Source organism: Acinonyx jubatus, chromosome C2, assembly GCF_027475565.1.
Source record: "Acinonyx jubatus isolate Ajub_Pintada_27869175 chromosome C2, VMU_Ajub_asm_v1.0, whole genome shotgun sequence".
Lineage (NCBI taxonomy): Eukaryota > Metazoa > Chordata > Mammalia > Carnivora > Felidae > Acinonyx > Acinonyx jubatus.
Window position 1 is genome coordinate 108,479,067 of NC_069384.1, and position 288,358 is coordinate 108,767,424.

Here is a 288,358-nt window from a genome sequence, read left to right on the forward strand (position 1 = left end):
AAAGACCAAAATCTTGAATGACCTCTTACAATAGATGTTCATGAGTTTAAGATAAATTATAAATTCAGGTAAATTTTAGTATAAAATTAGAAGAAGAGAAAGCTGATAAATTTTTGTGGGATTATAAACTCCAAATAATCCCCATCAGTATAGATGCTTTAAATGTTACCACTTGATTCATTCAGCATTGTTTTTTGGTTCTCAGATTGTTTTTTCAGTATGTAAGAACACTGATGGTGAAAGCAGGAAGCCTTGCATATTTTAGCTGCATTTTAAATTTTTTAATGCAATTGCTCAATAAGAGGGAATTTATCATAAAAATTAAGATACTATTTTAGGTTTATCCTATTAATACTTTTAGGTACATGTTTATTACAAACAAACAGCATTTCTGTTTGTTTAGTTAGATGACCTAGTTAAATGTATGGGTTATGTATTTTTTAATATGTTAGGGGTTTCTTGCAACATTTGATGGGTATAGTGAATTTATTTCAGTGTTACATGGTTTTTTGTGTAAATTTAAATTATAAAGATTTATGGTTATGTTTAGTTGTATGATACTGCTATTTATCATCTCCAGGTCATTTAATAAAGAATTTGGTTAGAGACTGTATTACCAATTGTGACAATATTTTGGAGGAAATAACAGTATACATTTAAACTATGATTTCTAAAGAAAGTACAGTAGTCTTTTTGGTAGAATCATATTTCTAGAAATTATATAAGATGACAGAATGGCAAAAAAGAACCACTTTTGGTATAGTACAATTATATAGCTAGATTTAAGTAAGTTAAAAATATGATCAATTTTCACTAATATAATATTACACATATATATTGACAGTGGGAAGAAATCTAGGTTATTTTTTGTTTATTTTTCCAAGATCTGTTGGTACTTGAATGGGCAATTTAGTAAGTAATAAAAAGTGAAATAGTGGCCTAACTCAGTGTATACAGGATGTACTGACTGGAAAGTTTTATTTCCGAAGTATTGTTTCTTAATTATGCCATTTTCTATTTCTAATCTCATAAATCACTGTTCTGTCACAAGATGTCTATTGGTTACTTTTAGTTACATAAATCCGTATTGGATTATCAATTCCAAGTTAATTTTTGGCAGCCATAACTTTTAGAACAAAACCAAGAACCAGGAATGAAGCAACACCAATCTCTACCAAAAACAAAATCTCGAGGAACAAAAAGTACCAACATGTATTTGCCCTCAAATTATATACAGGTTTATAAGTTTAGATCATGATTTCTAACTGTTTTAGAAAAGTTCAAAAGAAAGGCAGAGATGAATGAGAGGATGCTATATAGAAAGGCAGTTTGAAAATAGCGATGAGAATTTGCCTTGAAGGGCTTTTTAAGAGAAAGTGAAAAGTCAACGTAAGAGGCAGTAGTCTGCAGCTTTTAAGGGACAATACCCGGTTTTAGAACCCTTGAATTTTAGTATCTGTCCCTTTTTTTAACTCCTGAAAATCTGATGAACATTTTTTCAGAAATCCCAGATTTTATGGAAGTTCAAGATATTTGTCCTAAAGGAAATCCTATTTTCTTTGTAAATGTCTTTTATTTTGATTAAAGGTTGCAGAGAGAGTGGCCGCAGAAAGGGCCGAATCTTGTGGCAATGGTAATAGTACCGGATACCAGATTCGTCTCCAGAGGTAAAGAATGTTCACCTCTTGTATACAGGTAGATTTTAGTGAAACTTTGAAGTTAGAGATTCAAAAGAAAGATTTCCCCCTATTTTTATGTTGATTACTATTAAAATTAACATTTAAAGTAACTGCAGCATAGGAAGCTTGCAAACTACAAACTCCTGTTTGGATTGTCTTTTTTTTAAAGTGTGCTTTTATATTATTAAATGACTAGAGAAATAACTTACCTGGATATACATTAGTAGATCATCACTGCACTTGAAAGGAGTTGCTGTCTTGTATCTTTTGGTACCACCATCCACTGCCATCCCTTCCCCCCCGCCCCCCCCCCCCCCCCATTGACTTTATTGATTTTGGTATCTTTAACTTACCGTATATCTGTAGTCCTTTTCTGGAGCTCAAGATTCCATTTAGCTTTTTAAATGAACTGATTTTTCAGTCACTGAACAGAAATTTAGGCCCCTAAGTGTTGTTTTCTGAATGTTAATGGTTATGCCTTTAAAAAGACATCATTGATGTATCGTGACAGTGAAAATAATGTATAGTGAACTTGAATGTAGTATTTCCCATTACTCTGTTGCAGTAAGCATTCCTATAACCAAAAAGTTAATTGTGAAGATTTTCTTTTAAACTTTTGTGGTACTTAGTAATTTGTTTAGTAAAGACACTAAAACCAAAACTCATCTCCTGTCTTTCATTCACAGTCGGTTGCCAAGGAAGCAGGGTTCTATCTTATACTGTACAACAGGAATTATCCTTCAGTGGCTGCAGTCAGACTCGTGAGTATGTTTCACTTCAGGACAGACAGTTAGTTAGTTAGACATTAGCAAAAGATGTCAGTATTAAATTGGATTTTACTAATTGTTAAAGTAGAATGGTTCCGTTTTTGAATTTTGTACTAAGTTTCATACTTCACACTTTTGCTTTAGGCGTTTGTCCAGTGTTAGTCATATTGTGCTTGATGAAATCCATGAGAGAAACCTACAGTCAGATGTTTTAATGACTGTTATTAAAGATCTTCTCAATTTTCGACCTGACCTGAAAGTCATATTAATGAGTGCAACATTGAATGCTGAGAAATTTTCAGAATATTTTGGTGAGTAAATTTTATGATTACTGCTTTAGGAAGTTATCACAAAGCCACTGAATTTAGAGTTAATAAAATTAAAAAAAAAAATCAAAAAGCTAATACATTCCTAGGTACCAGGTACTTAAAATAAATGTTTAGTAAATATTCTCCTAGCTTCTAATCTCATAGATTAGAGAATTGAGCCTATTTTTGAAAGGTGGCATCATCTGTGTTACAGTGAAGACATGTAGGTGTTTGGTGCCACCGTCAGGTAATTAAGGTGGCATCAATGAGTTCAAACCGCAGGTTTGAATAATTTTTTGAACATTTTTTTTGTGATTGTTCTGTGGTTTTCATGTACTGTCACAGACTAGAGTGGCAGCTTGCTAATACTAATAGTACTCATGGCCACTTCTGGAACACCTTCAGTGTGCCAGGTGTACTGTATTTGGCACTTTATCATCTTAACACCTCGTGAGGTAGGTGCTAGTATTCCCATTTTTGCCGATGTGTCTTTCCAGTATGCCTTGTAATGGTTGCATAATTAAGAGAGGGTTGAGGGGTGCCCGGGTGGCTCAGTCGGTTAAGCGTCTGACTTCACCTTCAGCTCAGGTCATGATCTCATGGTTCATGAGTTCGAGCCCTGCATTGGGCTCTTGTGCTGACAGCTCAGAGCCTGGAGCCTGCTTTGGATTCTGTGTCTCCCTCTTTCTCTCTACCCCTCCCCAGCTCACTCACTCTCTCTCAAAAATAAGTAAATATTTAAAAAAAGAGTTGAAAGGATTTGAAACAAAATTTGACTAGCTGTAGAGTACATTTTTTAAAAAAATATGCTTACCTTTTTTGCTTCCAGTTGTAGGAGGAGAGGAAAATGGTGGGGGGTGGGGTAAGGGTGAATAGTTAAAATGGAAGCTTAAAGACGTGTGAAATTAGTTGCTTGTATTGTTTTGTTTGTTTGTTGTTGTTTTGATGCATGGTCCAGACCTAACATTGAATAAACTGCTCAAACTTGTGCAATTCACACGCAGAGCTGTGAGACCACGTGAGATACTTTTTGACCTTTGATGCTATGTTGGCCTTGGTTTACAATGTATACTGCTTATTTTGCATGGTCTGAAATATAAGTAGCATTTAAGTAACAGTACTAAGAGAGGTAGTTTGTGTTTTTTTTTTTTAACTAGTGTTTCTTTTTTTTTCTTTTTTTTTTTAAATTTTTTAAACATTTATTTATTTTTGACACAGAGAGAGACAAAGCATGAATGGGGGAGGGTCAGAGAGAGAGGGAGACACAGAATCTGAAACAGGCTCCAGGCTCTGAGCTGTCAGCACAGAGCCCGACGCGGGGCTGGAACTCACAGACCGTGAGATCATGACCTGAGCCGAAGTTGGCCGCTTAACCGACTGACCCACCCAGGTGCCCCTAGTGTTTCTAAAATAATAAGTAACAATTTAATATTTTGCTAGGTCTTATTTGAACTACTTTTTTTTCTCTTTTCCTGATTCTGGGTACCATAAGAGTAGTGCTTCTTAAGTTGATTTCACTAAAACTTGGGTTCTGCTGGTACCATCTTGACTAGTGATGGAGAGCAAATAGACTTCCAACTAATGAGTTATGAGTCCAACTTAAAATGCTCTATTCTTTGATATATTGTGTTACTTTGTAGAACCGTGATGCATGTGTACAGTTTGGTAGCAGTAAAATGGTAGTAAGTGAAGAGTAGACTGCTACTTTTCATTAAATTCATTATGGAAAAATAGGGTAGAATTGTAAAAGTGCCAGGACCATCTTTGAACTTAAGAAAGGTAAGAAAGGTACTGGCCTATTTATAATCTGTTAATTTTTTTTTTTTTTAAACATTTTGAGTATAGATTTATGTCTTGTCTGCCATAATAGGTAACTGTCCAATGATACACATACCTGGTTTTACTTTTCCGGTTGCGGAGTATCTTTTGGAAGATATAATTGAAAAAATAAGGTAAGTAAATATTAGGAAATAAGAGCTTTAAAAATACTAATGCCACCTTTTTTTTTCTGTTAAACTTTAATCTCAGAAGCTCTTTTTTAACCACTACCTTCTAAAACATTGTTTTTCCTTAAATCAGGGATTCCCAAACTTGGTTGCACATTAAAATCACCTGGAGCCCTTTAAAATCCAGATGCCCAATTCACACTCCCTACCTTAATTACATTACAAAATCTGGGCTGGTAGCCAAGCATCAGTTTTTTAAAGCTCCCTGGGCAGCAAAGTTTGGGAACCTTTGTTATTAGTGCTTGAACCTCTCCTCTGTCCTACCAAGTTTTCAGTTTTTGCTGGCTTCCATTGCCTACCCTTTACATAAGATTTCCCCTGAGGGTTCTTAATTAGCCTTTTTTCAGTCTTTCATGGTTTCACTGTGCCATCCTGTTTCCATGGCCATAGTTGTGTATTTTCACAGCTCTCAGAGCTGGAGCTTCTGAAGCTCTCCCTGAACTTTGCATTTGGTATCTAACTCTCTACTCAGCAGCATTCCAGTACCACAGGTACCTTGAAGCTCACGTTTTTCCAGCTGAAATCATTATCTTCTATTCATTCCCCACTGTGCTTCCACCAAAACGTTAAAATGAAATAATCTCTCTTTGCAAGTTTGCCTTACAATGGTTACTATCCTCCACGCAGTGTCTGAGCTGTAAATCCAAAGACTAATATTTATCAAGCAGTTGATAAATCATACCAGGATATGCTAACTGCTCTACATGCCTAGTAACTCAGTCTAAATCATTCTGTACTCCCACCTTTCCCACAGTACAAACCCTGAGAGCTTTCTCCTTGCATGTGCCCTCTCATTTCTGTTTTTTTCTGCTTAAGGTTGTTATTATCTCTTCCGTGCTAGTAGTTCCTCTTCTGGTACTGTCTTCACTCTCACATATATGTGAGAGTGCCATGTATTTTCCTACAAAATCTGGTTATGTGAGCTTTCTCCCCCTTGTCAAGCCTCCTGAAATTTTTCTTTAAAAACTTGTTTAAGGACCTTTATGTTTGTCATGACCTGTAGCAGAATACCTCAACTAGTATACCCAAATTATTGATCCCTTCAACACTCTGGCCATTAGCTACTAACAGTCTTCTCCGAGGGGATATACCAATTAATATTTGAATTTCTTTTTGAGGGAAGGGCTGGGAAAACACAGCCCATAGGATCAGGTTCCTGTTCCCTAGTTAGTCATCCTAAAGCTCTTTACAATCTGGCTCTATCCTTCTAGTCTTACGTGTCTCCTGGCGTACCTATGCTAAATGTACCATTCCCTAATATGCCAGCCAGTGCCCTTTCATTCACGATTTTGTGCTTTGTTACATGCTATGTTGTCCTTTTAGACCCCTTCTCCATCCTTTATGTATAAACTTAATTATGTGAGAACAAATTCCAACTTCACTGTCTGTTAAGCTTTTTCTTATCCCTCTCACAGAGCGGGTTGCTTTCTCATCAACCTGTAGCAGGTTTATCATATCTCTTACAATACTTACCATATTGTCAGGTACTTCACCTTTATATTTACCTCTTGCAATAGATTTCAGATTTGTCCAAGGTCAAGCATTTTGTCCTGTTCATCTCTATAACTAGAGTATAGCACAGTGCCTGGCCTATAGTAAACATGCGAATAAATATATGGACAGATATGGAAACACTTGTGTTTTAAGATTCCACAGCTTACTTGTTAAGTGAGAAAACGGAAGTGATGGTGGGAAGGTGAAAACAAAGATCCTACAGTCGGTTTTACATGGAGAAAAGTCTGTTCCATTTTTTTGGTGGACATTTAAACAGATTTTTATTAAACTTCATGCCTGCCCTGTGCATTAGGGTCTGATTATAAAACAAGGAAAGACTTGGTACCTATCCTCAGAGCTTAAATGTAGACAGAAAGACATAGATGCTGTCCTGTAAAGTATGACTGACCCATTCTGGAAGAAGTAAAGAATGTATTGGGAATGAGGTATAACCTCATTAGCATGGGATAGACTGGGCAAGTGAGGAAAGTAGTGAAATTCAGGGTAGGAAAAAGGGAAGTGTGTATATCAGAGAGGGTAGAACATAACTAAAAGTGAGAGAGGGTATCTTAATCGTCTGTGCTCTGGTTTTGTCATCAGTAAGCTTTATTACGCATTGTCTCTTCAATTCCACTTTGCACCATTCCTCTCACTTCCTACTGTGGCACGTTTACCAATTATTTTCTAGTAACAGGTGACAGTAGTGCAAGTAAAGTTTGAGGGAACAGTAAGCTAAAATTATTTAATGATGAATTGCTTTCTTAAGCTCCGTAGAAGGCAGGGAATGTTCAGGGAACTGTAACTAAAGAGTCTCGGAAGCAAAAGAAGGGTGTATGTGCCCTTGTCATCCCCTAGTCAGCCCTAAGAGGGGAGTTGAAGGAAGGTGATCCCTCGACAGAAGTTTTCAGGCGAAGCCCCCATGTGTCCCTTCCCAGAAGAAGAGCTGAACTGAAGGGAAGGAAACAGGGTGAAGATGATATAGAGGGTTGTCATTGGGCGCTTGGCTGGGGAGGGGGGGCGTTGAAGCTTACCTCTGTTTTTTGGAATTGCTGGGAAGGGAGCCAACTGTGGGTCCATCCTGCTGACTAGGACTAATCTCTGTCTCAGGTTGCCCTACCTCAAGTTGATGCCTCTATATGTATCGAAGACTTAGGGGAATCCTGGGTCACAGGTACTGAATAGGGAGGGGTTAACACTTTTTGGGTGTCTACTATGTGTCAGGCACTGTGCTTTATCTTACTGCATTTTTCTTTTATTCTCCTGCCAATATTATTATAAGTATTATAATATCTCAAATAGGCAAACCGAAGGGCAGAGGTTTATATCTTGTCCAAGGTTACACAGGTAGTCAGTGGCAGAGCACAGACATCAGTCCAGTTCTGTCTGACTCTAAAGTCCATGGTCCAGACCCCCCTTTTCCATCTAGATGCTCTCCCTAGGCGAATTCCCAGGGGTTTTGTGGTCAAAGCGTAGTTTCACTTTTCTTTGTCTCCTCCCACCCCCATGCCTTTCAAACCATTGAAGTTAGGTGGAATTCTTAGGCAGATGCGCCCTCTGTTTTTAGCAGTCACTAATGGCGTGGTGGAGTCATGGCATATAGTATTGGATTGACACATAGGAGACTTGAATACAGATTCTGGCTCTGCCATTTGGCTCTGACTGTAAGACTGAGCAGAATTAAATAGTTCTCAAGCATGAGTGGGTCTGAGGTCCATAGATAAATTTTCTGAATTTCCTGGGGCACTAATTCAAATTCCTAGATTAGCAGACCCCAACCAGACCTATGGAGTCCAAATCACAAGGGATAGGACTCAGGATTCTGTATTTTATAAGCTCTCTGGGATTCTTATGTGCACTCAGGTTTGGAAACCTATATATTCAAAATCTGAGTCTTGTACTAGGCATTTATTATTTTATATGTGATATTTATATTTACATTAAATAGTAATGTTAACTTTTTAGAGCAAACTTAAAAGTTACTGTAGAATTAATTTTTTTTATTTTGACTGCTAATGATCTAAAGTTTTATGTACTTTGGTAGAGAAAAATGATTTTTATATAAAATGTTGGATTTTATATATTAATGAACAGCTACTAATAAACTATTTAGTAGCGTTCACTAGAAAGCATAATGAAATGTTCTTTAAAATCTTCTTTAAAACCCGAAAGTAAAAAGTCACAGATATTTGCTAAAACCAGAGAGTTTGCAAAAGGTTTAAGCTATTTAAGAATTTTTTTATTTATTTTAGATATGTTCCAGAACAAAAAGAACACAGGTCCCAGTTTAAGAGGGGTTTCATGCAAGGGCATGTAAACAGACAAGAAAAAGAAGAAAAAGAAGCAATCTATAAAGAACGCTGGCCAAATTATGTAAGGGAACTGCGAAAAAGGTACGTGTTTTTTGCTTGTTTTTAATCTAATTTGAGAGCACAGAGGCTAAATGACTAAAACAAAAAAGCAGAGATTGTCTTCTTGAATTTGTTTCTAACTATTGTTATCCCAGTAATCTATATGTTAATTGTGTTTTCCCATTTGCTGATTGAATTAATTTTAAGATTTTAAGATAACAGGTTGAACCTTAGGAAACTTGATCAGGTATTTCATGACTTCCTATTTAACTTTGATAGGTATTCTGCAAGTACTGTAGATGTTCTGGAAATGATCGATGATGATAAAGTTGATCTGAATTTGATTGCTGCCCTTATCCGACACATTGTTTTGGAAGAAGAGGTTAGTTTTTTGTTTGTTTCTTGGTGATGTAATTTTAATTTCATTAATATATCAAGACCCTGAGAAAAGAAGAATAATTTTTTAAATGCTTTTTACAAGTAGCATATGGAAGAAATTGTTTTGACACTAGAAATAAGAATCTCAGTATACCAAAATTGAGGCATTTGATCTATTTGAAGAAAAGACTAAACAAATGAAATATCTGCGTTGTAAATCCTATTTTTAAAGAGTGAGCTTCAGGATGACTAGGTGGCTCAGTCAGTTAAGCATCCAACTCTTGATTTGAGCTCACGTCATGATCTCACAGTTTGTGAGATTGAGCCCTACATGGGGCTCCACACTGGCAGCACAGAACCTCTTTGGGCTTTGAGAGAACTCTCTCCCTCTTTCTCTGCCCCTCCCTCACTTGCTTTCTCTCTCTCTCTCTCTCTCTCTCAAAATAAATAAACATTAAAAAGAGTGAGCTTCTATTCTTTAGTTATAATCAGTAAATAAAACTTCTGAAGCTAGTTTAAGTGTGCACAGAAGTTTACATTTAGTGTGTTTGGTTACGTGATACTTTGTAATGGTTATTTCCCCTCCATATAGGATGGTGCGATACTGGTCTTCCTACCAGGCTGGGACAATATCAGCACTTTACATGATCTCTTGATGTCACAAGTGATGTTTAAATCAGGTATTATGGAAATGCGTTTTATTACAATTCTAAGAATAGTACTTAAATCATATGCAGCATGTTTTTTTTTTTTTCTATTTGAAGAAGCGTTGCTTAGTCTAAGGCTGCCTCACTGTAGGAACTTGGTGGTCTTAAGCCCAGGTTGGGTTTTTTCAAAAGTTGGATCTCTTTCTCTCTTCTTTAAAAATAAAGTTCTAGGTCAGAAGATGAAGGTGGTAGGTATATGGTGAAGTTCTTTATTTTGGTATTATGAGAATATTTTACTTCTTTTTCTAAATTTGCCTCATAATATTGAGCCCTTAAAGTTAAGATGTTGGTACTTACATTTGTTTTTTCACTCACTGCTGCATTTAATTGGGCAGAAAAGAAGGTTGAATTTATCCCTTAGCCCAGCATTTCTCAGTTCTGAATATACAAGTCACTAGTGGTGCTTCTGTAAAATTCAGATACTCAGACCCCATCCTCACCCCAAATCTGAGAATGTGACTTGAACGTCTGTAGTTTTGAAAAATTCTATAGGTGCTTCCAACGCTTAAATAGCATGTTTAAGAGACATAATCTCTTATGTCTCAGAAATATATGGGACCATTTTTCTCCTATAAAATGCAGCCAGAGCATTTTCAGGGATAATTATTAACTTCCCATCAGTAAAATACAAAGCAAATTCTATTTAGTATTGTATAATTCTAATTATATTTTCTAAACTTAATCTCTTGAAGTGCTTTTGACACATTTTATTTTTACAAGACACTAAAAATGTTTTGATCTAAATGTATTGACTGAAATAGTAAAGCAGTATTTTTCATTCTTTGTTAAATCCCATTGTAGTAATGTCCTCAAAACATTCTCTGTAATTAAAATTATTTACTGTTCTCTAGCTGAAAAATGTTTTTATCTGATTATCAGGGCTTCTCTGTAATGAAATAACTACTTTCAGTGATAACGTTTGTCTGTAGAAAAAGTGTAGTTGTGATTAAACTATGCAAATGAATTATTTTTTTAAACAACTGGGATTCTTTTTTTGGCCGAAGCTTCTAACGTTGGTCTCTCCCACCCCCCAAAAAAACACTACTGTGTGATCTACTTTTAGTTTTAAAAAATGTGAGTATGTGTGGGGCACTGAGCTGGCTCAATCAGTAAAGCATGCAGCTCTTGATCTCAGGGTCGTGAGTTCAAGCCCCATGTTGGGTGTAGAGTTTACTTCAAATAAAAAATGTTGAGTATGTGTATATATTTACCAGGAAAAATACAAGGAAGATCTACCAAAATGTAACACTACAATTACATGCTGTGATATTGGTTACTATAATTGACTTTATTAATTTTCTAATTATTCTCAAGGAAGGAGGTATTAATTTATACTTTTACCACCTGCTCAATTCTTTTTAAAAAGAAATCTTACCAAAGTTTAACACGAATGTTTTTTCTCAAGTTATAGTTTTAAAATTTAGCCTTAATAATTGGCTGTACTCTGTTGACCATGTTAAAAGGGGCAAAAAAAATTGGTCTAACTCCATAGTGACTAAAGGTGAATTTTGAAACTCAATTTATCGAATGCTTATCAACTTATTTTTTTCTTCTCATAAGAGTATAGACTTTGTTCCCACTGACTACTGTAGTTGTGCAATATCAGCAGTCTAAACTCTTTTTACCCCAATTATGTTACCTTTAACAGAATTGTTTTTACTTTCATTGTTTTACCTGGCTACTGATTTTTTTTAACTTGTAATGAAACATTTAAACTTAGAGAAAACTAGAGAATCGTATAGTGAACAACATATACCAATGACTTCAATGCAGCAACTATTTTTGTGATCTGATTTTTTCCTTTTTAAAATAAATTGCGGCTGTCATATATTATCTCTCAAAATATATGCATCTCTAAAAATGTACTTTTCTATATAATATATAACCATAGTACCATTTTTCTATCTAATTCTTAACATCATCTAATAATCCAGTCTATAATCAGATTTTCCCATTTTCCCCCAAAAGTGTCTTTCACAGCTACTAGCTCAAATTACAGAAAATTGTAAGCCAGATAAGTCTTTTATTCCACATAATCACTTTCATATCCCCCTTACCTTCCCCATGGTAATGATTTGTGGAAAAGACTAGGCTAGGTCCACCTACCTAGATTTTCTAGATTTGTCTGAATCTGAGTCTTCATAATATCATCATTTGATCCTTTCTTACCTATACTTGTAAAATGGAAGTTACATCTTAAGGCCTAATCCAACTCAAAGTAAATTATTTTTGGCCTGAGTATTGATTGAGTTAATGCATTTCATATTGTGTTACAGAGACAAGTAATTCAGAGCAATCTTTTTAGCAATATCAATTGCTTGACAGCTTTTTACTACCTTTTAAGATTTGTAACCCTTATCAGAGGATTTGGGGAGTATCATATTTCCTTTGAATAACAATAGTTTTTGGCAGGGGGAATACAGTTATCTTGAGTCATCTCGATACTTGCTAGAGATTTAAGTCTTTAAGTCGGGTTGCATTTTTTTTGTAATCATAGCTAAACTTGAAGTTTACCCTTGCTTCCTTAACATTCCCTTATTTCCATCACTAATAACTACACCAAACTTTCTCCCTGTTGTCTAGTAATCACGAATGGGTTGAACTATTTCATTTTGAAACTTAAAAAGTAGGAATGTGATTTTACATTTCTAACAAAATTATATTTAAAAATGTGGGTCACTTTACCAGTGCTGTTTCATTATTTTTTTAACATAAAAGTGGACATGGGAATTTCATTAAAGTGCTCTAAAAATTCACTTATTATCTATATGATTAAAATACTGAGGCTCACCCAAAGTCTATAAACTTATATTCATATTAGAGCGAATTTTTTGGTGTTCAGTTAACTGATGGGAATAGAACTAATGATGTTTTCTAGCATAATTTGAAAAGATTGTTCCTAACTTTTAAGCATTCTTTAGGAATTTGGGAAATATGTTTATCAATGTGCAATAAATTGACAGAATAAAATGTCAGTAAGAACTTACTGGAGCACTAAGAAAACAAGAAAATAAAAAGAATAAAGTTTCTCCGATTATATATAGTAATATAAATTAAGAATTATGTGCTTAACTAATCTGGAGCTTTTCTGCAACTGTTTGTCTTAAAGTTTACTTTTCTTTTTTAATTTTCAGACAGGTTTATTATTATACCCTTACATTCACTGATGCCTACGGTTAACCAGACACAGGTATGTTGTTAGATTTATTCATCCTCTGTCTTTCAGATTGAGGCAAGCTTCAGATTAAGGACTGCTTATTATCTTTTATTTTCTTTTATTTTTTTTGAAGGTGTATTTTCAAGTAGTAATCCATATAAAAATCACTTCTTTAAGAACTTTGCAAATGAGTCTTCAGGGGATAATTGCACAAAAACTCGAGTAACTGAGTGTAATTAACAAATTAGTTTTGTCAGCATTAGGGAAAAGTTTATAGACTGGTTTCACCAGTAACTTGTTTGGGTTGCAGTTACCTATGACATACTACAGCTTGATGTTTGAGATTTTGATTTAACAGAATTAATCTATTTGTAGGTATGAGATTTCCTGTTTTATCAATAATATATTATTATGGTTTTGAATGTTTTGTCTCTTGTCAGGTTCAGGCATGTCCCTCGTTAGGATCAACACTGCATTCTCAAAGACAAGATAGTTTTCTGGACTGCAGTGTTTGCAGGCCCTGATAAAAGGAGATGGCTCAGAAGAAAGTCTGTCTCTCTCTCTCTCTCTCTCTCTCTCTCTCTCTCTCTCGTACTTTTTCCCCTCCTTTTGTGAGAAAAATCTCAAGACATTTCTTATTGAGGCTCTTTTAATATCTTTTCTGCTGATTCTTTAATCCTGAGTAAGCCTCAGCCAACCCAATTAGAGTGCATACCTAAGTGAAGACAAGGGGTGAAGGACTCTTAGTTCCAAAGACCAGACAGAAGAGTACTTCCACTCTGACACTCTAATTGTAAACTGTGTATTCCTTTGCTAGAAATTATATGACTACATTAGAAATTATATTTTCTGTTGATTACCTTTGATGTAAATGAAGAGATAAATGTATGTATTTCTTTGCATTGTAGCCAAGTGGTACTTGACCACAAGTTTTCCTTTTACTCAGGTGGCTTTCTGAAGGATACCATTGAAGATTTTTTTTTTTTTTTTTAGTTTGACTTCAAAAACTTGTATGTAGTGGTACAGCCCACTGCTATCCATTCTGAGTTTGGCATCTGCCTGGGTGGTTGGTGTCCCTTACCCATAGAGTTTTGGATCATTCGTAATTCTTACTGTTAAACTGAACTCTCTCTCTCTCAAGAGTTTGATACACAAAAAAACATTTTGCTTTACCGTTCTTGTTAAAAAACATTCTGTAAATTTAAGTAATCCTATTTCATTTGAAATTTAGTTTGTGATAAGGTTCATTCTAAAATCTGGGAGATTTTGTTTGGTTTAACGAAAATGATAGTTTAATTGAAAATGATGTGTACCTATAAGTATGTGTACAAATGTTAGATGCATATGTGAAGGAATGAACGCAATGTTGAAAAGGAACAGTATCTGAAGTAATTCTGATTGGAAGAATGATGTCTTAGAAATTAATGTGCTTTTGAGGTTTTGATGTATTGATTCTTACAGGTATTTAAAAGAACTCCTCCTGGTGTTCGGAAAATAGTAATTGCTACCAATATTGCAGAGACTAGGTAAAAATTGTTTTAAATATCAACTACTGATGATTATGAGTTTTGAGCCCCATAAATTAGCATACCTTATACACTTCTCTCTCTAAAAGATACTTCATAATGTCTTTAAAGTTAATTTAGTCATGGTTGGGCAGAGGCTTTTGTTTGCTTTCTAATCCTATAATGGATTAGCCTTTCTAAGTGTTTTTTAAAAAGCCTTCTTGGGGTGCCTGGTGGCTCAGTTGGTTAAGTGTCCAACTTCAGCCCAAGTCATGATCTCACAGTTGGTGAGTTTGAGCCCTGCAATGGGCTCTGTGCTGACAGCTCAGAGCCTGGAGCCTACCTCAAATTCTGTGTCTCCCTCTCTCTCTCTCTCTCTCTCTCTGCACCTCCCCTGCTTGCACAGTGACTCTGTCTCAAAAATAAACATTAAAAAAAAAACCTTCTTAAGGAATCTTAAGGAATCATGGGAGTTGAGGTCAATTTTGGTTTTGCCTTTTTCTGGTTGGGGGTCGTATTGTTTGGTAATTAGTTATAAATAGCCTTAAAATTTCTTACATTCCTTGGGAAGCATTAATATGTCTGTATACTCATTGAAACAGATTTTTCTGTGGAAGCTGATATTAAACCATGTGGGAACTTGGGACCACAGAGCTAGGTACAAAAGTCATCAAGCAAGCTATGAAGTTTGACTATGGGCAAATAAAAATTCCTCATGTCATCTGCAGAATTGACTGCCACTACAGCTCCTGATGCTGCCTGCCCAACAAGGGGCTTGATCCCTGTAATGTTGGTGAATGTGGGAACAGTGGTGAAAATCCCTAACTGCAAAATCAATATGACTAATTAAAAATGCTTTGAAGTCCCTATCTGTAGTCCTGTTAGAGGTTATGTGCTTTTAATGTATTTTTAATATTTCATACATCTGTTTTCCAAACAGCATTACCATAGATGATGTAGTTTATGTAATAGATGGAGGAAAAATAAAAGAGACACACTTTGACACACAAAACAACATCAGTACCATGTCTGCTGAGTGGGTTAGTAAAGCTAATGCCAAACAAAGGAAAGGTCGAGCTGGAAGGTAAGATGGAACCTTTGTCTGTAAGTTGTTTTAATCATAGTTTCTTTGGAAAAATATCTGCCAAGTTTTCTAGTTAATTAAAATTAATATTCTTTGTTAATTTGTTATTAGTTCTATTTAATTTTGTTTCCATTTTTTAAAAAGCATGAATTACTAATCATAACTAGTAATAATATTTGAATGTCATATTATCTCCTAAACACTTTGTATATATTAACTTGCTTAATCTTCACAACAATGCTAGGAACTAGGTTATTGCCCCCATTTTAAGGGTATGGAAATTAAGGTATAAAGAAATTAAAAGTTAAACAGTTGTGTAAGTAGCAGAGTCAGGACTTGAACTCGGGCAGTCTGGCTCCAGTCTGGGCTCCTAACCCTGTACTTTACATCTATACTGGTTTTTCACTATTAGTTACCAATGAAAACACAAGGAAGTTTTCTCATTGATAAGGGGGTAGCATAAGAAATAATATCTCTATCTTAATGGTAGAAAGAGTGATTTGCCTTTAACACAAGTAATTGCATTTATTATTCATTTTAATACATACTTCCTAGAAGTTTTACACCCTTACTCATATGAGTGGTAGAATCACATCTGAAGTTGTAGAAGAGAGTTTTTCTTTTGCCTCCTACAGGTAGTACGAAAAAATTTCCATTAATCTTCAGATAACTGGCGTAAGTAAGGAAAGGAGAGTTAGATAATTTCAGCAATACTTTGTTTTACATTTGTAGGTAGTAAAGCTCTGTATCTTGCTATAATCTTTGCAGATTTTCCCACTGCAATTTGTAGGCCGTTTATTAGATTATGCAGTTGCTGCTCTTGAGCTGAAGTGATAGCTTATTCTAAGAATAATCTCTAAGACTGAGGTTTTCTCATGAAGACTTAATACCACTGGATACTAATTCAAGTAGTATTCACCATTGTGGTACACTTTTTTATATGAATAGTAAACATACTAGCCTTAGGTTTGATCCATAAAACGGTTCTAGAAATAAAGTAAACGAAGTATTATGTTTCATCTAAATTTTCATTTGCAGTAGCTTGATAGAAGTTAACTATGGAATTACAGTGGTTTAATTCAAATGAAAAATAGCCCCTTGTAGGGTCCACAGATATAAATTCCTTTAGCAAAGCCTGATTTGATTAATAATTACTTTGAAGGCCAGATCAAACTATATTATATGGTCCTCAGTGGAAGCATTCTTCGTTTTTACAGGCATGTTATATTAATAGATGATGGATCTTTGTATACTTGTGACAGAAATAGCTAAGAATTTTAGAATTTATTTTTATTCCTATAGAAAACGGGCCTCCCCCTCCTTTAGTAGCAAGAGCCCATAGGAATATTTATTCTGTTTGAAAATATATGAATACCCTCACCTCTACATGTCTGTCCTTAACACTGTCCATTTATATCACTAAAGAAAAATTCAGCAACTAAAACATTTCCAAAATCCCTCTGGGAGCTCACTAAATAGCACATACTTAAAAGATTTTAAATAATATAGACAGGTTAACATAATGCTAGGATTATTACATAAAATGCTCACAAGGCATATAGAGGGTAGACCTCAGTAAACAGTTATTAAGCACAGCATTCTGGAATCTGTAAGTTAGGAAAAAGGAACCAAATTATTGGTGCGGGGAGGAAATCATCTCTTTCTTAAAACTAGAACATAGGGATAATGGATCTAGATAATGTTACTCAGATACATGGGGAGAAGGAATGTATGATTAATAAAAATGAAATATTAAGTTAGTTATGGTGTAGTTCATATGATACAGATATTGGCTATTTTCCCTGCCTGCTATTTTCTCTGGAGTTCTAAAAAGTCATTGGTAATGTTCCTTTTATTTATTTATTTTTTAAGAGTGCAGCCTGGTCATTGCTATCATCTATATAATGGTCTTAGAGCAAGCCTTCTGGATGACTATCAACTGCCAGAAATTTTGAGAACTCCTCTGGAAGAGCTTTGTTTACAAATAAAGGTAAATTAGGTGGGAGAATTAAGAAACTAAATGGAGAGTGGGGTTCTAATTTTCAACATTTGTATAGAAGAAAGTAGTATATTAATCTGTGAAGAATTGTTATCTTGCGTGTGTGTGTGTGTGTGTGTGTTTTAGTAAACTGTCTTTAAACTTCCTTCAAATGTTTATTAAACACATTTTATCATGTACTGCTCTAGGATCATGCTGCCTGTGTTTGAATCCTAACTCCCCTGACAAGCTAGTGGCAAGTTATTTAAATAAAGCTTATATAGAATTCTTTAGAACATTGCCTGGCATGTAGTGAGTAAGTGTTCAGTAGATAAATATTAGCTACATGTACTGTTACTACATCTTAAGGTGCTGTCCGTCTGATAAACCACTCACCATTTTTTGGCATTTTATATGTATTTTGATAGAAACAACCTTTTTATTTTGAAAATGATCGGTAAATTAACCTATTTGTTGAGATTTTAACCAGCTACTTTTCTCATTAATATAAAGCTGGTGGGTGATAGAAAGTAGTAATGTGAAAATCATGTATAAGTTTGATGCTTTATTAATTGACTGACAACAGGCATGACTAAACTGTTAATGTCAGTATATGACATATGTTTAATTATATTTGTCTTCCCCCAGATTTTAAGGCTAGGTGGAATTGCTTATTTTCTGAGTAGGTTAATGGATCCACCATCAGATGAAGCGGTGTCACTCTCCATAAAACACCTGATGGAACTGGTAAATTTTATTTTATTTTTCAAAATGTTAAGTTAGATTTATAACGTTAGAGCACGTAAGCCACCTGATTAAAAAATTTACTCTCATTACTATGAAGTAGATCAGTGAATACACAGTGCCAAATTTGATTTACTCTTTGGCTTGGTATATGAAACGTGAATTAGAAAGTTATAAAATGATACCTTTGTGATGGTCTTATTATTCTGGGTCCTTTCCACACAATTTTTTTCATTGTAGGCTTGTTTTAAAACTAGATAAAATTTTGGGGGCGCCTGGGTGGCTCATTCGGTTAAGCGTCCGACTTCAGCCTAGGTCATGATCTCGCTGTTCTGGATTTCAAGCCCCGCATTGTTCTCTGTGCTGACAGCTTGGAGCCTGGAGCCTGTTTCAGATTTTGTGTCTCCCTCCCTCTCTCTGTCTTTGCCCCTTCCCCACTCATACTTTATCTGTCTCTCTCAAAAATAAACATTAAAAAAAAAAAACTAGATAAAATTTTATATCTTTCAGTTTACTGGTCTTTGTCTTCATTTGCATTCTTCAGATGAATTTGGTTGGTTTCTTAGATTCTTCTGATTACCATAATGTTTTCAGAGCTTTTCTCAAATCCAAATAATTTAATGACTGTGGACATCTTATGAAGGCAGTTCTTGTATTTTTGAAAGAATACTAATGAGCTTTATATCCCCCTGCCTGACATTTGGTCTTAATTTTTTTTTTGTTTTGTTCTGCTTTAGTTTCTTTCTGTGACATCATTGTTTTGAGAAACTAGTTTCAGTGACTTAACAAGTGACTACTTAGTTGGTAGCCATCCCTGCACAAGACCATATTGAGAAGAGTCACAGGACTGGCTATGAAATTAGTACCCAGAGTGAGGAGAAGGGCGCTGTGAGGTAATGCTCAGAGAAGAGAAAAAGTGGTTCAAGCTGTCCTCTCCAATAAGGCAGCCACTGGTCACATGTGACTATTTAAATTTGAATTTTGAAGTAAATTACAAATTCAGCATCTCTAGTCACATTGCACATAGAACATTTTTGTCATTGCTAAAATTCTGTTGATTCATGTGGGGTTAGAGGTTTCTGAAGATGTACTTTATATATTTCATTTTTATTTAAGCCATTTATACAGGTAATTTTGAGAATTTGACCTACATCAGAACACTGTAGTAGCTTTTAATGTGAGTTATTTAAATGAAAAAGCATTGTTAATTATCTGTCTTTGTTGGAATTTGTGTTAGGTTTAGTGAGGTCCCTGGTACTTTAGGAAGTAGTACAGTTTTACTGCTGACCTGTCTTCCCACCTAGGCTTTTATCTAGTAGAATAGAGCTTTGCTGCTATTTCGTCTAATAGAATAGAGCTAGGTGGCAATCAGAGAATCAACTTACTATTGATGGTAGAGATGGATGACCAGAGAACAGTTGGACTCTGAAGCTCAAGTGGGTGGCTTCTTCTCTCCCAACTGAATTTAAGAGCCAGTCTTTACTTAGCCGTTTGCTTGAAACGGCCATGCAAATCCTTCTCCATCATGAAAAGGCCAGCAAATCCTTCTCCCAACAGTAGATTCCAAAGCTTTTTTAAAGTTTGTATTTAAATTCCAGTTAAAATACAGTGTAGTATTAGTTTCAGGTGTACCATATAGTGATTTGATGCTTCCTTAAGACACCCAGTGCTCATCACAAGTGCATTCCTTATCGCCATCACCTGTTTAACCCATCTCCCCACCCATCTCCCCTCTGGTAACCATCTGTTCTCTGTAATTAAGAGTCTGTTTCTTGGTTTGCCTCTCTGGGATTTTTTGTTTTTGTTTTTGTTTTTGTTTTTCTGTATGCTCTTTGGTTTCTTAAATTTTATGTATGAGTTAAATTATTAGGTGTTTGTCTTTCTCTGAATGACTTATTTCACTTAGCATGATACTCCACATCTTTGGAAATGTCAAGATTTCATTCTTTTTTATAGTTGAGTAATATTCCATTATATATATATATATATATATATATACACACACACATATATATATATGTGTATACATATATATATACGCATGCCACATGCCACATCTTCTTTATCCATTCATCAGTTGGTGGACACTTGGGCTGCTTTTATAGTTTAACTATTGTAGACAGTGCTGCTGTAAACATTTGGGGTGCATGTATCCCTTTGAATTGGTATTTTTGTATTCTTGGAGCGAATACCTGGTAGTGCAGTTGCTGGATTGTAAGGTAATTCTATTTCTAACTTTTTGAAGAATGGCCATGCTGTTTTCCACAGTGGATACACCAGTTTGGGTTCCCACCAACAGTGCATCATTAGGGTTCCCCTTTCTCCACATCTTCGCCAACACCTTTTGTTTCTTGTGTTGATTTTAGCCATTCTGATAGGCATGAGGTGATATCTCATTGTGGTTTCTATTTGTATTTCCTTAATGACAAGGGATGAGCATCTTTTCATGTGTCTGTTAGCCATCTATATTTTTTGGAAAAATGTCTGTTCATGTCTTCTGCCCATTTTTAATCAGATTATTCATTTTTAGGGTGTTGAGTTTTATAAGTTCTTTATATATTTTGAATACTAACCCTCTATCAGATATGTCATTTCCAGATATTTTCTCCCATTCTGTAGGTTGCTTTTTAGTTTTGTTGATGGTTGGTTGGGGAAGGGGCAGAGAATCCCAAGCAGACTCCTTGCTGTCAGTGCGGACCCAAGCACAGGGCTCCCATTTTGCAAACCGAAATCATGAGCTCATGACTTGAATTGAAATCAGGAGTCAGACACTTAGCCCATTAAGCCACCTAGGGGCCCTATAAATAGTTCTGTTTATCCCTTTCCAATCATCTAGGACCCATAGTACAATCTTGAGCAGAAGAATGATAGTGTACATTCTTGTGTTCTTTTTCTCAGAGGGAAAGCTGTCAACAATTTGTTGAGTGTATTTGTTGAAGATTTTTTTCATGGAAACTGTCAAATTAAGGAAGTTTCTGATTTGCTAAAAGATTTTTATTGTGCATGGATAATTGATTTTGTCAAATCCCTTTTCTGCCTCTCATGAGATTATGATGTGGGTTTTTTCTTGTTTAATTTGCTGTGTATTGGATTACATTGATTTTTTTTTTTCAAATGTTAAACCAACTTTCATTCCTGAAACAAATCTAACTTGCTGGGATTCAATTTGCCTTTTTTTTTTTTTCCTCCCTGTGGTTTCTCATGCATAAGTTTATTGAGTAGTTTTCCTTTCTCCAAATGTGCCTGTCCAGTTTGTTACCAAGATTATGCCAGGTACAAAAAAACAAGTAGGGAGCATTATATATTTTTTTTGTTTTTCTGTTCTCTGAAAGAATTTTTTGTAAGATTAAGGTTATTTCCACCATAAATGTTTAGTAGAAGTCTTTTCTGATGGGATACATACGGGTTATGGTTTTTATTTTTTGTTGATATCTTTTTGTGTACCTAGTTATTTTAATTGTGTACTGGACATTGCATTTATAGTGCTCTTTGTAGATAAAAATTTGAAACCTAAGATGATGATAACTTTCTCCAGCGAAGATTTATGTTGCTTCTGCCAGGAAAAGAAGCACCAGTTCTGGGCTCACCTCCCTGGACTTCTGTCGTTCTCCAAATTCTATACTTACAGTTTTTATACTTCTTTTTTAACTCCTCAGTGTCTTCAAGTAGCTTTCCTAACTATATTCAGTGGGACAATTGGACCAAATTACCTAGGTAATCAGAGCAGTAGCCCACCCCCAGTTTTCAGTGTTCTGGAAATGCCCATTATTTCTTGCCTTCCTGTCTGATGTCTCTTAAACTACCAGAATCAAAGCTTTGCATTATATATTTCGAATATATAATAGTTGTTTCTTTCTTTGTTTTATTTTGTCCCACAACACCAGGGGGTGATTTTATTTGATTGAAAGTTTGCTAATGTGGTATTTCTCTTATTTCTCTCCTAACATTTAGAGTAGGGCCAGGTTGTGGATATTTTATTTGTCTATTTTAATGTAAGTTTCTAACCTTTGCTGACTTCAGAAAGTCTGTTTTGGTGAAGAAAACAGCATCGAACAATATTAAAGCATTTGGGTCTAAGAGTGAGAACTCTCCTGTTGTTTATTTTAAAGCAAACTAAAATAGCTTTGAATAGGATGCTTTACAGTGTTGATTTTAAACATAAATCCGTGCTTTACAGAATGCTTTGGATAAACAAGAAGAATTGACACCCCTTGGAGTCCACTTAGCACGATTACCAGTTGAGCCACACATTGGAAAAATGATTCTTTTTGGAGCTCTTTTCTGTTGTTTAGACCCAGTACTCACCATTGCTGCTAGTCTCAGCTTCAAAGATCCCTTTGTCATTCCATTGGTAAGAAAGATACAGATAAAAGGCTAAGCGTTTTTATATTCACAGAATAGTTTTTGTTGAGATCCATTTTTCAACATTTTATTTGAATGCCTTTCTCACTTGACCATCAGGGCAATTTAAGTGGCCTTCATCTATTTTTTCTTTTTTTTTTTCTTCTTCTTTCTTAAGGGCAAAGAAAAGATTGCAGATGCAAGAAGAAAAGAATTGGCAAAAGATACCAAAAGTGACCATCTGACAGTTGTGAATGCATTTGAGGTAAAAAATGACTTGTTCACGAATGTGACAGTTCATTCAAGTGAAAAGCTGATAATAGACGTACTCACTTTTTAAAATGCGTATATTTAATAGGTATCAGGAATAAATTGCTGAGTGTTTAAAATTAGGTGAACATTTAAAAAACATTGCACATGATATATTTTTTGATAGTTCATTACATTTACCCTTTTGGGAAAAAAAATCTGTATTTGTGTTTTGATAACAGTAGAACAAATTAACAGTTTATCTTAAAAATCTATTTTATATTCATTTATATCTTTGTGTTGACATTCGTAAAAGATGGTCTTAGTCTGTTTATTAATAAACTATAACTTATTCAGATTTAACATTTTGATGAGTATGCTAATCGTGCACATTATTTAGAGAGACCGTTTCTCCTCCCAAAAGTCAAGCTTATCACCCATATTTGCAAAATTTAAATGTAATTAGGTTTTTAGAGATAGTATCTTTTTACTGTAGCTCTAGATTCATTTTTATACCACATATTATGGGAAAGTTTATGTATTTTTTTTCTTTGAGCTCATCCAGTATTAACTTTTCTTTTTCCCCATCTTCCCTTGTCTGTGTTTATAATTTCATATATATATATATATATATATATATATATATATACACACATACATACATATGTATATATATACATATGTATATATATATGTTTGTGTATATTCCAATACAGTAGCATTAGAATTTGTTCAGCAGAGTGTTCTTTTTTATTAATACCTAATATATATGATGGCATTTTGTATAAAATACACAGTATATTGTTATATAACTTGTACTTGTTTGTATGAAGAAAGGTCTGGAAATTCATTAGTGGGTATATCTTAACTAGAATCATGGGGAGTGCTTTTTTTTAATAGTATGTGAATTTCAAAATTCTTTGAGTAGTTTATAAAGAAGATGAAGTATTGGTTAAACTAGTGAGAATCTTTGCTTTGATGAACAATATTAATAGTTTTCTTTAATTTCTTTGCTCCATAGGGCTGGGAAGATGCTAGACGACGTGGTTTCAGATATGAAAAAGACTATTGCTGGGAATATTTTTTGTCTTCAAACACATTGCAGGTAATGGTGAATGTTTTGAAATGATTCCCAAATATGTTTATATGTATCCATTTTGTATAGTTAGATCTTCAGCAAAAAAGTTAATGGTGTGAGTTTGTTATATGAAGTTAAATGATTATACAAAATAATAGAAGGAATCTTTATTAAATAAATCAACTGCAACAAAACAAAGGTATATAATATAATAAACATAAAGGTGGCTAATGGCTAAGAAAAGAAACAAGATTCCAGAGTACAGCAGGAAAATGTAGTAAAGCTTGGGTACTCTTTGCCCCCACCTTCTAGTTGCTGTTTTGATGATTCAGCCTGAAAATGCTCACTGATACTCCTAAAATCTATTTTAAAATAATAAACAGTATCTTTACCTTAACTTTTGGGTAGTTTATCTTTAATAAGAAAACACTGGAAAGGAGGCCTTTCTGAACCAGAGATCGTAAATAAACAGGACAGATAGACATCAGACATAACGACTCTACACTAAATTGGAGAAGTGTAAGATTAGGAATTCCTCATGTTCCCCTGTTACATGTACATTCCAGTGATATGGCAGGAACCTTGGTACTGGACATTTAACAAATGTACAAGGGGGTAAAAGAATCAAGAATCTAGCATGTCTAGCAAATCTAATAAAAGCTGTGCAAACATTAACAAAATGAAATATGACAGGTCTCAAAGTTACAACAATCAATGTCAAAAAAGAATAGATTACAACATACCTCAACAGAAAATACTGTACAACTGCTTCATAGTAAATAACAGTTCAGGAAGAATATGAATCCAATAAAACAAAGATAAGAAAATAAACCAATAATAGAGTGGATGAAAAGACTGCTGACCTAAGAAGACACATTGATGACCAAAAGAATTACAGGGAACAAAATGGATATCCCTGTAAAGGATTGATATAGAAGAAAGAGAGTCTAGGTAATCACAGTTTGTAGATGCAGCCACAAAAGAAAAAATTGAAAACAATAAGTAAAAAGCTTCTAGACAGGAAGACAGGACTGATCCATCATAAAGATAATAGGTGTCTCTCCATAGAAAATTCAGGTGTAATTATGACTATGTATTCAGAGATATGTGCAAGAACATTTCCTTCAATAGAGAAAATAAAATGAACTACATGTATGAAAAGATGACTGAATCCAAGGGTTGAGAATATTCTATCCAGTCAAGATATTAATTCACCTATAAAGACAGAGGACAGGCATTCAAGAATGCGTTTGAAATACTACACCCATGAGCTGTTCTTGAAAAAGAGACATTGAATTGCTGTCTACTAAGAGATAAAAAGAATTTCAGAAATGGAGAGTACCTATTAAATCAATGAGTGTTGTGTGTGGATATTATTTAAATATAGAACAAATACAAAACAGTATTGGGAATTAAAGATACAGAATAGAATAGAGTAGAATAGTTATTATTCTGAACAGTATAAAATAATGGTAATAAAAACACCAGGACATGGTCTAGAGTGTCAGAGTCACGTAGTTCACAAAAGGGATGTAGACTTAAGACCAACTTTACGTTTCATAATCTCTTCTTTTAAGCTTAAAGGATCCTTTATTACCTTTTGTGATTGTGAAAATTTAAGATTCATCAGTTTAATTTTTATTTCTATTTAACTTTTTAAAATTGAACTCAAATTATCCAGCACCCCCAAAAAATTGAACTCAAATTAATTTTAATACTTGTATTAAAATAGCTTTTATACATTATCCCATTGTTAGGATAGCATTTCTATCTAACTCTTTTGTCAGTATATATGTGTAAATGTCTGCAGTATTATTTAGTTAATGGTTACTTCTGACTAAACTGAGTTAGGGAAATTTCATTTGTACTTCCTGTATTACTTGTGTGCTTTATAATGAGCTATGCATCATTTTTATTCAAATTAGGATTCTTCATCAAAACAAAACAAAAAAACAGACATTAAGCCTTTGTGCCAGTATGTAACAGCAGTTAATTCTCAGTAGTAGAACTATGGATGTAGTGGAAATATATGGATGTTGATTATTTTATTTATGCTTTTCTGTTTTTGGGGGGTTTTGTTTGTTTTCAGAATATGGGGTGGAGAACCATTTTTTAAATTATGTTAATGAATTAATGAATCTTCTGCAGAATGGAGCAATACTTAAAACATCAGTGGTTATTCCTTAATAGCAGGCAAAACTTTTCTGTTAAAAAATCAGATGATATTTTAGGCTTATAGGCCATATGGTCTCTGTTAGAGCCACTCACTTCTGTTATTATAGTGTAAAAGTAACCATAAATAATAGCTGAGCGAGTGTGACTTTGTTTCAGTAAAACTTTACTGACAAAAACAGGTGTTTGTAAATTTTGTAGTTTGCCAGCCTCTGCTCTAAAACATCACATTTTTGCAAGTGTCTTATAAAGCAAGGAAAACTTAACAGCTATTTATATGAGTATACGTTGTATGGCCCCTATAAAAATCTGTATGAAAGGTATTCTAGTTCTGTTTGTTACCATTGCTCCCTAGATGCTGCATAACATGAAAGGACAGTTTGCTGAGCATCTTCTTGGAGCTGGATTTGTAAGCAGTAGAAATCCTAAGGATCCAAAATCTAATATAAATTCAGGTAAAGAAGAAAATGCAGTGTAAATAGCTTGCTTTTTGCATTGTTTGTTGTATCTGTATTTTAATTTTTTTCCCCTCTACCTACTCCCAATAGATAATGAGAAGATAATTAAAGCTGTCATCTGTGCTGGTTTATATCCTAAAGTTGCTAAAATCCGACTAAATTTGGGTAAAAAAAGAAAAATGTAAGCATTGAAGATTATTATGAATTATTTCTAATTGTCTCCTTCAGCTTTTGAAATCCTCTTTATGGCAGCAGAGCTTATATTTTAAACTTGTTCTTCTTTATATTTGGGCCATGTTCTTGTTCTTTACTTTTGATCTAAATTGAAGAGAATGCAGGGGCACCTGGGTGGCTCAGTCAGTTAAGCATCTGACTTTGGCTCAGGTCATTATCTCACAGTTTGTCAGTTCAAGCCCCATGTCGGGCTCTGTGCTGACAGCTCAGAGGCTGGAGCCTGCTTGGGATTCTGTGTCTCCCTCTCTCTGTTCCTACCCTGCTTGCACTCTCTCTCTCTCTCTCAAAAATAAAAAATAAAGATTAAAAAAAATAATAAATTTAAGAGAATGCAAACTATTTAACACAGGCATCACTTTCCCTCATAGCACTTACCTGGAGTCGGCTCTCCCATCACCCATTATTCACAAAGAACGTTAATGAAATATAATACTAGGGTAAATATTAGGAAAGTAAGCCAGCTATTAAAAAAAAAAAAGTCAGTGCAGAGGCATCTGGGTGGCTCAGTCAGCTAAGTGTCCAACTTCTGCTCAGGTCATGATGTCATAGTTGGTGAGTTCAAACCCCACGTCAGGTTCTCTGCTGACAGCTCAGAGCCTGGAGCCTGCTTTAGATTCTGTGTCTCCCTCTCTCTTCCCCTCTCCTGATTGTGTTCTCTCTCTCTCTGTTTCTCTCAAAAATAAACATTTAAAAACAGTGCATGGATGGATATTACCTAGAGAAGACTTTTTTAGGATTTCTTCTCTTCTAAGACACATAATTTTCTAATTTACCTCTTTGATGAAAATTGTGATTTCACTGTTTTAGGTAATAAGGTATAACTTTTAAATATATGTACAAATAATTAGCCTCAGGAATAATTGGAGACTGCAAGGCATATTTTTTGCCTAGCAAATAAGTTCATTCTAGTGAGGAAACAGCAACTCTAAGTCACAGATGTGTAGTAGTGTGTGAATGAAGACACATTAGACTCTTGTGTCATGTCATTAAAAGAGTCCCTAGCCAGTGGATTCATAAGTGAATATGTTAATTTGAGCATTGTGTCCTGAGGAAGTAATTCCAAATGTTTTTTTAAAAGGTGTATTGTAAAGAACATAGGTGTCCAAAAAAAAAAGTGGGGAAATTATTTGATATTATCATATTATAATGGCATTTAAGCTCATATAAATAAGGCATATAAAACAGTTACTGTACAATAACAAAATAAACACATTAAATGAAAAAGTTTGGATATCCTATGATGATAAACATTAAAAAATACAAGATCTCAAAGACAGATTAAAGTGCAGACATTGTTTTAGGGCAGTGCTTCTCAACTGGGGTGACTTTACCTGCCAAGGGACATTTTATTTGACTGTGACATTTGAGGTAGTTCCAGCTGGGGCAGTACTACTAGCATCTAGTAGACAGAGGCCAGAGATGCTATTAAACCTTTAATATCCAGGACAGCCTCCACGACAAGGATTACTCAGTTTAATATGTCAAATATGCAGAGTTTGAAAAACCTTATTGTCACATAGGAAGTTATGGATAACATGAATTTTAATCATTGTAACTGGATTATCTACACTTTAAGTGAACCAGTATTTTTTTGATATCATTACTTTGTCAGTTTTTTAAAATATCCATTCTTGTCTTTACAGATAGCTTAACAGAGAGACTCTGAAATACATTTTATAAATTTCTCTGCCATCCTATGAAGGATTTAGGGAAAAAAATGTAGTTCTGTTTGTATCGGTGCTTTATTTTGGTCTAGACCAGGGATCAGCCAATTTTAGCATGCTTGGCCAAAATCTTGTTGGTATAAATTTTTATTGGAACAGCCACACCTCTTCGTTTACGTGTTGTCTGTGTCTGCTTTCCTGCTTTGTCAGCAGACTTGAGTAGCTGTGATGGAGCTCATCTGGCTTACAAAGCCTAAAATATTTTGTGTGTGGTCCTGTACAGAAAAAGTTTGCCAACCCCTGCTGCTTTCATGATGTAAGGTTATAGGGTGGCATTGGTTAAATAGGCTGTGGTGAGGAAGAATAATTTCTGATTTTATTCTAAGGACTCATGACTGTGATTCATGAATTTGGTTAGAAGTATTATGAGTTCCTAGAACCATGGAAAGATACTCTTAAAAACAAATAGGAAGGATTAATGGATTAAGAGCTTTTATGTTGTCATTTAATACAGGCAATTACCATTGGTTGTTTCAAAAGAAACTGTCAGACATCTCCATGTTGAATAATATTGATTAAAGACTCGTGTATTTTGAGGTAAAACTTTTATGACTATCAAAGAAAAGACCCTGGAAATTGAAAGACTGACTAGAGCTATGTCAGAATACCTTTATTCCTTTGCAGTGCAGAAGCATGAAGATAAAAAGCTTCTGCATTGCAAAGGAAACAGTCAACAAAACTAAAAGGCAACCGACAGAATGGGAAAAGATACTTGCAAATGACATATCAGACAAAGGGCTAGTATCCAAAATCTATAAAGAACTTACCAAACTCCACACGCAAAAAACAATCCAGTGAAGAAATGGGCAGAAAACATGAATAGACACTTCTCTAAAGAAGACATCCGGATGGCCAACAGGCACATGAAAAGATGTTCAACGTCGCTCCTTATCAGGGAAATACAAATCAAAACCACACTCAGATATCACCTCACGCCAGTCAGAGTGGCCAAAATGAACAAATCAGGAGACTATAGATGCTGGAGAGGATGTGGAGAGATGGGAACCCTTTTGCGCGGTTGGTGGGAATGCAGAGTGGTGCAGCCACTCTGGAAAACAGTGTGGAGTTTCCTCAGAAAATTAAAAATAGATCTACCCTATGACCCAGCAATAGCACTGCTAAGAATTTACCCAAGGGATACAGGAGTGCTGATGCATAGGGGCACTTGTACCCCGATGTTTATAGCAGCACTTTAAACAATAGCCAAATTATGGAAAGAGCCTAAACGTCCATCAACTGACGAATGGATAAAGAAATTGTGGTTTATATACACAATGGAATACTGCTTGGCAGTGAGAAAGAATGAAATATGGCCTTTTGTAGCAACGTGGATGGAATTGGAGAGTGTTATGCTAAGTGAAATAAGTCATACAGAGAAAGACAGATACCATATGTTTTCACTCTTATGTGGATCCTGAGAAACTTAACAGAAACCCATGGGGGAGGGGAAGAAAAAAAAAAAAAAGAGGTCAAAGTGGAAGAGAGCCAAAGCATAAGAGACTCTTAAAAACTGAGAACAAACTGAGGGTTGATGGGGGGTGGGAGGGAGGGGGGGGTGGGTGATGGGTATTGAGAATGGCACCTTTGGGGATGAGCATTGGGTGTTGTATGGAAACCAATTTGACAATAAACTTCATATATTGGAAAAAAAAAAGAATAAGGGGCGCCTGGGTGGCTCAGTTGGTTAAGCGTCTGACTTCGGCTCAGGTCATGATTTCACAGTCTGTGAGTTCAAGCCCCACGTCGGGCTCTGTGCTGACAGCTCAGAGGCTGGAGCCTGTTGCGCATTCTGTGTCTCCCTCTCTCTGCTTCTCCCCTGCTCATGCTCTGTCTCTCTGCCTCAAAAATAAATAAAAACATGAAAAAAAAATTTAAAAAACTGAGAATAAATGAGGGGTGATGGGGGTGGGGAGGGAGGGGAAAGTGGGTGATGGGCATTGAGGAGGGCACCTGTGGGATGAGCACTGAGTGTTGTATGGAAACCAATTTGACAATAAATGTCATATTTAAAAAAAATACATTTATTCCAAGTATTCCCATTCTGAAATTGGGGGATTTGAATGAATAAGAAACCATTGATAACATTTTAGGATAGGTTTTTAAAAATAAGTTGTAGCTAAAATCCCTTTTAAAGAAAATTCTTAATTTTTTATTTTATATTCGTCTGGGTGTGTAACCTATGAAATTCTTTATTTTTTAAAAATGTTTATTTTGAGAGAGTGAGAGAGGATGCACGCTCGCACACAAGTAGAGGGAAAGGCAAAGAGAGAATCCCACAGTCTCCATAGTGTCAGCATAGAGCCCAGCTCAGCACTCAATCCCATAAACATGAGGTCATGACCTGAGCTGAGATCCTTATTAAAAGTTAGATGCTTAACCGACTGAGCCACCCAGCGTCCCCATAATTGTTCATTTTACAAAGTTATTTTGGAAATTAAGGGTATTGTCAGTATTGTGATTGATGGTAAAATGTATACACTATTCTCTTGGTCTGAATACTTTAGAATTATTTCAGATATTTATTTTATTCTTAGTTTTTTAGTAGTATAGTGTGAATAACAGAATTTAGGGATATTTCCTCACCTAAGATGTTCAGTAATTACACCTGCGAGAAAAGAGTTTGTCATGTGGTATATTAACTGATATTTTTCCATGTTTGTTAAAATTCTGTTCACAAATACAAATTTGTAAATTTATGTAACAAAAAGTTAACTCACCTGTGGAATTTTTTTTTAGATTCTGGGATTGGTTTGGATCTCCTAGAATTTGTCTAACAAATTGCATTTTAACTTTTTTTAAAGGGTCAAAGTTTACACAAAAACTGATGGACTAGTTGCTATTCATCCTAAATCTGTTAATGTGGAGCAAACAGAATTTCACTACAACTGGCTTATCTATCACCTGAAGATGAGAACAAGTAGTGTAAGTGAATATTTAACATAATCATGCACCTCGAACATCGATCTTTTTTGCAGTTGCGTATTTCTCACAATTATGAACAAAATTTGTTCTCTTCTGAAAATTTTTCTTCTGACATGAATTAAGGCTTTTCCTTTTTAATGTTTATTTATATATTTTGAGAGAGAGAAAATGCATGCGTGGGGGAGGGGCAGAGAGAGAGAGAATCCCAAGTATGCTCAGCCCTGTCATTGTGAGCCTGCCAGGAGGTGGTGGCTGTGGGGTGTGGAAGGACTCAATCCCATGAACTGTTGAGATCATGACCTGAGCTGGACATTTAAGTGACTGAGCCACCCAGGCGCCCCGAATTATAACTCTTTGAAGAAAATAATCTAGGGGCGCCTGGGTGGCGCAGTCGGTTAAGCGTCCGACTTCAGCCAGGTCACGATCTCGCGGTCCGTGAGTTCGAGCCCCGCGTCAGGCTCTGGGCTGATGGCTCGGAGCCTGGAGCCTGTTTCCGACTCTGTGTCTCCCTCTCTCTCTGCCCCTCCCCCGTTCATGCTCTGTCTCTCTCTGTCCCAAAAATAAATAAAAAAGGTTGAAAAAAAAATTTTTTTTTTTAAAAAAGAAAATAATCTATATTTTTAATGTGCAGCAGGTCTATCACGATGGATCTTTGTATTTTATTTAATTGGGACAGTTACTTGCTTTGCATAGTTTTCCTTCAGAGCCTGTTTTGAATAAATACTGGCATTCTCGGGTATAGGGGTTTACACCATACAAAGAATTTTGCTGATATTTCAATGTATCAAGTATTGGTCAGAACATTGAGTGAGATTCTGTTTATACATAGATAAAAATAATTTCAGATACATTAGTGGTTTCATTGTGTCACTCAGGAAATATTTTTTTTAAAGAACAGTGCTATTTGAATTGAAACAAATATAAAACTGTGTTCTCTGGATTAATGAAGACTGGCTAGTTTAAAATGATACATTCTCAAAATTAGTTTCAGTAATCACACTAGCAGGATAACACCTGATTTAGAAGGAAAGCACTAATATCATTAGTACTGGTGGCAGTGAATTAATGTGGCAATAATCTTTCAGACTCCTGAGCATTTTAGTTTGCTTTAATTCTCATTACAGATATACTTGTATGACTGCACAGAGGTTTCCCCATACTGTCTCTTGTTCTTTGGAGGTGATATTTCCATCCAGAAGGATAATGATCAGGAAACTATTGCCGTAGATGAATGGATTGTCTTTCAGTCTCCAGCAAGAATTGCCCATCTTGTTAAGGTGACTGACTTTACATGATTGTCTTTGAATCTGCAGGCAAGTTAGCATGTGATCTTGCGGTTTTGTCCCAAGTGTTATATATGTTGCATTAAACATTTCTTGCTCTATTTGAACAGAGCAAATGGTGTTGAGAAATTGATGCAGTTTCTCAGAATTGTTTTTTGAGGTATTTATGGACCAGCCGTTCTAAACGGCTCGGTGTGATTGAAGTTTGAATTTTTTAACTGGAGTATACTTGAGTTGGCTACTCATAACCACACTTTAGTTAGTTGCTCACTAAATATTTCAGTATTATGTATAATAGCTTATGAAATTCCTTGTAACAGCTAAAGTCACTTTTATTTATTACTCCGCTTAATAGTGTATTTGCCGTTGTTGAACATATGTGATTTTTCCAACCTTAGGAATTAAGAAAAGAACTAGATATCCTTCTGCAAGAGAAGATCGAAAGTCCCCATCCGGTAGATTGGAAGGACACTAAATCCAGAGACTGTGCAGTACTGTCAGCTATTATAGACTTGATTAAAACACAGGAAAAAGCAAGTCCCAGGAACTTTCCACCACGGTTCCAGGATGGATATTACAGCTGACAACTTTTCTGTGGTGGTCTGAAACTTTGACAGCCATTTTCCATCATAGTTTAATTTTTGGCTAGATGCCAAACCACGGGACATGAATAATTTCCATATGTAAGGTAGAAATCTTCAGTAGGTAGTAAAGAAGTAATGTGCATGATTTAACAATGTTATCTGTAGCTATTATAAATATATCATAAAAAGCAATATGTTTTCTGATCATATATTCTGTTGTGGTCATGTCCACACTTTGGGAGGACTGTTCTTATATATATTGAGTGTTGTACCACTTGAGAAATGCCTTTGTTCTTTTAAGAAAAGTTAATCTTTCTGCCCATAGTGACTGAATACAGAAACCGGTAAAAAACAGAATGGTTAGCCAAAAAGCAGTATCAAGTTAAAAATTTGAACACAACCACATTTTTAAGTAAAACTTCTATTAGAGGTAAATTAATCTGTTGTTATAAAGCCCAGTATTTAATAAAATGTACAGTGTATAAATCTCATTTAGCTTTTTGGCTTGGTTTCTACATCCATCTATCCTTTGGCTTATTTGATTTTTTTAATCTTTTTAGAATATATTTGTACCCCTTTTACTTTACCCGGTGCAGCATAATGTAGCAATTGAGAACATGAGTCTAGACTTGAACACCTAAGTTCAAATTTCAGCTGTGACTTACCAGCTCCCTTGGGCAAGTTACTTGGCTTTTCTCTTTTCTTTATCTGTAAAATAAAGGTAACAATTGTTGAGGATCAAATATGTTAATGTAAAGTGCCTAGACTAGTGTCTGGCACATAGAATGTATTCACTAAATCTTAGTTATCATTTGTCCCTGGATTTTATTTTTTTATAGCAATCCATTTTACATTCATTTTTGTGTTCTGAGTTCTGCTTTACCCTCTTAACCAATGGAAGCTAGCGTGACAGGGCTAGTGATAGGCTAATATTTTCAGCCTTATCAGACTGTGATAGATACTGTTGGTTGCTATCCAACAGCCATTTTTTCCTCCCCATTCGCTTGACTGTTCAAGTGTTCTTCCTCTACATAGCCTTGTGCCCAGGGGTATTAGACTCTCTTCCTCAAGGGTAACTCGGACTGTTAAGCCAGTTCTGCATGGTCTTATTCTCCTTAGAAGTAACTGATGAGGCATGAGTATGTGAACCTGTGTTGTCAATAGCAACTGACGAGTGATCTGCGAGAGGGCATCTGAGAAAGATTTTCCTCACTAGTAGATTTAGAGGGGGAAATTTTCCCCTGTGGACATTGTCTTATCCGAATCTGGCACTGCTGTAGCCACTTTAGGATTCCAGGGGATAATGATGTTGGCTCAGTGGAAAGATATAAATCACTACAGTCCTTGATAATGCTAGTGAGCTGCTGAATTATCCAGTTCTAGATTTGCCTTGCACGTGGACTTATTTTAATATCATAAACCCTTCTTCATTGAGTTAAGCCACTTTTAGGTAGTATATTGTGTATAACTTGGCAGAAAGCATATTAACTGAAACACATGGTCTCCATCATTGAGTGTTTGCTGCGGCCTCTGTTTCTACCATTTCTTTTGTGATCTAACAGTTTGAACCACATGTCTGACAAAAGGTGTAAAAGTAGTGAACCTGAACATACCGCAAAAAGAAAAGAACATCCTGCTGCACTCTAAAAAATTCAAATTTTACTGTGCCTTCCAATAAATGTAAGGAAACCAAAGGAAGAGTATCGAATAATAACTGGGATTTATTCATTATGCTATGGTGATCTGAGTAACAGCACTGGTTCAGGTACTGCTCTCATTTCTGGGAATGTGTGTCAACCTATCCTTATTATCTAAAGGTTTTGAATGTACTGTGTCCTAAGTCCATTCATTCTCTTGGCTAGTCTCCCAAAAGTGATCTTTTACTGAATTCTTGCATTGAGTCCTATGACAATATTGTGGTTTTGTCCCTAAACTCTAGGTGACCTGACCATTGGGTCCCATTTGCTCTATGAGTGTTTTTATGTCTGCGTATGTGTGTTTTTTCTTGCTTTTACTCTCCAGTTTAAATTCACAGTAGGCCAAAATGGTCTTGGAAGAAAGCATTTAAAGAATCTCTCTTAAAAAAAAGGGATTATTACTTAATTGGTTCCATGTTCCCAAACCAATATTTAATCTCCATATGAATGAGGAAAATGTTCCTAAAGAATTGTTTAAATCAGCTATTGAGAGAGATTAAAGCGGTTACTATCACTCTCAATTTATGTCTTCTGTACAGCTGATCAGGATGGAAATCTTGATTGAAGGTGCTATTTGTGTTGTTTCTTTTGTTTACAAAATAGTATATTACTGAGTGGAAAATTTTGTTCCAGATCTAAGTACTATTTGTTATTTAGTAGTTTTAAAGAATCAAGACATTTAAAAGAAAAATCTATTTGCCTCACCATTCTTAGCAATACCTAGAACTCTTGAACTCTGTCTAGAATAACTAAGACAGAAACTTGGGTGGGTGGGGGGGACAAAGAAACCCCTGAGTAATCTTTAAAATGTGTCTTTGAAAAGTGAATGCATGTAATGCTTCCTAATTCATTAACTTGGGCAAAAGCTCTAGATACGTTTATACCTGTTACAGGTGATTTTCTGTTCTTCCTATATTTTTAAAACAAAGTCCACCCTAAAAGCTAGAAATTATTGAAAAGCTTTAGAATGAATTTATTTTAGTACCCCTTCACCCAAAGTAAATCATAAATTTTCTTCCACTCTTTTAGCTCTGTGTTTGTGTGTATTTATTTTTAAGTAATTGTGATCATGTGGTATAATATGCTAATTGTTTTTAAATATTATTATTCTGATTTTAAGACAGTAAACCCTTATTTGTAGAATATTTGGGAATTGAATATATGAAGAAAAGCATGTTACCACTGTTACTTTTTCATGTATTTCCATGCTTTTTTTTTTTTAGCTTTAAGGAATTATTTTATATATAATAAAATTTGCCAATTCAAGTGTATAATCCCATGAATATTGTCAACGTATAAAGTCATGTAATGCCTGCCACCATAATCCTGATATAGAACATTCCCATCACCTAAGTTTTCCTTTTCCCCTTTGCAGTCAGTCCCCTGCCTCTATTCCTACCCATTGACAACCATTGATCTGCTCTTTGTCACTATTTTTGCCTTTTCTAGAATTTCCAATAAATGGAAAATCATACTTAGTCTTTTGTGTCCAGTTGCTTTTACTTAATGCTTCTGAGATAGTCATGTTGTTGCATGTGTCAGTAGTTTGTTCCTTTTTTATTGTTTAATTGTATTGCCTTGTATGGTTATACCATAGTTTGTTTATTCTTTGACTAGTTGATGGACCTTTCAGGTTTTTTTTTATTATTATAAATAAAGCTGCTGTGAACATTTGTATACAAGGCTGTGTGTAGATAAAGGTTTTCATTTCTCTTAGGAAGATACCTATGATTAAGATTGTTGTATCATATGGTAAGTGTGTTTAACTTTGTAAGAAACTGCCAAACTGATTTCCAAAGTGGGTGTGCTATTTTACATTCCCACTGGCAATATATGAGGGGTTCCAAGTGTTTCAAATCCTTGCTAGTACTTGGTATTTTTGTTATTTGGTGTTGTTTAAGGTTAGCCTTCAGTAGATGTGGAGTCCTGTATCATTGTGGTTTTAATTTGCATTTATTTCTATAATGATTAGGGATACCAATCTATAGTTTCCTTTTTGTGGGGTAATGGTGGCCTTACAAAATGAGTTGGGAAGTCTTACTCTTCCAGTTTCTGAAAGAGGTTTGTATAGAATTGGTGTTAATTCCTTAAATGCTTGTAAGAATTCCGTGAGGGGCCCTTGGGTGGCTCCACTGGTTAAGTGTCTGACTCTTGGTTTCGGCTCAGGTCATGATCTCACAGTTTTGTGAGCTCAAGCCCCACATTAGGCCTTGCGCTGACAGTATGGAGCCTGCTTGGGATTCTCTCTCTCCCTCTCTCTGCCTGTTTGCCTCCCTCTCTCTCTCTCTCTCAGAATAAAGAAGTAAAATTATTAAAAATATTCTCCGGTGAAACTGCACCTGACATTTCTTCTTCAGAAGTTTTTAGACAAATTCTATTTAGTAGTTAGGGGACTATTTAGAGCTTTGGTAGTTTGTGGTTTTCCATGAGTTGGCCCATTTTATCTTAGTTGTTGAATTTATGAGTCTGAAGTTGTTTAAGTATCTCTTTATCCTTTTAATGCCTGAGGAATCTGTAATGATGTCCCCCTTTCATTCTTGACACTGGTAATTTTTATTATTAGTCTTGCTAAAAGGTGCATCAGTTGTATTCACCTTTTCAAAGAACCCATTTTTTAATTAAGCTGTTTTCAAAGATTTTATTAAAGATTAATCACACCCAATGTAGGGCTTGAACCCATGACCCTAAGACCAAGAGTCACATGCTCCCCCAGCTGAGCCAGTCAGGCTCTCCTAATTGAGTTGTTTTCTAATTATGGAGATTTGAGAGTTCTTTGTATATTCTGGATGCCACTGCTTTATCAGGTCTGTATTTTGCAAGATTTTCTCCTATTCTGGATTATCTTTTCTTCTGTCACAGAGCAGATATTTTTTTATTTTAACAAGGTTCAGTTTATAATTTTTTTCTTTCATGCATCCTGCATTTGGTTGTCAAAAAAAAAAAAAGTCACTGCCAAACCAAAGATCACCTAGATTTTCTATGTTACTTTCTATTTACGTATGTGTGTATGTATGTTTATTTTTGAGAGAGACAGTGTGAGCGGGGCAGGGGCAGAGAAAGAGGGAGACATGGAATCGGAAGAGAATCCGAAGCAGGCTCCAGGCTCTGAGCTGTCAGCACAGAGCCTGATGCAGGGCTTGAACCCACAAACTGAGATTATGACCTGAGCTGAAGTCGATGCTCAACTGACTGAGCCACCCAGGCACCCCTTCTGTGTTACTTCCTAAGGGTTTTACAGCTTTGTGTTTTACATTTAAGTCTAAGTTTCCAAGTGGTTATTTTTATTACTTATTTCTAACCCAAGTGTAATCATAGAACTCTGTATACAATTTCAGTCCTTTAAAATTTGTTGAAACTTGCTTTATGACCCAGGAAATGGTCAAATGTTTTAATATTCTGTGTGTTCTTGAACATATATGCTCAAATTGTGATGTTCTATATATGCCTATTAAGTTTTAAATTATCGTTAAGAACTCCCACACTTTCATTGATTTTTATCTCCTTCTACACTTTTATTTTTATGTAGCAAATGAGAGAGTTAAAGTGTTACAGGCTATGATTTTGGATTAATTTCTTAAATTTCTTCCAATTTTTGTTTTATATATATTGAGACCATATTATTGAGAGAAAATATACATGGATTTTATCTTCCTGGTTCAATAAAACTTGCATCATTATCTAGGGTCTCTCTGTCCCTAGTCATACCTTTTATCTTAAAACCTATTTTGTCTAATATTGACATAGCTACATGTAGTAAATATTGTGAATATTGGGATGTTCTGCCCAGTTCCTCCCTCAGGACTGAAGGAATAAGTCCTTAGCTGCTGCAAGTGCTGTCAGATGACTGCCTTCACCCATCAGCCCTCTACAGGAATTGTCCTCAGCTGATGGGAATCACCTTACCCAAGGCCACTTCCCCCTGCGGACAGCCTCCATCCTATGACCAATTAGAGCAGTTTCTAAAGGTATAGTCCCTTTTCCAATGCTCCCTGTCTCTCCACTCATCTGGGACTCCAAATGAACCTCTGCATTTTCCTTTTCTCTTCTCTATATGCTTCTTTGTGGGTGTTTCTCCTAGCCTCTCTTCCAGTTCACCAACTACCTAATCTGTTAAACCTAGTTCCATAATTTCTAGTGGTGGTGGTTTTTTTCCCCCCTCAGTTGCTTCTTACAGTTGTTTTGTACTGTGTTGCATTTTAAAGTTTGGCTGAGATTTATCTCTATAAAGGTGGTGGTTATAATTGTTCTATGCATGTAATGATTTCACTAGAATCCCTGTAAGTATGTTTTTTCTGTATCATTGATGCTGTGTCTCCCAAATGTTTGCTAATTTGTGGAACCTTTTGAGAAATTGTTTTTGGAAATAACAGAACTAAGAGGATGCTAGCTTCCTGCAGAGTAAGGCTTAACTTGCTTTTGTCAGGACCTCAGTGTGCTAGAAGCCCAAAGAGCAAAGTTTGCGGTCCTCCAAGCTCATATCCTCACTCCAGAACAAGCCCTTTGGAGATTTAATGCACAAGAGTGACAACTGTAGGCACTAAACTCTGCCCTGCGTTATTTGGCACTGCAGTCCCCCAAGTGGCTCTGCCTCTGCTGCTTTCTAAAGTCCAGGGAAAACGCAGCAGTAATTTGGGATATGGAGGAGGGAGTAAAGAGGGGAATGGATCTTGCTAGGTTCAGAGAAGGTATACCCATCTCTTTCCTCTTCCATCACTGGCTTGAGGAAAAATCCAACAAAGATGCCTTTGGTGTTTCCTATCACATGGCTGTATTATGACTAGATACATGATACAGGGGAACTAATTAGCGTTTTACGACTTACAAGTGGTGGTGTAGGCAGAATTTTAACATGACCCACATTATCCCTGCCCCCTCCCCCCACGTGTTGCATCTGTGGTTATGTGATGTTGCATGGTAAAGGAATTTTGTGGATCTAATTAAGGTCCCAAATCAGTTTATTCTGAGTTAATCCTAAGAGTGATTATCCTGTTGTAGGTCTAATAATTATGTGAGTTCCTTAAAAGCAGAGTTTTCTCCAGCTGGTAGCGTAAGATGGAGTCAGATTGCAAATGTGAAAAAGATTAAACATGCCACGGCTGCCTTGAAGATGAAGGAACAGGTCCAAGAAGCTGTGAGCAACCCCCACCCCTGGCAGCCAGCAAAAAAGCAGGGTTCTTGATCCTACAACTACAAGGAACCGAATTCTGCCAACCACAGGTATGAGCATGAAAGATACCAAGCTCTGGCTGAGAAAGCAGCCAGCCAACACTTTGATGTCAGCCTAGTGAGACTGAGACTAAGCAGAGAACCTACCATGCCATGTTGCCATATTGGCCTTCTTACTACACAACCGTGAGATAATAAATGGGTGTGGCTTAAGGCATAAAGTTTGTGGTAATCTGTCATGCAGTAAAAGAAAATACAGGAGTCAGTCTTCGCCTTCCACCAAGATTCACAAAGTGGTGAAATTTCACAAGCACAGAGGTTTGGCTACTAGGTGGCCAAAATGAGTAGGATGTAACGGGGAACCACAGACTACTTAAGATAGGCTGTTCAGTTGTGTAGTTTTGTGGAAACTGAGAAGAAATCACGGCCCAGCTCTTTAGGCCCCAGCCTTCTGGGGCAGCTGATGCCACCATGTACCCAACAAGGAAAGATCAGTGGCCTCGAACGTTAGCTATAGATCCCTTCTGAATAGACCTCTGATTTGACCCAAAATTCAGCAAATTATATACTTACTGCATTCTATAGTGAATTAAATCACACAAGTACTAAAGAAAAGTATATACAAAATCTTTATAAATTCACTTACTTCACCAAAAGTATACAAGCAGTATCAATTCACTGAGACAAAAATGAGTATTTTTGTTCTCCATAGGTCACTGAAGTCCTTGTACAATTCCAAGAAGCTATTCATAGAAATGGAACTAGGTTTGAAAACAGTACTGTGTCATGTAAAAATTACAATTCACTGTTGAAATTAAACATTGTGAATAATGTTAAGTACCTGCTGTATAACACTTTATCCAATAACAGTATTAACTGCTTGCTAAATAAGGCTTTGATTTATAAAATGCACATATTTCCAAGACTGTTTAACATCTCTACTTATAAATTAATTCACAGGATTCCTATAGTTGCTTTTTAGCTTCAAATGGATATTAGCGAAACTAATATGAAATGATCCCCTTTGCAAGCAATGAATTTACTTTCCTTCCTAAATGCAAACATCACATGAAATTAGATTAGAACCTTTTTAACCTCTCCTCTAAAGGGTCTGTGACATGAAAGAGGAGACCAATGCCTTGTTTACCAACCTGGAGACATCTCTTGCCATCAATTCACTGAGTGGCCCCGACCTCCAGGAACTCAGGGCCTGGCATGTCTTTTACATCCAGCACTGTATATGCATAAGCAAAGGAGAGCAAACAAGGGACCAGAAGGCCCCGTGTGAGCCAAGCATACTGAGCAACCACACTGTGCTTCTGCTTTACTCACTTCACTCATGATCTGGGTACCTGGTTGGCAGGCAGTAGATGGGACATGTCACACACAGATCTGAGTCCTCGAATAATGTACCCTTTGCCAGGTGTTTGTCCCTTTGTGGGAGAAAAATGGAGTAGAGAGGAACATAGCTGCCGGTAAAAGTTACTTTCCCCTCTCTCCATCTTCCAAACCGTCACTCCCTATGAAATGTACTATTAAAATCATTTTTCTCTCTCCTTGCACCAATGGAAGAAATGAAGTTGTGCAGACACCCACAGTTAAGAGATCCTCCAGATCCAGCAAACAAGACCCTTAGGACATATGAAACGGATTCCCATTAAGACCAAACTGTTATGCTTCAATTAGGTACCAGGCTGGCATCTTGATACCTTGGTGAGGCCTAAATTTTACCTTCCTTGAGACTGTATTTCAGCCAATTGCCTGTTTGGAACAGGAGTAGGAACAGTCAAAAATATTAAATTATAAAAGGCAAAAAATTATTAAAGGCAAAGCAGCCTCATGTCAGTTTATCAGCTCATTTGGGAATATTTTTAAAAAAAGTACGACCCCTGTCCTACATTCAGGATTTTGTCACTTATGTGAACCATCTAAATCCTATCTTATTAGAGTAGCTCGAGTTTTATCAGGCTATACCAGTATTGGGTGAGGTGAATCTAAAAAGAAAATCTCCTAAGTAAGCTTCTCTCCTAAGGAGAAAAGAGGTGGCAAAAATTCAAGTGTCAATTTCCCTTTCCTGGGAAGAATTTTAGAAAAACTCAATAGCTCATCTTTTGAGCTCTACCAGCTCCTTATGAAATCCTCATAGTATTAGAATCATCTAAAATACAAGAGGCAGAAAACATATTTACAAAACTGGGCATTCTTTAAAAACAACTCTTGCTAATACTGGGAAAACCATGTAAAGGAAATGTCAAAAGGGGGACAGAAACATCCTTGGCAAAGTGAGGAAAGAGAAGACCAGGGTACAGCATCTAATATACATTTTTAATGCCAGAAAATGGTGAACGTAGGAGGAGCTGAGAGGTGGCCTGGTCCCTGAAGTGGACTGCTCGGCTATCTGCGGACCTACGGAAGTTTGCAAGTGGATGGCTGTGCACACACCGAACCTTGCGAACCAACTGGTAGCTGTTCTCATGAGAGAGCATAACCACCTGGCAAGCTTAAAGGCAAGTGTTTTCATTCTTTTAATTAAACAGGCTGTGTTAAAATTCACAACAAAGCCGGCCCAGAACCAAGCAGCCCGCTGTGATGTAGTGCAAATCTCGCGGTAACGCAAGGCCGTCGAGAGGCTACACATTGGTTTCCAGTCCTAGCAAGCGTCCCATTCTCTCCACGTTCTTGTCAATTGTAGCCTGACAGGTTATCTCCTTGGCACATTCCATAGGAAACCAGCCTCTCTCTCCGTCTCGCAGTCGTTCCCCCTCATACCAGCCTGCAAACAGGAACAGAGTCTTCATGAAGCAATGAGTGTCTGGATGAATCTGGACCCTGCCTGGCTCTGAGGAGGATGTACCCCAGCTTGTGCATGACGTGATGGAAGGTGAGGAGAAATTGCAACATAGGGAAGGGCCTCAAGGAGGAATGAATGACATACCCGAGGTGGCACACAATCAGGAACCCTGAAGGGAGATGGTTGAAAAGAGCCTGGGAGCTTGGGCTGGGCTGGAGAAGGGGATGCTGTGCATAGGTAGGGGCAGCAGGAAAAGGATTTTTTTTTTTTTACTTAAGTGAGGAAGGAAGAACCTCAAAATGAGAAGTCACTGGGGGAGTAGGAAGGAAGGGAAACATGGTTCCTTTTGGATAATACACCATGTGACTGCATTCCTATTCAGAAACAAAAGCAATGGTGTAGCTAGAGGAAAGGCAGGAGCAAATGAGCAAACAAACCAAAGGGATATGAAATATGAGCAAGCTTTAATAATGAAATGAGACTCTTTGGTTCTTTGGCACCCTGAATGCTGCACCAGGAGTATCCCTAAGAACCCCCACTTACCATCGCTGACACGTTGATAGATGAGAACCACATCCGCCACCTGTAGGGAGAGTTCATCTGGCTGTTTGGCAGTGAAGGATCTAATGATTTCTACCTGGGTCAGTGCTGCGGGGGTAAAGGGGACATACTAAGCTCCCAGTAGCAGAACAGGTATAAATCAATACAGTATATTTACTCAATCTTTCTGTGCAATTCAAGGCCAGCTTGACAGAAACAAGTTAAGTTTCTATCAAGCAGAAACTGTTCCTCGAACAGTCTTATTTGGCTAAGAGCTTTAGAACTTTAGAAGCTCAGGATCAAGAGAAGCCTTTTATGATGCATGCATCCCCTCAAAAATAACCTTGATAAGGAGCCATTAGTCATGTCACATAATAGAGCAGACAACAGCCATTGTGCATTGGGGAAACTGAGGCCAGACAGATTAGGTGATGTGCCAAGGCCATGCAACTAGTGATAAAATCTGCAGTACCCCCATTCTCCCGGTTCCCACCCAGGGGCTTTTCCCTAGTTCACCAGCACAGGAAAGCTGCCAAATAAGGTCAGAAATAAAAGGAGCTCCAACTGAAAGTCAAACAATATTTTGAGTTCTCCCAACATGCTGGCTCATAACAATTGTAACTTCAGTGACTTGATACTGACATGAGTTCTTAATTTTTTTTAAATATAAAACTTGATTTTAGGCAACTTTTAAACCAATCACTTTAGCTTTGGCTCTAAGCTTAAAGCTATGATCTCTGAGTGCTCCAAGCTAACCACTCTGGCTGTCCTAGTTCTTTCGTTTTGACTGTCCAGCTAGAAACATCCAGAAAAACATAAAATCAAAGTCAAGGTGCTACTAAGCAAATGACACCACCCTTTATTTACTGCATCAGTTTCTACTTCCCTAGAAGAAGGAAATGTATTTTCTTAATGTTATCACTTTAATAAATAAGGTCAAAAGGAATGGTAACATAATTTTCTTTAAGATTAAAAAATACATTCCACTTTGATTCAGACTGTCAGTATGGAGAAGGCTTAAACGTGCAACTCCTGCCCACTAACAACTGCTGAAAATCGAAGAGGTTTACAGTACAAGCAGAGCTTTCAATGTAAGTTACTTAACTTAATCCTGACAATATCCCTGCATTGTATATAGGGATACCCCTGACTTGCAGATGCACAGGCTCAGGAAGGCTGTGCAACAACTGGCCACGTTTATGCAACAAAGAACTGCACCTTGGATTTGAATTCAGACCCCCTGACCTCCAAGGCAGGGATCACACAGTTCTGACGTAGGGCCACAGGAAGAAAAGCCTGGAGGAAACTTACAGCACGGGTACTGTGGCCATTAAGCACTATTAACCCAGCGTCCAGCAGGGGGCACAGCCCCTCCACATTCCAGAGCAGGCTGCCCTCCAGGTACTTACAGGTTCGGTCCAGAGGTTGCTTCCCGCTACTATGTCCCAGGGCGGTGATCCAGCGGGCTCGTTCGCTCCTAAAACACACAGAGCATATCCAACTGAGAGATTCAAGGTGTCTGGACACAATGCAAAGCCATTCCCAGAAAACAGGGAGAGACTCCCCAGAGAGTTATGGGGGTGTATGAGTTAATTAAAAAGGATAACCTGGGGAATCTAGGCTGAAAATTAGTCAACACTGTTAAAACAGATTCTGAATGAATTTGACTAATTATTGATTAAACAGAATTTAACATTTTTAAATTTTTTTAATGTTTATTTTTTGTGAGAGAAAGACACAGAGCATGAGCAGAGGAGATGTAGAGAGAGAGAGAGAGAGGGAGACACAGAATCCGAAGCAGGGTCCAGACTCTGAGCTATCAGCACAGAGTCCGATGTGGGGGCTCAAACTCAGGAACCACAAGATCATGACCTGAGCTGATGTCGGACGCTAAACCGACTGAGCCATCCAGTTGCCCCTCAACATTTTTTAAATTTAAATTCAAGTTAGTTAACATACAGAGTGGTTTTGGCTACAGGTGTCGAACCCAGTGATTCATCTCTTACATATGACACCACTATTTAATAAAGAGCTGATTACACTATCACATAATCACATAAAGATATTTAGTATATTCAATCTGATATTTTAACATTTCAAAAAGGTGAATTTCATTTAAAAAAACTCCTAGTAAATCACTTTCTCTACACTCTCTTCTTTCCCCACACTCAAACCATTTCACAAAGATGAGAAACTTGACCTATTTAAAGTTGTGTAGTTCTTTATACAGCTAATACTGCCAAACATGAGCCTTATTGAAATAAAAATTCTTTGAACGTTTTTAGACTGTTCACAAATGCTTAAAATGGCTTAATGAATACAGCCAAAAAAATGTTGAGGGAAAAAACGAACTGGGACTTTTTATATAAAGCCATCATTACATGAAACAAAACAATTATTTAAAGGATCAGAAGTTTCAGATAAGCATTATTCCATAATTCAGTTATCCTCCGAAGGTCCAGTATCAAGATTGCAATTAAGTAAATAAGGCTCACACACACACTTTAAAATCTTTGAGGCACTTAGTAACTAACCCATACTACATAGCAGACACAAGCATGTGACATCCATTACTTCATGTAATCCTCCAAAAGCCCATTTAAAGGATGAGAAAGAAGGCTGTGTGGAGGTCCCAAGGCAAGTGATACAAGTCGCCAGTTTTTATAAGGCACTCCACCGTCTTAAGAAGGGGCACCTTTATGCCCGTACTTGAAATACATTTTTTTCTCCTGTAACAGCTTGTACCTAAAGATGGTTGTCACCCTTGCCCCATCTTCTCCGCCCCTCAAGCATCCTTCCACACAGACTGCTTGTGAGCCTGGGGCATGCCACACTGTTCCACACCCTTTCCTGCCCGTTGCCACTCTCAAGTAGAACCTCTGTTTCCACCCCTCATACTCATCATTAATGAAGAACATCCATAAAACAATGCACTAATCTTAAGTGTATACAGATCTGTGAGTGCTTATGTAGGTGCACCCAACACCTTGTGTCCCTTTCCCATCAATAACCTCCCACAAAGGGAACCACCACCAGAGACTCATTTTACCTGTAGTGTACTTTATAATGGAATTCTTCAGCATGTCCACTCAATCTTGCAAACACAAGCCTCACCTCCTCCAGCTGGCCTCCTCTGATGCAGGAGCCCACACCTCCATCCCCATCCAGTTTGCCAATTCTGCTCCCACGCACTCCTCTGCTCATCCCTATCCCGTTGCTGGCCAGCTGGAAGCCTCACGAAGGCAGGCATCTTGCCCGTTCAGTTCACTGCCGTATCTCCAGAACATAACCAAGGCCTATAAAGATCTGTTAACCGGATGATCATGACCACTCATCACATACTGACCCCCATTGAGTGGCTTGTCTGTTTCTCTTGGCCATAAACTTCAGGAGGTAAGGCATTGGGTCTTGTTCTAAATAGTTATTAGAACACTTACGTGCCAGCTGTGCTACTTTTTTGTATTTGGTGAGTACCATCTAATTTAATCTTTAGGACAATACTGAAATTAAATATTACCATTCTTCCCCCCCCACACCCTCCAGAGGACAAAGCTGGAGTGTTAATAAGCATTTGTGCACAGTGACACAGCTAAGTGATGGAGTCAGAAAATAAGCCAGGTAGGGTGCCTGGGTGGCTCAGTTGAGCGTCCAACTTCAGCTCAGGTCATGATCTCACAGCTCGTGAGTTCGAGCCCCATGTCAGGCTCTATGCTGACAGCTTGGAGCCTGGAGCCTGCTTTGGATTCTGTGTCTCTCTCTTGAAAATAAAATAAAACATTAAAAAAAATTAAAAAAAAAAAAAAAAAAAAAAAGAAGGCAGTCTGGGATCTAGAAGGTGATGCTCCCTATCAGGTGCTCTCAAAGTAATGAGGGAAGTCAGGAAGGGTGGAAACTGTGATGTGCTGAAAGACAGACTTAGTTAAGAAAATGAGGCTGGGCCCTAATCAAGCTGATGCAGCAGGTAGTAATGTGCACAATTTGTGTAGAAACCGATGATACGGCTTGCTTTAAAAAACAAAACAAAACAAAAATAGTATAGGACACAAAGGGCCACGGGGTGGTTTTATAAGGAACAAGTTTTATAAAGCACAGCCTTCTTTAAAATAATCTTAAGCCAACACTTAAATCCTTGATATCATCTCTGTCAGATATAAGATCTATTTTTTACTCGGGCTCAACTGGAAATTTCCAAAGTACAAAGGTAACTGAAAACTAAATAATATTGTACAGATGGAAAAATTGTTCACCAAGAGACATCTAAAATGATCCACGTGCCATTCCCAAACAAGTCAGCCTCCTCCTTGCCTTACCGTGCGTCTTCACATGGCCCTGACTCCTGTCTGGGGCCCTTCAGTTAGACTCCCAGGCACAGCCCGCCTCTGGCACCGAGTGGCCAGTTTCAGTGACAGGCCTGACCCTGCAGACAGTTTCCAGAAATCCAGATGAAACCTTTCACTCATGTGGCATGCTGCCTGGATGCTAATGGCATCCCTTAGACACGGCAGCCTCTCACAGAGACTCGAGAGGACAGAACAAGACACTCCTTGTTGCCCTCACTGAAAGGAGCCGCTTCTTGAAATGGCTTCAATGAAGCCAGTCCCACCCCCTCTTACATGCCGTCAAAACCGCACAACTTTCCCCGGGGCCTCCCAGAGCCCTGCCAAGGAGCTGCTTCCCACTATGCAGCAGAAAGCACTGCCTCCCTAAAGCAGGGAGGAGACTCCCTCAATATAAGAGGGAATTCTGAGAACAAAAAAAGCCAGGGCACAGACCTACCCATTATTAAACTGAGATATCAAGCCCAGGGCTCACTTGCAGACAGCTATCTTCTCCAGGGACAATATGAAACAATCAACATGAATTCACAGTCCACCCCACACCCCGTTCGCAGACTTTCCCCTTTGCCCAAATAAAGTGAGAGAATAAGTAACGCCACTCATGTGGACCTGGGCACATCAACGTCTAAGACACCCGAACGCTGCTCCCTTAGACCAACATCCACTGAGCGCTTCCTGCCTTTGCATGAGCCCTGTACTAAGATGGGGTTGCACAGTGAGTAAAACAGGGTCTCTTGCTCTCCACAGCCTTCAGTGTGAAGGAGCAGAGAGGGAAGCAAACAAACACAAAATCCAGCACAGTATGCAGTGGGCTGTGGCGGAACATTCTGCTTAAAACACATGGCACCTAGGGAGAGAAAGAAGACTGAGAAGAGACGTTCCACATAAATATCTGCAAGTAGAGTCCTTTCCTAAGACCCGTGTTCTTCATGCACAGCATAAAATTAAGCACCTGCAGTTCCCTACTCAGGAGTCAGATGTGGTAGCACCATGGCCTGCCTCTCATACAATTAAGCACAGTAGGCTTAAACTTAATTGCATAAAGGTCGAAGTCACAAAGCTGGATTTCTCATTGAATGCCAGGCATCTGCTAGAAAAGACAGATACATACTGAGAAAAATGGGAGAGCAGGCTTTGAAACAAAGAGGCAGGGCTGCAGAACAGACAGGGGCTGTTGAACCTTCTCTGTGTCCCTCTTACAGTGGCAGCTGGCCAGATACCTTTTGTGTTTCTTGTCACAGCCTACAAATTTACCTGGGGTTCCTTTTGAAACTCCTACACCCACGGCCTTTGGGGGAAAGTCCTTCAAGCCTTTGTAAAGAGCAGGTTTGTGAGGATGGTTGTTTTTTGTTCGTTCCCTCACACACTCAGTTCAACCAGATGAGTTCTGATCCATGAAAGAAAACCCACAGGGTAAAAAAATGTCATCATGAATGCTGTGCATCAAAATCTTACAAAGCTGGACACATGTTCACAACTTACCTAATTTAAAAAATCTAACCAAAGCAATTCTCTTAGCCCACTAAGAGGGTTCTAAAATTCAGATTTTGTGACGTTATATAATTAAGCCAATTATTTCTTGAATTATGTTTCCTCAATGATATGAGACCCATATCATCACCTGCCCTCCTGTTGAAGTGGGGCTGGTGATGACGATCACAGAAGATCATGTGCTTTGAGGGGCACTATGCAGTGTAAGAGATCATTCCTGGATGTGGATTCCAGATTCAACGAGGGGAAAAATACTACAACCTATGATAAATACATTTTTTGCACATAAATTACCACCTATTGTGGATTATTTTTTTTTAGAGGATGAAGTACAAGAGCATGTCAGACATACTATGTACAATTTTATTCCACTTACTTCCTGTTGTTAATTAAATCATTAACAGAAGCAGGAAGGCCGCAGACTCCCTGGCAAACAATGCGCCTTTATGAGGAGGCCCGGGAATTGGTCATCTGGATGGCTGACAGGACCAGCCACATTCACAAGGCTTCTACTTCTTTCAGTGAGGGAGAAATTTTGAGAAGGATCTTTGATTATGGTTTAAGGTGATTATATCCTACAGCTCAACACAATGGGTAAAGAAAATGTGCGTTTGTCACTGAGCGTGTCCTGATGTCTCACGGCCGCATACACGGAGCCCAAATGCCATTCACATTCCACTGTAAACCCAGGAAGCCAAGGACGCCACTTGCTGCAGCCTCTGGTCTGTGCCAGCTGCAGCTGTGTGTGCTTCCTCTTAATGAAGGCAGACAATGGGGGCTCTCCGGCTCCCACATTCCTCTAGAAAGGCCCAGAGGGAGAAGAATGACAGCGGTAAAATATTCATCCTTTGTCCTTTTATAAAAGATAAGCTTTTGTACTTTTCACAGACTACTGTCTCATTAACATTGTGACTTAAGATTTTGAACGGCAGACAGAGATAACACCATCTACATGGGTTAGATGTACATCCTAAGAAAATTTTAACCACATCCTTTATAGCAATCTTTGAAAAACAAGTGGAACGTAGAGAACACTTGCCTCAGCAGCACAAAAAGGACAGTGAATAAAGACTGACAGGGAAGCGATACTTCCCTACACGTGGTTACTATTTATTCTACCTTGCCTTCTAGAAAAGCTAACTATATTAATTATGGGTCAGTCCCAAAAATATGTATTGGGAACTGGCCACGGACAAAAGTGAGACAAAAGACAAAGCTGGAGTTGAGTGTAGGGATTAGTAATAAAACCACACAAAACTGACTGGAGAGAAGGAGAATCATTAGGACACTACAGGGTGTCTCAAAAGAGAAGTGATACATAGGTTGTCCTCGGGAATGTGGAAAGATGCAATGGACTTTTGCACAGGAAGAACTGGCAGATGACAGATTTGTTCAGACCTGGAAGCATCACATAGGACACCAGTCTCCAGATTGGATCAACTCGAAATGGTGCCAATGGTACCACTTTACCACTTACAGAAATGTGTGTTTAGGGAAAGCAGTGGGTAGCTGACTGGCTCAGGTAGGCTGCATTTCTGATGGGAGAATGAATAAGGATGGTTAGAAATGGAAGGAAAGCTAAGAGAGTACAGATAACAGGTGAAGAAAAAAATCTCAAAAAGGGAGTCAGGGTGAATGAGCTGAACAGTCAACAAAATGAAATGACACTGGAGGTAAAGAAAGGAAGACTGCTGAATGGGGCAACTAGGAAGCCACTACTCATCTTTCGATGGAACAGCCTTAACAGGGACGCAGAGGAAGAAGTCATACTGAAGACCCTTAAGGAACAACTTAACATGGTACTAGCTGCTCAAACCTAAAATCCAAAACATCATCAATTCGTCTCTCACAGCCACCCCAACTCATCCAATCCGTAAATTCATCCTATTCTCTGCCTCCGAAATAGCGTGTTTCTATCTCCCCTCTCAGACCACAGCCCAAGCCACTGCCAGGACTCCCCTTGACTACTGCACCAGGACCCTATTTGCTCTCTTCTGCCCCCATTCCAATCTTCCGGAGAACTTCCTGCCATGACTTAAAAGGCTCTACATGCTTGCTTCTCAAAATACGTGTGGTGAAGAACCAGTCCTCACCCCCCCCCCCCACCTCAACCTCCTATCCCATCCACTGTGAACCAAGTGTTCTTAGAAATACAACAAAAATGAGTTACTGTTAAAATAATCACATGCTTTGATGATGCAGAAATGTCGAAATGCCCTAAGTTCTTAATTCCTTCCCTCATGCACAAGAGGTTATGGTTTGAGGACTGATGGCCCACGGGCCATACTGGAATAGCTCTGCTCTGAAATGATCTGGCCTCTGTTGGCCTCTTGACCACCCACTCTCTCCTTGGTTTATTCTGATCTAGCCGTTTTCACAATGTTCAAGCCAAGTTTGACAACATCAAACTCGTTTCTCTAGAAGTTTTGCATTTGTTGTTTCCTTTGCCTAGAACATTCTGGCCCTGCATTTTCCCACAGGCTGACTCCCCCTTGTCACTGAGGGTTCAGTTCAAATGTCACCTCAGAGAAGTCTTCCTGCACCATCTATTCTGTTTTTTATTATGGAATTGAAACAATATGATGCCCTAAATTTACCATCTGAGTTGCCACAAATGTTTTTCCTTTTTAGTCTATGGACCTAAGAATACAATTCACGTTTTAATAATTTCTCACATTTAATAGCAAGTGGCGGGGCGCCTGGGTGGCTCAGTCGGTTAAGCATCTGACTTCGGCTCAGGTCATGATCTCATGGCTTGTGAGTTCAAGCCCCGCATCGGGCTCTGTGCTGACAGCTCGGAGCCTGGAGCCTGCTTCGGATTCTGTGTCTCCCTCTGTCTCTGACCTTCCCCCGTTCATGCTCTCTCTGTGTCTCAAAAATAAATAAACATTAAAAAAAAAATTGAAATAGCAAGTGGCTTCCTGGAGTTTCCCTTCTAGGGACAAAGGGCGAAATGGCAAGGGTAGGGGTGGACTAGTCTGACTGGTGGCATCTCAGTAGGAAGATTCAAATTTGTTACCAGAAAGAACACTAGATTCAGGAGGTTCAGGGTCTAGTCCCAGCTTTGGCAACAACTCACTTCCTGTATGACCTCAGGCAAATCATATCACCTTTGTCTCATTTTACATATGGGAGAAAAAATGAGGGAGGTGGAGTACCAACCAGTAATTAGGGCCACTACATATTTTACTGTCTAAACAAGACACCTTTGAGAGTCAAAGTGGGTGCTATTGTTAGTTGTGCCAGAACAGACATTATACTGATCCTGAAGAAACCAAGATGTATGGTCACTTTACTTCAGCTCAGTTTTATCCTTCTCTAGAAACCCCTATGGGACCCTTCCTCATGTTCTATGGCTGGCTCCATTTGGCACATCCCGGATGCTCAATGTTTACCCCATTTCCTTTTGGGAAGCTTTTCTACATTCTTTATGTAATCAAAGTTATTGATCTGTTCTACAATTTCACCATTGTAATGACTGAACTGTTGTGTCAAACAGCTGCACCCCTCCTGCTGATTTTACATTCTGTATATCCCCACATGATCTCTGTTGACAACAGTTTTTCAAAGAAGGTAAATATTTAGGTATGAACCACCTCCTTTTTCAAACCAAAGAATAAGTAGACAAAGGACATTAGTAACTAGTATAAAGTACTGCAGATATTAAAAGGCCAGAACGGTGGTGAAAACCTGGTTTTCTCAACCAGTTTGCTAATAGGCCACCTTAATCACACATAACATACAAGACAAGAAACTTCAAAAACATATATTCACCTATAAATTTTGCAAATCTTAGAAGCAAAGAAAATACTCTACGTAGACCAAAACTCTGATTGCTCAAAACCAGTTCGGCCCAGGGCTGACCTGCACTTTTTCTAACATGGCATATAATAATTTGCTAGACTTTTAAAAAGTGAATTGTTTTCTGGGGTTTTTTTTTTTTTTTTAAGGAAAGTACATCCTGGCTGTAACATTTTCTTTCAATACAAATGCTATTGTATGCCTTGTATGCTTAAAGATGTTTGTTTATTTACTTTTCAACTGATACCTAAGTTGGTGGTGGAGGGGAGGAGAGTGAGGGAGTCACTCCTGTACCCAAGGAGACCTCTGCCTCTCTGGAATGTTCTACACATAGGAGTCAGACCCATGGCTCATATCATTTATGGGTGACATAACTCAATATTCTGAGAACATTTATGATTGAGGAAATGAATATATGATTCAGTCCATGGCAAGATCAAAAGGCAAGAAGGTAAACAAATGCTACAGAATGTCCCAGAAAAGGATCCAGCCTTGGTATAAAAAGAACTGGACGTGTCGGTTTACTTCCTACTTTGCTGGAATAATCTCAGAAACAAGGGGTGGAGGTTACATAAATTATGAAAGAGACAGTCAGGAAAAGCTCTGCTGATACGTTGGCAAGACCTGAATATAGAACAAACAATCCTAAAAAAGAAAAAGAAAGAGAACAAACAATCCTTATAAACACAGAGGAAAGGAAAACACAAAGCAAAACCAGCAACACTTTCACCATTACTAACTAAAACTGACAACTGAAAATCTGTTTGAGAATTCTCTAAAATCTCTGGATAAGCACTCATCTCCAAAGCCTTTAAAGACTTTTCACCCTTAAAATCATATAAGATCCAAAGCTTAGACATACTAAATTCTCTTTTAAAGAGAGGCTTCCCCAGAGGAAGGCTGGGTCTGTCTTCACTGGACAAGAGGTTTAATCACTTCCAGAGTTGAAGAAATGCCTTCCTGAGCCCTGGTCTTACGTGTGTCTCATGCTGGTCATCTGCACAGACCAGCAATAGCACCCACCCAGAGGAGCAAATACAGGAACGTGCCTGGAATGCTGCAGGCTCCTTCAGCAATTTCATGGAAGAGCTCCGGGACCTTAAGAAAAGACATTTCTTTGTTTCGTAAACAAACACATAGGATGAAGCTCCTTTTCTTATTCCCTCTACTAACTCTCAAGTTCATTTGGAATACTCTATTTTGGCAAATTTTCAAATCTCAAATGGAGTTTACATCAACCTATCCCTCTTGGTTTTCTTTAGCCTTTGAAAAGTTACTTCTAGTGCCAAAAAGATACGAAATGATCGTCGAAAACGTTTTATATGGATGCTTTGTAATTGTAATCTTTTTCTGATATCTCTCTTTAAAGACCCAGAAACACTGTTAAAATACTCTCAAGAGGTAGGGACACCTCTCTGGGTTTACTTTCATTAAGATTTTGCTATAGTCTCGGGGTTGTTATTCACCAGCTGCTGATCCATTTTAATTACACCACCTGGGAACCTTGGCAGATTTGGGTGGGAGGTATGCGTAGGATGATCCCTGAGGATAAAGAGTCAGAGAACTTCCCCTTTCCTCTACTGTTCCACCCAACATAATACCGGCCTGTGATGACTGTTTCAAGAGGAGGTCTCCAGCTTCCAAACAAATAAATTGCTCAACTGTCTCTAAATGGACCAAACCATGGGGGTAGACTTGAAAATTAAGCTCGCTTGCCTTCATCCATCCAGTGTGAGGACGGACTGCACCATGACCACTAGTACACCAGCAGACACACACAGCGGGACTCTCTATTTAGCCTTGGCATCAACTCTGATAGGAAAGTGGATTCATTAATGTTTCCCCAAACCGAGTATCTCTTTTGATAGAAATCATCAGGCTTTTTGCTGTCTAGCTGAAGGCAGGTGACTGCAAATGGCCTTACCTACTTTATCTGGGAAAACTTACAGCCTACGTGGAAACTACCAAGGTGTCAACTACCCATGGCTCATGGGTCATATCTTTATCAATGATTAAAATAAAGTGATTTTTAAACCACTTTCTAAATATAAAAGCACACCACCTAAAGCACACTGCATCCATCAGGATTCATGAAGATGAATATAATAACACCCATCTCTCGAGATGTTGAGAGGATCACAATGAAAAGATGAGATTCTCCATGAAGCACCTAGACCCAGCGTGTGGGGCATAATAGGTACTCAGCAAAAAATACATAGTAGCTACTGTTCACCAGTTTTTTTAGAGAGTCTCAGACCAAGGGTAAGTAATTAGGGAAGAATGACACCAGATAATTCTGAAACCATCCCTGTCCGTACTTACTGTGTCTCAGCCCCTAGCAGCATTTCCACTTTCTCACTCGCATGGTTACTCAGGACTGTCAGAGTAAAGAGGTGGCTGGCAGAGCTCTGTCTTGAATAAAGCATTGTAGAACTGTTCTTCCCTGGAGAAGAATTAAGCTCTTCATTGTCACAAGATTCCACCAATAGCTGATCTCTTAAGGAATAATCATTGACGTTGTAACTTTCTTCACTAGAAGGAAAAGGGAAAAGAACATGTCAACAATTCAATGGATAAGACTGTGACACTGTCCATTTTCAAGACACATTCAGGGAGAAGGTGATGGGGAGGAAGGAAGGATAGGAGGAGAATGATTTATTTAAAACTTTTTTTAATGATTATTTTTGAGACAGAGACAGAGCACGTGTGAGGGAGGGGCAGAGAGAGAGGGAAACACAGAATGTGAAGCAGGCTCCAGGCTCTGAGCTCTCAGCACAGAGCCCGATGCGGGGCTTGAACTCACGAACCATGAGATTATGACGTGAGCCGAAGTCGTCAGACGCTTAACCGACTGAGCCACCCAGGCATCCTGAAAATGATTTATTTTAAAATATGAACTAGAGGGGCGCTTGGGTGGCTCAGTTGGTTAGGCAACCGACTTTGGCTCAGGTCATGATCTCAGTTTGTGAGTTCGAGCCCCACGTCAGGCTCTGTGCTGACAGCTCAGAGCCTGGAGCCTGCTTCAGATTCTGTGTCTCCCCCTTTCTCTAGCCCTCCCTGCTCATGCTCTGTGTCTGTCTCTCAATGATAAATAAGTGTTAAAAATTTTTTTTAAATGAACGAGAATCTGAATTATATATACTGATTATGAATCAATATAATCCTCCCGAATTAAGCCTGTTAATTACTATTTTTCTGCAATGTATAAATTGTATCTCAGGTTTGAAAGCAATATTAAAAATAACGCAGGGGAAGGGGCACCTGGGTGGCTCAGTCGGTTAAGCATCCAACTTCAGCTCAGGTCATGATCTTGTGGTATGTGAGTTTGAGCCCTGCATCGGGCTCTGTGCTGACAGCTCAGAGCCTGGAGCCTGCTTCGGATTCTCTGTCTCCCTCTCTGTCTGCACCTACCCAGCTTGTGCTCTCTCTTTCAAAAAAATAAACATTAAAAAAAAGTGTTTGTTTTTTTTTTAAATAATGCTAGGGGCACCTGAGATGAGTGTTGGACATGGGCTCAGGTCATGATCTTGCAGTTTCTGAGTTTGAGCCCATTTCAGGCTTTCTACTGTTGGCCTGTCAGTGCAGAGCCCGCTTCAGATCCTCTGTCCCCCTCTCTCTGCCCCTCCGTGACTTGTGCACTCCAAAAAATAAATATTTAAAAACAAAACAAATAATGCTAAACTCTAGCTTTAATTTTACATTATCCTGGAACTGGATAATGTATTACAAGTGAGACACACATGCATAGTGGTAATGCTCGAACAGGCACACTTCCCCAGTCTTCCCTCTGTCTGCAGAATAAAGAGGGAGCCCCAAACCTACCCATGCTCTGGATAACAACAGCTCAGTCCCAGCCTCCAAACCACCAGGCACAGGAGGGAAGAAGAGCCTTGGAGATCTGCCTAAGCCATCCTTCTAACACACACAGCCTCACCACCTGCTTCAGAAACCACCAGGACTGATTTCTCTATCCCTGCTTACGCCCATGATCCCAGTATTCTCCATTCCCCTGGAATCTCATCCCCATAGCACTGTGAACACACCTAATCTGGCTCTATCTCCCTGAGCTCCTCAGCTTGTTCCTGATCCCCTTCTGTGTCCTCCAGAAATGGACCTCATATAGGGAATCCAGCAAAATCTTGTAAATCCTCAGCTTGTCCTTGAACCCTCCCTTTACTTTCTTGCCTTAACAGAAGCTTGGCTCTCCCTAGAAAACATGGCCTCCCCATAAGGCTTTCTATCAGCTGGTTTCTCATGCTGCTGCTAGACAGTGATCACTTCTTCCTCCCAAAAAGTCCTTAGCTTTGAAGCTCATGCTGTCCGGCTCTATCTCATAATCAAAGTCAAGGAAAGACTCCCAGCTGAGTTATCTACCCGTATGAGTTTAGTTGCTGGCTCACGGTCCCCCTACAACACTACTTTCTTGAATTTCCACACAGGGGAGACTTCCATTACCCCGGCTTGTCAGTTCCTTGACTTCCCCTTCCCCAACCATCTTACGTTCTGTCCTTCAGCTACCCCACCATCGTCATACCCTAGACCTTGTCATTGAAATCAACTGCAATGTCTCTGTAATCCCAATGTCAAACACCCTCTCCAACCATCTGTCTCTCCTACTCCCCTCTTCTTCTAATCCTCAACCCCAATGATTCTTTTTTTTTTAATTGTTTTTAATGAGTATTTATTTTTTAGAGAGAGAGATTCAGAGCATGAGAGGGGGAGAGGCAGAGAGAGAGAGACACAGAAACCAAAGGAGGCTCCAGGCTCTGAGCTGTCAGCACAAAGCCCGACACGGGGCTCAAACTCATGAACCGTGAGATCATGACCTGAGCCTAAGTTGGACACTCAACCGACTGAGCCACCCAGGCGCCCCTCAACCCCAATGATTCTTTAGCCCACTGACCCTACCACCTTTCCCCTGTCCTTGAACCCTTTATGCTTACTAGATTACCCAGCTTGGATTTCTAGGGATGTAGTTATAATCACCACGTGTATACATGCTCATCTCTTTGGCAAATCCCAACCCTGGTTAGATACAGCTCTCCCTCTACTCCACATCTGTGCCCTTGCAGCTGAACATGGGAAAGCTCAAGAAAGAACTGCTGAATAAATGGATGACTATGCAATATATTCTAATATATTCTAGGAACAATATTGAATATTCACCTTATTTAATAATAAATGCAAATGTATGAATTCAGGGGAGCTATGAGGAAATGAAACTCCTCATGCCCAACTACACTAGGCATTTCAGGATAGGCCGCTTTGCTCAAGATTTCTTAGAATTTCTTTCATTCAGTGGCGGACGTCTACCAGTCAACCACTCCCTTATAACTCTCCTTAGGAAAATTTATAAAATCTTTTCTAAAATTTAGTTTGGTATTCTCTCTTCAAAAGACAGCACACAGTTATTATCTATAAAAGCAAAATACTGCCTTCTGATCAAGTCTACTTGTTGCTACAGTAATAATCTGTATTAACTGGAAGTTCACATGGCAAGATCATTTCCAAAGCTTTCCTGAGACTGCCTGCAAACCAATACAGCCAGAGCCAGCATATACAAAATATTTCTCATATCAAAATAAGGTTTATCAAAGTTCACATGATTTTCATCAAAGGAGAAAGCAGAATAATGCACTTTACAAACAAGTAAGGTTGTATTTTCAAAAGACCATGTTTACAAGAAACAAAGCAATTTTTGGCAGAGCAGGGAATGCTTATAATGTTGTCTAGAGATCTTAAACATGGATTTAACAGCTCAGAACCCAGGATAAAAACCAAACCGCAAAAGAACACAAGCAGAGCCTCAACAACATCAAAAACAAGAGAAAGAACAAGAAGAACGAGGGCCTCCTTGTTGCCATCCTCTCTCTGTAGCTCTAGTTACTCTTGGTCCAACTCACAAGTTAAACAAGATGACCTGTTAGCCAAAGACACCCATTTCCAGTTAAAAAGAATTCTGTTTTCTCAGAGAAATCCAAGCATCCTAATGTTGCGTATATGGGTGTTCAGGTAGTGCCCTAACCAATGACACTACATAGGTATTCTTCATCTTTCCAAAGAAATAAAAGGCAAAGAAATGTATATGCCATAAGCCCATCATTCAAGAGGACTCAAGTTCCAAAAAGTTGTCGGCAGTAAAGTGGTTCCACCTATTTAAGACCAAGAGGTCACAGGAAAGCCATGTAAACTCTTACGAGTTAACTAGTTAAGTCTTCCTTTTCCTCTTAATTTTCTGAGTTCCTATTTTCCCCAGTGTTTGTGTCAGTATCCGCTAATGTGTTGCAATGATGCTCTGAATCTTTGTCTTTTGGAGGCAATTAAAGCCAGAAAAAGTAGAAAAATTAAGAGTTTTTTAATTGTTCTCTGGAGCAATGACAACTACAATGCCATTAAGAGTTGGGGTGACTATGTGACCTAGTTTATGCCTGTTATCCTCTCAAATGTCCAGTTTGGAAGATAAATTGTGGCACTTTATTTTATAGCTATGTGACTTCACCTCGAGGTATCCATTTCTATACATCTGCACATTTGTGTCACAGAATAGGCCTGAACAGGGAACTTTTCCCACTCTTTGAATTTCTTGAATCCAAAATAGGACACAGGAAACACATTTGCTCTTTGTTGTTGTTAACTGATCCAGTAGCAAGCATCCAATATTACTTCACCTAGACCTGTAAACTTCATTACACAATGTTTACAACTTCTTCACTACTCTTAATATGTTTATATTTTAAAAACCTTGGTTTCATTGAACAGTAAATCAATTATTTATTCTCACCCTCTATTATTCAAACCAACTGAAACAAAAACTAAAAAGCCATTCCCTCTTGCTAACACATCTGTGTTCTCTCTCTCTCTCTCTCTCTCTCTCTCTCACACACACACACACACACACACACACTCAATCTCATAAAGGTTCAAAACAATCCTACTTTCTCCTCTGAATCTGCTAACTATTGGATAAAACTCATTCTCCTAATGTCAGTCGGCACCTCTCTCTCATGCTAATACAAAAGGAAAAATCTGTGTTAAGATACAAGCCTGAGCAGAAGGAAGAGGGGAGAATCCATAGCCAGATGCAGCTATTTACAAACCTACTTCCCTCCTCTGCTTACTCACCCATGTCCAATAAGTATAACAGAGGCTAAGCTGGGGTGGGTAAGAAACCCCTTTCCTGAGGGAAGTTGATGCTAATCAGACTTCCCCATGTTTGTCTCTATCATTTAACAAACATATGGTTTACATAGTCTCCGAAACAATTTGGATCATGTAATTAGGAAGTTAAATTGCACAGAAAAAGGCAAATGGAAAAACCACCTTTCCTTGCATGGAGAAGTTTATATGTAGACTTCCTTTGATTGTCTTATGTGTGCTCCAAGTTTGCCAGCTGCTCATCAAGGCTGTCTGCTTTGTGCAAGCAGGACCCCTATCAGGTGCAGCAATCACATCTATAGAAGCCCGTTGCTCTGCCATGTAAACAGTGACAGATCTCGCTGTTGAAATCTACTTAAAGTCCTAGTAACCTCTGCCGAGATTCCATTCTTTCCTTTTTTTTTTTTTTTTGTTTCTTTTTTTTCTCTTCCCTTCCCTTCCTTTTTCTTCCCTTCCCTTTCTCTCACCAGACAGAGAGCTATCAGTAGAGAACAGGATCTGGTGGTAAATACATACCTCAATTATTCTTCCCTCAGGAAGGCATTCTTTTGTTAAGCAGTTCAAATAGTGTGTGGCCCTACCATATGCAACCTAATGAAGTGGGTTAAAAGATGACATACCTTATTGTGAATAGTGGCTTTCTTAAAAAGATTATTATGGATCACTTTTAACTTTCTGCCCCATCAATTTCTAGAAAGGCTGGGATTTTTCATACTGGGCCTCTATTTATTACTTTTAAATCAGGATATTTCACAACTGCATACAACAGGCACTTTTTTTTTTTTTTTATTGTTTATCTATTTTTGAGGCAGAGAGAGACAGAGCACCAGCAGGGAAGGGGCAGAGAGAGAGAGACACACACACAGAATCTGAAGCAGGCTCTAGGCTCTGAGCTGTCAGCACAGAGCCCAAGGCGGGGCTGGAACTCACGAATCCGTAAGACCAAGACCTGAGCTGAAGTCGACGCTTCACCGACTGAGCCACCCAGGCGCCCCAACAGGCACACATTTTTAAAATACCAAAGCCACATATATACATATGCATTAGTGAGTGTAGCAGGACCGATACCAACCTCAGCACAGGAGTTACTCTGGGGAGGAAGAGGAGGAAGAGGAAGATGGGATGATGGTGGAGATACTATGGATGTACCCGCAGTATTACATCAGGGCTTTTTTGTTTAAAAAGGAATGATCGGACAGTAATATGGCAAAAAGTTAATGTCTATTATATCTGGATGATAGGTATGTTAGTGTTTGATAAGAAAAACTTAAAGAATAATAAATGCATCGTGTCTGTGGATGTTTAAGGGTACAGTTGAAGTGACTATTGCACAATGGAATTTTTCTGGACCTACAGAAAAAGGATTATTTGCAGATGACATCATTGCCTGAAAAGATATTACAAAGTAAGAGTGAATTCAATAAAGTAGTTGCGTTGAGACAAAAAAACAAAAAACCAAAAACAAAACAAACAAAAAAAAGCTTTTCTATATATGACTGACACATGGTTAGAAAATGTAATAAAGTAAGTCATCTTATTTATAAGAGCCACAAAACCCATAAAATATTTAGGATTAAGCCTAACAAGTTTCTGCTATATGAAAACAGTTTCTGCTATATTTCAGAAGAAAGCCTGAATGGATACAGAAGTTTGATATTATAGAGGTTCCAATTCTTTCTAAATTAAAATATAACTTTATCATATCACAACAAAGTACAAACAGGGTTTTTTGGGATGTGGTGAAGAATGGGAACAGTCAAGCTGATCTTTGTAAAACATACAAAAAATAAACACGTAAGTACAGTCAGAAAGATTATGGAAAAGAATGAGAGCCATCCAGCCTTATGACATATTAAAAGCATATTGTAAAACTACAGTAATTCGAAGACTGGGCCTGGGGATGAACTGACAGATGGGTTAGTGAAACTGAGAAGTGGGTTCATGAACTGATCCAAACACATCTGGGAATTTAGGACATGGTAGAGGTGACATTTCAAATCTGTAGGAAATTGACAGGTTAGTCAACAAATAATATTGGAACATCTGAAGAAACATCTGGAAAAAAAAATTTTTGGATCCCAATCTCATTCAGTAACCAGGATCATCTCCTTGGACCCAAGCTCTGAGTCCATTAAGAGTCATGAGGAAGAGGTGGTGACAGAACAGGTCTTTCTCCTAGGCACAGACCCATCTGGACTTGCCTTGTGATTGGAGGTGGGGGGTACTCTTAAACATGCAAATACCTTAGAGAGAGTTCCCAACTTAACCTTTATTAGCAAACCCTTTACTTTAAGTACATAATAAGGATGACCAGGAATGGGAAATAGGCTAGTTGACCAAGATGGAGCCATACATATGAAAGGAAAGATGTGATGGGGGAAGTGAGGGGAAGGGTTGATTGTGAAGGCCAGCTTTCCCACAACCCACTGCTCCTCAGCCCTAGGAGTTGTCTCATATTTTACCATGGCATTGGTATGGGACTTTCTTTTATAGCCAAAATCTGACAGATGGAAACCCAACTAGCACCTCCAATTCTTCTTTTCATAAAAGAGTTAAATTTAAAAGAATTGATGGTATCAATGAATTATCCAAAACAATACGATTTTTCGCATACATCAAGATAGTGATGTTTATTTTTTACCTATGCAGTAAGTAGCTCCAGAGACTTTGTTTAAAACATGCACACAGTTGCCCTGTCCTGAAAAACCTTCACTTGAATCTGCTGGTGCAAGACAGATGTCTCCTGAGCTACTGACTGCCTGCATTTTTGGTTTCTCAGACCCTGTGCCTACGTGCCAGTGAAAGTGCTCCCCAAGGCCATCATGGCCCAGCATCCCACCAAACCCAATGACTTGAATTTCACCACTATTCTTGACATCTACAAAATTTGATGATGTGGAGTACTGTGACATCCTGAAACTCTACCTTCCTCTTCTCATGCTTGTGTAACATTTCTAAGTCATCCTCCTTTTGGGTCATTCTCCAAGATCCTCTCCTAGACCCCTGCTGTTCTCTCAGGATTTATAATGGCTCTCCCATTCTCCCCGCCTGTTGATTCACATGACTGGATGAGGTTTGATAAAATCAGAGTTTCTTCCTATTTTCCTTTAAGACATGCATATGAATTCCTCTGGTGCAAATTTCCATTAATTTCTCTTCTCCTTCCGAAAACACGATTTCTAAATCCCTATATCTGATCTTGTGCTTAACTAGAATAAAAATACCCTAGTTAACATTTCTGGAATGGAGACTTATTGGTCTATACTGAAATTTATTTTGAGTTAAGAGATTGAAACATTATGTCACATGACTGACATTGATTTTACTAAACTTTAACGCTTAGTTTTAGAATAATACAAACAAGTATTTAGTGAAATAATGTGCAATTTTAAAGTAATGAAGTACAACAGGTAAGAGTAGAGACTTGATTTAGAATGCCTGGTGAGAATCCCAATTCTATCACTTACTCACTTCATGATCTTGAGCACATTACTGATCCCCTTGGTGTTTTAACTTTCTCATCTGTAAAATGGGGATAACAATACCAATCTCCTTGGATTGTGGTGAGAACTAAGTGATATAGTAATATATTTATTACTTGTAAATATAAGTCATATATTATTTTGTTGGAAGTAAAGTTCTTACAGTCATGCCTGACTCACAACCAGTAAATGTTAGCTATTATTTTTAATTTTCCTGACAGATCATGCATTTCAATTGCTTGACATTTTGTTCAAGGCTTGATAATTGCATGCACTTTGCAAATGGGCAAGTGAACAGAGCACAACTTGAACTAAATATGTATCTCAAGAAATTCATAATGTGGCAAGTACTCCAACAAAACAAGGCATGGTATTTATCCAGAAACTGAGTTCAGTCTTACTTGTTCAGTCCTTCAAAACAATTCTGAAGACTAACAAACATGCCATATGCTTGCTATTTCATTGTCAAGAATATAACAAATAGTTGCAAGGACCACATTTGTTGGTAAGATAAGGATCTGCTGTGATTCATGGTCACCAAAAAACATGACTAGTGACGCATCACAGGACTAGAAAGGCCTCATTCCTCTCAACACCGATCTCCAGATTCCACAGCCCAGGATCCTGTGCCCATGGGATGCCCTGAACCCATGGTCCTTAAAAACAGGAGATGGGCAAGTCCAAGAGGCTGTTACCACCTTCCTGAAGCTTTCTCTCTGGCATAACTACAACTAAGCAAGCTCTAAAGAGCAAGTAGGCAGCCTCTTAAATTGGCAACAGGATTACTACAAATTACTAAGTAATCTTCATACTCAGGTTTACTTCCATTGGCTTCCTCGAATGAAAGGAAAAAAATACACCGAATTCACTTTTTTCAGCCACAAACTTATCCTGTCTCCTAATCAGTTGTGAGGGATATTGCAAGACAATTGATACTAGAGAAGTGTACACATGAGTAACATCAACTTATAAAGGAATAAACGTAGATCAATGGTTATCCTTGCCATCTGACAAGAACGGGGAGGGAGAGGCACTGAGTTAAACATGTGTATTTCTAAGATCATGTATTGGGGGCCATAAATCATGTCTGACTCCACAGTGTACCACAACCTTCAGATGTATAGCAATGGCTAAAGGTCTCAAACCATTTTTTAAAACTGTAAAATAATCTAGAAGAAGGGCAATAACTTAATTTGTGCCAAGATCCTTAGAGAAAAATACAATGACTAGGGATAATAATGATACTCAGCATGTATCAGTCACATAGCTGAGACTATTTGCTGTCTTTATGTGCATTATCTTATTTCTCACAGAAATTCCATGAAGATGATGAACCATTAGACCCATTTTACCGATGATAATACTGAGGCTCTAAAAGATTAACAGTAACTTGCCCAAGGTCACATGGCCAGGACTTGAGCCCAGTTCTACTCAACCCCAGACATTGATATTGTGCTTCCCAGTCACCACAGCTTTCAACATTGAACAGCAATGTCAACTCTTCCTACAAATTAGAGGAAATGATACCCAAACCACTCAATCTTTAACCAAGATTCTCTTAAAAGTTAATTTCCTGAGAAAGAAATTTATTCTGCAGAGGAAGAGAGACAATGTCAGGTGACTTGAGCTCTCTATAATAGGAAAGACTTCAAAATGGAAAAACTCAAAACGAGGTCAAGCCAGGCTGTGACCCTTTGCAGGGAGCCTGCACAGCTTTAAGCCACTGGGCATTCAAACTGCTTGGGAACACTCAAGTTCTAACTTAAGTCCCTGAACTTGTGGATCATGATCTGGTAGTAATCCATTATAGAAAATCCTTTTTTAAGCCCTCAGGATTTGTAATGTGTCTTAGAGTTCAAGTTATGTCAATATATGTAACATTATGGAACCAGGAATCAGGAAATGAAAACCTACTGCCTTAAATGTCTTCAGGAAGGAAACGTTACAAAAAGGAAACTCTCTTCCCTGTACTCTGATGCTAGATTATCTAAAAGGCAGAGGAAAGCTCGCAAATGCAATTTGGTACCGGTTCTAATTTCCTCCTAAGATTAGTAAGGGTGTTTCTCAAAATAAAAGGTGCAAGCTTCTAGGCTGTATTTCCCCAATGACATTACAGGATGAGGAAAGGTGAAAATATCCTAGAAAAATAAAATTAAAACATAATGAACATAAAGAAATTGTTTAGAGAGGAGGCTTTGGAGTCAGAGACTCAGATTAGAATCCTGGGTCTTTTCTGAGAGACCTTGGAAGAGCCTTTCTCTCTCTGCCTCCGTGTCCACAGTCGTAAAGTGGAAATACTACTAATACTACTTTGCTATAGCAACTCGACAGTATGTTGCATATGCACTCTGTGTACTGTACGTGCTCGATAATATGGGTTCTTGTCATCATTATTACTATTACAACTCACCTAACTGCAGGGAGTACCCGAAAACATCAGGGCTGGATCATTCGTGGGCAGAGAATTGAGAAGAATGAAAACACAAATCAGAACATGACTATACTTACTATACTTTCTTGTTATAGATAACAAGACTAGACTAGATTTCTGCATTCTTTTGGTGCTGTGCAGGACACCCAGACCCGGCCCATATATCTGTGTGCTTCAAACATGCTGGAGGACACATCTGGGCTGGTGGGAACAAAAAGGTACTACCAAGATACTCACATGAACCACAGCTGGATGACTAACACCAGCCAAAAGGAAGTGGGTTCCGAGTCTCCAATCACTTCCGGCCTCTTTGAACTAATGCCCCACCCGCTTCCTGCATTTATCTGAAAGGCAAGGCATTAGTTCTTTTACAGAGCTCTTCTTTTTTTCCCCACACTACTTGTGTGTTAGTGTTCTGTGGAAAAGATGATTTCCCGGTTGTGGCTGGAACTGTCTATCATCTAATCCGCTGTCAGCCTCCCCTGCTTCTTGTCTACCAAGTCCCAGTGTGTCCAGCCGCAGGGGGTGCAGCATGGCTGAACCTGAACAATCATGGCTCTCCTGTTCCCCTTTGTCTTATGCTGGCGTTCCCAGCCTCTCTTCTACTGATGACAAGTCTTGTGACCCAAGACTGACCCATGAGACATAAGAAGCCTCCCGGGCACTGTCTGGGAAAGGTTTTCCTCTGCTGATAAAGAAAAGCCACTTAAGGAAGGAGTCCCTTTGGTCAGCCTTTCCTTCTCAGCCTTGCCTCCCTGCTAGGTGTTTGAATGAAATCATGATGTTTGGACCTGCAGAAACCAGCTGCAGCCCTGAAGCTATATGCATGGGGGCGAAAAGTGAAAAGAGCTCGCTGCATGCAGGTGAAGAAGAGATGGGGTTGGGTTACTCACGACACTGGACCCAGACTGCCTCCCCTTAGTCACATGTTTGCCTACAGAAGTAAATGTCTTCAGTGTTTGAGCCACTGTTATTTGAAGATTCTGTTACATATTAAAAAAAGCTTTCCTAAGTGATCCAACACTGAATCTCTCAAAGAGAAATGGAGTACGCAGGGTTTCCCAAGCTCACCTGACTTGGGGTGTGTGTGTGTGTGTGTGAGAAAGAGAGAGAGAGAGAGAGACAGAGAGATAAGTGAACAGTTTTTTTACTTAAACTCCTTGGTATAACTATACTTTTACTTGCAGCTCAAAACATTAATTGATACAATAGTACAAAATAAAAGCAGGTCTGAAAACACTTCCTCTATAAAGCAGTTTTGCAAATACAGTCCTAAATGTTTTTGAAAGTGAGGTTATGTGGCATCATTGGGTAAGTTTATAGGTAAAGCTCAGAGATATGAAAAGCCACGTGATAAACACAGGTCCAGATTTGTATTTGCCAAAGTTAATTAAGGTTAATATATAATGGGACACATGGGTGGCGCAGTCAGTTGACCATCTGACACTTGATTTTGACTCAGATCAGGATCCTATAGTTATCGGATCGAGCCCTGTGTCAGGCTTAAGATCTCAATCTCTCTCTCTCTCTCTCCCCCTTTCCATCTGCCCCTCTTTCCTGCTTGCACTCTCTCTTTGAATTTTTTTTTTTTTTTTAGTGTTTATTTTTGAGAGAGAGGGAGACACAGAATCCAAAGCAGGCTCCAGAGTCTGAGCTGTCAGCACAGAGCCAAACATGGGGCTTGAACTCACAGACTGTGAGATCATAAGCTGAGCCGAAGTCAGACGCTTAACTGACTGAGCCACCGAGGTACCACCCCCTTTCTAAAATCAAATAAACAAACAAACAAATAAATAAATAGGAATCTGTAATGGAGAATACAAAAAAAAATCATCTTTTAAAAATAAGGGAGAATTCAAAGTAATTTTAGCTTGGGGATGGAATGCAGGGGTCTGCCCATTGAGTAATGCATTCACTCAAACTATTTATATTTACACAATCGGTTCCAATTTAACAGATATTTATAAATGATCATTATGGGCCAGGTGCTGGGCTATGCACTGAGGATACAACGGTCAACAAGACAGATATGAACACCCAGTAACACAAATGTTACCACAGAGAAAGTACAGGGTTTTATGGGACCATAAAGCAACAGAACTGAACCCACTCCAGCGGACTGGATCATAGCACCCAGGGGGTGTGACAATTAACTGAAAACCTAAAGAATAAAAAGGGCTTTGCCTAGAAAAGGCTTGGGTGGAGTGGATCAGTGGGGAGGGAGAGAATCCAGGCAAAGAAACATGTGCCAGGTCCTGGTGGCTAAAAAGGGGTTCAGTGAGGCTAGTGCAAGGTAAGGCCACAGAAGGGCCATCTACAAGGATGAACTGAGTAGATGTGCCTTTCAAAAAGCACACTCTAAAAAACTAAAATAAGAAGATAAGAAGCAGACTCTGGCTGTGGAATGTAAAGTGGACGGAGGACGGTGGCAGGACTCCAGTCGGGTGTGTGTCACAGGTGAATTCAAGGTGGCCCCACAAGGGCAGTAGCCCTGTGAGAGGAGAAAAGCAATTTCACGGGCGGCTTACGAGGTCGGTATTGGCTGGGCAGGGGAGCACCTGTGGACAAGGAACCAAAGTAATCTCTTGGGTTTATTGAGGAGCACCTGGATGCATGGAGGTGGCTTGAACAAATGAAGGGGAGACTTTGGACAAGGAACAGGTGTGAGAAAGAAAATGGATGAAGGTGACCTAGGAGCCCTCAAAATACAGGTGCTCAAAAGTCACGTGACCATGAGGACATTCCAAAATTATGAGAAATGGCATCATCAATCGATGTTAAAAAAAAAAAAAAAAAAGGGTGTGTTCTAGAACTGGCTTATAGCACATTTATTTTTTTTATCTGATTATAATCATAATTCAACAGTGGTGATGGTCTGGGCAATGTAGAGAGCTGAACTGTGTCCTCGAAAAGTCTAGCCCCTGAGACCTGTACATGGGACCTTATTTAGAAGTAAGGTCTTTGCAGATGTAATCAAGTTAGGGTGAGATCATCCTGGAGCAGAGTAGGCCCTAAATCCAGTAACTGGCGTCCTTATAAGGACAGAGGGATTTTGAGATACACTGGGACACAGAGAGAAGGCCATGTGAAGACAGAGGCAGAGACTCAAGTTGCGCTACTGTAAGCCAAGGAAGCCCAGGGGCCACCAGAAGCTGCAAGAGGTGTGGCAGGATTCTCTGCAAAGACTTCAGAGGGAACATGGCCCTGCGAGCATTTTTATTTCGAACCTCTGCCTCCAGAATTGTGACACGATCCATTCCCATGGTCTTGAGCCATCCTGTTTGTCACTCTTTGCTACCGCAGCCGATGAAAATGAACACAGGGGGATCTGCATTTTGTCTCAGAAGAAATTGGGAGGGGAGACTGAAGCCAGATATAAGGCACTGAACGAGAATAAGGTGGTTAACTACCTTACAAAATAAGGCTTTGGCTGGGGAGCCTGGGTGGCTCAGACAATTGAGCGTCTGACTTTGGCTCACGTCATGATCTCGCAGTCTGTAGATTCGAGCCCCGCATCAGGCTCCGTGCTGACAGTTCAGAGCCTGGAGCCTGCTTCCGATTCTGTGTCTCCCTCTCTCTCTGCGCCTCCTCTATTCACACTCTGTCTCTCTCTCTCAAAAAATAAACATTAAAAAAAATAAGACTTTGAAGAATGTGAAGTGTTTAGGTCTTAGGTTCAGTTTTTACATTTCTGGAGACCAGACTATAGTTACTTGGTCTCTAAGGTTGTTCATGGGTATAGTCTAGCCTACACACTATAATCGATCATCATAAATAAGTTATGAGGCACAAATGAGTTATTATTCATTAACCTGGCAATCTATTCCTTTCTTACAATATTCCTGTCACGGCTGTGTCAGGTCTGATAGGTTTGCACACCTTCAGTACTCTGAAGGCAGTGCTGGTTCACAGTCTGCTGTGACTGTGGTACAGTGGTTCCCCGCTGGGGGCAATTTGGCGCCCCAGGGACACACGACGATGTCTGGAGACCTTTTTGGTTGTCACCACTGAGAAGGAGGTGCTGCTAGCGAGGAGAGGCCAGGGATGCTGCTAAAACAACCTAGAAAGCACAGGGCAGCCCTTGTGACAAAGAACTGTGTGGCCTCAACAGTGCCGACTTGAGAACTCTGCTCTAGAAGTACCCACATACCCCGCAGTCAAAGCTTCAACCACCGAAGAATTCACTTTCTCATCCAGAAGAGTCTATCTGGTCACGTATCCTGCAGAAATCTGGTAGGACAGTCTATGAATACAGTGATCTGCAAACATCCCAGGGCTAATGGAGACTTTAAACTTCCTCTGATATTTTATTTGTTTTTAAACGTTTATTTTTTTTTTAATTTTTTTAACGTTTATTTATTTTTGAGACAGAGAGAGACAGAGCATGAACAGGGGAGGGTCAGAGAGAGGGAGACACAGAATCTGAAACAGGCTCCAGGCTCTGAGCAGTCAGCACAGAGTGTGACGCGGGGCTTGAACTCACGGACCGCAAGATCATGACCTGAGCCGAAGTCGGACGCTTAACCGACTGAGCCACCCAGGCACCCCAACGTTTATTTATTTTTTGAAGGAGACAAAGCACAAGCATGGGAGGAGCAGAGAGAGAGGGAGACAGAGAATCCCAAGCAGGTTCCGTGCTATCAGCGCAGAGCTGGATGCGGGACTCAAACCCATGAACCTCGAGATCATGACCTGAGCCGAAATCTAGAGTCGGACGTTTAACCCACTAAGCCACCCAGGTGCCCCATAAACCTCCTCTGATATGCTAGAAAAGGTGAAAATCCCTGACCTAGAAGACAGCCCCACGGTCGCTAAGCGCTCTGCAAGCGCCAGCACTAATACACGCACCGTGAAGCGGAGGAGGCCACACACGAGGCAGTCTGTGGAACGAGCTCAGCATAAACCATCTGCCAGACTAGGTCAGAGGAGGAAGAGTAACTGCCCTCCCCCGGTGGCCAGGAGCCTCCCTGAAGCTGAAACCCACTGGAGACCCAGCAGCTAAGCCCCTTGGCTGAACCCTGGCATTACAATTAGGCAGTGGGTGGCTGCATGGGTCCTATGGGGCTGGCACACGTAAGTATCCTTTATTTGAACCTTGTAGCCAAGCCGAAATTATTGCCTTCTTCAGAGCTGCTGTATCTCCTTCGCTGCTGCCTCTGGCATGCAAAGCATTTGCACTTGCTTCATTGAAGCAACAGTGTAAATACGGCTGCACATACTGTACATTTTTAACCAAGCCTCTTTATCAAGTCTCTGTGGTCTGCTTGTCACCCTCACCAGGTATTCGGGTCATAAACAACTTGAGCCTCCAATGCTATTCTCCTTGTCAAGAGCACCTTAGAAATATGATGAGCTAACTGGTAGGGGCAAAAGAAATCCCAGTTTGGGTAAAGGCAAAGTTAGGTACCAAGGCTGGCCTCTTCCCTGGCGCTGTAGATTTTGTTGTTTCATTTACTAATAAGACAAGTTTGAACATACCCGAGCAAATAAACGTGAGAGAGCTAGGAAAGCAAGGTTCCTTATGCAGTAATGGCAGAATCTGCTGTGGAGGACAAAGCACACTGCTAAGTAGAACGGTATATACCTTAATTCTGAAGGTCAAATGTCTGCCTTTATTGGGTAGTTCTAGTCAAGTTCGAGAGTAAAAGTTGTATTCTACTAGTTTAAATACCCTTAATGTTTTCATCAAGTCACTGAAGACATCATTATCAAAGGTACATTTATATTTAAAATTGGCTTCGTGCTGTCAATGTATATTTTATCATTAAAATAAGAAGTTTAGCTAAAGCTTTTGGTCCATTGAGACAGAACAAATATTTCAACAGCTGGAAGATGTTAAAAGTCCAGGGCAATGGCATTTGAAGAGTCCCACAGAACTACTTGCCCTAAAGACAACACATCTCAAAGAAAGCCTGAAGAAACATGCTATCTCAGAGGATACCAACAAAACACAAAAAAGAAATTATAATCCCTCTCCAATTTTTATTTATAAAAACCTACTCAGCTATTAGAACTATTTACACTTCCGCAGGTACGAGAAATCATTTCTTCTTGAAGTTACGGAAACACTATTTTCCTAAGTATGAAAACCACTGATCGGCATCTTTATGTATTATCATAGTCATATGATGGCTTTTCATAGTCTTCAGCTCAGCTAGACAGCCAAGCAAGTGAAATAAGCCATAATGCAGTCTGATTAAAAGGAGCAAAAAGGAAAGCTCAAACTCTGTTTTGATTTAGTTTGAATTTTCAAGCTAAACTGTCAGCAACTCAGACGGAGAATTTAACTATCTCATGATACATCTGTACATTTATTTTATGTATCCATACAAGTCTGCTACCATGATTCTCTTCTTCATCTTGTCTAAACTGGACCCCATGTACTGCCCATACTCCTATTATATGGCAGTAATTCAGCCCACCATCCTGGTCTTCCTATGTGGAAACACACCACGGATGTATGTTTCTCCCCTAAGTTCATATTCTAGAAAATAAAGAATATTTATGAAGGACCAGTAGAAAAATACTTTACAATCCTATATACATTGAATACACTTATGAAGAATGTTCGCTAAAGGCAGAGCCGAGGGGAGAGAGAGAGAGAGAGAGAGAGAGAGAGAGAGAGAGAGAGAGAGAGTGTGTGTGTGTGTGTGTGTGTGTGTGTGTGTGTTTTGAGTAGGGATAGTTAGAACAAATAGTGTAAAAAAAAAAAAAGTTTGTACAGTATTCCTCCCGGATGTCTTCCTACAACGGAACATGAATATACAACCAAAAGTCCAAAGTAAGAAGGAACATTCTGTCAAATGATTTACTTTAGTCCCTTCAGAAGGAAGTACTGGTGTATTGTTGTCATTTTCCCAGTCACAGGGAGACTTTCTAGACCAGCAAACGTTAAGAGCAGTGGATTTTAAATTAAGTTACAAACACTAGAGTTGCATCCCAGCTTGTTCTGAACTGGAGCTACTTTGATCTGTTTGTTTTATACAACAGTTTTATGGCAGACGAAGTTTGAAAAAAGCTGATGGGGAATAATAAGAGTGCTACCTCCCCAGGGACTTGGTGAGAATCCAGCGACACAAATGTGTCAAATGCTCAGAACAGTGGCTTGCACACTATAAAAGCTCAACAGAGGTTGGCTGGGATGATGATGTTGACAATGATTTGATTCTTAACTGTGGATATAATTTGAAGACAATGAAACATGGTTTCCTTCATGGTTCCACATGTAGAAATTATGCCTAACCTCACAAGCTTTTAAAAGATAATCACCCCTGAAAGGCATTTGAATTACAGAGCCTTAACGCTGGATGTACAGCCAGCAACCTCACAAAAGGGTTTACCTCTTCTTCTTGGTGATAATGAGTACGTCGTTAAAGAGGAAGAAGTAGACTTGCTGTTTAGATGTCCTTCTTGAGAAAAGCACCGTGTCTTCCACGTAGGCTGTCAATTCACCTCTTTTCACCAACCACCGGGAAGAGGAGACTAGAGGAAAAGGCTGCAGAACGAGAAAAACTCAGTGTATGAAGCCAAATTAAAGTCCTTTTAAGACTGTGGAAGGGAAAATAAAAACTCACATCGAAACAAATGATACCTATCATGGGATACATCATTACTTGTAAGTATATAATAGTGAAATATAATTAAAGAAGTACAGTACATTCTTCAAGAGTAAATAAAAAGAGAACAATTATTTTACAATATGAAAAATCTATTAACTTGCCTATAGGATAACTAAAACTCAATGAGAAAATTTTATTGAGTCAGCCAAATATTATTACCCTTCCATTAACTCTCACCTGAAAAGGAAGACTGACAAGGAGTCCCTTAAAACTGAAAAGCTGCAAAATGAAATCCATCAGTATCAACTGTAGTTACTTTAAACACCACAAATCAGAATCTGAATATACGATTATTGTAGTTAACAAACGAAAAAGATCTGCATTCATTCTATGAACTAAAAAGACTTTATTCAGGGGTGCCTGGGTGGCTCGGCTGGTTGAGCATCCAGCTTCGACTCTGGTCGGGATTTCGCAGTTTATGGGTTCAAGCCCCACATCGCAGAGCCTGCTTCGGATTCTCTGTCTCCCTCTCTCTACCCTTCCCCTGCTCATGTTCTCTCTCTCTCTCTCTCTCTCTCTCCAAAATAAATAAAAATTAAAAAAATTGTTTTAAATAAAAAAATAATGACAAATAAAAAGACTTTATTCAAGGGGTGCCCGGGTGGCTCAGTCGGTTAGGCATCTGACTTCAGCTCAGGTCATGATGGTCTGTGAGTTTGAACCTCAAGTCAGGCTCTGTGCTGACAGCTCAGAGCCTAGAGCCTGCTTTGGGTACTGTGTCTCCCTCTCTCTCTCTACCGTTCCCCCACTTATATTCTCTCTCTCTCTCTCTCTCTCAAAAATAAAAATTAACAACAAATTGTTGTAAATAAAAAAAATAAATACAAAGACTTTGTTCAAGGGGTGCCTGGGTGGCTCAGTTGGTTAGGCGTCTGACTTTGGCTCAGGTCATGATCTCGCGGTCTGTGATTTCAAGCCCCACATCAGGTTCTGGGCTGACAGCTCAGCCTGGAGCCTCTTTGGATTCTGTGTCTCCCTCTCTCTCTGCCCCTCCCCCACTCGTACTTGGTCTTTCTCTTAAAAATAAACATTAAAAGAATTTTTGTAAAAAGACTTTATTCAGAAAGAAAAACTCCCCACAAACTATGTTTTGTCTACTGATTACCTACTAAGCCATATTTTGGAGAACACCGGTTCTTAAGTTTATAGCAGTTTTCCTCATGGAAATTCATCTCTGAAGGCATCATGCCACTTTCTGACTGTGACAACAATGCTTTTCCAAAATAATCCATCTTAATCTCATAGAAAAGGCTCTATCCAAGGAATTACATACTGCTTTTTCTTTACCCAGCACCTGGTTTCCAACTGGAAAACTCAAAGCCAAAGAACAATCCTTATCCTTGGGTGCTTTTTTTTTTCTTTTTAAAGTTACCATAAATGCTTACTGCCAAAAATCTGATTAAAAAAAAAAAAAAAAACTGTATCCATAGAATAAGCAAGAGTTCTTGGACACACAAAACATAACTGTAGTATAGTAGTATGGTCCAACCAAATGTCATCCTTTTCAGAGAACAGTGAATAAAAATAGCTAGAGGAAGATACTAGAGAGGAAATAAGAGCTAAGAAAGGATTTCATTTTTTTTTTTTTTTTTTTACTTTTAGAAAGGGACTTTTATAAGGAGGTTGCTCATCAGTTACATACTATTTTCCTGAAGGTTTAAAAGGAAGATGAAAGATTATGGCTGACCTCAAACTTTCAAAGCTGGCTATTAAGGGAAACTCATGGAGTTTCCAGCCCCCAAATTTCAAATCAAACGATTATCCGACTGAGATGGCTGAGACTTTAAAGACCAAAGATAGACAGAGAGATGCTTAGATAACTCCGGAGGACCCCACCAGCACACCCAAGAGGTCACCACAAGGGATCGCATGTCGGGTTTGGTCCTGGGAAGGGCTGCAATTACTGGGAGCCCAGGGCTATCATTGTATTTCGTGTAACTCTACAGGATAAACCAAGGACAGTGTTGTGGTTAAATTCCAGTATACATGCCACCCTACAACTGTTCTTGGTGTAGGAGATGGGAGAAGAAAGTTTTTTTAAACTGCATTGTTTTTAAAATAGATTTTTATGGATTCCTCATATTCCACTAGGCAAAAATAAATTTCTAATAAAGATCTAAAATCCACAGTGGCTTTCAAGAGGTCAATGCTTTTTTGGAAAATAAAAATCTAATGTTATAAATGTTTTTTGTTTCAAAATTTATTGTTAGAAGATTAAAGTCATATTTTTAAATTTTTTTAATGTTTATTTATTTTTGAGAGAGAGACAGAGAGACAGAGAATGTGAGCAGGGGAGGGGCAGAGAGAGGGAGACATGGAATCCAAAGCAGGCCTCAGACTCTGAGCTGTCAGTACAGAGCCCGAGGTGGGGCATGAACTCATGAACCGCGAGATCATGACCTGAGCCTAAGTCAGATGCTTAACAGACTGAGCCACCCAGGTGCCCCTCAGACAGTTTTGTGTTGTTTTTTTTTTAAAGGAAGAAACTATTGAAATGATCCAAAGAAAAGAATCCAAACAATCCCAAGTCAGAATAAATGAATTCCTCTAGTTAAGAAACTCTGACTAGAACCAACATTGGAAAAGAAATCCATGAATAAAAATATATCCTTAAAAGTACTGAAATAATTCCTATGGAGAAAAGAGTTTCCATTCTTTTTTTCCTAGAAAACTAGTCTCAGCATAAAATTTAACTGATTTTATGGGCCAGTAAGACAAAGAAGAACCACTGAAGACTAAATTGTTTTTTAGTTGAGATAAAATTCATCATTTAACCATCTTAAAGTGTATATATAATTCAGTGATTTTTAGTACATTCACAATGCAGTGCAATGATCATCACTACCTAATTCCAGGACACTTTCATTACCCTAAAAAGAAACCCCAGGGCACCTGGGTGGCTCAGTCGGTTGAGCATCAGACTTCAGTTCAGGTCATAATCTCACCTGTGAGTTCAAGTCCTGTGTCAGGCTCTGTGCTGACAGCTCAGAGCCTGGAGCCTACTTCACATTTTGTGTCTCCCTCTCTCTCTGCCTTTCCCCTGCTTGCGCGCGCGCTCTCTCTCTCTCTCTCTCTCTCAAAAATAAACAAAGATTTAAAAAAATGAAACCCCACATGCAATAAGTAGTCACTCTCCATTCTGCCTTCCCATCCTCGGCTCATGCCCTGGCAGTCATTAATCTACCTTCTAACGCTATACCTTGGCCTGTTCTGAATACTTCACATCAACAGAATTATATAGCACAAGACTTTCAAGTCTGAGGTTCATCCATGTGGTAGCATGTATCAGACTTCAGTACTTTATGGTTACACACTATTTAATTGTATGAATATACATTTTATTTATCGATTCACCTATTTTGTTGATAGACATTTGGGTTGTTTCCCCTTTTTTGGCTATTAGGAATAATGCTGCCATGAACATTCGTGTACAAGTTTTCGTTTGAGCAAATGTCTTCAATTATTTTGAGTATATACCTAGGAATGGAATTGCTAGGTCATATAGTAACCCTATGTTTAACTTTTTGAAAAACCGCAAACCGTCTTTCATAGCACAAAGACTTTTTTTTAATAATATATATACATTTTTAAATTTTATTTAAAACCAAGTTAGTCAACATATAGCGTAGTATTGGTTTCAGGAGTAGAATTTAGTGATTCATCACGTACATATAACCTCCAGTGCTCATCCCAACAAGTGCCTTCCTTAATGCCCCTCACCCATTTAGCCCATTGCCCCATCCACCTCCCCTCCAGAAACCCTTAGTTTGTTCTCTATATTTAAGAGTCTCTTGTGATCTTTTTAACACCTTAGGGTTCTGCATTTTGTCTGCTATATCCTAGACTTCTACTTATTAGCAAGGCCCCCGAACAATGACCAGCAAACCCATCCACCCACCAATACAACACCACCCCACTCAATTACTCTTAACTTACAGCTTATGGTGTAGCGCGACAATCCTCTACTTCCCCATGTATTTATTTATAAGGCCAAACTTCCCATGACAAGCCAAAAAGTAATCCTCCTCAACTCTGTGGAGGCAACTTCTAGAGAAAGCTGTGGTCTAGTGGAAAAAACACTGGATTTGAGGCACAAACTGGTCTCTGATCTCAGTTTGGTGACCGACTTTTTCCCCTATAACCCTCATTTCCCTTCCTCCCACCAAGGTTGTTAGATGAAAAGCCAAATCTGTCTAAACAGTCTCACATCCTATTCACTCTCCAGCACTGTAACATGCCCACCAGGCCTATGAAACTATTCCAACCATGAATCTGAATGATATTTACTGCTTGCCTCCTATGAAACACATCTGTTCCAAGTCCTTTACATCTAGTAAATTAATTTTATCCTCACAAGAACTCCAAGGGCAAGTACCATTATCAGTCCCATTGTAAGGTTCAGAAAACTGAGACATAAAGCAATGTCCAAGCTCATACAGCTGTCCAAATTCTAATTTGGAATTTTCTAATGCGTTTTCATCCTTATCTTTTTCTTTTTAATGTTTATTTATTTTTGAGAGAGAGAGAGAGAGAGAGAGAGAGAGAGAGAGAGAGCGAGCAGGGAAGCGGCAGAGAGGGAGACACAGAATCTGAAGCAGGCTCCAGGCTCTGAGCTGTCAGCACAGAGCCTGACGCAGGGCTTGAACCCATGAACCGTGAGATCATGACCTGAGTTGAAGTTGGATGCTTAATGGACTAAGCCACCCAGATGCCCTGTCTTCCTTATCTTTTTCTTATCACTTTGAGTTTATATGTTGAAAATATTAACCTACTATCTAATATGTGAGCTGCAAATATCTTTCCAGTTTGCTATTTCTCTTTTCACTTTTTTATGTCTTTTATTTTTGCCCTCTATAGAGAAATCTTTACATTTTTTCATATAAATGAACTCATCAATTTTTTTTAATAACTTCTGGATTTGGGGGGCACCGGGGTGGCTGAGCCAGTTAAGTGTCCGACTCTTGATTTTGGCTCAGGTCACAGTTTGCAAGTTAGAGCCTTGCATCAGACTCTGTGCTGACAGTGTGGAGCCTGCTTGGGATTCTCTGTCTCCCTCTGTCTCTCTGCCCCTCCCCCCCTCAAAAACAAAAAAAAGAAACATTAAAAAACAATGACTTCTGGATTTGGAATAAGTTCAAAAGGACTTCCCCATGTCGCTAAAGTGTCACTTCCCTGCCTAGAACTTTTCACTGGCTCCCAAATGACCTTGCTCAGCTGCTCCTGTTGGCACACAAGGCGCCACATGAGCTGCTTTTTACTGCTCTGGTTCTGCCTTACTCCCCCTGCACCTCATGCCTACCCACACTGGACACATACAGTTGCTGGACTACAGCAGCTGAAGCCATGCCCTGTGCATTTGCTCCTGCTTTCAACTTCCAGAAGCCTCTTCCTAACTCGCCTTTCAAGATTCAGCTCAAACATAACTCTGGGATGAAGCCTCACCTGACTGCTACAAGGTTGTGCTCCCTCTATTCCTCACAGGTAGGGATGACCACCCCCTTCCCATGAGAGTGTTCTCACAAAAAAAAAAAAAAAAAAAAAAAAAGTGAGAGAAAGAGAGAGAAAGAGATGGGGAGGGTCAAACAGTAAAAACAGACTCTTAACTATAGAGAACAAACTGAGAGTTACTGCACAGGAGGCAGGCAGAGGGACAGGCTAAATGGGTGATGCACATTAAGGAGGGCACTTATTGCAATGAGTACTGGGTGTTGTATGTAAGTGATGAATCACTAACTTCTAACAATAAAAATAAATAATAGTTAAAAAAAAAAAAGCCGGGTGCCCTCAACTGTCTTCATCTACTGTGACAGCTGTAGACTTTGCTGACTCCTCTGTAATTCTGCAGTCTCCTATTAGACTGTTAGATCCTTGAGGGCAGGGATCATGTTTTGGTTTTCATGCTGCCTTCCACAAAGTGCTCACAAAATCTGATGAAACAATGTATGTGCTTGGACAAATCACTGAACTTCCAATATCTATCTTCGCATCTTTAAAATGAACTGAGGGGCGCCTGGGTGGCTATTGGTTAAAGCGGCCAACTTCAGCTCAGGTCATGATTTTGTGGTTTGTGGGTTTGAGCCCTGTATCAGGCTCTGTGCTGACAGCTCAGAGCCTGGAGCCTGCTTCGGATTCTGTGTCTCCCTCTCTCTTTGCTCCTTACTCTCTCTCAAAAATAAACAAACATTAAAAAAAATTTTTTCATAAAAAATATAAAATGAACGGAATAAAAATGTCCATTGTTGTCCATAAAGTGTTACAGAAATAAGATCCTAAGATTTTAAGAGTATTTCTAAGTGACCTGAATTAAGCACCTCATTATAAAATCAACACATAGATTATCTTCCTTTAGGCTCGCAAATAATTTTAAGCATTGAATCAAAAGAAAACAACCCAAAATTCATGAACTTAATTCATGAACATAGATGTTAATCATGTATTTTTAAGGACCCTTAGGGTAAGCATTTTTCAATAACAAATTAATTTTGGGTTCTAGAGAAATAGACCTTAAAGATATCTTAAGCCAATTGGGGCACCTGGATGGCTCAGTCAGTTAAGCGTCTGACTTCAGCTCAGGTCATGATCTCTCGGTTCATGGGTTCGAGTCCCACATCAGGCTCTGTGCTAACAGCAAGCCTGGAGCCTGCTTTGGATTCTGTGTCTCCATCTCTCTGCCCCTCCCCTACTCGTGCACTCTCTCGCATGCTCTCTCTCTCTCTCAAAAATAAATAAATTTTTAAAAAAATGTTTTTTAATAAGGAAAGATATTTTAAGCCAAGTGATTTTCAGTGAAGAAAAAAAAAATTGTTAGGTAAAGAATTTATCATCTTTAAAAATCAAACTGGTTAGGGATTTATAATCTGTAAAAAAATGGGCAGAGCAGGGGGTGGTGGGGAGGTAGCACCTGGGTGGCTCAGTCAGTTAAGCGTTCAGCTCTTGGTTTCTGCTCAGGTCATGTTCTCAGGGTTTGTGAGTTCGAGCCCCACACAGGGCTCCAGTGTGGAGTCTGCAAGTGATTCTTTCTACCCCCATCCCCCACCTCTCTCTGTCACTCCCCCACTTGCTCGGTCTCTCTCAAAATACATAAACTTTAAAAAAAGAAGAGATAAAACTTTTGATGTCTAGACATATTTTCTAAAATACTTAAAACAAATTACAGAGAAAAAAAAGTTCGGTTTTGAGGGATGGGGGAAAGATGGGTTTTGAAATTACCGTAAATTTCTGTAGAAGATATTATAACTGAGTGTGTGTGTGTGTGTGTGTGTGTGTGTGTGTGTGTGTGTGAGAGAGAGAGAGAGTTTTTAGCAAGTACCTATCACCTTCTGCTCTAAGAATTATGGGTCATGTTCCAACATCTAAATAGCTATAGTCACGATGTTCTAGTGAAAGAGTTTACACTGATCTGCAAGTCAGGATATATGGACCCTAGTCCTGATCCTACCACCATTAGTCCAGTGACCCTGTTAACAATGAAGTATTCTCCGGGCTTTATTTTCCTTTTTTATACAAATAAAAGCATACAGTTACACTGTACCAGTGTCTCTATAATAGCAGAGAATCTGCTCTCTGCATAAGGCTATGAAATGATGATCACTGTATTTCTACTGCACAATTTAGGAGCACTTTTACTATGAAAAAATATGACCAGTCATTTTAAGTTGCTTCATTAAGTTTACAAGTTACAAAATAAAACAGAATCACAATCGTGAGCATTCACATCCACTAAGAACTCAGTTGTGAGCCAACAAAGGACTGGGACCTCTATTTGCCATTAATGGTCATTTTCTTTTTCACTCATCCTGTCATCCACTCCTAAGTGGTGTCAGACAAGCAGTAATAGGGAGCACATATTCAAAAAAGAACTATGGAAGAAAAACAAATTTGAAAAGAACTTTCCACTAACAACCTTTGTTTGGCAAACTGGAAGAAGAGTGCCCTTATCTGATTTAGAAGAACACGTGATCCAATTCACGGGATACCACTGTTTTGCAGGACACTTTGAGAATACTAAAGAAATCACCTTTCCATTCCAAAATTCTATTTTTCTTAACTACCTTTTTCCCTAAATTTGGCATCTTCCTGGGGGGAGGGAAGTGGGAGGGAATGTGCTAGTTAGATAACATGTAACCTGTGGCCTGGAGAAAGGCAATTTTATCTGGTGACCATAAGCAAGAGAGCTGCCTGGTCCGTCTGCATCTACCTCCCTCGGTCAGTCCAGTCCCTCTCCAATCAATTTATGGCCCTTCTTTGAAAAGCAAATTCCTATCTACTCTGTTGCCCTCAACTACCTCTCTCTATTTACATAAGACATAGGCAAGAGCAGCAATAAATCTGTTTATGAAGAAATACGAGAATACCTTAATTTTAAATTCCAACTGGGAATTAATGGTGTACATCATTTCAGTCCTTTCCATCTTCCGAGCTCCTTCGTTGCACAGTCGAACCAACTGGGAACACAGAATAATAAGGAGGGTTAAGAGGTCAAGGAGAGAAACCTTAATTTCAAATGCAGATCTCTCACAGGAAATAATTTGCACTTTGGAAGCTCCAGAGACTCATTTCTGACAGTTAAAGAACTCACAGTTTTACACAGTTAAGACATTGTACCCCATTAGAGGTGGTGGATTAAGATGTGAGGACAGAGGGGGAAAAAAAACTCCTGAAAAGTCTGGGAGGAGCCCTCTGAGGGCTCTCCCACAGTCTGATCTCGGACCCTTCAGCTCCTTTCCTCTGCCCCTCCTCTCCTCTCCTTTGCCAGGGAAACCAGGGAAACCTCACGCAGCCCCAGGGAAGATGCGCAGTCCAAATGGCTGGGGCAGACTACCAACTTCAAAGGCAAAGTTTAAGCAGACTGTTACCTGTAAAGCATAGGACCAGAGCACAGGATGCTAAAAGAGAGAAACCTTCGGTGGAAACTACTGGTCAGTGATTTCTTCAAGGATAGGAACTTCAGTGTAATTAGAACTACTGAATTATCTACAAACTGAATGCATTCAAAGTCCTCTGATAAGGGCCTGTGACTTATAATAAAATTTATTTGGTCTTGGTTCATAGTTCCCAGCACACAGTCCCTACAGTCCTTATAATTTCTATTTACAAGAGCCATAGGGGCATTTTTAGTTATAATATTTACTTTTGTTCCCAGTTCCCAAAAGCTCCAGAGCGATGATGGTGAAATGGGTGTCTTCTTATTCATAAGAAGCCCCTTTCAACCACATCTGAGTTTATGTTAATGAAGTAGCTTTCAGAAAGGCCCTAAGGATAGGGGCCAGCTGCCAGCAGAGCCAACCAAGTGATTACAGAGAGGGTTGTAACTTTCAGCCCTACCACACCCTCCCCCACCAGACTTCTGGGGAGGGGGGAGGGCTGGTGATTGACTATGAAGTTCAGAGAGCTCCAGGTTGGTGAACAAGAACACATCTACATACTGGGAGGGTATGAAGACTCCATGAAGACAGAAACTCCCGTGCTTGAGACCCTTCCAGACCTCATCATAGCATTGGTCTAGGCAGAGTGAACAGCATGAGCAAAGGGTATACGATGGCAAAGTGCTGGTGTGCCCGAGAAAGTATAAGATCCTGACACATGAAGATGGCACAAGATGGAACTAGAGGCCAGGGTCAAAGCACACAAGGTCTTAAGGCATCTGGATTGTATTCCAAGTGCAAAGAGAAAGTCTTACCAGCAGGCTTTCAGCAGGAACGTGATATGATGCAATTTATGCTGTGATCATATGCTTTTCACAACGTATTTATTCAACCCCCTGCTGATGGACGCTTAAACAATTTATGATTGCCTAATGCATTTCTAGATTTGGAGGGTACCCCAATCTTCAGTTACAGCTTATCTTTAAGTCTGAACCTAAAGAGTTCACTGATGCAGGGAATGATGGCTATACCTGATCACGGCTAGGAATCTGAAACTGCACTATCCTGAAAGGATTAAGACATGTCAGAGTGAAATCTAACTAGGCATCCATGGCTCCAGACATTATTATAATTTCTCTCGTGGAGTATGTTCACAGTTCCCAAATCTACACTCCCAGACTCGGTCTGTCCCCTAGGCTCTCCCTCCACCTAGAAGACATCTCTTCTTGGATGACTCACAGGCATCTCAAACTCAGGATGAGAATAACAAAACCTGAACATCACCTCCAACACTCACTCCCTGCAGCTGAAAAACCTAGCCCTCACAGCTCTCAGACACGGCCCTCTTCTTTGTGCTCCATATCCAAGCAGTCATAAAGCCTCCTTAATGCTGCTGTTCCACGGTCCATGACCCTCCCTTTGTATTGTACCCGGAACTCAGGCTCAAACTCCCTCTTCCCTACCAATTCTCTGCCATCCCTTGCTGCTACCCTACTCTTACACATCCTCCAGATAATGCTGTCAATCTTTTTAAGTTCAAATCTGATCATGAAATGCCTTGGCTTAAAAGCCTTAGAAAGCTCCCCTTGGTTTTCAGAATTAGGTCTTAGTAAAACCATGATCTGGCAACTGCTTATTGACTGCAAGCCTGTTCCCATTCCTATCTTGGGCCTCAGCCCTGCAAAATTTCTGGACCAAGCCCCACGTTCCATCCTGCCCTTGCACTTTTGCATGTGCTTCCCTTTCCCTCTGCCTGAATACCCTTCATCCCGCTCTGTCCAACCAACTCCTTATCTACTAGATTTATACCCCCCTACCTGTCTTTCAAGACTTATCTGGGGCATTTCCTCTCCAAAAAGAATGAAAAGCAGAGATTGTGAATCTCCATTATTTGTAAACCCAGTGCCCACAACCCAGCACCTAAAAATACAAGGAACATTCAGCAAATGTTTCTGCCTGAACAAGCTGCCTTCAGAGACAGTTTATAAATCACTTAAAAATAAGGTGGGTGGGAGGAGGGAACAGCTTCTTTATAGCAATCCTGTTTTAAAATGAGAGGGGTGGGGCGCCTGGGTGGCTCTGTCAGTTGAGAGTATGTACGACTTCAGCTCAGGTCATGATCTCACAGTTCTTGGGTTCAAGCCCCACTACGGGCTCTGTGCTGACAGCTCGGAGCCTGGAGCCTGCTTTGGATTCTGTGTCTCCCTCTCTCTCTCTGCCCCTTCCCTGCTCACACTCTCTTTCTCAAAAAATAAACATTAAAAAAAATTATAAAGTCTACTTTATAAAAATAAATAATAAAATAAAATAAAATAAAATAGGGGAAAATGGCATTATTAAGTTTGGGTTATCATCTTATTTCTTAAACTTTCAAATATCGACTCCCTCAGCAAAAGATAAGAGTCAGCCACCATGTCAGAAAACAATGTTTTCGAAGGCATATTAAAAACAAAAAGGTTCCCAAAGTGTCTTAACCAACAGTCTCATCAGTAGAGCCCATTTTAACGGCTATTTCAAAAGGACGAGCACTAATTCAGATATGTGTGCTCTGGTGTTTTTGATTAAAATCAAGCTCAGCATATTAAAGCCATGACTTCCTTCAGCAGCTGTTAAAGCTTTATTAAATTTAACTCACTAATTTCTTTAGGACAAATTTATTTTTTTTAAAAAAAGCTCAAACACTCTAATAAGGAAATATAAATTTAAAATAAAATATTTTCAGTCGTTCAAACTTACAAAGATTAAAAGAATATCTGATGCTGAGAAGTGTGCAGTAAGGCCAACATTTACATATCATGGTGGCCATGAACATGGGGACAACCTTTTATGAAGGCCCTTGGGGGCCTTTAAAAAATACCTACATTTTTTCTAGTAAACCCAGTTCTAGAAATTTATCTTTAGAAATAATCAGATGAGCACAATCACTGATGCAAGACAATGTTCTAGGCAGTACTTTGTAGAACAGTAAGTCAAACGGGTACCACACAAATGCATTTTTCAGTGTACGTTTATACCATGCACCGGTATTAGAACAAACATCCAACTGGGAGGATGTATAATAGAATGACAACAGGCATCACCTTCGATAAAAGTACTGATATATTTTTAGGTCTCTTAAATTTTCTAAATATCCTAGTTTATTTAAAAAATATACCTCTGTAAACCTGAAACGCATTCTTACAGAGCAGTACCTAAAAGGCATAACAGAAAACTTATGAATCCCTCCCTTCCACACAAAGCTTGATGTGTATGATTCTGGAACTGTTTCTACATACCAATAACATACATATATGCATCAACACATTGTATTATTTAGATGTTATCACACCATTTGTACTGTTCTGCAACTTAATGTTCCTCACGTAACAATATAGCTTAGGGATCTTTCCCTGTCAACAGATGGATACATCTACCTTGCTGCAAATGGCTGAAGCAGTAGTTACAGAGAAGAGTGAAGAGACTTGGCTATTTTGCCACTAGGAGAACAGCTTATAATTTAATAGTATTTCCAAACAGAGGTAACATTTTTGTGAGGTAAGAGTGAAAGCAGTTAATCTTTTCCATGGGAGAGTAAATGGAAGAGAACGGCAGCAAAGACTTCACGGGCCTAAGAAACTCTCTCTCGACCACCACTCCTTCAACACCAGACATCATTGTGTACCAGCTGAACTTCAGATTCCCTGGAAATTGCCCTCCCCCTAGCTCCACCCCAGCATGTGAACAGAAAGTCAGAAGTAAACAAATTGTTATTTAGGAGAAACATCTTTCTTGCTTTTGAGTTGTTCAACTAGGCCAGTAAGATTTTCCAAGGCCCCAAATTCGGTAAGCTGTAACTCTCATTCCAGCAACATGTATGAGGAATCTCAATGACATTATTCACACTATACAAAAAACAAAAAACAAAAAAACCCAAAAAAACAAAAAAACAAAAAAAAACAAAAAAACTTAATTACATTAGCAGTTTAATTACCAAAGAAGATATTACTCATGTTTTCTAAGAATGAGTAACTATCCAGAGACACTTGCCCAGGGGCCTTCCACAGAGTCTGGCTCTAAAAACTTGGACCTTGATATACCAAATTACACTCTCTAAAATAAATACTGGGAACTCCCAATTTCTTTCTTTTTCAGATAAAGCAAACAAGTGAAATTCTGCATTTTAAATTTTAAGAAATTTGTTAATGTTTATTTTTGAGAGAGAGAGAGAAAGAGAGAGGGAGGGAGGGAAGGAGGGAGGGAGTGTGTGAGCAGAGGAGGGGCAGAGAGAGAGGTAAACAGAATCCAAAGCAGGCTCCAGGCTCCGAGCTGTCAGCACAGAGATCGACATGGGCCTCTAATTCACAAACCATGAGATCATGACCTGAGCTGAAGTCAGATGCTTAACCAAGTAAGTCACCCAGGCATCCTGCATTTTAATTTTGAGCAAAATGCTCTATGTGTACAATCTTTTTGTTGAGAATACTGATACTGTTTTCCCAGAATCTGTAACTCCTCATCAGTAACCTACACAAATGCAAAAGAAGATTAATTCCTGAGCTGACTATATTAGTGATTTTAGTTACCACACAATACCAGGAGACTAGGGAAATAATGCTGATGCTCATAACTTGTGCTCAAGAGAGAAAAAGAAATGCAGAGAAAACAAGTCACTAAGACAGCATTTCTTCACAGAGTGCCTTTTGTATGCTAATAGTATCAGATTAAGGCAATTCACTGATCCCTTACATTTTTGCCAGCCTTTGCTACAAGTACCAGTGTCAAATCCAGTGAACAAGAGATGCCTGAAGGAATGTTGTGGCTTACTGTGACTGGGATGTGAAATTCTTGGAGACACTAAATATCATTCCTAATTCAACAACTACTACTACCTTCCTCTTTCCTCTTTTGTGTGAATTCTTTTTTAACGTCTCAGTAACAACCAAATAAAATCTGACAAAATGTCCTTCAAATCCAAGTTAGAACTTCTCTAGTAGCTCCACCTAAAGACCATCTCCCCTACTGCCTCCAAGGAGGCAGCACAGGATATGGGGTCCAGAGGAGAGGCCCATGGGCAGGAGGACCTTAGGTAACCCATGTCAGGCTAAGTTTCTTCACTCGGTGTTTCCCAAAGTGGGTTGTGCAGACCAATGATAGGGCAAGAGATGAATTTAAGTGGTTGGCAGATTGCTCTCGTTTAAATTTCTATACCCCTCCAAGCTCATATGGTGAACCCCTGACCCCCAAAGTTGATGGTATGGGGCAGTGGGGCCTCTGGGAGGTGCTTTAAATGTCATGAGGGTAGAGGGGGCGCCTGGGTGGCTCAGTCGGTTCAGTGTCCCAACTTCGACTCAGGTCACAATCTCATGGTTCGTGAGTTCGAGCCCAGCATTAGACTCTGCAATGGCAGCTCAAAGCATGCTTTGGATCCTCTGTTTCCCTCTCTCTCTCTGTCCCTCTCTTGCTTGCTCTCTCTCTCTCTCAAAATTAAATAAAAAATATTAAAAAAAAAAAGTCATGAGGGTAGAGCCTTCATGAATGGTATTAGTGTTCTTAAAAAAGAAGCCCTACTGCCCCCATAGTCCCTTTGACCATGTAAGGCTACAAGGAGAAATCTGCCCCCAGAGAGGACCCTCACCCAACCATGCTGGCACCTTGATCTTGGACTCTTCAAACCTCCAGAACTATTAGAAATAACAAATGCCTGTTGTTTAAAAGCCATCCAGTCTGTGGTATTTTGTTACTGCAGCCTGAATGGACTAAGGCACAGATAATCTTACTTTTAAATAAAAAAATGGATGTTGGTGGCTCAGTCGGTTGAGCATCCAACTTCAGCTCAGGTCATGATCTCAAGGTTCGTGAGTTTGAGCCCTGCATCGGGCTCTGTGTTGACAGCTCAGAGCCTGAAGCCTGCTTCCCATTCTGTCTCCCTCTCTCTCTGCCCTTCCCCTGCTCATGCTCTGTCTCTGTCTCTCAAAAATAAACAGGGGGCGAAGGGGGAGGGAGAAGGAGAGGGAGAAAGAAAGAAGGAGAGGGAGAAAGAAAGAGGGAGGCAGAGAAAGAAAGGGGGAGGCGGAGAAAGAAAGGGGGAGGTGGAGAAAGAAAGGGGGAGGCAGGGAGGGGGAGGGGAGGGAGGCGGGGAGGGAGAAAGAGAGGGAGAAAGAGGAGAAAGATAAAGACAAAGAAAAAAATGGATGTTAGAAAAATAAATTAGCTCACAAAGCCCATAATTTTGTAGGTACATCCTCAAGGATGAGGATATGTAAAAGGCAGTCAACTTAAACCTGATTAAAAGAAACCGTCAAGTGTACCTCACAGTAAAGTGGTGCAAAAGTGTACCAGACTCTAAGGTGATGAGGTAGCTCCAAGGGTTCAGGAAGCTTCTGATGCTATCATGATCTCTGCCCCCTCTGCCTAGCTCATACAGTATCCTCACTGACTCCTACATCTTCTACAGCTTTCTCTCAGCTAGACATTCCTATTAGCATTTAAAAGGTACCCACAGATTTTTTAATCTGTAAACAAACAGAGACTTCCCACACTTTTCTTTCAGCTACAGCTCACTGGCAGCCACCGTGTTGCAACAGCCTGCTACGCTTGCCAGCCGGCTGCAAATCCATGCCTCCCACTCATTCCTAACACACTGCAATCCGGCCTCCCCACCTGCCACTGCGAGGACACAACCCACCTGATGATAAACCCATGAATGCCTCACTCATTACGCACTGTATCCTCTAGGGGCACTCGACAGCGCTGACCCTCCTTCCACCAAATCATCTGCCGTTTGCCAGGCCATTACGGTTTTCCTCCTTCTTTGGTACGGTTTGGTTTTTAAGTGGCCTCTGTGACGAATGGTGGAGTTCCTCATGGTTGTGCCTCAGACTCACTATTCTTCTTACTGTACACATTCTTCCTAGGAAATGTCATCCACTCTCCCAACTTCAGAACCCATCCAATGCCCACGCCTCCCAAATCCAGGTCTCCACTATTCAAGCCAACTTGGATATTCTGTAAGAACCTCTGTTATAACCTATTCAAAATGGAAGTCAGCAGCTTCTCCCTATGTTTCTATTGTAAAGGTAAATAGGAACATCCATGTAGCTGCTCAAGCCAGAGACCATACTCCTTGACTTCCGATCCCAAATACACTCACCCAATCAATCTCCGTGCTACTTCCTCAACATTCTATTATATATTGCTTCTCTGCATCTTACAGTCATATCCATAAAGGCCACTGTCACCTCTAGCCTACTCAACTACAAAAGCCTCACAACTGGTCCCATCCCCATTGTCACCTTCACAACACATGAATTTATAGCTTCTGTATCATCTGAAGAGAAGGTCCACACGTCCCTAACATGGCTTCTTGGTATTCTTTCCTAGATTGGACTCTATAGCCACATAAAGAACATTCCAGCTCTTCCAAATCCTCCAAATACTTTCTCGCTGTTGGGTCTCTACACACACCTGAGACATTCTCTTTCCCTCCAAGCCCTGGCTCCCAGCAAGCTAAGCTTGCTTTAGATTTCAGCTTGAACATCACTATGTTCTTCCCTACCATGCCACTCACCATCCTTTATTATAATTCTTATTTAATGTCCTCCTTCCCCTTTACATAGCACAGTCCACAATGGCATTAACCACAACTGTCTTATGTACCCATCACCATATTTTCAGGGGCTGGCTTCATGCCTGGCACCATAGTTGATACTCAGGAAATAGCTGTTTAATGAGAGAATGAATAAACAACTATTTGGATACCGAAAGAAAATGAGGTATCTATTGGCCCTTACAGCAAGACTGTCTGAAATAGTCAAAATACTAACTTCACTTCGTCTTTTAGCTACCTAAGGAACTCCGTGCAAATGGCTTTGAGAATCTACCAGTATTTGGCACCAAAGCCAGACACATACTCTTCCAAGGTGTTGAATGGTTTACTGTGCGATGAACTAGCTGTTCCACAGTTACCTTGCTCACTTCCTTTAAGGCTCTTTTGCAGACTTCATACTTCGGAGAGTCCTTAGGTGTTTTCTGACAGATAGTCTGCAATGAAGTAAAAGAAAAACAAAATCAAGGTCCAGCCACATCGTTTTACTCACAGCAAACTCAATAATGCTGAACACAACATTATGGACACGTATGAAGATGATATTACAATCCAATTACAAAACTAGGAAACTGTCGTTAGATGCACAGGATCCAAGTAAATCCAGGGAATTATTTAATATGAAAATAGACTTCAGAGGTAGATGAACCTGGTTTCAAATCCAAGTTCTGTCCCTTACTAGCTATTTGACTTTGGGCAAGTCACCTACCTAGTCTCTGTAAGCCTCAGTTTCCTTATATGTAAAATGGGAATAATGCCAACCTCATCACAAAGCTGTTGCCAGGATTAAATGAAAATACATGTAAAGTTTTCTCTATGAGTGCCTAGCATACGGTAGGCACTCAGTGAAAGACAAAATCACTTTAGTTATTACCATCATCATCATTATTTAGGTAAGTATGTTTGTAGATAATACAATTGAATAAAAAGATCAAGAAAAACAAGCTGCTGGATTTTCTCTTGATATATTGACACGTAATTTTTGTGATGCTGAGATTGACTTTAAAGAGGGTCATTTCAAGGTACACCGAATTACATAGTTTTTGAGATCATATCCATGCAAAGCCAATGGAACCATTTAAATTGTTAAAAATGTTCATCTCAATTAACAAGTTTAACTAACACTCCTAATGAACTAAAATGGAAGGGACAATGCTTTAAGTACATTTAGTTTCTGCCCAGGTGGCCAGATTCTGATGTGTAGGGAACTATTAGGGCAAGAGCACCAAACAGAAGTGGAAGGTAAGTTGGAAACTGGCAAACCACTGGTACCTTGAATGTGGGTAAGCACTAGGCTTATAAATCCAAAGGTCAGGTGTCAGGATTGTTATACATACTATGTGAAAAGCAAAGAGTGAGCCAGGGGGTTTATGTTAATGGTTCTCAATTTTTTTTGACTATGACCCCCTGTAAGAAATACATTTACATTAGCAACCAGTACAGGTATACACAAAGATGAAATAAGGTTTTATTTGAAATAAAATTTAATGACATTATGATCCGTGTACATCATGTAGCACACATTCTATTTCATTTTTTTAATAAACACTACTTGTGATTCAAAAATCAATTTCATGACCCGCTAATGTGTACAGAAGCAGTAACTAAACACTGCCCTGAAAGCAGGCATCCTGAGTCCTGAAGTGTCTAATTTTATGTAAAATTTTGTGACTACTGAATTTTCTAGGGAGAATGACTATAGCTGTACTCATCTCAAAAGGGCCTCTGACCCAAAAAGTTTTGAGCCCACTGGACAATCATGGCATTTACCTTCAACATAGTATGTTAGATTCTGAGTCCTAATCTATTTAGTCAATTTTCTCTCAATTAAACAGAGAAAATATAGAAGGTCAAGAGATCATGGCATATACAAAATCTAAAGAAATATGGCTAAAAGACATTTTCAGAAGAAAAAGAACCCTGAAAATTTGTAACACTGCAAGAAATGTTGCATTTACAAAGCACCCATTTCTCCTTTTAAACAACAGCAAACTTTGAAATATTTCACTTAGATGGATCAAAGTTTCAAATGTTTATGAAAGTGTGAGAGGGGCGCCGGGGTGGCTTGGTCGGTTAAGCGTCCGACTTCGGCTCAGGTCATGACCTCACGGCCCGTGAGTTGGGAGCCCTGCGTCGGGCTCTGTGCTGACCGCTCAGAGCCTGCAGCCTGTTTCAGATTCTGTGTCTCCCTCTCTCTCTCTGCCTCTCCCCTGTTCATGCTCTCTCTCGGTCTCAAAAATAAATAAACGTTAAAAAAAAAATTAATAAAAAAAAAAGAAAGTGTGAGAAATCATATGAAATAAACTCTTTTTAAATGACTTTTTACATCTGAGAAAATCTTATGGAAGAAAGTACAACAGCTGCTCCTTGAATGTATCTTTGCAAAGTTCACAATTTTTACATAACTCAGGACAAGCCTATATACTATATATATTAATTTAGTCAAGAAACACGGAATGTTGGGCACCTGAGTGGCTCAGTCAATTGAGCATCCGACTTTGGCTCAGGTCATGATCTCACAGCTCATGAGTTCGAGCCCTGTGTCAGACACTGTGCTGATAGCTCGGAGCCTAGAGCCTGCTTCAGATTCTCTCTCTCTCTCTCTCTCTCTCTCTCCCTCTCTCTCTCTCTCTCTCTCTCTCTCTCTTTCTCTCTCTCTCTTTCTCTCTCTCTCTTTCTCTCTCTCTCTCTCTCTCTCTCTCCACTCCCACCCCACTCTCTCTTTCTCTCTCAAAAAATAAGCATTAAAAAAAAAACAAGAAACACAGAGTGTCTATTATTGTCAAGCTTAACATTTACTTCTTCATTTGTTTTCATGCCAACCCTGCAGGTACATATTATGCTTACGCTTCAGATGAAGTTAGGCAGTTTGCCTGGGATCACATTGTAAGTGGAAGGGACCAGAATCTGTGCCCAGATCTGTCTTACTCCAAAAGCCACAGGACTTCTATGATGCCAAGTTTACACGTCAGAGTCCCTTCTCTGGAAGTGCTGTGGGTGTTCGTGGGGAAGAAGATACATCTGCTCGGGAGGGCACTGAGTAAGCCTTTAGTGAGGAGCATTAGGGCCAGTGCTTGGAAAATAGGCTGGCTTGTGTTGTGAGGCTGAGAAGCGGCAGCCAACAGCAACGTGAAAAAGGTGCAGAGCGGGTAAGTCCAGGAACAAGTGTGGATGGCATCTAAAAAGAAACCTTTTTTTAAGCCGAAATTTGGTTTTGATAACCTGGCTGCATTCTATCCTGAGACATGGTAAATACTGAAATATTGTTCTCAAAAAAAGAAAAAACTAGAGAGCTACATTTTCAAATTCTGCAAGTCTCCCGATATTTACAAGGAGAGAAGTTCCTAAATCACAAGGGAAGGCTATGAAGGTAGTCAACTGAGGTGAAGCTGGAGAGCAGCAAGGTGTCAGAAAATTCTGGAACAACTAAAACCTCCCCAAACCAAGCAGCACAGCCAACAAAGTGATTATAATCACACACTTTTACTCATTGCTAAATGCCAGTGCTTTTAGAATATCTCTTCAAATTTGTAACAGAATATGGAATATGGAATTTTGTAACCTTAAGCATAACTTTTGGCAGTATTTGTATCCTATGTTTTGACGTGTCAAAAAATCAAGTATGTTAAAACTGACATGAATGTTATGATCCAATTTTAAAGTAAAACTACAGCAAAATACTTCAATTGGATCACAAAGACACTATTTGGTCCATTAGCTGGTTGGGAGCTGAGTCGGGCCACCTGGTTCTCCTGTCATCGCTGCCGCTGCTGTGGTTCCAGCTCAGCCAGCGTGCGGGGGTCCCCCCCACCCACGCCGGGCACCTCGCTGTCCTCTCTGCTCTGCCCCATACCAGGCAACCTCAACTCCCTTCTCCCAGCCACATCTTGCCACCATTCAAAATCAAATCCTTGTTTTCTTCATGAATGTTCCCTAAAATAAGAAGGATGCTGACTTTCATCACTTTCCTTTGTGCAATACAAAATGGGGGCAAGTTCGTGCCTTCTAGTGCCGAAGAGTGTGTCTCATTCCCATGTAAAGCCGAAGTGCCTCAGCACCTTGAAACACTACAAGGAAGGGATCTTAGTGATCAAGCTGAGGAAACTGAGGCCCAAAGAAAACATTAAGTGACTTGCCCAAGGTCACATGCCAAGTGGCTCAGCTGGAAATGGAATCCAAGCCTCTTGTCTTCAATAAGCCAATATATTTTCCCATTTCAAAAAATGAGTGAGTGATGTAATCTGAATTCCTCAGAGTGACTACACAAGCCTAAATTGAAGATGATTTCCAACAATATTAGACACAAGTGAGACTTTCCAACTGAAGGGCACCTTCTCACTTTAGTTGGAGGATTTTATAAGAGGGATATATAGTACATTGATTTCAGTGAAATCACAATAATCTTCTTAATCAGATTTATAGCAGCACAGCTCCCCACAGAGGAGAGAGCCACCAGGTCATGTCTTACGTCCATCAGCAGGGGCAGGCGAGTTACCCTCTGCATGGGGAGGATGAGGAAGGAGATCATGGGTAAGTTCCTACAGTCTTCATGGGACTCAATTCGTGACAGTACTTCTTTAAAAGACGGGTTGGTGGCTCTGAGAAAGAAAAAGAAAGAAGCAACTTCAAAATATTTCCTCTTCAAATTAAAAAGTAAAAATATATTACAGGCATACCTCAAAGATATTGTGGGTCTGGTTTCAGACCACCACAACTCAAGCAAATACTGCAATACAGCAAGCCAAATGAATTTTTGGTTTCCCAGTGCCTGTAAAAGTTATGTTTGCACTACACTGTGGTCTGTTATGTGAGCGGTGGCATTATGTCTTTAAAAAATGATGTACATACCTTAATTAAATCATACTTTATGGCTAAAAAATGCTAACTATCATCTGAGCTCTCAGTGAGTCATAATCACTGACCACAGATCACCATAACAAACATAATAATGAAAATGTTTGAAATATTGTGAGAATTACCAAAACATAACAGAGACAGCAAGTGAGCAAATGCTGTGGAAAAATGGCACCAACAGACTTGCTCGATGCAGGGCTACAACCAACCTTCGATTTGTAAAAAAATGCAGTATCTGCAAAGTGCAATTAAGTAAAGCACAATAAAACTTGATGCCTCTATAAAATGTGATAAACTCCTATATGATGATTTTTTAATACATAAAACAACAATTACATAAATAGACACAGATGGCTTGTCTGCCTTTTATAGTGAAGACTGGATATGAGTTTAAGGCAACAATTATGAACAATATGTATGTGCTAGAAATTTATAAAAGTATAAAGCAAACAAATGAAGAGGCAATGGTATCACAATGATGATCCTATCTGTGAACATATGAATTATAACCAGCATACAGACTAGATCTCATTAACTGATACTCTACATACAGTCCATTAAAAAGATAACAAATGATATGTTTTAAGTCACTTCTCTACCCCCAGATAATAATCTAAGAAACATCAGACTGGATTTATTTGCTAGGAGGCTCCTAGCCTTTTTCAGAGCTTCTAAGACAGAAAATTTTCTGGCCATGTCATCCAGAATATTTCTCCCCTCCCAGTGACATAAGAGCAGTGATAATATTGCCACATTTTTCGGAACTTAGCAAGATACACGGACATATATGATCTCACGTGGAAACAGCCCTATACCATCTAATGAAGGCCAAGAGGGGATTCCAATAAGAATGGAGTCTCAGGAAGATCCTCCACTTGCCGAGTAACAGACCTATTATTTGGTGAAGACAGAAGTCAAACCAAGGCCTTCTGACTTCCTTACCCCAGGATCACTCACTCCCTCACCTCACTTTACCCCAGAGGTGCTCTGGGGAGTTCCCCTGTGACTTACAACATGGAGGGGAGGGGGGATGGCATTGGATAGTGTAATCCCACATTGGGGGATGGGGGAGGCCAAGAAGCAGGGCAGTGGCAATTGTGACCCATTTTTTTTTATGTATTTTGCAAATTACATGTTTTGGTTCATAAACCCGTGAATACCTAGAATAGCAAACTGAAAGAAATTACACAGAAATGGTTTATTTTCATTTTCTCAAATTGAGGAGTTTTATAAATTTCCTTTCCTGCTAGCTTTAAAAAAAGATTCTTGGAAATGCAAAAAATAAATAAACAAACAAAACTGTAATTCAGTTGCATATTTAAATCCCTCAGGTCACAGGACCCCTACCTCCAAAGATTCTGATTAAACTGCCTGGGACAGACACTAGGCATTCACTGCATGTTTGCTTCTTTTCAAAGATTCTCAAGCATTCTCAACGTGCAGCCAGTCACTGCCCTACATGTAAATTCACAACATTTGCAACAAAACCCCTGAAAACACAACTACGACTTTCCATGTGACAGCTCAAATGGTGGTATCATGAAGCTAATTTAGATACAGTCTTTATTTTTCTTTAAGACTTTAAGTGACTTCTATACCTAATGTGTGGTTCAAACTTAACAACCCCGAGATCAGGAGTCATGTGCTCTTCCCACTGAGCCAGCCAGGTGCCCCTAGAGCTTTTATTTTTTAAGAGTTACATAATGTACAGCAGCGCCTATTCACATTTTTTAAATCCTACAAAACAAGATGAAAACAGAATTAAATTCAGCTCTAATTCAAAGCTCTGTTTTCAAACTTGCATTTTCTAACAGTTACATAGCAACCTCTATTATCAGCAGTAGGGGGATTAAGAAAAGCAAGGGGTAAGGTTATGCACCCAAGAACGTTTGTCGACGTCTGGCAACATTTTTGGTTGTCACAAATGGAGTGAGGGGCATCTAGTGCACAGAGGCCAGGGATGCTATAAAACATGCTACAGGGGTGCCTGGGTGGTTCAGTTGGTTAAACACCCAACTTCAGCTCAGGTCATGATCTCGTGATCCCGGAGTTCAAACCCCACATCAAGCTCTTTGATGTCAGCGCAGAGCCTGCTTCACTTCCTCTGCTCCCCCCTTTCTCTGCCCCTCCCCTACTCGTGCTTTCTCTCAAAAATAAATATTTAAAAAACTTATTTAAAAGACGAAGAAAAGAAAAAAAAAAAAAAAAACATGCTACAGTGCACAGGATAGCACCCATGGCAAAGACTTATCCAGACCAAAATGTCCACAGTGCTGACAAACCCAGCTTTGTACTTAAAATCTCATTTGGGGTTGCCAGCTGTTGGTTTTCCACATGCCCATGTAAGAGTTCATGAGGCTGTGGAGGGAGAAGGGGCACTATCAGTCCTTCCCACCAACTTGGACTTCAATGGACTGCTTCTCCCAGCAGCCATGAGGTAATAATCATCACCAGCCCAAATCCCTCCACAGGGGTTCACACATCCCACAGAAGCTGACCAGAGCTCCACGCTGCAGTCATAAATGCCACAACCCACAGAGGGGATAAGAGTGATAACAGCTGTCAGCCCCCAAACCGGGTTTATGGCGATGCACAACTGTGCTATAAAACAGCTACTAGAGATAAACAGGGTCCCCCCCAAATAAAATGAAACATTATTGAACAATCACTAACTTTTAAGAGTAAAGGAATATCTATCACATCAAAACTCTCAGTAACCTAAACAGGACAAAGGGAAAAGGTGAGGAGGCAACTTTAAAGCCAATTCTTTTTTGTTGCACAATTAAAGCCTTTAAGAACATTTTTTCCCCTTCTCGCCTCACTTCTAACTACCCAGGAGAAAATCAGCAACTCTTCTAAAAACAAAAACAAAAAACAACAACAAAAAAACAACTTAATATTGAGTTGTCATTTGAACGGAGGAAGATTAGAGTAACAGAGAAACTCTGGATGGTAGGCAAAACAGGAGTTCAACTCAAGAACTCTACTGGCCTGAAGCAAACTACTTAATAGCCAGGTAATGGCTTAGAAAACCGGAGAGTTTGGCATGACAATCACTCCTGTGTTTTGCAGCAATTTAAAGAAACAACAAGGAAAACAGTAACAGAAACCCCTAATTTCATAATTGCTTTACAGAGAAAGTGCTCCACAGACTAGAATTTTCTACTCAAACACCCTCACCCTGAAAGCCATCCTGGGAAATTGCCTATCCGGAGGCATTTCTAAATATAATGTAAGATATCAATTCATTTCTATCTATGTGACCTAATTAAAATGAGGTGAGGCTATTGAATGTAACATTCAACATCTCTTACAACAATTTCTGTAGTGTTCGTTGTTGGTAGACTTCATTTGTGCAGTATTTCACATATGGGTCAAAGGTGGATGCTGTGTGCTTTTCCACAATGTCACTTATGTCATCTATGAAGATATTATTCTGATGTCTTGCTTCCAACTCCATAAAGAATCTGAAAAAAAAAAAAAAACAACAAAGAAAAGCATTTACATTTTCTTCCGTATAGTTAAAAAAAAAAAAAAATCAGGGGCGCCCAGGTGGCTCAGTCAGTTAGGCGTCCGACTTCAGCTCAGGTCATGATCTCTTGGTTCATGAGTTTGAGCCCACATCGGGCTCTGTGCTGACAACTCAGAGCCTGGAGCCTGCTTGAGATAGTTTGTGTGTGTGTGTGTCTCTCTCTCTCTCTCCCTCTCCCCTGCTCTCACTCTATCTCTTCTCTCAAAAATAAACATTAAAAAAAATGTTAAATTTAAAAAATCAAAGATGATTCTCATGCAATCTTATTATACAGGGTTTAAAAATGTCAACAGTGCACAATACCATCTCAAAGAGATACAAGAAAAAACTATAAAAAATTGTCAAAGTTTAAATCTATCACATTAACATCTTACTACTTCAAGTGTTCAACTGCAAACACTGATAACACGGGTCCTTTTTGTGCTTTTAGGTATATTTTAGAACGTACAAATTTCACTACTTTTTTCTAAGTATTCCCTAGATATTGGAGGAGGAGGTTCATGTTTCCATATTTTATTGTACTGAAAAGTCTATGAGCAAAACATCTAAATAAGTACTTAAAAAACAAGTCTGAAATAAACCTAATTCTGTGTGCTTTCTCTGAAAATAATCATATTTTAACTCTAATGATATGCATGATATTTAAATGTACTCAGAAATTATTGTGATTGCATTTTAGGGTTGCCAGATTTGGGGTGGGTGTGTGTATCGACCCATTTATCTAGTGTCCAGTCCAGTGAAAATTACATTTCAGATAAAAGAGTAATTTTTTAGTACCGGTATGTATAAAATTAGTGCCTGGGACATCTTGAGCATCCTGTATTTTATCTGGCAACTCTAGAGGGCATCCACATTTTACAGCACATCAAAATCAGGTATTTGAAATAGGTTTCTACCCAGAGCATTGCTGCTCAAAATGTAGTCCACAGACCAGGCATCTAAGGGCTGACTAGAAATGCAGAATCTCACCACCTACCTCCCCCAGTCTGAACCTGCCTTATATCAAGATCTTCAGATGATTCAAAACACACACTAAAAACAGAGATGAACCTCCATAGAGCACACTTAGTGTCCAAGTTTGGAGGGATAAGAAAATCTATTAGAAATAACTATCACTGTGTGACCAAAGCAACTTCCAAAGAAAGTGTAATGAAGGTGAAATCAACAGTAATTTCTAACACTGACGTCTGGAGGTCAAGGATACAAGGGAATATGGTTTTCAATAAGCTCTTAGCATTCCTCACATCATTTCTCCTAACCAGTGGACTCCAAATACAAAATTCAAGGCTGACGGTGAATGAGACAACAGAAATGTATACAAGATGATTAATAGTAAATATAGGCTAACATTTTCTCACATTTTCATCTCAGTTATTTTCAAAGAAAATCCTGGCACTCAGCAATAAGGTAAGATTTTAAAAGGTCTTAATTTTATATACTTACATGTACATTAATCTCATTGTAGTAGTATAAACTGTGTTTGTCATCATTACATATTTGATTTTTTAATGTTTTCATAGGAGCTTAAAAGATGAAGAAATATACCTTAACTCATAGAAGAGTAAAACTATGTATACCCTGAGAAAGCACCTGTATTTTTATTTCCTTTGAGAAGGATTTAGGGAAAATAATTAGTAGGATTCCCATCCACAAGATTGTAATTGGCCCAGTCCCCCAAGCCCTTGTTTAAAACAGCAAGAGAAAAAAACTTAAAGCACACTTGGCTGGGCTATTTGGCTTTCCTTCCAAAGGTGTCAGGGTTAGTATGCACAATTCTTACATAGTAGGTCAGAAAATACACCAGTATGTTCCAAAATAGCTGCATACTGCTTTGTCAGGACTGATTCTATTAACATTCAAGGAAAATATCAAACCCTCTCCTAAAAGTTTCAGCAATTGCAAAAACAACCAACTCCAAACTCACATGTTTATTAAAAGATATTTAAAAGCCATGTTTCTCAAAAGCTATTTTCTATAGAGACTGGTCCCTGACTTCAAGAAATCTATGCTACATTGGGAAGGTAAGTCTGATAAACATAAATGATAAAGACAACATGCTTGCATAAAATCACTTGTTGGAACATACATGCCTAGCAGGGGTGGTGTCACTGTTTCTTTAATTACATGAACTATAAATTTTTTTATTGGGGCAAAATATATGTAACATAAAATTTACCATTTTAACCATTAAAAATTTTTTTTTAAATCTTTATTTATTTTTGAGAGAGAGACAGCATGTGAGCAGGGAAAGAACAGAGAGAGGGAGACACAGAATCCAAAATCAGAATCAGACACAGAATCAGACTCCAGGCTCTGAGCTGTCACTACACAGCCTGACGCAGGGCTCGAACTCACAAACTGTGAGATCGTGACCTGAGCCGAAGTTGGAGCTCAACCAACTGAGCTCCATTTAACCATTTAACGTACTCCATTTTAACCATTTTTAAATGTACAATTCAATGGCATTAGTCACATTCATGATGTTGTACAACTATCGCCCCTATTTCCAAAATATTTTCATCACCTCCAACAGAAATGCTGTACCCATCACCTAATAATGCTCTATTCCCCTTTTCCCCAGCCCCTGATCACTTCTAATCTACTTTCTAACTCTATGCATTTGCCTGTTCTAGATATCTCATATAAGTGGAATCATGAAATGTTTGTACTTTTTATCAGGCTTAATACCCTTAGCGTATGTTTTCTGGTCAATCTCTGCTGACACATGTAACAGAACTTTATTCCTCTTTATGGATGAATAATATTCTATTGTGTATATATATATTATGTTTATCCATTCACCTGTTGAACATTTGCACACGAGCATCTATGGGAGTCCTTGTTTTCAAGTCTTTGGGGCTATATATCTAGAAGTGGAACTTCAACCTGACCGTCTCTGCCAATAATCATATATATCAAGAAATGATAGAATAATGCCAAGAACCACTACTGAAGAAGCTGAGTTATATGCCAAGGAGAGATTATTTCATTAAGTGAAAGCTGAATAGGAAATGATCCTTTTCTTTCTGACACTCACAGAGGAGTAGCCCATGGGCAGCACAGAGCCAATTAATTAGAACGTATGACCTGTAACAGAAGTCAGGGCAACTGAGAACATGGTAAACTCAGGTGAGGAAAGGTGCAAGGAGGGTCATCACTAATGAGGATGACGTTACTGGAAGCAGAGGGGCAGGGGAGACAATGTAGATATTGGGGAACTGGCGTTCATTGAGGCTGAAGTGTTGACCACAGGAGGGCCAACGGCAGAGAATGAGGGCTGAAGAGCAGGTCAGAGGTAGACTACAAAGGTCTGATTATATGCTGAGGAGCTAGGGCTTTATCTGTGGACAGCGGGAACCACTGGAGGTGATGACGGCAGTAATAAATCATCGAATCAGAGAAAAATTGGGGCAGAGAAGGGACAGATTACAGGTGAAGAGAAAATGGACCAGAAGCAGACCAGTGAAATGGGCAACATGGCATAAAACCTGACAGTGGGAAATCAAAGAGAGAGGACACCGATTAGGGTAACAATGTGAGGGAGAAGTTCACAGAATGAAGATATTCATCAGATGGGAAGTCAAGGAAGATGCTGGGGTTTCCCTATTCAAGGTCTCCCCCTGGGCATCATCAAGGTGGGCCATTAAATCATTCACAAAGACAGGGATTTAGGAGGAGTGAGGAGAGGCAAGAAGGAAGCAATTTCATTTTGCCTTGGACATGTGAAACAGACAGCTGAAAATACACATCTGTGAGAATTCAGAGCCACAGGAATTCTAGGTTGTGTGTAGTCAAGTAGTTCACTTTTAGCTGGTTTTCCTATAAATGCAAAATACTTGATAATTATTTTAACTCCAAGTGTCTTTCAGGAAAATGTTCAAAGACAGTTGAAAAAATAAGAAACTACTCATAAGGTCATTATCGTGCAAATCTAAGAAATAAAGGTCTTAGAGGCAAATATCCCTTACAGTTTGTCTTTAAGTAACTATTATAGTCTGAAGGAATGCAACTACATAACCAAAAACAACAGTAACTTGGCTTTTCCCAATGAAAAGGAAAATTCATTTATCACAGTAAAAGCCTTGCCAAAGTACAAGATTAAAAACAAAGCACTAATTAAATATCTGTTTATGCTACTCACTTTCACATAAACCAAGCCACCCATCTTTTATTTTGAGAGTAGCATAATTAAGACATAATTTAAAGCTTCCTATGTTAAATTATCTATTGGTTATTTTGGCAAATTTGCATATTTTACTAAGCAAGCTGGGCTACAAAAAGACCAAGAAAGTTATTACTGAAGAATGAGGTATTATTTCAATAACCAAGGACGCTGGAGATCCAAATCAAACCTGAAGCCAAAGTAAAAGCATGCTGGTTCCCTCAATGAAATTTAAATGAGTTTGTGAAGTAATTTGGCTTATTTGAAGGACAACATTTTAAGGGAAATATATTTCAACCGTATGAATTGTTTTTTTCTGGACAATATTTCCTCTTTGTTGCATTACCAAGATGATCGTGTTTTATAAGCAAACGTGTTACACAGTCTTCCTCTCTCTCTCTCTCTCTGTTCCCGCCCCACACCCCTCAATCAAAATTCTAATCTCATCACCAAAGTGTAGATTTTAAGAAACCTCTGATGGACCGACCAGAAAAGGCTTCTTGGAAACAGCGCCTCCTGACCAGAAACCCAAGGTAGCCCTGTTTGACCTCTCGAGCACCAGCACAACCACACCCACGCTTCAAATGATTGCAACCTGCCCAGGTGAGCTCCCTAGCTGTGTAGACAATGGTCAGACCACTGAGAACACCACGGTGGCCTCTCAGGAGCTGGAACTTCAAGATGACTTAATGACAAGTCTATGTTAGAAAAGCTTAATCATGACCTATATCCTTGACTCTAGTATTTTCCAGAACTGCTAGGACTGCACATTCTCTAGGATTTTTGTGGTTGCTTCATCACGTGATGGTCTTAAAAGTGGCATCACATTGTGGGCTAAAAGACAAATTCAACAATGAAGGAGGTGTTTCTCATATACCCAGCACATGCACTTGTTAGCTTCACTTTTTCCCTTCTGTAGTGGGCTGAAAAGACACAAATGTGAAGTATAAATGTCTATCATACTAACAGCCTTCTTAATATTCAATTGGTGGGGCGCTGGGGTGACTCAGTCAGGTAAGTGTCTGGTTCTTGATTTCAGCTAAGGTCATGATCTCACAGTTGATGGGATCAAGCCCCATGTCTGGCTCTGCACGGACAGCACAGAGCCTGCTTAGGATTCTCTCTCCCTCTCTCTGCCCCTCCCCTGCCTGTGCTCCCTCCCTCTTAAAAATAAACAATTTAAAAAATATTCTGTTGGTAATGTAATTAGCATGTCTGACGTGAGTGTTCCTGATAGCTCTTGAGGGCTGTACAGTAAATTCACCAATCTATACAGGAGATTAAAATTTATTTAATACAGACAACAAATCAGATTCAAGCAGTCACCACCAAATCTCCTCCCATGTGTCCAGCTCAAGGTGAAAGGCTTTGGTAGATGTCAAGGAGCAAACGATTGATATTCATGATCACCAAGCCCAGTGCTACATGTTTCCCATATACTGCCTCATTTAATTTAATCTTCAAGCCCACTTTATGAGATGCCTACCATACCCATTTTAGAGATCAGAAAACCAAGGCTAAGAGAGCTTATGACAAAAACTAAAACAATGGAGCCTCCATCTGAACCAGAGCCACAGCCTTCCGGAGCCCAGTGCCCATGCTCAAAGCACACCTACTGCTTCTGCTCACAGATGCCCACTGAGCTGGTCTGCTACTACCAGCCATCCTTCAATCTAGACATCCAGTAAAAAGACTAACAGCTGGAGCTGAGAAAGAACTATATTATTTTCCAAGAAGACCAGCTGTCGAATCATCTCAGCACGTAAATCACACACATCAACACAGTGAAGACTTGCACTGTTGATTTACACTGTGGCAAGATCTGCGGGGCAGCGGACGAACTGTCGACCACCCCAGGTACAGCCTCCAGGGGAAGACAATTAGGAAGGCCACAGCTAGTGATGGATTCTGGTCCCCGCCGACACAGCATAAGCAAATGCTGGTTTCACAGAAGCCCTGTGAATCTCCGAGTCATTCCTTTTTGCCCTCCTTGTACCCTGCTGCCCTCCACATTGCCTAACAGTGTCCCAATCAGCTTTCAAGTCTCAGATTAAATTTCATCTCCTTTCAAGAAGCTTTTCCTGACCCTCTGGGCTGCGTTGCTTTATGTTCTTTACAAACCCCTCCGTTGGTATCCCTACTAGGATCCCAATTAATTATATTATGATTGTGTTTACATTTGCCTCTCTTAGCAAGATCTAGAGGACAGGGGCCAGGTCTCTTGTGTTCAAGTACCTGACTCTAACTGTAGTATGACCAAAAACCGGACCATAGTACCTGAAACACAGTCAAATATTTGACATGAATAAATAAAAAATTTAAATTTTAGTTTATTTAAATTACAAAAAAATTATTTAAATTATAGTTAATACACAGTGCAATATTGGTTTGAATAAATCAAATTTGTGTTTTCAATAGGAAATTAAAGATGAAACAGGTTCAAGCAATTTTGTTTTACCAAAAACCTAACACCCACAAATTGGTCAGTCTCTACACATGCTTTACTCACTGATGTATCAAATGAACATGTATTTTTGGACCACAAACTGGGTTCCCAAAACTACATCAGGGCACAGTGAGGGCCACCAACCAATGAGGATACAAACTCCCTGCACAAGCTTTTAGGGTCCCGTCAAGTAGGATCACCCAGTTGAGATGGAGGCCGGTCCTAGTTTCTTCGCTGCCAGCTGCATTCTCCGAAAAACCTGCCTGGACCAGCCCCTCCCCCACCCAGTTCAGGGAGGATTCTCGCTTGGCTAAGAGGCTCAGCACTCAGCGCTTTAGCTGGAGAAGCCCAGAAAGCAGGGCTCTGGTTATAATCAGCGCTGTCCCGTGCCCTTCCTGGAATGGCATCCTTTCAAGGTACTTTTCCTTCATTAATATCCATCTGCCTAACGCAGGCTCAAATCATTCTTGGACTTCTTCCTCACTTGAATGAGCCGTCAATCTAAACAGCTGCAGTCTCCCACCAAGAGAGGGTCATATTCACTTATGCTGGAGACATGTAACATACCAGGCAGGTTTCGCATGTCTAAGTCGCTGTTATATAATAAAATATCTTCGCCAAAGAAATATTCCAGATAAGTGGCAGCAAACTATTTGCTGCTGGAAATACTTTCCTAACAGAGCACCAACAGAACATCCTGTACTGTACCAACAATGAATTTATATTCTGCTGCAGACAAGTGAGCTTTGGGGCTTGTTCGTTTGGGGCTTTTTGGTGGCAGTCATTTTGACGCTAAAGATCAGCGTCAATTTCCTTTACTACTACACTGGATTGGGGATGGCAGTGCATGACAAGAGTACCACCACTAACCCATGGCAGACATCACAAACCAATTGTGGCACTCTGCCCAGACCCAGAATCTGCACTCCAAGCAGCCATTATCGGTCAATCCAAATTGATGAATAAGGTGAAGCCCATCTATGAATCCTTCACCAGTCTAGCAACGATGGAAAAGTACGTTACTTTGACAAAAATATAGGGCTGCTGCTTCTCAATCAGACTACCCTACATTCTGATGTGGTAAAGGTCTCACGAGGTTTCCTCCTTAGCAGACTATGATACATATATCTTGTCATGTTCTATTTTAGCTTTTTCTTCTGAAATGTTATCTCTGGACTGATAAGGGATAAGGGTTGAAATTAAGACTGATTGGGAATGTGAGATTTAAATAAATAAATGAATAAATAGGTTATATATATATATATATATATATATATATATATATATATATATGTATATGTGTGTGTATATGTGTGTGTGTGTGTGTGTGTGTATCTTATATATATCTCCTAACAAAACTGTTCTGGTAAACCTAAACCTAACTCTCATTCTGACAGCTGCTGCTTGGTCCTTAAAATCTCTAGGATGGTTTTTGTTAAGAGATTCTTATCACCCTGTGAAAACCTTTAAGATCAGCCTAGGCAGAGAACAGAAGAGACTGGGGTGAAAAAGAGAAACTAAGGGTTTTCCTACCCTCAATACCACACAACACAGAGCTTTCTTGGGTTTAAATCCAGTACCCCCAGGCACCTTCAGTTCAAGGCGCCTAGCAATCCCAAAACAACGAAGGTGGAGCTAGGGCCAGGGAAGAGAGACGCAAAGACAGACTGCAGAGCTAAGGGCCCCCCACCCAAGACCATTCCACCGCAGTTAAGGCTCCCCTTTAATTATTTTTTCCTCTCACTGATGACGTACATGCTCGAAGGAATGTAAAATGGACCATACGAAGATAGGAAAATAGTGCTTTAAAAGTTCTTGCAATTTTAATGCCATTAGGCTGTTTTCACTTAAAAATGAGAATTTAAAGTCTTTATCATCTGAATGTTTCACAAAAACATATTGGACAGAAAAGGGCTTGTTCCCATGGTAACTTACTGCATACTTGATTCTTTTGTTTCAGGGCTACTCACATGCATTCATCCATATTGTAATTTCTCCTGGAATGAGGATAACATGCTAATGAATGACAGAAACCATTCTTATCAAAATGTCCTTAGAAGATATCAAAGCTGCTGTATGAACTGGCCTGTGATGCCCTGGGTTATTATACTTTTTAATTTTTTTTTATTTGAGCACAACTATTAATTTCCACACAACAGAAAATCATTCCCAAATTTTATATATGACCACAGAGACTGAGACCAAGTATGCTTGGTTCACCACTGGCTTTCCAGGAGCTGACAAGGAATGAGCACTCGATAAATGTGCTGAATGAATCAAAACCAGATACCTGCTAGTCCTCCTTGCCCCATTGTTAAAGTACCATCTTCCAAGGAGAGCAACAGGGAGTGATAATGTAAAGCAAGTATGCACCAAGCACGATTTAATACGTACATTAAATTAGCAGGGTCCTCTCGGCATGGGTGGGCTGTGGTGAGATGGCTCTGAATGGCTCTGCTGGTCAGCAAATATCAGGGTAAACACATGGCTGGTTAGGCTTTTTGCACAGCATCTAGGATACCGGGCTTGTAACCTCAAGAATAATTTTGCTAATCCATCGCCTGGCAAAAATCCTTTGAAAACTCAAAACCTAGGAAAGATTTATGACTTCTGAGGAACTGTTTCCTTTTATTAGATGACAGTTACATAACCGACTCTGTGACCCTTTTACCTTGGCTGCCTGGAAGGATAAAGCTGTGTTTAACCCTCACTCCTAGTAACGCTAGACAGGAGATGTAGCTGAGCACCTTGGCTATCATCATTGCTGCCTTGTTTTCTATTTCTCGCTTAAACAGCCACATTCATCTCCCACTCAAACATGTCATTTACTATAAGTTGCCTTGAGCCTTCTGTGGATGCAATTGGGAATATAAATTATCAATTATAAACAAACCAGGAAAACGCGGATTCTTGGTGGCTGCTGGGAAACAGCCACCAAGAATGAATTTACAGAATACTGGAACAAAGTCAAGTAAAACAAAACAGTCTTCATGCTGAAGCCCCCTTTCCTATTGTGGGTTGGTAATTCTGGAACAAAACCAGCACATGAAAGGACACATTTCTCTTCAGGCACTATTTCCAGATCCTTTTGCATGGTGCCCACAGTATTTCAAGTCACAATTCAATCCGCAATGAAGACTAACATTTGCAGTAAGCCCCAAATCTTTGCATCTTTGTTTTTTATTAATCGTGTCCGCAAAAGTTGTCTTCCTAAAGAAAGAAATACATCCTATAGCTCCCATCAATTTCATCAGGAAGAAAAAGGGACCAGGACACAATTTAGAAAAACTATAAAAAGGTCAGTTTCCAGGACGCCTGTTGAGCATCTGACTTTGGTGAGGTGAGTTTGGCTCGTGAGTTCCAGCCCTACATGGGGCTCTGTGCTGACAGCTCAGAGCCTGGAGCCTGCTTTAGATTCTATGTCTCCCTCTCTCTCTGCCCCTAACCCACTCGCATTCTGTCTCTGTCTCTCTCAAAAATAAATAAACATTAAACAAAAAATTTTTTTAAAAAGGTCCGTTTCCTAAGGCATAACACCCTAGGAAAAATGATGCTTGCCTACGCAAGAGAAATAGAATTTCAAGTCCTCTCTGACATTTTTCAAACCTGTTGCAGTTTACACAGCAGCTGGCTCCTGTCCTCCCTCTTCAGACAGCCCTCTCCGAATTTCAGCAAGGATTTTTTAAATGCTTTCTTTTTAGACGGTTATTAGCACTGGTTAGCAAAGTATCCAAAGAAAAGGATCTATGGGATAAACAAATTCTCGTTCTGGCTCTTAAGTGGATTTGAGATAATGATAAATTTCTGTTTCTTCATTTAGTAAAACAAAATGAACAAATGAATGGAGAAGACTAGGTCAACCATCGGTCCCACCACACACCATAATCAGCCCACGAAAGACCACCAGCAAGCATCACAGCAAAGAGGTAAACATGCCAGAAAGAAGGGAAAAGAGCCCACAGTCCAATAGTAGGGGAGCATGAAGGAACAAAACGAGGCAACATGAGATGATTAAGCCTCCAAACCACCTCCTCAATACTAAAGACCAGGGTTTCTGCTTTCTCTTTCCCAATATTAGGGATAGGTGGTGATCTCTTATCTCACAAGTAAATGCTATTAGACAGTAATACCTATAGGTGAATAGACGTTCAGATAAGGTCAATTTCACACATTACCTACTGGAGCAAGGCTAATTGTATACCATTACATCGCACCTCTGGAAAATGAGTGCAGGCTCAGGAGCCAGATGGCGTAGGTTCAAGTCCCAGCCCCCTCTTTTACTAGCTGTGTAACCTTAGGCAATTCGCTTAAAATCAGCAAGTCCTATTTCCTCATTTGTAAAATGGGAATAATAATGGTATGACCTCATGTGGTTCTCATGATGACTGAATGAATTAAGCCATGGTAAGTGGTTACAATATGGTCTGGCACACGGTACACACTCATTACCATTAATTATTATCATTTCAAGTGCAATAAATGCCTTTCCCTCCTATATGAATTCTATGAATTCACACATCTTTTAAATAATGCCAGTAAGCTGTCTTGCTTTTCCAGTACAGTCTGTTCAAAGACAGCAAACCCAGCTCCTATATTTCCATCAATTAAGTCCCAGTGGGCAGATAGAATTATCCTGCCATACACCAAATAAGCTCAAAATCACAGATATGCGTGTTCAACAACTTTTAAATTTTTTTTAATTTTTAAAAAATTTTTTAATGTTTAATTTATGAGAGAGAGAGAGAAAATGTGAGCACAGGAGGGTCAGAGAGAGGAGACACAGAATCTGAAGCAGGATCCAGGCTGTGAGCTGGCAGCATAGAGCCCAACGTGGGGCTCGAACTCACTAATTGTGAGATCATGACCTGACCCAAAGTCAGACGCTTCACCAACTGAGCCACCCAGGCACCCCTAAAAATTTTTAATAGATACTTATCAATGACAAAACTAGGGGTGCCTGAGTGGTTCACTCGGTTAAGCATCCGACCCTTGATTTCGACTCAGGTCATCATCTTATGGTCATGGGATCGAGCCCTGTATCAGGCTCCATGCTGGGCATGCATGGAGCCTGCTTAGGATTCTTACTCTCCCTAGCCCTTTGCCCCTCCTCCACTCACACAAAGCTCTCTTGCACACGTGTGCTCACTCTCTCTAAAAAAAAGAAAATTAGAGGAGGATCTCATTGGTCCTTTTTAGGACCTATGTTTTGGTACTTCTTCAGTGAGTTACAAACGGGAAAGCAACAAAGTAGGGCAAACTAACAACTTTCTGCCGAGAAGTAGTAGAACATTTTTTTTTATACTGTGAGGAAGAAGTCACGTCATGTCACAATTATGAGGCATTAAGCTAGGCAAAGCACAGACACACTTGGCAAAAACACAAAAGGCACTGTGTTTATCGGTAGAGCGCCCTGTGGCAGGCTGAATCATGGCCCCCAAGGATGTCCATGTCCTGTGACTATGTTCTCTTACACAGTAAAAATGACTTTGCAGATATGATTAAGGATCCTGAGGGGGAAGTCCTCCTGGATTTTCCAGGTAGGCCCAATGTAATGAGAAGGGTCCCTCTAAGCAGAGGACAGGAAGATCAGGATCAGAGAGAAGATGTAAGGATGGAAGCAGAAATCAAAGAGAAAAACAATAAACACAATGCACTTAGCTTTAGAGACGGAAGAAAGGGGCATACGCCAAGGTATGCAGGTGGCCTCCAGGAGCTGGGAAAGGCTCAGAAACAGATTAGCCTCTGAATGGATAAAGAAGATGTGGTATGCATATACAATGGAGTATTATTCGACAACCAAAAAGAATGAAACCTTGCCACTTGCAACTACGTGGATGAAACTCAAGGGTATTATGCTAAACAAAATTAGTCAGAGAAAGACAAATATCATATGACTTCACTCATATGAGGAATTTAAGATACAAAACAGACGAACATAAGGGAAGGGAAGCAAACATAATATACAAACAGGGAGGGGGACAAAAACATAAGACACTCTTCAATATGGATAACAAACAGAGGGTTACTGGAGGGGTTGTTGGGGGGCGGGGATGGGCCAAATGGGTAAGGGGCATTAAGGAATCTACTCTCGAAATCATTGTTGCACTATATGCTAACTAACTTGGATGTATATTAAAAATAAATAAAAAGTAAAAAAAAAAAAAAAAAAGAACAGATTATCCTCTAGAGCCTCCAGAAGGAACTATCCCTGGTGATACCTCGACTTGAGAAAAAAGCTGTGTTGTTTTAAACCACTAAGTTTGCAGTAACATGCTACAGCAGCAATAGGAAATTAATATATCCCCTTAATCCTTTTGGAATCTGTCATCTAACCTCTGTTCCTTCTCCCATATCTAATATCCACTATCTGTAAGGAGGCCCCTGGATTATTCATGAGCCTGACTTTAGAGGTTCGTCAATTCCAGAAAGCAGAAGGTTCAAGACCCAGCTCCCTCTCCTATTCCTTCATTCCACGATTACTTAACTGAACACCTACTATGTGCCAGGCTCTATTTTAGGCACACAGAACACACAGCCCAGGGCAATTCCAACAAAAATCTCCACCTCTATAGCACTTACACTCTAGTTCCTAGGGGGTAAGCCATCCCTGCTCTGCTCCTTCAGGGCCCTCCTGGAGGACTATGCCAACAACTGTTAGCACCACTGATGAAAAACAGAACAAAACACTGTCTTTTTAAGGTCCTCCAAAAGACACTTCAAAAGGTAAGAGACTTCCGTATTCGGTAACCACCAGAAAGGAGGAGGGAGATGGGGAAGTGAGGGAATGGTAGGAGCAGAGATGGGAACTCACAGCTTGTGCCCAGGGAAGGTGGTGGTGGACCTCAGGGTTTGTTAATGGTAGACTTTCAAAGGAGTCAATGACACAAAGGAGTTTAGGAACCACTGGCTTTATATAATGAAAACAGCTAACATAGAAAAGATACACAGAAATTGGGAAATCACTAGAAGATGAAATTTTAGACGTAGCTTGGGCCGAGGCTGTGAATAACTTGGGAGTCCTTGGTAAGCAGTTTCAATGCCTTAAGTAACAGAGGACTATGGAGATTGCTTGTATTTTAGGCAAGTAACCAGGAGGTAGCAGGGTAAAGAACAGGATGTAGAGCTGAAGACTCAACTGTGGTGTGAAGAAGAAAGCAAGGAGGCCATCCACAGTCTACACACATAATCCACTTAGGAGAAGAGAAGCCTGGCCGTTCCTCAAAATGTCTGAGAGTTCCCATATCACCCAGCAATCCCCCTCCTTAGGTATATATCCAAGAGAAAGGAAAACATATGTTCACACAAAAACCTGCACCCAAATGTTCATGGCAGCATAATTTATAATGGCAAATAGGAGAAACAGCCCAATGTCGACCAACTAACAAATGGCTCAATAACATCCAGTATATCCATATGATGGGATATTACTCTGCAACAGGAAAGTACCGACACATGCTACAACATGGATGAACCTTGAACACGTTACGCCAGGTGAAAGAAGCCAGTCACAGAAGATCATATATTATGTGATTCCATTAATACGAAGTGTCCAGAATAGTCAAATTCACAGAAACAGAAAGTGGATTCATGGTTGTTCTGGAGATGGGGAAGTGTGGGGGGAAATGGGGAATGAGCGCTAATGGATACAGCCTTTCTTTTTGAGAAAAGCTCAGAGAGCTTTGCTCAGCCTGTGAATACACTAAAACCACCAAATTATACAACTTAAACAGATTATTTGTATGGTGTATGAATTATTCTTTCAATAAAAAGGACAGCAGCTGGGAAATGGACAGAAGGGGTCAAAGCTGCTATCTGTTAATTGTGTTCATGCATGGAGCACGCTCTTTTCCTACTTTCCCAGACAGTGATTCTGTATGTGTTTCGTCTCTTGTCAAGTGACTCTTACTAAAAGTTCCAGGACTTAAACAATATAAGCAAGCTGTCCTGGCTGAGGCAGGGCCAGAAGGCCCAGAGTCCAGTTGTTTGGCTTCCATGACACCCAAACTGGCCAACCCCAAAATGCCTTCCGGAAATTCCAGGCCCCACAACAACACAATCTGAAACCACTCCACAGACCCAAAGGGCTGAGAGATGTGGGAGTATTAAACATCTTTGTAGGCTCAGTGAGAGGGAATCTAGCCCAAACCTCGCTAGCCACACCGGGGAACTGGAGACAGTACGGGCACACCAAATCGGCCCTGCCCCCCTGCATTGGCCTCTGACCCAAATAACAACTGTTAACCTTTTGCTCCCTTACCATACAAGATTCCCTAGTGAGAGGGAATAATGGTTTCATTTATAGAAAGCTAAGAAAGGTTTGCTTTTACAACCTCCCGTAAGACCTGCAGAGAGGTCCAATGATGGCAGTTTAGTCTAGAAGAGTCAAAATGTTCCAAAAATTTTACCTAGCATTTGACCACAACCAAGATGCTTATTACTCTCTTTAATAATGATAAATTTCGGATTACAAAACACATTATCTATTCCTTGAGGGAAATTTCTACAGTAGATGTACCTCTCAAATCCACATGTGATGCTGCCAGTAATTTATAAACCATGCGCAGTCACATTTCACCAGTTTGTGTTCTCTTTTATACATGCACCCCCTCCTTCTCTTATTTCCCTACCAAAACTTTGGCCCCAAAACACACATCTTCTGCAATGGTATTTTCCCTCTTCATGATGCACTGCCCCCCCACCATCCCCTCCTTTTTTTACCCTGCTTCAATCCACTTTTAAGAACCTACCCAAATCCCTTCTAAAAAATCTGGCCCTTTCATCCCCTTCTAAACCATCAATGGGAGCCAGCTGTCCAAACCAAATCTCTAACTGTTGGCTTCTCACCACAAAACTCCTTCTAAGAAAAGCCCATGGATGCACACCTCTTCTTGGTTCCTTCCCATCCACCTGCCTGAGCCACTTTACAAAGCCAGCCTATATGCCCGCACCCACCTACCAACTGTGGAAGGACAAAGCCATGGCAGAATCTTCTTTCGTTGCTTGCTAACAATGCTCATGCAAGATCACCACAACTCTGTCATTCGTCAGAATACGCAGTGGCTAGACTGTAGAGAGGTAACCACGCAAGTCTGCAGGGAGTCTGTCATGTTCCGGTCTTCTTTTTTTTTTTATCGGCATCTTAATAGCTATAGTGGAAACTCCTGCATAAAGCTTAATCTGGACTTTGGCCAATATACACAGGCACTTGCATTTGATCAATTTAGCATCAAAGAGTAGCTCCCAACCACATTCTCCATCCTCACTTTCTGCAAAAGCAGAGCCAGCTTTCAGCTAGTCGTAGGCATTTGAGGACTAAAGAGACCTCCTACTGTAGTTTACTCAACGGAGAGCTGCACTGTGATCCCTTTTTAGGGTGATGGTCTCCATTTCGAAGCAATGCAAGAGGCTACTACCCTCGTGGGAGGGAAGGATGTGCTACTGAACAGCAGGACTACAGGATCCAGGTCCTGCTGCGGCACATGACTGATCAATCACTCAAGTTGTCAGCAGCTTCTCTAGTTTTCGTAGTCCATCTGAAACTGAAGAGGGCTTGGCACTAGTGGTAGCAAGGCCAATGTGAGTTTCAACTACAGAATTATCATCTGCTAGACCTTGTATAGGGCTTTACAGCTTCCAAGTGCTTTTATACTTTCCATTCAACAGTAGTCCTTATTCTAAGGGCTTTCCTTAGAACTCATTAGAGCTATACAAAATAAATACCCACCAGCCTCTTTCTAAAACAAAACTTAACCAAACATACAGTAGAAAAAAAAAATTGGCAAACTAGAAAAACATAATTAACCTATAGAGAATTGTTCCATGAGAAGTGGTTCCTGAAACAAAAAATCTTCTGGAGGTTTTATGATTATTATGAATCAGCAATAAACTACACCATGCCGAATTGACTATGTTATCTCTAGGAATTTTCAAAGAACTCAAGACTTTTGTAAAATGTCATTTCATTAAGGCTTGCTTTACTTTTACAAATTTTCAGGTCTCTGTATATTAATTCCTTATACGTTTTTGTTCTTGTTGTTTACGGTTAGCTTGAAGAGAGTCGCCTGGGTGGCTCAGTTGGTTAAGTGTCCGACTCTTAATTTTGGCTCAGGTCATGATCTCACGGTTTGTGAGTTTGAACCCTTCGCTGGGCTCTGCACTGACAGTGTGAGACCTGCTTGGGATGCTGTCTCCCTCTCTGTGCCCTTCCCCTGCTTGCTCTGTATCTGTCTCTCAAAAATAAATACTTAAAAAAAAAAAAAAAGGTTAGCTTGAAGATAAATAAGAGGGAAAAAAAAGATGGAAGTATTTTATTGCCTTGGAAAGTTAATAGACACATGAATCAATGCCTGCCCTTCTCTGACAGTCAAAATGGCCTTACGATCCGCAGCTTTCCCACTGCAAGTTCTCAGTGACAACCAACCTTGGCTCCAATGGTTTGATTTAAGTGTAGCTGCAGGTGCAGAGACAGAGGCCAAAAAATCTAACCACCACCTTTCATAGAGAAACCTTTTAAACAGGATGAAAGTGATGCCATCACTGTTTCTTAGACGTTCAAAACCCAAACTTTACCCTTGACTTTATGATACAGGGTAGTAAAATACAGGTTTTAAAAAAGTAGACACTGAAAGCATTCTAGGTAGGAGCCCCTACACCAGTATATCGTGATTTGCATGCAGAGGGCATTTTCACTATATCAAGGACCTCCAGGGATTCAACATAACATAATCGTCTCCCTCATCTATTTTCTCTGTGTTTATACAAGATATATTTCTCTTATCAACGTATTTTCTAATTTTAACTATTTCTCAGTTTTCTGTAGTTGCCTTACCTTCTTACCAGACTAACACCTAGGAATCAACTCGTTTAACTTTTTAAATCAGACTAACAAAATTCAATTGTGTATTGAAAATATACAAGAAAGGCGAAAGGCACTATTTTTACTTCTATGTTAATACCATATAAAAGGCAAATCTATCTGATGCTTTAGCTGCTCTATTATCAAAAAACTGACAGGGTAGTATAATTTAACCAAGCGCCCATTTAATTTTAACAGACTGAAAAAATAAAGATAAGCATATGTTATTGAAAATTATACAAGTGTATTTTCTTAATGCCTCAAATTACATACCATTAACCATTAGTCAGAAATGTACTTGAAATTCTTTATGCTTAATTTCCCTAAGTCCTGGTGACAGCAGGCACCCTAATACATTAAAACATATTTTTCCTTCCTCTGTCCTCCAACACCGCTAAATTTATAGAGGTCTCTGAGGAACTCCAAGACTGTGACTTGTGTGACACAAGCACAAGGCCAATTGATCTTATCAGGCTAATTTAAACCAAATGATCAACAAAATGTGCATTAGAGCTCTCAAATGGGTGGCTGATGGGTTGAAACTGCCCTACACATGTGTATTTAAAAAATCTGAATTAACTCCCAACGTTTAAAAATCAAGAGACTGCACCCACCCATTCTAATTTCCCACTTTTCTTGAAATATCAGATCACAACAAAGAGTTCAAACTCCCCCAACAGTCACAGTGGCTGGAACCGCACTCACACCTCTTTACAGCGACCACCCCCGCCCCCCAGCACCAGAACCATCCTGTACCCATCCTGCTTCACTCAGCTATGTGATCTGGCTGCCAAGGCAGGCATTTGAATTTGTCCCCCTTTAGAGAGGGCTCTGAGATCAGGTTTGGGTCTGAATTCTGGCTTATCACTTAGCATCTGAGTATTTACCACTCTAGCAATTTATTTAGCCTCTCCGTCATCTGCTAAAAAGGATATAATACTATCTCCCGCAGAGATTGTGGCAAGGGTTAAATAAAGCACAAAATACAGAAAGGATTTGACACAGCACCTGGCACACGGGGCTGCTTAAACGGTGGCAGGTGTTATCTCCAAATGTCAAAGCACCAAAGGATACGTGACAAGACGTAATTTTCCTTCCGAGTCAAATCACTATTTCCACCTCCTCAAATTTATGTATAATTAGAAGCTAAATGAGTTTTAGGATTCATTAAACTTCTGCTTCGATTTGTCAGGAACCTGTAAGGCCAAACTCCACATATGTGGAAAAAATAAAAACCTCTGCAACTTTTCATTCAATTCCTAAGAAAAGCAATATACTGTTCATCAGGAATAGTTTGATACACACATCAATGGTTCCTCATTAACAGAAAAAAAAAGTTTTTATCAACCTATAAAATATTATTTCAACTCTGAGGAAGAATTAATTGCTGAAGTTAACATCAAATTTAACAAGTATATGGTTATAAAATGTTTGTCCTTCATTATCAAGGCTTTGGAGTTTGCAAATTGCTATAGCTGGTATTTCCGTGAGAACTATAATTAATCAAGAACATTTACACTTTGATTACAGAAGGAATAAAGGAAGACAAATTATACTCAACCATCTCCTCATAATCTTAATGCAATCTTGGATAGCAAAAATCAGTGCGAAAGTCTTGTCAACTTATATTCATAACCTGAGCCAGAAGAAAGTAGATGAGAAGCTAAGTCCAATTATTTATAACATGCTGGCAAAAGTCCAAGACAGGACCATAGTTAAATGTTAGAGGGGCTGGGGAAGGAGGGAAAAAGAATCCATGGAAACTTTACTAATAAATTCTCTTGCAATGGCATATTTAGGTATTAACAGCACCTGGCTGAACACATGACATTCTGATGATAAGTAAACTGTGCTGTAAAGCCTTAACAATTTTTCAAATGTTGATTTTGGCTACTGCCTATCTGAAAATTGGTCCAAACATGGGCTGAATTAAGATCCTTATGAGCACTTTGCTTTAAAGTCAATAGTAGTAAAGCACAGCCTAACCCTTACACCCTATGCCAACACGTGAAAACCAGGTACCTTATTGGTGCAATAGATGTTGTTATAAAGCTAGTATTTTTGTAAATCAAATCACAAACAAATGGCCAAACAAACAAAAAACGCTGCATGGTTCATTTGATAAAAAGGCAATTTGGGGATGGAAATGCTGCCACTGAGAAGTTTTCCGTTCTATTAAGTCTAATCTTAGACCAACCATTCTTTAAACACCTATCTCCGCCTTCAGCAAACAAATGAAACCAGGAAGAAACACCTACATCCAACTGTCCCAGTAAAACTTCAACAAAAGCATCTTGCCTTTTTGAGTGAAGCACTCAATCCTTCCTTTCTCCGATTAGCAGGAATACCAATTACCCCAATAACCCTTTGAAGGCCCAAGACTAATGGGTTCTGAAGGTGCATCCTTTATACACTGATCACACAGTGAAGTGAACCTACAGCAACCGCTTCTGGTGCAGAACTCTGCAACCTACAGACACAGTACAAAATATGGATCCTCCAAAAAAAACCTTCCATCTTGTGGAATCCTTTTAAGTTGTTGTTTTTTTTTTTAATGTTTATTTTTGAGAGAGAAAGAGAGAGCATGGGGGAGGGGCAGAGAGAGAGGGAGGATCTGAAGGAGGCTCTGTGCTGACAGCTGATGCAAGGCTTGAACGTACAAACCATGAGATCACGTCCTGAGCCAAAGTTAGATGCGTAACTGACTGAGCCACCCAGGAGCCCCTAAAGTAATTCTTAAGGTATACTGATTTGTTTCCCCTATAAACACAGAAAGAGAACAAAAAGCAAGCTAGATACCACCACTTGGCTTCTAGCCACACCATTCCCCTAGGTCTCCTTCAACCCTGTCCCCACCACCATCAGCTGCTCCTTCTCAGCCTCCTTTGCTGGCCCTTCTCCCATAATCCCAGTCTCTTAGTGTTGGAAAGTCCCAAGGCTTCGTGCTTGGCATTCACTCCTGCATCTCCATCCTTTCTGTAGAAACCTCACCCAACATCCTTGCCTGAAATCCCATCTACATACCAACCCCTCCCAAACATGTTTCAAGCCATCAAACTGCCAAATCTAGACTTAGATATCCAACTGCCTGCTCAGCACTGGCTCCCTAGGGCATGTGAGAAAAATAACCACTTAAAAACTGAACACTACAGTTAATGGCAAAACTATGGAGAGAGTAAAAAGATCAGTGGTTGCCATGGGCTTGGGCAGAGGGAGGGGATGAATAGACAGAACACAGAGGATTTCTGGGGCAGTGAAACTAACCTGTATGATACTATCATGGTGGATACGTGTCATTATACATTTGTCAAAACCCACAGATTGCACAACACCAAGAAGGAACTCTACTGTAACCTAGGATTTTTGGTGAAATGATGTGTCAGCATGGGTTTGATGATCACAAGTGTATCACTCTGGTGAAAGGTGTTGATAGCAAAGGAGGCTGTGCTTGTGGGAGATCAGGGAATATGTGGGCAATCTGTATTTTCCACTCAATTTTGCTGTAACCTAAAACTGTTCTAAAAAATAAAGTATATTGAAACATCAGTGAATGAGCCAAACGAAGAGACACCTAAAAGTGTATCACTTAATCTGTTCCTGTGTATCAGGGTGTATTCACAGCATCCTAGCTAGAAAAGTATACAATGCTTTTTCTAAAGATCTCCAGAGGGAGGAAGGTCCTCATCACCCTTTAGTAGCAGTGACATCAGCCAAGAGTTTACACTTACCTCCATCAGTGGAGTCCATAGACACTCTGTCTCTTCTCACGTGGTTAGAAGTTAAGACGAGTTTTATGGGAGCTTCTTAACCAACCCTGATCTCTTAGATCCCTTGACCAGTAGTGTTTTCCACAAGTCCTTCCTGGCTACTGGAGGAAGAGCTGAGCAGTGGTAAAGACATAACTCACTAACCAGAACCACACTCCAGACTACTCTTTTTTATAGAGCAGGAAGCAAAATGAGTAAAAGCCACACACCTGCCACATCTGAATATTCAACCTGTTCCCCTTAATTTCATCTTTTCCTAGCAGCCCTCCAAAACTAGGGGAAGGGAGTTTTCAACTTAGCTCTTGAAGAGGAAGAAAGAAGATAATCATCCCAACCTGTATTTACAGAAGTAGCCACTAATTAGGTATTATCAGATAATGAAGAATCATCCTCACAGCTGGTGAACATCAACACATAATTTATTCCCCAAATTGGGATACCTTTTGAGAGTGAAATGGGGCAATTAATAATCCCACCTGTACAAATGATATCATCCTGGGCAGATGAGAATGTGCAATTACCCTAATAATTTATTTATTTATTTTTTAACGTTTTATTTATTTTTGAGACAGGGAGAGACAGAGCATGAACGGGGGAGGGTCAGAGAGAGAGGGAGACACAGAATCTGAAACAGGCTCCAGGCTCTGAGCTGTCAGCACAGAGCCCGATGCGGGGCTCGAACTCACGGACAGTGAGATCGTGACCTGAGCCGAAGTCGGACGCCCAACCGACTGAGCCACCCAGGCGCCCCTACCCTAATAATTTAAAGAACACTTACTGAATACCACCAACTATTCCAACTGCTTTTCATGTATTGACTAATTTAATTCCCACAACAACCCAAGAAAGTAGGTACTGTTATTTCCATTTTTATGTACGTGCATACTGAGGCACAAAGATGTTAAAAAGCTTGCCCAGGGTCACGCAGCACATTCAGGAGAACAGGGATTAGACCCCAGGCAGACTGATGACACTCTTGGTTAGTCACCATGCCATACTGTAACACTACTTTAGCAACATTCTAGAAGTCTCCATTTTTACAGCATTTTAGAATTAGAAGCATTTTAGAAGCAATTAAATCTTAATCACAGTTTTTGACAGTCCTGAATTATTTCATTACGGGGCAATTTCCTTTCTCTTACATCCAAGTGAAATTACTCCTGATATACCTTAGGGTGGAATGAGAAAAGATAAACCCAACTAGAGCTAACAAGGAGCTGGCCACTTAAGTTTTGTATATATTGATGATTCTCATTACTTATGGTAGTTATGTTCTATAAAGTTACTGCAAACACTGAATTAGCGAATACTGAACCAGTGCTCCTAGTGGAAATACGGGGTTAGCTTTCTATAAGCCTCTCATCACAGCATTTTCATCAACTGATCAATACATAACCTTATTTTATGTATGCTTCTGTTTAAGGATGTTTCCTTTAATATTATTAATTCCCTAGCATTGAACTTGTGGCCAACAACACTACAACTCATGCCTGACAAAGCTTATCCAACACAGACATTTCTCCATAAGGCACAGAACAGCCTTCTTGCACCTAGAAACTCCAGATAGCACTTCAGCATTGTATCTTTCAGGGGCCATTTTAAAGAGCAAGATCACCAACCAAAAAGGCCACAAAAATGTGAAAAATGTGGCATTAAGTAGACTGCGTGTCTGAACGACTGCAAAAGCACAGCAAGTATTAATTCTGGGTTACAAATAAATTTGAGTGAGTAGGCAATTCGCAAATATGGAATCCACAAATAAAGAGTATCAACTGTACACATCACTCACAAACTTCCTGCAGCAGCATAAGTACAGAGACTTCAACACTGACGGGCAAATCTGAGTGCAAGTCCCCACTCAAATACCCACTGGTTGGGTGACTGTGGATAACTCACCTCCCTCTGAGCCACCTTTTTCTGATCTATAAATTAATCATGGGGGCGCCTGGGTGGCTCAGTCAGGTAAGCGTCCGACTTCAGCTCAGGTCACGATCTCGCGGTCCATGAGTTCGAGCCCCGCATCGGGCTCTGGACTGATGGCTCAGAGCCTGCAGCCTGCTTCCGATTCTGTGTCTCCCTCTCTCTCTGCCCCTCCCCCGTTCATGCTCTGTCTCTGTCTCAAAAATAAATAAACGTTAAAAAAAATAAAAATTAAAAAAAAAAGTAATCATGCCTAAACCTTCTCTTCTTTGGGTCAAATAATAGCAATTTTAATAACTTTGTATCTTGAGTTTTACTTTACATTTCTAACTGTTTTTCACACAGCCAAGGCCCCATATTTCTCATATGCTATGGAGTCGAGCTAAATAGAAGAACCTGGTTCTGATCTAACTGAAGCAAACGAAGTGGGATAGGCATACTGCCTCTTCTCAGGGAGCGTAAATTTAAACTCCAATGAGAGAAAAAAGGATGCAGAATAGTGTATAGTCAGCATGCTAGTTCTTAAGAAAAGAGAGACAACAAGAAACCATTCGTATTTGCCTATACTTACATAAAGAAATGCTGGCAGAAAGGGTGCCTGGGTAGCTCAGTCGGTTAAGCTTCCAACTTTTGATGTCAATTCAGGTCATGATCTCACAGTGAGGTTGGTGGGTTCGAGCCCCGCATCTGGCTCCACGCTGACAGTGTGGAGCCTGCTTGAGATTCTCATTCTCTCTCTCTCTCTCTCTCTGCCCCTCCCTCCCTCACTCTCTCACACACTCTCTCTCTCTCTGAAAATAAATAAACTTTAAAAATTTACAAAGAGGGGCAAGAGGGGTACCTGGGTGGCTCAGTCCGTTAAGCGTCTGACTTTGGCTCAGGTCATGATCTCACGGTCCATGAGTTCGAGCCCCGTGTCGGGCTCTGTGCTGACAGCTCAGAGCCTGGAGCCTGTTTCAGATTCTGTGCCTCCCTATCTCTCTCTGACCCTTCCCCTGTCCATGCTCTGTCTCTGTCTCAATAATAAACAGGAAAAAAAATTTTTTTTAATAAATTAATTAATAAATAAAATAAAAATAAAAATTTACAAAGAAATGCTGGTAGGAGAAACAAGACATCTTTCATGGTAAAAGAGTGTGGGGGTAACAGGGTCAATGTGAATAGGAGGGTGAGCAAGGCATCTCAGTGCACAAGTCTATACCATTGATACTGTTTGCACTTTAAGCCATGTAAATACATAACTTACTAAGAACACAATGAAATATTCTTTCTTGTAAAATTAGGAATCAAGCAAGGGTCAGACTTAGCTCTGATTCTAATCAGCTGTGGGACCCAGCGGGACTAGAAGTTACAGAATGGGATAGGTGGCCTCTAATCTCCCCCCTCTATCCTACACATGCATGGAAATAGTTTATTAAACACAAAACAAAGTAAAAGTGTTAACCAAGCTCGGCTGTACCACAGCGATTACCAGGAGAAACAAATTAATAGAAAGTGGGCTAGATCTTAGTCAAGCTAATTATCTAACAAGACAGGTTTCACAATTTCTATTTCCTATTTTAAATAAATTATCTGACAGTTTAAAAAACAAAACTGTCATCATGAGTTACAGAAATTTTAACAAAACTAAACATTATCTAAGAACATGACATAAAAGGAGTTTCTAGTAAAACAGAAATCTGATGACTTTTCCTTAAGCTAGATAAACTGACAATATCCAAATTCCCCATATTTATAAATCACTCAGAGGTAAGGAAGGCAAAGAACTATGTATTCAAACTAAAAGCACATTTAGTATTTTGAACTGTGATAGATATAACCCAGGATCTGTTTTTCTTTAAATAAAAATCTTCATACTATAGTTAAATGATCAATTTATTACATTACAAAACGTTGGTTTACTAAGCCCTATTCTATATACCAGTCGCCCGTTTAATGAAATTAGTTGCAAATATAAAGTAATTAACATATGGCTAGTATGTTCATATATATGACTGTATAGTTCAAGACTAAGTTAAATTATATTTGAATTAAAAAATCTATTAAACTAAACTTTTATTAAATAGCAGTAACCTTATGAGATCAATCTAGTAAGAGAGCATAAGGTAGGAAAAAAAACTAAGGGTTAAGAGTGACTTCTCTGTTTCCCCAGGCTGTGCTGAGGTCCTGCTTTGAGGGGTATCCCATTTCTCAGGTACCTGTTCCCTGTGTGCTAACCCCAACAGATCACCAGGACAGAAATTATGCCTGTCCTATTCAGTATTATATTTCCAATGCCTAGCACATTGCCTGGTACATAGTAGGTACTCTATAAATTATTGTTAAAAAAAAAACCTCACCCTAAAATATTTTATCAAAGAGGAAGATGTAATGCTCAAAAATCTCATATTCACAGAAATGACTATTTCCCTAAGAAATTAATTCCATAAGTCATGTGGAACAATTCATTTAAAGTAGGAGAAAAAAAACAAACAAACAGGGGAAACCCTGGCTTACTGGGGAGTACAGGAAGAGGGAAAAAAAACATACCTAATCTTATCCTTAATTTGAGAATCTGGCTATTTGACTAAAAGGAAATAAATAGGTACTGATGCAGAACAGTGTGTAAGGTAAGCTATCGTCACATAAAAAATATCATACTTGTACATGCAGAAAGCATCTCTGGAAGCTATACAACAAACCAGTTGTACTGGGGGACTTACTTCTCACTGCACACCCTTTGGCAGAATTTGAATTTTTTACCACATATATCTATTATTTTGAGTGGTGATGGGCAGGACCTCTCACCCACTATTTCTTGTATTATAACAGAGTAGCCTCCTCCAGATGATCAATATCTAGCCAGCCTTGACGAGGAAAAAGCATGCATTTCAAATGGATCAAAGCAGTTCTAGACAAATTAAACCTTTACTTTGTCATGCTTTGCCTAATTGAATTCCAGGCTCATTAAAAGAAATACTGCCACCAAGATAATCAAAATGTTATGCCACGTTGTCCTCAGACATGGTGTTCAACAGTTTGCAGAGGAAAGGAACAGGCAGTTATGCTTTTAGAGCCCTCTGCCCCATCTGTTTTTCATAGCTTGGATGTTGACTCTCAGAAAACTGTTTTCATATATTATCTTATTAGCAGGTTATTCACATCTTTACTTCTTCCAGCCAATCTTTCCCACAAAAAAAAAAAAAAAAAAAAAAAACTGGCCATGTATACAGCTACATTTTTCCATACCATCCCCAAAAGGCTTTTACCACTTACCACATCCAGGCCCTAATGTAAGTCAGACTGTGAGCCTAAGGTAATGTTTGCAAAGCCCACCCTCATGAGCCTCACGAGACCAACTTTCATGAATTCATACACCATGGGGAGAATATACTGTCTAGCAAAAGCACTGGTAGAAATAAGTAATTCTCCAGCGTGAGTTGGTGAGAACAGACTCCTAAGTGGACAAGCACCTCAGGGCCCCAGTTGTAGACTCCTTAGTTAGTCTGATAAACATTAGCTCCATGCTGACGGAAAACTCACTTTGCAGCTAACATGTGGAAGGATGAAGTGATCCGCTTACAGACGAGATTAGGATTCCTTGCTCTAGTCTCAGGAGAGACAAGTGTGATCAGTAAGAATTAGACTTCAAAATTAAGAATCAGTTCATGCCAAGAAAGTCTGCAATAAAACAGACAAAAGCAAGCCAACGTGTCTCCAGCCTGAACATCTGAACTTCCAAACACACGGGGTCTTCAAAGAGTCCAGAAGAATATGTTTTATTCAACAATATGTGGAGGCAGAGTGTTTTAAGTTTAGATCATTACACGTTCCCCCTTCTCTAACAGTTGGAAAGGATACTTAATGTGCAAAAAAGCAGAACCACCCTTAGTGTAAACTGTTCGGAAATGTTAGTAAAATGACATCCTGACCTCTATAGCTATTAATAAATTGGTTAACTGATACTCCGATATTCTAAATTAATAAAGCTATATTCTGATCACAAAAGTAGTTTCGTGTTAGTAAACTGGATATTGGCCAGAAGACTGAAAAAGAAAAATAAAGGGATAGGCAAGGGCCCAAATAAAGGCATTTAATACAGCGATCCCTATGGTTGGCATAAACACAAATAAGCCAAACCAACTCTTCCCTGATATTTAATGTGGCTTAAAACCTGCAAAACATACATTCCCAGATGACTCCACCAGATGCTCCAAAAATTAGACATAAAGCAGCTTAAATCTGTGATAATAGATTTAAAAAAAAAAAAAAAAAACAACAGTCCTCCTGATGATCTTTAACTTAACGCTACTTACTGAAATCTGAGAGAATAATTTCATGGCTTTAATCATTTCTGCTCCCTTTTCAATAGAATAGACTCAACTAAAATTTCAACTTGTGAAAGTGGCTATAAAGATGTCCTGGAGGGGCACCTGGGTGGCTCAGTCAGTTGAGCGTCCGCCTTCAGCTCTGGTCATGATCTCGCAGCGTGTGAGTTTGAGCCCCGCATGGGCTCACTGCTGACAATTCAGAGCCCACTTCAGAGCCTCTATCGCCCTCTCTCTGCCCCTCCCCTGCTCATACTCTCTTCTCAAAAAATTAATAAAAACATTAAAAAAAAATATGTCCTGGAAAACATCTTATTCCTAGCATATGTTTCAAAGATATCTACACACACACAAAAACACATACATACATATGTGTAACGAAGTGTTGTGCATCAAACATACACAAGAAGCAAGAGAATCAGAAGGAGGAGTTCCAGAACAGGACAACTTCAGCAGATAAACACAAACACTGCCATTGTGCCCTGTTCTGGTTGTTCATATCACTCTTCTCTGCTAGAAAAGAAATTCCAATGAACTCTCGATACAGAGACAGTTTTCTTGCCACAAAGGGACCTTTGTTTGAAACCCCCACAAGTGACAAGGTCAATCTTAGCCAATCTTGACGTTTCTATGGAACCTTTCCACCAAATTTTTTTCCAAATTCAAATCATTTCCTGAAACCTTTTTGAAATCCAAAGAAAACACTGTATAGATAAAGTATCAGTTAGGTTCTTTAACAAATACCATTCATGATACACATTTTCCTCAAGATATTTTTCTACAAATATACTTGTAAAATCTAAAATCGCAAGGCTTGTGTGATTTAATCCCCATCCTTTAAAAAAACACACGAAGAATATGGTAATAATATACTGAATTAATATTTAAAACAGTATTAACCTGTCTTCTTAGCATATAGAAAGTGATTTCAGATTTTTTAATAAAATCATATTTTCACAGCTTTTACACAAAGCTGACATTTTAAAAATTAAACTATTTTTCTGCAAGGTTGCTCAGTATTTACATTACCACATACGGGACAAAGAATTCTTTCATTTAAGTCCTAAGAAAGACTTGCAAACTCATTTTCTATGAAAGTTTACTCTGAAAACATCAGACTTTTCACAAAGAAGCAGCAAATAATCTGAATTTAGACAGCACTTTCCAAACATACATTCTCTTTTCTTCCCCAAATCATTGTGAAAGTAGTTGAAGGACCTCAACAAAAACAATTTGAATGTTTTTTTTAATTTTATTGAATAGTTGCATATTAGGGCTTCTGATAAGATATACATTATAAGATTTAATTAGCTTATTTCTAGAGAACACAGTCAACACTTCAACCATGGAGCCACATTCAGAGACTGCCAAGGATAAAGCTACTGGACAGTCATCCCTGAGGGAACGATGATCGGGGGAAATAACAAGATGATGTCTATGATGTGCCATGCACGGAGCAGTGTCAGAACACTAAATGCTCTTTGCTTTTAAGTTCTCCACATTCTAAGAGGTCAAAGACATGCAAATAGGAGATAAGCATCTAATCACGCTCTACAACTAGCGCCAAAAGTGATGTATACCAAAAAGAGCAAATCCTAATTATTTTCCAGATGGGCAATCCCTAGTAGAGGCCCTACACTGAAACCATAACTGTGCTTAAAATGTATGTGTAGTTCTGAAAAAGTGGTCTAGGGGAATGCATTCTAAAGACGCAAAAAAAAAAAAAAAAAATCACTAGTTTCCATTTCTTTTAAGTGAATGATCTTAAAGCAATTCACATAATTTGGGTTTCAAGCTCCTGCAGTAAAGAAATGATGGTATTCCACAAGACTCTATAAAGGATTAAATCAGATGAAATAAGAAAAGCACTGGAGAAACAAAATTGATGCCCAGGTGCTAATAATTAATGCACAGCGTTTAGAGGTAACATCTGACAATAAATGAGCAATAAGCAAGCTTAAAGGAGTTTGCTTTTGAAATTTAATTCGTCAACCATCTTCCTCGTGCTTAAATCAAGTGCTAGATTTAACTTGGCGAGATCACAAAGTTTACATTAAAATCTTTTCCATCGGCCAGAAAAACTGTGTGGTCCTGCTTGTTTAACTCAAAACTGGCAAGAGTCAAAAATCCATGTAATGGTTCAAAATCTACAGCTGTAAATGCAATGCAGATGAAATACTGCAACTACACCCCAGCCATTGTTTCTTTTTCCATAATTCTACTCTAGTTTAAGATTGATAACAGCTAATGACTGAGCCTGGTAACACTTCCATCTGTCCCAACCAAGATCCTGGTCCAAGTTTAAATCTCTGTGCGACAACTCAGAATCCACAGACTCTCGGACCTTGCAAAAGCAATGCAAAAAGGCAAAAAAGCGTGTAGTAGCCCCAACCATCTGCAAAAACCAACCAGGAGAATGGCCCAATTGGCAGCCGGAGCATGTTAGGGTGTGTTTTGAAAGAATGTTCCAAGGAATCCACTGCTTACAAGACAAACACAATACTGAGAGGAAGCAAACAGCTCAGATTTTAGTTCTAACCTAAGTCAGAACTAACATGCTTTATGATCAAGGAAGAATCCATTTATTTTTACTTCATTCAATATCAAAATGAAGATGATTGTTATAATGCTGTAAAACATGCCATGATCATCTTTAAGAAACTCACGCAAACCATTGTGCCACAATCCAAAAAACCTATTCTTTAACCTAGTCCTTAAACAATGACAGCAGAGGCAAATATAGAGAGAATATCATACAAAAGTCACTAAATAAGTAATTCAGAGACATTTCATAAACCAGATAGAGATGATCAAAATAACAGTACTAATATCAACAAAATCACTCCTACTTGAGTTTACCTAGTCATCGCACCAAGTGTGATCCCCTTTAATTCTCATACCAACCCTATGAGGTTAGATAAGCTACGGTCCCCATTGGACAGAGGGAGAACTAAGATGTAGAGATAGTAAGTATTTGCCAAGGGAAATAAAAGCAAAATTGAACTATTGGGACCTCATCAAGATAAAAAGCTTCTGCACAGTACAGGAAACAATCAACAAAACTAAAAGGCAACCAACGGAATGGGAGAAGATATTTGCAAATGAAATATCCAATAAAGGGTTAGTATCCAAAATCTACAAAGAACTTACCAAACTCAACATCCATGCAGAAATGGGCAGAAGACATGAACAGACACTTTTCCAAAGAAGACTTCCAGATGGCAAACAGACATATGAAAAGATGCTCAATATTGCTCATCATTCGGGAAATACCAATCAAAACTACACTGAGATATACCACCTCAAACCGGTCAGAGTGGCTGAAATTAACAACTCAGGAAACAACAGATGTTGGCAAGGATGTGGAGAAAGGGGAACCCTCTTGCACTGTTGGTGGGAATGTAAACTGGCACAGCCACTCTGGAAAACAGTATGGAGGTTCCTCAAAAAATTAAAAATAGAACTATAAGCCAGCAATTGCACTAGTAGGTATTTATATAAAGGAGTGCTGATTCATAGGGGCACATGTACCCCACAGTTTATAGCAGTGCTATCAACAATCACCAAATTATGGAAAGAGTCCCAATGTCCATCAACTGATGAATGGATAAAGAAGATATGGTGTGTGTATACATATATAGTGGAATACTACTCAGCAATGAAAAAGAATGAAATCTTGCCATCTGCAACAATGTGGATGGAACTGGAGGGTATTATGCTAAGTGAAATAAGCCAGTCAGAGGTTCTGGGGGTTCAATCTAATTCTTTCTTGGATTTCCTCACTACCAGTTTAGAGTTAACCTGTTCAAATTGCCTGAAATAGTTACCTGAGAGTCCATCTGTTTTCAGGTTCCAAAATATTGCTGTCATTGTCTCTTCTTTTTAAATTTTGGGGTTTTGTTTTGGTTTGGTTTGGTTTTTTTGGTCTGCTTGTTTTATTTGCTTGTTTTTGATCCTTGGGGGTTTATGTTCTTGACTATTCTATCATTTTTGATGGAATTTCAGAAAGGAATGAACTTAAGGGCATGCGTCTCCTCAGTCATCTTTAACTAGGTGGCATCAGTTACAAAGACTTACAAACTCTTCAGACCTCTCACTGCTTCTCCACAGCCTTCCCTGAAAGGACTGGGGCTATTATTCAGACACCTGTCATCCTTCTTCCCCTACTTGAAATGATACTTAAATAACTACTTATTTCTTGTACTATTACTTCAGACACTGGTTATTACTAAAAGCTGAACAATGTGGACTAAAATATCCATGCTATTGTAGAGTACTTGAGGTGAATTTCAAATCAACTTCTTTGTTTCCTTATCTCAGGATGGAAAAAGCCAAAGCATGTCATAAAAAGTAGCTTCTGAGTGTCACTGTCGTTCAACTATCAGCTGAAGTTGGATTTTAAAAAGAAAGATTTTTTGTTCCATGAAGATAAACAGGGCAGTTGCTTTATTTACCAAAGATTCTGTGTTAAACTTCTATGGAGTAAAAAAAAAAAAAAAAAAAAAAAAAAAAAAAAAAAAACATTTGCTGACCAAAAACAATGGCAATAGCCAATACTTCAGGTTCTACAACATAAAGAGTTCCATATTCTCTGGCCTAGTTAAACTTAATTATGTTTTCTTGTAAAATTTAGCTTTAGGGGCGCCTGAGTGGTTAAGCGTCCAACTTCAGTTCAGGTCATGATCTCAAGGTTCGTGGGTTCAAGCTCCACACTTCAGGTCCTCTGTCCCTCTCGCCCTCTGCTTCTCAAAAATAAATAAACTTCAAAAATAAGTAAGTAAGTAAGTAAATAAATAAATAAATAAATAAATAAATAAATAATAAAATTTAGCTTTAAAAATTAGGAAGGATGAAATGCTAATATCTTTTTTTTTTAATTTTTTTTTTCAACGTTTATTTATTTTTGGGACAGAGAGAGACAGAGCATGAACGGGGGAGGGGCAGAGAGAGAGGGAGACACAGAATCGGAAACAGGCTCCAGGCTCTGAGCCATCAGCCCAGAGCCTGACGCGGGGCTCGAACTCCCGGACCGCGAGATCGTGGCCTGGCTGAAGTCGGACGCTTAACCGACTGCGCCACCCAGGCGCCCCTGAAATGCTAATATTAATACTATAAAAGTTTTTAAGGTTTACTGTTAATGCATTAAAGTTGAGTTTTTAATTACCAAATATGAAACCTACTTTACAACACAGATATGCTACACCATTATTTGAGTAAAATGTCAACTTTTGGAACATAAAGTCATTTCACAAAATAATATTAAAGCATATATACTGAGAACAGTATTTAGTGTCCCCTGATATTTCAATTTTCATATAATCTGATTAAAATCAGGAAAAAGAATCTTCTAGAGAAGCAAGTGCTGGGTAAGTACTATTTTGTATGTTTATTATTTTTGTAAGTTACTCTTCCACACAAGGCAGAAACTGAAGAGTTTGGCATTAGCTGCTCATCATATCTTGGGAACAAATTCAGTTCCTCAGGACACGAAAGCACATTGATGGATATTTTTATTTTACTCTGTAAAATTGAAGATGGCATAGTTTTAGCTTTAAATTACTTCCTAAAGAAATGCCAATCTCTTAACTTTGGAATGTGAAAAAGAAAAGCAAGCATCTTGCAAAGTTCTTTAGCAGTATATTTTTTAGGTTACAAATAATAGTATATTCTATTATTGAAAAAATTTAAATCCATCACCTAGAAATTTATAATGAAAACTCAGCATTGGGAGTACAAACACATCATTTTATAAAACATCAAAACAAAGGCTCATCTACTTTTCATTTTGCAGAAATCCTTTTAACACAAAACACCTTACTTAGAGCATAGCATTTCTAAAGACAGCCATAGGGTTGACATTTAGTCTTTACTAAAGGCCATTTCTTTTCCTGAATTATGTCTTTTAACATCAATAGATCTTAAATGTAAAAGCAAGAATTAGATCATATTCTGCTGCAAATGTATGTAAATCAATCATACTTGTAGGTCTTTTCCTATTAATACAGAAATTATCTATAAATCATTCTGAATGGACATAGATACATGAAAGCATCTTTGGTCCTTAAAAGACAGGAGGCCCATGAATCCAGAGGGGTTTCACAAATCTGAGTCAGAAGGAAGTTAACAGTTAAGGTAAAAGGCAGTAGGTCCAGAGCTGGGAGGTCAAAGGCTCTGCACTGGCATGGACCCAAAGGCATAAATTTAAAAGATTCAGCTCTAATCATCACCGAAGGAAAAGAAAAGAGGCATTTTCCTAGGAGGGGACAAATATAGGATCAGCAGGAGTCCAGCTACCTCCTCACACACACAATGCAAACAGTTGCCAGGCCAGAAAGGGTCACAGGAAGGCATTAAAGAGAAAGCCAAGGAGCCTGAGAAATATCGGCGTCATTCTTATCCTATTTACTTCATTTCTGTCCCAAACCACAGGCTCCTTAAATGTTTTTGTGCCAAAATTCTGACACTGGCTTTCTTTTCCATTCCCTTTTACCCGTGTATCTCAAGGAGGGCACACCTGGCATCTGGACAGGACAATTCATGAGTGTCTGGGTGAGTCCTACCAACAGTAGGGTGCCTGGCACTTCTGTCCCCACCTTCAAATGCCAGGAGAGTCTCCAAGTCACTGGGGCAATCAAAAATACGTTTCCAAATGCCCCTAGTTGGTAAATACAACCACCGCCACCACTTGAAAACCAACTGTTACAAGCTCCAGCATCTCATTTAAACCCACAGTGTGGAGAACTAACTCAAATCTACATCTCTAGTCAAGATCTTTCTGGAGTTCTAATCCGTTTTTCTCCTTTCAAGTTGACATTCTCCCCTCATGCTCCACTGTCACTTCAAAACTGGTCCCAACTGAATTCCTTATCTCCCTAAGCCCCAACCTGTTTGCCTTATATCCTAGCTAATACAACCACTGTCCACAGTCAACCGGGCAGACACCTGTGGGAGGCAAACAAAACTCCTCTTTCTCACCAAGTCCTCAAGACTCCATGTTCCAAGTATCTCGCAAGTCCTTCTTCATAGGACCCCTCTGTTTCCCATCATGTCCAGCTGTATTACTGCAGTGGCCTCAAACCTTCCACCATCTTTACATCCTCTCTAATGCAAACACCATACTGTCATCTCCTGGGCCACCCTGGCCGTCCCCTACCGGATCACTCCATGTTTCCACACAGCCTTCAGGAAACTTTGAAAACTCCTCAGCTGCGCACACAAAGGCCTTCACCATCTGCTCTCACCCTCACCAGGGACCCTTCAGACCATAACCTCCAGCGTGACCCAGGCCTATCCATTTCAGGGGCAGGGCCCTGCTCTATGATTCCTCCTCACACACACTACAGATGTGCCACCAGCTACTGAGGATCCTTGGAGACCAAGAGACACTGGGTGGATGCCAGCAGAAATGCTCTAGAACCCAGGCATCTTGCAGAATAGGAGGCTCCACAAGTGATGACTGAAATGAGCAATTCTTTACAAAACAAAGAACTTAGTAGGGAAATGCCACTGATAAGCACTCACACCCAGAATCGGAATGATCTTGTCCCTGCCTGCTTTCATATAACATCTTCTTACACAGAAAGGCTTCTTAGTGTTATTTATCGGCAAGCAGTGAAGAACCTGAGCCACTATTGAATTCACAAAGCTTGTTCTGACCTCAACTGTAGCTACAATTTTTCATGAAAGTACACAAGGAAGATAGTCTTGATTATGCCACACTGAGCAACGCCATGCTTCATCAGTAATCACTAATTTGAACACCAGTCATTTGCTTTATTCAACATTTTATTTAGTATTTCCTTAGGACTGGAAACTCTTTCATGGGTAGCACATCAAGTAGTTATCACATTAAATTTTTTTTTAATGTTTATTTTTGAGACAGAGAGAGATAGAGCATGAGCGGGGTAGGAGCAGAGAGAGAGGGAGACACAGAATCTGAAGCAGGCTCCAGGCTCTGAGCTGTCACCACAGAGCCCAAGATGGGGCCTGAACCCATAAACCATGAGATCATGACCTGAGCCAAAGTCAGATGCTCAACAGGCTGAGCCACCCAGGTGCCCGAGAAATGAAAACTGTTTAATGAAATCATAAAAGATTTCAATTTTTTAAAAGATTGAAATTAAAATCACAAAATTGTAATCTATAATTTAAACAAAATGACTTACTTATTTCATGGTTAACCAGCTATAGATTTTTTTTTAATCCCCATTTAATAAATAAGAAATGAGGGGAGAAGGTTTAGCAACCTGTTCAAGGTTAACCAACTACCAAAAGGAAAGGCAACTGCTGGAGCCCAGGACCCTGGTGAACTACCCTGATAAGCAAGCAGTGCTTTGGGAGCCCAAAGAAGGTAAGGACACAAAGCACCCTCTGCCCAAGAACTGTTGCTGTCTACAACAGAATTTACTAAAGGCTTTCTCTGGAGTCATTTATACACTGCAAGAAGCTGACTGATGCCCACACAAGTCAAAGAACAATTTCACAGAAGAATAAAAACATGTCACTGTGGTTTTCAGAAAACATATTCTCATTGAAATCATGACTTACATTTTATAGTTATCAAAACAGTATTAATTCTTGATAGCTGTGTATCTAAAACAGAGCTCTGGTTTTATAGATCAACCAAAATACACGTTAAAATGAAGGAGACTCACTTTGAAATGTGAATACCTTTCAAATAGGGACACACCATCTAAGGCTCTTGTTCTGACTCTTCACTGAAGGAGAAAACAGATGTCCCTTTCTCTTACCAAAACTGCTAAGACTACCAAGAGGACCAATGGGCTGAACACAAGCAACAACGCCACGTCTAAACAAGGATTTCCAAGCCGTGGTGCATGCCCGCACCCACACACCACAGGCCCACTGCCTCCTCAAAACACGTTCTTTTTAAGTATCCACATCAGTATCAAGATTACCAAGATCTTTTCCTGTGGCAGAATTTGGATTCTGAAGTTGTGTCACTTCCATGAAATTTTGAAGATCTCATGGATCTGACCACAAACTCCAGCACTCTGAAGTAGCTTCAATTCATAGGCTTACATGTTCAACATGAATGGTCAATCTTGTAAGTTCAAAAGGAAGATCTACTTGCACACAGTGAAGGTGCCAGTGGGCATGAGCATGTTATCATTACTGTCTGCTTGGCTCTACCCTAACGTGACAAATAAACAATGTCCAGATTCACAAGAATACTCCCTACCTAGGACAGATCCGGTTTTTGTGGGTAGTAAAGCAGGTACAACACATAGGCACAAAAATTAGAAAAATAAATAGGCACGGGGCACCTGACTGGCTCAGTTGGTTAGGCGTCTGACTCTTGATTTCGGCTCGGGTCATGATCTCACAGTTCGTGGGATTGAGCCCCGTATCGGGCTCTGTTCTGACAGCGCAGAGCCTGCCTGGGATTCTTTCTCTGTCTCTTTCTCTCTCTGCCCCTCTCCCACTCTTTCTCTCAAAATAAATAAACTTTTTAAAAAAAGTTTTTTTTTTTAATGTTTATTTATTTTTGAGACAGAGAGAGACAGAGCATGAACAGGGGAGGAGCAGAGAGAGAGAGAGAGACAGAATCTGAAACAGGCTCCAGGCTCTGAGCTGTCAGCACAGAGCCTGACGCGGGGCTCGAACTCACGGACCATGAGATCATGACCTGAGCTGAAGTCAGACGCTTAACCGACCAAGCCACCCAGGCGCCCCTAAATAAACTTTAAAAAAAAAAAAACAGGCACAAAAGCAAATAATTAATTAAAGCTTAAAGCTTAAGCTTCATTAATTAGACGGTAAACCCACCTTTGACCCAACTATATAAAATTGCCAATATTCAACCATTTTGACCTAGCAAATTAGCAACTCAGGATGGCTCAGCTTAGCCCACTGCTGGCACATGGCTCCAGTACAGGCTCTGTAGTTCACTCAAAAGAATACAAGAGCTCATCACTGGTATACAAGCTGAGATTCCTACACTCACTAAAACTAATAATGGAAACTCCTCTAATAGTATTTATGGAATCTTAAATAGGGAAAACCTAAAGAAACCAGCAGGTCACTGTGACTACATTTTCAAAATAATAATTACATATATGAACAAAAAATGTGAAAATGTAGACAAAAATAACGTTTGTATTTGACTAGTATGACTGTGAGTCATTTTCTCCTGCACAACTAAAAGTTGTTCTATTATTGGTATAATTTAAAAGGAAGAATAAAAGGACAAGTGTGAGGAGAACAGGGAGGGACAGAGGAGTGAGAGACAACTCATTATGCACTTGGCATCCATCTAGACATCAACAACCTGAAACATACCTTAAAATTTATTTCAAGGAATAAAGATAAAAGCCAATTAACTCCATGAGATACCTCATACTTCTAAAGGTCTTGTTTGAGGTAACACAGATGTTCATTAGTAAGGAATGTCTTGGCCTGACTAAAGGCCAACTAAGGTGAACTTACTTTTTGCTTGCCTCACACACATCCATAATGTTGGAGAAAAGATGGTGACTCTCTGTTTTGGTCATCGTATCACTCAGTTCTTTAGAATTTTTAAACATTCGTATCAAGATCTCCAAGCTGAGTAAATATGAGTGTTCAGAGGATATGACTTCAAAGATAGCCTGGTAAAGAGGGGAAAAGAAAGACATCATTAGTTCTTATAATTAGTTCTTATAATTAGTTCTTATAATGAGAACTAAAACAAGTTCTCATAACTCTCCTATAAAAAAGACATATCTTGAAAAGCAAAAAAAGATAAGCATTAAGGAAAACGCATCACCTAACTACTGACTTCATGTAAAGCATGAACATCCAAACCTCAAGAAATAGAGTCACTGTAAAAATGAAAATGAAAATGAAAAAGTGGAAGCACTTGGATGACTTGAGATTGCATCCTGAGGTCATGCTTTGCCAAGGGGTGGAATCTATGGAAGAAAGCTAGGGCCTGTCATAAAATCTCAGTGTGACATTAATTAACCTTTGGGGTCATCTCCTACAGCCCTGTTTTCAAAGTAGACTGCTCTGGGACAGTAAGGATTTATAGACATCACTTGAGATTCAGAGAAAATTTCTTACAAATACATTTCTTTGCTCTCCTCTTGTGTGGGCCCTTTCTCTCCCCATGTTTCAGTCTAACAAATTTGCAGTCAATAACAGCAAAGAGTCTGGGTGTATTAAAAGAGCAGGACTGTATTCACCCTTAAAAGGTTTTTATCAGCCACAGGAATTCTTTTATATTAAACTCATACAACTGAAAGTAATTCTGTTTATTCAACAAGCCACCCTCTCTGCTCTCGTCAATATCTCAAGAAGGAGCGAAGGACTGTCTGCAGAAATGGTTGGTGTCAGGCACACAATGGTTACCTGGTAAGTGTTCATAATGATGAAAAGCCAGCCCGCATAAGTGAATAGGCACCTACACCCTGTGTAAGGAATTCATCTAGCTCCTTAACAAAAATCACTTCAGGGGCTCCTGGGTGGCTCAGTCGGTTAAGCGTCTGACTTCGGCTCAGGTCATGATCTCGTGGTCTGTGGGTTCAAGCCCCGCATCGGGCTCTGTGCTGACAGCTTAGAGCCTGGAGCCTGCTTCACATTCTGTGTGTCTCTCTCTCCCTGCACCTCCCCTGCTCATGCTCTCTCTCTCTCTCTCTCTCTCTCTCTCTCTCACACACACACACACAAAAACAAATAACATTTAAAAAACAAAAAAACAAAAACCACTTCAGATCCTCCAAGAATCACAATATAGGGATTCTTCCTGAGGTAGGGTGGTAAACATCCTTGCAGGCTTGAGATTTGCGTCCTTCCCAGAGATCTCCCTGGTAACACTGACATCATTGCCTTGTCCTCCAGGGCTCCTCCCCACCTCCCCTCAAGCCCTTGACCCAAAAGGCACAGGAGATTCTTCCCATAAGGCCCTGTGCTGTGGCTGAGACTAGGTGGGAGCAGCTGGGCCATATTTTGTAAGTCAGCTTTGTGGTGCTGGTCTCAATGTTCGCCTCCCTTTTCAGCATCTATAAGCTTTAAAGGAAGTCTTACTTAAAGGTGTTGGTCTAGCCTCAGCTGTGCTCCAGGCACTTAAGTGAGGATATTAAGAGTCTCACTTGACCTGAATCTTGTATAATTCTATTCAGTCAATACAATTATCCTTAGGAAATGCAATGCAGACTGAAGAAAATTGTCACTTCCTGACCAAAAATAGTGGATTTCAGGTTGTTCATAGATATGGTAACTTGGAATGACAAAACATTTTCAAAAGCAAAGGCTTTTGTAATCAAATGCAAAATACTAAGATTTGAACAAAAATATGACATGAACGATATAGAATAGATCACGTGAAAAGATGAGTAGTGGTAGTTTAATATAATAAATTTAATATAATAACTGCTAAAACATCCTGCAATAGAGCCATCAACTACTTAAAAGAAAATTGGGTTAAACTTTCTAAAAATAGCCATATAGGAACAGAAAGAAACCATAAAGTTAGATTTATTGCCATCACTAGTTTTTTATATCACAAATCTGAATATTTTCAAAATATAGGGGAAAGAAATAGGTTTAAATAGGAAAGGTTTAAAAGAACACAAATGTTCAAATCAAATGGGCTTAGGACCCTAGAGTAGCTCTTGAATTTGTCCACAAAGAAACACTGTTTATGTTGCGATAAAGAAAAAAAAAAAAAATATCACCTACTGTCCAAAATTTGGACAACAGCTTTTTTTTTAAAGGTGGAATTTAGAAAATGCACTACATACATATTAATACTACATTAATATATATTAACCTACATAAATCCCAAATATAGTGCTGAATGTCAAAAGCAAACAAAAAACATGTTCAGAATAAGCATGTATCTACATTTTAACACACACACATGCACCCAAATACATGTACATAAATATATGTAATACATGATTTAAAAACACAATTTGGATAGATACACATCATTTCATAATTACAGTTGCCTCTGGGGAGGAGAGGAAGAAAATGACAACTGAGGAGAAAAGGAATTCTACTTTATTGAAAGTCTTGTTGTCTTTAAAAAATATGAGTAAAAAGTATAAATGTAATATATTTGTTAATTCTCAGTGATGGGTACACCAATGTTATATACTATTCTTAAACTTAAAAAAAAAAATGGCACTATAATGTACCCATGTATTTTTGTGTTATTTATGCCCATGAAACAAAAATACAGTGCATGTCCTTTGTGCAATATTTGTGTGTGTATATGTATACACACATATATACATAAACACATATATATACGTTAATATGCATAAAACAAGAGAAAAGTGTTTTGAGAACTTCACAATATTATTACAATGAGTAATTTCCTTAAACTACATTTATTTAAACTTCAAGTTGTAAAATGCTATTACTATCAGTTTTATTTTTTACTAAGTAAACCTTTATTTTGGTACAAATTTAATTTATAGAAATCTTGTAAAGAGGGTTCAGAGTTCCTGTATTTCCTTCATCCAGCTTCCCCTAGCCAGGGCACATGACACAGCGAGGGTACATTACATTTTAACCGTAGACAAATTTATGTACTTTACTCAGATTTCATCAGTTTTCCCACCAACATCCTTTTTCAATTCCAGGACCTAACATCTCATTCATTTTTCAACATATTTCTTTCAGTTTAAATATCTCTACTAGGTGCTTTGTTATTTAAGTTAAAATGACATTAAGGTATTTTAAAGTTTTCTTTTCTGGGTGCTTACGTGGAGCTTTATTTGACAACGATCACATACCCCCAATGTTAAAAGAACAAAACGAATACGTTTTCGAAGGAAAACACTGAACCAGTGCACACAGTAGATGAAAGCACACACATTCCTTGGAGCTCTAAAAAGTATCTGCTTGGGGTACCTGGGTGGCTCAGTCAGTTAAGCATCCAACTCTTGATTTCGGCTCAGGTCATGACCTCATGGTTCATGAGTTTGAGCCCTACATCCAGCTTTGCACTGGCAGTATGGAGCCTGCTTGGAATTCTCTCTCTCTCTCTGTCTCTCTCTGTCTCTCTCTCGCTCTCTCTCCCTCTCTCTCTACCCCTCCCCCACTCACACGGTCTGTCTCTCGAAATAAATTTAAAAACTTAACAAATGTATCAAAAATATAAATAAAAGTATCTGCCAGTAGAAAACATACCTCCTGTCTCTTTCTTTCCTCCTGGCTAACTGTCTGTGATAATCCATTTCTTTTCACCTAGAGGAAAAAGCAGAAGAAAGTTGGGCTCATTAACTTTAACAATTTATCACGTAAGGCATAACTCCACACCCTTCGAGAAATGAACTATAGGAAACTATGCAAGACATGTGAATTAAGCACATATTAATTTCTGAGTCCCTCATGTAATATTGAATCATATTAATAAACTAGCATGAACACAAAAGAACTGCAAAGCGTCTAGAACACTGTCCTATCAGGTTGCATTAATCTGCTCTAGTCTTAGGTCTACATATTCCTAAAATACTTCTCAAATTAACTTCACAAATCATAAGTGAAGAAACCTAACAATAAAGAAAGTGAAGCCATCCCTCAAAAGTTTACTGCCCAAGACCACACACTTAAAAAGTAACGTTAATTCTATATTTCACCAAGACTCCACAGAATACCCGTGCTCTTCATAGAAACCCAATCAAACAGGAAAACAAAGTCCTCTCTGTCCGAATTTCACATATTTAAATTTGCCAAATAAGGATGTTAGCCTGATGTTCTTTGGACAAGCAAAAGTACCCACAAGAGCCATGAACGCCAGTCTCATACCGGGAGTAACACAGTTGCAGCGTTAGGTAAATCACTGCAGTCCCTACCTAAATTACAACCCATTTTTATTTGATTACTGCAGATTCTATCATAATTCGGTTTCTAAACCAAAGAGTAGAGGCTGAACTAAGAACTCCATGAAGGCGGGCCTGGTGTGTTTTCTGCTACACCTGACACTGAGTCTGGCACAGGAAAGATACTCGTGTTTTTCAGCTGAAGATTAAATTAGCAAAAGAGGGGCGCCTGGGTGACTCAGTCGGTTAAGTGGCCGACTTCAGCCCGGGTCACGATCTCACGGTCCCTGAGTTCGAGCCCCGCATCGGGCTCTGTGTTGACGACTCGGAGCCTGGAGCCTGCTTCCGATTCTGTGTCTCCCTCTCTCTCTGCCCCTCCCCCGTTCATGCTCTCTCTCTCTGTCTCAAAAATAAATAAACGTTAAAAAAAAAAAATTAAAAAAATAAATAAATTAGCAAAAGGTCAGGCATACATACAAGTTGACCAATTAAATTCTGTGCCTAAGAGAAAGAAGGACCGCAAGAAAGGTGAGTGCCCTCCCCTTTTCTAAGAAACTAATAGCAATAAAATATTAACACAGGTCTTCCAACATTTTTGTTTTCATACTTCATAATAAAGTTTTCTTAACCATGTTCCCCTAGATCATTCTTAAGTCGACATCTCAAAGTTTTCGTTGTGTATTTAAAGAATTAAAAAGATGGGGCACCTGGGTGTCTCAGTCGGTTAAGCATCCAACCTGATTTCAGTTCAGGTTCATGAGATCAAGTCCCACACTGGGCTCTATGCTGATAGTGTGGAGCCTGCTTGGGATTCTCTCTCTCCCTCTGTCCTTTGCCCCTCCCTCACTCACATGCTCTCTCTCTCTCTCTCTCTCAAAATAAATAAACATTTATAAAATAAGAATTAAAAGATATCTTTCTGCTAATTGTAAATCTAGACATTTTAAAACCTGTTGCCTACACTGTTTTCAATGTATCCAGTGGAATATAAAAAATATAATGATGTGATATCCACCACCATCCATTTAAAGATAAATATACTTTCCATAACAACTGGAGATTATTCTTCTTTCTCCATAAAAATCACATTTCTATGTCAATTTCCCTCCCAAATTTCCTAATGTAATTCTATGTGTTAGGGTAGCTGAGGAATTACACTAGTATACTTTGATGCAAAAGTACACTTTTATATTTAATTTTCTAAAATATCTTCTGACCAATGAGTTTTAAGTATAAAAGACCCTCTCCTGGATTATATCATCACCACAATTATCATTAATAACCTATGATCAAAATAACACAATCACTTCCAACTTTGATGCATCAGACCCTAAAAATGAATTTTACTGAGAATGCAACCCTTAGTAAGGTGGCGACTTTATGGTGACTTCATTAAAAGAGGCTTCCCTAAAACCAATATTCTAAAAAAATTTGTTTTTTAATGTTTATTGATTTTTTAGAGACAGAGAGAGCACGAGCAGGGGAGGGGAAGACAGAGAGGGCAACACAGAATCCAAAGCAAGTTCCAGGCTCTGAGCCTTCAGCACAGAGCCCAACGTGGGGCTTGAACTCACTAACCATGAGATAATGACCTGAGCCAAAGTCAGAGGCTTAACCGACTGAGCCACCCAGGCGCCCCTAAAACCAGTATTCTAAATTGACCCCTGTATCTTGCGCCCCAGTGGTCTGACACATTGGAACAAGGCACCACCCTAAGATAGGAGATGGAAAAGAGAGACGCCTTTCTTTAGTAAAAATGCAAAAGGGTAACTGTAAGAGAGGAAACCGGGAAAAAACCCTGGGGTAACACTGTGCACATGCAGTCTCAGTGTTAGAAAGGAGGATCCCTGGAACTTAAAGATCTGGAAAATGGTATCCCTGTCCACTCTGCAGAGTCTCCATGAACCCCTGCTGGCGCAAGCCCTGTGTGAAGGCCGCTGGTGCACAGTGCCCTACATGGTGCTGCCGTGGAAATGAAGACAATCACATGTCACAGTCTCCAACCTGACTTTCGGAAAAGGACAAAAAACAGTACAGTCGTGTAGAAAGAGTCTTAAATCAATAATGGTAAAGGTAGCAATCACTGACTGAACATTTATTGTGTGCCTGGAAGTGTGGAAATAAGCACTTTATACCTCTGTTCCCACTGAATCCTCATAAAAACTCAAGAAAGTCAATACTATTCTTATCTCCAATTCAGGTTTAAGATCTGAGATCACATAGCCAACAGGTAGCAAGGCCAGGATCTGCCTTCATGCCTGTCTAACTCCAGAGCTCATGCTCTCCATCATGATATTATATGGCTGAGGGACTCCTGCTCTCTGAGAGAGGCACCTCTTTTCTAGTGTTGGGCAATCATTACTAAGACTCCTTCTAATGCCAGGTCTGTAGCAAGTCTCCATATGTTCTTTTTCATCCACCCATACTGTGGAATGTTCTTAGCCTTACCCACCATCCTGACCCTGGGTCAGCCTGTCAGCAAGAATTCATGGCTAAAAAGGCTTCTTCATCCATTTTATAAGGGAGGAGACTGGCCAGAAGAATGAAACCGTTCAGCACTGCTCCCGTTTGGTTAACCCTGAGCAGGAATTTCACAGGATTTCCTTCCTGACACACAGTCCTGGCAGATCGATATCCAGGCACCATGCCCACAATCTCTGCAGGTGAGATCACCAGAATCGCCATGCACTGGCATCCCTGTCCAAAATTATTAGTGAGTTCAGACCAAGAAATCTTAAGAGAAAGAGAGTGAACCACATGGGCGTTGAGACCCATACTGATGACAGATAGTTTACTGAGGGATTAACAGTACTTTATCCTATCAAAAAGAAAAGAAAAAAAGATCCCTAGCTAAAATAGTTTTTCTTTAGAGGGGGAAGAAAGGTAGTGTTGAAAAGGCAAAGTGCTAACTCCCAGAATTATCATATTTCATTAATACTAATACAAACAATGATAAAATACTCCTTTAACAAAAAGTCATCAGTAAGAAACCAGCAACCCATACAAAACCACAGAGAAGAAAGAAAGAAAGAAAGAAAGAAAGAAAGAAAGAAAGAAAGAAAGAAAGAAAGAAAGAAAGAAGATTCTAGGGGAGTGTTCTTGGGTCATAATTAAGAAATCTGAAGTGCAGCATATTGGAGAAGCCTGAAAGTTTACTCCAGAGAGTTATGACAGACCAAGCCCTCCTGGCTGGCTGCCAGACCACTGCTCTGGGGCCTGCCCTCCCATCCCAGCCCTTCTCTGTTCAGGGCAGGCTAGACAGCTTCTCCCTCCAGAGCCAAGAGGAATCATTTTGTCCACCTGAGACCTCTTTCTACATTCAACTCTAAATTAAGTAGTACCTGAGAGCAGATACCTGGATGTAGAAGGTCATGAACAGGCCAGGTGCTTTCAGAGACTAAGGAGTGTGGAGAGATGTAACCAGACAAAGAGAGGGAGAGAATGATATCAAAGGAGGCCCCATGGAGACTAGCAAAAGGCAGAGTACAGAATATTAGGGTAGAAAGAACACACCAGAGCAAAAGATCAAGCAGAAAGAAACAAGGAAGGAAAGGAGGGGTGGAGAGTAGAAAAGGAAGGGAAATAAGGAGAATATGAATATTAAATACCTCTAGAAATTTTCTAATTCAAAAACAGCAACCTTATCAGTAAACCTAAGTAAACTCACTGAAATGCTCAGCCTATTTTTCCCCCCCAAGGGAAAAAAAAAATGCATAGAAAACATATATTTATACCTACAGTTTTTTTTTTAATTTTTTTTAACGTTTATTTATTTTTGGGACAGAGAGAGACAAAGCATGAATGGGGGAGGGGCAGAGAGAGAGGGAGACACAGAATCAGAAACAGGCTCCAGGCTCTGAGCCATCAGCCCAGAGCCCGACATGGGGCTCGAACTCACAGACCGCGAGATCGTGACCTGAGCTGAAGTCGGATGCCCAACCAACTGAGCCACCCAGGCACCCCTATACCTACAGTTTTTTAAATTGACCTGTTTTTTGCAGTTTGCACATTTGTGCTAAGAGAATCTGAAATATTATCAAGTTCATCATGTTTCTTCAAGTGTTCCTCATTTCCATGTGTAGAAAAGAAAAAAAAAAATAGTATAGCAGCCTGTAACACCTGATTCCTGTGTGCTATCCTAAATGAAAAAAGAATTAAAATTGTACAGGCCTCTTCTATATTTTAACCTATATCTCGTACTGGTAGTTCTGGCTGAGTACAACTGGGAACACACAGATAGCAAAAGCAACACTCCTCTAAATATGTGACTTCATTCGAGCTTTCTTACTCCTCACTGATTTAACATTTTTAATTTAACTATGTCATCAGTAAATAAAACTGAAAAAGTAGTTTAATGAAACACTAACAACTGGATTCAACCTGGGGTTCTTGATTTTGTATACCCTAACAGTTCACCTAATCTAATCTGCCATGGCAGATTCCAGACTCTAAGAAGAAAGTATGATGCATGCCATTATCTTCAATATTTTAAACAGATAAAAATTACTTCAAATAAAACAACACAACTGAGCCCAAATCTATAGTTTGTGGTTTTTTTTAATGTTTATTTATTTTTGAGACGGAGAGACAGAGCATGAGCAGGGAGGGGCAGAGAGAGAGGGAGACACAGAATCTAAAGCAGGCTCCAGAGGCTCCCAGCAGTCAGTACAGAGCCCTAAATTGGGCTCAAACTCGTGAACTGCAAGATTACGACCTGAGCTGAAGCTGGACACTTAACCGACTGAGCCACCCAGGTACTCCCCAAATCTATAATTTTAACATAAGTTACAAAATATAAATGTATGTATGGGGCTTATCAAGACAGTGAATGCAGAGAACTCATTAATGTTATAATGGTTTTACATTCATCCTTATGATTCTATTTATATATACGTATTTATTGTTGTAATCAGTATTGAAACTCTTCACTCATGATCTTTGTAAGGGATATAATTTGCATATTCAAATGAGATGGAAATTGAAAATTGGCTAAAACTAATAAAGAACGATACAAGATACTTCATCTATGGAAATGATATTGTCTAGTTAGACCTAAAATGTAGTTTTTGAAACTGATAAAAAGGTAAACTCTGTAAAGTATAATGCCAGAAGTTAATTATTAGATACTCCATCTAAAATTCATGCCTGGCTCCTTCTTGATACCTTGCAGGCAGGCTTTTAGCACTTAATTCCATTCCTGTACTCACCATAGTTACAGGAGTTTTCACCTTGCAGAGAATTGTGTCCAGACATCCATAAACTTTGCACAATTATTCCTTGGCCTTTGACTTCATTGACTGGAATAGGTTATGAGCCAAGTTCTCTAAGTCCCAAACAGAGCCCTGGTATTGCCATTTATACAGAACCTATCTACAGAATAGAGCTGGTCCTATATCTGTGGGGGGAGCTGACATTAGTAACACCAATTTCTCAGCCGACTAGATCATCATTTTCCACGGTGTATGTTCTCAGGCCCTCCATGAGTTGACACTATTTCTAGATAAGATGCAGGCACATTCTTTCTATGTTTCCCCACTAGCCAGGGAAACCAGAATGGGAGGGCCCCAAAAGACTGACCAAAAAGGTTCAGAAATATAGCTGGTGAAAAATTAGAACAGGTATTTATACTCCAAGAACACTCTGGCTCTGTAAAGCACTAATGTACATTGAATACTCAACTTGAGCTAAGACCTTTAAACTTGCTGGAGTTTACCCACTTGCTGAAAATCATCTGGTTATTCACGCCTGTTGGTGATTCCCTATTCACAGGCTTTTGTTCTCAAGAGTTCAAGAGTGGGAAGGGAATAAATTGCCAAGTAAAATTATACCATGGGACACAATCACTCCCAGGTCCTTTCTACAGACTTAACACAACCCATACAGCCCCTGAATTACAAATGAGCTAGAGTTCTTTCACTGTAAATAACATGGGAACGGCCGCCCCCTGAGAGTATGTCTGAAGTCCCTAAAATGAAAAATCTGTGCAGATCCAGAAATAGTGTCCTTGCAACCAGGCCTGTAGGCTCTCTCTAGTCCCACCTCATTCATATCATCAGAAGGACCCTGAGAGATCACACTACCCAAGCTACGAGCTGCCACAGAACATCAGTCTAAAGGGTCAGAGATCTAAAAATACATAAAAAAAAAAAAAAAAAAACTAAAAAATAGAGTCAGACATCTGTGTAACCAAAGACCAGATAAATGAGATCAAGAGGAAGACAGTGTCACATTTTTAGGGAAGAGTGGGTAAATAGATAAAACACTATGTAAAAAAATGAAGAGGTAGAAGACAATGGTCCGACTAATAAAATCATAGGCTTGATTTTAAAAATATGTCAACATGCCAGGGACCTCCTAATTCATTTGTTCAAAAAACCCATCTCCTCTTTGATCTACTGTAGTAATAATCCTGTAATCCTCACCAAAGTTCTTGGATCTTAAGAAGCAGCAAGCAGCCTCCTGGAGGTAACCTCAGGTCTGCTAAATCAATGGCAAACTCAGATAAGGCAGGCCAGGGCTTGAGGTTTTCTCTCCTCTATGGCCCGTGTCACCTTCTACAGACAGAGCCAGGATTCCCGAATGAACCCAAATTATTTCAATACAGATAGGAGGCAGAGAGTACAAACCACAAGCAGATAGGTAGTTAAACGTACAAGAATGAACTGTTGTCCTTTGTACAATTTAGGAGATAAGCACGCATTATTACTTCATCGTAGCCAGCCAGCCCTCACTAGCTAGCTACCTGTATCCGGCCAACTCCTGATGCAATTCTTGTTGGCCCTCAATTTACTTCTCAAACGACTGCTGCATCAAATGCTCACCATGCACCAGAACTTGTAACACCTAAACCTTATCACAACCATGCAAGGAGGCTGGCTCTATCCCTATTTTACAAATGAAACACAGAATCACGGAAAAGTTAAATCATTAGCCCTAATATTACTGCAGTAAAACCGGGATGCAAACCCAGTCCTGCCTCCTCCCCCCCCCCCCAAGGCTGTGAGCTCTTAACCATCGCAGCACCCTGCCTTCTAACACTTCTGAATTCCTGGCGGTTGTGATCTGCAGCTGTTCATCCCCTAAAACAGTCCTCCTCCTGAATGCCCCAGACACCTCACCTCCCACTGGGTTCCCAGCTTCTGCTGCTCTTGAAAGCTACCCTGTCAGCGGGGGACCCTGCAACTTAACTCTTTCATTAGTCTTGACATGACTCCTGCTAAAAACATTCCTCTCTTTCACTTGCAGCTCTCACTAGCCTCATTCCCCTATGGGCTGCTGAGCCCAGACTCCAGCATAGTCAACCTCTAGCCCCCAGATGAGAAGCAGCTCTCCGTATCGATCAACAATTAAGAGAAGAAAGTGAAGTGAGGAAAGGCATGAAAAGCTAATGACATGAAGTAGAAAGGATGGAAAGGAAGCTGACTTTAGAAGAGAAGGGCAATTCTCTAAAAGCATTTAATAAAAGGCAAGATGCTTAAAAAGTAAAACGTTTAACAGAATCCCCAGAAGCAGTGCTCACGGTGGTTAACCGACAAAGGCCTGGAATTGGTGGTAAAGTCAAAACAGATTTCAGCCTTAACTGGCATGTTGAATGTTGTAATAAGGAGATTCTACCTGTATTACTTCTGTGATTCAAAAACACTGTTTGAAAGAACTTAATCAGCTTTAGATTTTGAGTTTTATAGTGAAGACCACAGAACAAACGACTGACAACAGGGAGTTGGGTAAAAGAACTAAATATCCACTTATTTGATGAAACAGGCTATGGGCTTGAAAAAAAGTTCTTGTAGAAGAAAGTTTAATGACATGAAAAGTCATTCACAACATGGTTAAGAGAAAAAAAATGAGTTACAAAACAGCAGATTTAAAGACATGAAGCGATATTTATATTGGTAGGGGGAAATATGGGTAACAAGGCAATATTAAATTATTGAGCTTTTGCTCAAAAGAAAAAAACTCTATACATATATACATTTTTTTTTTTTAAAGTCTGCGAAGTTCTATATCAAAACGTCAATAATGATGGGGAGGGGAGAGGTTTCAACTAATTTTTATTTTCTTCCTTTGGTACTTGTAATTCTTCCTGGTACTTTGTAATTACAGCCTCATTTTTAATAAAAGCTAAAATATGTTTCAAAGTCCTCTCTCGAAAGGAGGAAAGCAAGCACAGCAGGCAAATGGAATTGTTCCAGGGTGTCAATATTACCTGCGTTCCTTTGTTGTCGCCCACAAGGAAAGCTAGAGGTGTGGCAAGTGACCACTAGCAGATAAAAGAAGCAAAATAGCTAAGGGAAAGGGAGGCAACAAGAAAGCAAGATTTCAATCAAGCCCAAACCACGCAGTGGCTTCTGAGGCAGTGATGAAAGTGATTGAGGACAGGCAGGGGTGCAGGTGTGACAGTGGTGACTGGACTCGAAGTAGGTAACTGAGCATGAGCACCTCTGACTCATAGTGAAGGCGCGAGTCAACACGGGCTGATGAAGGCAGAACAGGGCTGAGGCGCGCTCCTCTTGCAGGGCAGGAAAACTCCCGTTTGTGAAGGTGGTGGGAACATTTCAGTGGCTCTTTCACTTTTGTCTGTTGTTTTTGTCAAGTGGCAGATGGAGCGGAACGATCAACTCCAAAACAGTAAGTTACTTAAAACAACACTGACGATAAAGTTAATTTCCTAGACTTGCAATAAAAATCTAACCTGAGCAAAACCTGTTCTGGAATATTGGGTAAGAAAGTGAACTAACTGATATTTTACCTTAGGTGTACAAAAAGCATGCAATGTTTTCATCAGACAGGGATTGTCTCATGGTATGGAGGAGATCTGAGACACAGGCACAGAACTACCACTGTTGTTCTTCCTTTACCTATATGTCAAATGCCATTCAAGCCATATTTCATACTTCCACTGCTTTTATTTCCTACTCTTCTGCCCACCTAGTTGTAGTCATATTCTCTAGAGAAAACTTCCCTGACCTTTATGGCTCTCTATAGTATCTATCTGGGTCATTCATTTTGGCATCGTGTCCTACATTCTTTCAGAAACATCATTTAGATATTTCATTTCTATTGTCTTCTGAACCAGCTTCTAAGTTCCTACAGTGCAGGTACTGGGATCTAGGCTTGTTTTGTTTGTTCCATTCACTACAATGCAGTGTTAATATCAATGGATTTTGGAATCAGACACCAGTGCTTTCCAAACTACAAGTGATTGACACAATCAAGTTCATGGATTTCTGGTCAACATCTATTTAAATGTAATAAAACAGAAAGGACAGAAAACACCATTGTGTAATGCAAGTACTGAGGGTAACTTCTAACTTTTGACACGTACACACACGTACACACACACACACACACACACACACACACAATTACAAGGTAAAATGTATTTCTCGTTATGCTCCACCTCTGATAGGCAGCGTGTTTGCAGCATCAATTTCCACCATGTGTAAATTTACACTAGATACGTGAGTCATGTCACTCAACAACATGTCGGTCTCACAGACTCCTACAGGAAAAGCTGTTCTACTCACAACCTCCACAAAATAGATGACCCAAGGTGGCCACATTGACCACCATAATGCATCATGGAGGCCAAAGCTGACTGGAAAATACCTAATTAGGCACCTTGAGCCAAACAACAATAAATGTTTAGGTGGTCTCTTAAGTGGGGGGAAGTGCTGAGCTAATATGATCCGATATGATCCTCTCAAGAAACTGAACTGGGTAGATATATATGGGAGCTGAAAGGATTACATGAGGTGGGGGAGGCCCATCCCAGGTGACCTCAAGTCTAAGTTACCAGAACTCTGACATTGAGTATGCAGGAACTCTTGGGTGAAAACAGACACAGTAAAATGGGACAATAAGTTCATGACAAGAAGTGAGCCAACAGGCAGATAGTTGCTGAGTCACATGATCGGCCAAGTACCAGAGGTAAATATAGTTCCTGCTCTTCCAGAGCCCTACGTACCTGTATCCATGATAACGGGGCACCTGAGAGGCCCTGTTCTAGGTAATCACAAGACCCTAACAAAAACAGTAGGAGCCTAACCATATTTAACATCTCACAGTCTCAGTCACCTTGAAACAAAGTAGAGAAACAGCACTGCCCTCGTGGTATTGTCCTAAGGACTACATAAACTGTAATGAAATGACCTAGGACAATCTCCAATGCACAGTAAGTCCTCTGCAAATATTTGGTCAATAATTTAACTGTATGTAAACAAATTAATATCCTAATTGTCCAATGGCAGGTCCCAGAGCTACAGCTCTCCTGCAGGTCAGTCACTGCACTGCCTGCTCACACTGAGACCTTGAACCCATGTGGCTAGAAGGGCTCCCTGTTGCTCAGTTGAGCAAACAACAATCACACTCCTCTGCCTATTACTACCAGAAACAGAGTTTCCTGCCACTTCAAAATGGGAACCACTCCATTTTTGTGTTATTGCAGTTGGACGGGTGGCAGTGTTTCTCTCCCACGCCAAAAGGGAAAATAATCTTCAATTTCCTTTCACTGACAACACTACTTCTGTAGAAGCTGTCCATTGGCTTTATAATCTTTTATAGCCTCAATTGAAGATATTCAGATAATGAGTGCCGTAATAATGCTAAGACCTAATAAGAGTACAGACTAAAGTAGAAAATCCAGACTATCAGTTCTCTGGATAAATCAAATTTTGAGAAAACACATTTTTAAGCACAAGTTCCCTATCTAAAGATTAAATAGTAATTTTTATAGTGATGACTTCTTCCATCATCATGGAGACAAATCATTCTGTGGATGTGGCCTTGAGGAAACAGTCCCATCATCAGACTAAAGGAGGAGACATCAGAAGGGCATATCTTAAGATCAAGACAGTAAATGCAAGAATCTGACAGATGATTTCCACAATCCAAGGCTCAGTATTCAGAACTCCTCAAAGTACCTGAGGCTTCCCTCCTTTTACCTAATTGTACTATGTTTCTACAGAATGCTATTGTTCTTGCATGCACCCTATGTACCTCTTCAAAAGAAATACCAAGTGAAAAATTAGGTTGCAAATGAATTTGATTTCATAGCATGCAAACACCTACCATGGGCTAACACAGTTCTAAACTATGAAGATGCCAATTTCCCCCAATGTATCAAAGACATGTATTAGATCCAGGATGCAGCCAAACAACCATCAGTAATTTTTTTTAATAAAAATTAAATATAAAAAAAAAATTAAATATAACCTCCAAGTGGTCCCTAAATAGGAAACTTCCTTGTTGTTTTCACTGATGCATAACTTTCTACTGTTTTCATTTCTGGGATTAGTTTTCTGCATTTATTCATTCATTTACACATTCATTCATAAATTCATCCAGTAGTTACTGCAAGTCTTCTGTAAGTCAGGCACCGTTTCATGTGCTAGGAATAGACCAAGAAACAAAATGGACAAAAGCCTCTGCCTTCATGTACCTTTTATTCCAGCAGAGTAGATGGGCAATTAACCAAAAAAGTAAATAACACAGTATGTTAGAGAGGTAAGTGTCATAGGATAAGAAATGTTAAGAAAGTGTAAGGGAGAAAGCCATCTGGCTCTCTGGAAGAAGAGTTACTAGGGGCACCTGGGTGGCTCAGTCAGTTAAGCGTCTGACTTCGGCTCAGGTCATGATCTCACAGTCCATGAGTTCGAGCCCTGCGTCGGGCTCTGTGCTGACAGCTCAGAGCCTGGAGCTCGTTTCGGATTCTGTGTCTCCCTCTCTCTCTGCCCCTCCCCTGTTCATGCTCTGTCTCTCTGTCTCAAAAATAAATAAACGTTAAAAAAAAAATTTTTTTTTTTTTTTTTTTTTTAAAAGAAGAGTTACTAGCAGCTGGGCAGACCACAAATGCAAAGGCCCTGGCGCAGAGTACACCTTGTATTCAAGGACCATCAGTGAGACTGAGCAATGAGCAAGATGGCGGAGACAAGTCCTGAAAGGTAACCAGGACAGATTATACAGCTTCAATGGCTACTGTAAGACTTGGCCTTTACTCTAAGTGGAGGTGAGAACACTTTAGGGTTCAGAACAAAAAGCATCTTGGCATATTTTAACAGGATCACAAACAAAAATATAATTATATGCTCCTACATGGAGGAGAGATGAAAAGAGGGCCCAGTAGATGCAGGAGTTGAGCTGAAAAGCAGTGGGGATAATCCACTTCTAGGCCGGACAGGGCAGAACAGCAGAGTAGCTCTATTCTGAAGGTAAAGGTAACAGGCTTTGCAACAAATTTGAAGAAGGTTATGGGAGAAACAGAAGACTGTGGAATGACACCAAGGTTTTGGATGTTGGCAAGTAGAAAGATGGAATTGCTATTTGTTGAGAAAATAAAAATAAAAATAAAAGAGAGTAATCAGAAGTGAACTTTTGCACAGGTTAACTCTGAGAAGCCAATTAGATACCAGAAATGAAGCTGGATATCCTTCTCTGAAAATTCAGCAAAAGGTCCAGTCTAGAAATAGACACTAGAAGTCATCAGAGCATGTGATGTATTTAAATCCACAAGATCAGATGAGATCACCAAATGAGTGCACATAAGAGGCCCAAAGATGGAGCCTCGGGAGCCTCCAACATTCAGAGATGGGAAGAGTGAGGAAGAGCCCACGAAGCAGAGCAAGAAGCTCCAGTTGCACCAATTTTAACTCCTCTTACCCACCATCACCCCAGAGGGTCCACGTACAGGATGATTTCTCTGCCTGAGATTCCTCAATCCTGTGCCTGTCCCCCACCACCAACTTCACCCAGACACCTATGTGGACACACCATTGATGGCAGGCTCCTGTCCCTTCCTCTCCCACCATCTATCAGTTGACAGCACCTCGCCCAGACAAGTGCCCTCCCTCATAGGATCTCAGAGCACCACAAACCTGTCCTTCATGGCATTAATACAGTTGTAATTCTGTCATTTATTTGTGGGATTATTTGATATTTGTCTCACCATGAAAAGTGTCTGTAAGGACATGAAAGCAAGGCGGAATCTGTTTTTCTCTATCTCCAAGGTCTAGCACGGGGCCTAGAATACAGCAGGCTCTCCATAAAGACCAGATGAATGAAGGAATCACTCATCAATCTCTCTCATTGGTTTTCTGCTCAAAGAAATAATAAGACCTTCTTTGTATTGGGTCCCAAGTCTAGGTTTCTGTTTGAAATGCCTTTTTGTAGTTATGCTGGCCAAAATTTAATATCCCTGTGCTCATCAACTCCCACTTTCTTGGAGCACCTGTCTCTTGTGTTCTGCCTCCCTAGGGGCATGGTGCATACACGCCCACAATTCACATCCCATTGTTCTCTCAGGAGAATCAAGAACATAAATACTGGTATATCTACTACTCAATTGCCCTTTCATTAATCAGCTTCAGCTGGAGCAGTTTATATATCTATATATATTCTTCAGAAAGAGTTATACAGCTCAAGTTCCAACTCTGCTATAATTCAGAAAAAGGAAAACTTCTAAAGGTGATATGAACAACATGGAAACTACTCGATATATAGAGAGCTCAAGTAAGGTGTTTCCAGTATTTAGAGACTAAACAAGAAAAAAAATCCTCAAACTGAAATTTAAAAAAAGAAAAGAAACAAAATTACAAATAAATATTTACAGGGGCACCTGGGTGGCTCAGTCGGTTGGGCATCCGACTTCAGCTCAGGTCATGATCTCACAGTCTGTGAGTTCAAGCCCTGCGTCAGGCTCTGAACTGACAGCTCAGAGCCTGGAGCCTGCTTCAGATTCTGTCTCCCTCTCTCTCTGCCACTCCACAGCTCGCACTCTGTCTCTCTCTCAAAAATAAAATAAAATAAATATAAAAAAATATTTACATGTATATTTGTGTGTGCATTTTTCTAAAGACCCATGCCTCAAAGTTTTTATTATATTCTCAATGCACGTATAACTACCCAAAAGGAAAGACGGCAAAACAGATATCCATCCTATACAATAACACAGCAGCTAGAAAGAACAGTGAAGATCATGTATAGACATGAAATGATTGATATGATACATCACTCAGAAAAAAAGCAAAATTGTGAACACTGTACAGTTTATATTTAAGTAAACACATGTGATCTTTATATTTCCCTTAAATGTGTATGTGTGGATTTTGAGAAGAATGTTACGAAATTAAGAACAAAACTGCCTAGGGGCGCCTGGGTGGCTGTCATTTAAGCATCAGACCTCAGCTCAAGTCATGATCTCACAGCTTGTGGGTTCCGGCACCGCATCGGGCTCTGTGCTGACAGCTCAACGCCTGGAGCCTGCTTCAGATTCTGGGTCTCCCTCTCTGTCCCTCCCCAGCTTGCGCTCTTTCTCTCTCTCAAAAATAAATAAACACTTAAAAAAAATTTTTTTTAAAGAATAGCGCTACCAATAGAGAAGGGGAAAGAGATTGGGATTGCAGATATGACAAAAGAGATTTTAGTCTTACCTGACTGAAGACTAAAGAATTGTTTGAATTCTTTTTTTACATGGAGAATGTATTATGTGTTGCTTACATAAGTCAAAATTAATTTTTAAAAATGTTAAGAGGACCCCATAATCTAACTGTACTAATATGGCAGGAGCATATAGAGCCTAGTCCCTGGCTCAGCTAAGCAGGCCCCCAGCTCCAGGCTCCTCAGCTAGAACAGGATCTCTGCTTGGGTCTCAGGTCCAGGCACATGGACCTCCATTTCTGTATAAAGATACAAATATTCTGTATTTCTGTATAAAGATACAAACATTTCAGGAGACCTACTGCCAACTTAAAAGCGTGGACAAGTAGATATCTAAAGCCCAGACTGTTTCCACTATGAGCACTAAAAGCAAGCCAGACATGAAATATGAGCATGTTTTTTTCTATTTTTTAAAAAACAAAAGATAGGTATGGTAAAAGGCACAAATCCCCATCTTAGGTAAAAAATAATTTTATGAGACTGCTATGTTGCAAAAGGTAAATAGAAAATTATATGACTGAAGATTATTTTATGCAAGTCACTGAACTGAAAATTAATTCAGACACGTGTGAAAATGTAAGGAAAAAGAATGCAATTTTCTATGACCTCTCCATGCATTAAGCATTTCTGCAAACAGGATGATATTCAGGTTTATCACATCTGTGGAGCTCTGGTTTTTAGTAGAAAACAGTACCTCTTCTCACCATGAACACAATATAAATTCTAAAAAAATAAGTCCCATCAGATAAAACTGCTAAGTCTCCAAAGTGTCTGTTATATATTCAACTGAATGAAATTACACGTATGTCAAAGTCACCATTTTTCAAATCGTCCTTTCTCGTTTGGCAGTTCGCAAAAGCCGTCCAGCGGCAAACTCTGTGCATCTTAAGAGCAGAGCCAGGGCTCAGAGACTGAAGTCCTGACATCAGATCTCCCATTACGCCGTTGGCCACACTACGCACAGCTGAACACTCTGATGAAAACAGAAAAATCAGTTCCTCGCTAGAGTTTAGCATTTCTGAACAACCTAAAGAGATACTCAAAATGATTCAAGATTACTGATAAAGCCCCATGTCAGCAAGTGCAAATGAAGAGCACAGAAGAGGATGACTATATTAGGTGTTGAATTCCAGCAGAAAGTCTGCCTGCGTGCTTGTTTTTGCCTGCGGAGTCTGAACGCCCTTTTCAAAGGTACCTGGCATGTCAAGGTGATGGAAATTACACAAACACACCCCATGGCAAATAAATGGGGTCAGGGCATGGCTGGCGAGGGTGGCTTTGGTGCTGTCGCTGATCTTGACAAAGCAAACACTGGTTTCACAACCATCATTTTTTAGTACATGCACAGTGTGTGATCTCAGGGAAGGGAGGGGTGTTTGTGATAAAAAACAAAAAGACTCCAGTCAACATCTATCTTTTGCTTTTGGTAATATTGTAAATGCTTCCAGGATCCCAGTAAAGGATGAACTTTAGGGAAATCCTGAAGCTCTCCTTGCGTCCAATACTCAGCTGGCTACACACCCGGCACTAACTGTAACAAGCACTCAGTGTTCCATCCCAGACTAATAATATCATCGGTATTTCTCTTCAGACCTCAAGCTTTTCCTAGGGATCCAAGAACTGTTGGCTTAGTCCTCATGCTGCCATTTTAGGTGAGTCACAAGCAACATACCTGTATGGGGCAGGTTCCTAGTCTCTGGGCACAGATGCCTAGAGGTTAAAAATGACTTCCCTGGCTCAAAACCTCAAACCCTTTGCACTTCAAAACTGGGAACCATAATAATTGAAAATTATATCTCATATAGTACTGTTCTCGAAGGCCTGAAGAGCAGCACAGAGTTATATTCCCTGGAATGCAGACATTCTATCTCTACCTACTTTTACCTACTCGGAGAGGTCTGCCCACTTTGACAATCAAGTGAATGAAGAGCAAGCCTGTCACCGTCTTATGAAATTAAGGAGCCCAGGTTGTATTCCTGACCACAGGACAACAGCCACCTCTACATGGAGAACCTGCTGGCACAGCCACCAATGCTGAGTTCATCACCATCAATTCACCTTAACCCGACTGGAGAAGTCCGTGGCAGCTAGACTCTCTATCCCATTGAGGCCCAACTAAATGTCTCTTACACAGTTCTAATTCTCTCTCATTGCTAGATAATCACAACCCTACAGTTAAACCTGTCCCCAGCAATGTAAACGGGGACACTTGTCACCTGTGTGATTGTCCAATAGAACCAAAGGAGACACAAAAGCAAGCACACTAAGACACTACACTATGGACTGAAGGCTTAAAGAGCTGTGTAACAACCATACATTACTGCAAACTGCTGCACTTCTGAAGAACCTTTTGCATACTGAATGCTTCTCACCGCCAACTGGTAAGAAAGGTTTCATCATCCCAGGAGGCAGGCAGGTGTTTGCAACAAAGAGATTTTTAGAAAACAGAACAACCAACAACAGCCAATGCACATGTGTGCTCACACACACCCCTCCCAAGTAGAAAGTCAATAGATGCCAAACTGAGACCTTTTGCCAGAAAACCCCTTGTCCTACTCTCTAGAATCAAGGCCTTACTCCAAGAAGAGTTTTGTGTTAAAGTGATTTATGCAAGGGACACCTGGGTGGCTCAGTCAGTTATGCATCTGACTTTGGCTCAGGTCATGATCTCATGGTCCATGAGTTGGAGCCCTGCATCGGGCTCTGTGCCGACAGTTCAGAGCTCGGAGCCTGCTTTGGATTCTGTGTCTCCTTTCTCTCTACAACTCCCTTGCTCTCTCTCTCGCTCAAAAATAATAAACATTAAAAAAAATTTTTGTAAATAAAGTGATACCTGCAAGATTAGATGCGGGTTACCCTACTAATTTGGCACATTAAAGGGAAGCATGGAAAGAGCAGATGTTTTCTGAAACCCACCGTAAACACTGTAGCCCCGCTACAAGGAAGGATTAGGGCAGGAGGTCAAATGGAGAAATGGAGGTGCTGATCCCTTATGGAAACATCCTGACATTGGTCATAACTCACAAAGCTTCCTCTCTTTAGGCTCCTAACTGCAACTTGGACATACCAACTGCTAGGCTTTTTAAAATAGTAATGATCACTTTCTGCCGCTGAAATATCTACTTTCCTAAAAGCCAGAGCTGCTTGCTTGCATCTCTTTAGTGGACAGAAAACCCACGTGGGAAGGACAGAAGAGAACTTCAGGGCAGTACTTATTCTGGGAAGGCAGAAAGGAGCAAAGTGCTGGATATGAGGGTGGTTAACTGGATCTGCCTTAAGAAATGGAGATCTGGATGTTAAAATGGTAACATTTGTTCAATGTGGGTGGCAGGTACCCAGAAATCTATTACACATACTTATTTTTAAGTTTTTCCGCATGTTTCAAGTACTTTATAGTAGAAAACTAAAGTAAAATGTTTTAAATGTGAAAAGGAGACACAAAAAGCATAAAGGAAATGCAATCTGGTGCCTAAGAATGGGAAGAGGCGAAGTCCAATGCTGCCTTGATTAAATGTGATTGCCAAGCAACACAATAAACATACACAAGCCTCCTGGAAACACCGAAATCCAAGATAACACACACCAAAGTTAGAAGCCACTTTATAGCTTTACATTTTATCACCAGAGAGTCTTTTGATAGCAGTCTTGTTAACAAAAGGCACATCGATTTATCTTTGGCCAAATGAAATGCAGGCCCATATTTGAAGCTGTACGGAGTAGGTCCTGGAGTATTATTTTAATATGCATTTGTTAATCTAGATGAAAGCCAAATTTCAGGGGGCGGAAGTACAGCAGCTTGCTCTTCAGCACTAAAGCTAGGTTGGATCAGAGTGTGAGTGACACGGAAACACACATTTCTGTTTAGCGTGCAGAGAAGAACAGCAAGATTTAGGCCCGTGCTAACAAATGCAGCTGCTGCCACCACAGAGGAAGAACTCAAAAAATCCACAGCTTTCTTTTTGAGGATCCTCGACCAAATGGCCCACACCAACAGTGGAATGACAGCCATTTAGAGTTAGCATGGCCTCTAAGGGCCTGTCACCAGTTTCTCCACATATGTGCTCAGGGATTTACTATCACGAGATCATTAGATTAGGGTGTAAGGCTGCCAACATGCTGGTTCTGTGGATGGGTGTGACCACCTGACCACAAGCGAAAATCACAGAAACATCACAAAAGTTCCAAAGTTGTTAGCACAGGAGACAAGACTGGCCCATAAATCCTTTGTTGGCCTCACACATCATTTTTCTAAAATTTCTAAAATTGAATTAGGATAATACTCATAAAAAAAAAAAAAATCCAGATTTTGGCTTTCTCTTTTCTAAATGTCAGAAGGTCTGGCAACACAGGGCTGGCGTGACCTAAGTGGCCGCTGCTCGGGTTCCATCAGGCCTGTTCACCACAGTCCCCACCAGGCCTCATCCTCCACACTCACCAGCATCAGTTGTAACACCACCTGACCTTTTAATCTGAGGGAATTTTAATTTAATTTTAATTCAGGACATTTTAATCTGTGGAATAATACTAAGGGAGCCACAGCTTGGAAGCACTGGAAATGAATAAATTCTCCTTAGAACAGAATTAGGGGCTGGGAGGGAGACAGGGGGAAAGGGCTAGTTTTCTAGAATTCTGAATTCCAACAGAGAGTAGAAGAGAGGAGGAAGAACCTGACCAGAAGTCATTCTCGTTATCACCATACATCCATTCCCATATCCCTGTTTATGAGCTCCAACATATACAACTCCTTTTCTTATACTGGTGCAATCCCTAAATATATGATATTCTTGACGCTGAACAATGCTCATTTCAGCTTAAGAGGGAATCGCTTCTGCTCCCACATTGCCTAAGGGACTCACAGAGGTGTACTGGCTTGTTTTTTGATGCAATGCTCCCACCACCCAAGCCAGCCATGGGAATTCCTTTCTACTTGGTAATGCATCAGATGCCCACAGATGCTGTGCCCAAACTCCTATCAAGTAAACTAAGCTGCATACTGTGACATTTGTTAAACCAGGAAGAAGAGAAATTATGGCTATAAACAAAGATGTTTGATGCAGAGAGGAAAAATTACTCATCGACACAAAATAAGTATCAGACAGGCTCACACAAAAGATGCACAGAGGGATATGGAACAGAATGCCATTCATTAATCAACTGCAAGAATATATAATTGTGTCTATATCAAATGAAATGTCCAAGGAAAAACTGTCATAAACTCCCTATTGTGCATAGATACACATACACGTAACTGTATATATAGCCATAATTACGATAAAGTTCAGGATAGATTAAGCTACCTCTACATATATACTACATAAAAAATAAAAAATAAATAAAAATTTAAAAAATTAAAAACAAGAAAAGATACTGAGCAGGAAAAGCTTCCAGAGCATAGTATATTAGTGTCAAGTCACCTTATTTTATCAAAACCTGATTTTCCCAATCAGAAGCGTTAAAGTCCATGTTCTCACCAGTGCCTGAAGACTTTCAAGACCCATTTCACAATCTAAAAAGAAGAGGAGTCTTTCTCTTCTGGGTTACAAGATCATTGGCAGAAAAAGTTAAAACCACATCCAGACCTAATTTCCACAGCTTGGTTTTTTCATGCCCACAGATCGGAAAGAAAAAGGTAAACACTCACCGCAGAAAGCTGGCTCCATGTGGATCTCAGTGGCTTGTGGTGAATCACAATTTTTTCATCTGACTTCTGTTCTTTGGGCTCCGACTCTTCATCAGAGTCAATGTCAAGAGCTTTTTCTTTGTAGTTCTGATACAGGACAGCATTTTCTGTTAAGAAATACAAACCCTACAGGTCAATAATTGCCCCCATCTTTATGCTAGTTTTTCTAAACATCCATATTTATACAAGGTTTGGGCTCCAGTTTAATGAACAACAAGGAAACAAATGGATTTCATCACTGAAGAAAAGTGATCACCAAAAAGTGATTTTCTCACTCACACAGCTCTGTCCCCAATTCACCTACAGGGGAATGGGGGGATCCATACATGAAATACCAATGGAAGCAAAGTCTCCATGTTTCTGTCTACCACCCACAGAGGATAGCCATGCATATTAAATCACTGTTTTTCTTTAGGTTAGACTGAATTCATACCCTACCTTTCCTTCAAAGCCCATCACCATTCATTTACCTATTTAACCAACATTTATTGTATATCTACAATGTGCCAAGGGCTGAGAGTAAATGGAAAATAAAAGAAACTTCTTGTGCCCTCATAAGCTAAAAATAGGAAGAGAAAAATATTCCAAGTCACTCACTCATTTATTCATTCAACTGATATTTATAAAATGCCTCCTGGATGCCAACAACTGCTAGGGATACAATGAACAAAAAAGATAAAAATCTCAATCTTCATAGAGCGGACATCGGAGTGAGCAAAGAGTGATAATAAATAAACAAGTAATTTTTATGGTACGTCAGATGCTGATAAGTGTCATGGAGAAAGGCAAAACCTGGAAAGGGGGGAACGTTACAATGAGGGTATGTAGATTTTAAATAGGGTGGTTTAGGAAGGCCTCACCAAAGTGATATTTAATCTAAAAAAGGTGAGAAAGCAAGACATCTTACAGCTGGCAAAAGAACATCCCATCAGAGGGAAGAGCAAGTACAAAGGTCCTGGGACAGGAGTCGGTTTGGTATGTCTCTATGTGTGAGGACCAGCAAGGAGGCCTATATGGGTGAAACAGGGTGAGGGAAGGGAGGAAGCTTAAGAGATGGGGGCTGGAGATGAAGAGAGGGCAGATCACGTAGACTGTTCAATGCCATGGAAAGCACTCTGATTTTCAGTCGGAGAAGGCAAGTCACTGTAGGGTTGAAGACAAAATAATCTTGCACATATACATACCTATAAACTGAATGATTTTTATATGGGTGCTTGAAGAACAGATTCTCAGCAGGGTGTGACCTCTTGTGGGCGGGGTGGGGGTGGGCGGTGGTCAAACAGGTGTTACTGAGAAAAATCTAAGATCTGAAAGCTGAGAAGCTTCAGAGCTAAAGGAAAAAGTATATGCAAAAGCCCTGAGGCAAAAAGAAACATCATACCTTAGAAGAACAAAGGAAAAGTCAATGTGTAGAGTATGGGTGTCTAGTGGACAAAGGGTGCTAGGTGGGTTTAGGGAGGTGAGCCAGATAGTCTAAATCAAGCAGAGATTTGCAGGCGATGTTAAAGAACTGGATTTTATCCCAAGTACAAAACAACTGAATTTCTTCCACACTGCGAAGATTGTATTTTATCCTGATTACAAAGGGAATCCATGGAAAGGAAAAGATTTGATTATATTGTTGGAGCAAAATACTAGCTGCGTAGAGAACTAATTAGGATGCTATGCAAGAATGGAGATGGGCTATTGAGGATGGCCTGGAGATGGGGGTCAGAGAAAGGGAGGTGGTAAGGATGTTTCCTACGTCTGCAGGTCCCAACAGCTGCACAGCAGGAGATGGGAACGCCTGAGGAGATGTAGCTTTAGAGGGAAAGATCATGAATTTGATTTGGGACCTACTGACTTTGAAATGCCTTTCCCACCTACGGAAGAAAACAGACATCTGCCTCTTCATCAACTACTGCATGTTCTATATGCACCATGACTAAAGTAATACTGGAGTCGATGCAAGATTTTACTGTTCTCTGATGGTTTTACATATGTAAAACAGATTATGAGGGTAAAGACTGCGTTACCACACCTCTGTAGTGTTCTCTAAAGTACCAGTGGTTGGCACAAAACATGCATACATTGTTGATAAGATTACTCACTCATTCTCACAACAACAAAGGCAATAGTATTATTGGCCTCATTTCATCCATGAGGACACTGAGTCTTGGTGAAGTTAAGATGCTTGCTCAATGCCACACAACTGATGAACAGAAACTGTACGATGACAACCCAGGTCCCTGGTTGGCAGGTTCTCACCACTCTACTGCACCTCATCCTAAGCTACATTCTTCTTAGTCATTAACTCTAAGAATCCTGTATTCCTCATGTACGTATCTGTGAAAATTTCCAGGCCATCATATTGAGAAGAGACCAAAGAGTGCACAGAAACAGCTCCTTATAAAAGGAAACAACATACAACTACGTATAAAAAATAAAAGTAAAGGGGCGCCAGGGTGGCTCAGTTGGTTAAGCGTCCGACTTCAGCTCAGGTCACAATCTCACGGTCCGCGAGTTCGAGCCCCGCGTCGGGCTCTGGGCTAATGGCTCAGAGCCTGGAGCCTGCTTCCGATTCTGTGTCTCCCTCTCTCTCTGCCCCTCCCCCATTCATGCTGTGTCTCTCTCTTTCTCAAAAATAAATAAACGGTAAAAAAAAATTTTTTTAATAAAATAAATAAATAAATAAATAAATGTAAAAATAAAAATAAAAAGTCTGTCCTCGGACTTAAAAAAAAAAAAAAGTTCAACATTTTTAACCCTTTGAGACAAAGATCCCAGAATCAATGTCAACTTCTAGAAGATGCAAACCATCTCTCTAAATGCCTATTAGGTAGATACTCTGTTTACTTCATGGTCATAAAGTGATTCAAGAGTAAGCAAAATGGACTCAGGACCAGTTATCTGCCCTCATACTGGCTATGTGATGGTAGGCAAGACACTAAACCTCTCCAAGCTCCCAGTTTCTTCAATTATAAAATCAGAGAGATGAATTTGCCCAAACCAGCTAAAATATCATATATTTTATATATTCGTTGCACCTCAGATTGGTGCAATGAATACATTTTTATGAACTGGTCATGTTTAAATGCTCCAAGGGAACGGATTTTTATAAGAATTACATAGGGAAATATTTTGTAATCACCTAAGATTACGTATTTTATATCTCTGGGTGATTTTACGGTAGATTTACTTATAGAGAGGCATACCCTTCTTCATTACTCTTGAAAGATTAGAAAATCTTAACATTTCAAAGCATGACAGAAAGTAACTACCTTCACCTCCACCATGTTCCTCCCACCCCAGAAAGGCTGCAGGTGGGGCTGTTTGCTTTGTGCTCTTCCAGTTACTTGACACTTGACCTGTCTGTATATACAAAGTCCTCTAATCTGATTAGGGTTTGAACACCTGGCTGAGCAGCTTTTGTTTTTGTGATCCTTCACAAAAATACTATACGGGTTACAAATTCTTAGGAATAGGTTTGTATCAGCCAGGACAGAGTTCCCCCAAGTTGAAACTTGATAAGCAAAGAGGAAGTCAGTAATGATACTAAAATTTGGAAATACAGAGAAAAGAATATTAAGTCAAAGGAACTATGACTTAAGATTTAAGTGCCAAACTCAGGATTTTTAACTCAAAATCTAGAGCCGGCTCTTACTCTTTGTCCATTTTTTGAGGGAGGCGGGGATGGAGCCAGGGTAGATAAGAATTAAAAATCCAGGATGTTGGCTGACAAAGTTATCAGCTTACAAAGAATGCCGTTAATTCCATTTGCTGCTGGTATTACTGGATGAAAATTTAGCTTAGTGCAGAGATTCATACTGTATAATTTGGGAAGAAGTTGGACATTTTTCTCATGTTAAGTGTTTTTGTTACTGCGGTTGGATTTCAACTTATAATTGATATTCCACATTGAAACAGCAATAAAAGTCTGGAAAATCAAATGCTTACCTTCCCCATCAAATGTTCCTTGTCCTTTCAGCATTTTTTTCTAAGAAACAAGCAAAAAAGGAAAAAGCAAAGCAAACTATGTATGAATGAGCCAAACAGAAAATACAGCTATTTTAAGAAAATTACTTCTTTTGTTGTTACATTCATTAGATTTCCAAAAGCATACAGCAGACGATCCCTTGAGTAGTTCACTCATCTGACTACTACAATTCACTAAACTGGTAAAATAAAATGTACAACATCCCACAGACCCCAGCAAAACAGCTTGAGAATCCTCAAAAGACCAGCAAGCAGCTCATTTCACTACTGGTGATTCACCATCACTGTTAAACTGAGCTGTGCTATACTTGCAGAGTTGGGGGGTGGGGGATAAAAACCACCTAAAATGTTATGTAATTTAAGGCCATGAGGTCGAAAATAAAATAGCCTTACTTGTCTATGACATATTGACATTTGTACAAACCGGTTCCACTTCTCTGATTAACCAAGGAAAGTTGAGGCTGCCAAAATGAATTTCTGCTGAGATCTGTCTTGTTTCTGGAGAAAGCAGCACATACACACTCCAAAATGTCCTTCTTTAGTTTTCCCTATCTCTTTATGTCATATTTGGCAGTATTTTAACCTATGAAATTTCTAGGCCTCGATCAGGGAACAGAGTTCACTTGAATCTGAAGTTCTGAGCTACCAACTTGTTAAATGCTCTCAAGAATAAATGGACACAACATGGGAATAAAATACAACCACTGACAGTGGCGACAGAGACAAGCAACAACAAAGATGACAAACATTTGTAACTTTTGTGATTCTGGCAATTAATTTTAAAACTCACATTTTACCTGGATGGCATTTACTATGTTATCACTACTCCCAAGAAAAATTCAGTAAGTAATTAGCATGAATTACTTTCAATAATTAAAATAATCAATATGCTCAAAAGAAATGGGTAGTTTCCTGTCTCAGCTGTGATGAATCAGCAACCCCTGACACCTCTAAACAAGCCCCACACATTTTCACCATTCTGTCAAGAGTACCACACCCGCTCTCCACCTCCTGTTCAGCTACCTGTGTTAAAAGTGTTCAGGACTCACTCAGCCAGTACCTAATTTGCTGTATTTCTTTTTCACATTTGTCCCCCACATTCTGCCATCCTGCCGGAGTTTAGAAAGTTAAAACAGTGGTAAGAGTTTTACTTCCTCCCACCAAGCTGCATTAACCTGGCTGTGACTGCCTGCAACAGAATGGCCAAGAGATAGATGTGCACAGGTCTGATCCACAAGAGAATTGAAAGAGAACGGTAACTTCTGGTTTCCTCTGTGCCCCTCCCCCCACCCCCAACACCTTCGCTTTTGGCTTGGTGAATGCCTGGCTTAATGAGTGACACTCCTGTTCACCCTTACCTTTATCCTTCCCAGACTGGAAAACTTCTCTTTGTCTTCCATCACTGCTTTCAGAACAGGCTGGGACATTCTGTTCTTCTTCTTTGAAGTGGTTGGACTGTCAAAATCAAAGCCACTGACCACCGCCCGACGATAGGACGTGGACCGCAAGCCTCTCCGCAGAGACCCTGGGCTGTCCACGTCGTTCTCCGCCTCACCCTCATCGTCTGCGGGGCCCAGAGGGGCTCCGAGACCCTCCACCATGCTACGCACCTTGAGGAGTCTCCTGTGGGGCTCCACATTCTGACTGTTGGATTTACTTATTTTAATTTCCGAGGCCAGGTTCTTTGGAATGATTTGCTGCTTCCCCACTTTGAGGGCAGCAGGGCTGTTTGTGCTCAAAACCACTGAAGGATTCTCTGGGAGCTCGTTCTCCTGTGAGGGCAGCCTTTGGAGGGGGAGTTTTTGTTCCAAAGACCTTTTCTGGGGCGCAGGAGAGAGTTTCGAGGGTCCCGGCTGGGGGTCCTTAGTCGTCTGGCCGGATTGCGACCCAGAGCCTGGGGAGTCGATGTTAGGGATTAGCCCATTTGCAGCAGGCAAAAGCAGTGGGCTGGTGGTCAATCCGGTCAGGTCTCCCTCCCGGCTACAGCAAGCGGGCGAGTTAGGAGTCCGCTGGGGGCGCAGCGGGTGCGGCATGGGCGAGGTCACTGTGCCATTTGCTGGGGATTTCGGGGAGCCCCCTGAAAACGCTTTGGGAGCCTGGGGAGACTTGGGACGTCGGAGCCGAGGAGAAACAGCTCTGTATTCCGGGGAGACTGTCCTCCCATTGGTCACCACCCTACGATGAGTACAAAGCAGCAGGGGGTTCCCCTGGACGGTCCTGCCCTCAGAAGCTGTGGGTACCTGTGTAGGAGTCTGCACCGCGGGGAGCGTCCCTCGGTCCTCCACTGGGAAATCCGTGATCAGCAATCCGCTGGGGCTCTGGTACGACTGGGGCCTCGGCTTGCTCCGGCCCAGCAACTGAGGCTGAGGAGTTGACCGCCTCCGCCATAAAGGGGTTAAGCTGTTGCTAGAAAAATCCACATCACTCTCGCTGTCCATAGCGGAGCCTCGGAGGTCAGCCCGAGAGGGAACAGCACCCAGTTAGTCTTGCCTAAAGAGGAAAGAAGTCATGGAACTTTGCCTCCGGACAACCAGACACGCCTTGCAAACACGCGCTCTCGGAATCTGGCAGTCACCCGACTGCTGTGCGCGATACAACTGCGTGTCAATTAATTACCCACCCTTTCTCGGGCAAAATCTGCGCCCACCTCGCTGCGTGTTCCGGAACAGAAATCTGGGCTGTACCCAGGCGGAATAATCCAATTACCTCCGCGTCTCTCCAGCGTCCAAAGACCACCCGCACGGAAAAAGCCCGCCACCAATACGCAGGGTGCAAGCTGATGCACAGGAAACTTTGCTACGAGTTCAGCTTTCTTGGGAAACTCGCCGCGCGACGCTTCCCTCCGCCGCCATCCAGCCGCCCAGCCCGGTCGTTGGTCCCCTCTCGCTCAAGCCGCCTGGCTCCTGGGCAATTTACCTTCGGGACTTTACAAAACCCAGGGCCAACGAGCGCCCACTGCCCCTTGGGTGGCCCGGGTCTCAAATCGAATCACAGCAGCGGGAGATCTGGAGACCACAGCAGCCGTCTGGAGCCATCGGCTCCGCCCTCAAGCTTGGTCCCGCCCTCAGCCTTGGCCCCGCCCCAGTTTTAGCCACTCTTAGACCCGCCTCTGTCTCAGCCTGAGCAAATCCTGCTTTCCCGCCCTGGCGTATCTTCGATCCCCTCCGGTCTCTGTTTAAAACACTTGAGCACACGTGGGCTGGGTGCCGAACTCAAGGGTTCCGGACCGGGAGCTGTGGGCGCGCTAGGCTGTTGCCAGGAGCACAGCGTGAGAAAGAGCGTGGGAGCCATGCGGAGTTGCAATTTAGAAAGCCCTGGGGCAGGGTTTGGGGGAGGGGGTGGTTTAGGGGTCTGGTCCTACGCAGAGTAGAGTTTTGCGAAATGCGTGAGTTGGGCTGCGCGGCTCTAAACGCTGAGAGCCAGTGCCCTCTCAGCATTCGGGTGGTCTTAAAACACAAATCTGATGGCCTCGCTCCCCTGCTTAAAATATAATATAGATTGATAGATATGCTTGCTTGTGCTTAGAGTATTTCCGGAAGGATGTGTACCGGCAGCTCGGGGGAGGGGAACTGGGTGGCTAGGAAGCTGGAGGGAGGAGGAGTTTTCATTCAATAATATTGGCCCTTTAATGCTTTGAATCGTGAATTTTACCAAAATTTATTTACCAAAAATAAATGCAATTTAAATTACAAAAAAATTGGTTTCCAACCATACATAGAATAAAATTCAAAATTCTCCATGACTTACCAGGCCCTGCACGACCTGCCTACCTCTGTGGCAGTTTTTTCTCTCAACACTTTGCTTCACTATTCTTAGGCCACACCCACTTCAAGTTTAACCGCCTCAGAACCTGCCCTTTTGTTTTTCCTTGACCTTCTGACCCGTTCCTCCGTCAGAGAGGACTTCCCTGACCCCTCCTGAATCAGATCTTGGCCCTGCTTATTTTCCCAGCCACCTGTTCTCTTCCTTTTCTACGGTTCATGACAATGTGCATATGTACATTTATTTTTGTTATGTTTTGTCTTCTTTAGACTGTAAGTAAGCTTCAAGAGGGCAGGAGCCAGGTGGCCATCCCTCCAGAATGCTCCCTTGCCAAATAGAAAGTTGGTTGTAACCTGGCCAAGCTCCTGCTATGTCTGAAGAATAAGGCAGACTGGAGGGAAAAATGACCATAAGATCTATATAATCAAGTCTATCAGCAAGACATATGGGCTGCTCTCCAAGTTCTCCCAGCATTCATGCATCCAGCCGGGATATAGTGAGTATCCACTGTGTGTGTTAAGTTACTCATTTTTGCCCTAGATACATTGAATGTGATGGCCAAAAATCTTGAGAGGCAAGCTCTGGGTTGTGAGATGAAGCATGAAGTTTTTCATGTTTTATACTATTCTGTATTACCAAATGCTGTATGTTGAATATATATTACTTTGAGCTGAGATATTTCTGTAAACAAGAAATGGCATCAAAAAATTTTTCAAAGATAAGTGTAATCTATTTCTTAAACTTCAGTTAGTTAACATACAGTGCAGTATGGGTTTCAGGAGAATTCAGTAATTCGTCACATACATAACAAGGCCCAGTGCTCATCACAATGCCCTCCTTAATACCCATGACCCATCTAGCCCATCTTCCACCCACCTCCCTTCATCAGCCCTCAGTTTGTTCTCTATCATTAAGAGTCTCTTGTGGCTTGTTTCCCTCTCTTCTCTTCCCCTCTTCCCATATGTTCATCTGTTGTTTGTTAAATTCCACATATGAGTGAAATCATATTGTATTTGTCTTTTTTGATTGACTTATTTCACTTAGCATAATACATTCTAACCCTATCCACATTGTTGCAAATGGCAAAATTTCATTCTTCTTGATGGCTGACTAATATTCCATTGTGTAAGATCCACATCATCTTTATCCATTCATCAGTCAATGGACATTTGGGTTCCCTCCATATTTTGGCTGTTGATGATGCTGCTATAAACATTGGAGTGTGTATACCCCTTTGAATCTGTATTTTTGTATGCTTTGGGTAAATACCTAATAGTGCAATTGCTGGATCATAGGGTAGGTCTGTTTTTAGGCTCTTGAGGAACCTCCATACTGTTCTCAGAATGGCTGCACCGGTTTGCATTCCCACCCACAGTACAAGAGGGTTCCCCTTTCTCCACATCCTCTCCAACACCTGTTGTTTGTTGTGTTAATTTTAGCCACTCTGACAGGTGTGAGGTGGTATCTCATTGTAGTTTTGATTTGTATTTCTCTGATGATGAGTGATGTTGACCATCTTTTCATCTCTTAACCATCTAGATGTCATCTTTGGAAAAGTGTTTATTTGTGTCTTCTGCCAATTTCTTTAAGTGTTTATTTTTGAGAAAGAGAGAGCCAGGAAGGGGCAGAGAGAGAGGGGAACAGAGGATCTGAAGCAGACTCTGTGCTGACAGCACAGAGGGTTCAGACTCATGAACTGTGAAATCATGACCTGAGCCAAAGTCAGATGCTTAACCTACTGAACTAACCAGGCACTCCTACCCATTTCTTAACTGGGTTATTTGTTTTTTGCGTGTTGAGTTTAATAAGTTCTCTATAGATTTTGGATACTAACCCTTTATCAGATATGTTGTTTGCAAATATCTTCTCCCATTCTGCTGGTTGTCTTTTAATCTTTTTGATGGTTTCCTTCACCATGCAGAAGCTTTTTATCTTGATGAAGTCCCAGGAGCTCATGCTTGCTTTTATTTCCCTTGCCTTTGGCGACTTGTCTAATAAGAAGTTGCTGTGGCTGAGATCAAAGAGGTTGTTGCCTGTTTTCTCCTCTGGGATTTTGATGGTTTCCTGTCTCACATTGAAGTCTTTCATCCATTTTGAATTTGTGTGTATGGTATAAGTGGTCCAGTTTCATTCTTCTACATGCCACCATCTAGTTTACCTGGCACCACTTGTTGAAGAGACCGTCTCTTTTTCCGTTGGATATTTTTTCCTGCTTTGTCAAAAATTAGTTGGCCATGTAGTTCTGGGTCCACTTCTGGGTTTTCTATTTTGTTCTATTGATCTATGTGTCCGTTTTTGTGCCAGTAGCATACTGTCTTGATGACTATAGCTTTGTAATGTAGCTTGAAACCCAGAATCGTGATGTCTCCAGTTTTGTTTTTCTTTTTTCAGGATTGCTTTGGCTATTCAGGGTCTTTTGTGGTTCCCTACAAATTTTAGGTTTGTTAGTTGTAGTAAAAAAAAAAAAAATTAAGAGACTTAAAGAAGAAATACAGCTAATTACACAATCAATACCCACTTTTTAATACAGAATATGTTCAATACTAACATATATTACTTTTTATATTAGAAAAGTATAATAATTTAAAAATGCTTAACTGATGATAAATAAAGTGTTACCTAATTCAGAATGCAATCTGTGACTTATGTTAACAAGTTAAAAATCATGGTATGAGAAGCAAGCTTACCTTCAACCTACGTTGTGTCTGCAAACAAGTGTAGCAGAGGATTGTGAAGAAATCACAGGGCTTTCCTATCTCATTTCCAGGCAACAGCTTCATTCCCACCAAAACAGTAACAGAAGACACCAAACTCTGTTCCTTCAATAGGGGAAGTTTGGAAATTCACAGACTTACTGCCTATTTTAGCCTCCAATTTATCATTTCCAAATCAAAGAGAGCTTCAATTGTATGCACCACCAAGAAAGGACAAAGAGTTGCCAATTTAACTACACAACATGTTATCATTTAGGATTTTCGTGTTTTTGCTTATTAAAGACTACTTTTAGACTTGGACATAGATTTTTTTATACTAATATGTATATATAAAAAAGAAATATAAGCAAATTAAATTGAGTAAAGTATTTCTAAAAATTTTGTACACTAAATATAATTCCGAATCCCTTTTCATACAGAACATCAATATGTGTTTTTGCACACAATACTAATGACAGGGCAGCATTTCTTAAAAGAATTTCCCAGTCTTGTCTCTGGAATTTGCTTCCTAGCCACTAACACTCATTCTGCAAGTTTGATGCTGGGGCCATCCTGTTTGATGCCATTACAAGCTCTGAAATTTTTTTTTTTTTATGTTTATTCATTTCCTTTGAGAAAGAGAGAGCAAGCAGAAGCGGGGGAGAGAGAGAGGAAGAGGGAGAATCCCAAGCAGGTTCTGCGCTGTCATTGTGGCACCCAACGTGGGGCTCGATGTCAGGAATCAGAAGATCATGACCAGAGCCGAGATCAAGAGTTGGACGCTTAACCAACTGAGCGCCACCCCCCTCCCCCCGCCGTGCCCCTCTACAGCTTCTCTTTTAATGGCCACAATAAAGTTTCTGACAAATTAAATTCCATGCCTTAATGATAGTCGTATATAATACATGAATGAATTGCTTTTACCAGCCTGTTGTTGCTTTGGAATTTCTTTCACCTAATTTGGCAATTTCTCTCGCCTTCAATAGCATCTGTTATCATATGACTTTGACACGTGTAGTACTAAATTGCAGAGACCTCAGTGAAATGATGACAATTCGAGCAGTTGTGACCATGTTCACAAATAAAGAGGCAATGCCAACTATATCATGACTGCCATCTGGCCATTGCTTATTTCTGAAGTAAGACATGTACCAGTTCCAGAGACATTAAAATGTGGGGCCAAAGTGCTTCTTAGAATTGGAAAAATATATACATTGAGCTAATGAGGAATGATAGGTTCCAGTGGTATATATATTATTTTTCCATTTTTAAAAATTAATTTGTCCAGTTCTATTGAGTTATATTTGACATAACATTGTACTAGTTTAAGGTATACAGCATAATGGTTGATACATGTATATATTTCAAAATGTTTACAAGTGAGTTATCATGCATTACCTCACATTTATAACTTTTGTGTGTGCCAAGAACTTTTTCAATTTGCTGCTAGCAACTTCCAAATATATAATAATTAACTGCAATCATCATGGTGTCCTTTATGCCCCCAGAATTTACTTATAAGTAAGAGTTTGCACGTCTTGACCACCTTCACTCCTTACCCCCAATGATATTAAAATATTCGATGGTACAAGATATCAGAGGCTGAGATACCAATTATTGTTATATGTACGAAATCAATTTGCATTGATCACTAGTTATATGCCTGGTATAATAATTGTGCTAATTTAAGTGTCCTTTGTTAGCTAACTATATCTAAAACATTAAAAAATGGCAGGAGATACCCAACCTGAATTAGATGCATGGGAAGCTCCCTGTTCCCTGAATACCTTTGTAAAGAAGCATAGATAGAACTAGGCCAGAAGAATAGGTACACTATTGCGAGGTGGAGAACAAAAGAAGGGTATCCCAGAAACATGTCCCAGCATGAGCAAAAACATGAAAGGATGGCTGGAAAACAAATATTAAATGCCACACTGTATGTCACACGTTGTCATTATTATGTAGAATTCAATCTCTCTCATTAATCCTGTCTCTACTTAAGTATGAAGTGCTGAGGGTCACAATGCTCTTCTCATACTATTGGGGAAGTGGTTGAGTAAGAATCCCAACTTGAGGGGGCGCCTGGGTGGCTCAGTTGTTTAAGCAATTGACTTTGGCTCAGGTCGTGATCTCACGGTTTTTGGGTTCGAACCCCTCCTCAGGATCTGTGCTGACAGTGTGGAGTCTCCTGGGGATTCTCTCTCTCCCTTTCTCTCTGCCCCACCCCCCGCCACTTGTGCTTTCTCACTCTCTCAAAATAAATAAATAAATAAACTTAAAGAAAAAAGAATCCTAACTTGGGTCTGTCATGGTCAGACTTCAGAGCCCACAAGCTCCATATACCAGAAACTAAGCTCACAAGAACAGAGAGTTTGTAGTTAGAAGTTGTAGGAGATTCATGTGGCTAGATATGGTGAGAACCGAGTGTGGCATATGGCATAAACTAAGGGACCTGGATTTTACCTGGATGGCATCTGACACTCTCTGAAAGTACTTAAGCTTCTGTATCCTTTAAAACAATACATCTATCAACATTCAGTCTCAGAAATAAAAATAAACAGCTTTGTTGGTAGATTTTTAAAAAAATCTACCTAAGCCCATAAACTCTGAGAGTGATCTTAGAGAAAAATTAAAGAAAAATATTTATAAATATATAAGAACAAAGCATTAATATCTATATCATTTGCAAATCAGTAAGAAAAAGGTAACAATGGAAAAATGAGCAGAGTGAGAATGTAGGTTTCAGAGAAGACACAAATATACATGAAAATATATACAGCCTCAACAGTAAAGATAAAATGAAAAAAGTAATGAGATCATAGTTCTTCATCCACTAGCTCAACAACAAAAAAAAACGTTTTTAACCCACTGTTAGCAAAAGTGCAGGGAAAAGAGAGTTTCAAGTCATTTATGGTAAGAATGTAAATTGGTGCAGCCTCTCTGGAGAGCAATTAGATGATACATACTCAGAACCTTGAAAACAGGCAAATGTTTGATGCAGGAACTCCACTATGCAGGATATAATCTTGAGGAAATTATCCTTGAGGTACGCAAAGAAGTATGTTCAAGGATGTTCATCAAAGCATTTCTTACTGTGGCAAAAAATTAGAAGCAGACTAAGTGTTTATTGGGAGGAGAGTCGTTAATAAATTAGGGTTACAATGCAACTACCAAAAATAGTGTAGACATACAATTATTCATAAAAAATTCAAAATGTTAAGTAGGAAAAAATGCTTTTACAAACGTGTTTAAAAAATGCTGGTTTTAAACACATCATGCAGAATGTCCTCCTTGGCATTTTTAAACATGCAAATAGCTACGTGTATATACGTCACATCTGGATTTGGAATATTTAAAATGTTAGCATGTCCACCTCTGGACAGCAAAACTTCAATTATGCTTTGCTGTGCAACCAACCACCTTGCCATCAGTGGCTTAAAAAGCCACTGTTGTTATTTATGGTTTCTCACCATCCTGTGGGCTGGTGCTTGGTTCCTCTGCTGGCCCCCCGGCTCTCCTGTGTTGCTGCAGCCAGCTGTGGGATGGGCTGGATCTGAAGGACACAGATGGCCTCACTCACGTGCTTGATGGTTGGTGCTGGCGGTTAGCTGGGGCCCCTCAATTCTCTCTTTCTCGTACCTTAACCATCCCGGACAGGCCTAGTATCCCCTGTACAATGAAAAGATAAAGCCAAAATGACAAGGAAAAGTCTCAAAGGAAGTTTTGAAGATTGGTTCTTACTAGGGAAAATGTTCTTAAAGGGAGACTTTCTTTTTTTTTCAATTTTTTTTTTTTTTTTTACACTTATTTATTTTTGAGAGACAGAGCACAAGCAGGGAAGGGCAGAGAGAAGGAGACACAGAATCCAAAGCAGTCTCCAGGCTCTGAGCAAGTTGTCAGCACAGAGCCCAACACGGGCTTGAACCCACAAACCATGAGATCATGACCTGAGCCGAAGTTGGATGCTGAGCCGACTGAGCCACGCAGGCGCCCCAAAGGGAGACTTTCTACAACACGTATAATATTGATTTGTATATTACCTTAGGCTTTTTTAAAACATTTTTTTGAGCACTCACGATATACCAGGCCCTCTTTGGAGTGCTTCGAATGTATTAAATAACTTAATCTTCACAATAACCTTATGAAGTAGAAACTACCATTGTCTCCATGTTATAAACGAGGAAACTAAAGCACAGGGAGGTTAAGTACGTGTGCAGTCTGGCCTCAGCTGGCTCATAACTATCACACTACTGTCATACTGTTTGTGACTCTGTTATTCATTCATATTCCTATTTTTCGCAAACAAAATGTAAGCACCCCAATGTCAGACTGGTTCTTTCTCTATCTCCTCACGTTCTTCAGTAAGGAACAGATGGATGATAATGTCCCGAGCAAAGGACATACAGCAAAGGGCTGTGAGACGGTGGAAGAGGGTCAGTAAAGTATCCTCCAGACTGAGAAGGCACTTTGAGACTGGGAAACAAAGCAAGTCACTCCATACCATTCATAGAGTTTTATCAGGGTAACTTGCTGACAGAAGGATCACACGGACAGACCATCCACCGTGCTACACAGCTATTCTCCACCCCCACTCAGACTTTAATCCACAGGTTTTCCAGAGCAAGGGGCATGGAGGTGAGGTCAAAGCGTAGTTACCTAAAGGGGCACCATCTGTGCATCAGAAGGGCTCTAGCAGTTAGCTCAACTGGAGCCTTGTGCGTGCGGTCATCTCTGCTAGTTACCCAAAGTGGGGTCTTCTGTGTGCTACTTTAGGGAAGATCAGAACAATCCTTCCTGCATGCTGGTCAAGGCACACATGAGCTTCCACGGGGCCTGGAACACGTGGCCCTGAGGGAGGTCATTGCATGGGCACGGAAATGATGGAGCACCCAAGATGGAGTCAGTGTTGTCAGCACCCCTCCGAGGGAGCATCCAGTGAGGAAGATAAACTCAAATGCCTTTGTTTGTTTGTTTGTTTACTTATTTTTAGTGTTTATTTTTGAGAGAGAGAGAGAGAGCACGAAGTGGGGAGGGGCAGAGAGAGAGAGAGAGGGAGACACAGAATCCAAAGCAGGCTCCAGGCTCTGAGCTGTCCGCACAGAGCCCAACACAGGCCTGAACTCATGAACCATGAGATCATGACCTGAGCAGAAGTCACATGTTCAACCGACTGAGCCACCCAGAAGCCCCTCAAAGGGAAAGTTTCGGAAATGGAAGTCGATCAGCAGTCCTGGTCATGAACTAATACTTATTTGGCTTCTAGTTGGTGCCAGGCCCTGGGCTAGCCATAGATACAGTGGTAAAGAAAGTCCCTGCCTGGTCCTGCTAACAGTCTATGAGAAAAGAGCGATCCTTGAGGGCATCTAACGCCAACCCTGCTGCTCACGTGGTGCCCTTTCAACTAGCACTTTCAGGTGTGGTGGGCACGGAATCCAACTTGCAGGGCTTGTACAGAAAGCAGCCAGTGTGAAAACTCAGGACAGGCGCTTAACTGCTAGTGTGGGAATTTTGACAGGAAAACGAAGGAGGAAAAAAAGGCAGTCACTTGAGGGAAAAGGAGAAATAAGCAGTTTTATTTCAAGACTGGGGACATTTGGCTGGAAGTCAGGAAGCTGGGCTTCAGCCTGTGCCTGCCACTTTCTTCTTGTGGGAATGAGGACAAGTCATTTCATCTCTAAGACCACAGTTTCTTCATTGTCAGATGAATTGTCCCTCCTTCTCAGCACAGTTTGGAAAACACTGGTGTAGATTAGAGTTATTTAAATGTGGCCAGTGTAATGGTTGGGGGAAAGGGAGACAGGGAGGTGGGGTGGGGATTGGGGAGAGATCTGAACAGATAATTGTACAAAAACTTTCCCCTTATCTTGAACAGCAACTAATTAGAATAAATTTCCGTTATTCTAAATCTAGGGTTAAAAAAAGATCATAATGACAAGAGGGTTTCATCAAGTTTAGAAGTTGGTGAAAATGGCTCTGAGGACTCTTCTTGATGGGCCTCAAGGAAATAGTAGAAAGACTCACTCAAGAGAGAAAGGGCCTCTTTTTCCTAGTCCTTGTATTCAGTGTCCAGTCCACTAATCCATGACTGCAGTGAGAATGATCACTCTTAATATAGTCACCCTCCAGTGACGGTCAATTAGGAAGTTCTACATTCAACCACAGTCTATGATTAGGATCCCAGGTAAACCACAACGGCAGTGTGGAGAGTGACTTTCAGAACTGGTCAGGTCCCAGGAGCTATTGTTTTATTCTTTGAATTGCAGGGATGAGCTAAGCAATTGGGCAGCCACTTTCTTCCATGGGGTCTAGTTTAAGGTCACTGCATGACTTGAACAGACTCTTTACCTCTCAGTACAGTACTCTCCTTGGTGGTTTGGCTTTTTGTTTTCTTTTTCTTTAAAATTTGAATATGTTTATATGGTAAAAATTATACAAAGTAAAAAGTTTCCTACTTGGCCCTCTAGATGCATCCACTGTGAACAGTTTGTTATATTTGATAAATTGTCAAATTTATGGTGGGATATAAACAAACATTTAAGGGCGCAAGGGTGGCTCAGTGGGTTAAGCGTCCGACTTCCGCTCGGATCATGATCTCACAGTTTGTGGGTTAGAGCCCTTCGTTGGGCGCTGTGCTGACAGCTCAGAGCCTGGAGCCTACTTCAGATTCTGTGTCTCCCTCTCTCTCTGCTCTTCTCTCTCTTTCTCTCAAAAATAAAGATTAAACAAACACGTATCTGCACATATGGTAGACACACACACACAAACACACACAAAAATATCCTGTAACAACATTCTATACCTTATAATTTACCTTGGATGTCATTCCATGCCGTATCATTCCACTACTTCTAGAACTACCACATACTTCTCAATGTCTGCATAGCCTTAGGTAGAATCAAATAAAATTGTCATGTTTGTAAGTCATAAGCAAATACTGACAATTTCATATGGTTCCACCGAATATTATGTAATTGATTAGCAAATTTCCTGTTGATAAATCTTTAAATCATTTCTTTGCAAAAGCTAAGCACCAATAAGGAAAAAAGTGTTCTCTCCAGCTCTAAATCTCCATGATTCTTTGCTTCGTTCCCATTCTTCAGTGCCTGGAATATGTAGGGTAGTAAAAGAGAACCTTTATTGAACAACAATGCAGGTATGGTTTAATTCTATCAGGTGTAATTTGGAGTCTGCTCTAAGCACAATCTTGATGGTGAAATATGATGAACATGCTCTAAGCAGAGTTCTACTCCTTTTTGGGGAAATTGGGGTAAGAATGCCATCATCACTATCACTGATTTCCTTTGGTGATAAGTTCCCAGTGTCTATTTCCTCTTCTTTTCTGTCCTTTCCTAGATCCTGCTCTTTCTCTGGATCATCAATACAGAATGTAGAATCACAGCTCTTGTTTCATGAAGTTTGCTAAGTAATTTGAACAAAGAGATATCTGGATAGGCCACACTGTTCCTTTTGTGTGAAGAGTTTGGTGTTTGCAAAAGAACTTGAGATTAAAAAACAAAATCCGTTGGGTACACGCCACTTTTCAGGTAAAACTGTATCAGGAATCATGTGGGGACACTTAAAACTAGCCGATACTTTCAAGTTTTCTCCTGCCCAGATTAGTTTGGAAGAAATCCAGTCTTACTATCTCAAAAATTCAGCAGGAAAAAATAGCTGAAATAAATTAAGCCCATGATTACTAAATTCTGTGTTTACCTAGACATTCTGGCATTGGATTTCAAAGGCAAAGCTTTTTAGAAGTGGTTTTTAAAATCAGTTTTGCCATAGATTTTAAATTGGAAGAAAAATGGTAAACTAAACACATTTGAGCTCATTACCAAGCTACTCTCACCAAGCAGCACTAATAGAATTTGAAAAATGCTTTCCAGAATTGAGATCTGCCACCTAGCAACCACTTTGAAATGCTTCCTGTGCTGGCTCAAGACTACTCAAAATGCCCAATTTTGAAATTGGTGGGGCATTTTGCTGTGCATTGGCCACAGTCATTGAAGGGGGGATTAGAACTTGGTTTTTAGGGCATGCAGATTAGAAAGACTGTTTAACTTAACTGCTTAACTGGGTTTTGAAATAGTGTTGGAAGATTAAATACAGATTAAAGATCACATCAGGCATATGATACTAAAAAATTATTATTTATCTGAAATTCAAGTTTAACTGGGCATTCTGAATATTTATTTGTTACATCTGGTAACCCAATTTTGGGGAGACGTTTGTAGTGCAGAGCAGAGCAATGTTTATAAAATATATATCACATGTGTCGACTTGATCCCTCAAGGCTGCTAGCTTTACAGATCTCAAATATCTTATCCAGGGCACTGGTTAGTGAGCCTACAAGGGAGCCTGAAGTGCAGGTGTGGGCAGCACAGGAGCTAATGGAAAGGAACAAGAAAATCACCCTAAAACAAGGGGAGGACAGACAGCAAAAGGGGTTAATAGTGCGGGAGCAGGATGCACCCATGGAGTGTAGTGCTGTGTGGTGAGGAGAGGGAACTGTCTAGAAATCTGGGAGGAAGTTCAGGTGGCATATCAACATGTATTTTATTTTATTTTATTTTATTTTATTTTATTTTATTTTATTTTATTTTATATTTCAATTGAAGTATAGTTGACATAAAATATTACATTAGTTTCATGTGTAAGCATAGTGATTCGACAAGTATATACACCATGAAATCCTTACCACGGTAAGTGTAGTTATCATCTGTCACCATAAAAAGTTATTACAATATTATTGACTATATGCCCTATGCTGTGCTTTTCATCTCTGTGACTTATTTATTTTATAACTGGAAGTTTGTACCTCTTAATCCCCTTTACCTATTTCACCCATCCTCTCCATCCTGTCCCCCTCCCCTCTGGCAACCACCAGTTGGCATTCATTTTGTTTCTAAGGGGAAGAAGGAGAGGAAGTGAAGCCCTCTGCATAAATGTGCACTCTGAAGCTTGGGCTGTGGGAGGGGTGCAAACTGGGCATCCACAGAGGGCACTTCCACCTCCAGGCAGCATTCAGACAATTTCAGGTCACTTGCAATAGCACGGACAGCCAGTCTGGGACTGCAAAGGCTTTGTCAAGACGCTGTTCTTCTAGTTTCACCTGGCCCAGTTCTGAGCTTGGCAGAGGCTGTTACTTTGTCTTCAATCTAGATTATAGCACATCATCCCCACCCCAGAAATCTGCAGCCCCTGATTAATTTACTGCAGCAGTACCAAATAGTTAAAACAGAATGCATACATAATCCCGTGTGTTTGCACGCGATTGAACATCTCCTGAAGGACACGCAAGAGGCTGCTAACTGTGGCAGAGGTGGGGATGAAGAGCGGGTTGAAGAGGCCTGGAGTGAGTGGGTCCTGAATGCAGTGAGGTATACCTGCTCACATATCTTTGTACTCATTGGTTTATTTTTCTATGTATTGCATTATATTTAAATATATTTATATACTAAATATATTTATTTGTTAAATATATTTATATATTTAATTATATTTAAGTATAAATCAATGACTAGGACAAATTCAGTCTAGAATCTGACTTATGTTTAAACTACTTTCCTCTCTGATTTAAAATGGCTCATTACAATAAGGTGTTTTTAAATTAATTTCTTTATATTAACTTGCATGATTTGTATCCGTTAGAGAGGTCTGGGATCTGACATTTCAGCCTGCTTTCTGGAAAATTAGCTGCTGAAATCAATGACAAATCAACGGCAACCCTTTACAAAAAGGTTTTGCTCGTATTTTTAAATGTTTACTCTGAGTTTTGTGCCATGCTGTTTAGACGTATAGAAGCTCAAAATGAAAGTCTGATAGAAATTAAATAAGAGTTTTGTATATTTTTAAAATAAAAGCAATATTGAATCTTACCTTGTATGTTCTTAGGCTAAGAGTCTTTGTCCCTTTTGTTCAGTAATGGATTTCTAGGACTTAAATTAGTTTTGGCACATATTATGTGCTCAGTAAATTGAATGAAGGTATACATGATCACTGGAAATTCAAACATTACAGAAAAATATGATACTGAAGGTGTAATTTTCTCTAGTCTCTTTCCTCCAAATAATCACTTATTTCATTCTCTTAAAATAAAAAAAAAATTTATTTCTTAAGGAGTAAAAGTTTCATTATAAACATGTTTTTAAAAACTAGTTAAATGATACCATAAAGAATCAAAAGAAAACAACACAATGCAAGAAAATGTTTGAGACTTGCATAACTAGCAAAGGACTAGTATCTATAATATGTAAAGAACATATTCCAATCAATTAGAGAAGCTGGCAAACTACTTGAACACACATTTTATACAAATTAGCTCCTAATAATCAAAGTCATATGAAGAGTACTCTCTTCCTTTAGTCACAAGGGAAATGAAAATGAAAACTATGCAGTCACCAGATTGGCAACAATGTTGAGGTCTCACAATAGTAAATGTCAGTAAGGGTCCTGAGCAATAAGAGCTCTCATATATTGTCTGTCAGTGAGAAAACTAGCTAATCCAGCATAGATCACTCCTTAGCATTATCATTTAAAGCTAGCATACACAGCAATTCCACTCCTGACTATCCAAGAGAAGTTCATTAATACAGCAGCAGTATTTGTAATATCCCCAAATTGGAAACTGCCCAAGTATCTACCAGCGGAGGAATGGATGTAAAAAGGTGGTATAGTCCCACTACAAAATTCTACATAGCAATGAAAAGGGGGGGGGGGGGGAAAGCATCTTTAGAATAAGACTCACCAACAAATAGTTGTTATAGAGGTTTTTCTAAGGGTTTCCTTAGGGGATCAGCAGGTCATTTCAGTGGAAGACTCTTCCCAGCGATTCAGAAATGTCCCGGCACTGGGATATTCCCATAAACAGCCTGCTTCACCTGAGGGCTGCAGTGTTATGGGGGCAGGGAGAAAAGGTTCACAGAGAGTCACTAAAGGGGGTTGTGGGTGAAGGGTAGACAGTGAAGCCAGGAAACATTCAGACAGTGGCATAAAGTCCCTGACCTAGAGATCAGAAAAAAGTCTTGGGCTGAAGCTACTAGAATCCCTACTGGGGTCTGTGCACTGGGGCTCCCAGGCCTGGCTGTGCATCAAGAAAGCTAGTTCTGCCGTGATAGAGATTCTCAAACATCTAGGTAGAAAGGGGCTGTAGAAAACACTGGTCGCTCAGACTGAGGAATCCATAGAGGCAGAGGCTCTGGGTGACCTGCTGGTTCCTTGCCCCTGGCCTAGGGTCCTTGCTGCTGTTCTTACTGCTGCTGTTGCTTCTGACGCTGAGTGTCTTTGGCCCAGCTGTTCTTGAATCCCATCCGAACTTGAGCTCAGCTGAGGTTGAGTGTTTTAGCCAGTATCTCCTTTACTTTGTAAGTTGGCTATCATCTTCTCAAGGTGCCTCTAACTCCAGCTGCTGTCTCCTATTATAGCGGTGTGTTCCTAACCCTGCCTTCTGATCGTGTACCTCTCTGGCTCTCAGTTTCCACATCAGAGAGCCATGAGTTCCCGAGGTGCTTTCGTCCTTTGTGTCTGCTATTTCTGCCCGTAATCATCAACTTGTTTGAACTACCATGAGTTTGTTCTACAGACATGAAGAAACGTGAATTTTAGGAGGTTTATGTATGTGGGATGAAGCTGGAGTTGGTAGTTGTAAAAAGACTATCAAATCTGAGCTCCACCATTCTCTAGGGGAGTCTGAGCAATTCCTACATCTCCCTGAATTTTATTTTCTTATTTTTAAGTGGGGCTAATGGCTGTGACAATCACCCAAATTGGGTGTGAGTATGGAATTAGAGAGCACTTGTGAAAAATACTCTAAGCTCTGTACAAAACAAAGGTGGACATTTTATTATTGATTTACAGGGGCAGGATTCTCAAAGTTAAGTGCAACTAAGAAGAATTTTCAGCGCACTTAAGATTGGCTCCTGCCTGGGGCACCTGAGTCCTCTGGAGATTCTCATTCTGCAGTCTGCAGCAGGACCCATGAATTTGCATTTTATAAAGTATCCAGGTGATTTTGATGCAGGTAACCCTTTGACCTCACGCTGAGAAAATGCTAGTTTCACTTTGGTTAATATTAACTGTTTCATATATACATATACATATATATATATTATTTGTTCAAAGAAATTCTTAGTATTTCCAGATGAATAAAAAGGATTTAATATTGAATAAAAGGGATGCCAAAGAAGTTCTCTTGGAAGACTGGAAAGTTTTTTGGAGGACATGATAAATAGAATTTGAATAAGCAAAAAAAGATTTCCTGGCTCTAACTCTAACATGTGTATGCATTCATGATTTTTTATGAGATATATATATATATATATATATATATATTTCATTATTTTTATGTTGGGTGGTTGATCATTTCCTTACTGAATTTGAGCTCCTGGCATATCTAGAAAAATAGCCCTTTGCTGATTATATGCTTTGCCAGTCCATTACTATAAAAATCTAAATAAAATGTTTTGGTATTTTCTTTTATGTCAAACTTGGAAAGGCCTATTCCATTCTATGATTATAAAAATATAAAACATGATTACCCATGTTTTCTTCTGGGACACTGACGGCCCAGAGTGGTGGTGCTGCTAAGATCCAGATCTTCTTGAAAAGGGTACTGCCTGGCTCCCGGCATGGCAGAGAAGTCTTTGCACTCCTGTGCTTGTGAAACTTGCTGGAAACCTGCCCTCTAGGGTGCCAGAAAAAACTATTCATAGGGAGGTGTCTTCCTGGAGTCATTTTGCTACAAAACTACCCAAGGGAGGTGGTAAAGCAAACTTCTGGCCAAGAGGAGCTGTTACAGATTGTACATTGCAGGAGCTAAGCATTTGGAGGGGCTGAGAGTCTCGCAGGAGCCTAGTGCTCGAGAAGCTAACAGCACTGCAGGAGGCAGAAAACCTAGTGGGCACAAAACTTACGAGGGAGGATGCATGAGGTGTGAGTTGGGGAGCTGCTGACCTCTGGGTGCTGTTGGTCACCATGCACTGCAGAAGCTGAATCCTCAAGAAGCTGTAAGTGCTGGAGTCTGGTGCTGAAGAAAACCACCTTTACGCTGCAGGAGGCTGCCTAACAAGACACCAGAACCAGGAAGCAAATCCTTTTCTTTCTGCAGTCTCTCCAGCTCTCCACTGATACAGTTTCAGTGCCAGCTAGCAAACAATATTTAAAGGGCTCAGGTCCATTTTCACAGGATAAACTTGGAGATGAGGCAATCAGTAGGTAACCAGCACACGTTTTCATGAATTCTTACTGAATAATAAAAGCATTTAAGGGTATTCATTTTGTTCTGAGTGCAGTTGTGTGCAATTCGCATTAAATTTTGTGTTGTTGTGTTTATATGTCACTCCTGTTTCCTAATTAGAATGTCATTGATGCTTTTGCTTTCTGTGAGTCAATAATTACATACATTTTATTTTTAGCTAACAGGTGGATTTTTATTTATTATTTATGTTTTCTTGCTGCATAAGTATTTACATATCACATTGCAATAAAAAATGTGCCTTTACTAGTTGTACTATTTGAGATCTATTAAGATTTGCTTTAGAGCATTTTTAAAATGTTTCATGGGTTTTTGAAAAGAATATAGGTCTGTATGGTAAAAGCTCAATACATATACTAAGTAAGCTTTAAAATTGTATGTTATATTTAAAATATACATTATATATAATATGTATATTATATATAAATATACATTTAAAATGTATATTATATTGTTAACTTGGTCTTTAGAAAACAGATTAATGTCTCTGATTTTTTTTAATTTTTACTTTAATTTCTCATAAATTTTATTTTGTATATTTTTGTGCTATGTTATTTGGTATATACTCATTAATGTAGATTGGAAGAGCATATCCAATTTTTGTCATAGTATATTTGCCTAGGTATGTGGTAAATAGCAGATATTCAATAGACACTTATCTAATGATGGCCTTAATTTAAAAAAAAAATCATTTTTGAATACTATTTGTTTATTAGCACCAATATCATATCACTTATATTCTTAGAATAAGCTTTAAAATGTTAGCCAGAAAGAAGTGTATTCAAAAGATGGCAAGATTAGCAAAACTGTGGATAATTACTAAAGTTGGATGATGATACATGAGAATGAATAATACTGTTTTCCTTTTTTTTATTGCTTGAAGTTTTTCATAGTCAAAAATTCAAAATTATGCATACATAATTACTTATTAATTCTCCTCTTTGTAGGATAAATAATTACTTATTAATTCTCCCCTTTGTAGGATAAAACAGTTATTCCTTCTAGTGGTTTCAGGTTTGGTTTTTTTGGTTTTTTGTTGTTGTTGTTCAGAGTCAGAGGATCATTCATAGAAATACAAGGCTTGGGCTACATTCATCATGTAAACTGACATCCAGTATTTTCCAATATTCATCCAATATTCTCCATTGTGTCCCCCGCTTAAAATACTTAAAGGTTTAGTCTGCTTGTTTGTTTAATTAATACTTGAGCCTTAAAACGACTGCAGGCCTGGCTGAAAACCTTAGTGGCAGCCGTGCGAGAAACCCAGAGCCAGAGCACTCAGCTCAGCTGTGCCCCTATGGAAACTATGAGATAATAAGTGTTTTAAACCACTAAGTTTTGAAGTGATTTGTTATGCAACAGTAATCATTAATACAGCACCCAATATACTTCCAACTGATTCATTTTCTATTTGAATCTACCTGAGTTAAATTAACCTAAATTAATTTTTGTTCTTTGGTATCTTGTACCTTGACTGATACAGATGCTTACTACATTTTCTTAGTAATTTTTTAGTCTAATTTTTTCTCACTACTCAGTCAACTAGTATTTATGAGTACTTTTTCAAAACTAGTATATAGTTGATAGATTCTGTAGTTCTCTTACTTAAGCATTTTCAAATGCAATTCAAACTAAGAGATGCATTTTATTACCCAGTGACATATACACATGGGGACACATACACACCAAATTTCCTTACTTTTAATATATGCTGTATTCTTTTACATCGATATTCTGTTCTCTTTGACTCAGAAATAAATGCTAGTTACAATGTACTAAATCAATTTAATGACTGACTAATAAGTCAGTGTTTGAAAAACATGACTATAAACTATCCTTCTTTCTCTTTCCCTTTCTCTCTTTTTGTTTTAGCATTTTGAGTTGTGCATGATACATCAGAGTCCAGTCTGTTTTCTTTTTTTCTTTTTCCTTAGAGAAGTAATCTGTTTGTTTGGTTGTTTTCCCCACCTGGGTGCCCTTAGAAAATTTTTTCCTTTATCCTTGAAAGTAATTTATTTTTTCAGATATTCCACATGTCCCTTCCATTTGAAAAGTGACATGTTTTCTGAGTTCAGGGATATTTTCTTCTATTTTGGAATTAGAAATCCAAGTTTCTTACCTTCTTTTCCCCCAGGGCTCAGGTATTTATCCTTTGACCTAAAGGTCTGGGAGAGTTTCTTAAATAACCATGTAAATCACTGACTATGTTTTTAGCAATAGCTAATAGGTATTTTTTTTTTTTATTACTGACATGGTGTTTTAAAATTAGATGGTTGTTTTTGAATCTATACAAGCTTTTTCTGTTGTCAGATTGTATCCATGCATATTTGCAAAACATATCTGAGAAAGTACATTTATCTAAATATATAAATTACTTATGTGTAAAGATACTCATTAGAAACATGGGCAAATGATATGAACAGACACTTGACCAGCAAAGATGTACAGATGGCAAATAGGTACATAGAAAGACGTTCTACACCACTAGCTATTAGGGAAAGGCAAGTTAAAGCCATGGTGACACTCTACTACACCCCTACTAAATGGCTAAAATTAAAAAGAATGACAATACCAAGTGCTGACAAGTTTACAAGCAGATGAAACCCTCATAAATTGCTAATGGAAATCAGTGTGGCAGTTCCTCATAAAGTTATACACATGTTTGTCATATGATCCAGCAATAACATCACTCCTAAGTATTTAACCCAGAGGAATGAAGACATATGTTCCTGCAAAGACCTGTATATGAATGTCTTTAATAGGTTTATTCATCATAGCTTCAAACTGGAAACAATCCAAATTTCCATCAACCAGTGAGTGAATAAACAAACTGTAGTGCATTCATAGAATGAAATAGAACAAATTGCATAGAACAAATTGCATAGATAGAACAAATTGCATAGAATGAAATAGAACATGCAACAACATGGATGAATCAATCATTATATTAAGGTAAAGAGGCCAAATACAAAAGGCTATATACTATGGAAAAGGCAAACCTATAGAGATAGAAAAAAGATCAGTAGTTGCTAGAGGCATCAGTATGGGGGCAGGAAGTAGACTGCCAAGTTGCTGGAAGGAACTCTGGGGTGATGGAAATTTTCAATACCTTGATTTTAGTGGTGGTTATGTGATTGTATACATTTGTCAAAATTCATGAAGACTGTAAATTTTAAAAGGGTGAATTTTACAGTGTAAATTATACTTTAATAAACCTGACTTTAAAAATAGATACACGGGGCGCCTGGGTGGCTCAGTTGGTTGAGTGTCCAACTCTTGATTTTGGCTCATGTCACGATCTCACGGTTCGTTATTTCGAGCCCTGCATCAGGCTCTGTGCTGCCAGGGTAGAGCCTGTTAGGGATTTTCTCTCTCCCTCTCTCTCTGCCCCTCCCCAGCTGTCTCTCTCTCTCTCAAAATAAATAAATAAACATTAAAAAATAAAAAAAAAAAAAACGGATACAGAAAATTGGGAAGTTGTTTTTCCATCTGGTAGAACTTTTCCTGATCTCCAAATGTACTCATTTATAGAGACAATGTCTTTTTGACCCTTACAGAGATTATGAAAGAGATTTTTTTTTAATTTTGTTTTCTTGGAGTAAATTTGCTTCCTAAGGAATATTTGTTATGATTCCTCAGAATAATCCCTTTCTTTTGAACCTTTGGTCCTTTATTTGATTATTGATTTTTTTTTCTACTCAAAGAGTGCAGAATTAGAATTTGCCAGTTAAAAAGTTTGTCTCCTGAAATATTTTAATAAAAGGAAAGGTGGAATTTTCCATTTTGCTGGGCTAGATTGGGTATTCAGTTGACTCTGCAGATGGAGATTTCTGGAAAGTAGCTCTTGACGAAGTAGTTACTTCTTAGCCACAATTTAGAGCATTTTTGCCATATGGAGTCCAGGGTCAGTACTAGGGTAGGCTCGATTGTTACCATATTGAGTGCACCAGCATACTGGGTGGGCAAGTTCATAACCAGGCTTTAACACAAGGATCACAGATTAACAAATCTACAGAGGCCAAAAGGTAACCTACCTGTACAAAATAATCCACAGAGATCTGCGAAAACCTGGAAAATGCTTGCCTTGTCTAAAAGGAACAGCTGCTGCTCAGCCCCAGTCTATTGTTGCCATGTGGGAATGTGGGTTTAGCTCTGCCAAAGAGAGCTTCTGATTTAACACAAGCCAGAAATCCAGATTTTTTTATGCAAATTTCCCATTTTTTAAAAATGTTGGCAATGAATTCTAAATTTTAAAAATACTATGTGGACCAATATTGTGTGGTCCTAACAAAACCCATCTGTGGACCAGTTTGTAACCTCTGCCCTAAGAGCTGTTCCAGAGGAGGCCAGACATTCAGAGAGGGTGGTGGTAAATTGAGGTTTACTCACCCACGACCTAGAATAATTTTGTGGAACACTGAACAGCCTCATTGTCTATCACAGTGGTTATTTTGGGACATAACAGATATGCCTTTTAAAGGCATCACATGGTCATAGTGATTGCATCCTCAGTATCTATTCTGACCCTCCCTTCATGCAAAATAAACAGGTGGTTTGTGTGGGACTCCCACCCCCTTCCAGTATAATATCCTCTTCACCCTCAATAGACAGTAATCCAGGCCAGTGCCAATCAGTGAACAGCATCTCCTAGACACAGGGACCAGACCACAGTGACTTTACTGGACAAAGGTTACAGATTTTAGAGTAGAAGAGCCCTTAGAGCTCAATCAGTTCAGTCCACTTATTTTCAGACAAGGAAACGAAACCCTGACAAATGTTGTGATTTGGTGGAGATGTGTAGCTGCCTGGAGGTAGAGTTGAGACTCCAACCTCCAGGTAGAGTTGAGACCATAACCAGTTTCCTGACACTACCCCCTTTATTTAAATTCATTGTGTTGTACTATGGGTGCCCCGGTGGATCAGTTTGTTAAGTGTCCGACTCTTGATCTCAGCTCAGGTCCATGGTTCATGGGTTCGAGCCCTGCATCGGGCTCTGTGCTGACAGCATGGAGCCTGTTTGAAATTCTCTCTCCCTCTCTCTCTGTCCCTACCCCACTCGTGTTTACTCTCTCTCTCTCAAATAAATAAGTAAACTTAAAAAAACAAATTCATTATTTTGTTTTATAAACAACTTTCTTTGAGGTACTTTGCATTGATTACTCTCTCGTAACCATTATCATTTATATAATTTTATTAGTCTACCTGATTTCTGCAGTATTACCATACGTCATTACTGTATGCCTCCCTTCTCTGAACTCAAGATACATCTCAACATCACTCATCTTACAACTGCGTCAATCAAGACTCTTTTAGTTACTAGAGGCAAAAAACGAATCAAACTTGCCCTAGCCAAAACCCTTTTTCTTTAAAACCGAAAGCCTATTGGTGGCACTGACCTTAGGCACTGCCAGATTCAGAGGCTCAGGTATCTTGGTCTCTTGGTGTGCTGGCCTCTTTCTCTTCTGGACTTGACAACATCCTCTGTGCCACTGGGGAAGATGGCTGCCAGCAGCAGCAGGCTTACCTAATCATAATTTAGTAGCCGCATAGAGAAGTACCTTCTCTTAGGCTTTGTATATCAGCGTGGGAGACAGACCCTGATTCCCCCTCTTTGTGTCCTGGGTCTGCCACCTTGGACCTAGTGTCCGGAAAAGTATGCTACCATTATCCAGGTCCAGATTAGATCTTATTTCCACCCCTGCCAGGGGAAAGGAGGAGTTCCTGTGTTGAAAGCCCTCACGAGGACATCGATTTAGGGAGGTGTTCCCTAAAATAAACAAGTGGGAAAGGAGCAGGATGTTTTTAAAAGAAGAATGGGGATGGGCTAGAGTATTGCTATTTGTTATTTACAAATACCAGCTGTAAGAGTCCACTGAAGCAATTAAGTAACCAACATCGTTGCACACTAGTGTGATTATGTTTAGGAAATACAGTAGGATTCTGCTCAGTCCCGTGCTTTTGGGAGATAGGCTTGGTTGAGGTACAGGTGAGTGTACCCAGTGATGGCAGGGATGTTATTTATGTGCAGAAATGGAGTACTTTAAGAAGAGACAAAGGCTGCATTAAGGACAGATATGACCTGGGCTGATGAGAGTTGGACATAAGGTACAGGGATGTTTTGATGAGTTTCACACAAAACAAGCTTGGTGGGTCTTTTTTCTTTTTTTAACGTTTATTTATTTTTGAGAGATGGGGGGGGGGGGACAAGCGGGGGAGGGGCAGAGAGAGGGAGACACAGAATCCAAAGCAGGCTCCAGGCTCTGAGCTGTCACCACAGAGCCTGATGCAGGGCTCAAACTCACAAACTGTGAGATCATGACCTGAGCCGAAGTTGGACGCTTAACCGACTGAGCCACCCAGGTGCCCCTTGGTTGGTCTTACCACAACAGCAGTAACTTCCCTACAAGTGTGTTTTTAAGTCATTAGAAAGCTCCTGACAACCAACACCCCATTTTTACAGATGCCAGACCTAGAGCAATTGCTAAGGAAAAGTGTAAATTGGTTTAAACTTTCTGAAGTTTACAATGTGTGTACCCTTCAACTTAGCCATTCCTCTTCTTAGGATTTGTCCTAAAGAAATATTTATACATGGAGATTGTGCTTTAAGCTGTTAATTGCTGTTATAAATGGCAAGAAGATGGAAACAACCTAAATGTCTCATGATATAAGACTGGGTAAGCAAAGAAATCATTACAAATGCAGACAAAGGAATACATTGCAGATATCTAAAATGCTGTTGTGAAAGAGTATTTAAAGAAATGGAAATCTGTTTTTAATATAATGTTAGATGAAAAAGACAACTTCCAAAATGGTTTAATGTTAGCTAACTTTTATTATGCTCTACTATATACCAGCCAGTTGTATTATCTTATTTAATTCTTACAATTCTATATGGTAGACATCATCATTTTTCTCATATTACTTAACCTCTTTGAACTCCATTTCCCTATCTATAAATGCCATATGGTTGAGACAGTCAGTGGCCAGTCACATGTCTGGATTCAGAGCTGGCCCTGTTACTGTCTATGTGACTTTGGACAAGTTATTTTTTTCATCACAAGGTGCATTAAAAATATGCTTTATATTGCAAATCAGCACTCACATGCACACACAGACACAATATGATGGAAAAATTTGCAAACTAATACTTATTACCTTGCATGTATTCTGAGTATTTATTTTTTATATAATTCCATGCCATTCTATTCTGATCTACTTTATTCTATTCCATTTTATTTTAATTAAGTTTAAAAAAAATTTAGAGAGAGGGTTGGGGGAGAGAGAATGAGCAGGGGAGGGGCAGAGACAGAGAGAGGGAGAGAGAGAATCCCAAAAAGGATCCTCACTGTCAGCTTGGAGCCTGATGCAGGTCTCAGTCTTGTGAACCACAAGATCACGCATGACCTGAGCTGAAACCAAGAGTTGGACGCTTAACTGACTGAGCCACCCAGGTGAATTTTATGTTTTGAAATGATTTGTATAGCCCACCAAACATAGCCCACTAAAGGTATCATGCCTGGTACTCAATAGATGCTCGGTAAATGGCAGCTATTATTCTTGCTGCCATTATTATTATTATTATTATTATTATTATTTTTGGTAGTAGCATTGAGATAGTGACAACAGGTAAAGGCAGTATCCATTAAAAATAGGAGGAAAGTGGGAGATTCAATTTATTTGGATCTTACCATATATTCAGAGTATGGAAGTAGTCCACAAATACAAGGCAAATTGCTACAATTACCATAAATATAACATATTTAAGAAAACACTGGAGTTTATTCTGTACTTCATAATAAGCTCAATTTTCAGTCATGGCAGTAAAGCTGGAAATTTGGCCTAGGGAGGCAGCCAATATTAAAAGAAAGGAATCAGAAGACTGGATTGATTGACAAACTCCAGAGATATTAGAACTCTTTCAGTGACAGGTGACACAAAGTCAAAACCAGGCTAAAGGAACGGAGAATTTATTGACTCACATAGGAAAAGTTTCAGTAGTAGATCTACTGGCTTCAGGTACTATTGGATCCAGGTGCTCAGAAAACGGTTTTGTCTATCTTTCGGTTATACTTTATTACACTGGCTTCATTATCAGGCAGGTACTTCTTTAACAGTGGCCTCTGGCAACTGAAGCTTCCCATTTGGAAGAAAAAGTCTCTCCTGCCAAGTTTCAATAAAAGCCTTGCACCTGGCTCTCTTTGACTCACATTGTATTCCATGTTGAACTCAATTGCTCTGGCCAGAGGGATAAGTTGCTGTGACTGACCAGAAACCCCAGAACCATATGGACTAAAAGAGAAATAGGTGGGTTGCTAAAGGAACAGGATGCTGCTACCAGCAGCAGGGAGAAACGATGTGTGTGTACAGAAAATAAGAAATGTCCACTGTAGTGAGTTATAGTTCAGAGCAGACCGAAGGTCAGAAGTTCACGTAGAAAGAGAGTAGGCCCCAGAAACCCTTACAAAGTGAGTAGTCATAAGGGGCTAAAATTCAGGCATGAACCACAGACAAACGCTTGAGCCACAGTAACAAAAAAATTCAGAACTCCAGTAACCCTTACATACTTCACCTGTCTGGTGTGTGCACTGAGTGTCCTCCTGACACGAGGAAGGAAGAGATCTAGAGCAAGGGAACTGCATTAAACTAATGAATATGATTTCATTTAATTAAAAAACCACCGGTCCTCAGGCCCCCCCGGGAGTGTCTAAGTTCATACAGCTGGAAAGTGATGGAGTCAGTATTTCAACAGAGCTTTGCTTACTCAAAGCTCATAGTTGTTACCTCTGCCTGAATTTTTTCTTCCCGTATTTTTCTGACTGGTGAATTCCCAGTCACACTTAAGACTCTCGAGACTTCTGCATCCCTGGGCTCCCATTACACTTAATTCACACCACCAGTGCAGAATCTTTTAACTCATTACTGTAATTAGTTGTTAACATACCTGTCAGTGGTGCCTAAATTCATTGATCATGCAGCCCTATTGGTCAAAACTCGGGGCAACCTCTTCTATATGTATTTTTATTTATTTATACTTATATATGTATAAGTATGCACATATGTATATGCATATATATGTATGTACTTATAAGCATGCTGGGTACATATTTATAATGCTGAAGTTAGTATTAATGTCAGTGAGCCGCTTGAAGGCAGTGGCTGTGTGTCATTTTATCCAGTGCTTAGCGAAGTGCCTGATACACGCTATGGCAACAGGATTCTCGAATGAAAAATTCTGAACATACACTTTGATACATGGTGATGATACAATTGTCCTTTATAGCTAGACACTTGCTGCATGTTATTCCAGAAAATGTAATCCTTATATTAGCTTTAACAGGTAGGCACTACTTTTCCCACTTTACAGATGAAGAATCTAAAGTTCAGAGAGATTAATAATGTCTAAAGTCACATGATAGGTAGCAAAGTTCACATTCTAATCCAGGTCTCCAGAGCCCTTGATGATGTTTTGCTGAATACTACATTCAGATCTAGTTTAACACATGAACTGCCAATGCATCAGAATATTTTAAGTTGATGCAGTTCCGGAAAATTCAGAATTAAATAATTAATATTAGATAACCTTGTATTGTTGACACTTTTCCTAGTTGCATGCTTTGTCTTTCTAGCTAGACTGTAAAGTTTGTGCGCATGATTGCTTTTTTCTATCCTTCCTTGCCTCGCCCAGAGGCTTAGCAAATGTTTTCTGCTGGGTTATTTTTGAGGCAGACCAGGAAAAGGTGTGGGGGAGTGGGGCTGTGGGATGAGGGATGTAGGAGCAGGGCACGTAGCATTTATAGCGAGCCTGTCCTCAGTCCACACTCCACACATCACACGGCCTAGGCCGCTGAGCGTTGTACTAAGTAGCCATAGAGAAAACTCCTACTCCCAATTGCTTCACGTAACAGAAGTATCTGATTGAAAATAGATACTTCCACAAAATATTAGAGACTAGGATTTCAAAACTCCATTATTTGGTAGTAAGAATAGCACAGACATGATCACTCTGAGTTACTTAGGAAGTCTCAAAAAAATTCTTCAAGATTCATTCCCAGTAAAAAGTTGAAACATAAAACAAATGGAAAGATGCCAGTGCGAAAATTGTGTCTGCAGTGTTGACTAGAAGTTAGGAAAAGCAAAGGGGCTTTCATAATGAGATAGAAATCAATGGTGAGTAGACATATTGTCCTGTTTTGAATGATACAACATAACAAATATGAGAACCAGAAAAAAACCTCAAATGACATTAAATTCCAGAAATGAGTGTTTTAATGTGCTCATAGCATTTCCCCCCTGCAACTAAATCATCCGTATTAGACAAGCCACCTACTTGGAAATGAACTCATTTATCTATTGTGTTTCAAAAGTGAAGTGATGCTATAAACTCCTTTTAGATAGAAAATTGAAGAAATTCCTTTGTATGCATAAGCCTGAGAACAACCCAGCTGTGCCCTCTAGTGATCATGGGGTCCTGTTGCTTTATTAGGAAACTTGAAAACCACTGAAACAAATTTACTCTGGGTGCCTCTTCTATCTTACAAATTAGCTTTCTAGAGGGGATGATTGCTACTCTGAAGATAAATGCAACTAGGAGACAGGTATAATGAATGTAAAACAAAAAGTTCTTTATTTTTGTTCTCTGAAGCTCCATTTTTCTTCACGTATAACTTCCTTTATAAATTTGGGTCATTCGTGAAACTGATATCTTCAATTCCACACTACTCGGTTACCAGAGGGTTGGATTTAAGTATAAAGAATTCCTCACAGATACAATATTGCAAGTAAGTTGGATCAAGTTAGGGCAATAATTTCTAAAAGGCGTATTAACCTTCCTTAATACCTGTTATGATATATGATTTGGCAAGAACTCTGTCAGGGTGGAGGAATTTTCAGTCAAACCTGACTCTTGGCTCAATTTAATTTTACCAGGAATATATGTGTATGTGTCTCAACTTCTTTGCTCAGTTGTAAATTCCTTGTATATAGGTCTTGTATCTTCTAGAACTTGGTATTTTGCACCATGTTTCAAAGTATCCCTAAAATATGGAAGGTTTAAAACAGGTTTTTGGAAACAATCACCAACTGAGAAAAAAGTAGCAAAAACAGCTTTTTGTTTGTTTGTTTCTCGACAACTTAAGGGAAAGTTGCAGATATAATACCCACTCTTCACTGAATATTTTAATGTGTATTTCCTACAAATAAAGACACTGTCCTACATAACCCTAAAGGCATCCAAATAAAAAAAAATACTCGGTATATTACTAAACCAAACCTCAGAGCTCATTTAAGTTTTGCCAATTATCCCAATAATGTCCTTTATACCTTCAAGCTCATGTGTTGTGTTTAGTAATTTCTCTTGAGTCTCCTTCGCTCTGGAACAGTTTTTCAGCCTCTTTTCACTTTCATGACTTCGATAACTTTTAAAGATTAGCCAGCCACTTACTTGGTGGAATGTTCCTCAGTTTGAGTTCGTCTGATGTTTCCTTAGGACTAGACCTAGGTTATACACCGTTGGTGGGAATATCACAGAGGTGACGCTGTAGTCTCATTGCATCCTGTCAGGTGACTCATGATTTCAGTGTGCCCTGTTATTAATGCTTTTCGTTTTCATTAATGCTTTAATCAAGTGTTGATGTCTGCCATGTTTCTCCTCTAGAAAGTTACTCTTTTCATTTTGTAACTTACAAGTGCTTTATTGCGAGTTCTTTTAGACTATGTAAATATTTCATTTTTCATCAAACTTCCAATGTATTCGTTTACATATATGTCTTTAGATTTATGGTTTAGATTTTATTCCATTGAACTCATTTAGTGGTCTCTTAATCTCATTATTTATTTTGTTCAAAGTTTCCCCAGTGGGGCGCCTGGGTGACTCAGTTGTTTAAGCGTCTGACTTCAGCTCAGGTCATGATCTCACAGTTTGTGAGTTTGAGCCTCCCCCCCACCCACCCAGGCTCTATGGTCAGCTCAGAGCCTGGAGGCTACTTTGGATTCTGTGTCTCCCATTCTCTCTGTTCCTTCTCTCCTCATGCTGTCTTGCTGTCTGTCAAAAATAAATAAACATTAAAAAAAAATTCAAAGTTTCCGCAAATCGGCCAATGGAAGCACCAATAAATTGACTTTTGTGTCCTTTTGACATGGTTTTGTTGGGCTTTTTGTTTGTTTTGTGTCTATGTGTTTGTATTGATCATCTCATACTCTTCCTAACCCATCCCTGGCATCAGTCATTTTTCTAAGGAAATCCTGGATATTTTTAGTAGAGAATGGTATTTAGATACCGAGATCTGGGCCCTATGCACTCTTGTTGCCCTCCCAGAAAACTGAGCTGAGGACTAGATGTGTGTCCATGTAACATAAATACCCCCCCACATCCATGCTTATTTTCATATTTATTGAAAACCATGATTCCATACTAACACCTCCAATTCCAGTCTGTCACAGTTCAATTTCTCCCTTTTCTTTGTTGTGGTTCCCCTCTCTGAGAGTGAGAAACTTGGTGTTCATCTTTCTTGATATATTTTTGCTTACTCAATTTACCTAAATGTTGCCATGTTACATTTCACCTGCCATCACACTCTGGGGCTGACACTCCATGTCTGCCTGCTCATACGTGTTTGCTCTCCTAACCCCAGGTCCCATAACCCATGCAGGGTTCACCCTCTGCACTCCGGTTTCTCATTTAGAGCTGTCTCCTTGAGTGTAAGCCCTGCTCACCTTGATCAGGCTCTGACACCTGTTCCAAGCTCCCCTTCTCTCCCCATGCAGGGATCCCTCCTGATGCCGCCTGGGCTCCTATACCTACTCTGTAGTTGTTTGGGGAGATCAGCAATGGTCCCTAGAGCTTTAGGACTGAAATTTCAGGAAAGGAAAGGAAGGAGGAAGGAAAAGAGCTTTTTCTCTGTTTTCTTCAAATGTGTTTGAGGGAATGAATGGTATATTTGTTTCCTAGGACAGCAGTAACAAATTATCACAGGCAGGCTGGCTTAAAATGGCAGAAATTTATTGTCTTGCCATTCTGGAGGCTAAGCTGTTGGTAGGACTGTGATTTTTCTGAAGGCTCTAGAATAGAATCCTTCCTTGTATCTTCTTAGCTTCTGCTGGTCACTAGCAACCCTTGGTGTTGCTTGGCTCCCAGCTGTGTAACTCTAATCTCTGCCTCTGTCATCACATGGTGCTCCCTCTGTGTGTCTGTGTCTCCTCTCTTCTAAGGACACCAGTCATATTGAATTAAGGGCCCACCCTACTTATTAACTTAACTAATTATATCTAATTAAGAAGTGAATGGAAGAGTGGTATTTAGAAACCAAGATCTTGGGTGCTAGGCATTCCTATAGTTTGGCCACTTTTTTTTTTTTTTTTTAATATATATAAGTTTATTTATTTATTTTTGAGAGAGAGCACGAACAGGGGAGGGACAGAGAGAGAGGGGAAGAGAGAATTCCAAGCCGGCTCCTTGCTGTCAGCACAGAGACTGATGTGGGGCTTGAACTCACAAAAACCATGAGATAATGACCCCAGCTAAAATCAAGAGTCAGGATGCTTATCTGGCTGAGCCAGCCAGGCTTTTTTGTTTGGCTTTTTTTTTCTTTCTATTTTTTTTTTTTTTTTTTACTTTTAAGAAAAGTCTCTTCTGCCTGACTTGTAGATGTTTAAGTTCCTTACAGCTCTGTCCTGGCCCCCCTTGTCTCTTTACCTGCAACTCTCTCAACCATTCCCATGGTTTCATAGAACATCTCTACAACAACTTCCAACACTAGGTTTCTATTGAGTTTTTTCCACTGAGTTTTTCAACCTAGACCTCACTTCTAAGGTTCAGACTTTACACCACATTCTACCTATAACCATTACCACCCCCCTCCCCCCCCACCCCCCAGCTATTTCACTTGTTCAAACCAATTTTTATTTCTGTTTATTTATTTATTTATTTATTTATTGCCCCAAGTTTGCCTTCTTTTTATTTTTTTTAAATATATGAAATTTATTGTCATATTGGTCAAAAGCAATTTTTAATCCTCCTTACCTACTTCAACTCCAAACTCACCTAGTCCCATGTCTTCCATCATAGGTAGGTAGCCCAACCCAAAGCAGCCAGTTATATTTAACCCTCAAATATTCTTTCCAAACCATCACTACAAATTCTCATATCTTCTGCTTACTCTTTCTGTTGTCTTTTCATCTCAGTTACCCTTAGCCTAGTTAAAACCTCCATTATCTTGGGGCGCCTGGGTGGCGCAGTTGGTTAAGCGTCCGACTTCAGCCAGGTCACGATCTTGCGGTCCGTGAGTTTGAGCCCCGCGTCAGGCTCTGGGCTGATGGCTCAGAGCCTGGAGCCTGTTTCTGATTCTGTGTCTCCCTCTCTCTCTGCCTCTCCCCTGTTCATGTTCTGTCTCTCTCTGTCCCAAAAATAAATAATCGTTGAAAAAAACCAAAAACCTCCATTATCTCTCAGCTGGCTGACTGTGTTTGCTCCTAAATTCCAGCCCCAATTCTTATATTGTCCCCTCTAATCTATTCTCCACAATACAGCCAGGGTGATTCGTTAAATAAACAACTTTTTATTATTATAGGTGTTTTTAGTTATGCATCAAAGAGTAGAAAAAATAGAATAATCACCCCCCTATACTCATCAGATTCAACCATTACCAGCATCTTTCCACACTTCCTTACTTGCTTCAACTTTCTTTTTCTTTCTTTCTTTCTTTTTTTCTTTCTTTCTTTCTTTCTATCCTCCCTTGATACTTTCCTCCCTTCCTTCTTCCTCCTTTCTTTCCTTCCTTCTTCCTTAATTCCCTTGCTTCTCTCTCTCTTTATTTTTGTGAACATATTTTTAATAGGAAATTCCTGATATTATATAATTTCACCCTTAAATATTTCATAAAACATCTAAAGCAATGAAGAATATTTTCTTAGATAGCCATAATACCATTATCACAGCAAACTACATTAAACCAAATTAAAAATAATTTCCCAATATCATCTAATCCTCAGTCCATATTCAGGTTTCTTTAATCATCTCAAAAATGTCTTTTTTACATTTTTTTTGTTTGTCAGACTAATCATTTAAAAATATGGACCATGTTCAAGATGAGATAGTCCCATTCTTTCCAGGTCCCCTCCCTTTTACAACTAAAAGGGAGGAGACATAACAAACCAAACAAGCATAGGAAGATTCTGAACAGTGGAAAGAACAAGGCTGATGCTCTAGGGATCTCAGGACTTGAAGAATGACATGGTGATGAGTTCCCTGAGTTTCTTTCTTGCCTCTCATATGTTTCAGATAGGTTATTGCCTCACAACTGGAACTGTCAATAGGCATAGACAAAAAAGCTCCAAGAAAAACCTGTTCCCTTAGTCAGAGGATCAGGAAAGTGATGGCCTCACAACAGAAAATCTTTCTGGTAATACCTGCCCTATTCCAATCAAATACCAACAGAAAAATTGCCTGCCTTCCTGTAGTTTCAGGGGGGCCAAACAGGAAGTGGATCTTCCATCCCTCTTTTGTCTCCATCCTGCCCTCCTCCCTCCCTACCCCTTCCCCCCACCCTATCCCCAATAGGTGTGGTGCTCTGATTTCTTCTGCTGGGATAAAGTCAGCGTAAAGTTGGTGAAACTGAGTGGGGAGACGATTTTCCATCTCCCCATTCAGCAGAAGCAGTTGGTTCTCTGATTCCCTAGCCTGGATAGCGTTGGTGGCAATCAGTGAGGAACAGATCTTTCCACCAGAAGCAGACATTGCTGCACTGCTCCTGCCAAGGTAGTATCAGGGAGGTCCAGTGGCAAGCTGAGCCTCCACTCCCATCTGGCAAGGGACTGAATGAGTCAGTACTTCATTATCTCCCACCCCTGAGTATCAGCAAGGCTTAGTTGGGGGCCAAGCCTCTGCCCAGATGCTGTAGCACAAAGCTGTGTGACTCAATCTTCAGTTTTCTTCCTCTCTGCATGTCAGCAGGGCCCAACAGGAGCTAAGCTTACACTCCCATTCAGATACAATGAAACAAAGCTAATTGGTACCCTGATTTCACTGGGAAGGTGTCAATGGGGCTGATAGGGGAGCTGATTTTCTACCTCCCCATCTGCAACAAGGTAGTATAAGTGGGTGCCCCACTTTTGTTGGGGGTGCTGTTGGCAGAGCTCATTAGAAAGCTAAGCACGCATAGCCACTCAGCCATTGCACTATATCTCAACAGGGTGACTGCTGGCTGTAAAAGAAGATTAAATAGGATTCTGAGTCTCATAATATAATATCTAAAATATCTAGGATATAATTGAAAATGAAAATCACTTGCCACACCAACAAATCACAACTTGAATGAGAAAAGAATATTAACAGAGGCCTACACTAAGATGTTGGACATAGATTTCGGAATGATCTGACACAGATTTTTAAGCAGCCGTCATAAAAGTGTCTTAAACAATACCAAGTTCTCTTGAAACAAATGAAAAATGGAAAATATCAGCAGAGAAATATGTCCTAAGAAACAACCAGATGGAAATCATTGATGGAAAAATACAATAACTAAAGTAAAAAGGCTCAATAGTAAATTGGAGAAGGCAGAGGATAAAATCAGTGAAATTGAGGACAGTTAGTAGAACTTACCCAGTTTGAACACCAGAAAGAAAACAGACTGAAAAGAATTAATGAACAGAGTCTCACAGACCTGTGGGATAATAACAAAAGAGCTAATATTTATATCACTGGAGTGCTAAAAGGAGATGAAAGAGAGTGGGACTGGAAAGTATCTGAAGAAATAAAGGCTGAAAACTTTCCAAAGTTGGCAAAAGATGTAAAAATGATTCAAGAAGGTGAGTCAAACTTAAATAGGATAAATGCAAAGAAACCTACTCGAAGACACATCATAATTAAGCTTCTGAAAACAAAAGACAAAGTCTTCAGGTATGGATCAGATGATGGCATGCTTCTGTTTCAAGCTTCCGGTGGTTTCCCTGTGCCCCTGATCCAGAGCTAGGCTTTATGATGGTGATTTGGGACTCCTATTCTTCAGTGCTATTAAGAATACCAGAGGTCTGCGGCGCCTGGGTGGCTCAGTTAGGCGGTTAGACGTCCTACTTTGGCTCAGGTCATGATCCCAAGGCTTTGAGTTGGAGCCCCGCCTTGGGCTCTGTGCTGACAGCTCGGAGCCTGGAGCCTGCTTCTGATTCTGTGTCTCCCTCTCTCTCTGCCTCTCCCCCTGTCATGCTCTGTCTCTCTCTCTCAAGAATAAACAAACATTAAAAAAAAAAAAAAAGAAACTTAAAAAAAAAAAAAAAAGAATACCAGAGGTCTAGCCACAGAAAGAGCCAGTGGCTTGCTTTAGTTCCCAACCATAAGACTGTGCCTGTGTTCTCTCGTCTCTCTGGTCCCAGCTAAGCTATAATCTTAGGCAGCAGGAAACTTTTTTAAGCCTCCTTTTACAAGTAAAGAGACCCCATCCATGGCACTTATTCAAGCAGTGAGTCTGGCTCTGCGTGCTACATCCCCAACTTATCACTTAAATGAAACTTTTTAAGTCACCATTCCCTATCAGGAGACAAACTCCCCACAGTCACTGCCTGCTTCTGACCCTGGAATCCAACAGAACCTTGAATCCACTCACGACTTTTCATTTCTGGCACATGGACATGTTTATCTGATTGTACATATTCTACATTTATTTATATTCATTCACTCTGTGAATAAATATTTAATGGTACATAGTTTGTGCTTAATATTTGGGTGGGAAGAACGTATATCAATTAGACATAGATTCTGCCCTAAAGATACTAAGAATCTGGTAGCAGAGATAACAGAGGTACATGCATTTTAGAGTGCTTGCTCTATGTGAAGCACTTTATAGGGGCTAACTCATTTAATACCTGTAACAACGTTGTGAGGTTAGTGCTACTATTATACTCTCCCATTATTTTCATCTTGTTTAGAGAAATGCTGAGGTAAAGGGACTAATTCACCCAAGGCAACACAGCTTGTTTATGGAGGAACCAGGAAGCTGACCAGTAAAAGGAAATCAATGTAAGTCTGGATGACTGAATTATAGGCCAGTGCACTTGGCTCTGATGCAGCGGGCGATAAAGAACTTTTGAACGATGCAGAGCAGGGATGTGATCAAATAGCAAAAAGGTCAGTGTGATTTTAGCAAACATGCAGGGTGGTTCAGATTAGGGGAGACTTTAATGAGGACATTATGAGGCAATGGGGGCCCAGAAATCATGGTAGCCATGAGAGTGGACTGGAAAGTAGAGAATAACAGCATTTAGGGACAGATTAGAAATAGATGTAAGGAAGATCAAGCATCATTGGAAGGGATGTCAGACTTTCCTGGATGTGAGCTTTGTTAGAGTTTTGCTATTCACTAGATGTGTGTACCTTTGACATGACATTTTTCTTCTCAATCCTGTTTGTTACATTTTCAAATGAAATGTGATGAGATTGGATTAGAGGCTCTAAAGTAGAAGCTACTATGGTTGGTTAAGCGTCTGGCTTCAGCTCAGGTCATGATCTCACGGTTCGTGGGTTCGAGTCCCATGTTGGGCTCAGTGCTGACAGCTCAGAGCCTGGAGCCTGCTTTGGATTCTGTGTCTCCCTCTTTCTCTGCCCCTCCCTGCTCACGCTCTGTCTCTCTCTCTCTCTATCTCTCTCCCTTTCAAAAATAAATAATCAAAATAAAATAAAGTAGAAGCTACCATGTATTATTGTATTTAACAACAACAACAACAACAACAACAACAACAACAAAGCATTTTATAAAAATTTGAATGAACTGTCTGGGGTGCCTGGGTGGCTCAGTCCGTTAAGCGTCCGACTTCAGTTCAGGTTATGATCTCATAGTTCATGAGTTTGAGCACTGCATAGGGCTCTGTGCTGACAGCTTGGAGCCTGCTTCAGATTCTGTGCCTCCGTGTCTCTCTCTGCCCCTCCCCCGCTCATGCTTTCTCTCTCCCTCTCTCTCTCTCAAAAATAAATAAACATTAAAAAATTTTTAAAAAATTTGAATTGACTGTCAACATCTGAACATTGGGATTATACACAAATCTGTATTTCTAGCTTTTCTTGAAAAACCAGAAGAACTGGTAAGACTAGGCTCCTGATCTCATAGAAAGGTAATGCATGCTCTCCCTCCAGTGAGGCCACCACAGTCTTGCCTTCCCAACCCCTCCCCGATCCTATATGTTTGCTTCAATCACATCAATCATATTGCCTGTCTGGGCTCTGTAAACATCAGGATATTTTTAGCCCTGGGCTATATGAGTTTCCAGTTTCTTCCATTTGTAAATCTTGTCAATCTGTAACTCTCCCACAGAGTTTGTAACAACAATAGATAGGTTTAGGAGCTTATTTTGTGCACTATGTTCTAAACACTTCATGTATATAATCTCATTTAATCTTTAAAATAATTTTGACGGCAAAATTATTTTTATCATTATCCCTACTAAGAAACAAAGTCCCATAGAGGCTAATTTGCCCAAGGTCATAGGTGACTAAGTGGTAAATCAGGATTTGAACCCAACAATCTGACTCTAGAGCTAATGCTTCTGACTATTCAGTTCTGCAATGAGAAGTTCATGAGTTTTGGAAAAAGCCTAGTTGCGCAGGATGATGATTGTCAGTGTATCATGACCTTGAGGGGGATGAAGATAATCAAGATACTTCCTACTCTGGATAGAAAATCCTCAGCCATTGTAATTCTCCATGCCAATCGTCAGCCCAGCAAGAGGGACCCAAAATGGTCCTAGTGGTAATGAAGAATTAAGAAATGGGACTTTCAAAAAGAAAGTCTTTGAAAAGGATTTAAGAATTAAGTGGGGAGAGGGTGCCTGGGTGGCTCAGTTAGTTGGTTGAGCATCTGACTCGATTTCCACTCAGGTCATGATCCCAAGGTTGTGGAATCCAGCCCCATGTCAGGCTCTGCACTGGGTGGAGTCTGCTTAAGATTCTCTCTCTTTCTCCCTCTGCCCCTCCCCACCCCCCCCCCCAAAGGCAGGGAAAATAATTAAGGGGGAACAGAAGCCAGAGTAACAGCTTGAGGTGGGGGAAGGGTAGCATAGTAAAGCTAGACAAGTACTAGCCCTTTTCTTCTAGAAGAAAGCTATGAGTACAAACTTAGGATTTGGACTGGAGGTTGGGCAGGTGAGCTATTGCTGTACACCCATCAAATCAAGTTTACAAACTATGAGGAACAAGTTGTTTTTACAAGACTATTCAGAATGTCACTGGGCAATGGAGCTCCAGAGAGGGCTTAATGACTATTTTAAATTGCTGACTTATTAACTGATATCCAGTGTTACCTAAAATACATTTTAATAAAATATGGAAAAATGTACATAAGTCTTGAGGAACTTGTGACCTATGAAAAGCTTAAATATAAAACCATAATTAGCTTATTTTTCCTAAAACGTAAATGTAAGCATTTTCCTTCTTTATCATAATTTCCTTTTTCTTTTCATTTTTTATTCCTTTTGTGAAAAAAATAGTACAGGAAATTATCTAAAAGTTATGTAATCAGGGGCGCCTGGGTGGCTCAGTCGGTTAAGCATCTGACTTCAGCTCAGGTCATGATCTCGGGGTTTGTGAGTTCAAGCCCCTCGTCGGGTTCTGTGCTGACAGCTCGGAGCCTGGAGCCTGCTTCGGATTCTGTGTCTCCTCTATCTCTGCCCCTCCCCTGCTCATGCTCTGTCTCTTTCTGTCTCAAAAATAAATAAAACATTTAAAAAAATTTTAAAAAAAGCTATGTAATCATTAAAGGCAAATGGAGCATATGTTTAAATGGTAAGTATAGTCTTTTATAATTACCTGGGCCAATTGAGATATGGATGAGATAAATGACTTATCTGCTATGATACACGTTTAGAAAAGTTGATAATAAACAAAGTTTAGAACTCTGTTTTATTTTTCCACTTAGGAAATATTTATTAAGCACCTATTTTATGCTGGGATTTAGATGCAAAGCAGAGAGAAAAAGATAATGTGATAAGATCCAGTACAGGCTTCAAGGAATTTATAATCTGCTCCAGGTATCTAAGGCCTGGCGACAGCAATTGACTTCAGTTTGGCTGTTTTGGGATGGATGATTACTTTCTGCAAAGTGTAGATTGATCCACTGCTCCAAAGTATCTTCCCCTATTTATCTGACACGGTAGGCCATATATGTCAGGGTGAAATTGGGCAGAACCCTGAGGTGGTATCAGATCTCCAGTCTGATACAGATCTCCAATCTGATACACTCCAATCTGATCCAATACCTTCCACTCTCTTCTTTCAAAGTGTGCAAATATGTTTAAGTTATAATATTAAATTTCTGTTTTTCTAATCAATTCATAAAATGGAAAATGGTTGAGCCAGTTCTTCATAAACTGGCCCTATTCTTTACTTCTGTTAAAACTGCTTTTAAAAGTACATAGAGTATTTTCATGGCAGTGCTCATGGCTTATGCTGACTGTTTTTTACTTCAGGAAAGGATAAGACAACTATGACCAGCATTGGGAAGGCAGGAATTTGTGAGAAATTGAGATAAGATTTTAGACCATCTCCTATGACCAAATACTACCAATTTTGAAAAATACTGTGATCAGCTGATATATTCAAGGGGTGGCTTGGCCTGATTTCCACCACTGTCTCCAAAGCCACTGTAAATAAATTTTCTGGAAAATCTTTGCAAAAACAGTGGGTTTGTTAGGCAAATACAGGTTCACGAAAAGTCCCTCGATACCCTCTTCCAACCAGAATGACTCCTTTGAGTGCTTCCTGCATAAAAATTCTGGAGCAGCCACCAGCTAAAATTCATTTTACAGAAGCTTGAAAGCTGCTGCCAAGCCCAGACCCTGAACTTGTCCTGGTGCTACCATTAGGGCTGTTCCTCAGGGTTAACAAAACTCTTGTAACACGCAAGCCCTTCTGCAAGGATTAAACCAATGATGTGCAGTGAAGGATGGATTGGTTTAAGCAATATGGCTAGGAAGGCAAGAAGAGAAAGGTGTTCTGATGGTGGAAAAGAAAGAATGTGAATCTTTGTGCACCTGGAAAAGCAGGGCTGCTTGGGTGTGGGGCTGTGTGAAAACACTCCAGGAAGAGTGGGACCAAGCCCCCAAGACATGTTTTTTTTCATTTCAGAATTTTGCCTTGGGTAAGGAGTAACAGGGAAACAAAGAGAGCAGGCTCTTACAGGTTAGTTGGACATTCTCCCCAAATAGGAATGTGGTCATTCATTTAGGCTCCCTCACCAATTTACATGTACACTTGGGCAGTCACTCCATTCATGTCAACGTTGATCTCACCAGAGCTGCGTTCTCCTCTGCAAAATGAAGGCCCTAGATTTCTTGATCTTTACTACCTTTTCCAGCTCTGTAGGTATATGCTTCTAGGTGGGAACCTTTGCAGTTGACTGAGGTTCAGGGGAGGCCAGTGATGTCCAGACCAGATGTTTGGAATGATTCTGTTCATTAAAAATGACAAAGGATTGTTCTGATATAAGAGAAGAGAAAGAAAGAAGAAAGAAGAAGAAGAAATTTTGAAAGAAGAAGAGGAAAGAAAATGGCTTGGTGTTCCCAGCTTTGAGCAGACTACATTTTGGGAGCAAAGTGAGGCTCGTTTGGCTAACCGTGTTCAGAGTGAGGGGGATTCTTTATTTCATCCAGTGCCTTCAACTACACAAAACTGGCTAATTGCAGTGGATTCACTGCAGTCATCAAAGAAAACATGGTTTAAAACTTAAAGGGTGAGTTCGGCTATAACAGAATAATCTGTTTCTTTTAGTTGGAGAGAAAGCTAAGCTTTGTCATTCCTTACATAGAACATGAATTCTTTACATTGTTCCTATAAACAAACCTTTTTTTTTTTATTTTGAGAAATGAGAAGTGCCATACATGAAACTCTGAAAATTATTGTGACTAAAGCCTCATAGTTTTACGTCTCAAATAGTTCTGTGCTATGTTAAATCAAGGATGTGTAACTAATATTGTGAGAATATGGCAAATGGGATGGGGAAGGAAATGGTTTATAAATTTTAGAGTCACTGTAATTAATAGAAGGAAATACATAAGCTATTTTCATGTAATCAAATACACATGAACAGTTTCCAGTTGCATCATAGGCGTGGATTTGAAGGCAACATGGAATAGGGAAGGAGCCAACTTTAAAGATGTTTATTTTTTCTACATATGAGGAACATGTGGAATTAACTATATAGAAATATACATCTGAAAGTTAAATAACTATATCAACAAGTTAATATTCAACTCCTTGAGGGCAGAGATGGTTTTATTCATTTTTTAATTCTTAGTACTTCCAACAGTCCCTTCTACACAAAGAGCATTTGGTACATTTTGAGAGAGGAAGGAAAAGTTTTTCCTAATAAAAGTTGGGAAAAGGCTTAACTGACTGAATCTGTGGAAGAACTAATCATTTTCAAAAAGTGGTAAAAATCCACAAATAAAAACCAGATCATTTTATTCAGCACAGTTGAAGTTACTCTTTGAAAAAATGTTTATTCTTTGACTCGAATGTGCTGGAATGTACCAGGACTAACACAGTTAAGAAGAGGAATAAGACACTCCTTGCTCTTAGAAAATCTTTGATCAAATAAAGGAGATAAACCAGAAAACGGTGACAAAGATATCTAGTGATATAGATTTATTATGTTGCGTAAATATATTAGAGGGAGATGTTTTGTCTTATGGCATTTACTGAATGCCTATTACATGCTAGGCATTTACAAAATCATTTCTCTCACAAAGATGGGCATTATTATTCGATTCTACCTCACAGGTGTTGGAACTGAGGCTCAGAAGGGTGTGCGAGTGTAGAAATCAGAGCTGTCACTTTGGGCTAGATGTATGGGGCTCTGGGGCTCGTTAGCTCTCTTTTTGCTGCAAAAAGCTTTATTGTTTGCATTTGGTTCATGGCTGGGAGGAGGGCTCCAGGGTGGTTAAAAAGAAAAAGCTGCCTCATGGCTGCAGGGAGAGGTTCAGGCAGATGGTCTGGCCCTAGGCGTTGTCAGGACCCCGCGAAGGCTTCTGGGCTCCGGAGACTCCTAGTGGTGCTTGAGGGGGTGCCTTTCAAAGAGACATTCCGTTTAGCTGCCTGGCGGCAGTCCGCGCAACTACTCAGGTGGTCGCTATCTCCTTGAGGAGTTTCGCCTCCCCACGCAGGAAGTGGCTCTCCAGAAGTCCCAGAGCTGGGGTCTGCGCGGGAGGAGCCCGGAGCTCGCAGCTTCAAAAGGGCCTGCTTCGGGCTCTTCTCCAGAACCACGCGGTTCCCCAGCATCCGGGGTTCGGGCCCAGGGCCTTGGGACAACTGCATGTCCAGGAAGAGGGCAAGGCTCCGCGCCGGTTCTGCATCTTGGAGGGACGCGCGGCCCTCCCCGCTCCTCCTCAGCCCACTGGTGGAAGAAGTGGCCCTCGTGTTCCAGTTGCACCTTCGCAGTGAACCGAGGCCCAGGGAGAGGTAGGTGGAGGGGCCACCGTGGTGCGCTGACCAGGCGGTCGGTTGTCGAGACTCCATCTCGGTGGAATAATTCTGGTGAATCTGGGAGCCCGTGGCTGAAGGGCAGTGAGGAGCTAAGCGCAAAATCCGGCGTTGGCCGGTCCCGGCGGTCGAGGATGGCTGAGAAGATGGTTTCGAAGGCTGCGACTGGAAAAGAGGTTGCAGGGTAGTGGGAGGCTGGAAAAAGGGGCGTCCCTGGGTCTGTTCCATCCGAATACGGTTGAAGCAAGAGACAGATCCTAGGGCACCTCTGGCACACTTCTGTGGGTCTCTTTTAACTACCACACAGTGTCTTTCTTTCATATCAGAGGAGGCTTGTTGTGCAGGTAGTGACCTTGGGGCTGAGCCTTAGGGACTTTGTTCATAGCTTCATCCTGCCCTGTGAAGTTTCCCCTTGGTGTCAATGCTCTATGGCCTGCCCTCCCCTTCTCCTGACCCATCCTAAGTAAGGTCAGCTAGAGTCCTCTTTTTTTTTTTTAATTTTTTTTTTCAACGTTTATTTATTTTTGGGACAGAGAGAGACAGAGCATGAACGGGGGAGGGGCAGAGAGAGAGGGAGACACAGAATCGGAAACAGGCTCCAGGCTCTGAGCCATCAGCCCAGAGCCTGACGCGGGGCTGGAACTCCCGGACCGCGAGATCGTGACCTGGCTGAAGTCGGACTTAACCAACTGCGCCACCCAGGCGCCCCGTAGAGTCCTCTTTTGAGAATTCTCAAAAGGAATTTTAAGAAGAAGCAGTCACACTGGGTGTGTAGGAGCTGTGGGAAATGTGTACTGGGAATTGTGAAACATCATGTTCCTCACCACGTGGAAGAAGCTGGACCATGGGAGAGAAAATGAAGCTAATACTGATATGCCAATTATGGCAGAGATGAGAAAGAGGGACGGGGGGGAGCAAGATGATGAGGTGGTCTTTGAAGGCAATATCAATTTAAGTTTAAAAAAAAAAGGAGGAAGTATAAAAGCGTCTCTGTCTGGGTTCCTGAGAAAGCAGAGCCTGGGGCCCATCCAGTCTTAAGGGGGTAGACACAAGAGAGAAAAGAGAGGAGAGGAGAAGGACACATTGAGGATGTGGTATTGAGCTGTCCGCCACTTGATATTCAAGAACAATGATTTCTCTAAGTTGGAAGGGGAGGAATTTATCCCCTGACTCCTATTTCCTAAATGTCAAAGGTATGCCTGATGGGATATTGATGCTCTTCTCCTCTGAGTTGCCACATGTTTGCTTAGGGGGTTCACAGTATCAGCTACTACAAGGAAGCCTCAGGCAGAAGAGAGATGGATGGTATAGGCCTGAAGTGAGGTGCTAATGAGTTGTGTGTGTGTGGAATTGGCTAGAGTCTATGCAGAGATGGTAGTAATACTACCTAGTTAACATGGTTGACATGAGAATTAAATGTTAATGTAAGTAAAATACATAGAACAGGGAAGGATAGCTAGTTAGCATTAGTATTAGTAGACATTAACTATGGTTGTTATTCTCCTACTCCTGCTACTACCACCACCAAAGGTTTTGCAAACGAGTAATGTTACCTTAAGTGTATATAGGATGGGTTAGAATCAGGGAGAAAGTGGAGATGAGGAGACCAGTTAGACCCAGGAACACACAGTTGAGTGTATTGAATGAATTAATCAGAAGACTATTGAAATAGTTCAGGTGAGCAGATAAATAAAGCAGATTGTTATATATTTTTAAAAATCATGTGGTCCTCTAGACCTGTCTTTGCCTTTTTTGTTTTTGTTTTTTTTTTTAAACCACATAGGCATAGAAGAATATTTCTATACCAGAAGAATATCAGTGCAAGTATAAATGGCAACTAATTCTCAGTTTTGAAATCAGGGAATAATAGGGAGCAGTAGGGATTGAGGGAAACTGGAGACCACATGCCCTGTGTAAAGGAATAACCATTTCTCAGCAGCAGTTGGTTAATGCCATATGAGAAATCAGGCCAGATGCTGCCAGGTCTTCTGATATTTGAAAGGTAGCTGAAATCCTGAGATTTGAATGAAATCATCCACATTTTAAAGGAGGTTCAAAAGTTTCTAAGATGTTATATCAAAGAAAACATACCTAACGGCCTCTTGAAAGCCACGGTTGTTAATTTGCAATCTTTCTGAGGACTGGGGAGGGCATAGAAGCCAGATTATAAGGCTGTGACTTCCTAGAGTACAGACACCATGTCTTATTAAGATCTGTAAACTCAGTATTAATAGTACCTCACTGACTCAGGTATCAGGAAAGTGGTCCTTCCCTTATAATTTAGATGGGAGACAGACACATGAGCATATAATTATAATACCATGTGATAAATTCAATGATGGAGATGTGTCCAAATATTATGAGAGCACAGAAGTATGGTAACTAAGAAAGCCTGTATCCAATAAACTTCTTGGAGGAGGTGATACAGCACCTCCTTTTTTTAAAAAAAACACCCAAACCCCAAAACCTAAGAAGATCACACACATTTTTTTCAGTATTTGCTTTATCATTCAAAGTGGTTAAAGCAAATACTGAAATTTACAGAAACATATAGTAATTCTGTACATTATTCAGCTTCATGCCATGGAAAACAATAAATGCATTAATGTTTACACTCAGTAGTAAAAATGGGCAACCAGAAAAAGTCAAACAGTGAAATATTTTATTTTCTTAGAAAATAACTTCATCATCTGCCAGGAAAAAATGTTTCAAAATTATAAGAGTGCTTGTTCAGCCAACATTAAAGGGGATTGACATATTTATTCTCTTATTTGCTTCTCAGACTTGGAAAATATGGTGGGCCTTTGATCATCAGATAAAACTGCCTTTAGTAAGAGACACAGATTTTATCTTTTGGAATAATAGAGAATTTTATATGCATATGCAGCAGTGAAACAATTAAATGTATTAGAAATGCCCTTACAGATAGTTCAGAGATATGGTTGCATTTGAAAATTTTTAAGATTTTTTAAAACTTTATTTATTTATTTAGAGAGTGTGCATGTGAGTGGGGGAGGGGCAGAGAGAGAGGGAGAGAGAATCCCAAGCAGGCTCTATGCTATCAGCATGGAGCCCACCAGCATGGGGCTTAATTCCAGTAACCACAAGATGATGACCTTTACCGAAATCAAGAGTCAAGAGTCAGATGCTCAAATGACTGAGCCACCAAGATCTTTTTGAAATCTGAAAATCTGTTTTAATTTTGTTATTATGAAAAAGACAATATTTTGTTCTTGATAGAGGTACATCCCATTAAAATGAAGCCCAAATAGATGTGTAATCACAAACTTGCTAAATTCGTTTAATTAACATTTTCTCAATCACTAACGTGAACAATGTGGAGAATCTGAAATGGAAGACTCACAGTGTTTTAAGTCAGTTACTATAGTATTTTAAATTCTATTTATATTTCTTTTTTTTTGATAAAAGATCTAAGACAGAGGCATATTAGAAGGAAATACTTACCTTGATGGGGAGAAATCCTCTTTGGGACTGGGAAACCACCTAATGTGCTTTAGCCACTCACCGAATTAGTTCCTGGTACCATCACATGTTAGTAATTTTGACTTTGGCTAATTAGTAGTTTATGGTAAACTAGACGTGACATAGGGTAGAATTGGGTTTTGAACCATTGAAAAGAGGGTGAAAGGATTTTAAAGGAGCTTACTGGTAGAAATGAGTCTCCAGATTAGATGTTTAAGATGATAAAAAAAAAAAAAGAACCTGTTCTCAAATGCTTGAGAAATAAGGACTTAAACAGATGAGCCATGCATAAATTATTTAAACCTTTTCTAAATCTTGTCTCATTTGGAAGGAACCTGAAAGATTATTCAGTGGCATTCAAATTTCACTTAAGTGAATGGAGGACTAGCCTCCATTCTTTTTTCCCCCAACGCAGTTTTCCTTTGAGAAACCAGCCAGATTGTAAGCATGGAATTGATCTTATCTGACTGATCCTGGGGTGAGCCCTGAATGGTTTAAGCCAGTGGAATATTATCCATGACATAAGCTGGATCAGACATAGTGAACTTCTACTGAGACTGCTAGAACACAGATCCACTCTTCTCTCTTTGGCACCATTGCCACCCATTCTAGTATCATGAGGGGAGCCATACTGAAGAAAGATCTGATCCAAACAGATGGGCAAAACTGGAAATTGTCAGGGAAATGAAGACAAAGCCCTAAGGATACAGTAAACTTCAAATCTTTTGATGCCTAAAGACAACATTACCCTTGGACCTTTTAGTTGCTTGGACCAATGCATTCCTTTATTGTTGCAGTTATCTGGGGTGGGGATTCTTTCACCTGTGATTGATATTTGACACATTAGATGCTGACCAGGAATAAAGAAAAAGCCCAGTTGTTAGAAGAGGATTCATGTTGGACACCAAGCCTCAGCAATAAGACCAAACGCTTCTTATGATTTGGGTGACTTGAGGTTAGAGGTGACCCGATGTTGAATCCCAAAGTACTGGGCAAGAACTATTTAAATGTCTTTTATTGTGGGGTGCCTGGGTCACTCAGTCAGTTGAGCATCTGACTCTTGATTTTGGCTCCGGTCATGATCTCATGGTTCTTGAGATTGAGCCCTGTGTTGGGCTCCATGCTGACAGTGTGGAGCCTGCTTGGGATTCTCTCTCTCCTTCTGTCTCTGCCCTTCCCCCACTTCCATGTGCTCTTATGCTCTCTCTCGCTCTCTCTTTCTCAAAAGTAAATAAAAGAAGTAAAATTAAAAAAAAAAGTCTTTTATTGAAAGTTAGGATTGGTTCTAGAATTTAGAGTGAAAGTTGAACCTGTAGATGGCAACAAATTTGATGGGAAGAAGATGGGTTAAGAAATAGCCTGGGCCTGAGTCCATTTATAGCACTCCTGAAATTGATCTTTTCTAGCAATTGGGGACAAAGTTTTTGAGTAGGACCTAATTTTGGTTTTATAATGTAGGACAAAGGAAAACATAATTGCATACAAATATATTAATTGACTACTTAAAAATAAATTTCCTTTGTAGCCGATATCTCTACCGATAAGTGAAGCAAATCTATGTGATGATTCTTTATTTAAATTGGCACCGAGAATGCACATGAGAATAATACAGTGACAGTTACAGTTAGAAGTTAAATTTCTTTGCTGTCCTCTTCCAGAGAGACTATACCTATCTTGTTTACTGTTATGTTCCCAGTATCTAGTACAATTACTGTTTGGCAAATTGGTAGATAACTGGTTGTCTACCTATGGATTCCCTGAAAGCTGACCATGACATAAGAAGTTGAAGGGAGGTGGTTTATTTGGGATGTGAACTTAGGCAGCCAAGCAAGGGAGTAGGCAAGTGACTAGAGAAAGGAAAAGAATGAATAAGAGTTGTGCTAATAAGCCATCTGTCATTGTAGGCAGCAGGAATTCAGTCCCACTGGGATTGAGTTCAGTCCCACTGAATTAGATTTACTCACAACCAAAGTAGTATTAACCAATATACTTTATGCTTTGTAGATATTATGTATATTTCTTTTTTTGATATATATAAGATCACAAAAGAAACCCATTTATTCTACAATGTGCTGAACAATTTGTTGAAATAGAGATTCTAGGAGTCTGAGAATCCTAAAATGAACCATACACACCTCATCTACACTAAAAGCAAACAACTGGGAAGAAAACAATCTTATCTCTGCTCTTAGAAGAAAAATGACATGAATGTTTGGTCTACAGAAGAGCAAATCCCTTTAGAAGGTCCTGAGTCTAGCACATATAAAGGTGGGTTTTATACACAAGTTTTATTTAGGACATCAAAGAACTCAGGGATGGTGTCAGGAGTCCATCAAGAAATGCTTTGTATCAGCAATGTGTGCTTGGTTTTTGTGTGTTCTAAAGATTTTTTAAAAAAGTTTCTTTTACTGTGTATTTATCATCTTAATTGTGATGTAATGCTTTACAATGACATCGTAAGATAAACACTCCTGTTTTTTCCTCTTCTTTTTTCTGTAACTAACTATTGGGGACAAGTTTAAAAAGTAAATAGCTTGAGGATATCGTTACCTACATTATAAGGCTTTTTTATTTTATTTTTTCTTTTGTTAAATAGAAAATTCCTGTGCTACTTTCAGTATGCTCCTATAAAACCCTGTTTATTTACTGCTTAATTTTCTATTTGACACTTTCATGATACTTACTAAAATTGAGAAACTGCTTCAAACGAATTTGTATTTATATACACCATATAGGATATTTCATGTAAAAGCAGCAGATCATTTGTGAGAAAGCATAAGAAATTGACTTTATGTATGATTCTGATGAGAAACTATGGTGTTTAATGTAGTTTTACAAACTTTTGAGTAATTTGTGTTGGCCAGAGATTGTGCTAGACACAAAATAATAGGCTGAATATCCAGCTTTCATAAAAAGCATGGCAGATGATTCTTGTTATTGGAGAGGCAATACCAAGAAAGTAGTGTGAGACTTAGCTCTCTTTCCTGAAATTGAGTCCTGAGAAGGCAAATCTGAAACCATGGGACTGACAACCTGATATTTCAGTCCCACTGCCAGGGGTACATTTATCCCAGGTAAACATTGCCCATGTAGGTGTTGTGCCAAGGTGGTGGGAATAAGAGGAATGTTTACCAGGAACAATAGTTAGAAGTAATAGTTAAGTAGGAAGCACAAGTAATAGTTAAGGAGGAAAGGGAAGTCGCAGTGGGGCTGAGCTTCCTGTCTGGAGGAGTTTAGGGCAGTAAACAGGAAATTAGTTTTGAGATGAAAGCAGGGAGGATTGGGAGGAAGTTAAGTTGGATCAAGAGAGTGAGTGTTAAACCTCTGTAAATAGTAGGAGGATTAAAAGCCCACTTCCTGGGGCACCTGGGTGGCTCAGTCAGTTAAGTGTCCAACTTCAGCTCAGGTCATGATGTTGCAGTCCGTGAGTTCGAACCCCATGTCAGGCTCTGTGCTGATAGCTCAGAGGCTGGAGCCTGCTGTGGATTCTGTGTCTCCCTCTCCCACTGTCCTCTCTCCCGTTTGCACTCTTTCTCTCTCTCCAAAATAAATATAAATAAATAAATAAATAAATAAATAAATAAATAAATAAAGTTAAAAAAGCTCAGTTCTTTAGGATGCTACAGGAGTGAATCTGATAGTTCAAAATTGCTATTCAGAGCCAGACATCCTCCACAAATCACATAACTGAAAACCAAAACAATGAAGGCAATCTAGCCGTTACTTACAACATGCCAAGTAGTTTACTAGATTAAACTGTTTTTCCTAAAGTAGTTGTAGCAATTTATAGTCCTACCTGCAGTCTCTGGGGATTCCAGCTGCTCCACATCCTCACCAACATCTGGTATCATATCTTTTTTGTTTCAGGATTATCAGTATTAAAAAAAAAATCTCATGTATCTCATCAGGAGCAGGGTTGAGAACGAATTTCCTATAATCTGAGAGAATCATACTAAATAGATGAGAATAAGGACTGATGTTTAAAATGATCCTGTGGGAATATTACTTAACCTCTTTGTGTTAAATAGTCATTCATGAAATTAGGATAATGCTTCATAAGGTTGTTGTGAAGACTTAAATGTGTTAAGACATGTATAGCACATTATGTTTGCAGCGTTAACTATTATTATTGTATCTTTGCCACAGAGTCTACCAAGTAGTGAGCAAACATTTCTGGGTACATTCTTCCATGGGCTGTGCTCACCCTCCCTAAACACTCCCATATTCTACAGTTTAACTAGTCATTCATCCATTCATCAGGCAGGAATATCATAAAAGGCACCTTTTTAGTCATTATCTGACAATGCCAGACAGACAAATCCATGAGAAAAAAAAATGGTTGGATAGGAGGCAAGGGAAAATGAGGATGGGTTATCTTCATAATTTCCATTGCTTATAAGTATCTTCACAAAAATGTCAACAGCCAAAGGTACTAATTTTCCTGCAAATTCACAACACTGGCTTAAGAAATATTTGTCTTCATTTTATAAGAAATAAAATGGAGGAAATAAAATTTAAAAATCACTTATCATTGCACACACACATATAAAATAATTTCTACCTATTTATACGGTTTCAGATACAATTTCAGAAGTAAGAAGACCTGGTAGGTGCTGTCCATGGAATCAGTGTAGGCTGAATTTTAGCTTATGAAAGTAAATTACTGTTTTTTTTTTTATTTATTTTGAGAGAGAGAGAGAGAGAGAGAGATTGATCAAGGTAGGGTAGGGGCAGAGAGAGAGAGAATCCCAAGCAGGTTCTGCACTGTCAGCACGGAGCCCGACTCAGGACTCGAACTCATAAACCATGAGATCACGACCTGAGTGGAAATCAAGTGTCGGAGGCTTAACCAACTGAGCCACCCAAGCACTCCAGAAATTACTTTTATATCAAATCAACATATTGGAAAAAATATAACCTGAAATATGAATATAATTAGAAGCAATAACTAAGTATCCATTCCAAGCATAGCATTTTATCAATTGTACTCTTTTTTTTACCTTTTTTTTTTTTACATATTTTTTTAAAAAAATGTTTTTATTTATTTTTGAGACAGAGCATGAGCAGGGGCGGGGCAGAGAGAGGGAGACACAGAATCCAAAGCAGGTTTCAGGCTCCGAGCTGTCAGCACAGAGTCCGACACGGGGCTCGAACTCAAGGAGTGTGAGATCATGACCTGAGCTGAAGTCGGATGCTTAACCGACTGAGCCACCCAGATGCCCCTATTTTTTTAGTAATCTTTACAACCCAATGTGGGGCTTCAACTCATAAACCTGAGATAAACAGTCATATGCTCTTCCAACTGATCCAGCCAGACGTCCCTATCAATTGTACTTTAAGGCAAAAAATAGCATATTTTGCTTGTGGTTATTCAGAACTTAGGAGCAAATAGATCAAGTTTATTTTACTTCTGAGGCAAGGCTGTTAAAAAGGCAACAATTTTTATTTGCCACCTATTGCATAACCAAAGTACCTTTGAGTATGCTAGAGTCAAACATGCATTGTCATGTATTTCACTCCAAGTATTTAAATATTACTTTGTAAATAATTCAAACAATATATAATATTGTAAGAAAGATATAATCGGAACCCCTACCACTGTTAATATTTGCACATTCTCATTTGAATGTTTATTAAACTCTAGAAGTTTACGTCTCATTTTGTTTTCATTAGCTCATTGGGCCACATAGTTAGATTCAGATATAATACCTTAGAATAGCCACTGTAGTATATTTGCTGGTTGCTTCCTTCCATTCATTCCTCCCTCTTTTCTAAAAATACTTCAAATTTCCCATACCTGTGTGGATTGTTGTGGCTCCAGGTCACCGCAAGACAGCATATTAGCCCGGTTGGGTACTGTTGAGCTAGGCCGATCAGAACCGAGAAAAAACCCCTATGTTCTGGGATACCAGTCGTGGAAAGAGACTTTCTCTTTTCTACTGAAAACATATAGCCTGGAGACCTTCTTGAAAGTTCAAGGAGAATGCCGGCTGGAAATGGAACAACCACAAAGGAAATATTGCTAAGAAATGAGAGCAGTAACTATATTCCAGTCACGTTGTTTTTATCACTGGATTAAGCTTCTTCTGAAACAAAATCTACTCTAGCTTTATCAATTATGTGAGTCAATAAATTCCCTGTATTGTTTAATCCAGTTTGAGATGGAATTTTAGTTATTTGCAAGCAAAGTCATCCTGATGAATAGGCTGGGCTACGGGTATTTTTACGTAACAGCTCCATGATGGGAATGGCCAGGAGATCTATTCTTGTGTGTAGTCTCAGCTCTTGCATGGAACCACTGCTTCTAGACTGTAGAATGCTATATGGATAGATCACCGAGTTTTGTGTTAGGGGAAGTAAGTTTTAGTCTTTATTCTGATATTTTTGATTAAGTTAATTTTGTAATTCACTGAATCTTCATTTGTCTACAAAATGAGGAAGTGGGTTTTCACCATGTTCTTTACCTGTCTATCACAGTAGAGCCCCTTTTCAAAAGAAATTTTATATGGAGCCCTAACCAATAAAACATCCAATTGTGAGTTGCAAGAAGGTTAATTATTTTTCTCGTTCCTGTATAGATAGCACTGCCATACATTTGACAAATTGTATGTGTCCAGCGAGTAGTTGTTGGATAAATGAATAAAAGAACTCCTGTGTTGGAGGGATGCCATGGAGTCTGGACCCCCTACTTACTTGGCCTTCCCCTCATTCTCCTGAGCTGTCCTTGAGGACCCACCAGTGAACTCCAGGGCTTGGAAGAGCACAGTCTGAAAGTAATGACTAAATGATCTGTGAGGCCCTTCCAGTTCTAACATTGTGTGATCCAACCTAGTGATTCTCAGCTGTACCAGTATGGTAATGCATGTTGATTGTGTCATCAGAATTATATTCTGAGAGGTTTCAAATTATTTTTCCTATCCTACCATGATTTTGTTTTCTCTTACGCTGATCAATTAAGTACTGTTAATTAGTCATGTACTATTTTAATTAATCACCACTTGATTAACATAGCTTTTTAAAGAGCCTACCATGCCCAGGCATTGTACCTGCTGGTAGAAGGGTGAGCAAGATGGAGTGGCAGATATGGTCCCATTGTCTTAGGGCCTCCATGGATGTATATTAGAACATCTCAAAAGGTTTTCAAAATCTTGATGCTCCTGGGTCTCACCCCCAGAGAATCTGATTTAATTGGTTTAAGGCCAATTAAATGGAGGTGGGGTGATTTTACTGTCCAGGGGTGAAATATCTGGAGACATTTCTGATTCTCACAACTGGGGAGAGGGGTATTTCTGGCATCTAGTGAACAGAAGTCAAGGATGCTATTAAACAATAGACAGCATAACTTCCCAGCAAATAATTATCTAGTACAAAATGGCAGCATTGCTGAGGCTGAGAAACACTGGTCTAGGGTTTGACCTGGTGATTCTAGTGTGCACTTAAGGTTGCAAATCAGTTTTCTAGAATCTCCCAGGAAAGGGTGTTATGGTGGATGAAGGTTCTGTAGCAGTCTGTGTGATTTGGAAAGAGCTTCCTGTGTGATTCTCTATACCTTCCCTCCAGCCAGATTGAAATTCATGTTTTAAATATTTGGAAACTCCCAACGATGTGCAGTAAATTTGAAAGCTAAAAAGATAAACAGGATATGTTCTTAGGACTTAGGAGAATTATAATCTAGAGGAAAAAAGACATTCACAATCTATTTTACAATGGAGAGAGATGACTGGATTGCTGGAGATTTCTATTTTTTTTTTTTTTTTTGCTTAGTTTTAGCTTCTAAAATTTCTAATATATTTGTACTAAAGTAGTAAAGTGGTAAAAGTAAAAAGTAATATAAATACATAAAAATTATGTAAATGTAAAAAATAAAAGAGTATATAAATTACTGTTTTTAAAGTGAAAAAAGTATGATCTCACAGTGAGTATTGTTATTTGTCGAATGATGGCTAATTGAACAAATTAGCCCTTGCAAAAGGCTTATTTGGAATGCATTGACTTCTCCATTCTGAGGTAGTTGAAGAGAGATTGGGCAACTATCTAGTCTCTGTTTCTCTCTCTCTCTCTCTCTCTGTCTCCCTTTCTCTCTGTCGGCACATTCTCTCTCTCCACTCTCTGCATGTATGCATATGTATTTCAGTGTCAGCCATCGTTGGTGAAGCTAACCACACTCCCTCTTCATAATGCATTTATGAAGTTGTGTGAAGTTGTGTGAAGCTAACATACACTCCCTCTTCATAATGCATTTTTCTTTGGGCGTTCAGGGGATAGTTTCATGAAAATGAGGAGATATAAGGGGGCAGAATTTTATTCTTCCTTCCGTGATACCTATGTGTTTGTGTGCGTGTGTGTGTGTGTGTGTGTGTGTGTGTGTGTGTGTGTATGTGTAGGAATGACTGTGTATAGGAAACAGATCTGAAGAGAGTTAAGGGCCTCAGTTTTTTGGCAGAAATGGATCTGATAGGAAGTCAATATATTTTAGGTATATGTAAGACCAAACGTTTGAGGTGTTGTGATAGTGGAGATAGATAAAAAATTGACAAGTAAAACTTTTAAAACTAGCATTTTTGAGCCTAATCTAAGCCTTACCTGGGGTCAAAAATATGTCTATGTGATTGTGAAATTAAAAACAAAACAAAACAAGACCTGATCTCTCTACTCGTCTTAAAGGATGGGAATCTCTGTATTAGTTTAGGTGCTTTCCAGAGTTCTTTCCGTTAGAACCACTTCTGGTATTTAAATTTACTGGTGGGGGTGGGGGTGAAGAAAGAATGAATGAATAAAAGAGAGAGAGAAGGAGAGAGAGCATGTGTCAGACAGTCCTTGGAGATCAACATAAGAGTTTAAAACACTCAGAAAAGCTGCTTGCTATTTTCAAAATAGGTACTTTGATCATTGTTTCTGTGGGATTTTAGAGGCTGGGGCAGGATTGTGTGGTGTTATGTGCTTCTTGCTTCTCCACATTTGCTCATTTAAGGCTCAGCTTAATTGACATTTTCTCCCAGGAAGTCTTCTTTGATCATGTCAGCACAAAGGACTTTGACAATTTTAAGACATGCAAAATAGTCACTGTTACATTATTTATTATTTTTAACAGTGAAATTCTCCTTAATTGGTTGCAAACTCACAGAGGCAGGACTTTGTTCATGTCTCCCCCCAGCAGGCCAAACCCGATGCTTTGGCATCAGAGGTCCTCAAAAAAGGTTTGTTGAAAGGGATAATTTTGTTTTCTTTCCATAACCCAATAATAAGAGATATGATGCAATCCTTCTTCATTCTGGCTCTGATTGTAAGAAGCAACCACAACAAATTTTTCTATAAACCTCCCCATTTAGACGTAGTAGTTCAGTGTGCAGCCTCTGCAACCAAACCAGTAAAGGACACTATCTATTAATGTTAGATATCCACAAATGTTTCGGTTTCAAATACTTTCCACTGTTTTTTTTTCTTTCTTTCACCAAATGAAATCTTTCCATGTTTTAGCTCTAAAAGAGATTAAGCACATTCAATCTAATTATGCAACCTACTGACAAAAGCAATCTAAATGCGAAACACTCTGCTGGTTGTATTTCACAGTTGCCATTGGAAACAGAGACAAGTTTGGAAAACTGTAAAGTCAAGTCTGAGCCTTGGCATTAGCATGCTTCTAAGGGAAGGCATTTCCTGGGTCTGTTCTTTCTTTCCTTCATTCTTTATATGCATGCTGGGTGTGTCCGGTCAGGCTCTACAATTAACTGAAAAGACTGTATCAAAGTAGGAATACTACATACATTAAAAGACGGACAAATGCTCTAAAAGTTAAACCAACAACAAACAAGCAAAACCCAACTTGCCAGGGAGTCTGAGACTTGGTATTTTACAAAGCTATATAAAACACAGTTTATCTGATGTTAAAGAATACCAGTTGTCATGGTATTTACAAAATTCCTAATTCCATATATTCGTGGTAACTCCTCAGGCTAACATTTCAACTTATGTATTTCAGTTGTTAGTTGCACATTTTGTCCCTCACCATGGTACCGTTTGTTATATTCAGATACAAAGATGTACTATTTCCAAAACAGGTTTCTTAAGTATTTTCATTTACTTTAGGTTAAACAATGAACGGTGTGTTTCTTTCTAAAAATAATTTTGCTGATTATTTTGAAATATAGGCTGGGTTTACATGATAGCTAAAAACATTTTGGAAGTGGAAGAAAGAGTGCTGGCATCAGTGTGGGGAACATTAAGATGCACAAAATGGTTTCCTTGAAATGAGAGCACTCAGCCATGTAAGAACAGCCGACAGCCGGTTTGACCAGACAGCCAGTTTGACCAGTTTCTTTTTCCCTCAACTCTCCAGGCTCTCATGTGTGTTATCTGATTGGAGAGTCTTGCAGCTGACTGACAGGTATGGCAGACCCCTGCAGGACAGTTCTTTGTAACAAAAACTGAGCTCTGTGTTAACCTCTCTGTCAACTCAGAGCACCCAAGCGTTAATCCAAGAAGCCTGAACTGTTTTCCTGAGTTCCTCACCTCACAGCAGTCCCTCTACCAGTGTGTGCTGTAGGGAGGAGATTCTCTCAGGTCCTGGGTACCTCCCCTTTTCTTCTGGCTTGTGGTGCTGAGATCCCAGAATGCCTTGAGGCAGGGCCCACCCAAGGGATTGCTAAATAGACTCCAATTTACACAGATCTTGAAATCATTAAAAATCTGGTTTCTGCATTCTATTTCATGTCCCAGACTTGTACTATTAGCCTCCACCCAAGACCTCCCAGCTGGAATCACAGTGCTTCCCAGCTGTAGGATTAGCATTGACTGCTTCCATTCATTCACTTACTTATTTACCCATCTGGTTATCTATCGGTATCTTCATTTAACCAATTTATCTACTAATCATTGCTACAGATGGAATGTTTATGTCACCCCAAAATTCATATGTTGAAACCTAATTCCCAGTGTGTGGGTATTTGGAGGTGGGCCTCTTGGGATTAGGTCATGAAGACAGAGCCCTCGTAAATGGGATTAGTGCCCTTATAAAGAGACCCCAGAGAGCTCCTTAGCACTTTCTACCATGTGTGGACATAGCAGAAAGTCTACGCAACAGGAAGAAGGCTCTCACTGGATGTCAAATCTACCAACACCTTAATCTTAGACTTCTGGCCCCCAGAACTATAAGAAGTAAATATTTGTTGTTTATAAGCTACTCAGTCTACAGTATTCTGTTACAGCAGTTCAAACTGACTAAGACAGTCTTGTGTCATATACTGGGCACAGTGCCGTGAATACAGTGGTAAACAAAAGTAGACACAGTCCTGTTCACATAGGTCTTATAGTCTCCTGAGAGTAGAGGATAATCATCCCCAAGAAATTTAAAGTTAAAAATGAGTTAAATTCTTTAAAGAAAAGGTAGATGGTGCTGTGAAAGGCGATACCAGGTTAGGGAGTAGGGAGGATGGGCAGCAAGGCTTTCTCCCAGAAAATTTGCATCTTGTCTGAGATGAGTTGGAGTTGTGTTGCCAAAAGCATGAGGTGGGGGTGAGGAGAGCATTTCAGACAGAAGGAGCCATGAGCAAAGCTCCTCTGGCAGAGGAGGGTCAGTATTGCCCGGGAACTGAGATAAGGACAGTATGACAAGAGCGTGGAGAGTGAGAAGGAACAGGGTGGGAGAGGATCTGAAGGAAGCCTTGCAGGTCATGATTCTGATTCTGATCAGTAGGCTAAGAGAAATGATTAAATCCTTTAAAGCATGACAGCGGTGGGGCACCTGGCTGCCTCAGTCGATGGACCATGTGACTCTTGATCTTGGGGTCATGAGTTCAAGCCCCACATTGGGTGTAGAGATTATTTAAAAAATATTAAAACATGGCAGTGGAATGGCCACAATTATGAATTTTTCTTAAAAGATCACTTGGTTATTTTATTGAAAATGGATTAGAGTAGAGGCAGGAGTGAGATGGGTGATAGTAGTCTTTGTGTAGATGAAACTCCCTAGACCTTGGTGGTGTGGATGCAAGTAGTAGAGTATAGGCCTGAGAATCTTTCTGAGGCAAATCCATTTAGATTAGTAATAGTAATTTACTACTAATAGTAATTTGGCATGTGGAATGTGAAGGAGAGGATTCTGGGGCTGCAGAACTTTCTGACTGGTGCAGTTATTCACAGAAAGGGAGAACTGGAAGAGAGTGCATGTAAAGGAGAAGATTATGAGGTCAGTTATAGACATTTTGAGTTTGAGACATTTAACTAGAGATGTCGTGTAGGCATTTGAATATGTAAGTCTTAGTTTCCAGGGAGTGATCTGGAAGGGAATTACACATTTATGGATCACTGGTGTATTGGCGGTGAATGCATCCATAACTATGGCTGAGCTCTCCTGAGGAGAGAGTGTGAAGTAAGTTAAACAAGGGGACCTAGGACTGAAGACTATGGTATTCTAACATTTAATGGTCAGACAGAAGAAAAGGAAATTATCAGAGATTGAGAAGTGTGGTCAGAGAACTGAAGAGAAAACCAAGAGAGAATAGCATAGTGGATATTCTCCATTTGTCTTTTTATCTTTCTCCGTACCGCTGAACAGTGTAACCCATGGTCCCTTGCCCCTGGCTTGATGTTGGGCTCAGCCAATGAGAAAAGAGATCAGATACATTTCCCTGGCTCCCTTCCTCTTATGCTGTAGTTTTACAGTGGTTTTATTCTATAGTTTTTATGTTTGAGTGAGTTGAAGAATATATGAAGGGCAAAAGAGAGAGAATTAGAGCATAAGTATTAATACATTGGTGAGTCTTAAGGCCACATTTTGTGTGGCTGTAAGCAGAAGAATGTAGCCACTGTCAAAACATAGCACAGCAGATTGGCTTTCATGCTCCCCTATGTGCAAAATGTCTTGTGTGTGCTCTCTTTATCCTGTTCTACATCTCCCATATATTCTTCAATTTACTCCAATCTGGCAACCTAACCACATTTTGCATAAAGGAGAATATTCACAAGAACATAGCTGGAGGCGAATATGGGCTCAAAGAAGAGCTAAAAAAACTGCAACACAAAAATCTCTAGTCAGGTCAAGAAGTATATTCATAGCTTTAGGATCAGCACCAAACTAATTTGGTGGAGATATGAATTAGTTTAGTTGCTGTAGTTCTAGGGTCTGGTGTATAATAGGAGAGATTTGCACACATACCAGAATTACCTGAAATGTGTTGTTGTTTTCCATTCCCCACCAGAGTGGCCCAATGTGTATGATTAGATGACTGCTTGCCTACCTTGTCTGGCTCTCTGGGTAGAACCGAGTCCATTTAGTCCTAATAATTATCTTACACCAATGGCTAGAGGGTTCTTAACTTGCAACATTCTAGAGCAAGCCTGTATTTTGGAATGAGAATGCTATAAAGTGTTCTGTTGAGTTTATGAAAAGCATGAATAATGAACTAATCCTGAAATTAATATTCCTGTTTTCTTTTAAGTTTTGCTGAAACTTTTAGCCAAATGAAGTTATACATTTTGCTTTGATCTTGTTTTATTTTCTTGGGTTGTCTGTGTCATTCTGACACATATCTCTTACCTTGTGCCTATCTGTGCTAGGAAAGTTATATTCTTGGGTCTGTGCCTTAATTACTGAGGCAATTAAGATGTTTTTAAAAACATTATTGCTTTGAGTTCACTTTAAGTATAAAAACACTATTAACTATCTTTAAAGAGGGTGGCTTCTATCCAGGGATTTCTGTTAAATGCCTTCTGCTAATTCTACTTATTCTCCTGAAAATGGCTTATTTTGTAATTTGCTGGATTTCAACTTTTGGCTTCTTTCTGAATACTCTCTATTGCCTTCCTGTGCTACCTACGTGTTGCAGTATGAGATTTATTTCACTTATTTTGTGAGGGAAAAGTAATTCGTAGTTTGGGTCTGAGCTGAAAAAGATCCCCATTGGGCAAGAATAGCAGTGCCATGGTAATTCCAGCCTTAGTCTACTAAACATCCTTCCTGGATACAGATGCTCAGGAGTTTAACTGTTTTGGAAGCAGTATCACGTGGTTTACATAGATGCCAACATTTAGATATATACAAAGGATCTTTTAGCAAGGAAGAATGCAGAGGTGGAGTTTAGAGCTGGATTAAAATTCAAACCTGAAAGATTTTAATTCCAAATTCTTCAGCTTCCTAGAAATTTTATACTTGGGGATAAACTATCCTTGGTAATTTTTAGGCTGTGATGGCTTTTTCTGATGATGGAAGCCTATAGGCCCAAGGCTAACCTATACAGAGTGGGAACAAAATAGTAGTGGATTTGGGTTGGAAATTACCATCCTGGCTGAGCAGTCCTATTCTTGTTTATCCATGGCCTGAACTTTAGATTGCACTCAAGTGTGTCCTCCCTGACTGCTCTGCATTAGCCGAAACTCACTGGATTCTACTACTTGCCTACCCCAAATTATGTCATGGCTCCTCTGATTTATCACAGTTCCCAGTCTGAGCCTTTCACTTCAAATCCTGACCATTGCCACATCCTACATGGCACTAGCAAGAGGATATGACATCATGGAAGGGCACAGAGTTGGGATAAAATTACCAGGTACATTAGCACACTAAAACAAAATATTATTATTAATAGTAGTTTACATACTCTGTCCTTACCTATGTACATAACGTCTATGAGCATAAAGTTTGTAGGCAAATTTAACATAAGCCATTGTGTAAGGTGTCCAGCCATGCTTCAAAAATAGCAAGTAGAAGACTTGAGATACACTCTCAGCTTATGAAAATGACCTCATTCTACACATCATGGGCAACAAATACATGTTTGTTAAAATTAAGAAAAAAAGAGATTAGTTATATCTTGGAGGATGTCATAACTAAGCAAATAAAGTTTTTGCAGCCATTTAGAGATTGTGAAAAATTGAAAATTTCTCATCTTTGAATTTGGGTATTTAGGAACTGGTGTAGAATATATGTGTATATATTAGTATTCCATTTTGTTTTAGCAGCAATTTATTTATTTATTGATGTTTGTTTATTTTTGAGAGAGAGAGGGAGACACAGAATCCTAAGCAGGCTCCAGGCTCCAAGCTGTCCGCACAGAGCCTGATATGGGGCTTGAACTCACAAACCAGGAGATCATGACCTGAGCCAAAGTCAGACACTTAACTGACGGAACCACCCAGGTGCCCCTAGCAGCAATTTTTTTAAAAAGGAAATTCTGTCTGGAAACCCAACATGGGTGGGGTAGTTGTTTTGGTCGACAGAGTGGGAGTGAGATTGAGCTCTACCCACTTACCTTCCCTCTTCCCCTTGAGGGGTTCCCAGGAACTTGGTCTGGAAATCACTGGACTAGATGATCCCATGATCCTTTACACTTTTAATGTTTTATAATTCAGTATAACAAGCTTATTTGGACACTGTCTGAGGCTCAGTTCACTTCAAAAGTTTACATAACTGGTGAGCAACAGAGGTGGGTTTTGATACCAGATAGTCTGATTCCAAAGCCGACAATCTTTTTTTTTTGTTTGTTTGTTTATGTTTATTTATTTGTGAGAGAGAGAGAGAGAGAGAGAGAGAGAGAGAGAGAGGGAGAGAAAGTGCAAGTGGGGGAGGTGCAGAGAGAGAAGGAGACATAGAATCCGAAGCAGGCTCCAGGCTCCGAGCTGTCAGCACAGAACCCCATATAGGGCTTGAACTCACGGACCGTGAGATACGACCTGAGTTGAAGTTGGACACTTAACCGACTGAGCCACCCAGGCACCCCCCAAAGCCCCCAATCTTAACCACATAATGTACTGACTCCAACAGTGTTACTGCTATTTTTTCTATCTAAAATGTTAATATACTATGTTCTAAGATCACTGAGGAACAAACGAGCTTCACCTATTTGTGCATGAGTGGTATTCCTTTGGGTGTGCCCATACAGATCTTGTTTATTTATTACCACATAACAAATTACCCCAAATTCTGTGGCTTCAGATAATAATTTATTCATGCCTTTGTGGTTTGGGGATTTAAGCAAGCTTTGACTGGGTGATTCTTCTGCTCCACATGGTATTGACTGGGGTTATTTAGTGTTAATGCAGTGGTTTTGTGGTCTGGCCTACAAGCCTTACTCACATGCCTGGGGCCTTAGTAGTAATGGACAGAAGGTTACACTCAGTTGAGTCCTTCTCCTTTCCAGTATGGCCTCTGGCCTTTCTATTTGGTCTTTTCATCAGGGTGATTAACTTTGTCATGTGGTTGCCCAGGGTGCCATATGTGAGTCTTCTAAGAGAGAAGATGTACAAGCTATCAGTCTCTTAGGGTCTGGTCCCAGAAATGGTTATAGCAATACTCCTACCATATTCTATCTAGTTAAAGCAGTCACAGAACGTACCTACATTCAAGGGATGGGGACACAGATCTAATCTTTTAACAAAAAATGTATTGGAGTATGTGAGGCCATCTTTAATCTTTCACAGACTCAGCTGAGAAAGTAGTCTGTCAGAGCACGGCAAGCAAGTGCAAATGGGTTGCAGTCTGGATTTATATATTTTCCCCTCTGGTTTCAGGGATTTGGGAATTACAGTATGCTAGAGGATTTATGAGGCAATTCACTTAGTCAACCAAGTGTGAACATTGTTCTTTATCTTTGAGAGGGAAAAGCTGAATATAGGAGATGCTAGGGCCTATTTAAAGAAATTAATAGTTTCAAGACAAGTGGGAAACCAGTTTGAATAACTATGGCAAGGTCAGAAGAGCAAGATAGATATCATTTTAGGGCAGAAAAGTTGAAGGTTAAATATTCTTTTACTGAGGCTCAAGACATTACCTGATTTTCAAGGATTGAACTCTTGGGGTGGAAGAAGGAAATTTTCCAGTGTCCTTTTTAAAAGGTGGGACTGTGGTAACCTTTGAGAAAAGAGGGCTAATTATGTAAATGCTCAGGATTACCCTGGAAGGAGAGGAGGTAGGAAGAGCTGGCTATCTTTATATTTAGGAATGTAAAGTGGAAGGTACAATGAATCAACTGAGATGGTGACAGCTACCAAATGAAAGAGAGGAGCTATTTGGGGCTTGAGGGGAGAAACATTAGATTTATCATTAGGAATTAGTACAGCTAAGTTAAACTTAGACATTTTGGAAGGGATGTGGGGGAAAGTGAAGGTGGAATTGAATGTGAGATGTAGCGAGAAAGTAAGAAGGAAGCTCTTGCAGACGAAGGAAACCCTGAAACAGCTTTGTAAATAGAAGAAAAAAGGAAGAGGGAAAAGCCTATAGTGGAACCAGTGGACAGAAAGACCCAAACGAGTGAGGCCAGCAGGACGGGGGAGCACAGAACAAAGACCCTAGAAGCAGGAACAGAGTTGGAGGAAGTGGAAGGATAGAACAGAAGCTGAGATTAACTGGAGACAAAAGAGAAGACTAACAGTTATTGAATTACAATGTCATAACTTTTTTTACTGTGTTTACTGTTATTATAATTCTTGTTACTTCCTACTTTCCCAGAGCAGTTGTTTCAAACCTTTTCCACTTTCTAAGCTTCAGTATTATTCTCAGCCAGTGACAGCATCTCATGATCTGTTAGGAAGAGTGAGATCTTCAGAGAACACCATTAACTTCCCTTCAAGTTTATATCAGATTGTCTGTGTATTTGGTAATTGTCTCTCTTCTTTATTCTAATTTTAAAATGTCCCTTTTTCAGGATACTCTTGATGCCATTTTCTCGTGTCTTCTGTAGCAATCAGTTTTTTAATTATCCATTTCTTTCTCACATATTCAGTGCCTCCTACTCTTCTGACTTCTTTCCTTCTGAAGAGAAGCATTTTTGTGTCTGTCTTGTGCTGAAAATATCTTGTCCCTCCATTTGCTATTACAATGAACTATACGTCTTTATTCTTTTCATTTTTTACTAAGCTTCTTGCAAAAGAAGTCTGAGTCTATTCAGTCCACAGGTTAAATATTTAAAGTTTTAAAGCAGGGAAGAAGAAATTTAACTTTAAAAAGAAAAGAAAATCATGCAGAAGCAATTCTATTTTTTTTTATTAATTAATTTTTAAAGACCTAGCAATTCTTGCTGTGCTTTAGCCAAAGATGAAGACAGTAGAGCCTGTTTTTGGTGTTTCTTAGTAGGTGAAGGAGGCAGAGATAAAGGGTGGATAAAATGCATCTGCAAAGAGTTTATAAAGATTCAATTCCAAAGAGAAAAAGATAATAGGAGAATCATAGTTATGCTTAATCTGGTACTGTGGAAAATGAAAAATACATAAAAAGTAATACACATACATGAAAGAGAAACAGAATGAGGGGAATGTGTGTGTGTGTGTGTGTGTGTGTGTGCGTGCCTTTAGATGGGTGTGCATGTGTGTTTTATAAGAAAGTGATAGACAATATTTTTGGAAATTTGTCACTTTGAAAGATAAGTTATAAATATATACTGTATACAGTAAGTATTTATCTGAAGTCACATAATCAGATCTATAAGAATTAATGCATTACTTTATTTCCTTTAAATCAACTTCTACCCTAACCTGGTTTCTCCATTCTGAGAAGTTGTTGAGGAATGCGGTATCAATCCTGATTGTGATTCTGTCCCCTCTCCAGGATTACCCAGGAATCCTGAGGCTCATACAGTGTTGAGAAAACGAAGGCAGGGTCTTGACTCTCTAGTACATTGTGGTTGCTGCTGATATCCTCGTGATCCAAGCACTCTTGGGAGTGTCTGGTGTATAATAGGAGAGATTTGCACACATACCAGAATTACCTGAAATGTGTTGTTGTTTTCCATTCCCCACCAGAGTGGTCCAATGTGTATGATAGGGTGACTGCTTGCCTACCTTGTCTGGCTCTCTGGGTAGAACTGAGTCCATTTAGTCCTAATAATTATCTACACCAATGGCTAGAGGGTTCTTAACTTGCAGCATTCTAGTCCATGGACTCTTGAAACTCAGCAGTTTTGTTTTTCCATGCTATGGGTTGAACAAAACTCATCTATGGGCTTGCCATTTGCCCTAGGGAACAGGATGTAGATCTTCTAGACTCTCTCCCCTTCCGAGCTACTCCTCCAAAATCCACACCCCCCAGCATGGACACATGGGACACCAGACTGACACTTCAAAGGGACTCCAGAGGAACTAGCACACCATATCTGCTGAGTGTAGACTTTCACAAAATATTACCTTCAAGTAGCTTTTGCTCCCAGATCTATAAATATCCCCATGGGGTCTGGTTCAGGTTTCAGGATAGGTAAGAACTATAACATGGACTCTGTTTACTCCTGAAGCAGAATAAAAATTGAGCATAAACAAATAAATACAAAGATATAAGTCTATAGGTATAGTTCCTTACTGCCTCCCTTGTATCTGACAGATGCACACCCAATCTCTGGGGTCTTGGCAGTCCCTGAAAAGGGACATGGGAAAAGGGGCATGCCCACCAGGTTGGAGGGAGACTCACTGCCCTTTATATTTCCAGCCACATCAACACCCTGAAATAACCTAGTCCTATAAAAGTCCATACTTCAGCTTCTCCAAGAAGCCACGTGAACCAGATAAAAAAAATCTGGAGTCCAGGCCTTGAAATTGTTGCTTTGCCAGCATGGGGACTTTCTCTTCTTATCTGAATTTCTCATTTAAGTCTGTTTAGGGACTTTTTTTGTGGGCAGGCCTGGCGGTGGCCACCACACTGAGGGAAAGATATTAAAAAAAGACCCTATCTACCTTCTTGGAAAAGGGGAAGGGAAAATATGGAAAGAAAAAAAACACACACATTCATACAGTAATAACTTCTGCCAAACATATATAAGTATATTTTACTATGTAGGAGGGCAAATTAAAGTATGTATGTGGAAATGTTCTGATAAATGGACAGTTGCCTTCGGATATATTTGATTTCTGTTTTTCAAATTATAGTTTCCAAATATCCTGAGCAAGGTTTATGACAAAGACATAACTTCCATTTAGACAGTTGGATTTATAGTAGTTTATTTTAATCATCTATTTTAGGAATTCATTTCTGGCATAATGAATAAGATAATGTCTTATTTGGAGCCTGAGTTTTGCTCACTGAAAGAAAAATATTGTCAAAAACCAAAATTAACTGGAATTATATGCTAGGATATTGGCTACAATAATTGCTCAGTCTATACTGCATGTTTTCTTTGAAAACAGCAAAGTGTGATTGATGAGATTTCTGTAGCACCTTTACTCTGGAGCATTTAGGGAAATAATAGAGATCAGTTGCCAAGCTCAAATAATTATCTATAGACTAAGCAATTATGTCTAATCTTCTTTTATAATTAATACACTTCATTTATGATATAGCAACACAGTCCTTAATATGAAATTATGCTAATGTACTCACCAGTCTCAGTAAGGCATGAGCTATGAGCTTTTCCTCAGATGGCATGGAAATAGCTTTATTTTGAGAAGTTCATGTTTCTCCACAGCTTCTCTTGTGACTAATTTCATATATCTTTGAGTTAGCTGTTGGTCACAATGTTGTTCCTGAAAGTCTATTTAAAAAGGGATCAGAACACATCAGTCTGTTGAACTAACTGGAAGTTAATTTTTTCCCCTGATGTACATTTTTTGAAGGGCAGAGTATAAAGAATGAAAAAAAGCACTATATAAAAAGATAATGATTGATAATCTCTTATATATGATGGAATACACAAACTTACAGATTTAGTAATTACAACAAATTCCAATCATACTTGGATATAACACGGTGTAACTGCAGAAGTCTAAAAATGAAGAGAAGATTTTTAAAACAGAACCACAGATGGCTCAAAGAAATGACAATTATTCTAATAGCAAACTTCTCAACAATAGTTACAGATTCAAAAAATGGTGGAACGATTTATTTAAACTTCAGAGAAAATAAATGTTCATCTAGAATTTTAACCTTTGCTAAATTAAAACAAATAATGTTTTTTATTTATTTCTGAGAGAGAGAGACAGAATGCGAGTGGGGGAGAGGCAGAGAGGGAGACAGAATCCGAAGCAGGCTCTGAGCTGTCAGCACAGAGCCCTATGTGGGGCTTGAACTCATGAACCATGAGATCATGACTTGAGCTGAAGTTGGACACTCAACCAACTGAGCCACCCAGGCGCCCCATAACCTTTGCTAAATTTTAAAGAATTAATACAAAATAAAGACACTTTCAGACATTAAAAAAAAAAAAACCTGAAAACAATTGCAACCATTAGGTACTAAAGGAAGATTTAGAAGATGTGCTTGAGAGTACAGTATTCCTTTTTGTGTGTGGGGAGGGGTGTTGATGGAAATGTTCTAAAGTTGATTGTAGTGACGATTGCACAACTGAACATTCCAAAACCATTGTCTTACACACTATATTGTGTACAAATGGGTAACTTATATTGTATGTGTAGAGGGTTGTGTAGAGTGTCTCCCAAATTCATGTCTACCTGGAACCTCCGGAGATGGCCTTATTTGGGAATAGGTTCTTTGCAGATGTAACTAAAGATTTCAAGATGAAATAATTCTGAATTTAAGGTGAGCCCCAAATTCTATGACCAGTAACTTAATAAAAAGAGGACGAGACAACAGACACACAGAAGACCATGAGGCAGATAAATTATGTTGCCACAAGCCAAGGAACACTGGAAGCCATCAGAAGCTGGAAGAAACAAGCAAAGATTCTCCTCTTCTGCCTTTGAAGGCAGTGTGGCCCTGCCAACACTTTGATTTCAGACTTCTGGCCTCTGTAGCTATAGAGAGAATACATTTCTATTACTTTAAGCCACTACATTTGTGGTAATTTGTTAGAGCAGCCCCGGGAAACTAATCCTGTAAGCTGATATATATGATGTTCTTGAAGAAGAAAGTAAATTGTTCTAGAAAGAATACTGAGATGCGGAAGGACTGATGAGCAAGGAACTTGGGAAATATGTGAGTGCATCTGGAAAAAATAATTTTATGGCATCAATATTAATACTTGATTTTGGTAGTTAAATTAAGATAGAACATAAATATTCAGCAAAATTAACATGTAAGATGAGAGGAATGTGATAAGAGTTCAATGTGAAATATTTGTGTTTGGGAGGAGGTTTTAAATATTGAAAAAAATTTTAGATGTTAAAATAAGTTTGCATGTTAAAAATTTTAAGTTAACAATTAAATGAATAGAAAAGCATATATACTTTTGAAAACTAAAAAATGGAATTAAAAAATTGAAACTTACCAAAAAAGAAGAGGTTAAATTATCCATTAGAAGACAGAGATTGTTAGGTCAATTAAAAAAAAAAAAAAGTAAAAATCTAGTATATGCTGTCTCCAAGAGGAAGCTCAAAAGCCAGAAGACACAAAAAGTTCAAAATGAGGGATGCCTGGGTAGCTCAGTGGGTTAAATGTCTGACTCTCGATTTCAGCTCAGGTCATGATCTCGTGGTTCTTGACATCTGGCCCTGTGTTGGGCACTGTGCTGACAGCACAGAGCCTGCCTGGGATTCTCTCTCTCCCTCTTTCTGCCCCTCCCCTGCATTTGCTCTCTCTCAAAATAAATAAATAAACTTAAAAAAAAGTTCAAAATGAAAATACAGAAGCAGTTATAAGGTGATTAACTATTTTGGTTTGTACCAATCTCTTTGCTTTTGTGTATGTTTGAAACTGTTAATAGTAAAAATTCAAGTCAAAGAAAAGGTATCATTGGAGAAATGACAGATATTTAAAATATAGTGAAGAAACTCCTATGAACAAATCTATGCCAATGAATAAAAAAAAATTAGAGACAATTTACTAGAAAACAAAATATAACTTGGCAAAACTCCATCAGGAATAATAATAAAAAACCCTTAGTACTCACATAACTATTAAAAATTGAAGCAGTAATTAAAAATATCCTCACAAAGAAAAGAGTGGACACTAACACTTTTACTAGTGAATTCTATCAAGCCTTTATGGAGGAGTTAATTGTAATGCGATTTAAAACTTTCTTTAATGCAATTTAAATGCAATTTAAGCCTTTTCTAGAGAATATGAAAAGAGTAAACTCTTCTCAACTCATTTTATGAGGCTTGTAAAACCAAGCTAGGATATTAAATAATGAAAGAAAATTATAGAACAATCTCATTCCAGAACACATGTTCCAAAACTCCTAAACAAACTCCAGCAAACAAAATCCAGCAAAGTGAAAAGCGTAGTGTGAAAATACAAAAACATGTTCAAGCTGGATATATCTTTAAAAATATCATGTACTACTAACTGGGCTCCTGTAGTGTTTAATCTGTTGCAGGAGCTCCTCAGGACCTCAGACCTTTCCTGATATCTCTCTCTGCATCTTGGCTAGTGGTCTCTCTGCTTGAATCAGGCTTTGTTTTCGGCTTCTACCAGGATTTGGCAAAAGCCCCCAGAGCAGAGAATAGCCAGTGACCATGGTCAACATTTCACTTAGGAAATACTCTTCTATCTTTGCACTTTTAGTTCACTCAATCCTAATTATTTCTACAGTTCTTCATTTTCATTGTTTTTTGGTACTTGGCTTAATATATTACAATTTACCCGTTTACTGTGTATGGACACTTGAGTTATTTTCAGTATTTGACTATTATGAATAATGTTAGTATAAACACCTGGCACATGTCTCTCAAAGTGCATGTAGGGGGCACACCTAAGAATGGAATTGCTGAGTGATGGGATATGTGTATGCTCAACTTGGATAATGTCAAATGATTTTTCCAATTGTTGGTCAATTTATGTTCCCACTGATGGAGTGTTAGAATTTTCATTGTTTTTATTCTAGCCATTCTGATAAATGCGTAGTGAGAACTTACGTTTTTAATTTGCATTTCTGATTACTAATGGGATTGAGAAACTTCATTCTATTCAATGGCTGTTTGGATGTCCATTTTTAAAAAATTAATTTAAGGAGGGCACTTGTTGGGATGAGCACTGGGTATTATATTTGACTGATGAATCACTGGGTTCTACTCATGAAACCAGTACCACACTGTATTTTAGCTAACTTGTATTTAAATAAATTAATTAAAAATTTTACTTTAATTTAACATTTATTTATTTTAAAATTTTTGTTCAAGTCTCCTGTCTGTTTTTCTACTGTGGCCATCTCTCTTTCATATTGATTTGCAGAAGTTTTTAATGTATTCTGAATCTGAGCCCTTGGTTACAATGATATATTTCTATCATTCTATGACTTGAATTTTTGCTCTTTAGTGGTGTTTTTTTAATTAACAGAAGTTCTTCATTTTAATGTAGTCCAATTTATCAATTTCATTCTTTTTAGTTATTCCTCTTATTTAATTTTGATGGGGTCAACCAAAATAATGTTAAATAGAAGCAGTGAGGGGCGCCTGGGTGCCTCAGTCGGTTAAGCGTCCGACTTCTGCTCAAGTCATGATCTCGCGGTCCGTGAGTTCGAGCCCCACGTCGGGCTCTGTGCTGACAGCTCAGAGCCTGGAGCCTGTTTCAGATTCTGTGTCTCCCTCTCTCTCTGACTCTCCCCCGTTCATGCTCTGTCTCTCCCTGTCTCAAAAATAAATAAAAGTTAAAAAAAAAATTAAAAAAAAATAAGCAGTGACAGCAGATATCTTGGTGGTGTTCTCAATCTCAAAAGGAAAGTGTACTTTGAGTTCTACATGTAAGGAGATTAGAAGTCACCACTCTGTCCTAACAACAAGTAAAAAGCTGAACAAACTGAAAAATTGACAACTGTTCTTAGATCTGAAAGAAAAGTGAAGCCTCAAGGCAAATAACTCTCCCCCCAAATCAGAGAGACCAACAAAGGGATACAGAGAATCACAACATACCAGAACAGAAATCTCTATGGGAACCAGTGCTGTGGAAGGAAAACCTGAACTATAATTGATGAATTGCTGGTGGCTAGGTGAGGGCAAATCTGAGAGTCAAAAACTCCAGGGGACTCAGTCCTCATTGAGGGGCATGCTTTTGTGATTGTCTCCAGGAGCTCACACAAGGTTTTCACAGTAAATGTCAGAGAAACATTTCCTGTTGTTTCTAACAGAGGGAGGGAAAAAGAACCATTTTGGAATATGACTGAGTAGCATGTTCTTAACAAGGCCTGTTCTCCATTATGTACAGTATTTTCTGTATGTGATTAAAGATATCACCTTCTATCTTTACTTTGCAAAGGCTTTCTTAAAAATTATGATTGGGTTTTGAAGTATATCAAAGGGTTTCTTTCTATCTTTTTTTTTTTTTTTTGGTAATGATTGAGATATTTGTATGGTTTTTGATTTGTAGTTTTATTTATTTGTTTTGAAAGAGAATGAGTACAAGTAGGGGAGGGGCAATGAGAGAGGGAAAGAGAGAATCCCACGCAGGCTCTGCATTGTCAGCACAAAGCCTGATGTGGGGCTTGATCTCACGACTGTGAGATCATGACCTGAGCCGAAACCGAGAGTCAGATGCTTAACCGACTGAGCCACCCATGCACCCCTAACCTGTAGTTTTAAAGAAAAGCTTTGCAACTCAAATTTCTTGGTTAATAGCATTTTTCTTCAGCTCTTTGAAGAGGTCACCCCAATGTCTTTTGGCTTTCATGGCTTTTGAAAAGTCAGCTCATAATCCTTTTCTTATAATTCTTCTATTTAAGAGGTCAGTTTTCTGTGGTTGCTTTAAAAATAAATTTCCTCTTTATCTTTGACTTTCAGCAATTTGTGTGGGAGTGGATTTCTTTGTGTTTTCTTGCTTGGGTTTGTTAAGTTTCTTAGATATGTAAATTAAATCCTTTCATCAGATATTTTTAGTTTTCAACCATTATTCTTTCAAACATTTTTTCTTATGATTACAGCTACTCATGTGTTAGACTGCTTTTCATTGTTTCAGAAGGTTTTGTGGTTCTTTTTACTTTTCCTTCAGTCTTTTTGTTTTTCTTCCCTGTTTTCAGATTGGGTAATTTCTTTTTCTCTTTCTTTCTTTCTTTTTTGTTATTCTTTTTTCAATTCTTTTTATTATTTATTTAATTATTTTTACTATATTGTCAAATTGGCTAACATACAGTGTGTCAAGTGTACTCTTGCTTTTTGGAGCAGATTCTTGTGGTTCATCGCTTACATACAACACCCAGTGCTCATCCCAACAAGTGCCCTCCTTAATGCCCATCACCCATTTTCCCCTCTCTCCCACACTCCCCTCTCAACCCTCAGGTTGTTCTCTGTATTTGAGTCTCTTACTGTTTGCCTCTCTCCCTCTCTGTTTGTAACTGTTTTTTTTCCCCCTTCTCTTCCCCCATGGTCTTCTGTTAAGTTTCTCAAGATCCATATATGAGTGAAAACATGATATCAGATTGGGTAACTTTAATCGCAGTCTTTAAGGTCTCCTTGTTTTTCTGCCATCTCCAGTCTAACTGTAGTGCCCAGGCTAGGGATTTTATAACTTGAATATTTATATTCTTCAGATTTAGAATTATCATCTAAAAAATCATCTTTATTTTTGAATGAGATTGCCAGGTTATTTATTCACTGATACCATATTTTCTTTCATTTCTTTTAAAATATTTATAGACCTGATAACCCTCTCTGTGGTGAGCCCCATATATTCTTTAGTACTTGGTTCACTGCCAAGTTTTTTAGGTATAAGGGAAGCCCACAGAGGGCTAGATTTAAAAAGCAGGACAAAAACATAAAACAGGATAGAAAAGCAAGGGAAGCCTCTAAGGATACAAGTCATTTACTGCTGGTTTATTTACCTTGGGGTCTGTATTCTGACCTTTAGGTTTTCTGGAACGTGATTTTTCCCACAGTTTGGAATGTTTTTAAGAAGAGTGTCAAATTCACATATCCAGCTCAGCTTTTTTCCAGAATAGATTTCTCTCTGCTTTCTGTCTTCTTTGTAGTGTCCCCTGGCATCCTGTAACATATAGTTTAGTTATCAGTCACAACTTAGGGCAGTTTATGTTCTGAATTTGGCTCTGTTGTTTTCATGCTGTGAATTCAAAATTCTTAGCTCTTCCAGTACAGGTGATTTCTTAGTGATTTTTAAGTAGTTTTATATAAAAATTTTCCCACTTTCCCCCTATTTTATAATTGTTACCTGTTGCAGGTTTATGGGATCACTCTTTCTTCCATCATTACTGGAAGTTGATCTTGAATTAACTTTGAATACTCTCAGTTTTTTTATTACCTGAAAATATATTGATTTCACTTAATTTTTAAAGAATGATATTGTTGTGTATAAAACTGTACATTGGCAGTTATTTTTCTCTCAGTGTGTTAACACAGATTTTTTTACTGTTTAAGCTTCTGTTGTTGCTCTTGGGGAATCAGCTGTTACTTTAAATTACAAACGCTGTTTCCCTCTCATTTCATACAGTGCCTATTGCTGTAGTCTCTTCCATCACTTTTCTTAGCAAGTATTACTGTCTAAACTGTATATTTTTCATTAAAAGAAAGTTTTAATAGATGGATCCCTCTCACTTAAAATGTAAGGTCCATGGAAGCAGGAATTTTTCTACTATGTTTACTGTTTTACTCTCAACACAAAAAGTAGAGTCTGTCACATAATAAACACTCGGTAAATATTTGTTGAGGAGATGATAGAGGAACCTTGTCCATATTCTTGAGAGAGGCTAGTCATAAGTTCAGCTCTGCTTAAGGAATACTTTTCTTGGCACAAAAACTCAGGGGAATAGAATAGAGATCAGTGGAATAGAATAGAGAACCCAGAAATGGACCCACAAACGTATAGCCAGCTAATCTTTGACAAAGCGGGAAAGAATATCCAATGGAATAAAGACAGTCTCTTCAGCAAGTGGTACTGGGAAAACTGGACAGCGACATACAGAAAAATGAACTTGGACCACTTTCTTACACCATACACAAAAGTAAACTCAAAATGGATGAAAGACCTAAATGTAAGACAGGAAACCATCAAAATCCTTGAGGAGAAAGCAGGCAAAAACCTCTTTGACCTTGGACATAGGAACTTCTTACTCAACACATCTCTGGAGGCAAGGGAAACAAAAGCAAAAATGAACTACTGGGACCTCATCAAAATAAAAAGCTTCTGCACAGTGAAGGAAACAATCAGCAAAACTAAAAGGTAGTCGATGGAGTGGGAGGAGAAATTTGCAAGTGATGTATCAGTTAGTATCCAAAATCTATACAGAACTTATCCAACTCAACACCCAAAAAAATACACAATCCAGTGAAGAAATGGGCAAAAGACATGAATAGACACTTCTCCAAAGAAGGCATCCAGATAGCCACCCGACACATGAAAAAACACTCCACATCACTCATCATCAGGGAAATACAAATCAAAGCCACAATGAGATACCACTTCACACCTGTCAGAATGGCTAACATTAACAACTCAGGTAACAACAGGTGTTGGCAAGGACCAGAGAAAGAGGATCTCTTTTGCACTGCTGGTGGGAATGCAAGCTGGTGCAGCTGCTCTGGAAAGAGCCCAAATGTCCATTGATGGATGAATGGATACAGAAGATGTGGTGTGTATATGTGTATATGTATGTATGTATGTGTATATATATATATATGTATATATATTCAATGGAGTATTACTTGGCAATCAAAAAGAATGAAATCTTGCCATTTGAAACTACGTGGATGGAACTAGAGGGTCTTATGCTAAGCGAAATTTGAGAAAGACAAATATATGAAATCACTCATATCAGGCCTTTAAGATACAAAACAGATGAGCATAAGGGAAGCAAGAATAATATAAAAACAGGGAGGGGGACAAAACATAAGAGACTCCTAAATATGGAGAACAAATAGAGAGTTACTGGAGGGGTTGTGGGAGGGGGAATGGGCTAAATGGGTAAGGGGCATTAAGGAATCTACTCCTGAAATCATTGTTGCACTCTATGCTAACTAACTTGGATGTAAATTAAAAAAAATACAAAAAAATACAAAAAAAGGAATGCTTTTCTAAGTTCCTTAAGGAACATAAGTCAAGACTGATTGTGTAATGTTTTTAATAAGATTCAAGTACAAAGGGAAAAAACACTGATCTATTGCAGCTGGTGAATATAATACTAGTAACTAAAAAACAGTAAAGCAAAAATTTAAAAAAGTTTAGCTTATTAAAGAATTACCTGACTATGCTTAATAAAACAAAGGTTCCTGGTCAGTCCCTTTCTTCATAGAATTGTAAGTCAGCGAGGATGATGTGATACTCAGTGAGGTGCATTTTACGCTGCCATTTCAAACTTGGAGAAACCTTGGCCTAAAGAATAACAATTTGTTCCTTGAAGCATTGCAATGAGTAGTTAGTAGCTGAGTATGGAAAACATTTTCCGTCCTGACCAGAGCATATCCTCCTTCAGCATCCACTTTCTAACCTCCATAATAATTTACTGGAATTTTCAGAAAAAGCCCAACTTCTTCATGCTTTAATTTTCTTCTCTGTGAATTAATTATGGACTCACATTTACTATTTCATATTTACAGAGTGCTGGAAGTAATATTCCTGGAGCAGAATCGAATACATTAAAATATCTGATAATAAATAGAGATTCCACTGGTGAGGAGCTTATGGGATCATGCTTCATTCTCTTAGATTTGCAGTATTAATATGCTCACCATCTGTGTTCAATCAATATTTATTTCTTTTCATATTTGAATGTAGTCCCAACTTGGAGACAGAGGGCTAAGAAATGCATTCTAAAATTGATCAGAGAGAAAATTAGCTACCTAACCTCATGACTATTTTCTGTTGACCTGTTTACTTTAGTCTCCATTTCAGTAATCCACAAATTCTTGCTACTACCTGATACTTGACTATAAAGCATTAAATTGTTGATTACAAAGATTTTGTTCTTAGGGGTCAGGAAAGGGTCAGGACATCCTGGTCTGGATTTCATTCTTTTCTAGACTTCCTGTGTAATTTTATGCTTTTCCATCTGCACTCAGGTTCCTGGTATAATAAAGGAGATATTTCAGTCCCTTTCTTTCATTGGTATGTAACTGCGTTTCTAATAGCAACTTCCCAGTAGAGGTGCAGGTGCTTATATTAAGAAAGGTCATTCTTACTACCTCTTGAATTTGGAATCATACCTTTAGGAGAATAAGCTTTACACTTTTCACTCAGCATACCCTCTTGTTTTAATTTTTAAAAGGTGGAAGTCTTTCCCCAAAGCTGTTGTAAGATTTCTTCCAATCTATTGAATTGAGGCATCTACTTTTTGAGGATCTGTAAGGATGGGTGTTACAGTTTTTAGTCATACAGTAGTTTTCCCATGTACCCCTCCCAACTTTATATAATGGACCCCTTCACCATTTGCTTGATATTAGCAGGTAGGAATGAGACCCACTCTTGTTTAATTGGAGCACCCATTCCCTTGGCTACACAGATTTGATCAGAAGGTAATTTGTGACATCAAACAACCAATCAGACTCATTGGTCTATTTCTATTGGAACAAGGGTAGAAAATTGTTTCTTGCCTCTCTGGTCCCCTTGCTTGAAGGATATGAAGTTTAGACCACTGGCAACTGTCCTGCTTATAATATTATGGAGTCTGACAACTATAGAGAATGAGGCCCACACTCAGGTGGAAGCAGAGTTTTTACCTGTGAGAAAGGATCTTGATGACCTGGTCCTGGATATATTTATGCCTGCTGGGGCTGCCCCTTCCCTTCCTAGTTATGTAAGTCAGTATTTTTTTTTTCCTTTTGTTACCTTAAGCTAGTTGAATTTGGTTTCCGTTACTTGTAACTGAAAATGTCCAGACTAAAATGAACAACAACAACAACAAACAGAAATGGAGATTTTTAAGAAATGCAGCAATTTAGTAATCCCTTGAAATATGTAAATGAGTTTTTTGTATATACTACAGGTTTAGACATTTTCTTTTATAAGTTGTTTTCTGTCAGGATTCCATTACGCCTCATTTAGCTGACAATAAATTGCTATATCTTGATTAGAGATATAGGGACCTCTCATAATAATATGTTAAGGCAGATCCCAGAAAAACAGCCTTCCCAAAGTCTTTCATAACCTGGGTACACTGTCACCTTAAACTTAGCAAGCCAAAAATCATTATGGAGATGGATATGTCTCTTTCTTAAGGCGAGAGTTCCAGAGTAGCTGAATAGGTTTATTCTTTGGGGGCAGCACCATGATTCCTAGCTCTAGTTTCTAATACTTTAGGGGGAATTTTGCATTTGCCATTGGATATTATGTCAGTGCTTACTAGTGAGATGAATTAAAGATAAAGTTACCTTGTCTTACACTCTGGGACACTTTTAAAAGTAAAAGGAGCTTCTGTTAATAATTAGACCTAGGACAACAAATGCACACTGGGGACATTTTGAGAAAAGAGAGATACAGAGTCATTATAGGCAAAGATGATTGGCTCTTTCTTGAGAGTAGTAATTTTTAAACTGGTTCCACATTGGATTTGTCTGGGAAAATTAAAAACAAACAAAAAACGTAAGCCAGGTCTTTCCACCCAGGGATTTTGTTTGAATTGTCTATGGTGGGATCTGGAATTCCACTTAAAAAAAAAATTCCTCTGGTGATTGCTTTGCGTTAGCCAGATCTGAGAACCATAACACCTTAGCCTGAGTTTAACTCTTTTAGTTTTAGTATACACGTATGTAAACCTGACACTCAAAAGGTCAGGACCTGGTCTCCCTTCTTTCATTAGCTAAGTTGGTGATCTTGGGCAAGTGATTTTCTGGTTTTCAGTGGCTTTATCTGTAGAAAAGGGGGCTTAGAATAGAAAAACTCTAAGATCTATTGAACTCGTATTCCACAATCTGATCCTGTTGAAGAATTCTTCTTTCAAGGGAGTAAAAACTCTTGAAATCAGAACCTACTTCCTTCAGTCTTGGATCATGACAGAGCATTACTCAGAGGAAGGATAAATCAAGTTCATGTTTTAGAAGCCAAGGATTTGTGGTATAAATGAAGTGATAGAACATACCCACATATTTCTTCCAGTGCTATTTGACAGTGCTTAGCTGTTTTTATGCCAGCTGAGAGGATGTAAGGCCTGCAACCCTCAGAGAGATTATGTAATCTCTGCAATCTAATCCAGTATAATATCCAGCAACCGAAATGTTGAAGGACAGGATTACTTTTCCCAGAAAGAATTTTTATGGTTTTATATAACGAGGCACTGCATCGGGTGTGTCTTGTTAATGACCTAATTCAGTGTGTTCTTATGTCTATAAATGGAAACAAACTGAGGGATATACAATTTGTCTAAAATAGAAGGCCTAGTTCAAGGTGTGAAATGTAATTTGTTAAGTCATTTTACAACTCAGTTTCTCATGCCCTTTAAGAACAAGATCCTTTAAGGCCTTATACAAGCATCGAATTACTTTGAGAAATATAACCCTGTTAAAATCTTCTCACCTCTGTGTGTCTGCTCCTTTTTGCCCTGTCTGGGTTAATGTATCAGGCAGGACGTACTATATTTGCTGTTTTCTACAACACTCTGTTGTACCTTTTCCTCAAACTTGCCAGTTTGCAATCCTCCTTTCCCTTAAATGTTCTTTCCCTTCTAGCATAGCGTAGTTCCTAATAAATATAAATGAGACGGGCCATCTCAGCAAACGTTTAACTCCTGAGTTACTCATATACAGACTATTTGTCCAAAAGGTGAACGAATTCCTACTGGCTCTTCAGTACTCTTAAGATTAAATGGCTCCAAGTTTTTTTTTTTTTTCTGGATCTCTAGCTCAGCCTGTTAGAACCCCAGAAGTGAAACATGTTGCAAAATAATGTTCTTTGCGTACATCTCAACTCCAAAGACAAACTCCCTTTCCTGGATTGGTGTTAGCTAAGAAGAGGAAAACAATCATATTTAATTAATTTGCATTACTGTATAAGTGGCTAATTGATTATGTTTCAATAGGACAAGCACCTTATGCATTCTGTTTAACTACTTACAATATTTTTTCTCTTCATGTTCTCTGTAAACAGTCTTAAGTTTTTTTCCTGTAACAATTTGTTAAAGCAAGTTGAGTTCATATTTTGGGGTTGTTGGTGCACATTTCCACATAAAGTGGGGCTGTAAAATAATGCTTAGCTGATCAACCAGTCTCCAAAAAAAATCCATTTAATTCTTGTGCTGTATATAAACAAGACTATTAATAAATATTGAATACGTGAATAACTGAATAGATAACAGGCAGAAAGGAGGGCTAGTCTACAGAGATCTGAGGGTGATATTCAGTGCTTATCCTGGGCAAAACACTGGCCCTAGGCAAGACTATAATGCTCACAAAGTGTCTTTTGTATCATACATCCCTATTTATACTTCTTTTCAACCTCTTCAGGACCACTCTACAGTCCCTTCCTAGGTTCCTAACTATAGGTTTTTTTTTTTTTTTTTACCTTTTCTTACTTATGCAAGGTCTCCTTGCTCCATTATTGACTATTTCTTCCCTACTCAGATTCTTCAAACCTCTCAAATAAAATCTATCTTTTCTGAAATTCTTTCTAAGCACATTTTAGTATAAAAATAATCTGATTTAAATATTATACTCCAAGATTGTGGCACTTTTTTTTTTAGTGTTTATTCTTGAGAGAGAGAGAAAGAATGTGAGCGGGAGAGGGAGACCCGGAATCTGAAGCAGGCTCCAGGCTCTGAGCTGTTAGCACAGAGCCAGACGTGGGCCTTGAACTCATGAATTGAGAGATCATGACCTGATCTGAAGTCAGATGCTTAACCAACTGAGCCACCCAGGTGCCCCAGGATTATGTGAACTTTAAGGGAAGGAAGGTATGTGTTAACCTGAAAGTACCCCCTTTACTGTCTTTACAGAGGCTTACCTAAGGAATGGAATTCATTTCACTCTTTTTGCGGGTTTGGACTGTGAGTCTTCGAGAGATGCTACTCTGGGGCTAACTTTTATGAGTTACAACCCAACAGAGTTAGACTTCATCTCTTCTTCAACTGATGACATGAAATAATTGAATTAAGTAAAAAAGATGAAGACTAGAGACATAAATGCATTTGGTACTCATTTATTTCTTACCAGACCTATATCCCTTAGTACAGCTCTACTTAAAACTCTAAAATCTGTCTTCCTCCTCCCAAGATTGGTCTTTTATCTAAATTCGAAAAATGTTGTGAACCTGGAGCAGTGTATATTTTCTGAGCATTCCTGAAAACAAAATTCCATTATAAAAGTAGTAAGATCACATTGTAGAAAATTTAGGGGAAAAAAAGGGAAAAGGAAATACTACCTACAGTAGTATTATCCTGATATAAATTGATATAAATGAATATGATACTGTTTTGGCTGTTTTATCTTCATGTTTTTTGCTTAATAAAGACCTATTAATTATATTGAATGCTTGACCTCAGATAAAACACTTCATTTCTTCTTTCACAATATCACAGTGGCTCTCCGGGTATTTGGGATCTAAAGAGAATGATTATTTAGTAGCTATTTTATATGCTTCAAGAGTTTATATGTCAGAATCAGACTGTCATATAAATTGATATTATTATCTGTTAAATTCTGAAAATCCAGAATCAAAGTCTAAGTTTATCCTTGGAAAAAATGATAATTTTGAAAATAGTAAGTAAATACAATTTCTTAACGAGATACCATTGTAATGTTCATATTTTCCGTATATTTAACATTACATCATATATTTGCCTCTACATTCTTGTCTGGATAGCAAGATGATGTGTCAAATTGCCTTGTCAAGACTTCTCTATATGATGTAGTCAAAGATACTGGGGTAGGTGGAGAGACCCTCTTATTACCCTTTTTGGACCCAGTTTTTTCATTTGTAATAATGGAACTGAATTAGATGATCTCTAAAGTTCAGTCCTATTTTACCAATAGATTATGTAGAGTTGAGAACTTGAAATTTCCTTGATTTAGTACAGAGTTATTTTTGGGCAGAAATGCCTTTTGTGTTCTCAAGACATGACACTAGTCTTCTAATATTTTTTAAAATATCTGCTGAAAGAATTTTGAAAAACTACATATCTTCTTGCTCATATACATTTGAAATTTCTCATGATAATTATGAATAGTCACAAAGTATAACATTTCCAGTATAATGTAAATATTGACCTTTAAAAACTCTGTAAAAAGCACTCAGTATTACCTAATGGCCACAACAGTGTGTTACTAACTACAATCCATTCAAAAATTGATGAATAAACTTCAAACCAGAAATTTCACCTTTAGTTTGCTTTGTACTTGTATTTCTGTTCTATTCCTCTACAGAATTTTATCCTAAATTACATTTCATGCTTAAACATAAATTTTTAAATTAATTTATTATTTTTAAATTAATTTAAATTAATTTCATTAATAGATTACCTTTTAATGAAATTATACTATATGAAAATATTTTTTAGAAAATTTATGTCCATAAGAGTCTATTAAATGAGTTTTTATTATAGTTATTAGCATATAATTTAGATAAACACAAATATATTATAAATTTTGACAATTATTATAGAAATAGGTTTCTTAGGGAGATGGTGGAAATTTTTACCAATGATCTTATATAGACATGGATGAATATTACTGCTAGAATGCCACAGGGTTGAGCATTAATTCTGCTCTAATTTTCATATTTACAGATGGAAAAATTATGTCTATTTAAATAGGTAGGAGTGGAAGTTTTGTTGTAACATCGTCACTCAATTTGATTCTATTGATTCTGACTAATATCTCTTATTAAAAATATTTTTAATCATCTATCATTTGATAGTTTAGTTTCTTCTTAAATTTTTTCAAGGCAAGGATTGCTCATTAATTGCAATAAATAAATAAATAAATAAGTAAAGATTTTATATCCCATTGTTAACTTTCTCAACACCTACACCAGTATTTCAAATGGTGTCTTTGGTGCTTCAGAGGTTTTTACATCGCAAAGGCAATGTTATTGTGAGGCAGAAGAAGGACAATCATAAAGGAGAACCATTTTATTTTATTTTATTTTATTTTATTTTATTTTATTTTATTTTATTTTATTTTATTTTATTTTATTTTATTCTATTTATTTTATTCTATTTATTTTATTAGTATACTTGACACACAATGTTATTATATTAGTTTCAGGTGTACAACGTAGTGATTCAACAACTCTGTATGCTCTGCTCTGCTCGTAAGTGTAGCTGCCATCTGTCACCATACAACTCTATTAAAATACCTTTGATTATATTCCCTACAATGTACCTTTTATTTCTGTGACTTATTCATTCCCTAACCTGGGGTCTGTGTCTCCCACTCCTTACCCCTTTTGCTCATCTCCCTACCTCACTCCCCTCTGGCAACCATCAGTTTGTTCTCTGTATTTATAGGTCTGATTTTGCTTTTTGTTTGTTTATTCTTTTGTTTTGTTTTTTAGATTCTACATATGACAGATCATATGGTATTTGTTTTTTTCTGTCTGATTTATTTCACTTAGCATAATACCTTGTAGATCCATCCATGTTGTTGCAAATGGCAAGATCTTATCCTTTTTTATGGCTGAGTAATATTCCAGTGTGTGTGTGTGTGTGTGTGTGTGTGTGTGTGTGTGTGTGTGTGTGAGTGTGTGATCATCTTTATCCATTTATCTACCAATGGACACTTGGGATGTTTCCAAGTCTTGTAAATAATGCTGCAGTAAACATACAGGTGCATTTATCTTTTCAAATTAGTGTTTTTTTCCCCCCACCCAATAGTGGAATTATTGGATCAGATGGTATTTCTATTTTTAATTTTTGGAGGAAACTTTATAGTGTTTTTCCACAGTGGCCGTACCAATTTACATTCCCTCCAGCAGTGCACAAGGGTTCCTTTTTCTCCACATCTTTGCCAACACTTGTTATTTCTTGTCTTTTTGATCTGGCCATTCTGACAGGTATAAGGTGAAAACTTACTGTGGTTTTGATTTGTATTTCCCTGATGATTACTGATTTTGAGCATATTTTTCATATGTCTGTTGACCAGATATCTGCATATCTTTGGAAAGATTTCTATCCAGGTCCTGTGCCAAGTTTTTAATTAGATTATTCATTTTTTTGGGGTTGAAGACCCATTTTAAATGGATTTCTGTAAATCTATCTTTGTCTCAATACATCATAAAAAGTCTTAGGTTGCCTCAGAGCTACTATATCCAAGCCTGAAAACAGCCAATGCAAATCATTTTGCTATGTACATTCTTAAATATTTTTCCTACTGTTATTTATTTATGGATAACATTTTGACTGTGGTAGAAATAAAGTACGCTAAAAATTACAAAGCTTAGAAATAAGGAAAAAAGCAATGATAATCGTTTGGAAATTGATATTTTCATATTAGTGATGTTATTGATATTAAGTTAAACATATTTAAACAAACCAGAGCCCTTTGATCAGATTCCTTATGGTTCAATTTGCAACTTCATTGTACATTTTTACATATCTCTAGTTAACATATCAAGCTAAACTGAGCAATTGATGCTCATCATCTGTTTACTACTAAGAGAACAGATTCATGCTTTGGACTTACTATTTGGTGCAATACTGAAAACTTTTGGGTCATACATCAGGAAAAGGGATATAAACAGTGTTTGATGACACTTAACCCAAGTATTTTTGATGCTGTAGCCTAGGATTTCTCCCAGACTTAGCATCGTGTTTGACACATGGTAAGAGCTTCATACACATTTGATGAATTGATTGAAAGTGCAAAAATAGATTCTCAAGTATTAAGTACTCAAAATTGTGGTTGTGGGCATTTGAAAAAAAGTCAGTTTCATGAAAATAACTCTTTTTATACATTTATATGAAAGATATAGAACATGATGACAAACAAATTGAATAAAAGGGCCTACTGGTAGCAAAAGCTTGATACCCATTACCTATAATAAATAAATGGAATCCATTTATTTCTCTTGGATAGTTCATATTACCAGTATTGTAGACTATTCTTTACTAGTGAAACATAACCTTAATTAATTAACTTTATAAAATACAGTCTAAAAATCCTTAAGTGAATTAATATGTTAAAGGGTTTAGTGTCAGCTATCATTACTGTGGTTATTACCTCTTCCTTGTTTTCATAAGTGGAAAATAATCTTTTCATAAGCGAAATACCATCCTAATGGCCAAATGTCCATGTCTGTGTCAGTTGAACAGGCAGTGCTGATTAATGTTGAGGCATCATCTAAATTCCTTCCATTCTTAAAATTATTTAAGTACTACAATTTCTGTGGAGAGTTAAAGTTGTGAAGAGAAAAAATTCTAAAAGGTGTGTGTGTGTGATAATGCATAACATTGAATAGAGAACAATTCACTGGGGGCGCCTGGGTGGCGCAGTCGGTTAAGCGTCCGACTTCAGCCAGGTCGCGATCTCGCGATCTCGCGGTCCGGGAGTTCGAGCCCCGCGTCAGGCTCTGGGCTGATGGCTCAGAGCCTGGAGCCTGTTTCCGATTCTGTGTCTCCCTTTCTGTCTGCCCTCCCCCGTTCATGCTCTGTCTCTCTCTGTCCCAAAAATAAATAAACGTTGAAAAAAAAAAAAGAACACAATTCACTGGTATTTGGAAAATGATGTCTTATTTCAAAATTTGAGTAACAATTAGGTGGTACAATAACTTAGGGGAAAAAATGAGGTTTCATGTTCTCTAGTTTTCCAATTAAAAGGAGCCCATTTTGAGGTTCAGAGAAAGTGTCAGTAAGATCATTTCTCCTATGTGAAAATCATACAAAGCTTTTCGGAGTCACATAGGCCAGGAGTCAGGAGTGCAGCTGAATGACTTCGCCTCACATCTATAAAAGCTGTTGTCTGCTTTAAAAGGAAAAGCTCTCAGCATGACTTTAATGTTGCATTTCTGAAATACAGCTTGAAAAGCTCTTCTCAGGGCTGAGCAGAGCATGAAGGTAATGGTTATCATTTACCTCAGATTTAAAGAAAAGAGGCAAACTGATACAAAGACCTATTTATTGTCTTTAGGCTGTGCTTTAAATAGCCTTTAAAACATTTCATTAAAATCTGCTTTTATTCTGCAGTGTTACCTATATAGCATTAATGTTTTTCTTGTGCTATTATATTCAACCATCTCTCTCTGAGGTCTGATAGTTTAAAAGGATATTAGTGCTGCAGAATTTTTGCCTAAGTAAAAATCTAATTGGATAAAGTATCAAAGATAACATTTACCAGAACTCATATATCCTAAACTGCATGCTCAGAAGAGCAAGATACAGATAATGCCACCAATTCAGTTTTGATGGTTTAGAAGCATTTTCCACCCCTCTAGTATGCTGGAACTGGCTTGCACTGGCTTGTGAGAGCTGTTAAATTTTCAGGAATCACGTTGGTAGCTTGAAATTGATCCTGGAGGGAGTATTTATACCATGGAAACCAGCAAACGTTACAAACCAGGGCTTTTTTGTTTTTCTCCAGATAGGCCAGTTCTTCAACATTAACCAGCATATCACTACCTATGTGTGTATTACACACACATACACACATACACAGAATTTATATGGTTAGGGGTAAAAAATTCAATGATTAGTATTCAATTGGCTATTAAAATTCTCTGACAAGTTGTGAATCAAATACACTATATTCTTCAGAGAAAAATATGAAGACTGGACAAAAGATGAACGTCTCGTAGAGAATTTATAAACTGGTATTAGAACATACAGTTCTAGATTTTCTCTCCAATTGAAAATATGTTCAGTGAAAATGAATAACTGGTTTATTATCTTCGTAAACAAGGGCTCCATTTACAACTGAGCAACTGTCTTTTTTCGGGGAAATTTCTTATAAGATTCTTCCTCTTGCTTCAAAAAGGAAACCAAACTTAGACTCAATTCCCATTTAATGTGAGGCAATGTTTCTTGGCAAAGCAAGATAATTGTAGTGCTATTCTGCCAGTATAGAATTAGCCTCAAGGCACTTTGTTCCTAACACTGTTGCTTATATTGTTCCCAGTTATAAGGGCCTTTATTATGCCTAATGTAATATGCATACACAAGGAAAGTAAAGAGTCAATATTGGTAGTGGTACTCTGAGCTGAACACATTTGCTGCCTGGACAGTTATGTGCGACAGGACTGTGTGAATTAGCTGACATTAGCATCTATTCTCCCTAAATAACCTTCAAAATGTAATACTGGGATTCCTCTCTTCTGACCCAGAGTTCACATGTTAAAAGTTTTTGATTTCAGAGACTTCTATGCAGACCAGTACAGTCCAAGATTCTCTTACAAGGCTACTTATTAAGAAAACTTAGGAGACTCAGGTCATATTTCTATTCATTCACATTATTATTTTTTTCACACAGACTGCCTTGAGCAATAATAACTAGAGCTTTATCATGGTCTTGTATAATTTTATTCTTTAATAAACCAGATTTTAGTTATAGCAGAAAAAAACCATATAATTATTATGGTAATAAATTTTTCACTCATGATTGATACAGCCACCTATAATTATATGATAATTTGTCTTATCGTTAGTAAAGGGTTTTTAAATTTCATTTTACAGGATTTAAAATAAAATTATGTAGTGTATAATTACATTTGGTAAATGTTCCATTCATTTCTGAAGAATGTATATTTTCTATTTGAGGGAGCTCATATTAAGGTTTCCTCACATGATTATGGTCTTGTCAGTTTCTCTTTTGATTTCTGTATTTTGAAGACATACTTGAATGTTTTTACTTCTTGGCGAATTACTTCCTTTAAAAAATCTGAAATATCAATGTCCTTTTTAATGTCTTGAAATATACTCTTTTGCTCTTAAATATTAATGTACCAGATTTCTTTTGTTAATATTTACCTGTTACAGACTTTTTTTTTCATCTACTATCTTAAATCTTTTGTGTCATTTTGCTTAAATGGGTCTTTCATAAATCATATAAACTAGATGTAAAATTGAATTATATCTGAGAATTTGCCTTTTTTTAGAGGTAAATTTAAGCCACTCACTTTTTTTTTTATTACTGTTAAGATTGGACCTATTTTTGCCATATCATGTTTTATACTCTTTTACCATGCTTTTTATTCTTTGGTGTTTCCTTTTTTACTTATTTTTGGTTGATTAATTATTTTATTTTCCCTGCCATCCATAGTTTGGAAGTTCTACATATTTTATTTTATTTTATTTTTTTTTAATATATGAAATTTATTGTCAAATTGGTTTCCATACAACACCCAGTGCTCATCCCAAAAGGTGCCCTCCTCAATACCCATCACCCACCCTCTCCTCCCTCCCACCCCCCATCAACCCTCAGTTTGTTCTCAGTTTTTAACAGTCTCTTATGCTTTGGCTCTCTCCCACTCTAACCTCTTTTTTTTTTTTTCCAAGTTCTACATATTTTAAAATAAGTTATGTTTTTAGGGGCTCCCTAAAATTTCCTAAATTTTTGAAAATTTTGATTTTAAGGCAAGAAGTCATCAACATTCAACTTGGTAATGTTTTTGAAAGACAATATGTTTTTTTAGAACAGTTTTAGGTTTAAAATGAAATTGAGTAGAAAACATAGAGATACTCCATATAACTCCCATTCTCACACATGCACAGCCTCCCCCATTATTCACATCACTTACCAGAATGGGACCTTTATTGCCAAGGATGAGCTTACATACACATTATAATCACCTGAAGTCCATAGTTTACTTTAGGCTTCCCCCTTAGTGTCATGCAATCTGTGGGTTTGAACATAAGTATAATGACATGTATTCATCATTATAATATCATATGGAGTATTTATACTGCCCTAAAACTCTTTTGTGCTCTGTCTATTCATACCCTCAGCAACCACTGATCTTTTTATTGCTTTCATAGTTTTCCACTTCCCAGAATGTCATATAATTGAGATCATATAGTATTTAGCCTTTTCAGATTGACTTCTTTTCCACAGAATATGCAGTTAAGGTTCCTCTATGTCTTTTCATGGCTTGATAGCTCATTTCCTTTTAGTACTGAATATTACATTATCTGAATATAGCACATGGATATGTGTCCATTCACTTATTGATGGACATCTTAATTGCTTGCAAGTTTTGCCAATTATGAGTAAATCTATAAACATGCATATGCAGGTTTTTATGGGGGCATAAGTTTTTAAGTTCTTTGGGTAAAAACCAAGGACTATGATTGCTTAATCATATTTAAGAATGTGTTTTTAGTTTTGTAAGAAACCTAATTGTTTTCCAAAGTGACTGTGGTGCATTGTTCTGGTTTTGGCCATTTTAAGAGGTGTGTTGTGGTATCTTGTTTTAATTTGTAATTCTCTAATGTCATGTAGAGCATTGTTTCTTATGATTATTTGCCACCTGTGTATGTTCCTTGGTGAGGTGTCTTAAAGTCTTTGGCCCATTTTTCGATCAGATTGTTGTTTTATTATTGTTGAGTTTTTTGAGTTCTTCAACTTGATGATTTTTAAAAAAATTTTTTTAAATGTTTATTCATTTTTGAGAGAGAGAGAGAGAGTGAGTGGGGAGGGGCAGACAGAGAGGGAGACACAGAATCTGAAGCAGGTTCCAGGCTCTGAGCTGTCAGTACAGAGCCCGATGTGGGGCTCGAGCCCAAGGACTGCAAGATCATGACCTGAGCTGAAGTCGGACGCTTAACTGACTGAGCCACCCAGACGCCCCTATATTACTATTGACTATTTCCTTTATGTTTGTTATTAACTGTTTTGTGTATTTAGGTCTCTGATGTTGGGTCCATAAATATTTATAATTTTTATATCCTTTTGTTGGATTGTCTGCTTTGTTATTATATAGTATCCTTCTTTGTCTCTTGTTATAGTCTTTGTTTTAAAGTCTGTTTTCTCTGACATGAGTGTTGCTACCCCAACTTTCTTTTCACATCCATTTATATGATAAATGCTTCTCCATTCCTTCACTTTCAATCTGCCTGTGTCTTTAGGTCTGAAGTGAGTCTATTGTAGGCAGCATATAGATGGGTCTTGTTTTTTTTTTAATCCATTTCATCACTCTATCTTTTGATTGGAGGATTTAGTCCATTTACATTCAAAGTAATTATTATAAGTATGTATTTATTGACATTTTGTTGCTTGTTTTATGCTTATTTATGTAGTTATTCTCCATTTCTTTTCTTTTTTTCTCTTTTCTCTTACCATAGGTTGGCTTTGTCTACTGATACACTTGGGCTTTTTATTTTTTGCATATCTATTATTGGTTTCTGATTTGCGGCTACCATTTGGTTTGTATATGATATCTTCTCTATATAGTAGTCTATATTGAGTTGAGCCCACTTTTTTTGAGCCCATTTTTTACTCCTTTCCCCTTAATGTTTTAGTTATATAGTGTCATACTTTACAGACTTTTATTTTGTAAGTCCCTTGACTGATTTTTACAGACGCACTTACTTTTACTGCTTCTGTGCTTCCTATTTTCCTTAATCTTGCTTGTGGTCTTTCCTTTTCACTCAAAGAGTCCCCTTTAACACATCTTGTAGGGCTGATTTAGTGGTCATGAATTCCTTTAATTTCCATTTGTCTGGGAAACTCTTTATCTTTACTTCTATTCTGAATTATAGCCTTACAGGATAGAGTATTCTTGTTTGCAGATTTCTTTTCCTTTCAGCACTTCCACTATATTATACCACTCCCTTCTGGCCTGTAACATTTCTGCTGAAAAGTTAGCTCATGGCCTTATGGGGTTTCCCTTGCATGTGACTGCTTTCTTTTCTCTTGCTGCTTTAAAAATTCTCTATTACTAGGTTTTGCATCTTAATTACCATGTGTCTTGATATAGACCTCCTTGTGTTGATTTTGTTGGTGGCATTATGTGCCACCTGGATCTGGATTCCTGTTTCCTTCCCTAGATTTGGAGTTTTCAACTGTTACTTCTTTAACCTTTCTGCCACTATTTTTTTTTTTTCTCTTCGCCTTCTGGGATCCCTATAATGCAAATGTTATTATGCTTGATGGTATTACTGAGTTCCGTAAGTCGCTTCTCACTCTGCATATTTCCTTTTCTTTCACCAGCTCAGCTTGATTACTTTTCCAATACTCTGTTCTCCAGGTTGCTGATTTGTTCTTCTGCTTTGTCTGGTCTGTTATTTATTCCATCTATTATATTTTTGATTTCATTTATTGTGTTCTTCATCTCTGATTGGTTAATTTTTATTTCATTGTTAAGGGTCTCACTGATGTCCTACACTCTTTTCTGAAGTCCAGTGAGTATCTTTATGATCATTACTTTAAATTCTCTGTCAGGTGTATTACTTATCTCTGTTTTGCTGAGAGATATTGCTGTGATTTTGTCCTGTTCTTTCATTTGAAACCTATTCCTCTGTCTTTTCATTTTGTCTCTGTGTCTATTTCCGTGTGTTAGGAAAGACCGCTATGTCTCCTGTACTTGAAAGTAATGGCCTTATAAAGTAGAGGTCTAGTAATGTCCTGCTGTGTAGTGTCCCCTGTTCACCAGAACCTAGTCTTCAGGAATGTCTCCTATGCGTGATCTGTGTGCCCTGCTGTTGTGGTTGAGCTGCCTTTTCCTTTAGTCCAGTCATCTGCAGTAGCTCTCTTTGCCTTTTGTGGGCAGGGTTAGATCCCTGTGGTGTTACAGGGTCAGTCTGGGGATGCCTTGGCTTGAGTTGTGTCAGACCAGGCATTTGCCAGGGTCGTAGTAGTGCCAAGTTGCAGGGTACTTTTTCTGTATTGTCCCTCAAGAAGCTTTCATTGCTGCGCGAGGCCTGTAGTCAGACTAAGTGTCTGTCCCTTGCCCACTGCTGGGGCCTCTGTGTCACTGGCATGTGTGGTTATCTTTCTCTCTCTCTGGGCCAGGAGTCACTCTGGAGTGGTGCTGGCCGCTATAGGGGCTACTTGCACACTGCCAGGCCTGTGATACCACCCTGTGTGGACTGTGGCCAGAGCCTTGTGGAGTGGGTGGATCTGTCAAAGCACAGTGGAGTGGGGCTGTTTGGTGGTGCTTTGCATGCCATTGGTCCTGTGAGAGAGAGACCCTACACTGCCAGGACTGAGGCAGGCTGTCCGGAGGGGTGGATTCCTGGAAACACAGTGAAGCGGGGCAGTGCAGTGGGGTGGCAGTGCTAGCAAGCTTTGGGTACCACTGCAAGGGGAGGGGCCCTGAAGCTCCTGGACTGAGGCAGGTTCTCTGGAGGGGTGGATTGGAGGAAGCACAGCACTGGGGGGTAGGGGAGGGAATGCTAGCAAGTTAGGTAGCTAGTCCTCTGGGTTGCCTTATTAAAGCTGGGGGGCAGGGGAGGGAAATGGTGCCTGCCAGTTCCTTTGTTCCTGGAGGAGTTCCCAGAGATTTCTGTCCCTCCAGGACATACTCCGAGATTAGTAAATAAGTCTACCTCCAGTATGCCCCAGGCGTCTTTCAAACTGTTTATATGCTGAATCTCCCTGGGCTGTTTGTTGTACTGTCTCTGTAAGAGTGGGACTCAGTTTCCTCTCTTTACCAGCTGCCCCAGAGCCAAGCCTACTGAGTTTTTAAAATTACAGGTTTTAAGTCTGCTGGTAGTAAGAACTCAAGAAATTCTGCCCCTCTGGTTTTCAAAGCCGAATGTTATGGAGATTCATCTTATCTGTGCAGGTTCTCCAGCGTGGGGGTCTGTTTCTCTCCCCTCTCCATACCTGTGGCATCCCTCCCTCCTGCAGACAGTCCAGATAGTCCATTTAGTTCCTGGTGGTGTCTGTTCTTCCTAATCTCTTTGATGTGGTTTTCTTCTCTGCGTTTAGTTGTGGAGTTTATTCTGCCAGTCTTATGTCCTTTTCTGGGTTATTTACACCAGTGAGTCTTACATAGTTGTATCCATGGGAGGAGGTGAGCCTAGGGTCTTCCTACTCTCATCTTCCCTGGAAGTGTCTTAAGTCTTTTTATTCTACTACAGTCCCTACTCATTTTAAAAATACTATTTGTTTATTGAAGAAATCAAGTTGTTTGTCCTGTAGAACTTCCCATGTTTTGGGTTTTGTTAATTGTATCTTTGTGGTATTAATATGTTTTTCTGTCACCTGAATTTCCTATAAACTAACATTTGATCAGCTACTTGATGAGATTCAGACTGTATTTTTTGCAAGATTAATACATAAGTGGTAGTAGATATGTAATACAAAATAGTGTGCACTCTCTTAGTAATGTTAAGATCAATCAGTAGGTTCAGCAATTGTCTGCCTGATCCATCCATTATCAAGATCCAACCTTTTATCTAGTATTTTTAGCAGCCATTAATGAATGTTGCATTAACCATTATTAGGGGCGGAAAAATGTTGATTTATTTTCTGATTATAGAAATGATTGTTCTACAAAAGAGAACTTTCCCTCATCAACTTTTTAGTCACCCTGAAATAGTTTGTTCAGAAAAGATAAGATAAATGTTCATTATTTTACTTTATTTTTCAGTGTTTAGAATTAAAACAATGATCGTTGTTAGGTGTGGAATTTTGGGGGTTTATTATGAACTCATGGATTTTTATGTATTTGATGTGTTTTTATCCATTATAGTCATGATTCATTTTTGATGTTCTAATTTCTTTAGAACAATGGTATTCAAAACTGGCTTTTTTTTTTTAAGTGTATTTATTTATTTTGAGAGAGAGCGAGAGCATGTGCACATGAGCTGGGGAGGGGCAGAGAGAAAGGGAGAAAGAGAATCCCAAGCAGGCTCCTTGCTGTCAGCCCATAGCCTGCCCTATGTGGGCCAGCCCCATGAAACCCTGAGGTTATGACCTGAGCAACAGTCAAGAGTCCAATGCTTAATCTACTAAGTCACCCAGATGCCCCTGACTGTGTCTTTTTTGAAATGACACTAATCATCCCTGATAACTGCCTTTCTTTTTAGCACAGCAGGATGTCCCAGGCTTATCTAGTATATTTTCTGCCCAGCCTTACACTGGGTATGAGTCAAGGAACCTTGGTTTCTTTTGGTGGGAAAAAGGTGTTTAGAGACCACAATCAGCTATTGGGAGTACTCATTGCTATTGGCTTATCATTGCTTCAATGCCTTTTTAAGTAGGTAAAAAATATTTTCCTATGGATATTTCCAGTTTATTTATTTATTTTGAAGTTTTTATTTATTTATTTTGTGTGAGAGACGGAGAGTGTGTGCGTGAACAGGGAGGGGGAGAGAGAGAGAGAGAGAGAGAGAGGAGAGAGAGAGAGAGAATCCCAAGCAGGCTCTAAGCTGTCAGTGAGAAGCCAAATCAAAGCTCAAATTCATGAATCCTGAGATCATGACCTGAGCTGAAATCAAGAGTCAGACACTTAACCAACAGAGCCACTCAGACGCCCCAATATTTCCAGTTTAAAAGGCATTTTTCTTGGATTTTTTTTAAGCCTAATATTACAGACTTTTTACTTTATTCTATTTTCTATTTCCACTAAAGTCTTCATTGTTAGTGCCATTATTATAATCTCTTATTTGCTTTTCCTCTCATGCATAATTACTTACTCAAAAATAGAAATACCACTGGAGCTCGTGGGTGGCTCTGGCTCTTGATTTTGGCTCAGGTCATGATCTCATGGTTCATGAGTTCAAGCTCCACATCAGGCTCTGTGCTAATAGCACAGAGCATGTTTGGGATTCTGTCTCCCTCTCTCTCTACTCCCCCCCCCCCCCCATCTCTCTCTCTCTCTCTCTCTCTCTCTCTCTGCACAGAGCATGTTTGGGATTCTGTCTCCCTCTCTCTCTGCCCCCCCATCTCTCTCTCTCTGTCTCTCTCTCTCTCTCTCAAAAATAAACTTAAAAAATGTCAAAATAGAAATATCATTAAAATATGTATGTTTTTATTGTTATTTTGGAATAATTATGTTTTTATAATGTTACTTTGTCATGAAAGCAGTATAATCTCATATTTATTTCAGAAATGTTATACTTCATTTAAAATTTTCTTTCTTTTCTATTACTATTCTATTTACTGCATTAGATACAATTTCTTGTACTTTTTTTGATGCCTCACTTCAATTGTTGATTTTCTTAAAAAAAAAAACTTATGTGTGTATTTGAGATTCCCTTTTACTTTGTGAGTGTAAGTGCTATACTGCTTGCTTTAGCTATCTTGAGTAATTATGGGGTAGAGGCAGCACATATTGCAGGGCACGGTATGCTAGGAGCTAGAAAGATTTTTCTGTTCTTGGTCAGTCTTGGTAACCACCTGAATTTCTCCCATTTTCTTCCTAGCACTTCCAGGCACCGTTCCTTCCATTGTCTGTGGCTCATTGTCCCCTAATTGGTGCAGGCAGGAAGGAGGAGTGAAGGCTGGGTGGCATGTCGCAAACTGGGTGGTTGTCAGCTTGACACTCTTCCAATTAGTCGCTCGATAATTGTCCCAGAGTTAGCTCGCCATTGGGAAGCTTGAGGGAACTCTTTAAGCTTTCCTGCTTTATTTGTAACAGATCTCTCTTTTGCCTGTTTTGGGTTGTGCTTTCATCTTTCAATTCAGTCCTATCTACCTTTTTGTCTTTCAGAAACTTAGTACTTTTGCTCCTCTGGTATTTCTGTTTTTCCTTTGGAAATTTTCAATGCATATTACTTGTTTACCATAAAATATGTATTTAAATATGTATGTCATCATATGGAAATATATAAAATGCTATCCTATCGTAAGGAAATATATCGTATGTTATCACATGGAAATTTAAAGCATATATCCAACATATATTCAAGAATTATGGTAATCTTGTTTTACACTCCATCCTAAAACTTTTTTCCCGGATTATTTTATAGCAATTTGTATGCAGGTTTTATGCTATTTATTTATTTATTTTTTGGTCTAAATATGTCCTATCTTGGCCATGTAATGGAATATCTTACACAAAACATTCTTCTCTTCTTTAAAGGACTCAAACATGAGTCCAGAGGCAGTTGGGCTGTGATCTTCTTTGATAATGAATGCTATCATCCTAGGTTCACCTCTACATAACAAATTGCTACATACCAAATTGCCACAAATTTAGTAACTTAAAACAACACTCACTTATTATTTCATGGCTCTGTGACTTAGGAGTCCGGGCAGTCTCCACTGTGTTCTCTGTTTAGGTTTCACAAAGCAGAATCAAAGTATCAGCCAGACTGGACTCTTACCTGGAATCTCTAAGGAGGAATCTGCTTCCAGATTATCCAGGTTATGGGCAGAATTTACTTTCTTGTCACTGTAGCACTGAGATCCATATTTCCGTGGTGGCTGTCAACTGGGAGCCACTCTCACTCCTACAGGCCTCTCTCTGGACCTCGAACATGGTCCTTTCCATCTTCACCGCTAGCTGCTTAAAATCCTTTCTGTGCTTCAAATCTCTCAGACTTCCTCTTGTACCACTACCAGACAAATTTCTCTACCTTTAAAGGTTTTGTATGATTAGATTAGGCCTATGTGGTTAACCCCAATTTTGATTAACTCAAAGTCAACTGACTAGTAACTTCAACTACTTCTGCAAAAACCTTTGCCCCATGAAATAACTTAATAGTGGATGTGCTAGCTCTTCATATTTGTAGCTGTGAAGATAGGGCCAGATGTCCTCATGAGCCATCTTAGAACCATTCCTATCATAGTCCTGCTCATTTTTACTTCACTTTTGCCTCTTTTGGGATGAGTTAGCTTTCAAAATCTCCTGAAACATAGGCTTCTGGTGGACTCTCCCCCTCTGGCTTGAAAATTGGTCCGTATGTATCAGGACTTCAAATTAGGCTGTAGCTGAGACATATATATAAGATGGGTACATATTTCAAAGAGCTTTTGAATGTTAATATGATTCTCTCACTTGGAGGAATGCTTAAATCTTCCTCTGTGCAAACTGTTAGCTCTTTTTATAACATTGCATTCTCTTGAGGAGAAGATTGTTATTGAAAGAAGTTAAGTTCAGATACTTAGAGTTTTGAAATATGCACAAAAATGTATTTCTAAATCTTTTCAAAATGCCAACAGTTCTTGATAAATAAAAGGTCATGTTAATTCTTTTGGCATTTAAATAAGCACTTTTAACATGATTAATTGACTTGCCATTTACTACATGATTGTACTCGTGTTCTATTATTATATGGAAATACTGATTTGGATCCAGAAGAATATTAAACAATTATTAATTGATTCTGATTGTGCTCATGTCTGCATTTTATTCCCTCCCATGTTTAATGAAATAAAATAACTTTGCTTTTGTAAAATCTAACCCAGTTTACATTTTCACTTACACTTATGAAAAATAAAGATTCAGAAATAGTCTTATGATATAGATGTAATAATAATACTAACCATTTCCATAATCTTGTGAAAGTTATATGACCAACTATGTCCAAAGGACAAAATTAAAAAAAAACAGTATTTTACTTTTCAAGGAAGAACAATTGCAGAAACTTAACTTTTCACCCTTTACTCTCTAGAGATGGTTTATGCTAATTTAGAAAGTGGAAATTTTCATATCTGTTTCACTTCCTACCCTTTATATTAGGAGGAATAAAGTAGATGAATTTGTTGAATAGAATACAAGCTCTCTTTTGACCCTGAATCTCTTTGTAATATTTAATTCCTCTTATTGGTGCCCTGTTCTTCCCAGGGAAATGGAACATAGGGCATTGTAATTTCATCATTATGGTGAACATTTCTTGACTTTGCCCAACATTTATGGACTGTTCCTTTCACAACAATCATTAAATTTCCTTTGGGGAACTCCGTGACACCTTTTGCCAGTACTTTAGTCTTTGTATAGGCATCAGATTCTCTCTTCCTGGACACAAAAAAAAAAATAGTTGAGACTGATTTATTCTTGGTATTCATACTCTCAAGAAGCAGTCTAATAATTACTACTACTAAGATCCCTGGAGCCTCCCAGGTTCCTATCTTTTCCTGAAGCCTTGTTCTACAGCTTTTCCTTCAATTCTTTGAACTATCCCTATAGACTTTTAGTATATTTCTTTTTTCACCCTTCAAGTTAGCATGAGTTACTTTTCTTTGCTTGCAGTCAAAGAAACCTAATTGATACATTCATTAAGTGTATAAAAATTCAATTCTATACCCACTAAAGTTATTCTATATTTATCATGTTACTATCCTCAAAGGCCCCAGTGTCCCAAGTCAGTAAGAACTCAGTTAGACTGTGCCAAATTTTTTCCCCCACTGCTGTTTTGATACAATTGATCAGTGTTCAAATGCTAACACATAGGGAATATTTGATAAATTTTATTGTTTGCATTAATGAAATCCCAAACAGTAGGTTTGACTATCACCAACAGAAGGACATGGAGGTCAACTCCATGTTTTTTGCATGTTAACCATGTTTGGGAGGGAATTATTAAATTATCTGGCATTTTGAAAAATTAGTATTGTGTTTGAAAGTCAGAGCTATTTGTTGAGTAGCTCAAGGCAAGCCAGTTCCAAGAAAGTATGTTTGCAAAGGGGACAGGCAAAGCTTTCTTTATATTGTGGCATTTCTCAGATATTTCTCCATATTTGACTTGTATTTTCATACATTTATACCACATTCATAATTAAAAATTTTTTTTGAGTGTTTATTTTATTTTTGAGAGAGAGAGAGAGAGCACGAGCTGGGGAGGGGAAGAGAGAGAGGGAGACACAGAATCCAAAGCAGGCTCCAGGCTCTGAGCTGTTAGCACAGAGCCTGGTGTAGGTCTCAAACCCACAAACTATGAGAACATGACCTGAGCCAAAGTTGGATGCTTAACCGATTGAGCCACCCAGGTGCCCCCACTGGTGATTTCTTAAGACTGCTTTAAGATACTCATTATTCCTTTGTGCTATAAATTATACAAGATTATGTGAAATTTTAATTGCTTTTTGAAAAAATATGTCTTTGGTTACTATATGTTAGTATGCCCTTTTTACAACTTATTGAAACAAGTTGTGCCATTTCTGTTTTGCTTAAAAAAATTAAATCCACTTGATAAAGTGTATATTTCATGGCACAAATGGATGTTTTTGTTGGTTGTTAACAGGATGGATGGCTATAAAAGGTATATCATGGAAAGAATGCCAATTCAAAGGGATATAGATAGGAAAGAAATAGGGAAAGGAAAACTATTAGAGAATAATGAAATATTTTTTAAAAAATTTGTTTTGTGTTTTATATTTAAGGAGAGAGAGAGAGAGAGAGCAAGCAGGAAAGGGGCAGAGAGAGAGAGAGATGGAGACAGAACCTGAGGTAGGTTCCAGCCTCTGCTATTAGCACAGAGCCCTATGCGGGGCTCAAACCCATGAATGGCAAGATCATGACCTGAGCTGAAGTCAGACACTCAACAGACTGAGCCACCCAATTGCCCCGAGTAATGAAATATTTTTGAAAAAAAAAAGTGGAAAAGCTTGAAGCCCTCAAATAGTCTAGGGACCTACAACATGTGGCCAGTGAGTCAAATTGAACCTTAAATGTCATTGCCACTATTTTTTTGGATCCTTATCTCTGTGGGATTCTAAACATTTTCACTGAACCCCTTTATTTCTCTGGCTTTAATCCCATTATTGAAAACTGTAAATGATGAATTCTAGGACAGTAGCATTAGTCTGGTGTCAGGTCAACTCTTATTCTATCCTGACTTTGCTCTTTATTTCCACTAGCTGGATTCTTACCATTTGTTTCTCCCATTATGCCCAGTTCTAGAAACTAGGTCATTCTTTGGTTCTAGTATCAAGGATAATTTTAATTATATATAGCAGAAATTGTGACTACAGTGGCTTAAAAAGTAGGAGTTTGTATTATGTACCACATACTTCACATAACAAGAAATCTAGAGTGAGACAATTCAAGACTGGTATGTTGCTTAACAATGCCGTTAGACATTCAGATCTTTTCTGTCTTTTTGTTTGAGTATCTTTAGCATCTTTATGTATATATACGTGGTTTCAAGATGACTGTCACACTTTCATATATTCAGTTTGAGCTTAAGGCAGGGAGAAGAGTAAATGAAGTATTGCTGTTTTAGGAAAACAAAGCTTTCTCAATGCCTCTCCTTCCCCTGCCCTCAGATATCAACATATGTTTCACTGGTTAGTGTATCAGTTTTTGGTGCACAGAACCCTAATGGCATACAACAATGAATGCTTATATACCATGCTATGGGATGTAGCTAATCAGGATTCGGCTCACTTGGGTGGTTCTGCTTAGCTCACTTATGCATCTGCATGTTAGGTGAAGGCTGTGCTCTAGGCTGGACTAGACTGGCTTGTTTAAAGCACCTTAGCTGAGACAGCTCTATATCACTGGTTTATTTTCCTCCTTTCGGAACTAGTGAACTATCACAGGCAGAATAGAAGTGTAAGAGTGAGCAAGCAAAAATGTTCAAGGCCTCTTGAGATCGAGGCTTAGAATTGACAAAGGTCATTTAATTGGCCAAAGTAAATCATGTGGATGAACTCAGAGTTGGAATGGGACAACACAGGAAATGTACAAAGAAATCACATGGCCATAGGGGAAGTGAAGAACTGGAGCCTTTAATGAAATTTTCCACTGGCAGAAAGATGCTACACCATTCCTAGCTATAGAGGAGTCAGGGCAATAAGAGCATTTATTGGATACATTGACATTGAAGTAATACTTATTTCTTTCCTTCCTTTCTTATTTTTTCTCTCTTCTTTTCCCTTCTCACTCTCCTTTTCCCTCTTCTTCCTTCTCTTTCCTCTTCTTTTTGTAAGGAAAGTGGTACAAATGGATATTGAGTAGGCAGCCAACAGTGGCAATCATCATTCTTTATATTGTAAATCTTTGGTATAATTGCTAATGGATCTCTCTGACATACTACCTTTCTTGACTTCTGCTCATTCTATTTCCTGCTACCAAAACTCTAATACTGAAGTTTATCTCCTTGCCAGATTTCCCACTTGTTGCCTCCTGCTGTGCTCCCCTGATGTCATTTCTTGCTTTCTGCTGGGAGTGTCCTGATTGCCTGGCCATGAAGCAAGGGGTTTGTAGATTTTAGTCATGTCTAATATCCCCATTTAATTTTGATCGATATTAAGTAAAAGAAAAATGTAATGATATTTTTGTGGATGTTAAATATAGATACCAAAATTATAATCTCATTTGACTAAATGTGATAATCAAGAAATGAGATGAGATAAACAACAAAAGACTAGATGAATTAAGACTGAAGATATAAAGCTAAGGCAGAAAAAAGAATCCAAAATCAGTAGCTATAACTAAGAGCTTAATGTGTGCGGGGTTTCTTGAATGCAATGGTTATTGACTGAAATCAGCAGAGGAAGTAGAGTGGAAAGTACAGTGGGGAAGTGTGAAGGTTGATGTGGCCCAGGAAGGATAAGTCAGGAGAAAAATGGTGTAAAATCCCAGCTGGAATCAAGACTTGGTAAGCTAGGTTTGTTTCTGTCATTTTAGAGACAATTGTTGAAGCAGCTTGGAAAAATTTTTAGTGAACTAGACTTTGATGTTGCTGTTTATGTTTTTCTTATAAAATCAAAGCTGTCTATCAAGTCTTAAATAATATGTTCTTGTAATATTGGCTCCATGCTGTTCCCATTACTTTGGAGTATTTATAGCATTTAGATGTAAGTGTGGTTATTAAAACCAAGGCTGATTTTTGCTATCAAACAGAGCATTACATGCCTTAAAAGCTGTTTATCAAACTTACCGACCAAGAAGTCTCTTCCACTTACTCTCAGCATTTAAGATAGTTAAAGTTCCTTGGAATTCTGCCTATATCCAGTTAAGTATGTATGTGTTGACAGTATATATCTCGATTGGAAAGTGTAGCATAAAATAAAACAAAAACACTAACTGGAACATGGGAGACCTAAATACTGCTCTCGGCTCTTGTGCTATTTGGATTCATGAATTTGTATGAGACGCTTAATGCCTCTGAGCCCCAGTGTACACATCTGTAAGGCTGATTATAGAATCATCATTCTATTACTTTATTTTTAAGAAATTATATGATTACAAATTAATGTTAAAATAAGCTCATAATAATAAATCCAAGTAGTACTAAAGTTGCAAAAGTACAATACTTGACTCTTTAGTCCCCAATTTATACTTTTTATTCACCGGTTAAAATCTCTCTTCCCAGTAACTTGTAGACTTTCAATAATATGCCTGTGAGTATGGGAATTCTTAGGACCAGATGGAAAATGAGAGCAGGCCCTTGTGCCTCGCTTCTGGCACCGAGCTGGCACATAGTGGATCCTCTGTCAAGGACTGACTGATGCCCGAGTGCCTTGAACCCTGTGCTTCACGTTCTGCCTTACAAACTGCCTGGTGCTCAGTTTTTTTTCTTCTCCTGGGTTCTGGCTTTTTTCTTGGCTCCCTCACTGGGGCTTTGAGCTTTTCCCTTGAATCTCAGTCTGTGGCAAAGGTTCTGCTGACTGCTGATGGATTTTTTCTGAAACCAAGTACAGCCTCCCATCGGGTAGCAGCCTGGTGCCACTGGGCACACCCAATTCTTTCCTCATAAGCAGTCTCCTTTTTGCATTATCGTCGACTCTTGAAGTGTGGTGGTGACTGTGTCATGAGAAAGCATATAACAGTATGGGTATTTTTAAGTCTTCTGTGTTTTCTCATGTGTCTGCTGTACAGTTGGACTGTAAATGGGCACCTCAGACCAGCACAATCATTTGGAAGCTATGACATAAGTACAGTGGGGTTGCAATTTATTGGCTCTCAGTTTTCCCAGCATGACCTCAAACTATTACTTAGGTCTTTATAAAAGCAAACAGACTGTTGGCTGCCTGCAGGTTCTAGTACAGATGCCTAAAGGAACGACATAAAATATGTAGCAGATTAAACTGTCTAGAGGGGACTCCATGTGGATTTTGAAACCATCAGAATATCCATGAGCTTCCTCAAAATAACTTTCCAGGAAGTGATGTTTGTGCCAGCAAATCTACTTTTCTGACAGACTGTTGTAATAAACACACAGGGCCATGAAAATGCTCTTGCCATATTTGATTCGAATTTAAAATTTCATTAAATACAAATGGTATTATGCTAAATGTTATTCTTTTGTAAAGTGCTTATTTCTCTCCACATTATGTGATAGACATTTATGTATGTTGATACATATAACTTTAGTTCTTTCATTTAAACTGTCATATACTAGTTTGTCATATGAATATACTGTAGCATTCATCCATTTTCTCATTGAGCTATGAGCATGAGAGTAATTATTGCTTTATACCACTAGCTGTTGGGACAGTTTGTTATACAGCCTTATAATGCAGTAGCTAACTAATACACAAGGTATGTACACTAACTTCATTAAGTATTGCCAAATTTCTTCTGAAGGTGTTTTTTCCCCCCAGTTTTACAGTCCTGTGATTGCTTCTCAACATACTGGCTGAGCCTTTTACATTTTTGTTAATTTACTTTGATGGTTAACAATTTTTGTTAATCTTACTGTTTTAATTTGCATTTTTTAAGTTATTTACTTAGGGACAGGTGGGGGGAGAGCATGCATGTGCAGGGAGGGGCAGCGAGAGGGAAAGAGAGAGAATCCCAAGCAGGCTCCACTCCATCAGCGTGGAGCCTGATGCAGGGCTCGAACTCATGAACCGTGAGATCAGGACCTGAGCCAAAATCCAGAGTAGGATGCTTAACTGCCTGATCCACCTGGATGCCCCTTAATTTGCATTTTCTGACTGTCAATTTGATTATCTTTTCACATGTTTGGTAGCTATTTTGATTTCCTATTCTGTGACTAGTATCTGTTCAAATCTTTTACCTGTTTTAGGCTTGATTATTAATGTTATTTTTATTAAATTTTAGGAATTCTTGTATTTATTCTGGTTACTTGTCTTTTTCCAGTTATATGTGTTTCAAATATCTTCTTCTAGTTTTTAATCTTTGTTGCATTGAAGTTTTTGTTAATCTCAAATTTATTCATAACTTCCTTTATGACTTGTGTGATTTATATCTTGTTTAAGGAATACTTTCTTATAAGGTCATGTAATATTCTATAGCCTCCTTCAAATGTTTATAAATTTAGTTTTTAATTTGGTTTTTAATCCTTTGGGATTTATTTTGGTATATGGTATAAGGCAGGCATATGATTTCATCTTTTCCTTTTGGATAACCAATTGTTTTAGTCCCATTTATTGAATTATTTGCAATACCACCTCTATCATATCAAGTCCACATATTCCTATGTGTGTTTCTAGATTGTTTTCTGTTCCTGGTCTTTTAGTTTTTCCCAATGTTAATGCTCTTCTAACTTAAAGGATAAAAATTTAAAATAAATATTTTAATATTGGCTCTTTATCCTTTATTCTTTAAAAATTTTCTTTGTTATTCTTACTTTTGATTTTTCATAGGATTTCAGGATCAGCTTGTTCAGTAAAACCCTGTTGGGATTTAGATTGGAATTATATTAAATTTAAATGTTAATATGGGGACACTTAACAGTTTTCATGCCTTGAGCCTTGGCATCTATAAATATAGTATTGCTATTTTTTTATTCAGATCTTCCAATAATCAAAATGTCTCCATAAAGATCTTACATAATTTTTGTTTTATTTTTGGATACCTTTTAGATTTTATTGCTATAGAGAATGGTATCTTTTTCTGTTACACTTTCTAATTGCTTGTTAATGACAGTAGACAGGATTATTTTTGTTTGATTTTATATTCAGCAACCCTTCTAAATTCTCTTACTAATTTAAATATAAGTCTGAGAATTCTCTTGTATTTTCTTTATAAGGCAACTATATTGTCAGCAGATAACTATTTTGTTTATTCCTTTCCTATTATTATATTCTCATTTCTTTTTCTAGGTGTTTCAATAGGATGTTGAATAGGATGTTGAACATCAATAGGATGTTCAATAGGATGTTGAATAGGATCTAGGTGATGAGTGTATTTTTGTCTTGTTTCTGATATTAAGGGAAGGTCTTTAAAGTTTGTTTGGGTTGTTGATAGGTACTGGGTATGCTGGTCATTTGTATCTTTGTTCTCAAATCTCTTTACTTTTCCTGTAAACTACATCTCCTAGATACTAACAACTAGCTTTTGGCCAATAGAATGTACTGATAGAAGACTGGAGTGGAAGGAAGAGAGAAGTCACAGAGTTTTTACCCACCTCTTGATGTACCAGAGCTTTATCTACTACATGATACCACCTCCTACTAGACAGTCCTGTGTTTTGTGGTCCTAGTCTATACCAAATGATCTCCATGTAGATCCAGCTGCCTGATGGCCTTATGTCTTGGGCTCTACTTACGCAACCTCCTCCTTCTGTTCCTCCTCTAGGGATGTAACTTCCTGCTTCACTAATTTCTGTTACCTTTTTGGTTTTCAGCTCTCCCCACATCTCTGTAACTAGTTCTGTAAGTTAAATTCCTTCAGTAGGACTGTTTGATTGGGTTCCATATTTCTGACTGTACTCTAATACATCAGATTAGTACAGTTCCAATCCATTCTTATTTTTCTAATGATTTTATGTGCTTGTTTTGTTTTCTCTTAATAACAAAGTGAGCTTTATGTTTACCCAATTCCTTTTGGTACTGAGTTGCTATGTGAGCAACTTATTGAGAAGTATATATGTTACTTCTTTTTTATTCTCTTAATGTGCTATATTAAATTTAATAGGCTTCTTAAATATAAACCATTTTTGCATTCCTTGAATAAATTCTATTTGTTAATGATGGTTTCTTTTTCTTTTTCAACACTGCTGAATTCAGTTGTTTGCTACATTATAAAAGGATTTTTGCATCTACGTTCATGAGTATAATTGGTCTATAATTTTCTTTTTTTTTGTATTCCTCTTATCTAGTATGATAATGAAGTTTCTATAATCGCTGTTAGTTTAATTTTTGTGCCATTTAAAGGGAATTTATTATTTGTTTTAGCTTTTAAGATTAATGCTTCATTAGTTAAAGTAGTCATATAATGAAAATAACTATTCATTAGTTAGAGTAGTTTGATGCTCTAATTATTTTAATTGGGACTTAAATTTTCTCCATGTAGATTATCTTTCTTTGTTTTTTAGCAATTATAATAACCTTTAACAAAACATAGAACGGGTTTTATCTTTTTTACATAGAGTTAAGATAGTCTTCTGCCAGTCTCTCAGTTGTGTCCAGGTATCATGCCCTCTATTTGATCATCATTTAGGGAAATGGGAGACTTTTCCTCAAATGGCTCAAAAGGTTTTATTAATGTGAGAAATTTTAGAATGGCTATTTCATAAAGTATTTAGAACATTCTCATAGTGAATATTATAGGGAGGCTATAGGAAAGTGATAGTACTATTTATTTACATTTCTTGTAATCTCCAAACATCACTGAATATAAATGTATTAAAATATTGAAACAGTTTCATAGAACTGTTGCTAAACTATCAAGGCTGGAAATAATTGGCTGATTTGTACCACTACCTGTGGGCACATACCAAGTGCCCATGTAGGAGTGGAACTTTTTGGGGGACCCTCTTATCTGTTTCACTGCTTTATTTGTCTGTTTTTATACCAGGTATATTCAAGTGTGGATTTACTTTTATCTGTGCTGCTCAAGAGTCATTGTGCTGGGGTGCCTGGGTGGCTTAGTTGGTTAAGGGTCCGACTCTTAATTTCAGCTCAGATCTGAGATCCAGCCCCATGTCAGGCTCTGAACTGTATGCACACTGTCAGTGCAGCATCTGCTTGGGATTCTCTTTCTCCCTCTCTTTCTGCCCCTCTCACGCTCATGCTCTCCCTCTCTCTCTGTCTCAAAATAAATAAACAAATATTAAAAAAGAGGCATTGTGTATATTGTATGTAAGGACATTTTTCTGCAATTCAGAAAATTATCAGCATTGTATTTTCAGCTGTTGCTTCTTACTCATTCTCATTGTTCCTTGTGTCTGTAACTCTTATTCTCACGTTGAAGTGTTGAGTCTATCCTCTGCAACTCTTCAATCTTTTTCATATTAAAAAAACCTCTTCATATTATTTTGCAAGTTCTTGTTAATATTTTCTATACTATCTTCCAATTTATTAATACTGTCTTTAGCTAGGATTTATGCAATCTATTAATTTTCTAATAACAATGATTAAAATTTTATTTCTAGGATTTCTAAATGCTGCTTCTCCTCTCATTCATATTCTGCCTCCCTTTTCTTACTCCCTTGTGCTTTTTCAAATCTCTACTGTCCTCAATGCATAGAAACTTGTTTTGTTACATAGTTTTTATTTTGGCTCTTTTGGGGGGTGAGGAGATGTTATTCCTTTAAAATTTTTTTTGAGGACTTAATTTTTCTAGAAGACTTTTCTGTTTTTGCATTTACTTAGAATTGAATCTTCCCATTTGTTGAATGATTTTAAATTATTTTGATTCCTTTTCATTTTATTATATTTATGTGTGCTAGAGTTTTAGTTTGCAAGTTCTGTTGTGTAGATATTTCTTGTGTCTCCCTCTCCACCTTACCCCCTTCCCTGCCATATTCCTGCTTCTTAGTGTCTGGAAATTTACAGTTGCTTCTACTGGTCTCAGCAAGATCCTCCATTAAAAAAATAGTCCTGTGTTGATGGATCATGTTTTGTGTGAATAGATGTTACAGATTCCTTCAATTTCCTGGGATGTAAGAAATTTGGTCCAGCTCTTGTTGCTTCTTCTTGACAACTCGAGGCAGTGACTCCCTAAAGGCCTCGGCAGAGGAGATAGCACTGACTTTGGTCAGTTAATGGTGGGACAGTCAGGATTGGCACAATAGGTCTGTTTGCTCTGTTTCCCCACAATTACTGGGGACTTAAGCCCAGCTACCACAGTAGAGGTAAAAATTCTCTGCCTATTATAGGTCTCACAGCCACTGCCTACATCCTTGTATTTTTGTTCTAAAAATTTCCCCTTCTGTGGAGTTATGTGTTTGTGATAATAACTATATGTTTGTATATTTTCTTGTATTATGTCTTTGCTATTTTGGGGTGGAGGTGGGAGGTGGAAGGGTGGTTTTCCATCTGAAATCACGGACCATCTTGACCAGAAAGTTCAGGTTCATATTTTATAAAATTAAGTCTGGAATGAGTGTGGTTTTTAGAGGCCATTGAAACTTGATATACGAGTTTCATTCTGAAGGATTCCAGGGGAAAAAAAGATGAAGAACGGTCTGTGAAAGGAAAAATAGAGATATTAGAGATATTTAGAAAATGGTATCCAAGTAGAGATGGAACAGGGTTCTCAACAGAGTTATACCGCCCCCTAGGGGGTATTTTGGAAATCGATGGTAATGTTTTTGATTGTCAGAGATCATGAGGGAGAGCCTGTGATATTAAGTAGATGGGAGCCAGCTGTGGTTAATGTCCTGGAATATGCAGAACAGTCTTGAGCATTGAAGGAACATCCTATGTCCTGAATGACTTTCATATCTCCCAGATATTCACCTATTTAAAATTATGTAAGCGAAGAATCTATTTTATATATTATTACTAAGTTTTTTCCACAAACAACTGTCATCTTAATTCAGTGAAGCTTATACTTCATTTTTTTGGAACTTAATCCAGAATAATCTACCATTTCAGAAAATCAGTATACTGACAGCAACAGTGCTCATGCTACATAAATCTCCAAAATTGGAAATCTGGACCATTTTGTCATCTGTGACTTTCATGTGTAATAGAGAAAATAGATTATTTTGAATAGATTAAGGACTAAATATCATTTAACTAATGGAATCACATGAAATGTGAGGATCTCATTAAATTTTACTAGTAAGTTGTTTCTTCAAAGAATTTGGTAGCATTTCATATGTTTCACTAAAATGCTTTTTCTTTAAAGAGTTTCATAACATTCTATATACTTTTTATGTGTGTCAAAATGATAAATCTATATTTTGAAAATTACATAATAGAATTAGTTACTATTTTTGGACTGCCTGTTGCTTCTCAACATTAATCTTGTCTCCAGAGGCCTAGCATACTAATTCTCTTTAGTCTTTAGTATTAAGTTCCTTTTTAAAAAACCATGGTCTATTCTACATCCCTATCAAAGGCTATGACTTCTAGGTAGCCCAGAAAATTGTAAATTCCGTAAATTTCTAAATTCTGAGATTAAATGTACGCTTCAATATATGAAGAGATGTCAGGAGAATTTTTTGTGGTATTTCATCCAATGTCATAACAAAATGGTTATTTTAACACTACACTTATAAATATAGTCTAGCTCACATGTGAGAGTATCTTACTCGTTTTTCCCACTCTGACAGTGCGTAATTAATCTTGGCATTTATTCCTACTTCATCCAATCCCATTTCCTCTTTGCCTTTTGTTATACAAAAAATTCCAGTCCATTATTACTTATCTTTTGTTTTATTAACATTTTTTAAATGTTTATTTATTATTGAGAAACAGAGAGAGACAGAGCATGAGCGTGGGAGGGGCAGAGAGGAGAGGAGACACAGAATCTGAAGCAGGCTCCAGGCTCTGAGCTGTCAGCACAGACCTGACACAGGGCTTGAACTCACAAACCACGAGATCATAACCTGAGCTTAAGTCGGATGCTTAACTGAGTCACCCAGGCACCCTGATTATTACTTATCTTAATAGGTTTTACTCTAATACTACTCATGCTGCTGCTCTTTTTTTCCCTCAATCCACTTTATAGAAATGGCTTCTGATCATCTTACTTTTCTTAAATTTAAATATTTTCATTATAAGTAGATGCAAGCATCTGGGTACTTTATTATATCTTCTGTTACAGTGATGCTCAAGAATTTACACTTTGAAATATATATGATTTTATCATAAGTTTATTTTCTTTCATTTGTCTTTCATATTATACTTAAGAGTTGACACTGCTTGTTTTTGATACTGTTATGGACTGAATTGTGTCCCCCTAAAATTTATATGTTGAAGTCTAAACCCCCAAGTACCGCCCCAAATGTGACTGTATTTGGAGATAGGAGCTTTATTTTTTTAAGTTTACTTATTTATTTGAGACACAGAGAGTGAACACGAGTGGGTAAAGGGAGAGAGAGAGAGAGAGAGAGAGGGAGAGAGAGAATATCCCAAGCATGCTCCACACTGTCAGTGTGGAGCCTGATGCAGGGCTCAAACTCACGAACTGTGAGATCATGACCTGAGCTGAAATCAAGACTCAGATGCTTTACTGACTGAGCCACTCAGGTGCCCCAAGAGAAATAGGGTCTTTAAAGAGGTAATCAAGGTTAAATGAGGTCATAAGTTTGGGATTTTTTTAAGGAAAGGAAGAAATACCAGAGATGCTCATGCATGGAGAAGAAGCCACATAAGGACACAGCAAAAAGGTCAATCATCTGCAAGCCAAGGAGAGAGGCCTCAGGTGAAAGGAGGCATGCTGGCACCTTGATTTTGGATTTCCAGCCTCCAAAATGTGAGAAAATAAATTTCTTTTGTTTAACCTACCTCATCTATGGCATTTTGTTATAGCAGCCAACCTGTTATGTGTGAAATTATCTATGATGATCTCTTTCAGGTAAGTTGAAAGAGTATTGCAAAACATGTTATGAAAGGGGTTCGGAAGAGTCATGGAGCACTCACAGCCACATGCTCTCTTGTATTTCCTAGCCCCTGTGTATCTAGGTGGGGTCATAAACAGGTTATGACCTAAGGATTGTGGGCAGAAATGACTCGTGTTCCTTCTGAGCTGAGCCATAGATGAGTTAGGGTGTGATCTTCCAGCTGTATTTCTTTACCTGTCACAGTAATCAGCAGGGCTCTATGTTTAGATGATGGAAAACAAAAAGCTGGATCTCTGAGAGAAATGCTTTTGAGACTTGTCAAAATCAAAATGGACATCATATGAGCAAGAAATACCACTTTTCTCAGGGTCATAAGGATAATTTGTTAAGATGGAATAACTTATTGTTACACTGACTATACACAATTTGGTGTTGCCATTAGAAAATCTAAACTATGTGCCATTGGCTGTACTGTCATATAGTGGATGGCAAGAAAATTTTTGTTGGGGGATGGGAAGGGAGTAATCTATGTCAAGCAGTGTCAAAATATGTTAAAACTATCATCTTTGGAAATGGACAAGGCTAGTTAAGTGCAAGGAAGTGGTTGGAAGCTGTGGGTTCCATTCAGCAAGGTATTACAAAAAAGAGATGAACTGGATAAAGAATCCTGGTAAATAGGGGAAGTCCATGCATTATTGGAAAAGTTAACTAATTTGAAATCTTAATGGTAAGAAATAGTTAAACAAGGCATTCAAAAATGAAAAAACTGCAGAGAAAAGATTAGGAGTATGGTCCCCCCACATATGATATTGTAATTTATAAGACATATATATTAATATGATTATATTAATATATATGAGGAGACCATACTCATAACATATATATTATCTGAATGTTACCTGAATGAAATATATATTGCTCATAATATATATTTCTCATATATATTTGGTCTTTACCCATGGTTTCTGGGAGTTGGTTGTCAGGAGAAGCAGCCATGAGCTAAGGGTTGGAACTTTTAGTCCCACCACCTTGACTTCTGGGGAGGGGAAAGGAGCTGGAGAACCAGTGGCCCATGATTTAATCAATCATGCCTGTATAATGAAGTCTCTGTAAAACCCCAAAAGGTTTGGGGTTCAGAGAGCTTCCATGTTGGTGCACATGTGGAGATTTAGGGAGAATGGTACACCTGGGGGGGGCATGGAAGCTCTGCAGCCTTTCTGCATACTTTGCCCTATGCATCTCTTCCACCTAACTGTTCCTGAGTTACTATCTTTTTATAATAAACTCGTGATTTAGTAAACAAAATAGTGTTGTGAGTTCTGTGAGTCTCTCTGGAAACTTCAACCCACATAGGGGGTCCTTGGAACCCACCATCTATAGCCAGTTGGTCAGAAGCACGGGGGACAGCCTGGTCTTGTAACTGGTATCTGAAGTGTGTGTTGTGGGGTGAGGCAGTCTTGTGGACTGAGCCCTTAACCTGTGGGATAGGATGCTATCTCCAGGTAGATAAGGTGAGAATTGAGTCGCTTGGTAGTGTGGAGAACCACCCCCATCCGCGCCATTGGAATTGATTCCAGAATCCTTAGTTGGTGATCAGAAGTGGGATCAGATTCAGAATATTACCATAATTAGCCCAGCGCCTTCAAGGTAGCAGTCACTGTATTAAAAACGAACAGAAGCTACCTCATGTGAATGAGAGAAAATAAATAAATATTGATGAAATCTCAAAAAGAACTAAAGTTGAGTATATCTTTATATTTATTGGTCATTTGAATTTCCTTTTCTATACATTAGCTATTTCTATTTTTGCTCATTTTTCTCTTGGGCAATTTGATTCTTTTTAACCGATTTGTATATAGTAGATACTATTTTTTGTTTCAACATGGGCTCAAAATACATCCTTCTGTCCCTTGTCTTCTGACTTTATATTGTCATTTTTTAAATATAGAAGTTTTACTTTTTTCATGTGGTTTAAATCTGTTACTCATTCATGTTATGGATGTTAAAACTATTTTTTTAAGTGTTCTTAGATTATATATAAAAACCTTTTTTTCTGGTTTTATTGGGTTGGCTAGCCATGTAGAACAATGTCAGAGAGTGGCAACAATAAAGCCACCATTGCCTTGTTCCTAACTTTAATTGGAATATTTCTCAAGTTTCGCCCAAAAATAGTATATTTACTCTAGAACAGATTTGCTTTGAGTATTAAATGATGTCTTCAGCACAGAAACTATAAATAATAGCTCTTATTTATTATTTGTCAAACTACTTCTCTGTCAAATTCTCTGTCCCAAATCTCCCTATGTATAAATGAGGAATTGGGACTGAATAATCTCTGAAGTTCATTGTAGCACAGTTTATCTTAAAATTCCAAGATCAATTTTTGGAAAGTCTCATGTCATTTCATCAATCTAAAAAAAATCTTCCATGTGAAATAGAACACTTAATCACAAACACAAGGGAGCCATCTCAGTAACTCATATTTAGGCATGTAAAGTAGTCTGAGACAAAAACTGATCTTAATTTTGGTATATTTCCAGTTTCTTTATAAAGCTGTTTGGCAACTTTCATTAAAGGGAAAAAATATGAAGTGGAGGGGAAATGAAAATGGAATGATGACTGGAAAATCACGGATGAATATGGCAGTACCCTGGTTTCAGGCCAGTTGTAATCCAGTCAGTCTTGGAGTAAAAGCAAGTGTTATCATTATTATAACTTCCTTTCCAGTGGGGTGGAAACTCATTGTCCAGGGGGTAGAAGGAGGGAGAGTCCCATAGTGGGAATAAAATGATTAATTCCCTATTTCCTATAAAGACACATGAAATAGAGGGAGGAGGGCAATGCTCGCTGGGAAAAGCCATTGAAATCGCTAAAGAACGAGAATGGAGAAGATTCCAGAAAAGTGTGCTGAGCAGAAGAGCAGACAAAGATTGCAAGAAATTGGCAGGGAGTCACAATCGATGAAGCCAGAAAGGTACACAAAGGGCCTGGAGTGAGTCAGACGTTGTAAAAGGAGTTATAAGGGAGGAACAAGCAAGCATGCCTGTGGGCCCTGGGACAGGGGAGGCTGAGGAGAGTAAGGAAAGGGTCAAAACATAGCAGTTTCAAAAATACAAGTTCAGAACTAGTTGCAGAAGCTGCCTAGAGACAGAAAGCTGCTCAGCACATTTTCAGGGAGCAGATTGTGGATGAAAAATGCCAGCGTCTTATTAGAGTACATGTCATCATCTAAACTCCAAGGGGCAGGGGAAGTAGGTGAAGGATATAGTGAAGAGCTAAACCACCTTCACTGAACCAGACAAGACAAAGGCTGTGATAGGGGGTAGGATGGGGTGAGAAGCAAGGTGAAAACAACTCTCACGTTGTTCTATATTGGAGGACTGGGGCAAGAGGTTGAATGGAAGCCCACCTACCGCATGCATAATAATTTAAAACTTAAACATCAAGCTCCCAAGCTGTCAAGCAAAATGTTCTATTCACCTGCCTTGACAAATATACCTTCTTAAAGACATTGAAGACCACTTCACATTTAGAATTCTTGGACTTGGAGTTAGCCAGCAAGTGTTTGTGCTTGGAGCACTGACCCATGTACCTAGGGCTTTGGCCTATACTCTTCTGACCCTGTCACCCACCCGTTTCATCCCTCACTCTTTCCTGCACCATGAGGGCCTGACTTGCTAAGTTTGTGTACTCTCTAGCTCATATGCCTCTGAAATAGCACCCTTTGCTTACTCTTCAGGCCTACCTGCTGCTTTGGAAGAAAGACCTGAGGAAAGGCTCATGTAGCTCTTGGAAGGCATTTGAGGCCTTTGAAAAAGGAACTCCAGGTCCTGTGCATCCAGAGCTTGGTCTCTGGGCAGATGACTCCTTACCCCTTAGAGTGGGGATGACCAGAGGAAGGCCAGAATGGATGTCTCTATAGCATGGGGATCAGAACATGGTGCCCTCTTGCCCAGGTGTAATGGTAGTTCTTGTTTCTAAAACCTGTAAAATGAAACTAGGAATTCTTATAGTGAGAGGGAAAGAAAAAGTTTCTGTCAGAGCAAATTTCCTACATGGAAGGCACAGGTATTTGATTTGTTGACTCTCAAGTTTTCTGGACATTACCTTGCATTACCTTACATTAGGTTCTAGGCTTTCTTGGTTTCCACCTGGGTTTCTACCTTCTTTCTTGGTTTCTACCTGCTGACCATCAGGTTGAATGTTTGCTGTGCCCAGAGATGAGAGGGAGCCAAATATACACACATTGAGTCAAGTATAGACAGATACATGTGAAGCCTGGATTGCAGCAGTCTTTAGTATATAAAGATAAAATTTGTGTCTGAGGGCGATGGACATTTTTTTTTTTTTAATTTCCTGAAGAGGCTATGGGTGTGTGTATCTTTCTGAATCAAGAATTGGTATCAAACAATGCTTTGATCTTTCACACTTTTTGCAGAAAGCTTAAGGTTAGGATACCAGGCACCCTTAGAATGTAAATGGATTAGCTTACAGGTTTTTCAGTACTCTGCAGGGGAAGGTGAAATATAGGATGAAGAAAGTCATTCCTTTGACTATTTGGCAGAGTTCTATTTTAAAGTTCTTAGATACATGAGCTTTTCATTTCTGAACAAAATCAGAATCTAGTGAAGACTCTGAACCAGTTTTCAACAGCTCAAGTTTAAATTTAGGTCTCCTGAAGCATGGGAGTGCCTACAGCTTGGCAAAGCATCAAACACTCCCACATAGAGCAGTTAGCCTGGGTCTCCACTGGTGAAAGATACGGTGAGGCCAGTTGCCTGGAGCTCAGTGTTTCTCAGCCTCAGCACTATGGACATTTTGGGCCAAATAATTCTTTGTTGTGGGAACCTGCTCTGTGCATTGTTGGATGTTTAGCAGCACCCTGACCTCTACCATTAGATCTCATTATGCTGTGTCTCCTCCCCCTAGCTGTGACAATGAGAAATGCCTCCAGACATTACCAAATGTCCCCCAGTGGTCAAAATCACACCTGATTGAGAACTATCCAGTAGCTGGTTTATTTTCTACTCTCTATCTCTGCATTTTAGACAAGAAGAAGGAGAGAGAAACCTGTCCAAGGTAGTAGATAGCTACTCTTGGTTTCTGAGTCAAGAGGAGAGGAGAGGGGAGGAAGGGGGAAAAAGTTCTTTTTGTGTATCTTTTGTACACTAGATGAGTTCTGTTTATGCCTTCACATAAATTTGGGCTTCCCAAACTGGAGTGTGGGCCAGGGCTAGGCTAAATCAGAAGTTAAACATTATAGTATAAATTTTCTTTGATCTAAATATTTAAAATGTGAATTTTTACATTAAACTACATGCATAAAGAATGGAATATGAAGTGTGTATAAATAGTAAAATTAAACTATGATATTTGTTTTTTAAAGCCACCTGGGGTATAGTATTCTGACATATGACTAAGATAGGCTCTTTGGTATAAACATGTGAGAAACATGATATCTGCTAACTACTCTAATTCTTTGAACTTTTCTGTGAATCAGGTAGGCATACTTTTCTTATTTATTTATTTTTAGATAAAGAGACTGAGGATCAGAGAGGTTACATAACTTTTCCAAGCCTCACTGTGCTAGTATACAAACATAATCTCAACTTAAAATTTTTTTTAATGTTTATTTTTGAGAGAGAGTGGCTGAGAGAGAGCACGTGCACAAATGGGGGAGGGGCAGAAAGAGAGAGAGACACAGCAACTGAAGCAGGCTCTAGGCTCTGAGCTGTCAGCACAGAGCCCAACGCAGGGCTCGAACTCACAGACCACGAGATATGACATGAGCTGAAGTCTGCCACTCAACCGACTGAGCTACCCAGGTGCTCCTATAATCTCAACTTTTTAAAGTCTAACTTCAAATTAAAAAAAAATTATTTTCTGAGGCCTTAATAACAGAATTAACTCTGGGAAAATTTTTGAGGAAGATGAAAATTTGTCTATTCTTTCTCCCTCTCATTTCTGTGCTGTCTTTATTTTTTCCTCTTATAACCCCTTCGCAGCAATCCAAACACCCTGTGCTCCTGCTCTGAGCATGAACACCCAGTAGTGTGCTCCTTAACCATCTCAGGACTATTTGCTAACTGGAAGAAATGGCTAGTATTTCAGACTAAATAGGGGCTCTGCTTGGTGGTGATGATGGGGATGACAACAGTAAATGTGGAAATTAACTTTGAGGAGTTCTGGAGGTTGGGGGTCCTAGTGTTTATGTGGCAGGGAAGCCCAAATTGTCTTGAGTTTTCTAGGAACCCCCAGATAAGGAAAAACAGGAGAAAGTACCTAGTAGCCACAAACTGTACTTCCCTGACTCCTTTGTAGGACCCTTCCCACCTTACTTGTAATTTTCCCCCTCAATCCTGTGCTTTCACCAGAGAATGAGAAAGACTAAGCTGCCTGGTGTTCTTTGGCAGGGACACTTCATATTTAGACAGAGTTTTTTAGTGTGTTTTGTTATCCCTGTCCCCAGCCAACTCCAGAAATGCTTGATTTGACTGTGTGAAAGTCATGCTAATTTCAGTCATTTACATAATACTTTGCCATTTATGCCAAATTGCTGTGTAATGCCACAGTGATTATGCACATCATTACATATGTGTCACATTAGCCTTGTGATGGGCTTTATTCAATTAAAATGCTAAATCATGGTCAAGATTCTTAGACTTCATGGCTTGTTGGTTATATGATATGATCATCATTTCATAACTTAAAAAACTTACAATATTTCCATTGAGAGAAAGTTTGATAGGATATATATATATATATATATATATATATATATATATATATATATATATAACTATTGCTTCCAGTCTCAGTATGTCAAAATTGACAACACGTGTATCATTGCCATTTTGGGAGGGGGTCTTTAAATTTACCTTTTTGACTTCTCAATGTAGATTGTCTACATAAGTTCATCCTTTTGAAATATTTAAGAAATAATCTGTTTTAGAAGGGAGGTGTGTGTGGGGATGGGTTAAATAGATAATGGGGATTAAGGAGTGCACTTGTGATGAGCATGGGGTGTTGTATAGAAGTGTTGAATCACTATATGGTACACCTGAAGCTAATATTATACTGTATGCTGACTAACTGGAATTTAAATAGAAACTTAAAAAAATATATTTTAAATAAAAAAAAGGCATACCCACTTTTCCTATGGATCAACTAGCTTTTTCTTTTTTATATTCACCATAAGTCTTCCCCCATATGCGTAATATTAATGTATTCAAAAGAATAATTGCTGTCCTCAGAACGCAAATAGCTTCTTTTTTCGTCAAAGTAAAACCTTAAAAGATTTACACTAAATGTTAATAGCACTTATCTGTAAATCGTATACTGTGGATATTTTTTAACTTCTTTATATTTTTTGGTAATGTAAGTTTTTTTTTTAACAACATGCATTTTGTTTCGTTTATCTCCCGAAAGTATTCTTTTAACACTGGAATCTTTCTTGAATATGTGTTAAATTGTAATGTTCTAATTGACTTCTTCATTTATTACACTCTTGAATATTTTTAGAAAACACATGTGATATTTTAACTCTTTGATCATTTTCCTTTGGGAGTATAAACATAGTCTTAAATCTTGTAACTATTGTGTATTAAAAAGCTACCAAGTTCTCATCCTCCATGTTTAATACATTTCAATTCAATTCACCAAATATCCTCTCCATCCCATACCCAGAAATACCATGGGCCCCAGTCTTAGTCCACCATTGGATTCTCATCTCCTTTTTTTTTTATTACTTGTTTTTTAAATTTATGATTTTATTTACTCTTTTTTTTAAGGTTCTTCACATTATTTTTTCAAAGTAGAAAGGTATAGAATGTAGTTTCTGCCCTGATACATCAGTGCTTACAAAAATTAAAAAAAAAAAAATCACTGTTATCTGGATGCTTCGTGATGGAACCAGGAGCAAATAGCTCTTGTTCTTTATTTTTCCCATGTGAAGCTGCCATATGATGACAAGATTTTGACTTACAGTTCAATTCCAGATTTCTACTAAAGGAGAAAAAAGGGGAAAAAGAAAGGAGAATGAAGATAAGAGCAGGCTAAGATGTGAACTTATATTTTGGACAAAGTTATCTAAAAAGCGCAATGTCACCAGAAAAACTATTTTCATTGTAAATTAAATTACTGAGCTGTGTTTTGCACCCCTCTTTCTTAACTGCTGACAGAATCCTAAACGGTGATGACATGACTGATGGGTTTAGGTGTTTAACCATTGTGTCTCCTTAGCAGGGGTAAAAGAGCCACCTCTTGTCAAGGTTGTTTGCAAGTTTTAGACAGATTTTTAGAGTCTGACTTGAGTACTATTCTCCACTTTGGCTGCAGTGATCAAATTTGCCACTAGACAGAGCTGTTTGTCTTATTTTTGACTTTGCAGAGTTCTGGATTTGCAAGAGAATTGGAGTCAATGAAAAGAGAAAACTATAATTTCCAGATTGCCCACTGTTATTACCACTTAGGGGGGTGGAACTCTGTTTTCCACTCACTAGGAAGATTTCAGTAGCTAATAGGGAATAATCAGGATGTATTATTCAATTTACTCATTCTTTTATTTTGCAGTACCTAAAGTCAGAGTGACATCCTAAATTCTGAACTTTCTCTGGAATCTTATTTTATTCTGTGCTCTTTTCTATGAAAATTATCCATTTTACAAGCACAAATTGTGGAATTACAGTAGTGTGATATTGTGTATGTTATATTTTATTTGCACAGCACTTGTCTACCAAGATGTGAAATATATTGAAAATTTTATCAGATCACTACCATCTAGTTGATTCTGAGCCCAATCCACAAAGCACTGAATTCTGGGGTTTGGTTAAAATCATAGCCTCAGGGATCTGAGGAAGAATCTGGGCAGAGAACCCAGATCAGATCATTAATTTTCATATACATGAATCATCTTTACTCTTCAAGGTATACAACCCCAGTCATCCCAAAGAAAAGTTTGTTTCCTAGACGAGTAGCATCAGTAGCCCCTGGGGACGCATTAGATATGCAAATTCTTTGGTCCTACTCCAGACCTACTGAATCAGAAACTCTGGGGATGGGCCCTACAATCTGTGTTTTAATAAGCTTTTCAGATGATTCTGATGTAGGTTAATGTTTGAGATCTGCTGACATAGAGAAATAGCTTCCAAATGAAACAGAGAAATTAAATTATGAGGAAAAAAAGAAGCTGGATGAAAGAGAAATACATGAAGCAGCAGAGAAAATCCAAGAAGCTATTTTAATAATCCCAAAGATACAAAAGAATATTCTGAAGGAGATTAAGGAAGAGCTCCTGGAAATTAAATATATAACAAATGTTCAATTAGAATAAATTAATTAAAATTGCAGGGACACCTGGGTGGCTCAGTCGGTTGAGGGATGGACTCTTTATTTTGTCTCAAGTCATGATCCCAGGGTCCTGGGATCCAGCCCTGCATCACTTCCCTCTCTCTCTGCCTCTACCCCTCATCCCCACTTGCAGTCTCTCTCTGTCTCTAAAATAAAAATAAAAAAGGAATAAAATAGCATGTAAAATAAAAGAAAACCTAATGAAAATAAAAATTTGATAGAAGGGTTTAAAGATAAAATAGAAAAAAAAAACACAACTTTTAAAAAAGAGAGTTGAGAAATTGGAAAGAATATGCAAGAAATTTAAAGGATTCATACAAGACCTCCAAGATCTACTTAAGAGGCATTCCTTAGACACTTAAAAGAAAGTATCAAGTAAACAGTTTAAGAAAATGTCTCAGAGTTTTAAAGAAACAACAGAAATAGCCCAGTCAGAGTGCAGCCAAAGCACATTAATATGAAAGTTCAAAATACTTGATGAAAGAAGATTCTAAAAGTTTGAGAGAAAAGTCAAAAGTCACATAAAAAGGATGAATAAAATCAGAATAGCATCTGAATTCTCGTTAGGAATACTAGAAGTTAGAAAGCAATAGAACACAACCTTCAAAAATTAAAGTGAAAAAAATTAGTATTTTAGAATACTGTGCCCAGCTAATCAGAAATACAGAAAATTTTAGGTATGCAACAACTCACAAAATTTACCTCACCTGTCTCCTTTCTTTTGATACAACTGGAGTATATGTTTCAGCAATGTAAGAAAGTAAATCAAGAAATAGGAAGACATGGGATGAGGAAATAGTGGATCCAACACAGGAGAATGACAAAGGAATTTCTAGGATAATGGTTGTAACTACCCGTCATATTGGAGCAGGAACATGGGATGGGGTCTCTACGGAAAAAACAAATGTACTCTTTGGTCATCCAATGCATTTGATCATTTGGAAAATACTATCACTAAGCATTTGAAAGATCTATCATGTTAGTGATTGGTCATAGAAAACTAAGCAAATTAAAAATGAGGCAATTACTAACTTCAAGAGAAAACAAAATTATATAAAAGGAAACAATGCACATAATGCTTTGCTCAGCAATAAACGTTTATTCAATCATATAAATGTAAATGCTCAGACACTTTAAAAAATTGAAAAAAAAAGGGATGATTGACTATATAGTGTGAAAAATGTCAGAATTAAGTTAAAGGAGGTTAAAAACAAATGTGAATTGGTTTTTTTTTATACCATTTTTGGTTCTATATTTAGATATTTAATTCAACCAACTTCAGTTGGGAATCATAAAGATTCCAGGTGAAATTGTCAAACTGGCCACAAACTGGCTCAGGAAAGTCTTGGTGACCTACAATGGTTTTTAAAGTGTGGTCCCTAGACCAGCAGCATTTACATTACCTGAAGTTTGTTAGAAATGCCAGTTATTGGGGCCCACCCAAGACTACTGAGTCAGGAATTCTGGGTTTGGTGACCAGCAATAACAAGGCTTGCTTAACAAGGTGATTCTGACACATGATAAAGTTTAAGAAAACTTGTTTCCTAGTTGGGGCTGCAAAACACTATTTAGAATTGATCGGGTTTTCTAAATTGTTAAAGATACAAAGGAAAACAGATTTAGGTACCAAGAATGTAGCTGCAGCTTACTAGCATTTTCTCTGATATAAAACATATATTATTCTCCATTATCCCATCTCTTATTTGATAAGATGACTTATAATTTGGGGAGAGTGTTAACCCTTGCTAGATGAAAAATTGAGTAAATAACAGTATCTATGATTATTTGCCAATCCTTTGTCTATTTATATAAGACTTGAAATAGAATCCCTAAAACATATTTGTCTTTATTTTGAGTATCTGCATCACTATAAGCCCTGCGACATGCTGACCAGTGCGACATGCTGACCAGTGCAGTGATGGTGGCATCTTCTTGATGTATATTGATGCACAGTCTTACTGACTTGTGCCTGTAACATTGGTCGACCTTCAGGAGGTAGAGCAAGCTTGTAGGAGGGCAATAGGAGGTGAAGTCTGAGGCATTGGAGCTCTGGTGGGGGTATGTGTGGTGTAGACTTTGTCAACCTTATAGTCCATTGTAAAGATGTTAGCTTTCATTTTGAGTGATATGAGAGCCATTGCAGAGTTTTGAGCTGAGGAGTGATAGCACCTGACTCATCTGTTGGAAATTATATATTCTATCTCTTTCACCCTGTAGTCAATCACCATGGCTATCAATTCTAGTTTCTTTCTATTTCTTAGATCTGTCCCATCTTTTTTTTTTCCTTATTCCTTTTTTTCTATCATCATTGTTACCACACTAATTCAGGAAACCTTAATTTTTACTTGAGTCATTTCTATAACTTCTTAGTTGGTTCTTCTGCCTCCTATTTGCTTCCTTGTAATTCATTGTCTATAGTGTTCCCTGAGTAATAACTCTGAAAATCTGATAGATTTACACCTCTGGTTAAGGCCATCAATAGCCTTTCCTCCCCTGAGAATAAATCCCAAACTCCTCAACATGACTTTGATGGTCTCTTCCTCAGTATGCAACTTCAGGTATCCCCTATCCTCCTAATTCACATGATATGCTCTGGCCACACTGAACTGTTGTTCCTTGAATACATAATATTCTTTTTTTTGCTTTTGAACGTTCACAGATCGTTTAATCCAGGAAGTCTTCTCTGATTTTAAAGATCTGAATTTATTTACCTTCTTTCTGCTCTTTTTAAACAATTAAATTAGGGGTGCCTGGGTGGCTCAGTCAGTTAAGCGTCTGACTTCGGCTCAACTCACGATCTCATGGTTCATGAGTTTGAGCCTCGTGTTGGGCTCTGTGCCCAGTTTTGGAAGATTGTATGTTTCTAGGCATTTATTCATTTCTTCTAGGTTGTCCAATTTGTTGGCATATAATTTTTCCTGGTATTCTTTTATAATCTTTTGTATTTCTATGGTGTCAGTTGTTATTTCTCCACTCTCTCATTTCTGGCTTTATTTGGGTCCTTTCTCTTTTTCTTGATGAGTCTGGCTAAGGGTTTGTCAGTTTTGTTTATATTCTCAAAGAAACAGCTCTTGGTTTCATTGATTTTTTTTCCTTTTTTTTTTCCTTTTTTGTCTTCATGCTATTTATTTCTGCTCTGATCTTTATTATTTCCTTTCTTCTCACTTTGGGAATTGTGTTCTTCTTTTTCTAGTTCCTTTCAGCATAAAGTTAGACTGTTGTTGTTGTTGTCTTTTCTTGTTTCTTGAAGCAGTCTGTATTGCTATACGCTTCCCTGTTAGAACTGCTTTTACTGCGTCCCAAAGATTTTGGCCATTGTGTTTTCATTTTTATTTGTTTCCATGTATTTTTTTGAGTTCTTC

At 38.9% G+C, this 288,358-nt stretch overlaps 2 protein-coding genes and 2 long non-coding RNA genes across 9 annotated transcripts in view; 2 read left to right on the forward strand and 2 right to left on the reverse strand.

Annotated features, from left to right (window-relative positions):
- The window catches only part of DHX36 (DEAH-box helicase 36), a 50,883-nt gene extending 14,508 nt beyond the window's left edge, over positions 1 to 36,375 (forward strand). Inside the window, exons 6-25 of the mRNA XM_015072150.3 lie at positions 1,588 to 1,667; positions 2,366 to 2,440; positions 2,591 to 2,757; positions 4,625 to 4,706; positions 8,504 to 8,644; positions 8,882 to 8,984; positions 9,573 to 9,660; positions 12,822 to 12,877; positions 14,306 to 14,370; positions 15,290 to 15,433; positions 17,306 to 17,423; positions 18,060 to 18,158; positions 22,333 to 22,506; positions 22,675 to 22,761; positions 23,767 to 23,850; positions 26,351 to 26,450; positions 26,544 to 26,634; positions 31,213 to 31,333; positions 32,458 to 32,610; positions 33,015 to 36,375. Of these exons, the coding sequence (XP_014927636.3) occupies positions 1,588 to 1,667; positions 2,366 to 2,440; positions 2,591 to 2,757; positions 4,625 to 4,706; positions 8,504 to 8,644; positions 8,882 to 8,984; positions 9,573 to 9,660; positions 12,822 to 12,877; positions 14,306 to 14,370; positions 15,290 to 15,433; positions 17,306 to 17,423; positions 18,060 to 18,158; positions 22,333 to 22,506; positions 22,675 to 22,761; positions 23,767 to 23,850; positions 26,351 to 26,450; positions 26,544 to 26,634; positions 31,213 to 31,333; positions 32,458 to 32,610; positions 33,015 to 33,200 (2,214 nt within the window). The 3' untranslated portion in view covers positions 33,201 to 36,375. The remainder of the gene's footprint in view (positions 1 to 1,587; positions 1,668 to 2,365; positions 2,441 to 2,590; positions 2,758 to 4,624; positions 4,707 to 8,503; positions 8,645 to 8,881; positions 8,985 to 9,572; positions 9,661 to 12,821; positions 12,878 to 14,305; positions 14,371 to 15,289; positions 15,434 to 17,305; positions 17,424 to 18,059; positions 18,159 to 22,332; positions 22,507 to 22,674; positions 22,762 to 23,766; positions 23,851 to 26,350; positions 26,451 to 26,543; positions 26,635 to 31,212; positions 31,334 to 32,457; positions 32,611 to 33,014) is intronic.
- Positions 36,376 to 40,676: 4,301 nt separating this feature from the next.
- ARHGEF26 (Rho guanine nucleotide exchange factor 26) lies at positions 40,677 to 167,900 on the reverse strand. Of its 4 annotated transcripts, none has more exons than XM_053221284.1 (15): positions 167,778 to 167,900; positions 166,220 to 167,351; positions 164,823 to 164,862; positions 160,848 to 160,993; positions 140,142 to 140,198; positions 136,449 to 136,609; positions 98,325 to 98,477; positions 94,625 to 94,754; positions 90,519 to 90,593; positions 82,065 to 82,154; positions 73,432 to 73,586; positions 55,346 to 55,555; positions 44,804 to 44,871; positions 43,398 to 43,502; positions 40,677 to 42,836 (listed from the first exon to the last, which is right to left on the reverse strand). In XM_053221284.1, the coding sequence occupies exons 2-15, from the start codon at positions 167,297 to 167,299 to the stop codon at positions 42,694 to 42,696; spliced, it is 2,613 nt and encodes an 870-aa protein (XP_053077259.1). In that variant the 5' UTR covers positions 167,300 to 167,351; positions 167,778 to 167,900; the 3' UTR covers positions 40,677 to 42,693. The 4 variants fall into 4 exon arrangements, with proteins under 4 accessions (XP_053077259.1, XP_053077258.1, XP_026917377.1 ...); XM_053221283.1 differs by lacking the exon at positions 167,778 to 167,900 and adding an exon at positions 167,568 to 167,707; XM_027061576.2 differs by lacking the exon at positions 167,778 to 167,900 and having other exon boundaries at positions 166,220 to 167,580.
- Positions 167,901 to 167,906: 6 nt separating this feature from the next.
- LOC106988726 (uncharacterized) lies at positions 167,907 to 187,409 on the forward strand. Of its 2 annotated transcripts, none has more exons than XR_008297918.1 (3): positions 167,907 to 168,129; positions 168,893 to 169,119; positions 183,173 to 187,409. It is a non-coding gene; the product is annotated as an uncharacterized LOC106988726 (long non-coding RNA). The 2 variants fall into 2 exon arrangements; XR_003420877.2 differs by lacking the exon at positions 183,173 to 187,409 and adding an exon at positions 171,391 to 172,025.
- LOC128315267 (uncharacterized) lies at positions 169,090 to 175,472 on the reverse strand. Of its 2 annotated transcripts, none has more exons than XR_008297919.1 (3): positions 174,787 to 175,472; positions 171,311 to 171,442; positions 169,090 to 171,049 (listed from the first exon to the last, which is right to left on the reverse strand). It is a non-coding gene; the product is annotated as an uncharacterized LOC128315267 (long non-coding RNA). The 2 variants fall into 2 exon arrangements; XR_008297920.1 differs by lacking the exon at positions 174,787 to 175,472 and adding an exon at positions 174,283 to 174,601.
- Positions 187,410 to 288,358: the final 100,949 nt, after the last annotated feature.

Coding starts and splice junctions, on each gene's coding strand:
- ARHGEF26 (XM_053221284.1), bottom strand. CDS start 167,299: ATGGACAGCGAGAGTGATGTGGATTTTTCTAGCAACAGCTTAACCCCT. Junction 73,587..82,064: donor AGTTGGAATTTAAAATTAAG/GTATTCTCGTAT, acceptor CTCGTTCTGCAG/CCTTTTCCTCTAGTCTCCTC. Junction 44,872..55,345: donor CTGCTAGGGGCTGAGACACA/GTAAGTACGGAC, acceptor TGTGTGTTTTAG/GAGCGAACGAGCCCGCTGGA.